This window comes from Pygocentrus nattereri, chromosome 9 (assembly GCF_015220715.1).
Source record: "Pygocentrus nattereri isolate fPygNat1 chromosome 9, fPygNat1.pri, whole genome shotgun sequence".
NCBI lineage: Eukaryota > Metazoa > Chordata > Actinopteri > Characiformes > Serrasalmidae > Pygocentrus > Pygocentrus nattereri.
In genome coordinates this window covers 36935923-37180818 of record NC_051219.1, presented here as the reverse complement: position 1 = coordinate 37180818, position 244896 = coordinate 36935923, and the positions used below count along the sequence as shown (strand labels likewise).

Genomic DNA, 244896 nt, shown 5'->3' with positions numbered 1-244896 from the left:
TTGTATGTAATAACTATTAAAGTTGTTAAAAATGGATGGTTTATCATATACAGTCCATGTATAGAAACTAACTTGCAAAAACAGACTCTTTTGTCTATGTGATGACATGCAAATCAATAAATTTACATGTATTCTTCTATTCAGACTAGAGGTCTGCTACTCCACCCAAGCCTAACTGGACCAAATAATTGGGGTTTGGACTGTTTTTCATGCTCAGGTCAGGCTTGTTTTCTAATGATAGATTTATTTTTGATTTTTTTGAAGGAATATACGCCTATTTGAAAAACACATTTTGTCCAGTGTGCTCTGCTTCTTTCTTCTATGTGTAAAACAAAAAGTTAACTTACAGTCTTGCGTGAAATGATCTAATTAGCCATTCATGTGACAGCAGTACAGTTAATAAAATCATGCAGCTATGGGCCCACAGCTTCAAATAATGCTCACATCAGTCATCAGAATTGGGGGAAAAATGTGATTTCAGTGATTTTGACCATGGCACAATTGTTGCTGCTAGACGGGCTGATTTGAGTATTTCTGTAACTGCCGCTCTTCTGGGATCTTCACACACAACAGTCTCTAGTTTGTTCATGATGGTGCAATAAAGTAAAAAACAGCCACTAAGCTGCAGTTTTTGATGAGAAAATCAACAAAGAAGACCAGACTGGTTTGAGCTGACAGAAAGGCCTCAGTAACTCAGAAAACCTCTGTAGAGAAATGAAAAGCATCTCAGAATGCAAAAATGTTCAACCTTGAGGTGGATGGGCTACAACAGCAGAAGACCATGTCGGGTTTCACAGGTAACAGAAAGCTGAGACTGCAGGGCATTTTTCATTCCAGTGACCTACCGTTTGAGAGAATGGTTGAAAAACTGCTCCTTTGAGAGTGTGTCGCTACTGCTGCTCAAAAGTGATAAGTAAGGATTTTGTTTTTTTTTCCAGTTTTAAGGTTTCGCGTGAGAAAAACATTGCAGGAGCACATTTTGTGCATGACTCAAAAGTGGTGGTGCTCCTACTGACCATGCTGAGTGTATCACATCTTGTTTAACAAGATATTAAAACCCATTTTAAACACGTATAATATTCTGATTAGTTAGCTGAAGTGTAAATGAAGCAAATAGCAAACTTTAGCAGTAAAGGAATGGTAGAAATGTACCGGTCCATTCTGCAGCAGTGCGAGTGCATTGTCTGGTTCGGGTTTTAGCCTGAGCTACGGATTCAGTTCTGATTTTAGTTTCATGCCTGTGCTGACCTCTTAACTCCAGCCATCCCCATTGACATATGAGTATTTAAGCCTAAACTGCCTATTTTAGCACAATACAGGGAAGCCAATCAGAAGAGACCATATATATTTATCAGCCTTAAAGGCACAGTACCAAAACATTGATGTATTATGGTGATGTGAAAAATGAATCATGTTTTTGGTGCATAAAGCCTTGTTGTGAGTGAACATCAGGAAAAACAAAATAGAAGCAAAATGTAGGATTTAGGCCCTTTAAAGTGATGAGCTATTAAGTGGAAATGCTATCGTAAGTTAATTGTAATGACTTGTATTGATATTAATATTTGGCATTAACACAATCAGTATGCTTTGTTGCAATACTTCCAGAAAAATATCCTAAATATGGAATATATCCCCTTCAGCCAAGTTCAGTAGAAATAAGAATTCACTTAACACTGTACATCTTTGGTCTTAAGAGTCCATGTAGCAACATTTAGGATTAGCCCATAATGCACCATTTCCAGAGAACATGATGAGCTGCAGGAAACAGATTTCCTTCACATATGTCCCTTTCTCGTTATTCTTTATTCTTGTATTACTCAGATGACAAAAGAGTCACTTGTGGAATTTGTACAGCTTTATTAATTTGAGCTAATTCAAAAAGCGGACATTCAGCAACAGTTGAACATTGTAGCAGCGGGAATAGGCGAATAAACACTAACTGGGTTCTTTTAATTATTTTTTTTTTTACTCCACACCATGCATTCAGCTCCGTGTACAAGGTCACCCTTTGCAGGTGAATATACTGTAAATATATATATATTTTACGAATTAACTTATCACCAAGACAGCTCTCAGTGGCGCCTTGCTTACCAGAAACAAAAAGGGCTTTGGGAAAATGCCACCTCTGTGAACCATTTTGGTTTATGTTGAGGGGGGAATATGTCACATGAAACTGATAAGCCCAAAAAGAATCTAGTGTTGTAAACTTGAGATCATAAACAAAAACCCAAGCAGGAAAACAAAGCGAAAAGGAAAAAAAAAAAAGCTTCCAAAGAAAAGATGCAGGCCCTTTTATTCTTTTATCTCGACAGTTGTTGAGTTTCATCGTAGAAGCAAGTAAAACCCCATTACAAATGCATTTCAGATTCAATGGGTTTACAGATTAGTTATAATCCCATTCTGTTCGTTTCATTTATACAAAGGAGAAGAACCTCACACAAGAATCTCTTCAAAACACCCAGCAACAGGCCTTGCCTTTCTTACAAAATACAATCAGATTGTTACACACCACTGCAAAATGTCCAGAAACAATGTGCTTGACCTCAAGAAATCAGTTCACACGTCTGTGAAACTGCCACACTGTCATTCTGGAAGTTAACTCAAAAAACAAACAAAAGAAAGAAACAAAAAAAAAAAACAAAAAAAAAAAACAGGAAAAATAAAAGCCATCAAGTTGTCTTACACAGTCATTAAATTCCCAAACATTTAAAGTTACTTGAAGAGATCACCTGCCAACATGGTGGATCAAAACAGCATGGTATGTTTCAGTGTATTAGATGTTACAGAAACATTTGTAATAAATGCATTAACTCATCAGACTACATATATAATTCTCTGGTTTAGGAGTGTTATAGCTGAAGATGCTGTAGAAGAACAAACCCAAGTGGATATCAAGAGCAGAGGTGGTGGTGAATGAGAGTGGGTGAGCTGATAAATTTGGGGGCCCAGACCCCGATTGAAAGGTGTCCTTTTGGAGCTGCAAGCAGCAATGTCCAGGTAGTGGACAGCCTCCATGTTTAAGGAACACCTGCACTGAGCAGAATGGACACATGTCCGGTAAGGGGAAAGGCTGAATGCCCATCAGGGCACAGAGTTCAACAGGTCCTGCAGAAAACCATCAGGGTCTGGGATGTCTGAGAGAAGCCCTGCAAAAAGACAAAGGAAGAGATTAGAAACCGGGCCAACTGATACAAACTCAAGTGCTTAGCAAAACCTCTATAGCAGGACATGCTGCTGTGTTTAGTTATACTGAGACCAGCACAAGCGAGCTGAAACTCTGCAGCACTATTGTGTATGTGACAGAACTTGAGCCTCTGCTTCAGCTTGAAGCTCTAAGCATTAAAATTAGTGAACAAACTACAGGAGCAGGAACTGATATCTGAGGCTTTACAGCTTTGTTGCACTCTTTGGTGCAAATGGACACTGCCCTTGATCTACCGAGCTTGTAACTGTAAAATACCCATCGTCTTAAATAATAATAAAAGTATCAATCCATAATTTTGTTCAAATTTGTCAATTTCTCAAAAGTGCTCATCGTCCCAGGCCCACTGTTTAATAAGGTGATGTGATCACTCGTTTAAATGCCTCATGCTTCAAGCAACAATTTGCATAGCTCCTCACGAGCTGCCATGTAAACCTACATAATAAAGCCAAGAGATAGCTGCAGGCAAATCCACATGATCTCTAATCAAAAATGGCCCTGTAATTTTACTGTACAGTCAGCAACGTGGGTGAAAACTGTTTCCACTTACCTACAACATCCAGGAACTCTGAGAAAGATTCAGCAGGCATCAGCTCGTCCTGAAAAGCCCTCAGCACCCTTTCTGAAGCCTCATAGATGGGCATGTCATTGTGCCGCACATATTCTGCCAGCGAGAAGGACCAGCCTCCCTCTGTGTTACTGGTGGGCACTTTCTGTAATAGCCACAGGAAAAACCTGAATCAGAACTTACTGAGTGGCTACATAAACGGCCACATTTAAGTCCATTAAAATATAAGTAAAATATATGTCATCTTCTGATAATAATGTAGGTTAGAGGCAAAATAGTGCTTTTACCCTGAACATGTCATAGATGAGGTCCACCAGGCCCCAGAAGAGAAGCGGAGAGCGATAAACCATGTACTCTTTCACTGCTTTGTCTGTGAGTCTGGAACATCAAAAACAAAAAAGATTCAATTACACTGATTTGATTTATATGGCATGGACAGTCATTCAGATTTTTGTGATTATTTAATTAACAGAGGATCTTAGCATGTTAATGCAAGATTAACAACAATAACTAAGTAACTAATATCTAAATGGAAACACTACAATGAATTAATAATAACCTAAATAACAGAGGGTGTTATTAAAGATCAAAATCACTTCACAGTGTCAGTACAAGCATGAGCAGCCTTATCTTACAACACCGCTTGCACAGACAATTATTCTGTCAACGATGCACTAATGCGTTATGACAGAACTAGGCCTAGTCAGTGCCTAATTTAATCAGAATTAAATCAGGAATCAACTCTCCAGTCTCTCATAGTAAACAGGACATATTCTCTGTGCCAATATAAACATGTTGATGGTAGGTGCAAAAGTTTGAAAGAGCTACGATGTTTAAAAAGACCTTCATTTTAAATTTGTGTCATGAAAAATAACTGGCACACAACAGAAGCTAAGCAACATAGAAAAGACATGTTGACAGAAAACCTTTTTTCAGCATAGACATATGGCCCTTGCTTACTTGTTGGCGCCCCCTGGTGAGATCTTCCGTGCATGTGCGGAAACTAGGAGCCTGCGCAAGAAGTCGATGCGCGTGGCCCTCCAGCGCTCAGGAGGGAGGATGTGCATGGCCAGCACAGTGAAGTAATGGGGGCCGTCCACTTCATATGAGCTCTCCACCCATTTATCACATGGCTGTTCCAAGAAGCTCTGTAAGTTCTTCTCTTCTCGTGATGTGGCCCTTGTGCTGAAAAACACAGAGGGAAAATTCCACAATGTCCTTCAAAAGGGGTCCTCAGAAACGCTATTTCTGAGCTTTGTGATGCATCTGTCTCAATGTGGTGATTAAACTGCACAGAAAGCATTTTTGGTCAAAGTAAAATTCTGTCAGAGGAAAGGGGCTGAGATGTACACTAAATCATGGCTAACGTTGCCTTTTCAGCACCTACTAATTTATTTTGTATCAAAATGATCAAACTGATGAAATTATGATATACTGAATCCTTTTCTAAAGATGAAATCAAATCTATTCACTGCAAGGCAAGACGTTTACATCCCTGTTAATATGATGCTCAGAAACTCACGTGTTGAGGACGTAGAGGACAGTGTGAATGATATAGGGAATAAGGTGGATGTTGCTCTCACGGCCTCCTCCTCCTGTGTCCACGCTGAAGGATTGCTCCATAGCAAAGCGCAGGAACAGCAGCTTGGTGTCGTGGATGTTGAGTTGGTACGTGGGCTCCCTCTGCCCTGTGCACTCTTGCAGATATGTATTGTGCCTACAAACCAGCAGAAAGATTGGAGCTCAGAGTAGCATGCTAAGACTACCATTTCAGTCAATCAGTCTTCAGGAGAAGACACTACTAATGATATTTATACAATGTTTGGAAAGAAAAAGAAGAAAAAAAAAATAATAAATAACACTACTCACTACGATGTTTTTACTAGACACAAACGTAACACAACTTACCTTGCCAGACAAGTGGCAAAGGCTGATTCGGGTACGTGTGGCCCCCACACAGGCAAGAGCCCATTGCACTTTGTGTTGGCGTTCTGCAGAGCGGCACTTTCCCACTCTTCACGCCCTCGAGCAAGCCTGACAACAACCAAAAAGGTTCAGACCAAAATCACGTTAAAAAAAATTACATAAAAAAAAGAACATATAACTACCGGACAGCAGCGAGGTGACAGTCATAGTGGACTATGTTAAAGTGCGAGACAGTGCTGTAGCCCTGCTGTTTGCGAGGTTTGTTCTCAAACTCCTCCAGAGCCACACGCTTCGTAAACGTGTAGATACCCAGGACCTTAGTTGGCTGGAGAGAGAGCGAGAGAGCAAGAGAAAGAGAGAAACACAGAACAGTTAATCCTAGCTGAAAGACCTGGGTAGATCATTTTCCTCTTTTATTTACTAAAAACTAACAGGTTCTAGATCAGCACTCATGCTCTGAAATGCTTAATGAATATGGTTCCCAGTGATATTTTTATTTATTAACCTAATCACACACTATTAATCATAAGTCAAATTTAAGAGTTTGGCACATATACCTGAAACTTGTAGCCTTCTCGGCAAATACAGCAGGTTAACCCTGGCTCCTCTATTAGCTCCTCCATCTGTTTCAACAGGGATGTCTTTGTCACCACCTGGCCTTTCTCATTGGTCTGAAAGAAAAATGTTTTTACTTAAGAGACATACAATGCAACTGCAGACGTAGAATCCAATTATGAGGGACAAGCCTCAGGAACAGTAAATGTTATGAAAAAGAATATGAAAAGTAATGAGTTCAAATGCATTCTAAATGGTGAGGCACACGAAAGACTCACTGTCATGCCGAGTGTGCCTAGAGCTTTCTGCCTCATTGCCATGGCCATGCGTTTCTTCTCTGCCCGTGTTTCCCTTCTAGCTGCATCAATCTTAAGGTTCACGTCTGCATGCTCCCTTAAAGCTTCTAGAAGGTTCTCGGCCAGAGTGCCAATGCCCTCGTCACTGGACACCTGTTCTAACTTGTGCAAATTGCTAATGGAATCTGTTCCAATCAGCATCTAAAGAACACAAAAAGAAAAGATCTCATGTTATCTTTCTGAATCAAACAAGCAGAAAAAAACCCAACATGATATCATAAAGCTTTTATCAGTGAGTATAAAAGGGCGCTGTACCTGTGTAGGGGGGTGCTGGGTAGCCAGACCACGCAGCAGTCTGAGGATAAAGGGAAGGGCTGGTCGGGCAAGGAACTTCTTCCAAACATCTGCATCCAGACTGCAATACACATAAGCAGGGATAAGGGATGTAAAGCAGTATGTAAAGCGTGGTAAAATATACAGTAGTACGTTGGTAAAACAGGCCATACTTTTTGGCGCTGGGGATATGTTTCTTCATGTAGTCCAGAGCACTCTGAGTGATGCCCTTCTGTAGGATTAGGTCTTTGAGTTGATGGCCATTGCTGTTGTTCTTGATCCCTGCTGCAATTTTACAGAAGCAATCCAGGAAGACCTTATCATCTGGATTATGCTCCTCATCATACCTAAACATAAAAGAAAGTTCATAACTTTGAAGGATTTTCCAATACCACATACTTTTGCCTCCCCCACCCACCCACAGCGCAACTTCATTCTCACAAGCCTACACAAACCTAAAGTCGCAGGGAAAAATAGTACAAACAATAAATAAAAATATAGTTATATAATACTGAAATTACATTTTTTTCAGCAAAGTCAAAAATAAAAACCGCTGAAAACCATCTGGGAATAAATAAAGGACACTAATAATGTTTGCAGGATGTGTTTCACAAGGACATCACTATGTCCTTGGCTCACTAAAAACATCAAGATTTTATGTGACAACGCCTTGAGGAAGATGAGGTTGCACTGCTGGATGCACACTTGAAATGCATTCTATTGTAAATTTAGATAAATGATCATCATCTACAGAATTAAATGTGATAAATGATCCAAGCATCACATGTGAGCATTACAGAGCATTATCCTAAAGCTGCCAACTGGGCTAGCTTATAATATTACTTCACTTATCATAACTATGTTCTGCAACACTTAACATCCTCATGCATTCATTTGGAAGGAACTCTCTGGACAATTATTTTGGTCATTTTTTTTTTTTTATACGACATGTTTTGCACATGCAAAATGTGTATCCATAAGAGTTGTAACAGAGCATTATCATAAATAAATGATCATGAATGGACAAATAAAAAATAAGACAAATGAAGGCTGTACTTGTCAAAACAGCAGCAGGGTTTGAAACGCTCCACCAGGATGTGCATTTTCTCTAGCTCTCCAAAGGATAGGTATGGGATGATGCGCAGCAGGCCCTGAAGAACACTGGGGTTGGAGCGCACAAAAGTGGTGTTGATCTGGTCAAGCAACATCACCAACTGGTCTTTATCTCCCGTCAACAGCAAATTACCCTGCAGAAGGCACACAAGGACAGTATTAAAAGCAACACTTAATGAAACCGTGCAGATCTATTACTGCATAAGCTGGTACAAGTCTATTATCAACTAATGTAAATGAACAAAATGAATAATTTATATGGCTCACCTTGTCCTCAGACAGAGTTTCAGCATTGGCCTCATCAAGAATGATCTCCATGATACTAAGGACCTGCTCTGCTATAGATGCCCCTCCACTGTCCTTACTCTCCTGCTCAGCTACTAGTGCCTGGCAAGGTCAAGAACTCATGTTAATACAGTTAGCTTACGAAACATTTATGGGAATCTTAAGTCCTCAAGCACACTGTATGCATGTTACTCACAAGGTTCAAAGTGCCCAGCATAACATTGAGGGTGTTCATCTCTGGTTTCACCAGCTGCTGTCTGTTGATCTTCACTTTAACACAGTAACTGAACAGCTTCAGCAGAACCTAAACAGGGAAAACAAATAAAAACACTCTTGCTTCAAAAAAAAAAAAAAAGAAGTATACAGCTTAAATTTTAAAGAGTTCTGTTTCTCTGAAGCACCCAATATTTGCTAAGTGGAACATGAAGTAAATTAAAGTAAAAAACAAATGCATTTCACATACTGTTAGTAAGTGTCTGCCCTGCTTGAAATCCTTGATTCCAGAGAGTCTGTTAAGCATACACTCCAATCCTCCACACTGGGCCATGACTCCAGCCATTTTATACACCTCCTCATCATCCTCCTCCTCATCTGTACATGGAAAAAAACTGTTTGAACCAGCTCAAGTCTGTAATCTTTTGCATCCTTTACAGTAAAATGTTCAAATACCTGTGGTAGAATCCAAAGACTCAATGAACTCCTCTGTGGCATCACCAAGAAGCCCTCTCATGCGATAAATGATTCTCATTGGCTCACCCTTCCAAAAAGAAACATTGGTTCTCACATTGTTTTCAAAATCAAAGGAAAAGCACAATCGATACACAATCTCAAATGAAATTAAAATAAAATAACACAAATAAAAAAAGATGTATCAGAACATTTTTGTTTCTGTAACCTTACCTCATTGGTAGGGCACCAGACCTTCTTGTAGACCTCTGCCACAGACAGATCCAAACTAATGATCTTGTTATTTACAAGAAGCTGAAAAGGCAAACCACACAAAAGGTCAGAGAAAATGACCCAAGCCTTCTCACAGAAAACCAACATAAACTTTCTGTTCACTGCTTTGGTACAAGTTTCTTGCATGCATTAGCTACCTCCATGCCACTGTCGTCCTCTAGCAGTGCCACCAGGTCACAGTCTTGGCAGATCTTGTTCTTGATGTCCCTCATGAGAGGGCCAATGCCAGGTTCATTACTGCTGTAAGGGTTCCCTGGCATGCGTCCCTGCAGAAAGTCCTCCTGCTGTGGGTCCTTTTCTAGAGTCACAAAGAACTCTGTAACCTCGTTCTCCTCCTGAGAAAGAGGGATTGCGAGAGAGTGTAAGTGAAAATAATCAGCAAGGTTGTTTGTAGAAACTGAATTTGCTCATAAACCAGCATGTCTTTCTGATTGGGGGGGAAAAGAAGAAGAAAAAATAAAAAGCACAACAACAAGGGAGAGGCGCCACTCACAGGATAGATAATACTGCAGAGTCTCTCAAATATGAAGACAGGAGTGCGATAGTCATCCAGGTTGTAGCGTTTCGCTGTCTCAATGCACACTGCCATAAATGCTTTTGTCTCAGACTCCGTCCCTGTAACAATAACAGCATGTTAGCACTCCTGTGCAAAATGAAAGTACATTAGAGACTATGCCAAATGCTATACACAGTACCTGTGGTCATGTCCTCCAGCATCTCTAGCAGCATGTCCTGAGTCTCATCGATCAGTTTGGTTCTCTGAACCACCAGCTTCCTTAGACAAAGGTACCCATTCAGCACTGTGCCTACAAGCCGGCTCTTGAAGTGTCGTTTAATGGACTCCACTTCCACAAAGGAGGACAGCAGGCCTAGAGCAGGCAAAAATGTCACAGCATTTGACCAATCTTCAGTAAATAGTTTTATTTTTTACAACAGGGGAAGACTTTGGTAAAATTCTAAATTTATTTTACCAGTGAGACTCTTGAGGGCATATCCTTGCTGCAGGTCTGTACTGAGTGTTGCTTCCTCCAGGGCTAAGAGATGGGCAATTTCCTGAAGGAAGAAATAAAAAATGTGATATATGGAATAATGAGTAATAAAAATTGTCAAATTATTAACTTTTGAAAAAAATCTGCAGCTGTTGGCACCTTGGTGATAAGGTTTCCAATGTAGGGCAAGACACCACGAGCAGCCAGGTACACCTTCCAATGAGCAGGTTTTATAAGCTTCTGGTACAGAGCCAAGTACTCTGCAGCACATTCTCCCGCAATACTCAGCTCATCCAGGTAACTAAATGATAGAGCAGGCCCAGTAAGTTCAGAGACATACATGCAGTATATATACAGCCTACTAAAAAAGTTCAGCACTGACTGTCAAAGGCAAGCCTGAGAAAATAATTCTGTTAATTTTCTAAATGGATCTCTGAGTAAAACCTTCTTTACCAAAGTGATGCATACCTTGTAAGAAGGTCCAGAACCTGCTGCTTGCGGCTGGGGATGGTCGTCAGTGCCTCTACAATGGTGCAGGCAGCCTGTCGTGCTGCCTGAGTGGCTGGAGTGAAGAGCACCTGAGAAAACCAATTGCTGTATTAGTGCACTTCCCTAAATAGCTGTGTGTGAATCGGATGCTCCAGTAGGCTGGACAGAGGCATTTACATAGTCTTTACCTGTCTCAACCAGTTGTTGTGGCCCAGTTTAAGCAAGCGAGGGAACAAACCCTCTGATCTTGACCTCATGAACTGCTTCCACTTCCACACATACTTCTCCATCAAGTACTGTCTCCTAATCTCAGCCTTATTCAAAGGCTTAGAGACAGGCTCTTGACCTGACAGGGATGACACTAGACAAATCAATTTTTTTTATTATTTATTTTCTTTTTTTTTTTTTTTTTTAACTGCAGCATATGGAGAAACACTTACATCTAGCAGGAAGGCACTTTTTCCAGGCCTCATATGATGCCTTGGGATCCTTTTTGAGCCAGAGCTGGGCCTGGGCATGGATCTCATTGCTATATGGCTTGACTGTGGTTAGGGATTCAACAGCAGCATCCTAGCAGAGTAAGATTTCCATTAATTAGAATATAAACATCACTAATTTATTGCCAACTTCCATGCTCCATGTCAAAAATATTACACAGTACCTTGTTTTTCTTGCTGGTGGGTGCAGGGGGTTTGATGAGTTTCTGTAAGATTCTCAGGCACATGAGAGTAATGTTCTCCACCACTACTGGAGTCTTTATATTGACTGCCATTAGGAACAGACTGAGGGCTGAGGACAGTATAAAAGAGTGTTTTAGTGCTTAATCAATGGCAAAACGTCGGTGACTGACAAAGATGAACGAAGATACAGGATATAACTATCAGGAAACAGAATGGGAGGGCTCACCACAGCGTAGTCTCAGCTCCCAGCAACCTCCCTCTTTTGCTATGGAGTCAGTGAGGAGTAGCATTTCATACTGTAGGCTACTGACCTTAAAAGCAAAAAACACACAATCGTCACACACCCAAAATAATAACACAGCAGGGGAAAAATCTGGCCTGACATCAGTTAAGGGTCATACCAGGTCAGGGTTGGCCCAGTGTCCCTTCAGGGCTGCTGACACCTTTGCAATGATGAGGTCATTCATTTGCTGTGTGGCTTCTGGGTTATCTCTGCCAAAGTGGTCAATACAAACCATTAACTTTAATACACATGATTAACAGGGCTTAAGAAAAATCTGCCCCATACTCTGCCCTTAAAAGGCAGTCAGAAAAAGCCATGTACATGGTCATACCTCGTTAGCAAGCAGATGAGCTGGCGGACTTCTTCCCTCATGGCTCCAGAGCCGCGACGAAGGTTGTACTCAAACAGCTCTCTAATGAGTCCCTGCAATACTAGAATCTGCCTGATGGCAGTGTTGGTGGCCAGTGCACGGAGCAAAGTAATGCAGTGGCCTGTGACTGCAGATGCGCAGCCGTAGCACTTGGTGGATGAGGTGTGTCCACAGCCGAGGACAGAGAGGGCCCGGTACTGACTTGCAGTGAAAGTAGGCTGAGTGCTGGTGCGGGAAGACTTTGTGGCTGCCTCTCGCTGCTGTAAATCATACTCCAGCAGCTCCTTACGGGAAGCCAGCACTTTCTGCGGGGGTGGGGGTAGAGGGTGGTTAACATGACTGTGAAACACTTTAAACTTCAATATAATTGGCATGTTAACTTCTTAACACACAACATATGAGGGATAATTAACACTACAGCTGTCACTTTGACAAATCCAGCCTTTGTCCACATCTAAGTGCACTTCTTTTACCTGTATGATTTTGGAGAGCTCATCAAATGAAGTTTTGCAGTCTCCACTGTACTCCTGAGCTAGCTGCAGAATGTACCTGTTCACACTAGCAGTGGAGGTGCCCAGGCCTGCTCCTGCACCTGTGTCATCCTATAAATAAAAGAGACCATCATTGACAAAAATTCTTGATTTTTTTTTTCTTTTTTTAGAAGAAAAAAAAAAACAAAACTTATTTTACTGTTATGGCACTTCTAAACCACTTTATAAATAAAAGCACCAGGCTTCTACGTTTGGCTTCATACATGGTTCATAAAAATGTCAATATTATTTAAGTTGTTGGACCTTGTTGAGCAGTCCTAGTTTAGTAACTGACCTGTGGTTTCTCTGGAGTTGCCTCATTGACCTTGGAGAGCAAACTCTCAAGCTGAGGCCGATGGCCCATAAGTTGATGGTACACACGATCAGCCTTATCCAGAAGTGTGTTAATGTTGGTCACAGCCTAAACAGAACAAGCGTTAGCATCTTTGCTTAATTTTTATTTTAAGCAGATTTTAAAGAGTACTTATCAAAAGAAAGCACTTGCCTTTTTCCTATCTTCTTCATTTTCTATTGGATCAACAGCACAGCAGGGCTTGGCATAGAGCATGAAGTCAAAACGGGCATATTTACAGAAGCCACAGGCATTACACAAGAAGGGGTCCTTCTCATCGTAATTAATGGACCTAAAAAAACATCAAGATTATGATAAGCAACCAACTAATTAATACAAATGGGCAAAAAACAGTTAACACCGTACAGTTCATCACAATCTCTATACCTGCACTTGTGACACTGGTAAACATTCTCTCCACAGTTGCCACACACTCCTGGGTTGGCAGGTACGGAGGCGCTGCAGCGTGGGCACTGCAGGGTCTCTGTAGATGCCTGGTAGTTCTCATAGAAGTCTGAGAATTCGATCATCAAGTTGGAAGCCACAATGGGGAGAGGGAGGTCGATCTTCACTTCTGTCTGTCCAGGGGTCAACTGTACCCTCTTAGCCTTATGCCAGCGAGCAGGTCTAGGAGTGGTCACGAATAGAATTCAGAGACTTGCAAATATAACAGGAAAAAGTCACACATTTCAGCTGTCACTATACAGGAACTGGATGATCGTGAACTTACTTGTTCTTAAGCTCCACAATAGCCTGAACAGTCCTGTTGTTGTAGTAAAGATTGATGGTGCGCACCATCTTGGTTCTCTTGAGATCTCCAATCTTAACAGTAACTTTGCTGATAGTGTGGCTGCCAATTAACTTCACCACTTGCTGTGTGGTAGTATAGCGGGTGTCCACTTTGATAGACGACAGCTTGATGTTCTGATGAAAAACGGAGCAAATCAACAGTGTCTTCCGAATACAGATTGACTTACATAATGGATAAATGTACACACATACACATGCACTTAAGTAGAATACTCTGTACTCACAGAGAAGGGCACTTCAGGATTGTTGCATACTAAGCAGGGATCGCTTTCAAGGTAAAAGCCATCAAATTCAACCAGTCCAGAGAGGGTGCTTAAAAAGAAAGAAAAAAAAAGACAATCCAATTGCTGTGTACAACGTTTATGATCAAAATTACAAAAAATCCAATCCTAACTTTAATATTTCCAATTCAATGCTCAGTGTACTTACTTGTATATGTTGGAGTTGGGGTGATTGGTGAGTATGTGATTTTGTGCCCTCAAAATCTCAACAGCTTTCTGAGAGTATTCCTTCAGCTGCAAGTATAAAACAGCATCAATAAAATGTTAGTTTTCTCTTAGCTCATAAATACATGGGGCGAAAAAAAAACCAACAAAAAAACCCCACAAAAACTGGTTTGGCAGTTACAAATGTCAGCATGTTACAGCATACTAATTGTCCTATGAATTGCTGTAAACCTGCTGAGGTGTCATTTCTCTAACACACCTTCTTTTCTGTCTGAGGGGTCTTGAGGGAGAAGTAGCCCAGCAGATCCACAAACTGAGCAGCCTTACGGCCATAAGCAGGAAGCTCAGGCCAGATAGCCCAGGTCAGGTCCAGCAGCAACTCCTGCTGGGATTTGTTGGAGTTCCTGGCAAAGAAAAATATTTGTCATTCTCGCAATGCATTCAACAAATCTTTCATTTAAACTGAGGAATTCAGGTTTTGATTTATCACAAACAACAGTGGCCAAAGAAGTAGAGAATGTAGGACTGTTTATGTAGCAGAGCTCTGCAGTTTACCTATAAATGTGCAAGGCCAAACAGTGGGCTTGCCAGCGCACAGAGGAAGAGTTTGACTCCAGCAAGAAGCAACGCAGGAACTGAATCAAAGTCTCTTTGTCTGCAAACTTGTTGAGCTGACTGACCAGTGCTGTGCACAGCTGATCCTCCTGGCTTCCTGCTCCCTCACCTGTATAGGGCAAAACGTGAGAAAACAAAAAAACAAAAAAAAAAGGGGTGGGGTGAAAAGACAGATCTGTGTGTGGCCTTAGAATTTTATCCAAAAAGTAATATTTCTTGTTTGCTCTTAGAGGAATGCATGATGACCTTCTTTCTCTTTCTCCTTGTCCTCCTTCTTGCTCTTCTTGCTGGAAGACTTGCTCTGGGAGGACTGTGAAGCTCCACCTCCTGTAGCAGAACCTCCAGATGAAGAGGCAGCCAGGACTTTACTGCCACACAGGGCACAGGAGAGCAGCTGCAACAGTACTGGAGACACACCCTCATCCACCAGAAAACTCACTTGCAGCAGGAAGTACAGCACCGCTGCCGAGAGAAAGACACACACACACACACACACACACACACACACACACACTAAGCACTGTATCTTTGCATTTATTTTTTATCGATTTTTTTTAGATACTGCTGACAATGATATTGAGCAGTTGAACGTATCTGGATAGCACCAGCTTCTGTATGTATGATGTAACTTCTAAACTCTGTAATGTGTTTTAACAGATGCCCAGGATTAGCTAGCATTTCTGTGAATCGACAGGGGCAGAGGGTGACCCTTCCCACTAAATGAGACGATTGCCAACTGTTCTCTCTTGCAAACCATGGGTGGCTGCACACCTCTGACAGTGCTCTGTTAGTAAAACTAACAAAAGCAACAGCAAAGAGAGAAGCTACAGTTCCCAAACCTTGAAACCTGATGCAACATAGCGGTATGAGAGCCAAAGGCTAAAATCACAGAGGAGTTGGTTCATCCAGCCACTGCTGCTCTCACTGAACATCAGTGATGAAAATTAGAAAGCGTTCACTCTATTGGCATGCTCAGCCTGTGCTGTTGTTAGTTTCATGAACTCTGGTAATAATATGGAATCACTAAAGTAATAAAATCAAATCAATCTTAATGATTTTTGACAATAAAATGCATTGCTTTTAAAATAGAAAAATGTTTGCAATTAATAACAAATATATATAAAAAAAAGTGACTAATCAGGTTGAACTACTTTAATCATTTGATAGCTTTTATCATTTTATATAAAGTGGAAAAAGTTCTTACTTATTCAACACTGAATTAGCATAACATGAAAAAACATAAAACTTACAATCATCTTTCATACAGAACTTCTGCCAGTTGATGGTTCTCTGTGTGGCTATTTCAGCACATGCTTTCAGGTGTTCCATCTGAAAAACAAAAGAATACCAATGAAAGCACCTAGGAAATGCCCAAGCAACATGCATACCACACAAACATGCAAAGACATGACACACTCCCAGGGCTTTGATCACTCACCAGACTGATGAGGGTGTCATACTGCAGGGCAGAGCCAGAGGTTGCTGTGACAATGCCTCCCCTAAGGAAGATGCCTTGTTCTTCCAATAGCTTCTTGATGCTGCGAACATGGGAGTCAAGCGTGTGGAGGTCTCGCAGCTGGCGATATTTCTCCTTGGAGCCACAAATAAAGAGCAGCAGCTTCCTCACCTGTCTCCTCACAAACGGAGTCTGCTGGATCATCAGGTACTACAGATACAGGAGACAAAGAATAACTGAAATCACTCTGAAATCAGTACACAAAAAAGTGGAACCTACAGAATGTGTTGCAGTATAATACAGTCTGGAAGCGATTTGACTACATTACCTCAGAGAGAAAATAGAACCAAGAATGGTCAAAGATGGGGGGAGGAATACGGGGGTTCGTGTCAGCAATCTTCTTGATCTGATAGGGCAGGCGTAGCACCATTTCAGTGAGGAGTTGAGAGTATGCCTCAAACACATCAGCAGCATGACCCTGAGAAAGCAACATCATAGCATTGTTAAATTCTTTAAAAACAGTTAAATTGTTTTTACTTTTACCAATTTCATAAAGTCAAATATGAATGAAGTGCGGTTCCTATCTGTTTTAACTGCCTCTAATTTAAATTACTGGCCTTAACACAAGTGTCAAGTTGCTCTGGACCTCTAAGAAAGTAACTAAATAAATAATAATCTCCTTTTCTTTTTTTTGTACAACCACATGTCAGTGTAAAATATCTCTTAAGAAAAAAAAAATTCTTACCTTAACATACTGGCGTAAGAAGAAGGGGCTCATGTCAGGGGGAGAGGAGGAAGTGTGGGGTTTGAGGAGCTGACTGGCAGCTGCTGGCTCTTCCTCTCCCTGCTGAGTCTTCCAGAACTCCAGCAGAGACTTGAGCACATGCAGGCAGTAGTCTATTGCTCCCAGACTCAACAGGGCAGTTGCTGTGGCATTTGAGATAAGTGAAGAGGACTGCAAAGGATGGAAAATGTAAGATGTAAAAGGTAAACATGTTACTGTGCATAGATGCTGATGAAAAATGTAATCCTGGAAGATAAAACATTGACTTGATAGGGCACCTCTGAAGACGACTTGGAGCCAGACTTTGTGCGCGACATGAAGACACTGAGCAGTCTCATGATGACCAGATGCACCTCATTTATTGCGCTGCGTTCATTCTTCTTCGAGACATCCTGAATGAAAACATGCAAATGTTTAGGACCATTTAAACCTGGTAGATTTGAACACAGTCAGCAACCAAGACTATGATTTCTGCATTTACAGCATGAAGACAATTTGGAATTATTTCTTGTAAATCTAGACCACTGTTGCTGAGCTCTGACCTTCTTGTGCATGCCAAGCTCCGCAATGAGCTGAGCCAGAAGGTCATCCAGTGCTCCCTTGTCTTTCTCATCCTCTCCATCTAGGTCAGCGGTTAGCATGAGGATCACCTGCATGTATGGGATTGCACGCACCCCACCCACAGTGTGTAGCTGAGGCAGGTGCTGCAGAAGACGCTCCAGCAGCATCAGGCGCACCATGTGCAGTCTAGCGTTAAGGGACACAGAGTTTTTAAACTGTATCTTGGAAACAGCAGACATTGTTAGACTGGTAACTGTTGACGTAAAAAACACCCTGTTTAATCAGCAGCCCTCTATGTTGAAAATTCTATTTTAGTGCTCAGTAGTACAGCACTGAAATATGCAGTTCTCACACATCAGCAATAGGTTGATTTTCCTGATAATTACTGGTTTTAATTAGCACTTTAAGTTTCTGCCCACTCTAAATTCAGACAAACATTTAAAGATTGTGCTGTCTTCTATGCTAAGTGGCTATCCAAATGTCTGCCTACATCACATAATTGAAATATACAACGCAATTGGTTTTCAGTCTGCAGAGAACTGTTTATGAATGTTGTATGCTAGTTCATGGCTTCTCTGATGGCTGCATCTTGTCACTGCTTTTTGTACTTGTCTATTGTTTATTGCATCTTGAAACGGATATGATAACAGAGTCTGAGGTGTTACCAGAGTAAGGTAATCTTGTTCAGCTTGTAGCAGAGGTCTGCTGGAAGACCCAGGACTCATATCAGGCTACGGTGTGATTTCTAAGATGAGATTTTTTTAATGCAGTATATTTGTTTTTGTTTGAATGACTCTGCCTACATAAATCACACAATCACACATTTTCTTTTCTGGCTATTAAACGCTCATGCATGCATACTCTCTTGGCAACTCCGGTACAGCCTAAAACCCAACACACTGATCACATACAGTGTAGAACCTGCAATATGACAGTATATTTATAGTTTACCACAGGTAGTGTTTGTACCGCAGCTACCAGCCTGAAAAGTGCCAGTGTCCAAGTACTTACTTGAACCAGGCTAAAGCAAATGCCCAGCTTTCAGACTTCATTTGTCTGTCAAACTCAAGTGCTTAGTACCAAAGTAAAGCACAAGCTGTGTCTGTGATGCTCAATTTCTGTTAGTGTGTGAGGGCAAGTTCAGGTTCAAATTTAGCAGTACTACTTCGGTCTGTAATTTTTTTTTTTTTAGCTATGCATTGACCATGTGTACCCACGTAAAATCTAAGGAATGTCCAAACATCACTGTTTCCTTTTCACCTAAAGGACAACTGACTATTACAGGACAGTGCACCCCCCTTGTGGTTGCCCAGCTGTTACATTAAAGAGCTAATAAATGGAACGGAAAATTGTAATTATGAAGAATTATTACTTGAAATGTGATTTCAATATACTGATGTCTCAAGAATTTATCTATAAATCATGCCAGTCAATACTCAGTATGTTAAAGTTTTATGACACCTCTGCTGTTAAATATAAGACAGACCTGTTGCTGGTGTGGATGTCCCCCTCATTCTCTCCCTCTCCTTCAGAGCCGTCTCCTTCCTGCTGGGCTGTGGTGGTGCTGATGGCTCCCGTGCTGGAGCTCACACTGCCTGGTCCTGCAGGGTGGCCTTCCACAGCAGTGTCTCCGTAAGCACTGCTGCGCCCAGACACTGCAACACACAATTCCTAGCATCAGCCTTAGGCTTGGATATCAAAGCAACAATTTAATTACAAGATGGAGAAGCAGTTTCTTACTAAACCATCACAAATAAATGGCACTTAAGCCTTCATGAAGGGCTGAGTATATTTATTATAGTTCTGCTTACACATTTCCTCCCTACCTCGACCCTCACCGTTATGTTCTCCAGCCACTGAGTCGACGGCACTGCCTCCACTTTCAGAGCCCACGCTACCCCCGTGCTCAGCGGGAGAGGTGCGCAGCGTGGAGCCGTCTGTGGCCGCTGTGCTCCCCTCATCATCCGAGGCTGGGGCTGAAAGTATAACCAGAGCTGTTACAGGAAAAAAACAGCATGCTTTGCAAGGGGGTTTTCTAATGGTACACACAAACAAATACATTTAAATAACAGTATTCATAAGCATGCCATTGTTTCCTACATGTACAGGGAATAACAAAATTCTCCACAATTATTATTGAAATAATTTATAAAGAGATCTGTAAATGCTACATCTACTGGCAATGACAGAAAATAGGTTAACCAAACATTCCTTCCCAAGAAAATCATACTGGAAATATGATGTGAATGTACTACCAACATAGAACAACTACATTAGGAATGGACCTATGAGGAACACTACTGAAGAGGTGGGTGCAGTTACCTGATGCAGTTGTATCTGACAAGGTGCCTGCGTCCAGAGAAGATGAACTGGGGGCCTGGCCAGAAAGGCCTAGACTCTGAAGGCCCAGGGCACTGCTGCTACTACCTGCAACATTAACACAGATGCATGATTAAAAACCTGACAGCACAGAAGTGCAGCTGTCTATGCACATATGCACTACACCAGTGGTTTTAAAACTGCATGCCAGTTGTAATGCTGGGGCCAAATGTATCATTTAACAATAAGTAAAAATTTTACCAAATTTTATGTATGACTATTTATTTGCAAAGATAAATAATCATATTAACCTCAACCTAAATTCTGAGTCTGGCAAAATGCTAGCTATGTTAACATTTTTCATGCAAATGTAAATGATTTCTCTTTTCATTCATATCAAATTGATCATAATGGATCAACTGTTACAAGCAGTGTCTTTCAAAAAAGAAAGATCTTGAGGATCAGCCATCTACAAGTGAAACAGCCACTGCATCTCTGACTGAGGAAACCAAGAAAACCAAGCAAAAACTTAAATGAAGAAAATACAGCAGTGTGCACAGACGATTTCATGACCTTCATGAAGCTTTATGAGAGCTTTCGCATGCAACTGAGACATAAAAAAGGTGGAACTATCATTCTCTGCTGAATTTTATTTTTTAAATAAAGCTTTGAAGCCAAACAAATGCACTTCTAAACCTATTGAACTGAACGAGACCTCCTTTCAAAACGTTCACTTCTTCAGCATGCCATCTAGCACGTGGTAGATAACTCATTAGATCTGTTAGAAAATGATACATTATTTTTTTGTTTATTGTGTTAAAAAAAAATCAGGCAAAACTGTCTGGCTACACTGATTTTAAAATTATATTTGTTTGCAATGATCTGATCAGTAACATCTTGTGGGCAGTGGAAGCTTTTGTGGTCAGTTGTGTGGGCCACAAGTTAGAAAATGCTGGGAAATCTCTGTACTGTTGATTTACATTTTAAATAGTATTGTGATATTTCCACTGTTTGACGATTAGACTGCATGACCTGAATAGGTTTGCTCTAAACAATGTCTGAGCAACACAGTGAGTTGTACTTATTCACTGAAACCTAATATGCAGTTATTTCAGATTTTACCTGGTATGAACAGAATGTTTTTAAGAGTCCAAAAAAAAATTTCATACATTCCAAATTCACACTATTGATAATATCATTTAGTACAGCATCATCACAAGCCTAAAGTCTTATTTATGTGAGTCAGCAGTAGACAAAACTAACCTTGCTGATCCTGCTGGAGACTAAGAGCTATGGCCAGTTCAACCATGGTCTCATCATCAGCATCAGGAGGGATGTCGAGCATTGGGGGGAAGCCCTCTGCTCCAGCCAGGAGTGCCTCAAGAGGAGATGGGTTTCCATTGTTCACATTCTCTGCTGTTTCCAGAACCATGGACTCAGACTGCAGATCACAGACAGGAGGCAAAACGAAAATAGAGACTTACATAATAACCATCTTCATGAGACACAGTGAGTATTCATCCTAAACTGAAAAGCACAAGCAAAAGGACTAAAAAAACAAATCAAAAAGGCAGTCATTGGGCAACACTCACCACCATCTCAAAATCGCCATGGTCCACCTCACTTTGTTCTTGGCTCTCCTGCCTGCCACTCTCCCCTCCTGTCATTCCTGAGGGCTGCATCTTCTCATCAGCATCATCATCGTCATCGTCATCTTTATCACCTGGGGGATTGGCAAGTAAAGTCCCATGTTTAAATATTATATTGATACAAAGCGCCATTACAGCCTCACCAAGCATTTAATTACGAACTCTATACTAATAATGGGTAGGGTTTCCCCTTTGCTATCAAAACAGCCTCAATTCTTCATGGCAAGGATTCCACAAGATGTTAGAAACATCGCTTTGAGATTCTGGGTCTGTCATGATTGAATCATGCAGATTATACAGGTGCAGTGTCTTGATGAGAGTCTCCTGTTCTACCACATTCCAATGGTGTTCTACTGGATTCAGATTTGATGACAGAGAAGGCTACTCATTAAACTCCTTTGTCATGTTCACAAACTCAGTTTCAGGTGAATTTTGCTTTGTGACATGGCGCATTATCAAGCTGGAAATAGCCTTCAGAAGATGGGTAAATTGTAGACATGGAGGAATGCATATTGTCAGTAACAATGCTCAAACAGGCTGGGGCATTAAAGTGATGTTTTATTATTAATTAAAAAGGTACAAAGAGAGCCAAGAAAACATTCCCCACACCACGACACAACCTGAATCAGCCTGGACTGTTGATACAAGGCAGGTTGAAGCCATGGACTTTTTACTGTTGGTGTCAAATTCTGACCGTGCTAGCTTTGTGCCTCAGCTGAAATCAAGATTTGTCAGACCAGGCTACAGGTTTCCAGCCGTCAGCTGTTCAGTTTTGGTGAGCCTATGCCAACTACAGATTTAGCTTTCTGTTCTTGGCTGACAGATGTGGATCCCAAGGTGGTCTTCTGCTGTTGTAGCACATCCACCTCAAGGTTTAACGTGTTGCGCATTCTGAGTTGCTTTTTCGCTCACCACAATTGTACATAAAGGTTATATGAGTTACCGTGGCTTTTTTGTCACCTCGAACCAGTTTGGCTTTTCTCCATTGACCTCCCTCATCAACAACGCGTGTGTCTGAAGAACAGCCATTCGCAATTTTTTTTACTTACAGCACTATTCCACAGACTGTGGATTTGAAAAATCACAGAACTATTCTGACGGTTGATATGAACATAATGTAATAAAAAATTAACATATTTAAAGCTGCAAACCTGTATCTGCATGATTTTATACACTGCACTGCTGCCACATAATTGGCCGATTGAATAATTGCATGACTGAGTAGGTGTACAGGGGTTCCTAATAAAGTGCTCAGTAAAAGAGAGTCCAAAGAACACTAACCAAATATAATGTTCATAACTCTGATCTCACCCATTGGAGTGTTGGAGCGGGGTGGAGAGGGCAAGGTCACATGCCTACGCTTGTTCCTGGGTCTCAGTACTCTTATAAGGGCCTGTTTGCAAGCAAAGCTCACAGAGGTGTCCTGTAGCAATAGAAGATATGAATATTACACACAGAAAACATGGATTCTGCCTAGAAGATGAACTGACTGAATTTACTGTGGTGCTAAAGAAGTGTACATACATAAGGAAAAAAAAAAAAAAAAAAAGATTTAAAGGATGACCAAATCTTACAGGACAGAGCAACATCTGCATGTAGATTTTGGAGGCCACATTGATGTAGTCCAGCTCACACGTGCAATAGCCATGAATGATGTCCACTAGTGCATTCACAGTGGCTTCTATGTGGGTCAGCCCTGAGAAAAGTGAGGGGAAGGAAGAAAAAAAAACCTCAAATGTTTCATGAAAATAAAGAAAAAAAATTTAAATACCACATTCTGAGATCAGCCTGCTTACCAGGTAAACAGGCAGGAGCAAGAAAAGCATTCTTGGGTTTCAGGGCATGGAGCTTCCAGAAGTTACTGACCAGCTGCGTGATAAAATTACAGCCTTCAGCATCAGCTTGTTTCAGGCCATCCTTACCATCATCACTCAGATCTGAGAGAAGAGGAGTTGTTTACAATGAAGAAAGAGACTTTCCATATAACAACAAAAATTAATAGCTGTGGCTTCTCTGCAGGGCCAATATTATTATTAACAGCAGCAAGAAAGTACTATTAAAAATATCTTGTGCTATGTACCAGTTTCAGCATGAGACATCTTTGACTCTGTGAAGTGCACCAGGTTGTTGGGTCTCATGATGGCAATGGAGCGGGCGGTTATCACTAATCGCTGAAAAACATCAGGGTCTAAATCCTTTCCATCCTTGCTGCAGCTGTTTAAACACTGCACTGCATTGCTCAGTAGAGATTGATCCTACATGGAGAAAAAGCCTTAGTTAGCAAGATAACTATTAAAAAAAAAAAAAAAAAAAAAAAAAAAAAAACACAGAAAAAGGCAAAACAGCCAAAATCAGCACAAGTTCGCTGTTTATATAGAGATGACAGGGCCAGTACCTTGTGGTTGTGGTAGGCTGTGCGGCTGGTGTGTAAACTGGCCAGAAGGCCTTTGGTCTGTTGCTGGACTCCAGCAGGAGTTGGCATGGACAGCAAAAGAGTGGCCAGATCCAGAGCTGGACCTTTGCTTTTTTCCTAAACATTAAAAAAAACTTAAAATTATTAGATCTAATTAAGATTAGATTAGAATTAAAAGATCTAAAACAATTTCAGATGACAACCTTTTTTCCGTTAATTGGTGCACTTGTTCCCACAATGGCCAAGCAAAATGAACAGATTTTGATTACCTTTTCACTGGTACAGCCAACAGCAAAGCAGCTCTCCAGAGCTTCCAAGGAGCTGACCACTAACCTAGGAACAGCAAAGGAGATTCATGCCATGTTAAAGCAATTTAAAGCAGAAAGAAAATACTTAAAAACCACACAATTCAGAGCACTGCAAATAATTACCAAAACTCAATTATATCGAATATATACTTTGTTATAAAAAACATTATTAAAAGCAAGTGAGCAATAACATGAGACAACTCAGAACACAAGTCAAATTCTCTTAACATAATTTACATACACTATACCAAGCTCAGTGTAACTGTGTTTTTTTGCCATGTGTGCTCACACTCACTCTCTCTCTCTCTCATTCACTCACACCCACACACACACCCACACACACACCCACACACACACACATACACACACACATACACACACACATACACACACTCCTCTCTCTTACACTTACACACACACACACACACACACACACACATTCACACACATTATATTTGCAAACAAACACCATGCAAACAAGCAGAGAAAGGGCGGTTACTAACCGGTCCAAGGTTGATAAGGACTCAGTTTCGCAACTTTATTTTATTGTTTTTGGGAGCAAAGAAAAAGAAAAATGTGTGAGGATCACAGAAAGAAACAAGTAAATAAAATGATTTGTATGTAACAGAGGACATGTAAGCATGCAAGCACAAGTCATTATGAAGGCAGCCATGCACTGGACGCACCACACACTCCTCCACTCTGCACCTTTCTGCCCTCCTTGCATTGTGTATTAATAAAACCTTTCAGTGTCAGTGCATTAAATTAATTTAGGGTGAATTTATGTTAGAAGATTACATGAAGAGGAACATTTACATTGAGGACAGAGAAATGGAAACCAAAAGAAAAGGATTATGAGTTTTGAAGATATACCAATATTACTGAAGAGCTCAATCGGATTAAAGGGAACAGAAAACCTGCACACTAGACTTACCTCTCCAGTACTGTGCCACTGGTGGAGGTTGGAGTTGTAATGTCGCTGTCTCCTGTGCCATTGCCCTGGTTCAGATTGGGGCTGCAAACATTGTTGACAGAGGCAGAAGGAAAGTCCTCTGGAGGTTCATCAGGCCATCCAAACTGCTCTTTGGTTTTGCCATAGATCTTAATGGAGTCAAGCATGGTGACTCCGGCAGGGTCTACTGATGCTCCAACTACGGCACAGGGAGACAAAAATGTAAATGAATGAGTAAATGTAAATAAATGAATTCATTCATGACATATTCTTACAAGATTCACAGCAGTACGAGTGATGCAACAAGCACTTACTGAAAATGGAGAGTTTCTTGTCAGCCTGCAGGGCCTCCTCACGTGTGAAAGGCAGATCAAACCACCGAGAGCGAGTCAAATTCATCTGCATGGTGCGACCAAAGATTTCGATGTATGATGGAGCCCTTTCGATGGCCTGAGTGCCAACCTGCACCCTCATCCCCGTCATCACCATAGAGTTGTTATTGTTTACCACCTCCACTGTGAAGCCACCAGGCTGAAAAGAGAGGAGGGGGGATATAAGCTGTTGGTTGTACACTGTAATACACTTACGTTGCAAAGAAAACACTGTTCACTATTGAATGAATTACCAAAAAAGTGCTTACCTTGGTGTTGGCCACATACATCCCTGAGGAGTTGAGGCGGTGTTTGATCTGTTGTCCGTTGTAGACCTGCAGCAAATCGTTGCCCCCAAACTCCACTTCTGTCAGCTGCTGGTTGTGTTCAAAGAAATCTACAGGAAAGGTTACTTGGCTGGACGTGCGTGTAGCTGCAGCAGAAAATTCAAAACAGAGAAACAAAAGGGAAATAAGTAAATGCACAGAGAAGGCTAACTTGCTGTACAAGTATAATGTACAATGCTGTAGTATGATGAGAGGGAGGTGGAGGCATAACTCACTGGCTGCTGCGGCTTTGCGTTTGCGGACAGGCTTCATGATGCTAATGACGCTGCTGGGTTGAAGAGAGGGCTGAAGCCAGTAGGACGTGTTCTCCACATTGGCCATGTAGATGCGCAGGCTGCCATCTTCACACAGCAGGATCATAGTGGTACGCTGCTGCTCATTACTGGCTGTGTGACGGATAGCCACCATGTCCTGAATCTGAGTAGCAGACAGACATGGCTTAGAAACATCATACAGATGTCCATCTCTTAACTAATAAGTACTGAAGTCATTGGCAATAGGTCACAATAATTAAACCAACGACACGTGTCAGATAATCATATCTCTACTCTGACTGAGGACGGACCTTGGCTTTGGCAGGTAGAGTTTTAATCTCCTGGATCAGGAAAGTGTCTGGTTTCACCATGATGACAAGAGGGATCCCTGTGGTCTGCTGCACACAGCACACCAGCCCTGGGTGGTTCATTACCTCAGACCACTGGCACAAAGCTGGAGATGTCTTACTGCCTCCATTTGACCTGCAGAGAGGAGTGAGAGAATTTACTACTACTACTACTACTACTACTACTACTACTACTACTACTACTACTACTACTACTACTACTACTACTACTACATACAAAAACATGTCCAGCCCATTTAGTGACAGGTTTTATAAAAGAACATACTGCCAAGGTCCTAAAGAACAAGAACATTATTCTGATCCTCACGCTGGGTTTGATTAAATTAAAATATATTATCCAATCATATCATTGAATAGAACTTGCGTACCCTTTGACATTTATTGTAAATAATCTCTGTGTCTCCATGCTGCTGCGGTTCACTGTGGCAGCAAAAGACTTGCCCTGGCTGTAACTAAAGAAGAGCATCTGCAGGACATGGGAGTAATATACAGACACTCCCCCTCCTGCCACCTGGCCATTGCTGTCCTATGGAGGACAGTAAACAGGAATGTGGTTAAACTCTGAACCATTAGGCAAAACCTCATTTCTTTATATCAATGTAATACAAGTAGTGAGGACTCATGTACCTTCAAGTCTTCATGGTTGATCTCAAGCACATTGGTAACATAGAAGGGGCCATGCTGAGCACTGCTGGACTCATCCATCACCTGTGTGTACATGTAGCCAGCTGAGGACATGATGACAATGATGTTTTTTCCTTCCTCATTGAACAGGAATGTTGCATCTCTGATTTTTGAGCTTGGTAAAAGGAAGTAGTACATGGGACTGAGGGCATCGACAGACAAGTCATAGATCTAGAAAGAGAAGCAGTTACAGTTAGAAAACCATCATTAAAAGATGTTTTTTGCAATTTTGAGTGAGTATAAAATAACAGTAATAAAAATAAAAATTATTCACCTTAACAAAGTCAGCTGTGATAATGGCCAATTCAGTCTGAGAACCAGGTAGCCAGATGGCTTTGATGATGAAGTTTCCGGTGGCCAGCTGGGGGTGCAGTACAAGGTGGTCCGACACTGAGCCTGTACTGCTGAATGTGAGCACGTGACAGTCCTACAAAAGGCATAGACATAATATAATGTGTATGCATGTATTATAAACCGTTCCTCTATACAAAAAAAATAAGTACTATACACAAATGTACTTGGCATTACCTTGAGGCCACAAACAGCTAGGTAGTCCTCATTACAAGGGTTTCCAGTCAAGCTGAGGACAGTAAAGGGCACAGGTGCTGAGGCCAGGCGAGTCAGAGTCAGTTTTCTTTTACTGGAGTCTGCCTGCTTCAGAAGGGCCGACAGCTGCAGGACTGTGATCTTAATGGGGGGAATCATTTATAGTTATACTATAACACTGGGAGCAGACAGTAAAAGTACTGTAAAAAGAAAATATTTTAAATAATTCAGTTTTTGGATCAGTTTGTAAGCTCACCAGTGACAAAGAGCTACCAACTATGCTTTGAAGCTTACCTTGCCCTTCTCATGGCTGACAGCGAGGTGCTGTCTGCGCCCATGGGGAGAGGACAGCACACACATGGCCACACGGCGCAACACATGAGCACTGATGAGCTGTCTGATGGTCTGGCCCTGATCACCACTGTAGTTCATCCTTACGTTCTCAAATGCTCCCTCTTGAGAGCCCAGAGTGGGAACCTGAACAAAACACAAACACATTCAGATAAATTCTAATGGGAAATGTATTTAACAAATGCATTCAGACTAGATGGCAAGGACAATGTTTGCACTGAAAAATATTTAAGCCAGCTAAATTTAAGTGAAGTCTGGATGATCTGCACTCTTTGCTGCTGCTCATGGGTGCAATTGTACCATGAGTTGGTCGGTCATCTCCACAGTCTTGTCCTGGGTGTGCAGTTCATTGAGTGCATGCTGGGCACGGCTACTGCTGCCCACAGCAGAGGCCTGCTGGAAGTTCGTCTGGATGGCATCCATGAGAAAGATCAGCAGGTCCAGCACCAGAGTTGCAGTTGATGAACTTGACTGAGAGAGACATTTACAGTGCATTAGTGAACTGGTCAGACACAAACCCATTACTGAAAGGAAACAAGAGTCTTACATCATAAGCAGAGTTGGGAGGTATAACAGTAACAAGCGATAATGCAGTATTAGAAAAATGAATTATGCATAATAATTACACTATGTCAAATTTCCGTCACTTTAATATTCTTACCATCACTCTCCAGCCTTTTAGTTGTCCTATACCTTTTACAACTTCTGCATTTTATAGCTCATCAGTTTCTGACTATGTTAAACGGAGCATTATTATACATGTTTATTTTCAAAACTTGACATGCTTTTTTAGTCCTTAATGAGACCATTATGAACAGGCCTCATTTGTCAATTATAAGATAGATGCTGCCACCCAACTCTAATTATAAACCTCAAAATACATACATTAACTTAAACTTCATCAGTGCTATCGTTCTAGTAGGAGACCACAGTGTACCACTCTTACCACTTGGGCAAGTAGGTCTTCTCTGCAGCCTTCAATGTTTTTGCACACACTGCTTTTCTTGGGTTTCTCCTCATCGCTGCTTTTCCCATCGCAGATAGTGACTTTGCCCTTGTCGGTGGATGATGTGCTCTGGTGGCGAATGGCACTCTCAGGCATCCGCAGCTCACTCTGGAAGGCCGAGGACTCTTTCATAGTGGAGCTCATTCCACTGCTGGGGCTTCTTTTCACCAAAGCCTATTATACAAAAACATGGGGCCAAATTCAATTACACATTCGACATCTCAGACTTTAGAAAATCAAAATAACTTATTTATGTAAAAGGGGATATTATGGAGTGCAAAGTGACCAAATTTTACTTGTAAACTTAGAAGTCAGGGTTAACTAAAAACAATTTCTGCATGCTGTGTGTTTCCATTAAGGAGGCATGCATGAGATGTTATGACATGATGCAAAAGCTAAAGCATTTTCAAGTACCTAGGACACAGTGTCGATGTTAATACATAAGCAAAATTGTTATATCATCAATTAATCACCAATTAATAATCAACTAGATGTAAAAGTACATTATTGTGGAGTAAGAACTTGGATGGCTCATGGAAAAGAAAGACTGAACGTCCTGATGGGCTGAGGGACAACTCAAATCAGTTGATGACAATCAATGACAAATGAGTTGCAAGCCAAAGTTACCGCTGTTGTTCTTTTCCCATGATGACCTGAAGTATTCGGTCTCACCTGGCAGCTGCCATCCTCCTTGGCCCCGCAGTCACAGAAGAAAGAGCCGTATTTGGCATAGGAGATCTCGTGGTCTTTGTGACAGACCTTGGCACACACTGTGCACACACCTACCCCATCCACCATCTTACAGGTGTGACAATGATACCTGTATAGCGAAAGGAGAAGGGTAAGGCCGGGTTGTAGCTTTAAACAGGTATAGTGTTTCATTGGAGGGAGTGGGGACGTAAAGTGGATGACAAGTTCTTCCATTACCAGTGCTGATTCATGAACTCCTTCTGCGTAATGGTAAAGGTACAGAGCTTATTGCAGAGGGAGTCCTCATCCTAGAAGACAAACGGAATCTCAGTTATAAAGCCAAGAAGAATTTGGCTTTGGTCAACACAACAAAGGGCTGAGTGCAGCATCAGTGCAGACATTCACTAAAGTCCCATTAATATCCGATCATTCTCAGAATCTGAGAGCAGTTTCCTGACCGAGTCTTCAGCCTGTGAGTCCTCTTCCTCAACAGCCAGCTCCTCCACCCAGTCTGAGTCTACTTCAATGGCCTTCTCCTCTCCCTCCATCAGTAGCTGGGAAGAGCCCTGCCCGCTGCTCTGCCTCAGGGCATTCATCACATCTGCCAGGTAGGAGATGATGTGGCATGCACACTCCAACATGCTGGCATGCTACAACATAGAAAAAATAATTTCATGTGGAAAACTTTCCTGTGAATGTCAAAAGGTAACAATCAATCTGGATAACTAGTCTTACTTTGCCTTGAGAAACATTGGCGGTGACTTTCTCCACAACATTCTTCTGATACAAGTACTTTTTACTGGAAAAAATAAAAAATAAAATTGTTAATTTAACCACAGACATTGCACATTATAACCACAGATAGCATTTCACAAATTTCCACTGTGATCCTTTTTGATTTCTCACCATCTAGTGAGCCAGTCAATAGCAGCCCTGTGCAGTTGCAGGTGTCCTGCTCCTTGCCCAGCACTGGCCAGCGTGGCCATGATAACCATGAGCTCTGGAAAGCCAGCTCCATCACCACTGGCCAGCATCTCAGTTGCCATGGGGATAAGGGTGCTCAGCAGCACAGTGCACACACCCTCGCCCACCTGGCTATTGTCCCGCACAATGTAGGTTGTAAGAAGCTGCAGCAGCTGTCTGTTCTCCTGCACTGTGTCCAGCTGGTCCGAGTCTTTGGGAGTTGAGGCAGTCATACGAGTCAACCACGCCTGCAGCCTTGATGGTTCCACGCAGGCCAGCTGGGCCATGGAGCCACACAGGCTCAGCAGGCTGGGGTTAGGGCTTTTCTCCGCTATGAGCACACATTTACAGATATGTTAGACAGGACATAATAGGAGTACATGGCTTACAGACCAAATTTATATTGTATCTGGCTACTTACTCAGCTGGAACAGTTTAGTGAAGAACTTCAGAACCCTGTTGCAGAACTTGGCAGATAGATTCTCATTTGCGGTTGCCATCATAATTTGTACCAGTTCACCACTGGGAGGAGGAAAACAAATTAAGCATAGTACTATTCATTTGCCTTGGTAAAGAGGGAGTAAGGGTGGGCTGTGGTGTACCTGAAAGAAAAGAATTCCTCCATGGCTTTGCGGACCTGGCTGCTCTCCAACTGCTTCTCTAGGTACTGAAGACATTCCTCCAACACTGACTCATCCAGACCACTGTGAGACAAATTAACCAGACCAAACTAAGCGTTCTTGAAAAAAATCCACTTTACTGTAGTGCAAGTACTTTTGTTTGAGGTTAAGTATCATCAAATCTAAAATTCATGAAACGCATCAACATTGTATTTTTGATCTTGAATAATGTTAAGCACCTCACCTGTTTGGGTCAGAGTGGTTGGCAATGATGTTGTAGCAGCCTGTGACGAGTCGCTCATATACACGAGCCAAGAAGGCATCAGACTCGGCGGGACCCAGGATCCTCTCTAATGATGTGCTGCAGATTTCAGCAACACTCTCTGTGCTGCTCTCCAACAGAAGTGGCAGAAGCGTGCGAATGACTTGAGGAGGGTTCAGCTCCTCTGTGCTGTAGAAAAATATATTTAAGGGTCATTGGCCTACAAAAATACATTCACTTAGATGTCTTTGTTTTCACTTTGCCATCACCTCCATTACACTAAGTATTTCAAGTTCTGTGTTTCACTCCAAGTAAAATGGAATATAGGTGTAGTGCAGTGTTGTCTTCATATCACTTACACAATGAGGTCCCCTGTGAGGCGCACCAATGTGAGCAAGATGTGTTTGAGGGAGGAGGCCAAGGGCAGAGACTGATTACATAGCGTTCCCAGGTGGGCTGCTTGGATAGCACTGATATAGCTCTCTGATGGAATGGTGTCATTAGCAAAGGCATTCCGCTGTGGGGAAAAGAACCTGGGATTAGACTGCTGTAGGCTTGGCTGATGTTATTCATAGTTAAAATACACTGTCAGAGCACCCTTACCCATGAACCAATGTTGGGGAACTCGTTAGTGTGGATGTTGTTCCATGTCTCACATAGCGTTTGAACAGCAGATGGCAGATTCTGCATTAATGGCTGGCCTGAAATCAAAACAAACAAAGGTTTTTAAGAAAGCACAGACTGGTTTTCCAGCAAGCCACAGATTACTATTAGGGATGCATCGATACCAATACTGGTATTGGGCTGATACCACTCATTTACTCGTAAAAAATGCACTGACACCAACATTTCTATACGAGCTGATACCGTGCAACATAAGCCGAGTGTACGCTGCCACACTAATGAACAAACACAATGAATGAGCTCTGCTCACACAGACAACTGACTCCATCACAGTTGGACACAAAGCTGCAGGTACTTTTAAACTGTTCATCTTATTATACTCCTGCAAAACCTACAGTGTGTGATTTTAGTCTGTTTTCTAACACACCATCACAACTGCTTCACCGATATGGTGGAGACATGCAGACAAATGTAACAAACGTGAAGAAACAGGACAAACATTTTCAAAGCTCCAACAAAGTTTCTGGAGTGCAATGAGCACAAATTACTCAGTCCAAGAATCAAGTAAAGAGAAGGAGGAAGACTACAGCGTGACTTGAGTATATACAGGTTCGAATTCATCATACACTGACTGGTGACAGTTTGGTATAATGTCTCAATTCTCGCTGGTTCTCTGACTGTGCCAACTGCAGACTAAGTAAGAACCAGCCTGACAGTTAGGAGATATGAAATGTAACAGACATATAGCAATGAATTAGTGCATACTAAAAGTAAACACAGAATAATGCAATTTACTCATCATTATTTAGCTGATACCAGTTATAATTACTGAATCTCAAAAATGGCCAATAAGTTGTTTTGCCCATTTGTACACAAGGCTTATTTGAGGGTGTATTTTACTTGCATTACTCATGCATTTAAAAGCTACCTTCTAGCACCAGTGTCAACCTACAGATGGGTACAGCTATGAAGTCATCTAGCACCACAGGAACGCAAAAGGGAATACTATTAGCGCAAAGAATCCTTACCAAGAACATTGGCTTTGCAGCGTGTAGAGCCGATAGACAACACAGCTGCATATCCCTGCAGTTTGGCTTCTGTTGGCTTATTTTCGCCATCTTCAGGGAGGCTCATTAACAAATATGATCTATGCAATCAAACAAAACAGACAAATTTGTTAAACTCAGAAAAAAATCTAAAAGAACAGCATACAGCAGTATTCAGAGTTGAGTGCACGTTAAAAGTAATAATGTCTTAGGTAAAAATGTTTACAATGCTTAAATAACATGATTGACAGACAGAACAGTACGGTACCTGGTAAAAGTCGTGTAGACGTCGATAAGCTGCAGTGTTGCAGGCAGTAGGTTCTTGGTAATCTCAAAAGATTTGTGCGTGTCCGTCTCTGCAGCCACCTTTGAGAAATGCTCATTACGAGAGACCTGCACTTTTGAGATGACCGCATCCAACGTGTATATGGTCTGCAGGGAAGGAATCTGGTGAAGAGGCAGGATGCTGTTGGGGTCCACACAACAGAATGACGAGATCTAAAAGACAGAGAAACAAGACTATTTAGCCATGTATTCTTGCAGAATAACACAAACGAATGCTAGGATCAGCTGTCTGTACCTGTCTGGCAATGTACTCCTCAGCAAGCTCTACATCATATTTCACTGCACTGCATTTGGATGACACCACTTCAACCAGGGAGGTCGCATGGTCTGCTTTCATTCCTTGTTTCACCAAGTGTTCCTGATAGGATTAGGGAAATACCATTAGAATTTAGTAGTAACTCTTCAAAAGAACCTCACCCTTCTGTAGCAAACAAGTCTGGTCCAGATGTAACAGAAGTTCTGGTCCAAAAGTTGGGAAACTCACTTTGATCCAGTTGACATATGTGCTGACTCCTAATCGCGATGACCACCTAAGAGTGTGCAGGATGTCACTTTCACTTGGGTCACTGTTCCCTGTCTTCACTTGCTCTATATAGGCTTTAGATGGGGGCAACACTCCCAGAATCCTCCAAAGAATCAGAAAATAATACTGGAGGGAACATGCCTCCTGCAGAAAGTGAGTAAGAGTAATGTTATGGGCAACCACACACAATCACTATAAAGCAACATGTAATAGAAATTAACCAGGGAAATATAAACACTGATGTTTCTTTTAAGTGAAAATGTTCAGTTAGATTTAGAGAAATACACAGACAAAAACCTCCTCAAATGGTACTAACATTTAGGCAGCATCTAAGAGCATGTCTGTGGCTGTTGCCAATAACACTGCTAACTCCTAACATCAATGTTATGAGAAACCAGCATTCAAAAGCACATTCAACATTCAATCTATATGCAACACACAACTAGTCCACGTTTTTGTTCACTAATGTGGGAAAAACCATTTCCATTACACTATGACAAGCCCCAAACGCAATTTATAGACAAATCAGTCTGATGGGGGGGAAGCATTATATCAGAAGGTGGAAATTAAGCAACTTACAACTGGGTTAATAGGTTTGTTCTCCTGCCTTCTAGCTGTGTCAAAGTGAGACCCTGCAGCCAGCAGGGAAATAAGAGAGGAATACAAGTTGTCATATTTTACAGCTCCATTGAACAGCACTTGGAAGACCTAAAATGAAACAACAGAGTTTTCATTAGGAACACAAACATACGGTTGCATGGACTTATTCCGTACTGTGAACTAGACTTGGTGTTTTGCTTTACCTTGCTGTCAAGTCGACTTCTGTCATCTTCTGAAGCTTCAGGGGAAAGGACACAGTAGAACTTGGGCTGCGCTATAGAATCTATACCAGGAAAAATAAAGGCCATCAACAACAAATACCCTTCGAATAGCTCAGCGAGATACAAGCCATTCCTTTGATCACATTATTGGGAGAAACATAAGAGGTTTGACTTACTCCTACCTGCCGAGCAGTGCTTGGTCCAGTTTTCTTCCACTTCCTTAAAGCCGTAGTAAATTGGTAGAGAGCCTCGTTTTCCTCCTTCTTGGGTAGAGCTGGCCCCAGACGTAGGTGCAGTCAGAAGATTGTACTGCACCTGATCACACAATATGCTATTAATGGCACATCTAAAAATAAACAACTCAACAAAAAAACAGGATAAGGCACTATTAATCTCCTACCTGCTCAAACAGATACATAGGAGCTTTAGAGTATTGGTGCAGCAGGTAATCAAAGACCAGCAGAATGCGGGCCAGGTTGAGCGGCACAGCCTGGAGTTGAGAGTCCACTTGGGCGGCCACTTCAGCGATGGCCTGTGTGCACAAAGTAAGGACGTTGCGGCGGCCCTTCTCGGACAGGTTGTGGAAAATGAGCAGCAATAGTTGAAGGTGCTCCACATTCAAGTCCTCCTCGCTGGGCATTGCTCCCTGCAGGGTGTGCTGTTTCAGAGTGCCCACAAACCTGAGCCAAATAAAGAGAGGCATTCTCAGCAACTGCTCAGGCCAAAAATTCCTGCCTTACCACTACCCCAATAATAATAGAATGTACTAACTATATTTCACAACAATTTACTCTTAATAATTGACCTTTCAGAGGGAAATTCACTACATTTATACGTTACAAAGTTACTACACATATGTAACATATGCAGTATTTTAACTAATAGAGATGAAGTCTGAACATGTGCTTGATTTCCTGGATGACAAGTGATATGATGCTCACCTTTCCCAGACTTTCATACACTCAGGCACATCAGGCTCTCCCTGCAGGCTTGCTTTGTGCTGCCAGATCAACAGCAGTCTGGAGAGCACTGAAAGTGATTGGGGGTGGATGTACATGGGCCAGGGTCCTTCAGAGAATGGAGCCACACCCAACTGCTGCAATAATGTGTTCTAAACAAATACAGTGTGTTACTCAATTATCAAGACAAGGAAAATTTCAACAAAGTCAAATAATATTTATAAGATTCATGACTACCAATGGGTCAATCATCCTGCACACCTGAAGAGCTGGAGAGGGTAGGTCTGATGTTACCAGAGAATGGTTGAAGTGGTATAATGCTGATGCAAATTCTTCATCAGAAGAACCTAGAGAAAAGCCAAGTGAATTTGTCTAACCTGAATACTTTAAATTATGATTTAAGAAAAATGAAATCACATTTAAAATACATGTAAATAATAGAAATATTCAGTCCTCACCCTTCACATCTTTGTCCACATCCTTGATAATGCTGGCCAGCGTAGCCATGTGCTGCTCAGTAAGGGACACACTCAGGTAGTTGCGGATAAAGTTATTCCTGGACTTCAGCATGGATGTAGTAATGAAGTTCAGAATGCTTGAAGCCAGACTTAAGAACTGGAAAGAAAAATACACAACTCTCTGCTGAGTCAAATGTGCCAGAAATTACTTGCCTTTTCCTTAATGCAGGTCAAAAGACTAACTCAGTTCAACAGCTTTATCCAACTGCTGCTTGAGGAGCTTTTTGTATTTAGTACGGAATTTATGACTGAAGTTTATAAAGGAAATACCCATCCTGGTCCTGGGAACACTGCTGTACTGCTCACCAAATACAAACTCAAAGCCTGTTTTCAGACTATACAGATCACCATCAACACGGTGCAATTTGTCCTCACCAACTCTGGGTCTTTGCGGCTGGCTAGGATATTGCCATTCTCTCCTGCGTTCTGCTTGCTAGGGCTCTTGAGTCTTGGGGAGGTTTCCAGAGGAGGAGGTGGAGGGGGAGGTGGAGGAGCCACCTTCTCTTTACTGGGAGAGATGGTCTCCTCAAACCAAAGGCCCAGAATGGGCTCACTGTCATCATCTGTGAACACGCAGAGAGCCAAGTTAATCTCCAAACTCCTTAAGATCACTGTATTGCACACAAAACAAAGATGCTGTTTTTTTACAAGCTGTGGGTAAAGCTATTTGAAGTCTTTACTGTTGAAAGCACATAGTGAGACACTACAAGGCTGACCTAATGCAGAGATCTGCTGACCTGAGACACAAGCTGCTCTTGTCCTCTCCTGTCTTCTCTCTGCTGAAATAACGAACACTGTCACTAGCTGTGCAGGCTGCCAGGGCGGCGCAGTTAAGCAGAGCATGCTTTATGTGCAATAGCACTCTGCAGCAGGAATAAACTGACCTGTCTCTAAGCCCTCGAATGGCCTGACTTTGGTCCACCTACTACATCGTGCAGTCTTCAGGAACTGCATCAAAATATTCCTCACTCTCCTCAGCCCTGACACTAGCTCAGCCAGTGAAAGACACAGCCCAGCTTTCAAAATGGACAAATATGTCTGGGCTTCAGAACTAGGTCATTATAAGTTCACCAAAAGTGGTAATTTAAGGAAAAAAAATGACATTAGTCTATGGAATTATTTTTGCAACCATGTCCCTGCTTTCTGTTCATAATTCAAAGTGAATGACTCAAACTAACTTTGCTAGGCCTCACTTCAAAGTCTGATTTAGAGAGAACTCTGCAGCACTTGTTACCTTGACTACTGTCCTCCTCTGTGCTGCTGAAGTCATCTTCATAGTATGTGTTTGAGTCGGTGGAGGCACTGGCATCACTGCTCACTGAGCCTTTCCTCTGTCTTTGCAGCACGCAAGCCTGCAAGAGGCAGAACCAGAGGAGCCACATTTATACTCTGCCACTTTAAGGAGGTTATTTGTGGTGAGTAATCAACCAGTTGCTTAGCTTCATACCTTCTTATAGGAGGTGGACAGCAGCGTGAAGAGCAGGTTTGTGAGAGGCACAGAGTCGATGAGTCTCTGCACTCTCTGAATTGATGTGCTTTGAGCCATAATGTTCAGCTCTGCTGGTGGCCCATCACTGGCCCAGCCCTGAGGGAGATAAACCTGAACTGATCCACTCATCCACATAATGAAATTCATCAGTGTCCCCAGTACTTAAACACTGACTAACTACACTTTTCATTACAAAGTGAGCATAATTGGTCATGTTCAATTGAATTTAGCACAGTTTGTGGAATACTAAATAAAAATCATTGTAGTTTTATTTTTATAGGTTTATTACTATTATTATAGTGCTTCTTACATGCACACTACAGGTTTTATGTAACTTGCTCCTAGTTATTATATATCAGAAAAATGAATATATATATATATATATATATATATATATATATATATATATATATATATATATATATATAGTGAAAATATTTTGCACTATTGTGATGTGATATTTTTGCCATTTTGCCCATCCTAATTACAAGGGTAAGAAAGCAGAAGCTAGGATGTTCTAGTGTGGGTTCTTACTCTGTGCAGTGCCTCCACTTGCAGGTCCTGAAACAGTGACGTGAGTAGCTTGATTGAGTGATTTGCCAGAATGACCGACAAAACCCCGAAACCTTGGTGTCTAAGATAAAAGAAAAAGAAAAAAGGGCTGTGAGTTACAATGACCCAGCAACACATATAGAAAGCACACCTACCCAATTATTGAACCAAAATGACCTACCCTTTCCCAGGGCCCAGTTTTGGGGATCCTGCCCCATCTTTGGTGCGGGTAGCAATGTCCCTGACTCGCAGTGCTGCTAGAGGATCTTTCTCCTTCCCCTTATCTGCCAGAGCCGTGGGGCTCAGATTCAATATCAAATATAAGCTGTTCAGTAAGCACCAGGCACCCAGAAGCTGGAAGTTCTGATAATGCTGTAGAAAGAAGACATGCACAATCACAATGAAAGATGCAGCACATCCAGTCTGGATTTGGACATGATCAGTGATACAGCTACACTAATTCAAAACATGAATTACCTCCCCTCCAGCACGGCGAGAGTTACTGATAGCTTGTCCAATCATGTCATATATCTCCAGCTGTTTTAATGAGCAAAAGAGAGCATCCAACGTGAAAAACATTATTAAACAACAATAAATAGACAAATAAATGACAATAACTAAATGCACATACACATTTCTGAACGATCGTAGCAGCATCGTTCTCATAATCTTCCTCTTTGGAGCCAGTGGAGGCAGTGCGAAGCTGCAGGCCCGTACCCACTTGCAGAATAGCCATGCATGTTGCCACACTTACACCTACAAATGAACAACAAACATTACTCCAAATTCTGAAAATAAATGCAGGACTATTTAAGGCAGAAACCATAAAAACCTTGGTTAGTTACCTGCATAGAGGCAGCTCAGAGCTAGCACAGTAACATCGAGTAGTCTCCCAGGAGTTAAAGGCTCCAGCACAGGTAAAGAGAGAGTATCCAAGGCCATGGTCACATCAATCACAAGAGAGTGAAATCTAACATACAAGCATACAACATGTCAACACACTTTACAACTAGTACAAAAGTTCAAGCAAGGTAAATTAAAGGGACTACGCGACATCCTCACCCATTTCGGACAGCTGTGGCATCTGCCACAGTGGCTGGCATGATGAAGAAAGAATTTGCTGATACAGCATCCTGGAAGCGGTTGATGTAGCGTAAGAAATAGGGCAGATTGAGGCACACACGCAGCAACTTCTCCGAGCCCCCTGTGCCAAGACAAGAATAAGAGAATCTGGTTTATAGCACCAAGTTAAGACTACAGACAAACCTAAATACATAAGAAATTATGTTCACTAAAGAAAAACTCACCCAATTCTTGTAAACTGGACACATTTTGTGAGATGAAGGCATTCTTCATTTTGGCCTGTGTTGCCTGATCTGTTGTTGTTTGGTCATCACACTCCCCTTCAGCCTACAATGCAAAGAAAAAAAACGACAGTATATGTCAGGGGTGAACTTGCATGAAAGGTCAGTCTCCGTGCATATGTAAAAACCTTGTAAATTACAAACCTGCATGTGCACAGAGGGCGAGGCTACGACTGTAATGTCAGGGTTGAACACCGATGTCAGCTGATTGAAAAAATTCATTTGTACTTCTTTGTGTCGTAGCTCAGGGTTGACTGGGGACGGAAGCTCCTTCTGGTCCTCCACTGGACAATAATGCAAAGGAACAGAAGAACAGAACATCAGTACAATCTCAGAGTGCACAATCCAATGCCCAGAAAACCCCAGCTCCTAGAGCACCCATCTGGAAATGAGAGAGTGCAAACCCCATCTGACAGAGGCAAGGGAACAAAGCTCTCTTTCTGCCAGCCTGGCACTCAGAAAGGAGGGAAAAATAGGTTAATAGAGTCTGATGAGACAAGACATTGTCTAGACATCTGTGCCACTGAGAATGTAACATGCAGCTCACGAGAATCAGAAATATAGCTTATAAATAAAAATTATTTACACATCTTTTAAGCTGGCAGACAAAACCAAAGTATCTTTAGGCTGATTAGTACACTGCACATAACACACAATACTTACAGGCAGACTCAACAGCAACAGATATTTTGAAGAATTCTTATCTTAAATTCACAAAAATGACCCTAACTTTACACAGTCCACAAAAAAAAGTCCACTTGATTCTTCAAATCTTCTCAAAACAAGAAATTGTTCCCTTAACTCTAACCCCAATATTCTTTGACAGGTTCTTTCCAGAGAGGGAAGGCCTTAGTCCTGGCAATGCAGCATATTACCTGCTGTTGAACCAGTGCTCCTTTTTCATGTCAGACTTTTGTCCTAGCAAATCAGGAACAACAAGGGTGTGATCGCACAAGCAGAACGCTTTCATTTATGAATGTTCTCCTAGTGCACAGCTCACTGATTGCAACAACCACAGCACAAGCCATGCATGATCTTTTACTCTAAGCCATTTGTAAACTTGTACCATATCATACCATGTCTTGCTTGGAAATCCCCAACCTTAATTTCTTTTTTTTTTAATTGAGCCAGCCACACAAATCAGACATTCCATGTAATGATATTTAACATAATTTTCATCTCAGCTTTGTTCCTATATTGCTGAACAGAAACCAAAACTGCTAACACAGCTTGCAACATGTAGCCTACTTATGAGTATGGACTGTATGCTTGGTTCAGCACAACTTGCTGAATGCTGAGCAGCAGTAGCCAACCAGATACAATAATACGCAAATCTAAAGTAACTTCGCCTGTAAATTGACATCTTTGCATGACAAAGGAAACCATAGCACCTAAAGCTATTTACCAGCCTTGTTAGTCAAAAAGGCAAAAAGAGGACTTCACAGAAGATATGAATCCTGAAGCTGTGTCTCACTTTATATGACTGGACCACTTTTAAATTTCATGCTTTTCCAGATTTCTTCACACATGACAATTCTGACCTTATAACCATGCCAAGAAACAATTCATAAATTAATAAATTTCAAGGAATCACACAAGCTGATATTCCATCCTTTAAGTAATCAAGCATGACTATCAAACAGGTCTCCCAACGTATAACTGAGCACCAAACTTGGAGAAAAAGCAACAGATTTCTGAAAATAAAAGAAAAACCCTCAGGTCACACCTTCAAATGAGCCGTCAGACCTTTGTGTCTTAAGTTACTCTGTCTTCTGGTTTTAAGTAATCATCAAAAAAGGTGCAAGCACATGCATATGCATACACACACATAATAGCTTTTTTAAAGAAGCCATTAAGATGCTATGGGCATAATACAAAACACTTAGGTGTAAACAGAGTCCTCACCGTCAGAAAGGGTTTTGACAGTCTGTGGAAGTTTGGCAGACTTCATCATTGCAGTGAACGTAATGATCTCTGTTCGATCTAGTCGACTGCAACCAGTGCAAAGGCCTTTTATTAAGAGAATCAGGTGTTTCTGCAACATGAACAGGGAATAAACTGTAATTAGAGAAGTTTGACTCAAATGACAAAGCTAAACAGTTTTACCATCATTCACACAGCTGACTGATATTAGGAAGAGCACATCTCACCTGTGAAACTGCACATGCTTCATCTGGATTCTCGAGCCGCAGCAATGAAAACTCAATCAATACTTTACATGCTGCAGCTACCGACAGCAACTGATTTCTAGGGACTGATGGCAAGAAAAAAAAAAAAATAGAAGGTTAATGATCACTTGCTATTTACAGCAGCTTTCCAATATCTGAAGCAAAGCATATTTAAACAGCCTACTTTTAGGAGGCTAGTCTGCAGCACTACCGAGTTCTAAATAAGGCAATGACTGATAACATGCTCCCCTTCCAAAAAAGCATTAAGTTAATTCACATACTTTGTCCACATACTGTGGTGATGTAATGTGCAGAGAGTGCCACAAACGACGAGTAGAACGGCTCATACTGTTTATCGTGATGAAGTATCTCCGATTCACTGCAAAAGAAATATTAAAACATCAGCATCTATACAATACAATCGAAAAGGTGTTGGTTAAAAACAATGTTGGAATTCACTGCATGAGACGCAGAGATGTATAACAGACGATGGCAGACCTGCTTTAAAGCATTTCTAGCACACTAGTCTCTATTAAAAGTAGCTTTTGGTGATGTCTTAAAAACGCTTAACACACCACATTAGAGGTAAGACACAACTTTCATGACGTCTTTTCAGCAGCTAAAGAAAGAATCACTTATCCAGGAAATGAAAGTAAAACTGCCAGTTTGACAAATCCTCAAAAGCTATTGCAGTGCAAGTGTGGTAACTGGACTTGGGGTGATGTGTCCAGCTATACAATACAGGACCCATGTAACACTCCAGAACCTACACAATGTACTGACAGCCTTTCTGTGAACAAGAACGAAAAATTTGGAAGTGGTGAAGTGATTTTAAAAAAATAATGCACATAAACTGCAATTCAAATCCAGTTTCGGTTTCATACGAGCACCATTTAAGCACAGGTAAAAGCTACGAACCAACTCGAAATGTGGGGAAATTCAGTTTTTAGTGCTTAGGACTAACGAAAACAGCAGCTCACACATAATTCACAACCTAGCCTCAGATATGTAGAGCAAGAGTTGGGCGTCGAGCTGTCATCAGGCAAGAAATGACAAAACTAGCGATGCGTTTCTTTGTTCGAACAACAGTTTAACTATTACTGACTAACGTAGCGTTAGCGCTCACGGAGCGAGCTAATCTAGGTACGTTAAAACAGCGCCAGGTAAACTCGCCTCCTCCCCACAGCAGACAACACGCAAGAGGCTAAACTTTAATCGACACCAGTGCAGACATCTCGATGCCGACACATGACCACACTGACCGACAAGACATGTTATGAGCACCGCCTTTCTAGTCACACACAGGAGATTTCGTGTTGGTTTAAACATAAACTCAGTTAGGCTCCAGCTTGCCATCGCTAGCTTAGCTACCCTAGCCATTAAGTGGATCGCAGTAGCAGAGCCTAATAGTAGTGGGCTAGCGTAAGCTAGGTTAACGTTCAGCTGATTAAACTCGCTACCTAGCTGCAAACTTTCTCATACAATCTGGTGAACAGGATTACTAGGGCATCACTGACATATCTCGCTCAAGTAAACCGGGGTGATTTAGAAAACACTTGTCAGTCCGCACGATTAAGTTTTCTCTTACTTGTCATATATTCCTGACATTAGCCAGGTATGTTAGCTAGCCGTTAGCAAACAGAGGAAGAGCTAACTAGCCGTGTAGCGACGCGGCGTCTGTGGGGATGATATGGGAGGCAACCAGCAAACGGGCCGAACAGATGGATGATTGTGTTATTTTCAAGGACCCAGCAGCGAACTGAGGTTGCCTCCCTGCGCTGAAGCAACAACAGGGTAAAAAAAAAGACACAAGAAACGTCTCAAACTGGTTTTAATAAGGTGAACACAGCCACCTGTTTCTCCTGTTCGGCCTGATGATGAAGCAGAATCTCAGGCAGCTCGAATGCTAAGTTAGCGACGCTAATGTAACCAGTTACTGTACAGGACGGCTAGCGATTAGCAGCACTGCTAACGCTAATGCTAGCGCAAACATGAACCAGGATTCTCCCGTTCGCTTTTGGGACTGCAAGCATGAAATAACAAAATAATCCCCAGCCTGACCTGTTTATGATGGAACCTATAAGCTGAGGTAGCTCTTTCGTTTCGAAAGCCGTGTAAGACGCCGATAAAAGCGGCCGCACGGCTGCGGTCCACTCAGGTTCTCCATCTCCTCCACTCGACGCCATCTTGCGATTCTCTATTAGAGTCTAGCGGAGGAAATGAGGTTAATCACCAGACGCAGAACAACAGGACGTGACGTCGCAGGTAAACATAATGCTTTTTTTTCTTTTTACTTAATTTTAACATCTGAGATCAACATTACGGAGAACTACAGAACTTTGCGAATACCGCCTTGTCAGAAATGGTCATTTATTTATTTTTTTTTACTTCTTTGTTACAACACTTTGCATGTTTTGCAAAGCTCAAAAGATGTAACTTTAGCAGCTATAGATCATGTTTGAAGACAACTGCTCAACATTTATGGCAGCAAAAGGCCTTCTGATAAACTCCGACCCCCTTTCATTTTTCAACTCGTCTTTGTGAATAAGGCCAAAACCACACAAGGCCTTAGGGGGCTGTTGGTGCTTGGACCCTCGAATTGCCACTTGCGGCTATGTTTTAAAAATGCTGCTGAATAGAAAATGTTCACGAAGTTGCATCGCACACATTAACATTTTACCTCAAACCCTTTCAGAATTATTACACAAACACAAACGGTAGTGTTTTAAATTTCAACTTTTATTACCCGTCATTATCTTTTGATAAGACCTCAAATTTAGTCCTCTCTTCCAGAAGTTAGATACAGGTTAAAACAAAAATTAAATTAACGAAAAGGCCCCAAGTAAGTCTGCTACTCCATGGTTGTTGAAGGCTGATTGCTAAAAAGAGAAACTTGAGTGGGTAAGGGTGATGGTAGATACCTTTAAATTGTCTGGTTGGGTATACTCTTTTTAGAAAAAGAAAAAAAAAAACTTTCATGAGCTCTTTAGTAAAATTGTTCTATATGGAACCATGTATGCTCAAATAATTTGCATGCTTAAAGGTTTCTCTGCATAGTGAAATGATTCTTCAGATTGATGAATGTACTATGTGGTACTATATAGAGCATTTTTCAAAAAGGTTCTATATAGCACCAAAAAGTTTTTTTATTGTTACAAACTTGTCATTGTAATAGCAGAACCTTTTTAGTTTTATATAGAACCCTTTTCCAAAAAAAAAAACAAAAAAAAAAAAAAAAAAATCTGAAGAACTATTTCTCCATGCAAATGGTTCTTTAAATGTCAATGGTTCTATGTAGAACCAACGGCACATTTATCAAAGTTCTGAGTATGACTACTGATTGGGGATCAGTTTAAGCCTTTTACAATGCACTCTAAGACTACACAGACTAATGAGGTCTGACTTCAGATCAGCATTTTTAGTCTGAGATGCTTGATAAATGTCTTTACTGAAGAACCCATGAACAACCTTTTTAAAGAATGTACTCAAAAAATAAATAAGTGAAAAGCAAAGTAAGCAGCAGAACATGCTTGCAACGAAAAACCAGGTCCTTATATAACATTAACCATTCCAGTGCATGGGACATAAAACAAGTCTAGTGAGTGTTTGGTGTGACTAGTCTGGAAGGCTGCTTCATGTTTTCTTGCTCAAATACACCCGAATCTACTCATGGAGGACTTGATAACTAGCTAAAGATAAATCAAGAGCAGGAAAACATCCAGTGCAGGTGGAATACATGACAGGATTTGGCAAACACTCAGCTAAGTCTGTATTTTCTAACTGTAGTCATGTAGCAGCCCCCATCAGTTTCACAGTTTCTGCTGCTCCAATACACCTGTTAAAAGAAGAAGAGCTTAAAAATTAGATACTGATAGGACTGGAGTACTAGAACTATGAAGTGGAGTGGGGCCTTGAGGGCCAGAATTGGATAGTTAGGCAGCAAGAGTTTTTAAAATCAAGTTAAATGGACAAACATGGACTTGACCAAATCCTTTGAAATGCTTGAGAATTTTCTTTAGCAAGGCTCAGTCTTTGCCAAGTCAGTACTGGTTCATCCAAACATGGTATACATTTTCATACAATTCATCTAAACATTTTGACTTGACTGATTACTAATCCCAAATCAACAAATTTTTTAACCTTTTTAGACAAAAAGTCAGACAATTTCTCTGTTTGTACATCAAAGCTATCACTTTCTATTCTGGTTGTAAAACTGTTGAGTACCTGTCCATTAAATTTATTTAAAGACATGCTCAGTGTCAGCAGGTGAATAGTGCAAAATAAGATTCATGAAGCATCACAAAAATGTGGCTTTTTGACTAAATTACAGAGTTAGAAAAGATCAGAGTCTACCTTTAAAGCTGCTTTTAGTATTGACTTAGAGGTATTGTATTTCATATACACTGACCAGTGTTGGCATCCATACAAACATTAAATTAAAAAAAAAAAAAAAAATTTAGTAAATGAATGCTTGCATTACTTCATTTTATATTTTCTCAAGCTAAAACAATTGCTGTGGCAATTTGAATCTTTTTGGGAAAAAAAAATCTTTATAAAACAGACAGTGGGCCTAAATTCACAAATTAACTTACCTCAAAAGCCACAATAAATAAATTTAACAATGAACTGCTTAATGGTGCAGAAAAACATTAAAGACCATGTCTGTTACATTAGACCGTCTCCCCCCGCCAAAAAAATGCTATCAGTTAACAGTTGGCTGCAAATACTTCCAAAATTCCATAATGCTCATTATATGATCTTGCAGTCTGACATGGGCTGGACTCCTGCCATCAACATGGCAATCACATGGCAGAATGGGGCAGAATGCAGTTGCCAGGCCAGAGAGTTGCATTTTATCGCCAAGCACGATTAAGTAGTTTTACTTCTGCTAATCGCTTGCTGATCATAGTAGCAAAGAACAGGCCAAGCAGTACACTGCTGATCAGTACATAATCATAATCATCCTTAAGAACATCAAATTGTTTCGAAGGGTACACTCTGGTCTGGTAGATATCAAGACCATATGCAACCACCTAGAGGAGGAAACAGGAACATATATCTTAGCTGTGCAATATAATAAGGGAACACAGAAAGCACTACAAATGAATGAAAAATGCTAAGCATGGCAGACATAAAAGTGCATAAACATTATGATTATAGCTGCATAAATGCCTATTTTTCAAAAATATTAATTAGCCAATTTGATAAAGCTGGGAAAGATAAAATTAAAAATGTTACCAGTAAGCAGAAACAGCTCTATTCCAATTTCATAAATCAACATTAATGCTATTATTCTGTTATGAAGATACTTGCCAGACAAGTGGACTCCAGGCCAGAAGGTGCAGTATAGATACCCCTGACTCTCGACACAGTTTGATTGTAGTTAATAAACCACTCAGTACGAATCATCATTTCAGGAGAGTATGGTATTAGATTTTCTTCCCTGAAAAGAAAGAAAGAAAGAAGAAAAAAAAAAAAAAAAAAAAGACCGCCAGTCAAACTAATGTTAACAGTAAATCACTTGTCAGAGAACTAAATGGGCACTGTTCTATACAGTCAGGTTCATAAACCTCTGGACATCTACAAAGTTATTGTTTTTTTATGTATTACCCTTGCATATTATAGTTGAAACTAAATTATGAATATGGGCTCAAAGTACATACTTTCAGCTTTAATTTTAGGATATTTACATTCAAATCAGGCGAACGGTGTAGGTCTCTAATTGGGGTTCAAAAGTAATTGGACAACTAGCTGATTAGCTACTCTATGGCCAGGTGGGTGTCATTTTCTCATTATTGCACTTACAAGTAAGCAGTTAAATTGTCTAGCTCTTATTTCAAATGTGGCATGTTGCTGTTAACTAGTAACTATATATATATATATATATATATATATATATATATATATATATATATGCGCACGCCCACACACACAAAGTATTTGCTCATCTGCCTTCACACACACAGGAAATTGAGTGACATCCCATTCTTAATCCATAGGGTTTAATATGATGTCGGCCCATCCTTTGCAGCTATAACAGCTTAAACTCTTCTGGGAAGGCTTTCAACAAGGTCAGACACTGACCTTGTCAGGCAAGAAGGCCTGGCTCGCAGTCTCCACTCTAATTCATCCCAAAAGTGTTCTATCAGGTTGAAGTCAGGACTCCATGCAGGCCAGTCAAGTTCTTCCACACCAAACTCACTCATCCATGTCTTTATGGACCTTGCTTTGTGCACTGGTGCTCAGTCATGTTGGAACAGGAAGGGGCCGTCCCCAAACTGTTCCCACAAAGTTGGGAGCATGAAATTGTCCAAAATCTTAGTCTGCTGAAGCATTAAGAGTTCCTTTCATCCCCCCTTCAACAAATTTTACACTTGGCACAATGCAGTCAGTCAAGTACCATTCTCCTGGCAACTGCCAAACCCAGTCATTCATCAGATTGCCAAACAGAGAAGCATTATTTGTCACTCAAGAGAACACGTCTCCACTGCTCTAGAGTCCAGTGGCAGTGCTTTACACCACTGCAGCTGCTTGGCCATGGAAACCCATTCCATGAAGCTCTCTACGCTGTTCTTGAGCTAATCTGAAGGCCACATGAAGTTTGGAGGTCTGTAGCAACTGACTCTGCAGAAAGTTGTCGACCACTGTGTGCGATACACCTCAGCACCTGCAGACTCTGCTCTGTCATTTTAGGGTGCCTACCACTTTGTGGCCGAGTTTCTGCCATTTGTAATCGCTTCCACTTTGTTATAATACCACTGACAGTTGACTGTGGAATATTTAGTAGCAAGGAAATTTCACGACTGGACTTGTTGCACAGGTGGCGTCTGATCACGGTACCATGCTGGAATTCACTGAGCTCCTGAAAACGACCCATTCTTTCACTAATGTTTGCAGAAGCAGTCTGCAGTCCTAGGTCCGTGGTTTCACACACACACCTGTGGCCATGGAAGTGATTGGAACCCCTGAATTCAATTATTTGGATGGGTGAGTGAATATTTTTGTAAATATAGTGCATGTAACACACACACACACACACACACACACACACACACACACACACACACACAGGCCTCTATTCAGTGGCTCTGTGCTCACCGGCTCTGATCTGAACCAACTTCTGGTCTCCGTGGGTCCAAAAACATCTTCGGTAAAGACATGATGGCTCCTGATGGGAGTCCGACTGAATAAACAAAAGCCAAGCAGTCGCTAACATCAGAAACAGATATTCTAACCCCACTTTAGATATTGTGAAGTAGTTTGCCATAGTTGAATGATTTGAATGCACAAAACTGACCGAGTAGATGCCGGCTGGTAATGCCCTTCTCAGTGAGTGTGGCCTCCAGGGTGCTTATATGAGAGGGGAATATGTAGGACTGCTGCAGGACCTGAGGTGGGTGAGGTCTATCCAGAGAGCTGAACACCGTGCTGTTATACAGCTCCATTCCCTCAAAAAGCTCAAGCACAGAGAACTCGTTCCTCCTAGACTTCGTGTTCCAATACACATACTAGAAAAAAGAAAAGAAAAAGCATTATTTTTCATATTGGTGAACTATACTTTGTGAGTTTTGAGTACTATAATAAATCATTGAACAGAATCAGATAATTAGAACTCTCCATTCTAATGATACTAAGCAATAATACTTGAATAGCAGCCCCAAAACACAAAGGATTAAGATACAAATAGGATACATTTTGGTGTACCGAACGCCATTTTTTAGAATTACACCAATCAGTATTTTTTTCAAGCAAATCGAGTTTCCATATTTGAACAGTACAATCATATGGGACTTGTTATGATAGTAGTAGTGTTCAAGCAGTGGTGCACTATGCTACGCTATCGTCTGGAAATCTAAATTCTCTAATCCAGCGCTGGAAACAAGCAATAGTGGATAAATCTGCGTTATCCAGGGATTTGTTTGATAATTCATTTAATAATTCTGACACGGTGGGTATACTGCTATATCATAAATGACTGAAGACATACGTAGTTACCACTGCAGCTATGTATAAATTAAAATAGCAAAGTTTCTTTAGCAGTAACATATCTGTCAGATGCTAAGATGATTTCTACTTGTACACACGGACACAATGCCAACAGAATCTTGTGTAGTCAGAAAAATGTAAATTTTTTCTTAAGAATATAAAAATAAGAGCAAAAACAACTAATTCCCTAGCTAATAGTGTAGATGTTAACAGTGCCAGCATTACAGCTCAAGAACTACCTGATGTTAACTTGGCAAACTCTTTATAAAAAAAAAAATCTCATGTAAAGTGTAAGTGTAAATAGAGCAAAAACAACTCGACCTCTAGCTGCCAGCACTTACTGTTCATGTACTAGTGCTTGGTGTCTGTATCACGTTCTCACTGCTGTTATTTCACCCCAATTACGTTATTTTTATCACTGTTAAGATGTGCTTCAATTAATTTGTTTATGCTTTCTTCTATTATTTTTTGTAGTCTTAAATGGGAAATTATAAGGATAACACTTAATGGTGTATAATGCGACCTGCTGCTTGTCTTGGGCAACACCTGTGCATGCGAGTTACCAAGGTCAGTCAGTAAGAGATGCCGAATTACGTAAGTTGGCGGTCTAGCAATAAGATAAAGACACGGCCCTTTTACTCACCACCACCCAGTTCTCAGAGTGGACAAAGTGAACAGGTCCTCTGGCCTTCCTCTGTACTGCCTCATGGACAATACGACCAGTCACACCATCAATAAGGAAAATCCCCACAAAGCTGCGCTCCTGATGGCTGTCTGTGCTTTCAGTCACCACTGCAAGTAGGTTGGGGTTCAGGTACTGAAAGTAAAGAGTTAAAAATAAGATAAAGAAAACAAAAAATGTAAAATTATCTATAGAAAGTTAATGTCAAGAAGCTGTTGAGGTTAGAAATGAGTAAGAGTCTGTAGGACATTGCTAAATGTTACCTTATAAAGAACACTGCGATCCCCCATGACACGGCCTTGGGAGTGAACATGCTCATTGGCGCGCTTGCCTTTTACCCCCACTATCTTCTGCACCTCAGTGGGAATGACCACCTCCCAGATCAGCTCAGTAGACAGGTCTTTGCGTAGGCGGAAACCAGACAGTCTACCCTGACTGGCGTCTACCAGGTAGAAGAAAATAGAAGATGCCATCTCTTGCAGCTGCTGCAGGACATTCTTAGTGGACGGGAATGCTGTTACCTGAACAAGAGATAGACAGGTTCACAATTATTAAATTGCTTTTGTTTCATGTTTTGTCAGGCCATTCTACCAAAAGCACTGACACTGACCTTATATTGATCATCTATCAGGAGAAGAACTTTAGCATAGTCCTGATCCATGAGGGGCAGCAACAGGGACTGAAGGACAGGTCGGGGCAAAGCTGGAACACTGATGTGGCTCTTCTTGCCAAAAATGGGATTAAAGACATAGAGGCTTCCCAGGCCAGTGTCCTGCAGAGATGAATACATTGAATTAAAAAAATAAATAAATAAAAATAAATAAATAAATATGTAGCCTGCTTGTTAATGTAATGTAAAAAGATTCTGATCTAATGCCTTCTCATGTCTGAGAACCTTGCTGCATTTAACCCCATGACTTTACCTGTTAGTGTGTTACAATGTAACTTGTGGCCCACAAGGCTTTACTGAACAGATAATATAATGTTTGAATAAATATACTAGAATAATACAATAATGTAGCCTTTTAGCTTGATTTTATACTATAACAACATGAACAGTTAAGCAATAGAACATGAGAGGGTGTGTTATTGCAAAATAACAATCGCAGATCATCACAGTCGTTGTTATTTCACGATAACACCGACCACAAATGCTTTCTTGCTTTTATACAACAGTTAAATAAATAAAGTAAGAAGTTAATAAATTGGGCTGTGAACATGGAGCAATTAGAAATTCCTTCTGCCAGATTATAGTTCCTTAACAAGCAGCTTGTTGCTACGTCTGCACAGTCTGCTGTAAGTCTCACCTTTTGAAGTACAGACTGGGTCATAAAACTGCTGCAATTTTTGCCAGATCAATATTGATGTTTTGTTCCAGCCAGTCTGTAAAGTTATTCATACATTCCTTGCAAATGCAGATCTGGGAGGGAGTGAAAAGTGTAGTGTCTGGACACAAAAACTCCTCGCAGGAAATGGTAGTGATATATTATCTTTCTTTCAAACTGCGAAAAGCTGGCATAAGCAAGTTTTTTTTCCTTCCAACCACAGCATCATAATTAGCTGTTTTAGCTAATATTGTATGTGCCAAAAAGCTCTGGCCCTTCTTCCAAATGATCTAGCAACTAGCAAAACATCATTAAAAACAATAGGAGAATAGCACCTCTGACATCACAAGCACATACATTTTGAATCCCACCTAACTTTTAATGATAACAAAGTAACATTGCTCATCTTAAAAGGAAATTTAAAAGGAAATTAAAATGCAATCCTACCTTATCCTTAATGAGAAGAGTGCACTGAGGTGGATGAGGGAAGTGAGCAGTAGTCCTCTGCACCATCAGTTTAAAGACGGAATTGGGCTGCACGTTCTCAAGGTACTTCTTCCACAAGACAGCTCCCGACTTACTGTCAATGCCAAAGAGCTGAGCGAAAATTTTTAGGAGAAAAAAAAATTTTTTTTTTTTTCCTCAGTTATTTACTAATAAATCTAGTTAAATACTAGAGGGAACAAATGAGATAATTTACACTGATTCAAGAATATTTTGTTAAGAAGGTTAATCATTATGCTAGTTTGACGACACACAAGGTTTCAGGTTATTCTGACAGAACAGAACTGTTAGTTGAACAATACATTTTACACAAACATCTTTAAATTTTTACAGAAGTGTCCCTGAATGGACTTTCACATTCATCATCTTCATACCTTCCCTGAGGCAGTCACCATCACCATCATCTTCTGCAGGTTGAACTCATCCCGAGATAAAGTTTCAATAGTAACCTCATTCTTGACATGGCTGCGGGGCTTCCGAGCATCATAGAAGAGTTTCCACAGATGGCTCAGCCAGGCTTGCAGGAGGATGAGCTGTGATGAGAGCCGCTTCAAAACCATGGGCAACAATCCATCTGCAAAACATAACAATAACAGACTTTACAAACTGAGACCTGTATATGAAATATTCCAGTTCTTTCCATGTGTCTTTGATGTTTTAAGTACTGCAACATTACAGGCTTTTGGAAGATCCACAATGCCACACAAAATACAAAAAAATAATAACTGGCCTGCATCATATTGCAATAATGCTTAGCAAACAAATTATTTTTATTATGACAAATGAACTGTGCATATTGTTATACACACAGAAGCAAATGTTCCAAATTACCTTGAATAGCTGGATCCAAGTGCAGCAAAAAGAAAGCAAAAGGCAAGAAAATAAATACAGAGGCAGAATAAGAAAAGACAACAGCTTATTGGACAGATGAAAGGAGTAGTGCATTAGTAAGCATGAGCAGCATTAGTAAGCAAAAGCATCATAGGTCATAAGCATACTATGACAAAAAAAAATAATAATTCAAGATGAAAAGCATACTTATTAAAACCTCATAGCATTGGTATTCATTCTAAAACATTAAGGCACACAAAAGCAGCACAGCTAATGTTCACGTTAAGAAACACACACAAACGCATTTTGTGTGATTCGCAGACGTGTTGCTTGACGCCACCTGCTAAATCAGATTTAATAACACACAGAGAATGGAATTTGCAAAGAGGTGATGTGATTCAGATCATTGTACATTACCAGCTTTCTTTCCAAACTCTCCCTCCAGTTCTGCTTGTGTTCCTGTGAGCGGTAAGTCCACCATCTCCATTGTGACTACATCAGCTAGAGCCTCCTCCCTAGTCCACACTACCCTGCCTGAGAGAGACAGACACCATTTAGGTTCATTTTTATTTTAAAGAATAAGGGCTGTTAAAGTAAATAATGCATTCACACAATAAAATATTAAAACTGCTCGTTTTTGACTGTCCAGCCATAGTAAAGCAAAGCTGCCATGATAGAATCTGCTGTAGCCCTCTTACTCAAATACACCTTTTAAATGGCTTTTAAAGAAGTAGCTTTGGCAGACTACACTGAACAGTGCTAGTAGGAGATCTATGGATAAATTAACAAGCAGCAAACCAATGAATACATCAGCAAAGCGGAAACATACAGTTCAGACAAGGTGTAACATAATAAAATGAGAGTATGGAGACTACAATCACCCAGTTGAACCATTGACTGTATAAACAATGTACACTATATTTCCAAAAGTATTCACTCACTCATCCAAATAATTGAAATCAGGTGTTCCAAATCACATCCATGGCTACAGGTGTATAAAACCAAGCACCAAGGCCTGCAGACTGCTTCTACAAACATTTGTGAAAAAATGGGTCTCTCTCAGGAGCTCAGTGAATTCCAGCGTGGTATCGTGATAGGATGCCACCTGTGCAAGTCCAGTGGTGAAATTTCCTCACTACTAAATATTCCACAGTCAACTGTCAGTGGAAGCGATTGTGAACGACAGCAACTCAGTCACGAAGTGGCAGGCCACATAAAATGACAGAGCATGAGGCGCATAGTGAGCAGAGGTCGCCAACTTTCTGCAGAGTCAATCGCTACAGACCTCCAAACTTCATGTGGCCTTCATGTGGCCAAGGACAGCATAGAGAGCTTCATGGAATGAGTTTACATGGCTGAGCAGCTGCATCCAAGCCTTATATCACCAAGAGCAATGCAAAGCGTCGAATGCAATGGTCTAAAGCACCACCACTGGACTCTAGAGCAGTGGAGACGTGTTCTCTGGAGTGATGAATCACGGTTCTCTGTCTGGCAATCTGATGGATGAGTCTGAGTTTGGCGGTTGCCATGAGAACGGTAATAATCTGACTGCTTTGTGCCAAGTGTTAAGTTTCCTGGTGGGGGATTATGGTGTGGTGTTTTTCAGAAGTTGGGCTTGACCCCTTAGTTCCAGTGAAAGGAACTCTTAATGCCTCAGCAGACCAAGAGATTTTGGACAATTTCATGCTCCCAACTTTGTGGGAACAGTTTGGGAATAGCCCCTTCCTGTTCCAACATGACTGCACACCAGTGCACAAAGCAAGGTCCATAAAGACATCAATGAGCGAGTTTGATGTGGAAGAGGCATAACAGGCCTGCATAGAGTCCTGACTTCAATCCAACAGAACGCCTTTGGGATGAATTAGAGCGGAGACTGCAAGCCAGGCCTTCTCGTCCAACATCAGTGTCTGATCTCACAAATGCACTTCTGGAAGAATGGTCAAATATTCCCAAAAACACACTCCTAACCATTTTGTAAAACCTTCCCAGATGAGTTGAAGCCGTTATAGCTGCAAAAGGTGGGCCGACATCATATTAAACCCTATGGATTAAGAAAGGGACCAAATACTTTTGGCAATATAGAGTATATGAAGTATACACTCATTGGCTGGAACATGTAACCACTTTTTCCGGTGGACACTGTTTCCAGTTTTTAATCACCAGAGTCACAACATGTGACCAGTACAGGCAAACCACCAAGTGGGTAGGACAAACCTTGAACTTCAATCCCTTAGCTAGTGACTACAGCAAAGACGACCTCAGAAGAGGAAAAACCTGAAGCTGACATGATTTTCATGTTCAGGTTAATGTAAAATAATACTAATGAATTAATCAAAGTAATAAATACATATTGATGAAGCTTTTTTGTCCATTTGTAGCTACAATAAAATCTGCTGAATTTTTAGAAGGATAAAATCTTTCTTTAGGGTCAAATGTAGCCAAATAAAACTAATAATTATAACTGATGTTTCAGACTATATCAATAAAAGACTATTTCATTACATTGAAAAAATTTCACCAACTATCACATACAGCTTCATGCATACATACCAGGCTGCTGTAAGAAGTTGAGGACGAGATCTTCAGTTTGTACCAAGACCCTGTAGCCCACTGAATCATCTTTCTTCAGAAATGCATGGACGTATAACTGAGGAAACAAGGCAAATTAGTTTAACTCTAAGCTCCAGCAACCAGTTCACATCCTGAAATTACACTTGCCAACAATTACCTTAGTAGGCTTTCCTCCATTAGGGTCCATATAATAGATGATCGTGGTATCAAGAAGCCGCCGACCCGTATCAGCACTGAACAGATTGATACTGCATGCCTTGAAATTGGTATACAAAAAAATTCATTGTAATGGAGAATTCCGTTAAATGAAAACTTAAGATCAAAAGGTAACATTTCTTGGGTGTATACTCACAGTCTCATTTTTTGGTGACATAACAGCAGCTACTGTCTTTTCCCCAGTTGTTGCAAAAGAGACCAGATATGACTGAAAAAGAAAATAAAAAAAAGACATCAGCCATTTGAGAACAGAGGTGCAGAACTCAAACTGCTCTCTCATCCTCTAGGACTAATATCTGTTCAGCATACTGGATTAAAGTCTCGAAGAGCAGAAATGTGGCCATCTTTAAGTTGCAATAAGATATGGTGATCTGGACCAAGCTGCAGGAAGAATTCCGAGAGTGGAGGACGGGCAGGATGGGGCTGAGTAGACATCAGAACTGGCTGAAACCCTGAGGCCATCTCCAGGCCCAAAGTCTGGAAAGAGAAAGATCATCAATCACGCAAGGTCACAAACTAAACATGGCATCTATGACAACTGGAGGGTAGTGGTCACCTGGAGTAGGATTGGAGTCATTTTTGTCTGCTCCTCTGACTGCAATGGCAAGGTGTAAATGGACTCTGTGGTCGGGTCAACACATAAAAGAACTCCTATACCCACCACCACACAGCTGGACTTTAAGCTAGACATCCATGGAGCTGCAACTGAATTCTAAGAACAAGATAGACGAAACGATTTTGCAATATGTTGATACAGACACAAATTTTCTATTTGTAAAACACTACTAATATTAATGTGCTTATGCATTACAGCATTTTGTTACATAGATAATTATATAATTAGTTAATGCTGCTATGTTTTTAAACAAGCTGCACACAGAGATAAACAACACATTATCATCCTATACAAAAGAATATGATATTCTGACCCTTGAAGCAGTGCTTTACCTGTTTCATGATTTCTCCATCTTCAATGTTGTATTCAACAATAACAATATGGGAATTGGGGACCACACCTAGAACAAAGACCTGCCCATTGCCTCCAGAATAAACAGTCTGATATTGAACAGTGTCACTGCAGGAGACAAATCAAAAATTGAAAGGAGAATACGTCTTATTGGCAATGTTGAACCAAGAACATAACAGATTCATGGAATAAGTGAAATATTTAAAAAAATAAATAAATAAATAAGTGTAATAAGACTTGTCTTTACCTTTCCGGAAGATTTTCCACCCATTTCTGATGGCCATTGGAAAGATAATGAAGAGAGATGGCAGATTTCTTAAGCACTGCAACATACTTAACAAGGTCTTGCAATCCAATAAATGCGGCTGACTGAAAACTAAGGGGAAAAATATGTCAGATGTTACTATATGTCTCAATTTGGAACAATATGGTCACATTCTGAAAAGCCACACACATACAACCTTCCAGTATCGAGCACTGTCTCCCAATTCAAGCCACCAACAGTGGTTTCCCAGGAACGAAGAAGACGTCCATTCCCAACAACAACAACAGCATCTAGGAAACACCACAGTCAGTAGTTTCACAGTCCTCTCTCTATGTCTCAAATATTATTCAAAGTCATATGCTCACCTTGCCCATGCATCAGAAGCATATCAATGTGTCCCTCTGGTCCCATCTTGTCCACATGTCGCCAGACTAAAGGAACAAGAAACAACACCATCTGAACCAGCTGAAGAATCAAGTAACAATTATGTGCACATATTCATACAGTAGACAAAAACTTAATATTAAGTATTTAAATGCAAATCTTACTTCAATGCATCTTAAATGGTGGATTTCTCAAAAATGCTGTCTGACTACTTACAAAGCTCTCCAGTTCTGGAGTTGAGGGACGCAAAAATGTTCTTCTCAGTTGCCACCAGGAGCTTTTTGGATGCTTGGGAATGAGTATCGAAGAGTGCAAATTGCACCTCGCCAACAAACTGCTGTCTCCTGAAAAGAGATAGCACATGAATATTCATCGCATCTTAACAAAAAAACAGTAATACACTTTTTTATTTAATGCGTGCATTCCATAAAGTTGACGTAATAAATAATATGTATTACAGTGCATGTTTTTATTTGTCCTTATGAATCTATTTCAGGCATATATTATACACACAAAACAAAACCTGCCTACATGAAAACACAATATAAGAAACAAGAACAAACACACAAGTAAATAAATAGTGAAATCATTCGGTTTATTTGCTTGAAAGGTATGACTGTACACGCAAGACTACCTAATTTCATTAACATCACCACTCTAAATACTGAACAGTTAAACTGCTAGTACAGTATATGTGCTTAAAGGTTTCTATGCACTCGTATTATTAAAAAACTTCTTAATGAAAAGCAAAATACTTGTGTTCATCGCTGTCTCAGTAATAATGCAGGAATCAGTAAGGTGGCTGTGTTCTAACTCAACTCAGTTCAGTAAGTTACTCTTTTTAAGAATGGATGTTTCAACGATACACATAATAACGCCACAGCAATTACAAGCTCTCGTGATACCCAAACTGTATAACAACCGGATCTTTATTTACAAACCGATCATTTTAGTTTGAGTGACATTAGCCAGCTAGCTCACTCTTAGCCTTTAGCTTCCCTTCACCGCCGGCAGCTTGAATGGTCTCTACCAAAACATTAAAGCTAAATGTCAAGAATGACAACGGCATCCACGAACTGTCTGTGTATACGCACCAGTCAAATTTCCCGACTTGGTCTTCGAACACAGCCACAGTAAAACCTAATAAACATAAAGAGACAGTAAACCCAGCTAACTGCCCCGCCATTGCTGCAGATGCTCAGGTCCCACAATCCTCCGCGGCTGAGGACCCAGACCCCCGTGAGTTAACGGCAGCTTGTTTATTACTGAAGAATGGAGACGAAAATAAAAAGCACGATTTATTCAGCCCGTTTATATTCAAGCCAACCAAATATAAACCGCATATCTTTAATTCGACATTTTATTAAGTCACCTTTCTTCATTACAATCAGGCAGTAATGTTGACTGCCTTGTCATCAGATTTTTATATATATATATATATATATATATATATATATATATATGTGTGTGTGTGTGTGTGTGTGTGTGTGTGTGTGTGTATATATATATATATATATATCAGATTTATATTTTTATATATATATATTTTTTTGTATAATTCCTAGAGAAATAAGTCATTATCCCTACGGAGCCCCGCTGGTGACGTCCTGTAGAAATAATAAATAATGCGTGGCCATGATTTAGTAAGGCATGGGAATGAGATGACTATGAGATGATAAGGCGCCTTGCTAAGTCATGGCCACAACTTAATCATCTCATTCCCACGCCTTACTAATTCATGGCCACACATTAGGATCTCGTTCCCACACGTTAATAAGGCGTGGCCATGCATTATTTTTATTTCCACAGGATGTCACCAGTGGGGCTCTGTAATATCAGAGACAGGGTTTCAGTATAAGAATAGTTCATAATGAGAATTCAAAAGTTTAATAAAATTTTATTAAAAATATCTATTATTTTATATTATATAGATATTATAAATATCTATATTTATTAAAAATACATATTAAAGCAGTGATTCCCACCTCTTGTCCTGTAGCCCACCTGATAAATACCTGACTAGCATGTTGGTCTATGCATGCACCACCATAACCAACATATCTTGTGTTTTGGATGCTGGTATGCAGATCTCCCAGCATGGCCATGCTGGACTTGCAACCCCGTTACCTATTTTTCTAATCTTCAGTTATTTTAAATGAAAATGGCTCAAAGCAAAGATTCTAAACATTTTAATAAAATTATTTTCAGCTTCCCTTTCTTCTCTATTTTATCTCGAAATTCGTTCATTATATTTCCAGTTTTACACAGTATTTATTATTGTGTTTCGTTTTATTTTATGAGCCATTCACAAAACCTTTTTCAGAGGGGGAGAGTAGCAAACATGTGCCCTATGCACAGCACCCGGGGAGCAGTTGGGGGTTAGGTGCCTTGTTCAGTTTCTAATCACTTGCTCAGAGCTTTCCTTTAATTTTAGAAAGTAAAATTATGTATTTCACTAAAAAAGCAAAGAAAACCTATCTGCACGTTTCCCTTTTTTCAACAGGAAATGGGTTTTGGACAGAAGGATGCCAGCACTACTGCTCCTGAGTTCACTGACATCATGAACGTACATGAGACACCGTTTTGAACTTCTATACAGTAGTGTTAAAATGTTTTATGCTGTTCTGTGGTCAGGAGATTATTGTATTCTTTTATGCTAAAATTGTTTAAGAAATTCTAAACCATGATTTTGCTCAAATGCTCAATCTTAACCCTTTCGATTTACTCGCGAGCGCCCTCTAGCGTTAGCGGAGCAGCTCACTGACGTCATGACTGTAAACGAGGCTCCGTCTAAAACGTCTATAACTCAAAAGCTCTTCAAAGTATAACAGTGGTGTTAACATGTTTTATGCTGTTCTGTGTTCGGGAAATTATTGCATTGTTTTATATTAAACATTTGTAAACATTTATAAACTATGAATTTGTTCAATAGCTCCATATCAACCCATTCACTTTGGACTCGCTCGGGAGCGCCCTCTAGCGTTTGAGAAACCCCAAAGACATTCCAGAGCCGGCATCCTGACTTTCTCTGCTCCGCGTTTCTCGTGACGTCCATGGTGACGTTATGAAGGAAGCTAACGGCGCTGTGCTTCCCTCTGCTTAACGTTACACCTACAAAGCTTCGCTCATGAAAACAGCCCGCTTGTGAAATTCGCTGAATGTGCTGTGCTACGTTTTGCACAATAAGAGCAGAGAAGTGAAGAAGGGGAGCTGTGGAGAGCGGCAGGTAAGTCTGTAGGCAGGTAAGTCTCCTGTGAGTGGAGAGCTGCTGGATGTCAGTTAACCGAACATGTGACTTATTCCTTAAAGACTGAGCTGCTCTAACTAGCCGCTCTAAAGATACTTTCATTAGACTAAAGCGCTTTTTCGTCATTATATCTGTCTAATTTTGAGGTGTTCGTGTGCTTCGAAACCTCCACACGCGAATAGCACCACAAATATTAACGTTATTTGTGTATAACGTTTCAAAGAATTGTGTTAATGGGTAAAAACATTGTTTTAACCGACCAGTGAGAGGAACTGCGTTGTCCTTCAGCAAATTATTTTGTAGAAGACACAGTACTCAGATGTAGGATTATGGCCGCAGTCTTCATTCCGTTAGCTGGACTCCTGCAGCTCCCCGAAAAGAAAAGGTTCGTGTCAGCAGTGCAGATTTTCAGCCTGCCTTTATTTGGATTATTAGCCCACAGAAATACTTCTGTGTTGTCCTGGTCTTTAGGCTGCTGATGCAGGGACCTGAGATCACAGATAAAGATTACAGATAACTTGTAACGGTCACACTTCAGTGTTCATGGAAAGTAGATGGAGGTGAATGTCGCTACACTGAACATGGTTTTTTCTTTCGGGCAGGTTCTGATTTGGATCAGGACATTTCCAAATGACTTCACCTGTTTCGAGTCTTCTGAAAGAGTAGAATACTAAAAATAAAGAACATTTTTCAACTTGCTCACTCTTATAAGCTTATCTGGCCTAAAAATCATCTGACATTGCATTACACAATACTGGGTTAAACTATTATACAGAACTAACATTTTCCCTCTATTATGTCAGCAGCTGCAACCTGTCTTGGCAGAAGTGGTCAGATGGAAAAACTGGAGACTTTCAAATGACTTTAAATTAAATCCATAATCTTAACCAGTTAGATTAATGGTAATTACACACAGAAAGTCCAGAAAGATGTTATTATTACGTGTTCTGATGAAATCCGGTCTGATTGAAATGAACTGGAACGTGCACTTTCACCCAATGTGTTACCAGTAGGTGGTGAAAATGCCGAGCTTGCTGGATTTATGACCTGGCAGACAGCTTAGTCTGTTTCTAATTAAAAGTGTACCATATCGTTTTAGGGTGCTGGGCGAGGCCTGGTTTAAAGTTGATTATTGATTAAAGTTGACTTCAAGAATCAACCCTTAAAGGAATAGTCAGGGAAAGAATCAAATTCACACAGTTTTCCTGTTATCCCCAAATGTAGTTATTCAAAGAAGCCATGTTTGGTGTCCTAAGTTTACTTTATTAGTTTCACACTAGAGCTATGAGGCTAATGTAGCTAAGAAGTAATAGATGCTTAAACCTAAGCTGTCTGTATTGTGCATGTTACATACCTTTATCAAATGATTACACCAAAACTACATTATCAGGTAATCCTACAAAGATTTGCCTGTGTGCTTTCTGACCATGTCTGATGTAACTATTTATACAAATGGGAAAAATATTGGAAAAATTCAGGATAGTTGTTCCTTCTGCTGTTTTAGCTATGCAGTTTGCTCGTGCCCAATTTTGCTTGCATAAGGATTATTTGAAATGAAGAAAAAACAAAAAACTGCTGTTTGCTTTTCAGGTTCTTGTAAACATGCCGTCGCCTGTTAGAGTTATCGTGGTTGGGGCTGGGAGCCGCGGAGAAACATACTCCGATTATGCCTCCATCCATCCTGAACGTATGCAAGTACGTTTTTTCCGTGTTTCATTAATTCTGTTTTATATTTCTGTTTATTAACCTGATCAGTAAAGATGCTAATAACGGAGAAGAAAAGTACATATTTTACAATCAGCCAATGCAGAAGAATTCCAAGAATACCAAGCAGTCATTACGTCACTATGAGCTTGTCGTTGCTCTTTGCGTCAGGTTGTAGGAATTGCCGACCCAAGAAGTTTTGCACGAAGCAAGCTCCAGAAACGGCATAAAGTTGCTGATGAAAACACATTTGATGGTGAAAGTGGCGCCGTTTTGTACAGCTCTATGAGTTACATCATAAACATGCAGCTGTTCTGATTTCAAATGTCTGGCTTTCTCTGGTGTTCACAGACTGGAGCTGTGTAGCAGAGCGGGAGAAGTTTGCAGATGCCGTTTTTATCTGCACTCCTGATCGCCTTCATAAGGTCTGTGCTGTGAGAATAGTTCATCTCAGTAACTTAGTTTGTAAGCAGTGTCTGGAATGCTAGTTCAGCCAGTTGAGTTAGGATGGTGTAATTAGCCATCTTATCCAGTTAGGGTCTCTGAGCCTGCTGAGGATTTTTGCTGGGGAGGTGGGATTGGGGGTGAAAGTGATACCCCCTAAATTCCATCCTACCCTGGAAAATAAGAATTTTTTATGTTATGATGTTTAATGCCTAATATGACCCGGGACAACTAACAAGGAAAATGTTTGATTTGCACTGTACTGTTGCACTATATGCATCTGTTCAAAGGGGATCTTTGTTTTCTAGGATCCCACAGTGGCTTTGGCAAGAAAGGGATATCATATACTGCTGGAGAAACCAATGGCAGTATGTACACTCACTCTTGCAGACATCAGTGCAGTCAGAGTTGAGCTGACTTTTCAGGAGGCTAGATTTCCTTGAGAATCAAACATGTTTGTAAAATGATCTTTGCTTCTAAAGAAGTTGTACTCAGTCACAACTGATTCACAGCAGCACATGTGCACCATATTTTAGCGTTTAACTCAGTAATGTTACTTCTTTCAGTTTTGACAAAACATCTTATATATCACAGCAGTAACTACTGAGTAACCAAAACTTTAACTTATATTAAAACTGTAGTGTAGTGTAGTGTAGTGTGCCAATATACTACTATAGAGCTATAGAACTGCAGAACTTTGTCTTAGATCCAGCTGTGAGCAACTGAAGTTTGTTCACTTCTGTTTTTCTTTTTGGGTTCCTTTAGGTCTAAATTTAGTGTGAATAATAACAAAGCAGATGCTTCCAAAAATGTGACATTATGAAATTAAACTTGAAAAAGCTAATATTTTTAGATGCTGGACTAAGGCCTTCAGTAATATGGGCTATAAGACTATGGGTATCAGTGTAGTTTGCTTGATTATATGTAATTACATTTGAGCTTCATGTGTTTGTATTTAGACCGGTACATTTTGTGTAGATTTATTCATCCTTTTTTTCCTTCTGTCTACAGGTGACTCTAGAGGACTGCAGAGAGATTGCAGAAGCTTGCATTCAAAGTGGTGTAATTCTAACAGTGTGCCACGTTCTCCGTTATGACCCTGTCATCAGCAAAATAAAAGTAAGTACATTTCTGTTTCTGCGTGGTCTTATATTAAACGAGTGAACTGTCTAGTATGTGTTCCACACTGATGCTCAGTAAAAGGAGAATTTCTGTCATCTTTTAGACGCTCATTGACTGTGGGGTTGTTGGAGATGTGATCCATATTCAGCACTTTTCACTGGTATGATAAAGTCCAGTTCATTAGACTAATAAAATCTCAATTTCACTTCATGTGTATGTACTAACTGCCTCTCTGTCTTCTTGTCAGGTGGGGTTTTATCACTTTGCTCACTCTTTTGTCAGAGGGAACTGGAGAAATGAGGCTGAAAGCTCGTTTGCTCTTTTAGCCAAATCCTGTCATGACCTGGACCTCATTCATCACTGGGCAGGAGGACGCAGGTATGGAACAAATACGCAATGGCTTGGTTTCAGCGGCAGAGATTAAGGCTAGTTCTGAACTGTATATTCGTTTTAATGGAAACTCCATTCAGAATGCTGTATAGTTCAGAATTAGGCTTAATCTTCCCTGTTTAGGATATCAATCCTATATGTCCAAAAGATTTCACAGAAAGGGAAAAACTCCCTGTTTATACCCTTGATTTCAGAAAAAACATGAAACATTAAATGAGCAAGTATCTTTTTTTGGTGTGAAAATAAGTACACATTGTCAGAATTTTCTACATATTGTAATACACAATTACTGTTGCTGAATTTAACATGTTGGACAAAAAATAAAACAACTTTTGCACAGGCCACATTTTATAGAACATTTTATGCTATGTCTTTTATTTTTTCCACTATGTTAAACTCAGCACAAATTGAGCAATAAAATATATAAATATATAAAATATATGTACAAGATTGTGCAATAAAATGTGCAGAAAATATTTTAAACCTTGTGTGGTGTTGATGTGTTTGTTACTCAGTGGTCTGATGGACCCACCGCGTTGTTTTTTTTTTCTCAAATCAATACAGCTAGAACAACTTCTGTAAAAATACCAGATGTTTAAAATATCACAAGTGGCCAGCACAGGGTTGTCCTTAGCAGCTGTAGCCAGTCAGCAGCCTGTTTATGTTGTCCACCCTTGCACACACATACTTATCCAGACACATGCACACACAGACACACACACACACACACTAACAGCAGGCCATGTAGGAGTAGAAGAGAGTGAAGGCACACAGCATGCTTTTAATATGTGGGTGAACTTTGTGACATCACTGAAAATGTGTAATTTTATATGTTCTTACAGAAAATAGGCAAAGGCCAATGAATCTGGGGTTGAAAAAATAATAAATCGTATAATTTTTTCTTTTGATAAACATTGAAAATGGCTCCCACTTAAGTTAATTTAAGTCACCCTTTATTAATCCCTTAACAGGGAAATTCACCTCCACATTTCACCCATTTGTGCAGTGAAACACCCACTTACCCACTAGTTAAGGCGCACACAGTAGAAGGCCAGTGAGCACACTGCCCAGAGTGGTGGGCAGCCCTATCCACAGCACCCAGGGAGCAGATGGAGGTTAGGTGCCTTCCTAAAGGGCATGGCGTATTTATAATTTATTTTCACAATCAACAAAAGATGTAATTTGACTATTGGAATTCAAGCTTTTGCACATGACTGTATAGTGTACTTTCATTGGTTTGTTAGTTGTGAACCTTTTTCCAAACCAAAAAAGGAAGAGATTATTTAATTAATTGATTTTTTTATACATTAATTTCCAATAAATAAATGTTTTGTGATTTACAGGTGTATAAAAGTTTCATCTTTTGGATCCCTCAGCCATTTCAGGAAAGAAAACAAGGTTAGTTTTTAGCTGAAAGATATACATTTGTGCACTGCAATTAAATTTAGTTGTTTGAACATTGTTTGTATTCAGCCTCGAGGTGCAGCAAATCGGTGCTTAGACTGCTCTGTAGAGAGTAACTGCCCATATTCTGCAAAGAAAATCTACCTGGACAGAGTTAAAGAGGTAATAATCCTGACGCCCATTTATGTGAACAGTTTCTTCAACATCTACCATGAATTTAATTACATGCAGTGTCTAAACATTTGTGTATAACGTGTGTGACAATTCCTAAAAATTGTTTTATTAATTGATGTGTTATAGGGCTGGGTGAGATGGCCAGTGTCAGTGATCTGCTCCAATTCGGTTCCTGATATTGAGTCAGTAACTGAGGCCTTAAAAACAGGGCCCTACGGTCGCTGTGTCTACGAATGTGACAACGATGTGTGCTCAAATCAGGTTGGACATTGTTACATGACAATATTTCACCTGTGCCAGATCTGTGATGTCACATCTTCAAAAATTTCACCCTGCTGTAGAACTGAGGCAAAGTATGCCTTTCCTTCATAAGATGGGCTTACTTTATGTTATCAGATTGAAATATGCTGACATACGATTTATTAACGTATGTATTTATTAATGACTGTAAGTTAATGACCTGCCATGTGTCTTTTCGCTTCACTGTAGGTTGTTAACATGGAGTTTGAGGGAGGTCTGACTGCTTCTTTTACCATGGTGGCATTTACAGAAGAGATAGGTGAACGTAAAACAAGCATCTGTGGCAGCAGAGTAGGACACAGAGATTATATTTCAATTATTTCATATATAGCAAACAAAGCACAAACATTAGATGAATTAGACAGTCCTGTATTTGATCCACAGGGGGAGCTGTCCTACAATGGAAAAGAAATCAATGTATTCGACTTCCTCACTCAGACGTCCACAAAGCATACAGTGCATAAGAACGTACCTGGGGCCTTTTATTTAGGCCCTCACGGGGTTGCGGATTATCACCTTGTTGACGCCTTCATTTCAGCTGTTGCAGTTAGTTGGATACATTTAAATCTAACACTTATTGTCACAAATATAGTGTAGAACTTCTCTAAATATCTTTAAGTCATGTGTGTTGTTTTCTTTGTTTTATCTATATTATAGAGTGAAGATCCACTGCTGATCCAGTTGGGTCCGAAGGAGACGTTGGCGAGTCACAGACTAGTGTTTGAGGCTGAACGTGCACGTCTAGAGAACAGGGTTGTGTTCTGTGAAACTGATCATGACTAGGAGATCGAAATTAAAGGCAAAAAAATGTTTTTTTTAAATAAATACATAATAACAATAGAACTGGGTGATATGGCAAAAATTGTAATCTTATAATACGTAAAAAATGTCCACGATGCACAGTATGCATCATGATTTTTAATTTTTCTGTGGTATGATTAGCTGTAATGGACACAGTACTGGACACAGTATGTTTCACATACTGCACTACACTGAATCTACTTAAATTATGCTCTGTTTGTAGTGAAACACAGAGTTGGCCAGTGTTCTTTAAGTACTGATGATACAAATTATATTTTAGAAAAGCATATGTTGACATAATAATGATGTAATTTATAACACTAAACAATTAATATTGTGTACCCCTAAAATAGAGGACATATTCTCACAGTTGGGTGGGCTTTTATGAAGTATTAATAATAATTAATAAAGGGGGGCTAAAACAGTCGCTGGTGAAACTGATTTTCTGCAGTGTGACAAGTTACTGTGATTTCCATATGTGTGTGTGTGTGTGTACTGTGTGTATGTATATGTATATATATATATATATATATATATATATATATATATATATATATATATATACAGTGGGTTGCAAAAGTATTCAGCCCCCTTGAACTTTTCAACCTTTTGCCACATTTCAGGCTTCAAACATAAAGATATGAAATTGACATTTTTTGTGAAGAGTCAACAACAAGTGGGACACAATCGTGAAGTGGAACGAAATTTGTTGGATATTTTAAACTTTTTTTAGAAATAAAAAACTGAAAAGTGGGGCGTGCAATATTATTCAGCCCCCTTGCTTTAATACTTTGTAGCGCCACCTTTTGCTGTGATTACAGCTGCAAGTGGCTTGGGGTACGTCTCTGTCAGTCTTGCACATCGAGAGACTGAAATTTTTGCCCATTCTTCCTTGCAAAACAGCTCGAGCTCAGTGAAGTTGGATGGAGAGCGTTTGTGAACAGCAGTTTTCAGCTCTTTCCACAGATTCTCGATTGGATTCAGGTCTGGACTTTGACTTGGCCATTCTAACACCTGGATACGTTTATTTGTGAACCATTCCATTGTAGATGTTGCTTTATGTTTTGGATCATTGTCTTGTTGGAAGATAAATCTCCGTCCCAGTCTCAGGTCTTTTGCAGACTCCAACAGGTTTTCTTCCAGAATGGTCCTGTATTTGGCTCCATCCATCTTCCCATCAATATTAACCATCTTCCCTGTCCCTGCTGAAGAAAAGCAGGCCCAAACCATGATGCTGCCACCACCATGTTTGACAGTGGGGATGGTGTGTTCAGGGTGATGAGTTGTATTGCTTTTACGCCAAACATAAGTTCGATTTTGGTTTCATCTGACCAGAGCACCTTCTTCCACATGTTTGGTGTGTCTCCCAGGTGGCTTGTGGCAAACATTAAATGAGACTTTTTATGGATATCTTTGAGAAATGGCTTTTTCTTGCCACTCTTCCATAAAGCCCAGATTTGTGCAGTGTACCACTGATCGTTGTCCTATGGACAAAGTCTCCCACCTCAGCTGTAGATCTCTGCAGTTCATCCAGAGTGATCATGGGCCTCTTGGCTGCATCTATGATCAGTCTTCTCCTTGTTTGAGCTGAAAGTTTAGAGGGACGGCCGGGTCTTGGTAGATTTGCAGTGGTCTGATGCTCCTTCCATTTCAATATGATCGCTTGCACAGTGCTCCTTGAGATGTTTAAAGCTTGGGAAATCTTTTTCTATCCAAATCCGGCTTTAAACCTCTCCACAACAGTATCTCGGACCTGCCTGGTGTGTTCCTTGGTCTTCATGATGCTCTCTGCGCTTTAAACAGAGCTCTGAGACTATCACAGAGCAGGTGCATTTATACGGAGACTTGATTACACACAGGTGGATTCTATTTATCATCATCAGTCATTTAGGTCAACATTGGATCATTCAGAGATCCTCACTGAACTTCTGGAGTGAGTTTGCTGCACTGAAAGTAAAGGGGCCGAATAATATTGCACGCCCCACTTTTCAGTTTTTTATTTCTAAAAAAAGTTTAAAATATCCAATAAATTTCGTTCCACTTCACAATTGTGTCCCACTTGTTGTTGATTCTTCACAAAAAATTACAATTTCATATCTTTATGTTTGAAGCCTGAAATGTGGCAAAAGGTTGAAAAGTTCAAGGGGGCTGAATACTTTTGCAACCCACTGTATACACACACACACACACACACACACACACACACACACACACACACACACACACACACACACACAGTATCTCACAAAAGTGACTACACCCCACACATTTCTGCAAATATTTTATTATATCTTTATTATATCTTTTCATGGGACAACACTATAGAAATGAAACTTGGATACAGCTTAAAGTAGTCAGTGTCCAGCTTGTATAGCAGTATAGATTTACTGTCCTCTGAAAATAACACACAGCCATTAATGTCTAAATAGCTGGCAACACAAGTGAGTACACCTCACAGTAAACATGTCTAAATTGTGCTCAAAGTGTCAAAATTTTGTGTGACCACCATTATTACCTAGCACTGCCTGAACCCTCTTGGGCATGGAATTCACCAGAGCAACACAGGTTGCTACTGGAATCCTCTTCCACTCCTCCATGATGACATCACGGAGCTAGTGGATGTTAGACACCTTGCGCTGCTCCTCCTTCAGCTTGAGAATGCCCCACAAGTGCTCAATTGGGTTTAGGTCTGTGGACATACTTGGCCAGTCCATCACCTTTACCTTCAGCAAAGCAGTTGTCAACTTGGAGGTGTGTTTGGGGTCATCATCAAGTTGGAAAACTGCCATGCAGCGCAGTTTCCGAAGGAAGGGGATCATGCTCTGCTTCAGAATGTCACAGTACATGTTGGAATTCATGTTTCCCTCAATGAACCGCAGATCTCCGGTGCTGGCAGCACTCGTACAACTCCAGAACTTGAAGCTATCACCACTATGCTTGACTGTAGGCTGTGTGTTGTGTTGCCAGCTATTTAGATATTGATGGCTGTGTGTTGAGTTATTATTATCAGAGGATAGTAATTGTACAGTGCTATACAAGCTGTACACTGACTACTTTAAGCTATATATCTAAGTTTCATTTCTATAGCGTCCTATCAAAAGATATAATACAATATTTGCAGAAATATGAGGGGTGTACTTACTTTTATATATACATTTAATGGAAGTCAGTGGAAGTCATTTTAGGTCATTTCTTCTAATGTGTGTATATTTATATATATATTTTTTTAAATCTACAAAGAATTGTTTGTAATCTGTGATTTGTAATAAATCGTTAATCTTTCAAGGGAATAAACAATTAACTTTGTAATAGTTATTAGATTTTGTAATACAATGGAATTCCATGTTAAATCACGTATTTATCATCTAGAGATTCAATATTTTTATCCATTATATTACTGTCACATTACATCTCCTTTGTCTGATTATGTTTCATATGTGTCTTTAAACTTTGTACGGGACGGGACCGGTAAACAGTGTAGCTGAGAGAGAATGGGGGTGATGTGAGCTGAACGCTTGGTATGGGTGAGAACTCTAGCCGCAGAGTTCAGAATGTACTGTAGCTTTTGTATAGATTTTACAGGGAGAACAACAAAGAGGGAGTTACAGTAGTCAATACGGGACATAATGAAGGCATGAACCAGAGTTTTGGCATCTTTATCGGTCAGGAACCGGCGAAGACGATCCATGTTACGTAAATGAAAAAATGCAGTCCTAGTGAGGAACTTGATATGCAGGTGCAGGCTTAACGAGCAGGCCATCAATATTAACTGAAATACTGGATGACTTTGATAGTAAATGTTTAGGACCAACCAGTAAGACTTCAGTTTTATCTGTGATTAACATAAGAAAGTTATTGTGCATCCAGGGCTTTAAATCAGAAATACAATCAATTAGTGTACTGGGGGGGGGATCTGAGGGTTAGTGTGTACTGAGATATAACTGAATATCATCAGCATAACAATGGAAGATTAGGCCATGGCTACAAATGATCTGGCCAATGGGTGAAATGTAAATTAAGAAAAGTAGGGGTCCAAGAACTGAACCCTGTGGGACAGCACTTGTAACAAGGGAGGTGGAGGACTTGTGTGGACGTAGTGTGATAAACTGCTGTCTGTCTGTAAGACAAGACCTGAACCAGTGTAAGGCTATGTCAGTGATACCAATAGAGAAAAGGTGAGAAATGAAAACATCATGATTAACAGTATCGAATGCTGCAGTTAAGTCGAGGACAAGGAAAATATTGAGAGAACCACTATCAGCAGACTGGAGAAGATCATTAACTACTCGCTGAAGAGCTGTTTCAGTGCTGTGGTGAGTATGGAAACCAGACTCAAATGGCTCGTGGAGGTCATCAGCACTCAGAAGTGTCTGGAGTTGGGAAGCAACCACTCTTTCCATTACTTTAGCTAAAAATGGAAGGTGTGAGATGGGTCTGAAATTAGAAACAGACGTTTGGTCCAATTCAGGTCTCTTAAGCATAGGAGTAACTGCAGCAGTTTTAAGGGCAGTAGGAACAAAGCCAGAAGAGAGAATTTAACACTGTAGCATTTGGGGTGCTGATTACAGATGAACAGGCCTTGAGTAGAGGGGTGGGGGCAGGGTCAAACCGACAGGAGGAACCATTAGACTTAGTGACGAGTTCAGAGACAGAAAAGGAATCAACAGGTGTGCTCAAAGTAGGAAAATCAGTAAAGGCTAATGACTGAGAAGTAGAAGGAAAGAGGCTGTAGATCTGATTTATTTTCTTTTCAAAGGAAAAAAAGCCTGACATTGCTCAGCTGAATAGGGGCACACTAATACAGGAGGTTGGAAGAGATTATTAACAGTTTGAAAGAATGTTTTTGGCCCAGGCTAAGCATTATTTATGATGGAGGAGTAGTAGTTGGAGCGGGCAGTATTAAGGGCATCCCTATATCTGTAGGTGTGTTGACCGTAAAGTAGACAGTGGACAGTAAGGCCAGTTTTTGTATAAAGGCGCTTAAGACGCCAACCAATGGCCTTCAGTACCCTTAGTTCAGGGGTGAACCAAGGACAGGAGCAGGTGGCAGGTAGAAGTCTGTTCTTAAAAGGGGCAAAATCAATAAGCAATCCAGAGATAGTGTCATTATAAAGGGAAACCAAACTCTCAGGGGATGATAGGTTATGTAGGTCAGACAGGGCTGAAGACTGAGGTGAAGCAGCAAACAGACTGAGATTGACAGACCTAATATCATATTTTTTTTAGCAGGGGGAGGAGTAGAAATATGAAAACTACATTCAATTAAATTACGGTCAGAAATACCAGAAACTGAACCAGGGACAGAGATTTCATTCAAACCAGTAATAAGACCCGTGCTTATTTAACATTGAATCAGTAACACTAAGTAAACCCCTTCACCCACACACAGCACAAGTGCCACTTTCTTTCACTACATTGTGAATGATTTACTGGTGAAGCTCTTCACTGCAGAGGAGTTTCACCTTTTCAGTGGTTGGAAATTCCTGTTCATCCTGATCATCACAGTAGTGATTATAACTGACAGTTCTTAGCTGTAATGAATGTTTTCAGAAGATCCATAATATGTGGATAAATCTTAAACACTGTACCATATTATCAGTGGCTCCACCTTTGCCTGCTCTGAGGCAGTGGTGAACTCTGACCCAACAGGTGGTGAGCAGTTTCTCTGGGATTAGGATATGGTTGTAGTTATAGTCAAAGCCCTGCAGGGGGCAGATTTACAAAAATTTACAAAATTTACAAAACACTGAACAGCATATTTATGGCTTTAGGGAAATTAAACATAAGACTTTTAAGACACTTTTATTACCATTTGTAACAGAACTAGTGCAACAACAGAATTAACAAAGATGGGATATTAAAGCATTTGCCATTCATAGTAACAACTTAGTAACACTACACACTGAGACTCCATGGTAGATGCTTTTATTAAAATGAATAAATCTATTAAATGCAGTTAAATTTGTTGTGAAAATAGTTTTTTTATATGTCCAGTGACATCATACTGTAACATATCTAAGAGCTTTGGGGAGAAAACAACAGTCTGAGACTTTATGAAGTCATTTAGTAAATATTTGAAGGGCTACAGATGTCCTGCTTCACTGAAGAATGTCTCGTAGTCTAGTCCCATGCAAAAAACAGCACCTATCAGGGTATAAAGTCTGCCACTGTGGTGGTCCCTCAAATGAATGTTTTCAGTACCTTTAGTTAGGGAACAGGATAATACCATAATATTTGCTGTTATATTTTTAAACCGCATTGACTTCGCACACCAGGGGTGTTAATCCTGTGCAAAATGAACCTGTTTGGCTTTAGGTTTTCATTCCAGTCAAGTCCAGGCGCACCTGATTTTTGTTGCTCGTCTTCTGAAGGTAAAAATCCCATAAAAATAATCAACAAAAGGAATGACATTTTTATCCATAAAACTGTAACTGGCCAACATAGACTTCCCCCTGACTACAAGGCCGTGAGATGTCGGTATCCGATCTTGAAGCCATAATCTGATTTCAACTTTGCTTTTTATAAACCTTTTATTCCCCCCATACCTCATAAAGAATCATGCTTACAGTGCAGAGCCTTATTTTAGACACACCCCTGTGTTTTAGAGCAAGAAGTGAGCCTGCATCCCCTTAATGACACAATATATGAAATACAAAATAAGGAAAGGAATGAAATGTTCAATCATTTGTTTTAATAAGATAAACAGAATTAACCTGTAGGGCCATTAAAAGAGAAAGATTTTAGTGCTTTAGTCTTTTAAATTCTAAGATAAATGTCTAAAGTGTGTTTTGAGCTTTGACTCTGAATTCAGTAGAATGACTCATATATAAAGTCAGAGACCTGCATTGAATTCATTTACAGTTAAAGCAGCTGTTTTGTACTTATGATTGACCTTTTACTGGTTTTCACCCATTTTTGTCCACATAAACTGCTTCTCCTTCTGGGTTGCGGGGGGAGCTGGAGGCTATCCCAGCAGTCATTTGGTGGAAGGCAGGATACACCCTGGACAGGTCAAGAGTCCCTCACAGGGCAGACAGACAGACATATACATTCACACACACTGACATGATCTGAATAATCTCAAACACATGTTGAGGTCTGGATTCTGGGGTGTTGTCTTCTCACAGGAGAAGGATGGACACAAACACATGGATTTTCTCAGATCTTAAGCGAAGAGTGGGCCTTGACTTTCTCCGCTCTCTCCAAGAGTAAAGCTTTCAATACTGTTTATCTGATGGTGACAGTCTTGTACGGTTGTTTGCAGCACCATCTTCTCTACATCCTTTCACTGTTTCCTTACCTTTGTTTTGAAAACTCTTGTTTTTAGTAAAATTATTGTTTTAATAGTCTGAAGTCAGGCATGTTCACTCTTCATGCATTCCCATTTTTGTTTCTGCATTGTGACCATTTCACTACCATTTGGTGTTTTGCACTGTTAGTATACTATAAAACACCAACAGATATATTATATGAACAGTTACCGCCATCTAGTGGTGAGGCTGAGAGTTACACAAGTGCCAAGTAGTGCAAAGAGGGAGAGGACGAAGACATAAACAGTCAAAGGCAGTCAGAGTTGACCAGTCATACCAGTTATTGGCACAAGAGATTAATAAAAGAATCATTATACCTTCTTCAAAAGCATTCATGTATTCACATTGCAACATTTTAGATCAATGAAAAATGCATTTCTATTAAAAATATAGGAAGTGAAAGAATAAAAAAAACTTCTGATGCAATTAGGAGATGATTTTTACTGAAAATGTTCACAAGGTTTCAATAAATATAGTGTTAATACAATTTACAGAGCACTGCATGGAAAAATAATAAGAGGACAAATTATTACAGATTACAATGATTGTCCAGTATCAATTATGTTATCGTTGATTTCCATCTGAATGATGATGAGTGTCTTAGCATATGTGCCAAACTGTTAGTCATAGACAATAGCAGAAACTGCACTACAGCCAACAGTCTAGTATGCAGGCTAGGAGGCCTCCTGACGTCTTCTCAGTAAAAGTCCATGTGTGTTACATAAAGAAGATACGCAGCTTTAGCACCGACAAGCCCACGGCTCAGTCCACAGTAACAGTCCGAGATAATAATGCTGATAAGCAGCACTGTGATGTGGATGATGTCCATGACAAGAACAAAAAGTTGATGATGCTTGATGTTGAGAGCATCAGGTATTGTGAATTTCTCTAGCTGATTAGAGACCATCAGTCTCCTCTTCTGGCCCTCTTCATGTCTTTTATCCAAGTTGTAGATCCTAATGTCTCTGATGATTTCACAGAAGCTTCATCATTAATCTGAGAAGATGCTTATCATCTGATGTGGTCCAGAAAATGACACAGGTTGTCTGTCCAGGGTGCCTCAGTGAATGTCTGAACTTTTGAGAGCAATAATGTTGCTGATGGTTCTTCTGCTTCATATCAAGGTTTCTGTAGGCAAAAACATCATCCTTAAACTGAGAAGATGGTTATTCTCTGATGTGGTCCTGAAACAGTCCTATAGTCCAGCGTGTCTTCATGAAGTTCTGGTCCATCTGTTGTCTGCAGTCTCTAATCCAGGAGGAATGGTGTCTCTGTGAAGTTCTGGTCTCTCTGTTGTCTGCAGTCTCTAATCCAGGAGCAATGGTGTCATCGTGAAGTTCAGGTCCTTCTGCTGTCTGACATCCTGAATCGAGGAAGATTGCACTGGATCCCTGCATAGAAAACAGTGGAAAAGACAAAGAAAGGGTGGAAAAAAATACTCTTAGCATGGTTTAATGAAATCTGGGGGTCTGTAACATTTTAAACCTAAAAAAATTGAGGAGGATAAAGACTTCCATTGTGGTGATGAGTCGATGTGATGTTCCATCTCCCACTGGTCAACATTTAGGGGCTCTGGTTACAGAGCACAGCGCCTGCACCTAAAAAAAACAACACACTCACACAGAAACACACAGGCATGCAAAATGTTAAGATGTAAGAAATATGAAAACATGAATCTAATACTTAAATCTACAAAACACAGTCTAAAGAATCCTGTAGCTGATTAAAATCCTGGCGGTGGTCGACGTGGGCTGCTGAACGCAGAAGGTGCAGGTGTCTCGAGGGTCTGGGCGTCACTGCTGTCATGACACCTGAAGCGGCCATCCTTATCGACAGACACCTCCTTAAACGTCCTGCACATTGTGGTTCCCTGCAAAAAACACACACAGAAATAATGAGTGTGTGTGAAACTGCCACATACTGATGAAACACCAAAATCACTCGTAACTCTAAGTGCACAAAAACACAAGCACCAACCAGCAAGTCGTCCTGCACTGATGACTCGGTTGTTTCTGTGCGCAGGGAGATCTTTGCCTCACTGATGTCTCTTCCGATGTTCTGAAAAACAGAGGACATTATATTGAAAATAAAGGGGTAGATATTCTTTTGACGTCACTGCTAGCCTCTATATACTTGTTTGTTCACATAGGTGTAACCTGATCACACACTGCAAGAAAGCATGAATACATAAGGGAGCTTTGAAATAAACAGTACACTTCCATTCATTTTCGTTTTTTACTCTTTAGTGTCCTGCACCTATGCCTGACTTTGGATTTGGACTTCGTACAATGAAATAAAATCAGAATGGGACGAACTGGATCCAAAAGCTTTATAATCCAAGTGAGTCAAGAGCTTTACCTTGATGTAGGCCACAGCAATGGCACGAGCAAAATACAGTGGAGGAAGCTATAAAAACAGTGAAAGACATGAAGTTAAAAGAAAGAGACTTCAGAACATCAATTCACATTAAAATCATGAAGCTTTTTCAATGACTTGCCTGTTGTGAGCGCACACGGTAGAAGTCGTTGGTGAGCACCCACCAGTGCTCACTCTCCAGCCCGCTGTACACGGCCTTGTGCTGGAGCTTCACCTCCACCAGCTACAGAAATCACATGGAAAAACATCTCGTCAACTTTTTCACTGCCTTGAAAAAAGTCAATCTACATCCTTCAATGAATGAGATTTATCTGTGAGAAAGAATGTGTAATAAACAAACTAGAAAAAGGAACCTTTCTGTCATCAGACGTCCACTTTGTGTATGTGGATGCAAACGACTTGTTTGCCCGGTCCACCTCTCTGCAGTACTGCTACAGGAACAGGAGAAAATGAAAATATTAAAAAAGACTGAAATGTGAACACTGGGCTTAGAAAACGTTGCTCCACGTCAGTGCAAGAGCTGATTCTTACCCAGATTCTTGCAAGTGGTCCACAAGAAGAAGGTGGAACGAATGGCAGTTCCTCCAGGTTCTGCAGAGATGATACAGAAATACAGTTCATATAGAGCAGAGATATTTATGTCGTCTCCTCAAGTCAGAATATATATCCTCATGATCTTTAGTGAGAAAGATTACCTCTGGGACGGGGACGGATGGAAAGATGTCCCACTCCCGAACCTCTGCTCCTAAGGAACATGTTTAAACCATCACTCATTTTTGAAAAGCTTGTTCAGCATAAACAGTATCTGCTGTGTGCTTCTCTATAATCTCATGAATGAAAGGCATGATGATGATGACTAATATTAATGGGGAACTCTGCCAATTTTCCAAATTTCTACATAATTAAGTGGTTCAAATGTAATAAATAAAGTAATTCAGAGCGGTTTGGAGTGAAACACTTCATTCTAGAGAAACTAACCAAGTCAGATTTATTCACAGTGGTGGTGATAGGAACCAAATTCATGAGGAGTTTAATGGCTCCCTCACAAAACCTTATTAAAAATGTTTGTGAATACTCAGTTTGATGTCTGAGACATTGTTGTATCACATTTGTGATGAGGTTTTGGCCTAAAACGTCCTATTAACCTATTTATTTTAATCCATTTGTGGCTGAGGGGCACATGAAGGGCATTATAATGCAAAATAGTCACCCCAAAAAAATACTATGTAAACATCATAAACATTACATATAAAAAACCCTTAGAAGACACGTGTAGGTTCAGTTGTAGTTTTGGGTAACATGTAAAATGGCTATATTCGTGTTGAAGACATCACAACCCCTGGTTCCTATCACCACCACTGTAAAGAACTCTCTAGATGACTTTCTCTACAAGCTCGAACGACTTTGTTTACATCCCAACGACAGAATGAAAATCGAAAAATCTGCGGAATTCTTCCTTAACGAACTTATGAGGACGCATTAAAGGTTTTATTACACAGTAGCAGCCTTTAATAAAGTGATTATATTAACTCAGAAAACGAAGTAACAGAGGTTAGCTAGCTTCGCTATCTAGACAGTGTGGAAGTTAGCTTAACGGTCTTTTGGTCGCTATGGTAACAAATCAGCAGACTTACCGTCGAAGGCCTCGGTCTGGGTTGTAAACTCGATCCTCCGCTGCTGGTCCAGGATCCTCCGCCACCTGTAAAAGACAAAGTAAGAAGTTACAGCGGCCGCTGAAATGCCAGTAGCACAGAGTACCACTGACCGCAGCTGACCGCCGAGAAGAGAGGAAGAAAACATCGTTTTTTCGCTTTGGAGAAGAAGCTCAGCAAACAGTGTCTCGCTCAGTTGGGTGTCGGTGAACGACTGGCCGATTTTAGAGTTTCAGCCCCGTAGAACGTTCTTTCACCACGAGAACCTCATTTATTTCACAACATGTTTACATAACAGCGATATTTAAACTGTAGCCTCAGATTGTGGAGCGTGGTTTAGGTGGCAGACATGTCTGTTTCCTTTAGTATAAGCTCTAGAAACTGCTGGCTGTTAAAAACATACCATTAGATTTACGACGATAAGAAGAGTTCAGAAAAGGTCCTGCTGCTCTTTTAATATATATATATATATATATATATATATATATATATATATATATATATATATATATATACACACACACACACACACACACACACACACACACACACATACACACATTAATTGTATTATTTAACATAATCAGTTTAAAGTATTGTATTTGCATCCTTATATGATGTATCTACCAACGAGTGTCCCACTTCAGTGTAGCCTTTGAAACACAATCAGCAGAAGCTCCTCTGGACAAAACCCACCACAGTGATTATTAATATAGCAGGACTTCTCAACTCCAGTATTGGAGATGAAAACCAGCTGATAATGGGTGTATAACAGCTGAGTGAATAGAAAGACTGATTATCTAAGTCCTCTAGAAGGAGGGGGACCTGAAGAGGCCTTGTCTGAAAGGTTTTGGTTTCGTTCCAAATGTAAGATTTTGGAAAGGTACTGAAGAGAGAGACTACATTTGCACAGGACCCAGTAATTTGTGGAAAACTGCTGTTTAGCACAATCAAATAATATCTATCTAACAATAATAATATTATTAATAATAATATCTATGACATCATATTTAAACATTTTTCAGTGTAAAATGTCTGTGACATTCTTTAATACAGCACTTTCCTATGGAGTGAGATCTATGAAAGTGTTTTTAGATTCTGCTCTTTTCGATACTGAAAAAAAAATGTGTTTGCTTGTATGAGAATATTATTAATTTAGCTACATTAGCTGAATGCATTCTTGTGTGAGTGACTTTAAGGCTTTCCAACCCAGAATTGTCTTGAGTTTGTCACCTTCAGTGAAGGTTATGGAGGTTATATTACTGTATTTGTGGACACACAAAATCATTACACCCAAAAAGTCCTGAAAATAAACTGGAATGAAACAATCGATATGATTCAGTGTCACCTCTTTATGAAACAACTTGGGCCAAGAAAATTAAATTTATAATTGTTTTTGTTGTCAGGCACCCATAATCTATGTAAATGCACCCAATTTAAATTTTATTTATAGATGACTATCATATATACAACAGCATACATCAGTCTCAGCTAATGAGACAAGAAAAAAACATTTCAGAATAACAGCTATACCAAATATTTTAATAACATGCCATATCATTTATTCAAAATGATTACAAAACTGATGATGACATAAACGATGCTAATAAAAAGTAAAATAGATAATGACCATTTTTAAGTCAATTGGATGTAAAATTATGCATATATGCTTTGGGTTTACAGTCTGTTCAGTGTTTTGAACACCGTGGCTGAATTATTTGATTGGTGGAATATATTGTAGTATGATTCACTATAATCTCATGAATGAAAGGCAGCCTTCACTTAGCTTTAGGCTAAAATCAGGTAACCTCACAAGCCTCATGAATAGTGAGTAATGTCACAGGAATCAAATGTCATACCTCAAAATGAGTGAATAAAAACTCCAGCAGCTAGTTATTGCTAGTTTGATAAATTTAAGATACTTTCATGAAGGCTCAGTTAGTCCATTTGAAGGCCATATGCTCAGCGAAGTGTGTATTACTCAGGAAACAATGAGTCCAGCTCTGGAAAACAGGTGGAAGGTGTGTGAGACAGAAGTGTGTCAGAAAGTGGACACCTCAAGCTCTGTCGTTTGACATTATGGGGTTAATTGCTGACACAGCATGTGCTGCTGCTAAATGTACATTCATTTAAGGCCCCCCTGAGGCCACTGGGCAGTGATTCCAATGGCCTGGTCAGTAATCCACCCCTGAAGTGGACAGATAAGTAACAGTGTTAAGTTGCGTAAATGTAAACACTAGAGATGACTGCCTTACAGGTCTCTTTAATAGGAATTTTATTAGCTTCCAACACTCATGACATTTTATAGCTAAGATTAGATGAGTAGATTATTTCCAATCTGCATGTACGTGATTCATTAAATGGAACATGCTTTCCTCCATCACTCTGATTATGATTTGAGAATCAGAAAAAATTCAGCCAGGAGGCTTTAATGTGAGAAATTCTTTGTCGCTGCTGATGTTCTGTCTTTGGCATGTGCTATGCCACTAATTGTTTGGTGATGAAGGACTTTATCAGGACCACCTAGGACACTGATGCACTGTGTAGGTTTACAACTTTTACAACTCAACTGAAGCAGATCGTTTGCTGCACTACTCGTCAGCCCCCTAGATACCCCATCCATCAATGGAAAGGGACCATCATAGGACAACTGGTGGTGAGACATTATTTGTAAGTTCCTCTCTCTCTAAGGTCCTTTATAAGTTTTTAATTGTACACCAAAACCTTTCAGTCCAGGCCTTGTGAGAGCCCCCTCCCGCTAGGGGTCTTTGGTAGTGAATTCCATTCTTCCCCCAGCTGATATACATCTATACAAGCTGTTTTACAATCTAAGCTCATGTTCAATATCAGAGACTCTCTGCTCTGAGAAGTTATCAGCCATTCCTGGCACACGTGATCCAGCACATGAAGGGCTTGATAATTAGCTGATGAGCTGGAGCTGGTACGGTCAGGGCAGATAGAGCTAAAGCTGTGCAGAGCTGTGAATCTTCAGGACTGAGCTGAGAGGTCCTGCTTGATATGAACCGCAGCTCTCCTTTTCCGGCAGCACTTGTGCAACTCCAGACCATGATGCTACTACCACCTTTCTTGACTGTAGGAAAGAGACGGTTGTCTTGATACTCCTCACTAGGGCACCACCACACATGCTGGACACCATCTGAGCCAAAGAAGTTTATCTTGTCTCGTCAGACCACAGGACATGGTTCCAGTAATCCATGTTCTTGGACTCCCTGTCTTCAGCAAACTGTTTGCGGGCTTTCTTGTGCGCCAGCTTCAGAAGTGGCTTCCTTCTGGGACGATGACCATGGTTGATGCATTATGCAACATGTGGTCTGAGCACTGACAGGCTATATCCAAATTTTATTTCTATAGTGTTGTCCCATGAAAAGATATAATAAAATGTTTGCAGAAATGTGAGGGGTGTGTATATATATATATAGTATCTCACAAATGTGTCTCTGTGACACATTTACCGCATGCCAGCAATTTCTCTATAAGAGCTGATCAAACCTTTCATATGTCGCTATGTCAATTTGAAAGACCTCTTTTAAGCTCTCTTTTATGGTAGGCTAGCAGGCTACAGGCACAAGCTTTATATGAGTAACATCAGCAGAGAACTTGTAGAGAAGAGAATTACCACTCTGTGATGTCTTCTGGTTTTCTCAAACACTAGAGGGCGCTCCTGAGTGAGTCCAAAATGAATGAGCTGATATGGAGCATCTGAGCAAAATCATAGTTAATAAATGCTTAAATATTTTTAATGTAAAAGAACACAATCATTTCCTGAACACAGAACAGCATAAAACATTTTAACACTGCTGTTATAAAGACCTTTAAAACTTGAGCTGTAGGAGTTTAAAACCGCACATTAGTCCATGACGTCAGTGAGCAAGAATAGCCAATGAGCTGCTCCGCTCGCCAATCAATCCCCACTCACTATTAGTAATGCCTGCCTCCTGCTGCCCAAAACCCGTTTGTTGTAGAAAATAGGAAACATATAGATAAGATTTCTTTGTTTTTTTTATTTTATTTTATTGTAATAACTCACCCTTGTATTGTTGTCTTATTCTAGCCTTCTGATTGGTTAAGAAGAGTGAAAACCTGCATCTCATAGCAGACGACTTCTGTATAAATGCCAGCTTGTAAGCAGATGAAATTCCGATAAGTCTTCCTTCTTCACACCAGAAGACCAGCCTCAGACACTAGCCAGCCAAGCACCATGTGAGATCTACAGAGATGGTATATTGAGGAATATTTGGACTGAAATTGAACTGGATAAATTGTCAGTCTTTGGCTTTAACTGGATATTTCTGTCACTAAAGTATGTTTTCATTACACTGATTATCTCTGAATGTAAGGCTTTGCATTGATTTTATATTAGACCACAGTCCTCTGTGAAGCTATTCAGTTCGGCATTCCGCCTAGTTTAGAAAGGGATTCTTATAAACAATCTTATGCAGTCATAAAATACATAAAAAAAATTAAGATAATAAAATTACTGAAAATATCACAAATGTGTTGTTAGAGAAGGTGGCTGAGAAAACCCAACAAACTGCAAATAAAAATGAGCTGAATGCCAAAAACACAAACAAAAAGGACAACATGGGCGCAGCATTTTCCAGATGAGCCACGAGACACTCACGCACTGCAAATACAGAAAACACGTGCCACCTCAGAAACATGGATAAGCCAGTCACAGCACAACAGATATGTTTCTGGAGGACACTCAGAGAAGATGGAGCTATTCAGTCTTTTAAGTTCTATGAAGCACAAACACAGTAAATGTAAGTTAACTTGTATTTAAGCAGATTACTTATATCACTGTATTATAATAGCTGTAGAGTAAAAGGTAAACTAGCAATACCAGAGAACCACCACAGTACATGTGTGATATTTCAGATAGTAAACTAGCCAGCCAGATTAACCACGAACTTGGATTTTGAGTGTCTGTGGTCTTCTCTACCTCAGCGCTTTTCCATCATAGATATTCTATCCCCTTTGAGTGGTTCAGAAACATTCTTGTTGTGTTTTCTTTCTTTGCATTGCGTTTGTAAAATGAGGCTTCTGTGTAGTCATGATGATGAAAGTGTTTTCTGTATTTGCCACGTGTTTATTAGTTTGCAAAGTGTTTTTAATGGTATTATGAATAGGGTCTTGTCAGCCACCATAATAAGAGGTGTAAGAACTATGTTTTCTGGCGGATCCTTAAGAAATCTTACAGTAAATAAAAAAAATTAAGATGAAAACATATGAAAACATCTTACTGGGAATATTATTGGTTAATATAGGGAAGATAAAGTACTGGAAAGCTCAATTCTATATATTTTAATAGATCAGGTATTGGCTAAAATGAATCAGATTTAGTTTTAATCCTTTGTTTTTATTTCACGCTCTGTTTACTTCGCTGTCATAGAGAAGCCATAAACAAATGATCCCCTCCTGCAGCAGTGAGGGGTCTGTAATTGTGAAGTGTGTTAAAGAGGAAAAATAAAACTTGTAATATCTACAGCATCTGTGTTTCCCCTGTGTATAAGTTTTTGCTTGTATCATTAGCTGCAACTGATGCATGTTTTGATGGTCACCTAAAAATATGTATTTACACATATCTTACATATGGATAAATCAGGTGAATCTACACAGATAATGTACATTTGCACACAAACACAGTTCTAATTTTCATTGGTAAGGAAATTAAATATATATTTTTCCACACTGCCACCACTGTTACGCTCGTCCTTGTATCTCTCTTTGCCCACGTAGTTTCCTAAGTAATTGGCACTGAATCACTCATAGAGAACTTATTGATTGTTTCATTACAGTTTATTTTCAGGACTTTTTGGTTGTAATGATTGATTTTGTGTGTCCACAAATACAGTAATATAACATCCATAACCTTCACTGAAGGTGACAAACTCAAAAATCCAAAGTTTGGAGAGCCTTAAAGTAGCACATAGCTAATGTAGCTAACTGAATATTATAATCATACATGCAAACACGTATTTGTTCTTTCACAAGAAATGTGTTACAAATGTTTAGACTGCACAGTCTAGTCTAGTCTAGTCTCCGTAGGAGAAAAAAGTACTAAAGTGCACTAAAGAATGTCAGACATTCAAAAAGTGATTCTTACACAGTGAGAGAAAGAAGAGCAAGAGCTTTCATTAATTAAAAGCAGATTTCAAACAACCTGCAAAATGCAGAGACTATAAACCCAATATGAGCTTAGTTTATCCATTCAAACAAAGATAATCTGATTACACAGTAAGAATATGATAAAGATTCCCAAACTGGAAACATTTCCTCATGTTTATATAGAATGAACATAAAATCAGAGGAATTACATTCCTACAATCTTAGGAAACTTAGTCGATGTCAGTCTCACAGTGACATGTTAAAGTGTGTATGTAATGGCAAAGGGTCCACAGGGATCTAGCAGGGTCTCCAGAGCGCAGTAGGGGCTGGAGTTTCCTAGTTGCTGCTGATGTTGCAGACTGAAGAACAGATCAGCAGGACACTTGTGCTTTTCTCCATGGAAGGCTGCATGGTGAGGAAGTGGCTCAGCAGTCTTCTCTGGGATGGAGTCTGAACTCCACACTGAGACAGGAAGATGACGGCCTCCTGCACACACCTGCCGTAGCCTTCACTGGCTGAAGCGGAGCAAACAGAGTTGTAGGACTGCTGCTCTCGCTGCTGCTGCTTCTGCTGTTGCATCAGGAAATGAACCGTCATCTCCAGGATGTCGGCTTTCTCCTGTCTGGAATCTGGCTGCTGCTTTAGGAATTCTCTGCCCTGGAGAGACTTGAGCTTCTCAATGCTGTTGTTGATGCGTTCTCTGCGCATCTTCTCCACTACTGGCTTCCTCAGCTAGAGAGAGAGAAAAGAAATATTTGTTAATTACACTAATCAACCTTTTCTGTTTAAATGCAGACAGAATATAGAACTGAAGTCCATGATATACGGGTGAGTATATTTACCTTGTTTGTTAGAGGAAGATGCTGTTTGGAGGAGATGAGAGCTGCAGTGATTGTAGGACTTCTGCTGAGCTCTCTGTGAGGAGAAGACGTGAGCTGTGCCGAGTTCTCTCTGTCTCTCCCTCCTCTATTTATACTCTCCAATCTCCATATGAATGTGTGAGGCTTGGCTTTGCTGGAGGTTCTCACAGTCTGCAGTCAATGAAGTGTGTATTACTTAGGAAACAATAAGTGCAGCTCTGGGCAGCAGGTGGAGGGTCTTTTAAAGGGCTGGGAACCAATCGCATGGTGTTTTGTGAATATGGGAAAGCAGTGACCTTGTAAAGCGATTTGAGTGGCTATTTGGTTCTTAATTCCACCTGATAATAAAAGGGCTAAATCCATGTGCTAGACACAATTCAAAGCATACTTTACAGAATTCCTTTTTATATAAAATCTAATCTTGAGAGCATTCACAAATGGAAATGAAGAGATGAGTGAGCATGTTTTGAAAATCGGCTCTCAGGTTAAGGGCTTACAACACATTCAGGTCAGCTAGTTGAGGTGATTCTGTCATATTGTGTCTTTCAGATCTTTATGATTATCCAAGGGGGAATTCTATAGATTTTCCAAAATTTCTGCAAATTTAGTGGTTGAGATGTACACACAGTGGTTGTCATGTAGGTTGTAGGCAGGCATCACAATGTCTACAACAATGATGAAAAATACTGTAATTATGTGTATTAAATGTGTGGCCACTGAACTTTTGAAATAAGATTTAGCATAACTGAATTCTTGTTGTTATACAGTATTCTGAGTCTTTTTAGAATCTTTACCCTGTGTTCTGGATGCATCTAAAATTTATTCATTTTTATTTACAGCTTTTTAGTGTCCTACTAAATATTTAAGAGTTGCACAGGACTAACATGTTAGTATCATTTTATACATTTATCCACCACCAAATATGCCAAATATATTAAAAATATTCATACCAAACTTTTGAAAAGTGATTCTGCATGTTTGAATGCTAGTAGACATACTCTATAATCCAGAGTCATGTGCAAAAATACGAATACCCCCTTTCATTTTTGTTTAACATTTAGTTTATTTTAAACAAATTTTATTTTCCATCTGGAGCCACCAGTGAGCCTAAATCTTCTAAGTTTTAATATGTAATATTGATGATGTTACAATAGTGGTAAATCTGGAAAAAAAAATATTGAGGGCTATTTTTCCTTATTGTGGCCTGTATGTACATTATAAACATGAATATACTTTAAAAGTTTTCAGATCAAAAGTATTGTAATGCTGATGTCTGGTTCTTGTCACCACCAGATTGTTAAGGTGAAGATTCTGACTTGGTAAGTTTCTCTAGAAAGAAATATTTTGCATCAGGCCACTCTGAATAACAATGTAAATCTTAACTGTGTATTAATGAAGAAATGTATTAAAAAACCAGTGAACGCCTAAGTGAAACTTATTAAACCTATTAAAGTGATCCATTTCATTCTTTTCTTGAATTATTACAAAATCCATCCACATAAGCAGAACTGTCATTTCACTTTCTGATGTGCTCATCTCAGAGAGTGAAGCTGAAGTTTTTGAGTGGGATTCCCTTTTCAAAGTTGAATGGTCAATGTTGCACACTTTCGCCCTCTCAGCACACTCACACTACACACTTTGGCCATTTAAGTGTCTTTGGCCACACACATACACACAGCTGTCTGGCCTGCTATATAGCCCTCATTCACACACTTGTGTTTCAGCAGAGAGAACGTGGGAGCGGCGCTGCAGCGAGGCTTCCCACACGTCTGGATGAATGACATGGAGTCTGAGGACAAAGGAAGTGTGGCCTGATGCACAAAGCCCCGCCATCCCTCACTGCCAAGCCTGCCATCTGGATAGGTCTGTTCAGTAGCCTCCCATAGACTACACTATCCGAGCTCCATGTGTGGGATTGAGATCATCTAATGCCATGAGAGTTGGTTAGTAATAAGATAAGTTACCACCATAGATGTATCTTACAACTAGCCACTGTTTTCAAATGCTACAGTAATGTAAGAAGTTGATCATTCTGAAATTTCTAATGCTGTTAAAAAGTTGGGTAACATAAATAAAACTTTGATCGTTTTTCTTGCTGTTATGTAGTTTTCCGAGTCTTTTTAGAATCTTAAGCCAGCATTGTGGGCACATCTAATAATAATAATAATAATTATAATATTTATTTATATAGCACTTTTCATGGCGGTGGCAGCTCAGACAGGTGATTAACATAGCTATACAAGGAATCATTAGCATTTATTTAGAATCAGAAGAAAATGAAACAGATCGAAAGATCAAAAAATAAATACCTTAAGAGAGAGAGTTTTAATTAAATGCTAAGTTAAAGAGATACAAGAAAAATCACTTCATTTTAACTTATAATTTCCTAGTGTCCTACTATATATTTAAAACCTGTGAATTTGCACACGACTAACATATTAGTATCATTTTATACATTTATCCTCAACCAAATAGTCAATATATATTATGAAAAATGTTGATACAGAACTTTTGAACAATGATTCTACACGTTTGATTGCTAGTGGACATACTCTGTAATCTAGAGTCATGTGCAAAAAAACTGAGCATCCCCTGTCACTTTTTTGTTTAATATTTTGTTTATTTTAAACAAAAAAAAAACTAGAAAATGCGCCATAACTTTTGCACATGCGACATCTGGTTTTTTTTCTCCATATTTAGCAACTAAACAGTAATTGTGGTACATTAAAACGTGTTCTCTGGACAGGAGGTGTACTTACTGTCACTTTAAAAATCAACAAAAATGCAATTTTACCAAAGCGCCCAAACTTTTATATATCACTATATATTAATACGACTGTATTTATGTTGCTGGCAGCTCCTGGGCAGAGGTTTGACTACACTTTCCCACAGCATTTCACTGGCAGAGGATGACATGAATTACATCAGTGTCGATTCACAGCAGTCAAAGCTGCATTTCTTAACAATGACACTATCGCTTGATTGACAGGGGGTGAGAAAAGTGCTCCCTCCCACCTGCTTATATAGTTCTCAGCTATTGTGAACCTATTATTCCAATAACTCACTCTCACATCATTGTCTTATTCTAGCCTTCTGATTGGTTAAGAAGTGTGAGAACCCGCATCTCATTAAATCAAGACAATTTGTGTATAAATGCCAGCTTGTGAGCGGATGAAAATCTGACAAGTCGTCCTTCTTCACACCAGAGACCAGCCTCAGACACTAGGCAGCCAAGCACCATGAGAGATCTACAGACAAGGTATGTTGAGGAATATTTGGACTGAAACTGAACTGGATGAATCGTCAGTCTTTTGTTTTAACTGGATATTTCTGTCAGCAAAGTATGTTTTCACTGCACTGCTTATCTGTGAATGTAGGACTTTGCATTGATGTTAAATGTGAGGTATAGAGCACTCTGGTGAATTTGGTGAGAAGTAATCCTGATGTAGATTGGCACTCATGTTGATGCTCTCTTGTTTGGCAGGTGCAAGCTCATGAGCCTGGAGAGGAAGTGCACTGATGGTGTGGAACGCCTCAGGACTGTTCTGGAGACCCAGCTGCACAGCAACATTTCTCACGCAGACTTATGGGGGAAGACTGTCTCATTCTTCACCCCAAAAAAGGCCCCAATCTTCCATGATGGTTACTCCAAGTACTCAAGAGAAACACTCCGCTTCTTCCCAGCTCCAGCTGAAGATCTGGCCCCGCTGTGCTTCCAGCAATGATTTGCTTTATGGACTGAAAACAGTCATGATGATCAAAACTCCAGCAGTGCTGGTCTACAATCTAGACTCTGGATACTTGAAATATGCTTGATATGTATAGTTTTGCTCTTAGGTGGCAAAGGGTTTCCAGCTTAACTGCATGTGAAAAGTCTTTTGTAAAGACAGAGTTCTGTATTTTATGAACACAGCCCTGAAGGGGTTTAATTTTGTCCATAAATGGACATAAAAAAATGACCAGTGTTAATAAGCAGCTAATGCTTTAGTATATTATGAAGAGAAAATTTCTGTTTAACAAGCACATGGAACATGTAAATGTTAAGCAGGCGATTTGAATGAAAGCCATAATCCTTTACAAAGGAGCCATTAGTATGCGGCCCATGCAAAAGCCTATATTACGCTTTTATGCTTCAGCATTATTTAGCTTGGAAAATATTTGCATTCATATATTAGACTGTTTATATGTATATATTTATGAGTGTTTTCTAATAAAACCCCTGTTTTCTTGTGTCAACAGCATTTTGTATTCGTTTTTGATATTCTTTTTACATCTAGGTTTTTGCAGCTGTTTTATTAAATGCTTTATGTTGTATTAAAGCAATGAAAACACAAGACAACAAAATAATCTCAGAAATGGTTTGGCTACATCAGGTTTAGGAGATTATTACATGCCACCAAATCACTGATCAGTAGAATTTAGCTTTTGCTTCTAATATGGAAAATCCTCAAATTTAACAAGAAGTCAAATCTGCAGACTCTTCTTAAGATCACTACACAGAAGCAGAATGTCAAAGTGCAGTGTTGTGCTGTATTGCCATCTAGAGGACATAGCTAAACAACAACAATGTCCGCAAATTCATGTAGATCATATGCTATTATTATTAGAACTAATCAAAACCTTCAATCTAACATTAAAAACTTATTTTATCATGTACGATTTCAGGTCTCATTAATAAGAATTCAAAAATCAATTTGCCCCATTCATGTTAATAGCAGGAATAAATGTTGCTTGTATGAATTAATTCAAATAAAAAAATAATTAACTTTAGATAAAAAAAAAATACTTGAGATTATAGTTAAGACTACATGTTTGAGTTTGTTACTTACTAGTAAAAATGTGATTGCTTCATATTAAAATTTTGTTGCTACAAGTAAAACTTCTTTAATGCAAGAATTAAAATATCACATTTAACAATTTAATTATCACTAATAAGAAATAAATTCATATATATTAGTATGTGTTTTATTACTTCAATTTCATTTATACTAAGAAAAATGGTTCGTGTTTGATTTTGATAGTTTCTTATAAATATCTACAGATACTCAAATTGTTCACAAACACATCTGATGAAACTCAATAGTCTTAGGGTAAGGTTTAGGATTAGGTTTAGGTTTATTTGTTGAATTTTAGGCACATATTCTACAGTTCTCTTGTTTTTTTCCCCTCAGCTCCATTTAAAAGATTTGGGTGGTTTTATGTGCCAAAAATGGTTGTAAGTAATTGTTGCATTTCCAACGTAAATTTAAACAGTTTTTGTTCCTCTAAGACTGATATATGTAAATCACCTCTGTTCTGATTGGCTGCCCTGTGTTGTACCTCATTCCAAAAGCACTCAAATTCAATATGAATGGGTATGGCTTAACTGGTGTAGGCTAAATAAGAGGTTATATGTAGATGAGCTGATCCTCATGACATCACAGTGAATTCAAAACTGGTTGTCTTTGCAAACATATTTTCCATAATTGGACTGTATGGACTAAACAGTAAATGGTACATTTTGCTTATAACAATGTTTACTTATTATTTTCAATGATACAGACCCTTTAACAGGATCTCTTACATTCAACTTTGCATTCAATTCTGCACTTAATAATTATTTAATGGATTTAGGAACATTAGTTGAAGAGAAGGTGAGCGTTTGCTGTCAGCTAGCAAAAGTGTTACCAAAATGATTTTTACTTTTAAAATGAATTGGGAAAATCTCTGAATTCTTCCTGACGAGAAGTGAAATCTCACATACAAAAGTATAATTTTAGATGTTAGAAGTTGATATAAAATTCATTTTTCACTAGTACTAAAAATATTTTTACTTGTCTCAATTGAATTTCTGATAACTGCCTTGCCATCTGTTGTCATTGCTGTATAACTTCACTGATCTTACAATAAGTGTAGCTGTAGACTGAAATTCAGGCTACACCATTTTTATCATGACTATTTCTTGGGGTTTAACAAAGAGCCTCTTTAAGCCTTTGCTTTTAGAATGGCACTGTATACTGGAAATCTGAGCTTGTTTAAAAAAGTATACAATGACATAGACCTCTTCAGTAATATCAAACCCAAAAGACAAGCTGTTAGCATTACGACACTGTTCAACAGCAATGGTGAGGCTCAGCTCTGTTTATTGGTGGATAAATAATTAATCGTGTGAATTGTTGTGTTAAATTCTGATGTTTTTGAGTCAGTATGGGATATTGCATTTTGAATTTGCATAGATATTGTTTGGTCAACATGCATAATTTATGTTAATATCAAGCAACCCTTCAAGTGCTCTAAAAATGATTACAGTAACAACTATATAGGAATTTATTCTGGATATAAAACGTACAAAGCAATGTATTTATTACCTCATATTTACCAACTTCCTGGGTTTGTTCTTGGAGATATAGGGCTATATTCACTATGGGGTTGGCACACCTCTTCTGACCACTAGCTCCACACTATTCCTGGTGCCCATCCTCCATAACAGGCACTCCAAGTTATTACTTTTTTTGTGGCTGGGTTTCAGTAGCAGATAACCCCCCCCGAGACATGAGAGTGAACGCCAGTTTCATCATCTGGTACAAAGAAGCTTACAGATGCTGTATGAAAGCATGGTACAGTTTGAGGGGACAGTGTTTTGATTTCTTAGATGCAAGCAAGAGCTTTCCAGAAAGAAATATGACATACATTTAAAAAATTCACACTTTACTTTGAAAGGCTGTTGATAAACAGTGACAAATCAGCTAGTCTGTTACATTTACAGCAGTTAAAGATCACGTACAGTCTTATGAGTTCTATGCAAAAGTTTGAACACCCACAGCCAAATTATGTTATGTTGTTCTAAAAAACATTCTCTATTCTCTACAAGGAACAAACCTAAAAATGGTATATAACATGCAAAATGTGCCATAACTTTTGCACTAATAAGATTTTATGTTTTTCCCCAGTAATCAACAAAACATGTCATTTGACCAGAGCACCTAAACCTTTTTATACATCTGTATGTGAAATTAAAGGTGCAGTTTGTAAGATTTAGTGGCATCTAGTGGTGAGGGTGCAGGCTGCAACCAACTAAACACCCCTCCCTCACCCTTCCCTTTCAAGCATGTAAGTAGAACCTATGGTGGCCTTCATGTTATTGGTTCTTTAATGGCAGAAATTCACTCTACCTTGCTTTTTCTTGTGCTAAATAATAAGTATGATCCTCCATTTGTCAAATTTTAGGTTCAAAAACTTCTCACAATACAAAATAGTTAGCTAGGACCCACAGTAACCACTGATTCTTCTTTCTAAGTCTTTTGACTGGTGCAATAGCGCCACCAAGCTGCCTCTTTAAGGTAAAAATGCTAACCTCACTCTCTAAAGCCAGTGTTTGGTTTGACCACTGACGTCCTCTGTTGGAAGTGGACCCACTCCCTATGTAGATATGAAGGGTTGATCCTAAGATAATAAAACCACAACAATTCATAGTTATAGCTAATTATACACCAATGAACGAGGTTTTGATTATTACATTTGATTTTTGTGAATAGAGCCCCCTAAGTCTTACATACTGCACCTTTAAATCATATTGACATTCTGACATGTAAACAATACCAGCATAATATCAGGAAAATGCATCATGCAGACAAATATATCATGAAACTACCTTTGTGAACAGCAAAATGAAATAAAGAGCGTTCTGAGCAGGTGTACTACCAAGTGATGCCAGAGGAGAGACAGCATTAACCAGCCGAAAATGCCAGCCCAGGTAATGATTTGAAAACCAATTTTAGACTGGAGAGCGCCTTCAAGTGGCCAGTGACAGACCTGCACATTTGGTAACATACATAGAAAGTCAGAACAGTTAGTGTGTGCTGAGTGGATCGAACACAACAGTGCTGCTGGAGTTTTTTAACACCTCAGTGTCGCTGCTGGACTGAGAATAGTCCACCAACCAATCAAAAATATTCAGCCAACAGCGTCCTGTGGGCAGCGTCCTGTGACCACTGATGAAGGACTAGAGGATGACCAACACAAACTGTGCAGCAGCAGATGAGCTATCGTCTCTGACTTTACATCTACAAGATGGACTGACAAGGTAGGTGTGTCTAAAAGAGTGGACAGTGAGTGGACACAGTGTTTAAAAACTCCAGCAGCACTGCTGTGTCTGATCCACTTGTACCAGCACAACACACACTAGCACACCACCACCACCATATCAATGTTACTGCAATGCTGAGAATGATGCACCACCCAAATAGTACCTGCTCTGTGAAGGTCCATGGGGTTCCTGACCACTGAAGAACAGGGTAAAAGGGGACTAACAAAGTATCAGAGAAACAGATGGACTACAGTCTGTAATTGTAGAACTACAAAGTGCTCCTATATAGTAAATGGACCTGATAAAATGAACAAGACATGAAGACTAACAAATTACGTAAAGACAGAGATGAACTGTAGTCTGTAATTAACTATAAAGTGCACTTTGGGTCAGTATATGGTAAGAGAATCTGATAAAATAGAGTATTAGTGTAGGTGGACCTAATAAAGTGGCCAGCGAGTGTAGATAGTCTACCAATATATATATATATATATTAAAATTAAAATAAAAAAATTTAACTGTTAATCTCATTTTAATTCAAAAAAGCTGTTAGTCATTTTCCTCCACTCAGACTCACTGACTTCAATTGTGTTTTGTTGGCATTTTGTTTTCCAGAATCATATTCTGACAAACTCCGCCTTTCTGCACGACACACTTAAACAACATGGTTCTTCAAGGGTTCTCTACTAAAGGAAATCGTTCCATATAGAACAATGAACACTCAAAGAAACAGTTGCATGACGAAAAGGTTCTTCACACCATATAAGGGTTCCTCAGGTGCATCCAGAATGTGATATGTGTATATGTCTCAGTACAGAACCTTACTGCAAAAGGTTCAATATAGCGCCAAAAGGGTTCTTCTATTTTTACCTGCTTATCATAGTAACAGCAGACGAACCCTTTCTGGTGCTATATAGATCCATTTTCTCGGCTAAAAGCCGTGTTTAAAGGTGCAGTGTTGGCTCGCAGCTCCTCCGCGTTAGGATTGCTCCAATAAGCTTTTTGCAAGTGGGAGTCCGAGCCAATCCAAGCGCAGTTTGGGGGCAAAGGGGCGGGGCTTTATGAATACAGGCGGGAAAAAAAACAGCACCTGCCAGTGTTTCCCACATCTGTGCTGTTGAAATGCCACTTAGACGACTTTGAAAGTGAAGGCAGCGAAACTACAGTCAGCACAGAACCGAAAAGCTTCTGCACAGAACCGGACAGCACACAGGTAAGCCTGGCTTTTCACTTCGAAAAGGAACAAACTGTTTTTTTTTTAATATTTGGCTGAAAGTTGTGTTAAGGCAGAGGGCAGTTTAATATGGTAACGTTAATGGTTTGGTTTTCAAACTGGACTCCTGAGGTGAATCCGTGTTACTGCAGAAATGAGCTCCTGTGCCTTGGACTCATTGCTAACTATAAGGGCGAAAAGGAAAAGAGTTTTTATCGTTATTATTTCCGCAGACAAAAGCGTAACAAATGGATTTTTTCATCTTTAATCTTGTATTTTGTGAAGAAAACGGTTCCTACGTCGTAAGCGGAGAACAGCATTCCCTCAGTGCCAAAGGCGTAACTGAGTGAAACAGGATGATGAAACACGCTAAAACAGTTCATTTGCAGTTGCAGTTAATCAGTCAGATACAGTGTTTGTTCATTAAGTAGAGCAAGGCGGTCTGTAGAAGTTCAGTGTTCTGATCAATTAGCATAATTAAGAGCTCAGAGTGCTTCTTAAAAAAGTGGCCTTGGGACATTGAGTTTATAAACCATAGATCCTTGGTCAAAAGATTTTTAACATTTAAGTGCAAAAAGACAAGCTCATCCACTAAAGCAGCATAGAGAGGTCAGCTAGTCATCTCTAGGGTTCAGTAAAAATCCTGATTCCAGCTGGGTTTGAAGAATTAGTACTCTGGCTTGGCTGGTGGGACTCATTATCAGGTATGTTGAGGGGTCATTGTGATTTGCTCTATAGGCCTTGGGTTATTAACCCTTTTTCAGAAACAGAAACAAATGTTATGTGATGAAATATTATTTGTGGGTTAGTTAGTTGTGTTTTTTTTTGGCTATTTGAGTGTTTAATATAAGCTATGATGTATACACTGACCAGCCACTTTATTAGGAACACCTCCTTGTATCTTTGATCATTCTGTCAGGTCCACTTACATATAGGTGCACTTTGTTATTCTACAATTGCAGAGTGTAGTCCATCTGTTTCTCTCTGTCATTTTTTGCCTGTTCTTCAATGGTCAGGACCCCCACAGGACCACCACAGTGCAGGTATTGTTTGGGTGGTGGATCATTCTCAGCGTGGTATGTTGGTGTGTGTTGTGCTAGTACATGTGGATCAGACACAGCAGTGCTGCTGGAGTTTTTAAACACTGTGTCCACTTTCTGCCCACTCTATTAGACACTACTACCTTCTTGGTCCACCTTGTAGATTGTGTTAGCCATCTTCTAGTCCTCCATCACTGGTCATAGGACACTGTTGGCTGGATATTTTCAGTTGGTGGACTATTCTCAGTCCAGCAGAGACAGTGCAACACACACTAACACACCACCACCACGTCAGTGTCACTACAGTGCTGAGAATGATCCACCAATCAAATAATACCTGCTTTGTGGTGGTCCTGTGGGGGTCCTGACTATTGAGGAACAGGTTGAAAGAGGGAAGTAAAGTGTGCAGAGAAACAGATGGACTACAGTCTGTAATGGCAGAACTACAGAGTGTAGCTATATGGTAAGTGAAGCTGATAACATGGACTAAGAGTGTAGAGATAAAATTAACTGTTTATGTGCTAAATTTAACACACAGAAACACTCACACACCTTCTAAACCGCTTCTCCTTCTGGGTCGTGGGGGTGCTGGAGCCTATCCAGCAGGTTGCCAGTCCATTGCAGGGCAGACAGGCAGACAGACATACACATTCACACCTAGAGGCAATTTAGCATGTCCAAACAGCCTGACTGCATGTCTTTTGACTGTGGGAGGAAACCAGAGAACCCAGAGGAAACCCATGGAGACATGGGGAGAACTTGCACACAGAAAGGATCCTGGTCGCCTGGCCAGGGACTCAAACCCAGGCCCTCCTTGCTGTGAGGTGACAGCGCTACCCACCACGCCACCGTGCTGCCCTAAATTTAACATATTGGGAAAAAAATTAATAAAAACCTAAAATTTTTAAAAACAAAATTTTAAAAGTTATGGCACTTTTATAGTATATTTCTTATATTTTCCACCATATTAAATTTCAAATCAATACAGTTATATAGAAATTGTGCATTGCAGAAAATGCCATATTTGAGTTTCTCTGTGGCGGATGTGTTGACTGAGATATTTTAACTGAGAAAATAAGCAAAATATGTAATTTGATATGGGGTGTTCAGACTTTTGCATATGCTGACATACAATGAACACTGTGTTTTCTAATAAAATAATTAAATACTTTGTTTAATAAAGACAGTATTAATCATAATCATAAATCATTGAAATTCGTTGCAAGTGTAAAGCACTAAAAGTAGTGAAACCCTTCATATATGTAGGTTCTGCATGACTATATGTGAACATCAAAGTCTCTTTGAAACATATTCTAGCGTAAGACATCACGTCAACCTTGAATGTATTAATATTTAATTACTGTTGCACAATGTTTTTTAAAAAAAGAGAAGGAAAAGAAGACAGATCGAAGTCTGTAAGCCTGACCTGATTTTTTTTTAAATCCTATTTTAAAAATTCTGACATTTAGAGCTGCTTTGCATCTTTTTGGATCTGTGGGTTTTGAGTGCAGGATTTGTGAAAAATCCTTTGGTGTGACAGGACATGAAAGCAAACTTAGCGTGGTTAATTAGCCAGCAGCTACAGACACCCCCAAAGTGTGAGTAATCCATTTTTTGCTGGGGTAAAATCCCACAGCTCAGATCAGTTCTTCATCCCCATCTCAAAGATGCTTACAAAAGTGCATCCATTCAAAGGAGCTTACACGTCTGTGTCTTGTCTGTCTTTTATATTTATGATCAAATGTCAAATACAAAAAACAAAATAACCCAGTGTCCTGAGACAGTCTTTAGATACACTGAGCTGCCCAAAAAAGCTCTCGCCTTTTTCTGTCTGTTGAGAAAGTCAAAGCTGAGTTTGCTGTCTTTATGGGTGTTTGGATTTACTGCTAATGAATGTGCGGCAAGTGCACAAAGAGGACGCTCTAACGTGGTATAATATCTGTCTTGGTTTGAGCATTTTGGGGCTATTTTAATCTCCATTTCTCAGTATGTAGCACATCAGAGCTGAAGGCAGTGAAAGCTAGTAAAATAATGAGAGCAGATAGTTTTTGGTAGCTCTGGAAGCAAGCAAGCCATCAGCACACACATAAAGAGTCTTTCATGGGCCAGAGGAGTCTAAATGTCTGCCATTGTCACTGACCACAGTCTTACACTGACATGGCTTATAAAATCAGAATCGCTGCTGTTCTGTATTAGCCTGAAGTCTGTTGTGCACTATTGCTTTCATTCATGTTAAATTTCATTATGCTGGATCTTCTAACTCCTTTGGATCTTCTAACTCCTCATTTAGTTGCAGTGAAGCAATCTGGATCTGGAAAAACAGATAAACTAATACAGGAGTGTCTTGGCAGTAGGGGTGTAACTATACACAAAGTTCAGAATTCAATTTGATACAATACAGTAGTTTTTATCTGGATTTAGCACATTTTTTGATACAGATATAATCAGCAGTGGTGGAAAATGTATCTTCTGTTAATATGTTAATATGTTTATGTTTCCATTTTCAGTTTATTACATTTACACAGTGGTGACTAGTAGAGCTAGTCTTTCAAATTGGGCCATTAATGTCAAAACTGGGTCAAAACATGAGGAAAAAACCCACTTTTGATAATGCTACTTAAAAAATGCCAATTTTGTCATTTTTCTGCTGGCCATTTAAAGAATTTAACTCCATCTGAAACTTAAAAATAGGACAAAAGCAGGACTGGAATACTTTGAAAACAAGCAAAATTCTATTGAAAATAAAATAAGCCAAAAATTACAGACATGTATCTTAGTTTGCAGAAATCATTAGGCCTTTTCTAAAGATCTACAAGGCCCTGGATGTTCTCTGCATTTAAGCATAGACTCTTATCCAGTCTGACCTACAGTTTAATCATGATACAGAAGTAGGTGAACGCAGCATTAGGAGTCTTGCCCAGGGATTCTTACTGGTATATCGTAGTGTTCTTGCCTGGACCCAGGTGGAGCGTACCCATATTACCCACTACACACTATACTAACCACATTATTAATAACCATAATGTTATTACAGCATTTAACATTATAAAAAAGGACAACTCCATTTACAAAAAAATGTGCAAAAAGTAACTAAAAACAGATTGCAATGATGTGCAAATCATTTAAACCCTATATTTAATTGAAAATATTACAAAAACCACATATCAAAGGTTGCAATTTTGAAATTTTGTTGTATTTTGAAAAATATGCACCCATTTTGAATTTGATGCAAACAGCATGTTTCAAAAAAGTTGGGATGGGAGCATGTCATATTTTTCATATCTTAATGTGGCAAATATAACTAACCTGATGGTCCCTCTCCCGTTTAGCCCAGCGGATAGGATGTTCAAAAAGAATTTCAAACTTTGTTTCATCTGACCACAGGACACTTTTCCACTTCACCTTAGTCCATTTTAAATGAGCTCAGGCCCATTTCTAAATCCTGTTTATACATGGTTTCCTCTTTGCATAGTAGAGTTTTAACTTGCATTTGTGGATGCAGCGACAAATTGTATTCACAGACAATGATTTTCCTGAGCCCATGCAGTGATTTCCATTACAGAATCACGTCTGTTTTTAATGCAGTGCCGTCTGAACACAACCAGCCAATATTTCTTTTCAATCTTGTCCCTTGCATACAGAGGTTTCTCTGAATCTTTTAGTGGTATTATGTACTGGAGATGATGAAATCTCAAAGTTCTTTGCTATTTTGAGAAACATTCTTTTGAACTGTTGCAGAATTGATTTTGCCTGCACAGTCTTTCATGGAGTGGTGACCCCTCCCCATCTTTACTTCTGAAAGACTTACCCTCTTCAATCTACTCTGTATGTTCTTTCAGTAATGAACAGGTTGAACAGGTTGGATTTTATAAGAAATCTTTATTTGGTGTACAAATTGATCACATACTGTATTTACCATTGTCTTCTGATTATTAGTGATCTGAGATGTTTTATTTCTTTCTCATACTCATAGGATGACATCATCTTCTTTTGGATCCCGTCTTCTCTTCGCCATGGTCGTAGTGACAAATGCTATTGAGGCCAGCACTAAACTGATCATGAAAAGTACAAGTGACCAATCTTCTGGAAGTCCTATCACCCTATCATTGTTCAGCTCAGAGGAATTAGGGCATGGGCTTCAGAGAAGTGTGGGTGGGTACAAAGAGGGACTGAATGCAGTTCAGCTGAGTGACAGGCCTTGCCGTGTTGTTATTCAGACGCAGTATGACAGACCTGAGCTGGAGGGCCTTAGCCCTGTGCGTGTAGAGATGGGTCCAGGAGACAAAAGGAAAAGAGCTGGTCAAAGAAAGAGGCATTTTCCAGGGCTTGGATGCTCAGAGCATGAAGTGAAAAATGTGTCTCCTGACAGTGAGATCATGCCTAACAGCAAGAGTCATCAGTCATCAGTCATCAGGGAGTTTGGAAGGCATAGGACTAAGGCTCTGAATGGCAGAGGTGAGTATCAAACAAACTTTTGCTGTAGCTATACACTCTCTAGCTACTTTATAAGAAACATATACTTCCTCTGGTGGTCACAGCCATCCTTGGGTGAGGGTCCTTTGAGGGCATAATTGGCCTCGCTCTCCCTTGGTGGGTAGGATGGTCTTCCTTTTCCCCACTTCACTCAGCATGATATTAGCCATCACAGGCATCTGTTAGCTGACATATCAGTCAATAGCTGTTATAACAGGCATTTCAGGTATTTCAGAGCAGAGAGGATTTATGAAGTGAGAGCTGCCATGGTCATGTGCTTTTGGCGAGAGGCAGGGGGACTCATTCCCCCTTTATGCAGACAACAGACACTCAAACCCTAATCATATCAGAAGGTCACTTCTGACAATTTCATTAAAATCTAGGGATTGTTTTCAATTCCTAAGGGATTACAGCCAATTTGTGGTTGTTTTTGTGATTGATAGGGTCTTGAGACTATTATGAACCCAAACACACCTTTTCTGATGATGCCTTTTTTCAGAAAAGACAGTTTTATCGATGGGGAGGGGTGACATGATTTATGCAGATAGGAACTGTATCATTGACTTGAATAGGCATTGGTTTACTTTATATACCATCTTTGCTCGGAGGAAGCACATGCTAGCCTTTGTTCTCCCGGCTTGGTAGCATTATGTGCTAGTGGGAACCCTAACTATTGGGTAGGATGTGACCATAACTAAATTGGGGAGAAAATTGAGCACACCCAAAAAAAAAGCCAAAGACATCTACCTTGTAGGTACTTTGCTGATGGGTAGCTACAAACTACAGTCATTCTGTTACAATCCATTCTCTAGCCATTTATTTTCCAATCTAAAAAACAACTGACATGTAAAAATCAGTTGTGCCTGAGACATTTGTACCAGCACAACAGCCTAATAATGTGGACACTGCATTTATTTATTGAAAATAGCCTCATCATTTCTGTAAGTCTAATATTTACTCCATCAGAACCTGAGCTTGCAATCAATGAATGGAAGGTTTCAGTGGAGCAGAGTTTAAGAAAACCCAGCTTTTCCCCCATGCTGACTGAAACCAGCTCTGGCACCTCCATGTCTTCAACATCTTCATTAACTACTGAAGAACACTCTACTCAGTCTCCTCTCACCAACAAACCCCAGGTAATGCCCTCCCTGATTGAAAAAATCTTATATTTGTATCCCAAGAACTCCTGTGCAGACGACAGACCTGGAGGTGAGGGAGGTTTCAGTGTCATTATATTATCAGTAATGATGGCCTCACATGATTAAATTGCCTGGATAATGGCCAAATAAAACACCCAAAGGGTGCACTTACTGTGTTTTCAGACCGCTCAAGTCCATCTGGAAAGTGGTCAGCCCATCGTGCTGGTGATCACTCAATTTTATGACCTTATTTTTAGTTCTCAGTAGATGAATTTTGTGCCAGTTTTGAGATGCTTAGTTTTCCCTTGATTCCAACTGAAGCACATGTGTGTGTATCGAAGAGGTTTACTATTATAAAGGCAGTAATATTGGTAAATTTATGTAAATCAGACTGGCTGAAATGCTTTGCTGAGCTGTTTGTATGTGTCCTGCAGGGAGGGAATGATTTAGCTAAGAATGCAGTATCTATCCTTGGCATGACATTGTCTGACCGAGCTGATTATGAGGCTATGAAACCTGCAGAAACACAGCAGCCCTCTAAAAAGAAAGGTAAGATTGGCCCACAAAAAATATCCAGTCTAAAGCCTGGAGAGTGTTCCAGTTATATGTTTTACAAAAATGTCCTGTGTGTTTACAGGCAGGCAGTATACAAAGAGGTCCAGCAGTGAGAAGAAGACGATGACTTCTAAAGAAGCTGTGAGCTGTGATCATCATTTGGACTGTGTGCCAGGTCTCAGTGTCTCCTTTTTGTCTTCTATTTTAATAAAAATCTTTAGCATTGTGCACTACATGTACTGCTGCTGATACTATACTCGTAAAAATGAAGGTACTAGAAAGGATTCTTTGCCTGATGCCATAACATAACTAGGAATGCACTTACATGGGAATTGAGGGCTTATGCAGACATTTTTCATGTACATATCTCCCCAATGGTAGAAATTAGGAATAAATTCACATTGATCAGCATCACATTTTAGTTAGCATTACAGAGAAATGTGAGATTTATTTCTGTTGGGTTACAAATGCAGTAAAATAAATAAAATGCAGACATATTAGTACAGTAGCCCAGCTTTGCCTAGAAGTTCAGCTTTTCAGGAGTAAATATGTCACAAAGGTGTCAACTGCCTGGAAACAATAAATATTATATTCACAGCCTCCAAAATGTATAAATTCACTGATATTATTATACAAGTAAATTGTATTGGCTGACATATATGACATCATCAAATATCAGTTTAAAGCATGGGTTAAATCTAACGCTGATATTTTTAAGCATATATCTGCTAATACTAATATGATTTATGAATAGTTATCACTTAAGAATAACCCATTTTGATTCCCTAATTAACTGTAGCAGGAGCTGGTAAAGAACCTAAAGGTTTTTCACAATCACATATCTCATTCACAAACATGGTTCTTTAGAGAATGAACTCAAATCACTCAAAGAACCCTTGTGGCACCTTTTGTTAAGAGTGCAGGGTAATGTTTCAGGGACTGATTGTGAGTTTTATAATGTAGGTTCCTGCTGCAACCTCAGAAAACACACATGCGACCCTCATAATCGAGGCCTCAATAACAAGTGCTATGATGACTGTATGTGTGAAGAAGGTAAGTATTTCATTCAATTAAGTTGAAGTCATTCATTACTAAATCTAATAAGTGATCCAAAATAACACACACACACACACACATATATAAATGTCTTTTTCATATATATATATATATATATATATATATATATATATATATATATATATATGGTCTTTTTATAAACTATAAATCCTAGTGTCACTTATTAGGTACATTTATGTCTTTATAGGACTTCGCTGCTTCTCTAAGTTTCACCACCATCATCAAAAGGTTCTCCGAAAAAAGGGACGTTGTGTTGATCCAGAGTATATAAACACTGGCCATAGGGCATTCACTGCCATCTGAAAGAAACTTTTTCTGGCTTGAACGTCCCATGTGAATATGCTATTCCTGTGATTTACCATGTCCTTATTGTGTGTAATAGGACATTTTGATGTACACATTCTTCGCTTGGTTTTGTCATATAATTAAAAACAATAGGTTTGTATTGAATGTCACTGAGGTTTAGTATACACAACCTGTGCTTTATTAAATTCTTTTGATGAACCTTTGTAAAAGAAAATTGATAATATTTCAGTCAACAAATTACTTTTCTTATTTACTTTTCTTATTTACTTCATTGAATTGTGTTTTATGTGTACCAGTTTTTTGACTAAACATCTGAAATGACGTTTTTTTTCTTTACATTTTAAACACATTTTCAAATATTCAGACTAAATTAATCAAAATTATGTTCTTGTCTAACAAAAGCAAATAACCCACTCAAAGCATGTAAACCTTGCATATTAATTCAACTTGAAAGCAGGCAAACCCATTGAGTCACTATTACTGTAAGCTAGATATTAGTACAAGTTATGCATAACCTTGGACAAATCCATGTAAAACATTTGCAGAAGAAAAAAAAATGTAAATTTAATTTATGCAGACAATCATGCAAGTTCCATCACACAGAAAGAAAATGTGTGTTCATTCTGTCTCCCATGCTACCCACTTTTTAAAATACAGTTTTGCCCCCCAAACCAAAATTTGTTTTAATGATTTAAAATGATGGCCCAGAAAAATAAGACAGGGAATTTTAAGTTATGTATTGCCATATTAATACATGCTATATTACATTTGATCAACAACAACATGACAAAAAAGAGGCCCAGAGCAGAACGACTGCCTTACTAATCTAACAGCTTGCTGAATTAAATTCATTCTGTTACTGTTGTGGTTAGAGAGCTACAAGTCTATGTTCCACCCACAAAGGCTCTCATTGAGAGTTTGATCAAGCTTTACAAGTTTTAGGCAAATTCCATTAAACCAAGTAGTTATTATTAATATAGTTAATATATAAAATATTCAGATTAGACAGCTATGATGTGTTGTTACAATCGCTAGAGTCATTTAGTTTTGAGTTGAAAATGCTACAATAATTTCCCTCCTGCGCTCTGATTGGTCGGTAGTATTTTCTCTCCTGTGTTCTGACCTGTTTGTAGTATTTTCTCTATTGAACTGTGATTGGCTACTTGTATTTTCCCGTTCTTTCTGATTGGCTAGTAAAACACACTTCTATGTTCTTATCAGAGTCAGTTTAAGAGGAGTCTGTCCACCTCCATCAACCCATTGTAGTAAACACGACTGCCAATGCTAGAGGGCAACTGCAATCGATTCCACAATGAATAGGAGTGAAAGGAGCCAAACAGATAAAAACAAACAATTATAAATGTTTCATGCCATTCATATGAGAACCTCCTTTAATTTTGTAAAGTAGGAGGATGTATTCCATTACAAAGTCTAAGAAAACGTAACCGCATCTTTCTGTTTTTCTATAGCATTTATACAGCTTTTTTGCATGTTGGACGCTAGTATTAATGCTACTGAGCACTGACAAGGTCACTGAGAGTGAAACAACAGAATAGTTCAAATATTGTATACTGTTCTGTGTTTTATGCATTTTTCTATATAAATGGACAAACTGCTTTCGCTCAAAGGCTCCTTTGAGTAGTCCATTCATTTTGGACCCACTAGTGTTTAAAAAACCTGGAAGACACTACTGACTGGCAGTTCTCCTCACTACACATTGTCTGGTAGTATGTTGTTGCTCTAATTGGCTGCTAGTATTTTCCCTTCCTCCTTCTAATTCACTTGTATGCTCGTACCCTCTTGCATTCTGATTGGCTGGTGGTATTTACCCCTTCTATGCCCAGATAGTCTGGGGAATTTGTTTAAAATGTTCAAATCTGTTGCCCAGAAAAATATGAATAGTAATATAGGTCATTTGATGAGAGCACTTGAAGAAATGGTTGGAGGAATTGCTATTAAAGTATCTGTTTTTGACATTGTGCATAATATTGTAGTGTGTTTAAGAAATGTTTACATGTTAGTTTTAGGTTCTGTGTTCTTTAGCATGTGTTCACCGGGTTCTCATCACTGTAACTAAACCCAACATGTATCCACTTCCGCATATTGATGATACCTTGTACCGGCTCTGTATGGTTCAGTTCGCTGGACCTGCAGAGTCAGCCACCGAATGCACCTGTGTGGTGAAGGAACACCTGGGCAAGGTGGTGTACCAGGTTAGGGCAAGGTGGCAGACTGTTGTAGTTCATAAGGGCAGACTTGCCCGTTGAACAGAAGACCACACCAGGCCAGGTGGAACCGTCGTGTCTAGGACCGCGGAGGAGTTGGAAGGTGGCACTCCACCAGTGGCTGCACTGCTTTTAGCTCACAAGCATGCATGTAAAAGGAGGCCTTAGAAGAGGCTCATGGAAGATGTACGTTCTCCTTAAAAGAGGGATTGTTATTGTTTGTTAGTTAAGATGTGTTATGTGTTACTCGTGTCGTTCTGTGTAGGGGCATGGGTTTAGTTGAGTGGGATTTTGTATTAACTGTAGAGCATACGTGTGTGGCATTCAGTGACCCTCTTGCCATTCCAGCTGAATTTCAAGTGGCTTTTCTGCCACATTCAAAATAAAAGAGCATCTCTAAGCACCGATTATGGCCTCACCTGATTCATTCATGATGTTATGATATTATTTAGCAGCGTAACATCTGCCTGACTCTAACAGGAAATAGTTCTAGATACAAACACTAAGCACACCACAGCTCCTTAGGTCTGTAAGAAGCAGCTCAGCTTTACAGAATTGACTCATACGACACACAGGACCCCATAATCTCACAAAAGACCACTAAATCTCCAGAGAAGCACGTGCTAAGCCTGCTCTCTGAATGTCACTGGGCCAGTGGGAGCCTTGGGCAGATATTGTGCCTCTTTTTTCAGCTGCACTTTATTGTTCCGCCTCTTGTTCTCTGGCTGCGTGTATCACAGAAATCCACAAAGCTGTTTTTTTGAGATTTGAGCATGACCAAATTCCACATAACAGACAAACACTGCGTTTTCCATTAAACAGGCCCTGTTATCGGTTGTATGTGCATAATCAAAATGCAACCATAAACCCTTGATTATATGTGTGTATGTGTTTAGTACATGTATAATAAATAAATAAATAAATAAATAAATAAATAAGCAAGCGTAGCTCGGTGTGTGTGTAAGAGGATTGTTTTATGTCCTGACTTTTTACTCACATGCGTTCGGTGAAAATATTCTGAAAACGTCTTAATACACAAAAGATACTAAAAAAAAAAAAAAAGAAGAAAGCATGTCTTCATTCAGCGAACTGTCAATCACCCTCAAACGCAGAACTGACTGGGAGTGAAGTCACGCGAGAGTTCCGTACGAGACCTTCGTGTTTTCAACATGGCTGGCAGTAAGTTGGTGCTGGAAGGGAGGATAAGTATTATAAGCTTTCTCTCCGGGCTTGGGGTGATAATAATACCCTTGCTTGTAAAATTCGGCTCCCATATTGACTGGATATTCGATTACCTCACTGATGTAAACGGGAAGATAGCCATTGCAGTTTATTTAACAGTTATCAACGGCATCCTGCTGCTCATATACAAGGGACCTCTATACAGGGTAAGAGTGAGAGCTGGTCCAGCCTTAAACCAGCGCCAGAATTTGGTCTGTTTTTTTACACAGTAACGTACTTTTATCGTTTTGTCCCTTCTGCGTGTTTTCCTAACCGAATACAACGATTTAGTTCATGTTTCATGGTGGTGAGCAGATAAAGCGCAGCTGTCCCACCATTGGCAGTGTTTGGTAGTGATGTGTTCAGCCTTAATCCACCTTAACGAGATTTGGGATCTAAGTTAGCTTAGCGCGCTGTCTGTCAGCTCGGTGTAGTTGGCGGGCTGTGAAGATGACAGTGTAATGCGGGACAGTTGTTTTAGTTGTTTAGCCCTTAGTTGCCGTTCACACAACCTGGATTAAACTAGGTTAAATGTTATTTTCTCTTCCACATTCAGGTCGCTGTACGAGCTTGCTTTCTAGGCTTTGCCTTCGGATGTGGCCTAATTCTAAGTTTTGCCGATACGACATGGACACACTTTGGCTGGTAAATGCCTCATTAAGTTTATGTGCATCATTAAATGTTTTTTCCCCTTATAAATCTATGGTTAAAATGTAGGCAAAGTCATTCAGGGCGGTTTGTTGTGAAATGCTTCGGTCTAGAGAAAACCTACTCAACATGACTCACGTGGTGGTGATAGGAACCAGACTTCTGCCTTTAAAACACGGGTGCCTAAACTTTTTGTCTTGGGAGGGCAAAGTGCAGTGTTTGTGGTGGGACATAGGACAAAATGGTAAATAAAGAAGGTAGGTTTTTTTTTTGTATTTCATATCATTACACTGTTTGGTACTAAACTACTTAAAAAGACAAATTTAAAAGAAAAATGCAGAATTTAATAAGTAGCACTGTAAAATCTGCTGTCTCACTTGGATTCAGGTAACTTTCTGGCAGGCCAAGTCAAACCTCATCACATGCCCACAGGCCACACTTCACCTTAGACAGCTATACTCTTAAAGCTACCTTACATAAACTTATTACATGAAATGGTTGTGAATTTGTTGCCTGCTGCTTTAGACATTGTTTTACCACAGTTTTGCAATGTGGCCTTAAAAAAGCCTTTAATTGCAGAGAAATTCATGCATGGATTTGTAAGGTGATGTTAGCCCCCAAAGAACCCCCCCCTGGTTTACACTGGTCATGTAAATATCATGATCCCTGGTTCCCGTCATCACCACAGTAAATAAATCGGAGTCAGTAAGTTTCTCTGCAGTTAGCCATTTCACATCTAACTGAAAGACTTTGTGTGTATCTCAACAATTATGCAGAAGAATAAGAATTGAATGATAACATTAAAATTAAATGTTAAAAAACATAAAAAGTGTTTATCATGTTTTGCTGTGACTAGCTAACCATAGCCCTGCATTGCTTACTTCCTTATTTTAGGTACATGTGTTCACTATCATTCTTTCACTACTCTGAGTACTTGGTCACGGCCATCATCAATCCCCACAGTCTGTCTCTAGACTCTTTCTTGATCAACCACAGCATTGAATACACCTTAGCAGCCATCTCTTCTTGGATGGAGTTCACTTTGGAAAAGCTGCTTATTCCAGGTCTGTTGCATATAGGACCCTATTTTGTGTAGTTAGTTCTTTGCTTACTTAAGACAAAGTTCTGTATAGGATTTCACAATGCAGCAATGTCCTATACACTGTAAATAGTGAACACCTACAATAATTAAATATGTTACATATTGTATGCATATTGTATTGTCAGTCTATTTGATAGTGGACAGATTTTATTCACCTTCTGATTTGTGTCCTCTGGCAGAGCTGAAGCAGTTGAACTGGATCTCTTTTGTGGGACTGGTAATGGTATTATGTGGAGAGGGCCTGCGCAAGTCTGCTATGTTGACAGCGGGATCCAACTTCAACCACATTGTGCAGAATGAGAAGGCCCACAGCCACGTGCTGGTCACTAGTGGTGTATACTCATTCTTCAGACATCCTTCTTATGTGGGCTGGTTCTACTGGAGCATTGGTACTCAGGTAGGTTGGTTTGCATTAGGCGGCCGATCATCGTAACTCATTATTTGCAAAATGTCATCACTATTGGGTTTAAAATTCTTAACCCCAGTTGGTACCATTTGTCAATTTTGACTTATCCTTGAGCTTCTTTGACTGATTTTAAAAGATGCATCCTTCTTTGCAGATAATGTTGTGCAACCCATTATGCTTTGTGGCCTACACGATGGCCAGCTGGCGGTTCTTCCGAGAGCGTGTTGAGGAAGAGGAGATTTCTCTCATCCATTTCTTTGGGGAGGATTATATTGAGTACAAAAAGAAGGTCCCCACTGGTTTGCCCTTTATCTCAGGAATCAGGGTAAACTCGTAAGGCTGGGATGGACAAAGCGAGGGGAAACTTGGAAACCTCTAGAAGTACACACCTGGACACCTCTGACTGGCACTGTGAGCGAGCTAGTAACTTGGTGACCTTGTGGCTCTCCCCTGCAGGAATGCACAGGGGAGCAAGGACACAGCACAGAGAGACTGACCTGCTGATCTGTTCTGAGACACACCAGTCTGCTCTGAGCGGGGCAGATTCTCTGGCCCTGCAGCCATCAGGCAGAAACACATACACACAGCCACGAGTCTCCCAGCACTCCCTTACATATGCCCCCCTAATGCATATCATCTCTGTTCTGTCCACCTTTTATATCTCTAAAGCATCATATAGCATTTCTTACTCATTTCCATTGTAGATCTGTTTCCAATTTCAGCTCATGATATAGGTTCATGTATCATATCCACTCTGCCTATATCATTTCATGTCACTTTCAGTTGTCGCACCTTTGGGTTCCTGGGTCTTCTGTCTTTGCTTTTGATCGTTTGTTTTAGGCTTGTGTTAAAACATCTTTGAGTGTATAAAGGGAATTGAACTCTAGCGATATTCTACAGTATGTTGACTTTTAAATAGAAAATGGTTTACTGCAAAGTTTTAACTGGACTTCAAGCACCAAATGTTCAGAGAGAGAGGTATTTACTGTGTGGTAAGGCTTGCCTTCTCTCTTAGTAATTAAAGCAGAGTGTTGCATATAGTATTTCTAAATACATTTATTTATGAGGTAAAAAGTATGATTTAAATGAAAACTATTTAGTAATGCTTTGGGGCCCCTGCTCAAGACATTACCATATGGCCTGATCAACAGTGTAATTACTAATTTGGTATTCTAGAGATTGTCTCTTTGTGAATAGCGGAAGAAAAGTCATATTTGTAATATGTGATTTCTGCTCCTGGATCAGTTTTACATGTTCTGGATTTTATATAGATTGTTCTTGATCACTTCTCAGACTCTGTCCTGTCAGTTTCAGACGTACACAGTTTTTTAAATGCTGAATTCTGACAATCTATAATAAATATGATTCCAAATGATGAGACATCTCACTCACTCACTCACTCACTCACTCATGCATTTGTGGGCACCATCCTTTTCCATTTTAACCATAATTTGAGTGGGCTGAAATGTCTTGTTTGTTTATTGGATTCTATAACTCTTCTCCAAGTTGCCAACTCCAACAGATGTATTTTTTGGCACCCAACATTCAGAATTCAGAAATCTGCTAGAAAGTCCGACTAATTATGGCACACATGGGCGAGGCATTGTTTACAACCCTAGATCTTTATCTACATTTTCACATTTTATTTATGTTCTTGCCCCTTGTCGTCATCATGTCAATGCTTTTATCTTCCAGTTGCAGTTACCTTCCATTTCACAATTAAATCTAACAGCTAGGATGCATTTGGGTAATAATAAGACTCACACAAGATTTTGTACCAGATGATCATGTAGCCATACCCAGAGCCTCCTATTTCTTCATGTATCTTCTTGGCATTGCCTAGAATAACTGGACAATAGACAGTTTTTTTTTCTTTTTGCACATTTTTTGGTGAATGAGCACTGTAATGGTTTTCTGCCCCCATAAATTGGTCAGCATACATGTTTTCTACATCCAATAGGCTTCCTTGTACAGTAAGATGACTGAGCTGCAGTATATTAGTAATGTAATGTGGAAAATCAATGAATGAAAGTCAACTGTACGATTATTCACACAACTGACATTTTCAGCATACAAAACAACCACAAGCCTCTAAAATAAACACTGAATATAAAGACTGAATATATGTTTTATATAACTAGGCCTGTCACAATTATACCATAATTGCCTGATTGCAGTTGTTTACACAGTCAATAACTTTTACGGTCATATGTTTTATGTTTTTGGCACAACAGAATGTGAATTGGGTGCTTTTTCAGTGGTTTAGTTTGGGCAAATGTATGTAAAGCAGAAAACATTTAATGAGGCACATCATGGGTCTTCATGTTTCCTTTGTGTTGTTAGTCAGTAATGCCTTAGAGGGCAACAGTGAGTAATGTTTGTTTATTTGCTGCGTTGATAGTTGGGAGCTACAGAGCATCAAAAGCCAAGAGACAACATGGCTAATGAGCCAATTTGGCCACATTCAGTTTTTATTTTAATACTTGCATACAAAGATCAAAAATACAAATTGTTAATTATTTTTATGGCAATGACAGGCCTAAATATAACGGCATATATAATGGCAATGACAGGACAAAATATAACTAGCACTGTGTGGATTTGTTCTGATTATGTTTTAGTATGAATATTTAATTAGTGCCGGTCGAAAACACGTCTGATCCATATTAGAATCTATCACTTTCTACACACCATCAGTAAAGGTGTAACGATTTCAATAGAAAATAGAAAAATTGAAATAATGTACCGAAAATCTAAATTATATGACCGTATGCCTCTTGTCTCATTTACTGTCTTCCATAAAAACTGCCGTCAATGATTAGGCAAATGGCTGTGTCCTATTAAATGAAAGAGGTCAGGAAGGGTGGGCTCATGATATGGACACACCCACTCCAATTTTTTGGGGAAGCTTTTATATTACGTAATAAATCGTTGCTGTCCAACAAAAAACAAATATCTCCAAAATAGTAACTTTCCAGGAGAGAGCAATAACTTTCTTTACTTTCAATGTAAGTTAGTGGATAAAGGTTTTATTCTAAGCAATTTTGGAGCATTTCTTTTGGTCCCAACAGCATTAAATTCTCACACAATGTAAAGGACAGCTGCTGAGCTCAAATGATGCAGAAAAGTAAAAATTGCAAAAAATGGAGATGCATGTTTTTCATTGGACAGCAACGATATAAAAGTATATAATTGCAGCTCTGTAGGATCAACACATTTTAATACAAATCAAAAATCAAATAGAATCTTGACATAAGTATGGGAAATCTTATTAAAGATGAAAATATAATCATTACACCCTTGGTGTGCATGCATTTGTGCTGGGCGCGTTAACATATTAGTATTAACATAGTAAAACAAGGCATACTGTTAGGCACTTATGCTGTATCATACTGAGACACAGCCGAATCATATCAAATCAGATTTTGAACTTGTATCATTAAACCCCTAATCCTCAGGGCCTTGTCTGTTGTCTTGTCTTAACATGTAACTCAGATAGTCAAGGGAATTGCCTGCAGGCTTAATCAGCTGAGCTGTGGTTTGACAGAGGAACAGGGGCCCATGTCAGCTGTGCATTTCTGCTTACTCAGCCTGTACAGATCCTTGCTTTTGTGACCTGAGTCATCTGATAGGCTGTGTAGAGTGCAGTAGTCCTCATGGGCACAGGTCAGTTCATTGCTGTTGATACAAAACACAATGTTCGTACTGCATCAGTTCATGTATGTAGGGACAGAAATCGGCCACGTAATAGCTAAGATGACACCTATTAGGCAGCCAGAAAAAAATCTGAAACACAAAAGAATATTTAGAGCTTGCCTGTGCTGAGTATCAGCCGTCATGGTGCTATCCTCATAAATTTTCAGCATTGTCTCAGCACGGTCATCTTTAAGCTCCTTAGGCTCCTTCAGCCTGCTTGAGATACAATGCTGTGTCAAAGACTGTATTGGCCGACTTGAATTGAAAACTTGTTTGAATGAATACAACTACACAGAAAGGTACTGACCTGGGCTCTAAACGTTCTTTAACCTTTGCTATTGAACGGATATAAGGACCTATTTGCCGAGCAATGGTAGTCAGATAAGAATTCTCTTGCTTTAACTGCAGTAAGTCATGAAGTTGTGCTAGAAATAGAAATTAAAACGTATGAGTTTCTCACAGCAATATTCCAAGCTAGAAACTGGAAATCTGGTTGAGTGAATCACCTTCATAAATTTCTTGCTCATTTGCCACCCTCTGGTATGTCTCTTCCCAAATCTAGGAGGAAAACACATCATAGAAAAATCAGTTTCTCTATTTCCTATAAAATATATTGTTTAATGCCCCGCGACCCTGACGGAGAAGCGGCTTGGAAAATGGATGGATGGATGGATGGATATTGTTTAATGCAAGTCATAAACATTGTTAAAGGTTTAAAATGAACCACTGACTACCCAGGTCCATATATGGAAGCAAACCTGTAAAAATGGACCATTTTGAACACATTTGCATACATCCACCTATTCAGACTACAGGAGTTTAGTCCCGTCCATTTACTCTGAAGTTATAAGGAGTGTTTCAACTAAATGTAACAGAAATAGTCACTGCTGTCAAAACTTGATGTCCTTACCTCCTCAAACATGGCCCTCATCACCTCAACAGAGGAATACTCAGAGGAGATTTCTCTGTCCATCAGCAGAGACCTGTCCAGGATCTCACACATGGTGTCTGTCTTTATGAGGGAATGATGCTTGGTCAAGTCCCTGTGAATCTCCTGCACCTGGTCTTTAAGTTTCTGGATCTCAGTCTGCAAACCCTGCTCACAGTGTCAAAGGGGAACAATAGCCACATTAGTGAAAGTAGTTTGTGTGATTCCACTTTGACCTGTGTTTAAATAAAAATAGCGCAAATATAACTCATTGTTGCTTGTAAAAATGCACTCATGCTGAAATCGATACCTGTAACACAGTCCAAGATATTTGTACAGGGGCTATTTAAGGTGCTTGCATATGAAATGAGCATCTAGGAAAGGCCTAGTCCTTTATGAGCAAGGATGAGCCAGTGCTTGCCAAAACATGCATCAGTGAATATTCCAACAGTTTAAGAACAATATTCCTAAATGAGTGACTGAATTCATTTTAGATAATTTATACTCTATGGTGCATGATATCATCAGAATATTCAGGAAGTCCTAACATATCTCTTATGTGTAAAAGGCAAGGCCAAAAACCACAAAAGAATGTCCATTTAAAAAAAACAACATGCTTCTATCACCACATGGGCTCAGGAATATTTTTACTCACTGTTATCAATAAACACCGTTTGTTTGCTGCTGCATCCCCAAATGTAAGGTAAAAGGATTAAGCACAGACGAAGCGTGTCTTGTGGTCTGATGGGTCAACTTTTCAGATTGTTCATGGAAATAATAGGTGTAGAAGAAAAGGACCATCCAGATTGTTGACGGTATAAAGTTCAAAAGCAGGAGTCTTTCATGATATGGGGTTGTAGTTACCATGACATGGGTAACTTGCACAGCTGTGAAGGCACCATTAATGCAAAAAGATACATACACATTTTGGTGCAACATATGCTGCTTTCTAGACCATTGCTTTTTCATGCTTTCAGGACACGTACAGGCCCTGTACAGTTGCACAGGACTTGAAAAAATTCGTTTTTCAAGACTGAATGAGCTGGTTTCAAATGAGTAATAATAGTTAAATAGAATATAGCACAGTGAAATGTATTGCAGGCATCAAAATTGTAGTGAGCATATTCATCCACTAAGCACTTTATTGGGTACACTTTCTTGTTTCTGCACCCACTGTCCATCACATCAGCTCCATGTACCATAGAGGAGCACTTTGTAGTTCTACAAGCACAGACTGTAGTCCATCTGTTTCTCTGCATACTTTTTACCCTGTTCTTCAGTGGTCAGGACCACATGTACATTTATTACTTGGGCAGTGGATCATTCTCAGCACCGCAGCGTCACTGACTTGTGAAGGCATGTTGGTGTATGTTGTGCTGGTCTGAGTGGATCAGACACAGCAGTGCTACTGGAGTTTTTATAAACACCTCAGTGTGACTGCTGGACTGAGAATAGCCCACCAACCAAAGTTACCAAACAACAGCATCTTGTGACCACTGATGAAAGACTAGAGGATGACCAAAACAAACTGTGTAGAAACAGATGAGCTACTGTCAGGGTGGATCAACAAGGTAGGAGTGTCTCAGTGGGGACAGTGGACAGTGGGTGGACACTACAGTGTATCATCTACTCATACCAGCACAACACATACTAACATGCCACTGCCATGTCAGTGTCACAGCAGCACTGAGAATGAGCTACCACCCAGATAACTAAAGAACTGCCCCCTGCTGGTCAAAGCTGGTGTGCCATGCCAAGTGTTAGCCAATATTTTTTTATAAAGTAGTGAAAAAATATTGAGAGGGAGGATGTGTTGAGATTTCTGATGGCTAAAAATAATGGAATTTACTTTTTTTTTACTATTTTTTAATCTCATGCCTACCGTAGGAATATGTGATCTGACATGAAAAGGAAATATATTGGTGTGCACCAGAATATTCAAAAATATAACTAATGCAGTACATTTTTAAGATATCTGTTTTTCTAAAATTCACATCAAACAACCCTGTCTTTTTTATCATGAAACTCTATGCATGTTGCTGACACATTAACAAGCATGCAGGCGCTCACCCTGTAGCTGTTCTCATAGTTGCGGCAGTGCTCCATGAAGGGGCTTTCCCCGCCCTCAGCTAGCAGGACTTTAGTGCTGATGTAGCGATGGGAAGTGGGCTTACGCACCACCGTGGAACCTAGGGACACGTCACTGGTGACTGGAGAGTGACAGGCCACTGACAGGGATGAGGGCAGCCTGGAGGGAGAAGAAACTCCTGTGGACTTCCTGTATGGAAATGTCAGTTGCAGAAAGCCTGCTTTTCCATTTTCTTTAACCCCATTCCTTACTTTCACAACCGCATAATGCACTTAATATCAGTTTCATAGAAGTTACTGAATAATAAGCCTTAAAATTAACATTAATAACTGAATAATTTGAACCACCAAAACCTCCCATGTAAAGAATCTTCAACCTGCTGAACCTGAGTTGGTAAGTTACAAGCCAGGTTCATGAGATGCTTTGCACCTTAAAAGCTACACCTATTTTGGGTGCTTTGTATGTATTTATCTTCCACAATTTGCTCATTTTGTTTAATGTTAAATTACGTAAGACATGAAAATGTAAATATCCACACTTTGCAGAGAGACAGAGAGAGAGACTAACAGTCCACCACCATTGGCCAGGCACAGCCCTGACACGCTGCCTGCAGTGGACACTGAACGACGTTGGCCCAGCAGCAAGAGAGGCTCCAGGCAGCGGGCAAATTCAGACCGGTACTCCGTGTTTATCTGTGAGAAGAGACAGCCATGTGAAGGGTGATAACCACAAAGGGCATGAGGTGAAATCTGAGCTAAGTCTGCTGTTACCTTACTGCTTTGTGCTGGCCTCAGCCTGTGAGGCAGCTTCACAATCTTCTTCAGCCTCTCCATCAGTTGCTGTGTGAGGTATGGAGATTTATAGTTGTGAAGTGGGAAAGCCTCACTCAAACACTTTATAATGAAACACATTTATGACACAGTCTTTAAGTTTGGCAGCAATTTATGCACTTTAAAAAATAATGTGTTATCACCAGTGGCATAACTGGGATCTTATTGACTCTTATGCTATAAAAATGAATGGGCCCATATATGAAAATGACTTTCAATTACTAATGAATATAAATCTGATGATGTAATTTGTTTGTTTACGCCACTGTGGTAATGTCTCAAACAAGTTGATGCTGCCAAAGCATTCCACTCCACCCCCTAGCACTTACTTTATCCTAAATGTTTACATTTGACTATTCATTTAAGATTTTTAATGTCATGGGTGCAGAATGATGTGATTTACAGTCATATGCAATCTTTTGAGAAGTCCTTGTCAAATTGCATGTTTTATTGATGAAGAGAAAATAAATGAACACATCCTCTACAGGCAAAACATTTACAGTTTAATATGCAATAATTGTTATTATTATTAAGTGACCTTTATTAGTCCCACAATGGGGAAATTTCACCTCCGCAATCTGACCCATCTGTGCAGTGAAACACCACATACACACTAGTGAAGACAAACACTAGGGGCAGTGAGGACACTTGCCCAGAGCAGTGGGCAGCCCTATCCTCAGCAGTTGGAGGTTAGGTGCCTTGCTCAAGGGCACCTCAGTCACGTCCTGTTGGCTCAGGGGATTGAACTGGCTGGTTCCCTAACCTCCTGCCCATGACTGCCCCAAATGCATTTGCTAAATTTGACACATTAGAAAAATATAAAGCATAAAATTTGGCATGTAGGAAGGTTATGCCACATTGTATAGCTTATGTTTTACTTTTTCCAGCATGTTAAACTCAGCAAATAGAAATTGTGCGAAAAAGTTTTCCTCTTAAAAAGTCATCTAAATGTGTAATTTGACCAGAACTATTCAAACTTTCACATATAACTGTATATGAGGGGCCCAGTTTGGATTTAGTGGCATGGTCGCCACAGGCCCTCTGCATCATGTTTCAATGCGATTGCACCTCCCATGCCCACGTAGTTACACCACTGGTTGACACAGTCTAACACAAAATGTGTTTGTTATCCTTAACTACACACACATTCACACACACACATCCTTAAGATGCACCTGATTTGAAATGGTTCTTAAACAGATACTCTTTAAATGTAATTTTCTTAGATGTGTCTTAAACTGTCTACTTACATAACCCATGTCTAAAAACTCAAATTTATTTGCAGAACTAAGGAAGGCAGAGCAAGTCACTAGATGAACCTACGGAAAGGAAGAGAAAATGCTTTAAGAGAATGACTGAGTTTGGGAGAACAAAGGTATGCTGCAAGTGGACAGTAAAAAAAGCTCTGACCTGGAGAGTGGGCAGTAGTGCAGCCAGGTGAGACAGCTGCTCTTTAAAAGCTCTTTCCTTTTCCTCATGCTGACTGTCAAAAATATGCATGGCAGTCACAAAATGTCAACAAATAAATCACTGATTTTGACACACCAAACATGTCTAATGAAATATAAGGATTGATGTGTTGGCATAAGACACAAAAAAGTAGACAACTAACAGTATTTTGTAACTCGTCCTCTAGTTTCACTGCCTCATACAATTTTCTCATACTTTCATAATATTTATTAAGTTACCTAAAACAGGGTTGGCCTATTAGAACGTTTGATGTGGCCCACCAGAAACATACAATGACCCCACCCCTTTAGCCAGTGAGAGAACAAACACATAACTTATTAAATTATTATTTTAATTTTAAAATCTTATTAATGAGGTAATTTAATGAACAAAGTATAATGCAATGTTAGAAAATATAGATTTAAAAACAATTTAAAACCTTTTTTTTATTTGTATGTTGTTTTGGTTTTGGGCCTTTGGCCCACCACAAACACTGAACTTTGGTGCCCCAAGAGAAAAACTTTGTTTGCACGTAATCTAAAAGAACATTTTTCCATTCACTCATCACTATTGTCCACACACAGTCCACAAAGGGACCACCATAGAATGACCATTGACCAGATATAAAACCAGAGTGTTTGCTGTTCCTCAGCACCACTCTAAGGACCATTTTAGCACAGCAGTGACACTGACATGGTATCACACACACTGTTGCTACTGTTTTAAGTGCCAGTGCTATGCTGAAAATGATTCTCCAGCCAAATAATATTGGTCAGCACTGGCCCTGTGTTCAGAAACTAGAAACTGACCAATGTTGAAAGTGGTAGAGGATTGACTACTAATATATAATACTACTATTTTCAATTGGACTTGTTTTTCATAAAGTTTCATATAGAGAGATGAAAATACAAGGTAATTCAAGAAGATTCATCTGATTTCAAAGCGCCATATTTTACAAGCATGAGGCGCCTAGGAACCAATCACATACACATTGAAAGAGGGCGTCATAGAGTTTCTGACTGTCACTGGATGATGGGTCCTTTCAGTCTGTGAGGAGATGAGACCCCTGAGCAGAAAGCATTTTGTGTTCTCCACTTCAATAAGAGTGAACCTGTCATAACTGTGCAACATGATTTTCAGCTGGAGTGAACCTCCAACAGCTCAGAGTGTTCGTCGTTGGTACCAAAACATGATGATCTCCGAAATTGCACTGAAAGAGCCGTGAGTACTGCGACACACAACACACTCAATTGAGTATGGGTTGAGTTTGACTATGGCGTTGATGTTGTCCATACAGCTGGAGAAGGTTCATACTGAGCACTTGTAAAATTACATAATAACCTTTATGCTCATTTAAACCATTTACAATTTACTGCATTGTTCTGTAATTTGCAACTGATTTACATGTGAAACAAATCATTTTGAAATCAGATGAATCTTACTGAGTCACTCTGTACTGTACTCATCTTCTGAATAGAAGTGGAGTGAGATGTGAGGTAGAATTGCAGTAACATAACAGATATTTTTAGATTATGTAATTGGAGCCACTGTGTCTCGCTGGTGCCTCATAGCTGTGCAGTGGTTTACTGTGGCTGACAGAGATGTTTTGTGTTCGTCAAAGTCAAACAAAAGAGCATAAGAAACATTCACCTTTGAGCTGCCTTAAGGAGAACCCTCTTTCTGTCGGCCAGTTTTTCCTAAAAGAGACAGTTGCTGTAAGATTCACAAAATCAGTATTTAACTGCACAAAAACTAGATTGATTTTAAGAGAAATCTACTCTGAAATCCACCTATTTTGCTTTTTATCAGTTACACATATGACTTGAGCAAAGGAGTAAATCAATCTTTATTAACTGCATTTTAACCACATTACCTGCATACTATTAAAAAGAGTGCAGATGGCTGTCTCCTCCTCATTCACATTGGCTCGAACTTCTCCGATCATAGCCTTCAGCAGAACAATAGCTTCCCGGGCTGATGTCTGGAGCTCCTTCACAGCCTGGGAGAAAGGAAGACAGCTCTCTAAACTATGTGTTTCCTTACTGCACTACATTTTTAGTAAGATTTAAGACCCAGGGTCTCTTACTAGGACGGCTTGGTCCAGTTTTTCACAGCCCTGCATATACGCTGTCTCAATATCAATGCAGTGCGCTCTGCTCTCCCTACAAGCATGACCAGATGACAGTTAACTGCCTTGCAGTTTATGAAAATCTTCACAGATCAATTAAATGCAAAGTAAAAGAAACTCACACTGGCATGTCTCGGAAACAGTTGATGCAAAGCATGGACTTCTTCTCTGTGGAGAACATGATGTATAGTTCTTCATGAAGGGCTACAGCACAGACACAGAGAGCATGAGTTGCAGCAGAAGTGATAACATCAGGCAACAAAATAGATTCTAGATGTTTTCCATTCAATTCCACGTTTTTCAGCGTTTATGTGTTTATGTGTTTAATTTGGCATAGAAAGTAACTGATTTTTACGTGACCATTTTCCAGATTCTAGTCCTGGTAGGCCAAGACACTACAGACCATTACCTACACTAGGCATGTCAAACTTGGGACCTTGCGGGCCAAAGTGCTGCAGAGATTAATTAGTATTTACCCTCATCTCAGCAGATTTTCCAGTTTATAGACTAGAAAACCCTTTCTGATGAGTTCTGAAGGAACATTTAAAAAACTACAAGCTGCCAGATAGCTAACATTTCTTCTAGGAAGCTCGAAATCACATATGTATTTATTAGCGTCTATAAATGGCTGCTGCAACAATCAGGATTTCTTAGTGACACTGAGAAGATTCTCAGTGGTTTTATGACATATGTGCAAAATGCATGCTGGGTATCGTAGTGAGAGGACATTGATTAAAAAAACGAACACAAAAAGGATACAAAACTGAATTCTGACAAACCATTGAGACGCGGGAGTGCAAGGTTGTGCTTCAGAGCATTACATAACATGACAAATGGCATAATAAAGGCTACTTTTAGGCTGGAATGCCCTTTAAAAGTGACATATGTAAATGACCCTTGCTCTGATTGGCCAGCATGAATAGACAGGCTTTACTGTAATAGGCTTAAAACTTAAAGTGTTTACATAGTGCATCAAACTCTTTTCCATGATGTGGCCCTGTGAAAGATGATTCGACTGATTTTGTCATTTCTCTAACTGTTTGAAATGTGGGTAGCGCTGTCGCCTCACAGCGAGGAGGGCCTGGGTTCGATTCCCTGGACGGGCGACCGGGGTCCTCTCTGTGTGGAGTTTGCATGTTCTCCCTGTGTCTGCGTGGGTTTCCTCTGGGTTCTCCGGTTTCCTCCCACAGTCCAAAGACATGCAGTCATGTCGATTGGATGTGCTAAATTGCCCCTAGGTGTGAGTGTCTGTCTGTCTGCCCTGCAATGGACTGGCGATCTGTCCAGGGTGTATCCTGCCTTCCGCCCGAAGACTGCTGGGATAGGCTCCAGCACCCCCTGCGACCCTGATGGAGAAGCGGCTTAGAAAATGGATGGATGGATGTTTGAAATGTTTCTAAACGTACCACACTTTTTATGTGCTTCTTTGGTGCGTTTGGCCAGGGAGACAATTTCATGACGCGAGAACATCTTGGCCTTGTGGGTGGCTTCCCTGCAGTTTCCACATAACGGCTGGTTACAAGTGTTGCAATAATACATTGCATCCACATCCTGACAACATTAAATGCAATATGTTACTTAAGGCCTCTGTAAAGCTTTGGAGCTTAGGTCACAGACTAGAAAATCAATTTCAAATTCCAGTTCAATTTAAACTTTAAAGCCAGTATAATATAGCTCAGTTACAGGGTATGTTCATTAAATGAAAGATGGAAAAAAAAAAAAACAAAGAAGATGTAAGACCTGCTTTTTGCACTCCCAGTCACAGTTGGCACACTGCACAGTTTCCTCACAGTCCACAGAATTGGCCACCAAGAACTTCAGCAGACGATCCTCTGGAGGCAGAGCATTTACTCCTTTCACAACAGATTGGTGTCTGAAGCAGGGAAGAAAGCATTTAACATGCCTTTTTTGTTCCGTGAACAAAAGAGTGAAGGGTTGTTTTGATGTGTCTTTGTTCGTTGGTTGCTATACACACTGTCTACCTCCCCCGCTCTTTTGCCTTCATAGTAACAGGGACAGAAATAGCATCATTCTGAATTCCTAGATAAAACAGGGTGCTTCTGGAGGGAGCTACGAGCAAAAATAGTCACTAACTGCAGAGTATAGTGCAGTGAAAATGATCACGATAAGAATAATTATTAGTCAACATTCTTGATTCACAAACATACATAACAAAATAAAATAAACATGTATCTCCAAAATAAAACTTTACAAGAGAAGGCAAAAACCTGTTTGAGTTAATGTGTGTAGATTTTATTCTAATTATTTTTTAGTGCTTTAATTTACCCTTCCATCATGAAATTTGCACACAATGCTGCAGTTGCTGAAATTATGATAAATAAAATGGGGGGTGCTGATATGCAAACTAGTACTGGTGCAAGTCTTTGACCTCACAACAATTTGATTGAACTATGACTCTTTAGGAGTCACAAAATATTTTACATATTGCTTTTACATTAAAACTGTATCGTTCTAAGACTGTATTTTGGAATAATACTACTCACAATTATAACAATTTTGAGTGCAACAGGTTTTTGAAAAGAAAAACAGCTCACATATTGGAACATTCCTTTTTTATTTCTCTAATAAAGCTGATATTAATAATAAAACACCACTGATATTTCTTGTATATGTAACGTCCACAAACGACAATGCAAATCATGAAAAAATACATTTTGCAATTGGTCTATAAAAAGTTTCGCAGTGTTACCCTTCATTAGAAAACAAACTTGAGATATTTTGGCCAAAAAATATACACACTTTATTGACTTGATTAGACTATTTGACTTGATTATTGCCACTGAATCGCTGCATTCAAACATCATGATGCACCGAAACATTTTAAACCTATAAGAATTAAGATTATATTGAGTTTATCACAGGTTTACAGTGCGATTGGCTTTTTTCTATAAAGAACAGAGCTTATGTATTCAGGGCCACAATAAAAAAAAAAAACATAAAAGCTGAGACTTTTCAGCCATCAATTCAAACCATACTGATTTTATAGCAGTGCATGCAGTCAGAATGCTAATTAACTTCATACTTACATAAACATGCTGATTTAACCATGAACTTTTCCCCATTTTGCATGTATTTCCATCTGTGTAATGTCCATAGATACTGTATAGAAGAGAGCTGTTGCATGCCTTACTATTCCACAGCTGGTGAGAAGAGAGCACAGAGAAGCTGTAACTGTCTCTTATCACTCAGAGCCCAGGATAAGGGACCCACGGCCAAGTACCCAAGCAGCAATGTTTGTTTCAAGCCACAGTGGCTTTAAAGAAGTATGCAGTGTGTATTTCCATTCAGGCTAAAACAAGGGAAGGATTTATACTGCAGCTGTTGATTCCAGTCAGGTAATCCATGATGTACCTACCTATGCTATGGCCTGCACTGCAGAATTGAATCAATATATCATTCTGCTCTTTGAATATGACACCAGGCTCTTTAGATTGGGCTAAAATGTCAGTGACCAGACTTAATTTATGGATTTCCAGTCTAAATGTCCATTACGTTTTTCAGGAGATATTTCTGAGGAGATCAGACAGAATGTATTCCATTTGCAGGAGGAAGGAGGAAAGGATGTGGGAGTTTCTGACATTGGAGATCAAAGAATTATTAAAAGATATAAAGAAAATTGGACTCATAACAAATGTGGTAAACCACCAAGACCTGGTAGCCTAACAAAACTATTAGATCATCACTGGATAAACTGTACCCAAATCTCCTTTCTTTGAGAGATGTGTTTCTGTCTTTCTACTGTGAGAAGACAGCTCAACGCTATGGGTGTGAAAGGATGTGTTGCTGTCAAGAAGCCAGTAATAAAAAAAGTAAATGGAAAAAAAATGCAAATCATACAAAGAAGCTGCTTGTGTTCTTACAACAATGGACTGACCACCCAGAGCCTAGACCTCATTATGTGTTTGGGTTACTTGGATTCTGAGAAGCATAGAATGTAACCAACTTCTAAGACTGAACTGCGAAGCTGTAAAAAAAATATCCCTGCAGATTTCTTTGAAAAACTGAAAGCACGACCTCTAAAAAGAGTAGAAGCTGTGATAAAGGCAAAATGTGGACATACTAAACGCTGAAAAAAATTATAATTGGTTGTTTTTTGCTTTTTCCAGATTGATGAATAACTTTTACTCAGTGTCAGTTTTGACTGGAAATCAAATACATGACACCACTGTATAAGCTATCATAACTACCACTATTCAGAACCATACACTAGCAGTCATCTTATCACACTATAGACACTATCAACTCTTGGGGAATACATGCCAAGTCTTAGCACAACTTTACCAGCTATTCAGCATTCAAACTGGCTTGGTTCACAAAGCTGAAATAAAGCAAAAACATGAACACATAGGGTCCACAAGGACTAGATTGGGAAATACTGCCAAGGATTACTGTAAAGCTCAAGAAAACAGCAAGTTTTTTGCTGGTTTGGCCTGCAGAAGCAAGTTCTTACCCACAGAGGGGGCACGTCAGTCGGCTATCCACGGCTCTACCCCGCAGGCAGCTGGCACAGAAGGTATGATAACAATCCAATAGGCACGGATGCTCATACTGTTCATGGCACAAGTGGCAGACCAAGGGGTGGCAGTTGGCACTGTCTGGGTCAAAAAGGTTATCCAAGGGGGAGAAGATTCCTCCAGACATCTACAAAGGCAGAGAAGTTCCTTATGTCCTCAGAGCAGCCCAGGATGAAACTAACGCTTTAGCTACTGGATAAATCATGTTTGGCGCTCATTGTTTTCATTCTCTCTGGCACTGAACCAGAAATGGAAGAAAACATGGACAAATTTGGTTTCTTGTTATGTGTACCTTCACACTTTCTCCATTATTTACCTGTTAGTGAAATAAGACATGTAAACAAGAGTACAGTGAAACCACGAAGAGGACAAATTAAAGGTTAAAATTACTTTATATGAAAACTGACAGCGGAATCAGCAATAAAAACAAAATATACATATAGAACACACGGTTCATTCACCTTGCTGGTGTCCTAGCTGCTGTCTGTGAATGGAATGAAAGCCATGTAGAGGGTTTGTGAGCCTGCCTAGATAGAGGGCTGGCCTTGACGTCAGGAGAATCAGGGATCCACATATTTCAACAGCTGTTTGGGAGGGTGGTCACGTATCCAAATATCTAAACACTGATTATACAAGAGAAACCAGACACCCTTTGTCTACAAGCAAGTGACAACAGTAGTTTTGCCTTCAGCACATCATACATACATACATACACACACACACACACACACACACACACACACACACACACACACACACACACACACATATATATATATATATTTTTTTTTTTCTTTTTTTTTTTTTAATGAAACAGGAACAAACATAGTGACATTGCCCAGACATATAATAAAAATAATAGGCCTAATATTAGGCTGTTTAATTAATTTGTTTGTCTTAATTCCTCTAAATTAAGTATCTTAATTCTCTAAATCACTTTGTACATAATATATAAATATATATTTGTAATAGTCCAATTCAGAAAAATTGATCATATCGACTTGATCTGGACTCGATTGTGCAGACCCCACGTGGCGCATGCGCGCTGTCTATTCTCTCTCTCAGCCCGATTTCTCCGATGGCTCCGCTGGTGAGTCTCAGCGTACAGCCACGATTATTCACAAAAATCATGAATTCTGTCCGGTGTGTGGTTCCACACTAGGGTTGTCTGCTTGCTGTTAGTTGGTTCTATCATATAATGAGCCGAAATGATCATTTTCATTGCCAGTTTTTATTCCATCTGTTCGTGTACATTATGAGGCCTGTAGCCAGCAAAGCTAACCGCTCAGCTCGCGCGAGCTGGCTAGCGGTAGGTGGCTAACCGTTCCAGTGTCTGTTCAGCCTCGATAAGCCAACATGTCTTGTCAGAGTCTGTTATACAAACTTAATAATATATCTAGACATACTGGATTCAGGAAATTTGTGAACTTGCTGAACACGTTGTAACCGTGAGCTGATGTATAGGGACCGAGTCTAGCATGAGAAACGTTGAAATGAAGCCTGTGTGAGTTCACATAGAACATGTGGAACCACGGTGCTCCATACAGTCAGAACGAGTGCACCTAATAACAGCAGATTTTGGTATTTGAACCATTTTCCTCATCGGTTTTCTCTAAGAACATGTGGAACCACGGTGCTCCATACAGTCAGAACGAGTGCACCTAATAACAGCAGATTTTGGTATTTGAACCATTTTCCTCATCGGTTTTCTCTAAGAACATGTGGAACCACGGTGCTCCATACAGTCAGAACGAGTGCACCTAATAACAGCAGATTTTGGTATTTGAACCATTTTCCTCATCGGTTTTCTCTAAGAACATGTGGAACCACGGTGCTCCATAAAGTCGGAACGAGTGCACCTAATAACAGCAGATTTTGGTATTTGAACCATTTTCCTCATCCTTGGTTTTCTCTAAGAACATGTGGAACCACGGTGTTCCATACAGTCTGAAAGAGTGCACCCAATGACAGCAGATTTTGGTATTTGAACCGTTTTCCTCATCCTTGGTTTTCACAGAAGAAGCAGCTCCCCACCAAAGGTGGTAAGAAAAAGAAGCAGGTCTTGAAGTTCACTCTGGACTGCACGCACCCAGTAGAGGATGGCATTATGGATGCAGCCAACTTTGTAAGCCAACTGTTCTTTTTTATTATCTTGCTGCCTTGCGTTGATTCTGACTGTTAAGTAATACAGGTAAAATACAGAAGTAGACATTAGTTGTGGAAAACCTGCACATGTATGACAAAAGTACTGTTTGGGATTGTCATTGTAAAGTTGGCAAAAGTATCCATGTTCATTCTTAACTGAAACCGAATGTACATTTTCACAGGAGCAGTTTCTTCAGGAGCGCATCAAAGTAAACGGCAAAGCTGGAAACCTGGGAGGTGGAGTTGTAGCCATTGAAAGGAGCAAGAGTAAGATCACAGTATCTTCTGAGGTTCCCTTCTCCAAGAGGTTTGTCAGGATTTCTTTGCTGATCTGTATGAGTAGGAGACTGATTTAACATCTTTGACCTTATCTCTGCATCTTCATGTGTCTTATCACAACACTTTTCCTTTTATCTGCAGATACCTGAAATATCTTACCAAGAAGTATTTGAAGAAGAACAACCTTAGAGACTGGCTCCGTGTTGTTGCTAACACAAAGGAGAGCTACGAACTCCGCTACTTCCAGATCAACCAGGATGAGGAGGAAGAAGACGAAGATTAAACATCATCTTTTTGTATGTTTCAATAAATTCATTTAATACAGTTTTAAACGCCGTCCATTTAGCTTCTTTTGTTTGTGGCATTTTAAAACTGATGCGTGGCAAAAGCTGTTATGAAATATTTAAGATACTTGAGTCACAGAACAGTCCATTATGCTCAAAAGTACTCAGTATGGAGAACAGTCAGTAAATGCTCTTTGATTCAAAACATAGGTGTCTTAAAAGTTTTATTAGTTGTAAATGACCAAGTGCAAAGTACCTGAGATGAATCTTAAGACTAATCTTATTTGGTCTAAGAATGGAGAATGAACATGCTGAAACCAGTCTTGAATACTGCACTTGTCAGTCAAAACTGGTTTATTAAAAAAAACAAAACAAACAAAAAAAAACACCCATTTTCACCCTGAAGATAAAGAAAACTGGGATGTAGGACCATTTCAGCTGTTTAGTGTGTAATTAAGATTATAATATCTGAATCATGTCATACTACCAGCTTTAAAGACTCTGAAACCAGCTTATTCCTCCTATAAAGATTACATTACAGAAGTCTTAATACCCAGAGTAAAAGTGTGGTTAACAATTACCAACTTAAATGAACCTTTATTTAACATTATGAGGAACAAAAGAACAAATTGGCCATCCCAAGTTCTTGACATACATTTTCTGATGAAAGAAAAAAAAATATTTGGGGTATTACAGAAATTGTAAAAACTCCCCTGTAAAAACAGGATGGAGAGCTTGTTGCTCCCTAATATCCTGTAGTCAGACAATTTTTACAACTTCATGCAATGACTTAAATACAGGTAGTTTACTATAATAAACATAGGAATGCCAAACACTTAAGCACAAGTGAACACAAAAAGATGGCACAATACATAAAACAGTACATGAAGTGACCGTATACTCTGAAAACAGAGACCCTGCCATGGTCCCAGATTAGGAAAGTTATCTTTGGGACATCAAAGCATCCACAGCCTGAATTACATCACCTAAAAAGGCACAAGTATGGAGTGTGGGTCTTTTTAGTGATACCAGCTAGTTCATCAGCCAAAAGACAGTCTGCACTGAAATGATTTAGCACCAGTTGTTTGGAGAGAGCAGACAGGCAACAGTTCTAACCAGCCAACTTCATGGAACAAAATGAACAGTAACCCAAAAATAATAATAGAAATAATCTAGAATGCTTTGATTAACCTCCTTTAGGAATGTAGAAGTGAGAAGTAAAAATCCAATGGAGTTTTAAGTGCTTGGAGGGGACCATCCAAGGTTTCCCTCACAGCTGCAGATACTGTAGTATTAAAACTGGTTCATGAAGTCATTGTGAAGTTGAGCCAGGATCACTAGCTCACAGAAATCTGTTATTGCAAGCTCCTTTCATACTGCAGTCCAAATTGATTTCGGTTTATAGTCTTGCCGCTTTTAATCTGATGTCCTAAAAAAGAAAGGGGAAAAAAAAAAAAAGGGATCCCATCCCAACCAAACTGTGACTACACAGATGACCTAGTGAGCAGAGGTATTCTGGGTCAAAAACAGAAGCCTCTAGAGAACATGAGGATGATGAAAGGATTGTATCCAATCAGAGTGTACGTGGGTTGTACTCTGGCAGCTTCTTAAGTCTCTCCTTTTCCTGATCCGTGTCCTGGCGGGCAATAACCAACGAGTGCGAATAGCCCATCGCCACCTGAAACAACACAGATCCTGTAACTGACCCAGTGATCCCTTTAAAATTCAAGTCAGAGGAAAGTTGTACTTATAGGTTCAGCATTTGCAGAGGTTTGAGTGAACGCATCTAAAAATAGTCCCACATTACATATAACCTACTTAAAAGCTGTAGTCAACCATCTATAGCCTGAAGAAGGCTTTATATGATGCAATATGTTGCCATCTTTCTACTCCTGCACAGGAAATTAGATATAACCACGTATTTCCATATGAGCAGCATCTTATATAATGTGAATGATCTAAGATCTGTCATTTAATGTTGCGATGCTAAATCGGGGGGGATTTAAAATTAAATGACAGATCACTGAACTAATTCTTCAGTGAAAAGCCTCTCCACCCACACCCATCAAAATGAGCACAAATCTCAGACTTCACTGAACATTCGTAGGAATATGGTTGCAGGTTCGGTATGTATGAAGCGTCTTCCATTAGACAGTCTGCTGAACCAGTTTATCGAGTGCAATATTTTCTCTTACCTGTTCTGAATACACTCCATCCAGAGTTTTAACTTCCTGAGCTGTGGTGGAAGACTTGGGTTTGTTGTCACCATATCCCTATTAAAAAAAAAAAAAAAAAAGCATAATTCAAACTAGACCATTTCATGTATTCACAAGGATTTAGACTGTATAAAACATGTACTTGAATGAAAACAAATAAATAACCATTGCTACATCTGTTGTAAACATGCCTATTTACCATAAACAGAGAGGTGCTGCAGTAGTCTCTAGAGTAAGATTTTCTGGTTTAGAAACAATCCCCCCCTAATAGCCACCACCTTGGTTTGACTCCTTGTCTGGCTTTCTTCAACTGAATTGTGCATTCGATTTAAAAACATCACCTTTTATAAGTTAGAATAATGTTAGCTTTTTTTTGTATTTTTTAGTCTATAGATAAGTGGCTAGGCTACAGAATGATGTGTAACTTAAGTCTGGTTTGAAGCCTGAATCCCCCTTTACATACTTCATTTAGCCAATTTTGATCAGCTAAACACTTTCCTTGACAACTAACAGGTAGTGTGCTATAGTATTGTAACCCATACATACCAGCTCTCCAAATGTAGGTGAAGGTCCCCAGCTTATGGTACTCTCATCTGCAGCAATGATGATACTGCTCTTCCTAAAGAAACCAAAAAGGATCATTAAAAGGAGTTATACTGCATCAATTGTGACCAAAAACTACAGTTTAAAACTTACAATTTTAAGTTATTGCTTAACATAATGCTAAATATGTGGACTGCTCAGAGGAGGCTGAATTCTCACCCGCAGGCCAGACTGCGAATCTTCCAGCCACACAGGTCCTGCACAGCTTTTGGGTACATGGTTGACTCACGAGAAGTATTCGTAACACCCCAGAAAAACAGACCACCTGAGAAACACACATTAACAACCTTACACTAACAGACAAAACAGTAATTGCTTCATTTAAATCATTCAGAGAAACAACTCTTACCCATTTCACTAACAGCAAAGGAACACTGGTATCCACAGTATATCTGCGTGGCTCCACGACCAGGGAAATCAAAGAGCTTGACCAAACGAGGGACCATCTCATCCTTTTGCTCAGTGTGGCCCAGTCGCCCATAGCCACCAAAACCCCAGGAGAAAACGCGCTTCTGCGAGTCCAGCACCAGCTACAGACAGACAAAACCAGCCTTATGATCAGCCACACTAGCTGCTGTGAAATTAATGTTTCTCATTTAGTTTCTAGGTCAGTTTTGCTGAACAGCCTGTATAATATTTGAGGCTGGGATGAGGACGCCAAGGACATGTTTAGACTGGCAACAATCCCCTCCCATGAGATCAAGTGAATCTCATGTTTCAATTCTCTAAACAAGGTTTAAAGCCATCTCTTACAATCTTGACGTTCCATTTTGGACCATATTCATGTCAACATCATTTTGCAAATAATCACATGCTGTACTTGCTTAAACACAAATGCAACGAGCCTTAGAAAAATAAGCCTGATTTTAGCACTGTATTTAAAGAGAGCTTACACCTTCAAATGGAAAGACAGCCTAAATACTCAAAATACTCACTGTGTGATTGGCACCACATGCAACATCTCGGGCCACAACGTTAGGTACAGGCAGCACCTGGCCATCCTTCGTCTTCTCAATGAAAATGGCCACACGTCGAGGGATAAGTTCGCAGTCAAATTCAATGCGTTGAGCACGAGCTATGAATTTTCCATCAGAGTTATGTCCTGAAAAAGTAACAAAAATTTAAAAAGCAAGCACAAAAAAAAAAAAAAAAAAAAAAAAAAAAAAAAAACTCTTGTAAAGCCAGGCCAGGCTGGTGAATTTTTAAAAATTACATTCTGTATTTAGGAGAGCCTTTCAAATTACAGCAACTTACCAAGCTGGCCATACTCCGGACATCCAAAGGAATAGAGGTTACCCTTACAGTCCACCACCATGCTAAATTCAGCACCACATGCCACTTTAACCAGTGGCTGTCCATTGTACATAACCTGTGGGTAAGAGAAAGTACATCAGACAGTGCTGTAACTTAGGCACTACTACAATGTATACTTGTAGAATCTGAAGTCAATATGACTAAACCAAATATTTCAGAGAAGGAGGATTCTTACCATAGCTGGACTGAGGACAGCATCTGTCTGAGTGCCTTGACCAAGCTGTCCAAGTTTGTTCTCTCCAAATGAGTAGACAGCACCATTTTCTGCAGGAAAAACACACGTTTAGCAACATAATCCCACAGGCACCATGCAACATCACATTGTCAGTAAACAGTTTACCGGTTAAAGCAAGGGTGTGGTTCCGCCCACACGCAGCGGCCACTATCACCTCATCTCCCAAACCCTCCACCAGCTTCGGGGCATCCAAACGCTTTGTGTCTCCATGGCCCAGTTGCCCCTTGTCATTGCGTCCTGAAAAAGCCACAACAAATGATTGATATTTATGTCCAAGCACAAAAATAATACTCATGTATGACTTCATTTAGTCAGCACACACAGGGGAAGTCTGTCAAACTCTGTCAAACTCGAGGGCTGCCATAAAATGACAAAGAACAAAAGAACAGAGGAGTACTTATATTCATGCACTGTAATAAGTACTTTGCAGGAACATTGAAATGCGTACGCCATAAACTCTGCTTTACAACAATGCCTTGTCGTGACTCGACACTTGTTTGACCACCAAGCCTAGGTGTTATTTATGGTTGGTAAAATAAAACGAATTCAATATTTTGATGAAAGAAAAAAGAATCAAACGAACTAAGAAAAACGAGAAGACTCTTCAGAATTCAGAAGTGCAGGTCATTTATTCCTTCTTTGAGCATGGAGAATGCTTCCCAAAGGGCCCTCGGGCAACACTCACACATATACAGGGTTTGTACACATGTTTTATACTCTCAGTGAAGGTGGGGTGATGTCGCCCCACCTCTTTTTGTTATCTCCTGATCTCATGATACCACCATTATGTCCAAATTGACATCCATACGTCCATCATATGGGGTCATGTGGAAACCATCATCTCCAAGCCTAGTCTGAATCATTTTTTAAAAAAGACATCGTGCCAGGCACATCCTAACACATTCTAGCATGATCACTGGTATTTTTCCCATTTCAGTCCTTGGCCTTGAGAAGTTCATAAGTTCACTCGCTTCTTAAAAAGTTTTTTTCTTCTCTCTTATTCTCTATTAACGAAGCTTGTTTTAGGGCACTTGCTCCAATATGCTAGGCCATATTGTACTTTATTTATGATTTATCCTGCATAATACAAGACATTTTAGGCAGATGAGCAATTAAAAGTTTGTGAATGCTTTATGCGAGGAGACCAGTGGTTTAACTGTTTATTTTCCAATGCTTCCTTTAAAAGTACTGGTTAAACCACATCAAAGTAAATGTAAAGAGAATAATGCTGAATTGTTTACATCAGTCAAATCATTTTAATTGCTATGAAAGAAACAAAACCATAATATACTGACAAAATTTGTTTAAACAAATACATGCAATATTTCAACAGATACATATTATTGACTTCACTGCCTTACAGCATGAGGAGCGCATTACTCAATACTAACATACTGAAACAGTCTGAGCAACCTGGACAGGGTTGCCAGATTGGGTAGAATCCCCTGGAATAATACTTTATGCTACTTGCTATGACAATCATTATTTGTCAGTGATGTTTTCCCTATTACACTAATATTTCTAAATAATATTAATAAAACCAAATAATAATAACAATAAATCCAGACATTTATTTTTCATTTAATCATTTAAGGAAATTTAACTGATTTTGTTTTCACCTGAGAAATATTTGGGCTAGTCACTTAGGCAGTTATATACATTTAATTAATTATAATAATTCTTAATGGAGCTTGAATTGCCAAAATTAACTGCTGAATCAGATTTAGTGTACCAAAATGTTCTTCATTCACACACAAAAAAACCCCAGAAATAAACATGAATTGAATTACTGTCAGTTCAAAGATTCACAGCCCTAAAGGAGACTCACCCCAGCTCCAGAGTTTGCCCTCCGTGGTGATAATCAGGCTGTGAGCAGCACACGGCCCAGACACCACACTGCTGACCTGCACGTCATTCAGACACCCATAGCGATGAGGACCCCAGAGATTCTGCCCCAGGTTCCTGTAGGCAGCTACACACAGATGTGTCACAGAACACTACATTTAGAGGCTCAATACAATCACCTTCCATTATTAATACTTCTGTAAAACAGTAGTTTTCCCCCCTTTATTTAGTACCTTTACTTACGCTTATCTGTGCAGTGCTGATTTAAACAACAACAACAACAACAACAACAACAAGCAACTAGGTATTGAAAAGAATAAATCTGTATTAAAAATTCCCAGTTCACCTTGGGCCTTTAATGGAATGCATTTTCTTGATGCACAATAGTCGGAGCAGCCAAGATCAATTCTTCATTGATCCCATCAGACCACAGTCTACATGCTGCACAGCTGTTATAACACTGTCTGAAGCCAGAGTCTACTAATGAAAACACGACTGCTTCTCTGCCTGAACTTGCCTTGATTCTCCAAAGCACCCCATTAAAAATGGTTACTTAGAATTCATTAGAAATTAAAACATTCTCAGAAAGTTCAGGAGAACGGTTCATAAAATAGAAACACAAAATGTTGCCAAATCATTCCTGAGACCTACTTCACTTCATCAGGAATTGACATGCGGTTCATTAGCATGGAAACCAAATCAGAAGACTGGCAGTCTCATGTCTAAAATGGGCTGAACACATGTGAACTGCCACAGAGAGTAAATCTGGGCAGAACGTCCATATGTGAACTTGGGAGAAGTACATTCAAAGCTTACATTAAGGTTTAAAACCAAACCTGAGAAATTATGCATTTTAGACAATTAAATAGAAAGACATATCAAACTTGATCCCAATCTCATTTCATAGGGCTACCAGAGGTTGCCAGTAATAAGACTAGCTACTAGAGTTCACTGCGAGTCATCTGTATGAACAAATGAACACGCAATATGACAGAAGCTCAGACTACCCTGCTGAAAAACAGACGATTAGATAGAAAATAGCAGGAGTGACTACTGGACACCACAGGAACCAACAGAAACCTCATATGGGTCATAGGAGTTTTTCCAGCAGGGTAGATACATGCAACAAAGGAGGTTTGCATGCTTAGCCCTTTGTTGCAAGTCTTCCAGTCAAACCCTAAAATCAATCATTTTCAAATAAATCTGTTATCCAGGGCTTATACCTTGTTGCTTTGGCACTTCTTTTCTGCCGATCAGGTCCCAGTTGGTGGCTCCAAATATGAGCATTTGCCCTTTGGCCTTGGGTAACTCAAGTTTCTAGAAGAGTGACATAAGAAATGAACACACCTCATCTGACCAGCTTTTCCTTAAAGCCCAAACACATTATATACAGCGTCAATACGACTTACAATCTTTTCTTTCACATCGTCTGAAACAGTGACGGGCTGAAGTCCCGGTTTGGTTGCTTGCTTCCCTGGTTTCTTTGTATTTTCTTGCTCATATTCTTCAAACTCATCATCACTGCTGAACTCCCTCTCTTTCTTTTTACCACTCGCTCTTTTCCTCTTCAGTCCGCCGTTCCCAGAGATATCAGTCACCTTCTTGCGTGGCATAGTAGTGAAAAGGTCTAAAAAATTAAAGGTTCATCATTACAATTAGTTTACTGCACTCAAACAAGAAATGGATTCAAAAGTTACACACACAACTAAAGAGGTTTTACACTGGTAAAGGCAGAAATACGCCTTAGTATTAATCTAAATGACATTGGTTTTATTTCTAGGAAGGGAACGGGACGTGAATACGAGATGCATACGACGTTGTTTCGACATAACTCTCTTCCGCTTAACAGTGTTTTCCAAACCAAGCGAAAGAAACCAAGTTATAAAGTGGCTAGAGTAATGCTACATGTCATTTAGTAGTTTCACCGGCGAGTTTAAAGGGTCACTGGCCGTGTGTGGTGACCGGCAGGACAGCTCTGCTCAGCCCGCTGAGCTCCGTTTGTTTCTTTGTTGTAGCGCTTCTGCGGCTGGTTAGCAAACTAGCGCCGCTAGCAGTCCGTATCACACAAGGCTAACTAAACAGTTAGCTGTCCGCGTTAATCCCCGCACTCCGGCTCACTTTTCATTTTAATACACAAGAGTCACAGAGCTAATAAACCAACACGGACAACATGACGGGCACAGAAATCTCCGCGGTCGACAAAAAAATGAACTCGGCGAAGTTATAATAATAAAAAACGCGATAATGGATATTTAGCTAGCCGTGTTAGCAAGCAAGCCACACTGCATTTGCATGCAACAAAGCCGTGATCACAAACACTGAATGTAGCATAAACGTACCGGTCGAAAACTTTTTTTTTCTCTCTTCTTAAACGTGGATATTTTAAGTCGGGGTATGTAATGACTACTTAAAGTTGCGACGGGTCGAACTGTTTTACTTGGTTATTCGAAATATTATCTTGCAAACGATGGGTTTCCTGATTCAGATGCTCCGCTCATGTCTGTCCGTCTTCCTCGTTTTTTTGATTGATTTGGAACAAAAGAATCTGCAGAGTCTCGGCGATCAAACCACGTGGGGGCCGCTCACTCTCACTCACTCACTCACTCACTCAGCGCCGGGACGGCACGGAGCCCGACAAGCCGAGCTCCGCTCTCCTCCCGTGGAAAACAACACACTTCCAAGTTTCCTTCGAGGCGTTAGCTGAGTTTATCTTACGTGAAACTCCAGTTTTCCTCTCTGGGGGAAATGTTTTTTAGCTGTTTACCTGTTTGAAACACTGCGGGGAATGAAAGAAGGACTCGTTTGACGCTCTCGCTAACCGGGCGGTCTGGGTTTCCGCTCTCCGCCGTCGACTGATTGTTTCTTTGTCAAAATGGAGCTGTATCGCTAACTATATGGCATATGCTTAGATGGGTCCATTGAACTTTCAAGGCGGACAGCCCGCAAAACAGAAACACATGGGATTTGAAAGTGTGGACAGGGCAGCCTTTAGAGTTTTCCTACTGGGATATGTAGTGCCCTCTGCTGATCTGGAGGAACGTATAATTCCCCAGCTATCCCACCAAGCCTTCCCACACTATGCAGGCTTTAAAAATGCAGCTGTATAGGTGAACGGCTCTCAGGATAAAGGGCGATTTTTCATGATGATCTATGAACGATGGATTCCCATAAGAGCTCTTGTCACTGAAAAACGTTAATAAGTAGCACTCAAACCAGTTGGTCTCAGTCTTCAGTTGATCATGTGCGCTCCTGCTTTGCTGGAATGAAAATGTGCAGTCACACCGGCCCTTTGCAGATAGGACTGGAACCCCAGTGGCCCTCTATGCAGTCTTACTGAAGACCGCATAATGTGGACTCTAGCTGCCTCTTACCAAAATTCAGAGAGATACAGGTGAGCATCAGTCAGAGTGGATGGCTTCGTTTACTGCTGTCTGGCCTACATGCCAGAGATGAAGCGATTTTGATGGAGTTCAGATGCATTTGTTTACTTGACTGGTCTTTGACCTGCATTGTACTTGTAATTTGGACTGAGGACGGCACGTTTAGCTCATTAAAAAAATAAAATAAAATAAGATGCACATTGTTGATGTCACCAAAGGTTTAGCTATGTGCAGTTGAAGGACCCCTCCAGGACCAAGTTTCAAAATGTAACATTCAATCTCCTGCATATGACTTTTAGAATTTATGCTTTTGTGATGTGACAAAAAACAACGGTTTAGTAGTTTGGTATATAAACATACAACATTGTTAGCGAATGTTAAAAATCCAAAATAAAACACACTATAAATGTAGGTTTTCTTGATGCTACTGACAGAGAGGCTGAATTGTCACACATGGTTAAGGTGTCTGGAAGTGCTGACATGGGAAGGAGGGAGGAATTTTGCCAAGAAATGCAATGGAAAAAAATAAAGCAGATGCCCAAAACATTATAGAATGTCAAATATACACACACATTATGGGACAAGTTTTGAGGAAATCTACAGAGAGGGGAGCCCCTACTGATAGGAAAAAAAAATTCACAAAAATAAAATGATTATACTAATACATAAATTATTTTACTAATAATAAATGTATCTGTAAGTACATAATGCATTTGCTGTTTATAATACATTTGGTGTATAACCTTTCTATATTTGTCATGATAGTACTATTTTACCTTTGTCGTATTTATCTTACGATGGACTGTTCTCCAATAGGCTCTAATGCCCCTCTGCAGCCAAATTCCCATTCACATGTATTTTTGAACGCCAATTTTCCAAAAAGGAGCTTAGTGAGATTAGTGTGAGGCAGTGTGTATCCTGCCTTCCGCCCGATGACCGCTGGGATAGGCTCCAGCACCTTTGTGACCCTGAGGGAGAAGTGGCTTAGAAAATGTGTGTGTGTGAGATTTGTGGATGCTGTTAACAGGCTCTCTGTAACTTATCTATATCTTGTAATTCTTTGAATATGAACTGCCCTCATTAGGCTAATAGTCTAACAGGCTCCTCCAATAATGTTCGGAGACAGTCACATACAAATTTAAGAAAATGTTACTGGAATGCTAGCTAAAGGTGTTTGTCACTGGTTAAGCTAGAGCTTGAAATAAAAGCCATGCATGTGATTATACACCATTGCTGTTTTGAAGCAAGCATAATGTAGGCTGTGACTGAAATAGATCCCTACGCTCTCATTGTGTTGTATAGAGAGAGAGCGAGAGAGACACTTTTTAATCCCACAAACGGGGAAATTTCACCTCCGCATTTGACCCATCCGTGAAGTGAAACACCACATACACACTAGTGAGCACACACACACACTAGGGGGCAGTGAGCACACTTGCCCAGAGCGGTGGGCAGCCCTATCCACGGCAGCCGGGGAGCAATTGGGGGTTAGGTGTCTTGCTCAAAGACACCTCAGTCATGGACTGTCGGCGCTGCAGATTGAACTGGCCTTCCGGTCACAAGGGCAGTTCCCTAACCTCCAGCCCACAACTGCCCCCAAACCGAAGGGTCCTGTTCCATTATTCCCTCTGAGGCGGGCCTGCTTTGAGCACTCTAATTTGTTCAAAGTAAACGCGTTCTGGGCTCCACGCGTGGAAAGGCCCAACCAAGGGCCTCCAGGGAGCTCCGGTGAGGAGAGGTGGGGGGTGGCAGGGCGCGGCGTGCAGCTCACCTCGGCTAGTAGGGGACGACCGGTCCTTCACCCCCCTCCATATATCCACATAATGTACATTAGTTTACTAAGCAGCAGTAAATGAATGAATCAGTAAATGAATTCAGTCACTTTCCCATCATGAACCTCTGTCAGCTTTCACCAGTCGCATTAACAAATGAACAGTATCTGTTTTGGTGAGGCAGTAAAGACATTAAGGTCTTTGTTTTTAGCTGTACAGAGCTGCTGTTTTCATGTTCTACCAGAGTTTCATATCCAGTGGTTCAGCAGCCACTGTTAACATTAGCCAATGTTCCTCCAAACCATTGCGTAGTAGTAAGAGACTCACAATACAGTTTAGAATAATTTAGCTAATGTAGTGATCAACACGGTTCACTAGAAATTGCAAATGCTCTCTGGGAGGTTGTAGTGTTCTTAAAATAACTCCATTTTATCAGTCAGATACAAAAAAATGACCAACATGTATCTTCTTCTTCTTTCGGCTGCTCCCTTTAGGGGTCGCCACAGCGGATACCAACATGTGTAATATACCCTAAAACACTTCTCCTACTGCTGTCACATGCTGATCCTGCCTCATAAATCACACCCAAAATGAACTTTGAACACTGCAGCCAGTAATGCTCTGTTTGCTGTGAAGAGTTTGGGTGAATAAGCATAGGTACAGTGTGTCACATGTTCTTTCCTACTGAAGGAGGAGGTCTTCACTTTTTTGTGAGTGTATCTCTCCGAGTTCTTTTTATGTGACTGAGCTATCTCTGTCCTCAATTAATAGGGATATCTAAGCTTTTATACGACTTTGTAGTCACAGCAAAAAAGTCATGTGACGTCACATTGGAGATAAAATTAAAATCAGTTTGTTTACAGGCAAAGAATAGTTCAGTGGCAGTTACTAATTATGTTATTATAAAATATAATGAGAATAACATGATTCAAATGTTGATAAGCTTGGAGAGTAATGTGATTCCTTTTCTTATTTTTGCCTTTTCTACTCTCCTGCTATAAATGCATGTTGCATAATTAAAGTGTTCGGATAAATGAACAGATTTATCGTTGATTATGAATATCCTTGAAAATGATCCCCTCTGTGTATGCAGTTAGTGAAAACAGTCAAGCCTTGTGTTTAGTATCTGGATATTTGAACCCCTCCTTTTTCTTACATGTTCAGTCTGTTTGACCAGTTTCACAAAAAATCAGTGGGCCTCATTTCCAGAAAGTGGAATTTTTCACATTTTCCAGCCCTTTCTAAAGCATCACTGTAGAGCAGTGGAGACGTGTTCTCTGGAGTGAGGAATCATGCTTCTCTGTCTGTTGATCCAATGGACGAGTCTGGGTTTGGCGGTTTCCAGGAGAACAGTATTTGACTGACTGTATTGTGCCAAGTGTAAAGTTTGGTGGAGGGGGGATTATGGTGTGGGGTTGTTTTTCAGGAGTTGGGCTCGGACCCTTAGTTCCAGTGAAAGGAACTCAATGCTTCAGCAGACCAAGAGATTTTGGACAATTTCATGCTCCCAACTTTGTGGGAATAGTTTAGGGATGGCCCTTTCCTGTTCCAACATGACTGTGCACCAGTGCACAAAGCAAGGTCCATAAAGACAATGAGCAAATACTTTTGGCAAAATGTGTATTTCTGTAGAAGCCTGAAGAAGGTGCAATTGAATATTCTGAGTTACCAGCAGAGAATGATCCAAGTCTATAGTCATGTAAAAACGTTTTGGCTCCCCTGGTGAAATGACATGTTTTGTTGATTTTCTAAGTGTAAATAAGTGAACAGATCCTCTGCAGAGAGCAAACGTCTGCACATTTTATCGCACAATTACTGTTTGCTGAATTTAACATATTAGGTGAAAAAATAAAACACAAATGTGGCCTGTGTGAAAGTTATGGCTTGTTAAGTTTGATTATTTTTTTCCCAACATGATACATGTAGCAAATAAATAGGAATTGTGACCTACAATTTGCAGAAAAATGCATATTTAAGTTTTTAAATTGATTTTTACTTATAAAATAAACAAAAATATAATTTGACCAGGATGCCCAAGCGTCTGCATGCAACTGCACCTTTTACCCTTGTGGATTCTATTTGGTGGATTTGAATGAATATCTACCACTGCTATGTGTAAAGAGGCCCTTTCCTTAACAGTATGGCGACCTCATTGTTTTGTTTGGACTGAATGATCATTGGCAGGAGCGAGGTCTGTTGACTTTGATAACATGCAGCAGTGGACGTTGTTGAACTGTTGTCCATCACCTTTTAAAATAGGAACCGAACTTTTATTTTTGATAACATTTAGTGTAGAACTAGTATTTGTCTGCCTAGTCCCTTCCTCCCCTTTTCTTTCTTCATATTTGCCACTGCATTTTCCCATAACCACCCCCCACAGCTCACTGACCCAACCTTCAAGTCTCAAAAATGACACTGGGCTGTGATTGGCTGGTGTCTGGCCCTGCAGCCCTGCTATTTGCTGACAGGGCTTTGGAAGTATTTGCATTCTGAGGGAGGGCTGTGCCTATTGATGTGCTGCAGGGGGAGGGAGAAAGGGAAAGGAAGCAAAAAGGGAGGGATAGAGGAAAAGAATAGAAGGGTAGAGTCTCTTATTCCTAGGAGCGACTGTGACAGCTCTCGTGGAAGGGGCTTTGGAACTAGTGCCTTGTGGGAAAGCAAACAATAGTGAATGTCTCTTCATGCTTTCAGGGGCTGTGAGAAGAAGCGGGCTGGATAGTCAAGCACAGCAATCACTGAGAGCTGCACTGCGCAAAAATGGGAGCTGATGTGTCAATGGAGATTTTTTAGTTGCTTGGATTTTGGAAGGGGGATTTCTGGATTCCTGGAGTTAGAAATCTAAGAGGATAAAGATTTTGGCTTGTGAGTCTTTCCTTGGAACAAAAGGTAAGAATAAATGTGTATGTGCCATCTCACTCACACTTGCTCTATTACCACAATGCAACAAAGCTTGGATCCCTCAGGGGGGCTTTGAGGACGCTGAAGCAATGACTCAATGTTAATACATGTTTAAACATCTAGATGGAAAGAGACAGAAGTAAGAAAACAGCAGAGCCAGTTTCACTATTCCATCTGATTCGTCTCCCCATAGATGGCCTCTGAATTTCATTAGGAGGATGATTCGGCATGAAATGGTTGATGGCCAGTTTGTGGTTTTACAAATAACAGCAGGAGAGACAGCCCTTGTTTCTAAGTATTTATGACTCTAAGCATTTTGAATCTAATGTCACTTACAGTCATACAACCTGACAAACAGCTCCATTACAGTTAATGTACAACTTGTCTCATTTTGTACTGCCTGGTGTGAAGTCTACAGCCTCACCCTGACTGCAATTTTATTTAACCTGTAAAACAACTCAGAGCAAAGCCTTTGTTACATAGTATACCACCACTATAGTTATGCTCATACTATGCAAAATTAGAGGCAATGCTTAATTTATTCAGTTTCTAGTCAAAACAGCCATTTAATTACAAGTTATTCATTATTTATGACAATTCTGAGTAAGTACATCACAATCCACTTGCAAAAAGAGGGAAAAACTAAAAAAAGAATTGGAAGTAGGTAGAGTTCAAAATTGTTAAAAGGTGGAGAGAAAATGACCCTTAACAACTGTGCAAGAACTAGGAGACACCAAAACTGTCACTATCAGATAAACACTACTCACAGCTTTCATCTTTGACAGCTTTAAAAAAAAGTTCAAAAAAAAAAAGTTCCAAAAAAAAGTTCCAGTTTTGCTTCAGATCTGAAACAATCCACAGGTGTTTCTATCCATCCTTCCACTGTCTGAAGATGCCTGTCTGAAGGGATACATATCTGTTAAGCCAGTACTGAGAAAAGGAAATAGGAAAAGAAGAACATTTGCAAACCACACAAAAAATTTGCTGACCACCCCCCAGAGGCCAGACCTCAACGTCACTGAATGTGTTTGGGATTACTTTGATTGTGAGAAACGGAAAATGCAACTTCCAAGACGGAGTTTTGGAAAAATATCCCTGCAGATTTCTTTGAAAAACTAAAAGAAAATCGGAAAAGAATGAAACCTGGAATGAAGGCAAGAGGTGGACATACAAGGTTCTAAAGAATTTGATTATATGTTTTGTTGTTGAGGCTTTTTATACTGATGCTAAAAAATCAATAATGATCATTTTGACTGGAAATGAAATAAATGATGGGTGATCTTTGAGTTTGCAGAGTACTGTGTGTTTACACACCCTGTGTTGCAATAAAAAACACTTTAAAAATTAGAAAATAACATTGCACTGTTGCATGGCATAAGTCTAAACATAACTAGTGTCTTGTTCCTGTTTTTGCACATTCATGCAAATTTAGATGACCTTGAAGGTTACGATAGTAATCTACCTCATCCTTAAGAATCTGCAGCAGTGCCTTTTTGTAAAACTCTCATTTGAATAGCAAGCAAAAAAACCTTTGATAGAAACAAATGTTGGTCAGTTTTTCTTCTCCAAAACACGAATAAAGCAAAATAGCTGTCGAATGATTTGTGACAGAAAGTAATTCAACAGTTTAAATTACAATGTTACCAAAATGGTTTAAAAATTGGAACAATTTAGACATTCAGGTAAAAAAAACAAGAAGAGGTGGAAACACATTGGCTCTGTGGAGATGAAGACCAAGGTCAGGTCCAATAACAGACATTTCAGAGAGGACAACGGCAAGTTTGCATTCACATTTAATAAGGGTGTAAAAGCTACAGTTAAGAGCAGACCACACCACAGCGGAAAAAGGTCTGTTCGGAATATAACAGAACCACCTGGAGAGTCCAGAAGACAGCCAATTACTTTATGGCCATGACCAGGAACACTATGTTTGAAGATGAGTCAGAACGTCATGTGAGAGAGAAGAGAAACATGCCATCCTTGCTATGAAATGTGGAGGTGGATCTCACTTGTTCTGAAGAAGAGTGAGCACCAGTGACAGAGGAAGTGAAGTTCAAGACTGTAGGCAAGACGAGTAGAGCAGATTGTCAGAAATAGATTGTTGGAGGGAAATCTGCATGCATCTGTTTTTGCACATTCATGCAAATTTAGATGACCTTGAAGGTTACAATAGTAATCTACCTTATCCTTAAGAATCTGCAGCAATGCCTTTTTGTAAAAAAAACACCTGGAGAGTCCAGAAGACAGCCAATTACTTTATAGCCATGATCAGGAACACTATGTTTGAAGATGAGTCAGAACGTCATGTGAGAGAGAAGAGAAACATGCCATCCTTGCTATGAAATGTGGAGGTGGATCTCACTTGTTCTGAAGAAGAGTGAGCACCAGTGACAGAGGAAATGAAGTTCAAGACTGTAGGCAAGACGAGTAGAGCAGATTGTCAGAAATAGATTGTTGGAGGGAAATCTGCATGCATCTGCTAAAAGCTGTGCATAAAGAACTTCAATTTGAACTTTCCACCTGAAACATGTTCCAAAGCACAAGGAAAATTCAAACCAGCAGTGGCTGCAGTGGAAGGAGGTTAATGTTCTTTCCTGGGCTTTAATATCATTGAGGTTGTATTAAATTGTAAGATGATGGCAGCTGAAGAACTTACAGAACTTGGAGGCCTTTTATTAGGAAGAGAGGCCATCTTTTCCTAAAGCATCCAGAGACCTGTTCAAAGGGATAGCAAAAGACCTAAAAAAATGCATTGAAGTTTGGTGATACATGATGTTGAGCACCAAACCAAACTTTTGACCAGGGTCTTGTTTGTGAAATTTGATTTATTTAGTGAAATAAATAAAATGTTCTGTATGGTGAAATAGCTTAATCAGTGTCATTAAAACATTATAATCACTCATAGCTTGAGAACAATGGGCCTCACTCACCCATATCTTCCAATGTTTTTTTCTTAAACTTGTTCTTGAGAAAGATACTAAGAAAAAGTCTACATCAGATCTTTGATGTGTCCTTAAACCGCTAAACTGTTCGCACCTTTTGCTCTTGTGTGTGTAGATTCTGTTCTTGCCTAAGAACTAATCCCACATAAGAAAACACTGGTGAATCTCAGACTCTTCATGAAAACTGCGTAAGTGGCTTTTGAGAAGAAATTTCTTCTTAAGATCGGTTGGTGAATGAAGCCCAATATCAGTATTTTACTAATTTTGTGGCAGGGCTATCCAGGCTTGTATGTACTATACATGAATGCATCACAATATATTTTAAAAATGGACAACATGTAAGACATATTGCTAAAAATGATGGTCGGTAGAATCATAAATATTGGCACTTTCAGAACAAGCCACTTATCTCCTGTGTCTGTGATTCTTTTTTACATAATTTGAATTGAGTTTACACTGTGTCAGTATTTCACAAACTAAACAATAACAATTTTGATGAATGGATCAATAGAAATGATCCAAAAATGTGTTATAATTTTTTTTGTGCATTAGCTTACATTAAAGAAGGTTAATAAGGTTTTGTCCTTCACCTCTACAGTTACTTTTTTGATGATAGGGGGTTTTGGTCAGACAGCAGCAGTATGAGTCTGTCTGTGAAGCCAAGAGTTTGTGTTCTTCCATTAAACTGTTCTGAAATAGTTAACAACAACAGAAATAGTTAATAACAACATTCCTAGACTGCTTTATAAACATGGTAAATACATAAAAAACATATATAGTAGTATAGTTGTTGGCTCTTAAACAACTTGGAAACTGCATGAAAACAGCTTAAGAATTAGTAACCTTTCGCATTTTGATCATTTTTCTACATTTATTTTAATATTTTGCTCGAAGCATGAATGTTGGTTCATTGTAATAATTAATAATAATTCTGTATTTTTATATAGCATGTTATCAAGGACCCAAAGACGCTTACAATTCAAAGTACACAGATAACACACTTAACACAGACAACAAGAGCACAATAATACATACAAAAAGACAAGGCAGTATATGGGAGGTCAAATGAAGGAGCAAAACAGACTGAGGGCAGGTTATAAGTATGTTGAGGCAGAGCAGTTTACATAAGAAATGCTGTACAATGGCAGGGTCAGACATTGAAGATGTCATGGAGGTTACAGGCAAGTGCGAAAAAATAAGGTTAAATTTGAATATGGAGAGTGACTTGGATTGTTTGACCAGTAGTGGAAGAGAATTCCAGAGTCTAGGGGCAGATCTTGAGAAGGCTCAGTCACCAAAGCCTTGGAGGTTGAATGGAGGGATGGTAAGTAGTCCAGCTGAAGACGACCTGAAAGAGCGAGAGGGTTTATAGGGAAGAAGAAGATCAGACAAGTACGAAGGGATGAGATTGTTAAGAGCTTTATAGGTTAGCAGAAGAATTTTGAACTGTATGCGATATTTCACAGGAAGCCAATGGAGACGTTGGAGAACAGGGGTAATGTGGTGATGTGCACGAGTGTGGGTGAGGAGACGGGCGGCAGAGTTCTGAACCATTTGACGTTTGTGAATGGAGGAAGAGCTGTTTCCTGCTAGAAGAGAGTTCCAGTAGTTGAGATAGCTGGAAATGAAAGCATGGATTGTAGATCTAACCATTTTGATCTGGACAGATCAAATGTAGATCTGATCCAGTTTGCTGAGCAACATTTACATGCAGTTTATATGCAGATGTTACCATGGCCAGCAGGAGAAGAGAGAGTATTGAGGAGAGAGAGAGAGAGAGAAGTGGGCATGTGGAGTTAATGTGTGTGGAGGTGCAGATGCTTCATGCATTGAGACTGTGACCAAGGCAATGGCTGGTTTATTTATGTCACAGAGAGGCCGGAGCTCCATGACGATGGCCGTTTGAAACAGTCTCACTCTTTTTGCACCCTTTGCCTCTCTCAACTGACACGTGACTCTATAAAGAACCACTTTATGGCTGACTCTTTATTTGCTTTTAATAGTGAACTGCAGGTGCAAAATTGGGCTGGACACTTACAGTGGTTCCCAAAGAACCTTACAATTAAAAGAACTTGACTTTTGTTGGTATATGATGACATCTTTTTCTTACAATATCTTCCATAAAGACTGACTTTGTCTTTGTGGTGTGACCAAACAAGAGTGGTGGCTAATAGCTCTAGGAGTTGACGTCTGTGGATGTGTAATGCAGGGCTGGAGGGGGTTCTGCTCAGCTCTTTTGTGCTGTTAGGCCCTGACAATCCAACTGCTGTTCTCTGTATTAGGGCCTGACCAACTAGTCACTGATACTGATTTGGAGTAGCTAAGAATTCTGATAACTGGTCATTTTAGACTGTGTAATTTTATATGGTTCAAAATTAAACAGACTCCAGTACGGAAAAGTGCTTTATTAATAAACATGACAGCCAAATGTGAGTATCTGGTCTTAGTTAAACTGAAATAGTTGTCTTTATAACATTTTAAGAAACATTATTGGTGCTTTGTCAAAGAGATGATGTTGATGAATCTGAGAAAATATTGACTGATTTTATCAGCCACACAGAGTATCAGGTGCACTCTAACGTATATATACAGTACTTTTTGCACCAAGAAAAAGTGGAAAACATGTATTTCGCAGATATGTAGTGTTTTTATACCAAACAACTAAATTTAGTAATTTTTTTCAGTATTTAACACTGCCTATATTACGGCATATTATATTACAGGAGACTTTCTTCCGTTTTTTTAAAGAAGGGACATTGTTCCACAGCTCCAAAGCTCAGTCTCAGAAGTTGGTTGCATTTTCTCCTTCTCATGATCCAAGTAATCCCAAACACATTCAGTAATATACAGGTCTGGACTCTGGAGTGGTTGGTCCATTGTTCTGAGCACCAGCAGCTTCATTGTTTGATTTGCATCTTCTTGACAGCTACTCATCCTTTCAGACCCATAACACTGAGTTGTCTTTCTAAAGTGGAAGGATGGGAAACACTTGTTTTTAGATCTGAAGCAAGAGTGGAACTTGATTTTCTCCTTTCTCTCAAAGATAAAAGCTTTTAGTAGTGTTTATCTGGTGGTAACACTTCTAGTGGTTCCATGATTATTGGGAATCACTTTTTCTCTTTAACTTATAAAATGTTTTTTGTCAACATAAAAGCTCATGTTTTTCCACATTATTTCCCCCTGACTCTATCCTTATGTGCTGGTGCGTTAGCTTTTTATCTAATCTCTTCACAAATATCTCCTGAAAGAAGGAAACTTGTACTTCATGACTATTTTGATTTGAAATAAATGAGATGAAGGGTAATCTCTGACTTTTGCACAACGCTTAGATATTGTTTTTTTTTTTTTATATATTCCTCAGTTCTGCCTTTGTCTGTCTGCGCCGCTGCATTTCTCTCTTCCCTGCACCATGCTGTTAAATTATTCAGTTGACCTCCAATGGACATTAAGCTTCAGGGTGCTCTGTTAAATGAAATGGAATCAATTTCTAGAGAGAAATTACTGTTGAGTTGGATTACTGTAATTTAAAGTCTATAAGCAGTGTAGCAGTATACAGGTTTGATATAAATAACGGGACGACTGGAAACATTGAGCTGCGCAGTTTCTTTAAAGCCATTACTAGTGTTTAGGCTTTGTTCATTCCTCAGCGCTGAGCTGGCCTGTTTTTCACTCACGTTGTTCGCCTTGCCCAAAGTGGGAGGGCCCACTCGGTTAAAGGCAAGCCTGGATCTGCCACGCACCACTGAGGAATTTAGCAAGCTCACACCGTACAACCACTGGTGGACAGAGGCTTCCTCTCATGTTGCCTCCTCCAGCTATCTGCATTCTTCTTCTTCTTCTTTCTCTGTACAGCATATGGATATGAAATACTATAGATTATTATAGATTATTGATTTCCATCAGGGCGGAGTTGGATTTTGTTTGGCTATAGGGTGTATCCTCCAGTGCAGGGAATGTTATGTAAGAAACTAAAGAACCATGATGTTGCAATAATCTTGAATATTTCTCTTTAATTACACAGTGTGTCAGCCTTTTTGTAACATAAGTCTGCTGTCATTTACAGGAAGGCAGATGTGACTACAGGTGGAGCCCATGGCATCCCCACAGTCCCTTACCCCACAGCCTACAGGTGAATGCAAATCTTTTGCTTGTCTAAAAATCAGATTGGACAGTTTTCCCCTTAGCTCAAGTGCAGTTGATCTGCCAAGACAAGTTTGGTGTCTGATGTTTACTTCTTGAGTTTCGCATTTGAGGCTTTGTATCTATCTATAAGTGTCCAGTGACTTTTTGTTAGTGGACACTTATGGACATCAATTGTGCATCTTGTAAACTGCCTGCCTAAATCACTACATGTCATTAAAGGGGTCAGGTTTCCACACTTTTGCCTATTTTGTGGACTGACAAGTTTATTTCCAATCATTTTGGGGCAGACACATTTTGTTTTTGATTTTGTGTCCTGACCGATCAGATCAGAGGCAAAGAGGGCCTTTAGTGAAAACTGTAATGGATATGAAATTAGTAGTCCTTTACAGATCAAACATAAACAAATAGCAGCTTCTAAAGTTTAGCCTGTTTTTGTTAGCAACACCATGTTTACAAGTTAACACTAGAAACTTTCTGCTTGTAAGTATCGAAACAATAGCCTGGCTGGCAATTATGATGCTGTTGTTGCTTAGAAACTGGGAAAGGCACAGTCCAAAGCAGCCTTTAAATACACAGAAGTGTGAGCCCCTAAAAAAAACCCCCAAAAAAAACAGTGCAGTGCGCCTCACGTTTTCTGCCTTCAGAGAACAGTGTCCCTGATGCAAAGCAAACACCAACAGCTAATCAACTGGTTTTGTAGAATTTTTAGCCTGCTAAATGTGTGTGAGTGAGTGAGTGAGTAAGTTACAAGCAGAGACATTATAAACAAAGAGAAGAAAGTTAACTGCTCATAAAATTAATAAGAAAGTTCATAACATTCAACATGACAGCTGTTCAGTAAAGACAGTTTACAAGTAAAGCTGTGAGTGGTTAAAGCCCTCCCTCATGGTGGTCTGGGCAGGCATAGTAGCCAGACCAAGCAGAAAAAACATGTTTTTGTGTTGTTTGAGCCTAATGTTACAAAATATATGATTTTTCTTAGAATTTTCTACAGATTTCAAATATGTTTTTAAAACACATTTTTTTAGTTTTGGATTAATATGTATATCTCTAGTTAGAAGCTTAGTCTTATATTCCTGGAAATAACTGCCTAGGGGTGTTACCAAGATGCCTGCAGAGTAGACAAACTTTCCTATAAGGACTTTGGTTAGAAGCTGGTTTCATGAGGTGCTTCATATCTGAAAATCCTTTTGATGCCACTGTGTGGTCTAGAGAAACCTGCAGGAGCTGACACCGAAGAAGTATAGATCATACATACAGTCTTGATAATAATAAGCAATGTGAGTTGTTAAGTAATTTTTGATTGGATGTGGTCTCACAGCAGTGAATGTAAATTTGATGGGTTAAAATATTTGTTACGCACCACACTGGCATCACCACAACAGTATTTGCAGTGCACTGCCCAGCCTTATCAGCCATTACACCTTGCTGTTTAATGTGTAACAGGCTGCCAAAACGGATGCTAAGCAGAACAGCCAGCGTAATGCTAAACTGAAGGCTGTAGATTGACATTATTTGTGAGCTGTATGATTCTCATAGCTCCAGTGCAAATATAAATAAGCAAACTTTGAACATTAAACATAATTTTTGCTGATGGACTACATTTGAGTCAAGAGAAAAATTATGCAAATTTGAGCTACAATATTGCTTTAATGCTCTTCAACACTTGAACTTTCTGTTACAGACAGTCAAAGATGGAGGAGTTGAACCAGAGTTGCTTGCGACAGTTTCTGTAGGTTAAGTGCTACAGCATGATTTTTCTGGGATTTGGTCTGTACTTCCATGTATTTGGCACAGGCCATACAGTGTGACTGTCTTAATCTCTAGAGGGCTTGAGAAAGTTAGAGTGCAGTGTGGTCATAAGGCTAGCTGACCATATGCTGTGTCAGAGGGATCCTGCATCTTTACCATATGCCACCTGGTCTTGACACACATCTACCCGGCAGTCATGGAGACCGCTTGCATGACCCAGTCGCTGAAATTTCTGGTGTCGCCAAAAATTCACTTGGCAGGTTCAAAGAGGTTTTCCTACTTTTGCTGGAGTGAAGCCGATGAGGACAAAAGGCGAGGTAATGACTTGATACTGTTTAGATAGACTGTTTAAAAGACTTAAGCAAAGGTAGTTCTGAATAAGGGTTGAATAGTTTAACTTTCAGGCCATTGATCCATAGGCTAATACTGAGGCCATGTGGTTTTGAATGGAATGCAGTTCTTGTTTGACTAGATGAGGTAATTGCTGCTTCAAAATTTACAGTAAGAACGAACACATGCCTGCCATGAACACTTTTATTTGTATATGCTTTCAAGGGGCCATATGGTCAGTTTGTGTAATCCCCCTTCTTTGCCTACCATGGGCCCTTATAGCCACTTTGGAGAAACAGTAATCCCCTGTTTCTCATTGTCTCTTAGTGTGTAGTACATGGTTTGACCAAACTTATTTCTGTTTACTTGTTAAATACAGAGGAACATATATTTTGTATGTACCTACAGTGCCGTAGTCTTAAGTTAAAGTTAAGTATGATTTATTCATTTTTGAGTATGAGGAAGATGAAGAAAACATATATTTAATAGAGAATTCCACAAAAACCCTGAGAACTAAATATAATATAAATGTTCTATATTTAGTGTGTGGACTCTTTATTATAGCATCTATTCTCATCAACACTTGCTTTCAGTTTTTCGAAAAAATCTGTCCACATTTCCAAAGTTTGGTCTTAGAAGTTGCTTGCCTTTTGTGCTTCTCACAATCCAAGTACACATTCAGTGATATTGAGGTCTGGACTCTGTGGTGCCCAGTTCATTGTTCCATTAAGAACACCAGCAGCTTCTTTGGCCTTGTTCAAACTGCCAGTCCAAATCTGATTTTTGGCATATCCAGATTGTATCCAGATTGATTTTTTGATAGTCTAGACAGCAGTGAAGTGCGATTCCAATTAAATCAGATTTTAAAGTGTCTTTTGCGTCACTCACAATGCGACAAACAATGATGATGTCAAATCCAGAGTGACAAAAATGCAGAAGATTCATGCTAATGCCAGAGAATTTTTAAGAATTTGGAGGGTGAGATGATGCACCTCCACCTCTCCTGCATCTGTGCTTGGAAACCGTATCACCAGCTTAGCTACATAGTTATTGATGCCTACGTCGTTACCACAGCAAACCCATGCAGACAATTCAGTAATTTCTTGACATTAAAAAAGCATCTGATCACTTGCGAATAACAGGGCAGACAGTCAAAAGATCTGATTTAAGAAACAAATCTGATTTGCCTGCAGTCTGAAAGTAGCCTTTTAACACTGAAGAAACAGACCTTTCAGATATGAAGCAGGAGTTTAGCTTGATTTTCAAAAACAAAAGCCTTAAGTACTGCTTATCTGATGGTCAGAGTTTTGGTGGTCTGTCAGATCTTGCACAGATGTTTGGATTTTCTCTACATCTTTTCATCATTTGTTAAACTCCAGTTTTGAAACTCTTGTGTTTTCACTTATTATGGAAGTGGATAATCTTCTTTCTAATCTCCTCAGAAATCTGTCCTGAAATATGGATAATTTGTAATTAATGGCTGTTAAACTGGAGATGAAATAAATAAGGGGTGGTTTCTGACTGCTGTAAATTGTGAAAGCATTTGAAAATTGACCACTATGTTTTGTTTTGTTTCATTCATCGTTGTATGTAACTATGCTTTCAGTGCATTTGCGCATAAAACATTTGAGTCAGCTGAGTTTAGCATGATGATCAAGATCACTGGAATCCAGTACATTACTCTGACCCATGGGTTGGACTCTGTGAACGTTTTACAGCTTGTTTGCCTGTTCCACCCAACACCCTGCATGACTCACGAGAGGCCTGCTTTTTTGTCTGTAGAATTTTGGACTAAACCCCATACGCCTCTTGTTTTCACTGTAACACAGTAACACATAGCCTCCCTGCTATAGACCTGAATTCTGTTCATTGTAAGCTCATTTGAACAACACAGTATGTCTTAGTTTTACCTTTTTCACCTGAAATGACGTCACTGTTTGTTTCCATTCATGTGGTATGCATGTGTGTGTGTGTGTGTGTTATTTTGAGGCAGTAGGTCATAATCATCCTTGGTCTTGGGTTTGGAACGGTGACATTTGTTATGAACTGAAAGCAGCCCACAGTAACTGTGGGATGGAATTTCTTCAGTTCTCTGACAGTAGTTAGCACAAACAGGCTTTTGCTCTCTGTTGCATGCAGTGTAGGGATTTGATGAGGCAGAGTGATGCCATAACATTAGAAGATTTGTTATCCAGCAATTAGAGGCTTAAATGTGAGGTGCAGTTTTCCGGATGTACATGTGACTTTGGAATGTTGTGTCATCACTCATATTTTCTCTTAAAAGCTAAGCTTGTTTGAATATTTCCCCTGGATATTTTTTTCAATATTAGGCTGGCCTCAGAGCCAACTAGGGATCTAAAAATACATGAATGCAGATTAACTCATTGATCTGAAGGCGGTGAACTTTGAAATGTAAGAATTAAGCAATAAAACATGAGACGGAGTGTGTTATTGCAAATAACATCACAGCTGTGATTCGTTAGATCATCGCAATCATGATGTAATTTGCAAATCCACACAAACTGAAGTTCTGAACCGAACTTTAATGTTGGCAGCTTCTTCCTCTAGATAAGGCAAGTATCATTTTGTGTTCACAGAAGTAAAATTTAAAGAAAATTTTTGTTTACCATTATGTTAAAAAGGGGTGTTTCAGTTTGTTTATTCTCTCCATCTTCCCATGATGAAATTAAACAAATACCCATTCAGTCAAATACTGGTACCTTGATTAGTTAACTGACACATCCATACAGTTATTATAAGTATCAACATGAGTAGAACACATCTCAGCCAATCAGACTGTGTTATGGGCACTAACTCTTGTATAGTCAATTTTAATCGATATTTAAACGAATGTATTAAATAATAATAATAAAGTATGCTCTAATTTTTTGGCATAAATTTTCCAGGCTATATTCAAATATGACCAATTCTCTAAAGAAATCTTAATGTATTGTTTTTATTGTCTATATTCCACTACTCTATAAGTGAACTTTCAGCAAAACACAGTGTCGTTGATGCTAAGCACTGCTTTTATTAAAGGGCCAGTATCCAACTTGGTCCATCCAACAAAGGTCTCTGTTCTTATTGGTTGTTCTATATTGTGCTTGATTAAAAAAGCAGTCAAGGCTGAAACATGTCTTATAACATTAGCATGAATGAGCGATGAATAAACTGCTGTAGGCTGAATAGGTGGATACATGTAAATAAGTCGGTTTTTGTGACATCATGAAAGCTGTGGAATCAAACCAGGCTGTTTGCATACTGCATCAAACTATTTTATTAAAAAAAAAAAAAGTAGAAAATATTGTTTTCCATGAAATGGGCCCTTAAAGCATCAAAAGTGATTTGACTGATAATGATGCCCCCTTGTGGAGAACGTTTAGCCTGCTGAATGTTAGTGAGTGAATAAGAGAGTATGAGTATGTTATGTATATAAACATAATCTTAAATCATACCAACAGAACCTAATCGCAACAGTTCATGGTGAAAATTGAGATTTTCTGATTCATTGAATTGTTATTCTTAAACAATCATAATCAGATCAGGTTCAGAGATTCACAATACAGTCATGATGTCAGAGATTTACATCCCTAGTGCCAACCTTCCCTGTTATATATACTTAACAATATGTAAACTGGATTGCTTGGTTTCAGAGTCTGTGCCCACTGGAGTGGCTCAGACACCCCAGCAAGAGGAAGAGGAGGATGACGAAGATGAGGAGCTGGGTGAGAAGTTTCAGTTTGATGATAGTGAGGAAGAAGAACAGGAAGCAGCTGGAAATTCTGTTGAAAATAAGGCTTTAGGAGTTTCCCCAGCTGGAGCCGAGCCTTCGCAGGGTCCCGGAGGTGTCATCATGGCCTCAAATCCAGTTTACAGTCAAGCACTGAAGCGTGTCTCAGCCAGTCACGGTCAGGAAATAAATGGAGGGACCTCTGCTGGTCAGGAGTACCGAACCATTCCTTCACACATAACAAGCCCAGGTGAGCCGTTGCCATGTGTGTATCATGAGTTTGTTTAAATTGACTTAGAGACTTCTTGACCTGCAGTGTGTAATTTTGATGTGTTTATGAGATGCTTATGTTTCTGTTTTTAATCCAGATTTGGTAGCCAGACAGTCTCCAGATGGGTAAGTTGGCTGTAAAGCTGACTATTTGATACTGATCCTACTCATAGAAGCCTATTGACATGTAAAGTTGACCCAGTTTTTTTTTTCTCTTTTCTCTTTTTATTAAAAGTTAATGAAAGGTTATAGAATTTTCTTAAGATTCACATGTGAAAGATATGATATGATGATAAGATATGATCATATGAAAAAATAGATTTTGGGGGAAATCAATGTTAAAGCCGTTCAAAAGGGTCACATTGTTGTTCATCAATGAGCGTACCTTTTTTGCAGACCTTTATAGCTTCATAGCTTCATGGACATCAGATATTTATCACATGATTTACAATGATGACCAGTGCCTCATATTGGTTTATTATTTACTTTTTAGTACCATGGTTATGTTCTGCCATGTAGCCAGTGATCTGAATCTGTGTGTTAGGACATTATCCTCACTCTTAAGAATAAATACTGTTGTAACTAAGCATACATTGTTCTGGCTAATGGCCACTTTTGTCAATGTTTCAGGAGTTCTGTTTCCACTGAGCCTAGGGTCACTGAGGAGATGAAAAGTATGTGGAAGAGAAACACCATATATGAAGGTATTGCTCTGTCCTGTTATGCAACTGTTTACAACGTCTAGGTGTTTTCAAGGGTTAGACAGTTCCCAGCAACTGCCAGTGTCCAGCTCTGTGTCTGTGATCTATAGGTTTATATTCAAGACCCGAATGCTCTTGTATGCCCGTCATAAAGAAGGACATTCACATGTTTGCCCTGGCAGGTCTGTGGCTCTGAGGGGGACTGTGTTACTACACATGTCCTCTGATACCATTACAAAGACTGGAAAATCCAAGCTAATGATACAGCACATTCAGATCAAAACAATGACTTCAGCTAATCAAATCCAGGAGGCCTATGAGCTCACTGCATGGAAACAAGTTCATATCAAATTCCCCTTCACTTCAGATCAACTGTTCATAACATGGTGGTCATGTGTCGTCCAGAAAATGTACTGGAATTTCTCAACAGATGCCTTGCAATCGATTTTACTGCAAATGTCTGCATTCATCCAAAAAAGCAAATGCTTTCATATTTACCTCTGATCAATGTCAACATTAAGAGCACATATTCTGGTTCCTATCACCACTGTAAAGAAATCGTAAGTGGACAGGTTTCTCCACAATGCAGCTTTTTACATCAGAACACTCTGAAGGACTTTGGACCTCATTCACCAGTATCTTCCTCAGTTTTTTCTTAAATTTGTTCTTGAGAAAGATCCTAAGAAAAAGTCTACGTCAGATTCATGACGTGCTCTTAAACTGCAGAGTTGTTCACACCTGTGTGCTCATGAGTGTATGTAGATTCTGTTCTTACCTAAGAACAAATCCCAAATAAGGAAACTAGTGAGCCCTGCTGGTGACATCCTGTATAAATAAAAATAATGCGTGGCCACAACTAGCGATGCATGGGAATGAGATCCTAATCCGTGACCACAACTTAGTAAGGAATGATCTCATTCCCATGCCTAAATCGTAACCACACATTAGGATCTCATGTCCATGTGTTAATAAGGTGTGGCCACACATTTGCACATTTTTATTTATATGTGATGTCACCAGCAGGGCTCTGTAGAAAACCTTGGTGAATGAGGTCCTTTGTTAACATCTCAATTATTAAATTATGCTGAAATTTTTTTTAATTGGTGGAATTCCTTTTTAACTGTTGTTGAATTTTGTTGAAGTTTGTTTAAATCCCAGGCTTATTGCATACTAAGGGTTATCATTCAGTAACTACAGAGACTTCAATGCAAACTGGTTGAACTATTCTTAGGGTAAAGAAGTGTTATAAAAAATAAATGATTAAATAGTGACACTGGGAAATTATTATGCCATGACTGATATGACAAATCGTGCATGACAACTCTCTATCCTTTGGTGATTCAGCAGCAAATCGGGCCTATAGCAATAGCCGTGACGTGAGAGCTCAAAGATAAAGCAATGTTCTGAGTGAAGTGTGTGTATGTGTTCAGCTCAAGTGCCAGCTCGCTCTCGGGAATGGTTCAGTGTGGTGTCAGAGCTCACACTGCGACTGCACAGAGGTATATGCTTCCCAAAACCTGCCCTGGCCTCCTTTTAGTGCATTTCCTTAGAACAGACGTGATTCCTCTGTCTGTGATTTAGATGCTCTTGGGCTAAATTAAAATAGCAGTCCTCCTTAATCCTTCCAACACATCCAGAGTTATCAAATTATGTATCTCTATTAGGGGTGTAAAATGCATTGATCTGAATGTGGTGATTCAACTGCATCAGTTCTGCAGTGTTTAAATCAATTAAAGTTGATTTTAATAATGTTCAATAAAATATGCACTCATAGCCATAATAAAATGTTCAAGCTAGCTAAAAGTGTAACTGCAGTGTACTGTTATTATTGTCTATATTCCACTACTGTGTAATCATTTTGTCCACTCACATTTCAGAGCATTTTTAAAATTAGTGCTGAATAATCAAAATAATAAAATCAAATCATGCTCATTGATCGTTTCCTAAATAGCTGTAATCAAATGAATCCTTGTACAATTTACAACCCTAATGCTTATCTTTGGGAATATTTAGTCAGCCCTTGTTTTGTGACCTTTGCTGCTCTCATTCTGTCTATTCATGAAATATGAGAAATATAAGGCCTTCTGCTTAATGAAGGCGTACACTGTAAATATTGATTGGCTTGACCAATTAAAAATTGCAGTACACTGCGCCTTCACTTACACTGTAAGGTCAAATCTAGGATTATGTTTAGACTGTAGCTCTAGATTTGACCTTTAGATATGTGCACACACAAACAGTTTGAGAACGTGTGTCTTTGAGATCTCCTTCAGCACCACATGGTTAGACACAATATGCACCACCATCTATAAAACAAACCTTATCAGCAGATCTCTCTGCAGCACTGTTCCTCTCTTTGGAATAGAAATAAGGGCTGTATGGCTTTATTAGATACCCTGTGTTGCTGCTCCCCTGAGCTGTAGTGTTGAGTCTTGATTGATTTAATTAAAACATATTCAGTCGGCCAGTGACATTAAAGAAGAGATAATTAGTGTCTCCCTATATGTTGCATATCAATCCTGACTGATTTGTGCTTACTACAGCATTTGTCCCAATGTTCAGTGTGGAATCAGTGTTCGTACAGAGGTTTAGTACAAACGCTTTTCACCTGACTGTAATTTTCAACCCATTGTATTTGCATCTTAATATTACTACAGATTTGAAGTTAACTGGAAAAAGAAACAAAGACATACTGTACATTTTGGTGCTCATTTGCTCACTCTAAGAATGCCCCTGCTCCAGGAAAACCTGTTATTGAAACAGAGGAGAATGTGCCCTCATCTACATCAGAGGTGAACCTAGCTCCGCCCACTCGCTTAGAGGTGATTTATGATGACGTCCCATGTGAGACCATCCCCTCTCCTGGTGCAGGTCAGTGACAAGTTCTGGTTTCTCTGAATGTACAATCTTATGTGAGTGCTTGATCTTCCCTGGGCAAATGGCACGTTTCTTTGAAATTTCTCCTACAGATGACTGTAGAAATTTCTATACATAGACACACAGACACACACACACACACACACACACACACACACACACACACACACACACACACACACACACACACACATATCGCTGCTAATGTTAAAATGGTATCTCCAAAATGGTAACTTTACAGGAGAAGGAAAAACCTACTTTACTTTTAATGTAAGTCAGTGGAACCAAATGTCTTTCCAAGTCATTTTGGACTGTTTATTTTGATCCATTCATCATGAAATTTACACACAATGTAAAGGACAACAGGCCTTTTCAAATTATATCAAAAACTGAATATATATATATATATATATATATATATATATATATATATATATAGTTGTTGAGTCTAATATGTAAGGGAAAAAAACATGTTTGGACATGTCACATTTTATGTTTTATCAAATAAATAATAATTTTACTTCTCTTAATTTATTTGACTTGATTTATTCATTATTAGAGAATCAAGTAATTAATTTGACCATGGGTGCTTAAACCTTTGCACAAGACTGTAGTGATGTCTAATAACAAACAAACGAGAACTGTTGTATTTCAAAAAGGCAAATAGTGTAACGGTTTGCTTTTTTGTTGCAACAATCAAGCACAGACAGTGTAAATCTGATAGATATCCTGTTCAATTTATGCAGTGCAGTATTCTGTTCTTTGCATTCTTCCAACAGACTATTACATCTTGGTCTTGTTAGGATGCAAACTACATTTCTTGTTCAATTTAGACACTTCCCATTACTCTTTTTTGCCATGCATAATGAATGAGGCTGGCATATCTTGTTTCGGTGTCATGCAGTGTAAAATATTAGCTAGTTTGTATCCTGAAGCCATATTTTGTAAACTGAAAGCATCAGTACACATTAAAAGGTCAGACATAACAGAAACACCAGCACTGAGATGGGCTAATGTCAGTCCACTTCTTATTTGCATGTGAATGGTTTCGAGTTTTAATTAAGATAAGGTCATAAGTTGAGGCAGATAATGTACAAATAATGTAATTCCATTTATCAAGAGTCATTCAAATTGCAAACATTACAATTATGGACAATTTACTGTTCAGACATGTTCTGTACAATATGGGCAATGATTGTCTCAAAATGAGCTCTCTCACAGCTGCACACCTAATCTAGCTTTTCTATGTTTCCTGTTCTTGTGTGTAGGTGATGATACGATCTATGAGGATGTGCGGAGGCCTGATGAGTCAGCGGGAATGTTGGACAATGGCTGGAGCTCCAGTGAGTTTGAGAGTTATGACGAGCAGTCAGACACCGAGATCAAGCAGCCAACTCGCAGCAAGGTGGGCAAGCATGGGTGTCTGCTCATACCTGTGCCAGGGTGCAATGCAAGGGATGCCATGAGAGGGACTTTATTAGCTTTATAAAGTCTTCCTATAAACAAGTCTTCATAACTGTCTGTGCTATCCTGTTTATGTTTTAGTCAGTACTTAAAGCAGGCATTTCTGTTTTGCTTTAAAGTGATGGTTTTTGACCAAAAATCCTTAAAAGACGTCTTTCCATTACTCCAAATGAGCCAAGACATTTTGATGTGGTTTGGTGAGGTTTGCTTCTTTGGTTTTGCATGGGTGCTATGAGGCTAATGCAGCTAACAAGTAATGAAAGCTTATAGCAATTGTGCAAACCACATGCCTAAATCATCTCAGAGACAATAACATATGTTTTTGACGAGCCATTCATATGTGGACGTTGCTAACTGTAAAAGGTGTCCACTGCATGTTGGACACATTGTGATCCAGTGACTCTTACCATCTTTGATGGTGGTCAGGGAAGTGAATAAGCACATTTGATTGTAGTGTGAGTGCTAAAGCATTCTGAGGCGTCTTCAAAATGACCACTTTTGCTTTAGCAGTCCGTGCTATCTAATTTTTTATAGGGAGTACACAGTACATGTAAAAGAACAACAACTACCACCAAAAAGTGTTGTTTTATATATACAATACAATGTGTGTATAAATATAAATACAATGTGTGTATAAATACAGTGTGAGACAGACATAGCAGGTAAATTGGTCATAGCTGGTGACAACTGGTTACTGGAGACACCTATGAGATACATAGAAATGCTAGCTGTAAACAGCTTTACATTGGAGGTCTGCTTGTGATCTGATCACTTGAGATGGATGTTAAAAGAATAGTTTGCCGAAAAATCAATCTGATCCTAGATCAGCTTGAATACCAGCACTGATGTTCTCTGAAATGACTGCCTATAGCATTGAAGTTTTGTCTATTTTTATAGCTCACAGTATTATGCTGTGATATAAACCACACTCCATCCTAACAGTGACCTGGCGGCAGTTTAAATAGGTTGAGAAATGTTTTGGGGATGTATTTTTACAGAAGCGATTTGGGCTATTTGGTTAACTATTGAGTTCTAGTGCTGTTAGCAACTGTAGCTACATCTTGGGTAAGAGTTGCCTCAAACCACGCTAAGTAAGTTGCACGTCTAAATTAATCTTAAAGGAATTGTTATACATAATATTAGTTCATGCAGTGTTACAAATGACATTAGCATTTGATATACATTTGATATTACATAACATGATTTAGTCTTGCAGTTGGTGGCTAATTTGGTGTCTGTAAGCTTCTATTGCCTTTATCAACATTAGCCTTGTAGCTCTAACATAAAACTAAAAAGTGAACTTCTGATATCACTGACTACACTTGGGGTAAGTGCAAAATTTAATGTGAACTTGACTATGAACTATCATTTTAACTAAAAGGACCCAGACTAAAAGCTGATCATTTCTACGCTTTGTCACAAGGTGGCAATATGTAGCTGTTGTCAGATACATACATTGCTACATCAACCACACTGGCCTTGCATTTGTGGCATGACAAACAAACAGCCAGTGCTGATTGCCATGGTTTGTGGACAGCGTTTGGGTGGGGAGAGGAAGGCTAATTCACTGTGCCAGTGGATTTTTTTTTTCACTCAGCAATCTCTTTCAGTTCTCTTTCCTTCCTGGGCTTCCCCTGTTCCTCTCCTGCTTTTGCTCATTTTTAGTCTGTCCTCTCGGTTGCCGTCTGCATCTGTGAGCACTGCTGATCAGCACTTTCTTTACTGAAACGTTATGTTATGCATGATCTCTGCTGAAAACAGGTACAGAAAGGCTTTACTATGCTAATCAGTGCACTGTCTGGAATGGATACTAAATGTGCTTGTTTACGTCTGTTTGTAGCTGTCGTGTGTAATTTGTATGCCAATCACAGGAGAAAGCACTGGATAATACAGGCACTCACTGAGGCTGCCTTGTCCATTTTGATTGATCAGTCCTTGCCTCTCTTTTTGTTTTGATTGTCTGCTTTCACTCTGATTTTCTCTGTTTGTTTCCTCATTCTCTCTCCTTTCTGTGTCTTTCTGCCTGTCTCTCTGTAAATATCGATCTAAATCACCACCTCTGTTGCCTCTGGGCTTATGGAAATGGTGATGACTGTAGATTTCGCCGGATGTACGGCGCCTAAAGGAGCGTTGTGTTCGGACCAAACGTGAGCTGGCCATGCGGTTAGGGGCTCCAGACGTCAGCCAGATCAAACAGACCTATGACTTCAAGGTATACTTTCCTAGGAGCAGTGTAGATGCAGTACTATTCATTCATTCACTCATGTTGCATTCACCACAGACAAGTAGTTCTAACTTAGAAAAGCAGTGAACCATCCTTAGTCTTGCTCCAGCTTGCACAGTGGAAAAAGTGTCTTGTTTTCCCCTCTTAGTTTTGCTTCACAGTGAAAATGAAACCGTCTTAATGCCTCCAAACTTATACTCCAAACTTCAACTGAGCCATGAGGGACCTTCAGAAAGTGACTTTGCCCCTGCTGTTGTACACCCTGTTCTCTGTACAGGATCAAGCATTTTTTCTCCTCTTCCTTTGAGCTGCAGTTGCTCGTCTCAGCAGTCACCTCCTCTCCCACAGGTTCAACAGCTCATGAAAGCTGCCCGGAATGGCACTAAAGATGGCCTGGAAAAGACGAAAATAGCCATGATGCGCAAAGTCTCTTTCCTGAGCAAGAAAGAAAACACAGGTTTGAGGTTTTCTTACTTTTTCCTTTTCACTTCTGATGATTCCTTGATGATAATTAAAGCTGAAGACAATTTACAGAGCGAGTAGTCAGTTTTGACAACATGTAACACCTTATCATACAGGTGATAAGGTGTAGGAGCAGACTTGGATAAAAGGAAGTCTGCACAATTTTAGAAGTAGTAGTGAGAATGGTAGAGTTAATGAGTTGACTGTGAACATGAAATGTTGCAGATGACACAGAAGATGATTCTGGTTACCTGGATGTGACTGTTTCTGATGCGAAGCACCCACCACCACAGCTGTGTCCCATGCCAGATGGCCTCAGTAACCAACAGGTGTGTAGGTGTGGTGCTTATTTCTCTGCATGTGTGGTTGTTTTCGTGTCCTCTTAACAACATGTCCGTGTTATTTTTCCGTATTGCATATTATCGGTTTTTCCAATGGTTCATTAGATATCTGAGTTACACAGCTACAAGCTTAGCTGTTTTGGACTTTTCCTTTCCTGTTAAAATGTTAAAGATGTGCTGATTCATTTTGTTGCAATAACATTTTTATTTATTTTTTTAGATTGTAAGGCGTCATATTCTTGGCTCTATTGTTCAGAGTGAGATAAGCTACTTTGACTCCCTCAAAAGAATCCTGCAAGTAGGTGACTGTTATGTATTTAATCATGTTATTAATTGATATGCAGCTGCCTTTGATTTAGCTTTATCAGTGCATCACATTCATATCATATATGTGGACTTTTCATAATGCATGGACCAGTAGAAGTAGTCCAAAATTAATTGGAATAAAATATTTTTACTGTGTAAAAGTCAGAGACCACCCTTCAGTCAATTAGTTTCCAGTCAAAATGGCCATCAAGGAGAAGATATTCATTTTTCTTCTGAAGAGATTAGATAACCCATCTGTATAAGAAAGGGGGTGTCAAAGGAAAGCATGGGAATAAATAGGAATTTATAAAACTGGAGTTTTTAAATTATTGAAAAATATATAGGAAGGAACCCAAACCGACCAGCAGATAAACAGTACTTAAAACTTTCCGTTTTCAGGGGGAGGAGAAAATCATTTTCCACTCTTGTTTCAGATCTGAAAATAATCTGCAGGTGTTTCTGTCCATCCTTCCACTCTGAGAGGATAAATCAATGCTATGGGGCTGAAAGGATGTGCAGCTGTCAAGAAGCCATTACTGAGAAAAAAAGTAGACAAAAACTGCAATTCATGCAGAACAGCTGCTGGTGTTCTCAGAACAATGTTCACCCCAGAGTCCAAATCAAAGCATCATTAAATGTGTTTGAGGTTACTTAGATCATGAGAAACAGAAAGTACAAGCAACTTCTACATTTACGGTATTTGGCAGATGCTCTTATCCAGAGCGACTTACAATTTGATTATTATTACACAGGTAGGCCAAGGTGGTGTTAGGAGTCTTGCCCAAGGGCTCTTATTGGTATAGTGTAGAGTGTTTGCCAAGGCAGGGATTGAACCCCACTCTACAGTGTGGAAGGTAGAGATGTTACCCTCTACGGTATACCAACTTTTAAGACTGAAATTTGGAGGTATGGAAAATATCTCTTCAGATTTCTTTGAAAACTGAACTGGAACTGAATGAAGGGTGATCTTTAATTTTAACACAGTACATTACAATTATGAATGTTTTTTTTTGTTTCGTCTCTTGTGAAGTTACCATTTTGGAGATATTATGTTTTGTTACAACAACCATGATATGTGGACTGCCTACTATGTATTTCTTCCTCTAAGAAGAAATATATTCAGATCATACATTTGAATCCTCTCGCAGGAGTACCAGACGCCTTTACTGGATGCAGAGCCACGAATCCTGAGCCCTAAGAAAATCCAACCCATTTTCTACCGGCTCAAAGAGATCCTGCAGTGCCATGCCATGTTCCAGATTGCACTGGCCTCCCGTGTGGCTGAGTGGGATCGCACAGAGACCATCGGGGACCTCTTTGTCGCCTCTGTGAGTCTCAAAACGTTCATCTTAACTGGTCTATCCGCAAAGGGTCCAAATTCTGCTGCTCTTAGTCTCAGCTTGCATGCGGGCTGTGTAGCTAAACAAGCTTGATCCTGATTGCTGTAGTCTCCTTTGGTCTCTTTTGCTTCTTTGCAGTGACATGATGCATTAGGTAATAGTAGTCATCTGAGCAAGTGAGCTGTCATGTGTAGTGAATAATAACTTCTTTCAACCACCTCATACTGTTCTCACCCACTGCTGAAACTATAAAAACACTACACATGGATGATGCAAGCAAGCTGTTCATATTACCGCAATTGGGGTCCTAAGTACAGTGTTCACCCTGACAGTTTAGCAGTCAGTTGAAAACAACTGTACTATAAGCAGTCCTGATGGAAGTTGTGTAACTGAATATGCCATAAGAACATAATATTAAATGAGGCATATCATGAAAAATTGAGTTTTTCAGTAAAAGATTTGATATAAAATGTAAACACTGTTAACTCCATCACTAAATGGAAATGCACTGCCAAAACAGCCTGTTTTGAATTCATTGTTTTTGTGATGTCACAAGAACCAACTCATTTACATATATCCGTCTGTCTTGTCTAAGCAGTTTAGCCCCACCCATTCACAATGAAGTTCTAAGGAGTGTTTCAGTCCGGGCTGCTTTTGTAATAAACCACAATCCAGGGCAGCCAATCAGAATAGACTAATTGAAAAAAAAAGTTAAATTGTCATGTGAAAAAAGGATTATGATCATTTTAGTACATAAAACCACACAAATGTTCACAGGACCTCAGGGCAAAATAAAATAAAAGAACAATGCAGGATATTGACCCCTCAAACCACAGAGTAGTTCACTTGGGTGCAATAATGGACTTCATGTGCACCTCATATTGACTACCATCCATTAACTAGCTTTTTTGCTTCATTCTGGTTGTGCGCTGCAAGAGCTTTTTTTAGATGGAAAAACAGGAGATTCTGTGCTCAGCAGTTCTATTTAAACAGTACTCATTTCCTTTGCAGTGCCCAAGCTGTGACCAGCAGCTGTACATGTGCTTTGTACATTCATTGCATGTTTGATTAGTCAAAAGGAAAATAATATATATAGTTACCCTTAGCTGGCACTGGGAGGAAAATGCTGACACAGCTTAAATGTGGCAGAATGTTCTGTTTTTTAGACCTTGGAGGTCTAGCAAGGTTTTTATTTTACACGGTGCTTTGTGAAATTGTGTTTATATGTTTGCGTTTTCTTACTTTTCTCTCAACCACTTGCAGTTCTCAAAGTCAATGGTGCTAGATGTATACAGTGATTATGTCAACAACTTCACCAACGCAATGGCTCTTATCAAGAAGGCTTGTATGTCAAAGCCAGCATTTCTGGAGTTTCTTAAGGTGAATTTCTTTTTCTGTTTTTCAAAAATACCGTTTTTACTTCACTAGAGGTGCATATTGTATTGCTGTCTGACATATATTTTACCAATAATTGCCAAAATGTCAATCTGATAATTTAGTACCCTGTTTTTCTAGTTTGCATACACACAGACACATGTGTTATCAATATTATTGTTATTATTATTATTATTTTTATTATTATTAATCCTTGTGTGGTGTTGGGATCTATGGGATCCTTTTTCAGTGTTTACCAAATGAAATAATGATGCAATGTATTATTATTTCAACCCAGATTTCTTGTCCTTTGCTCTTTTTCTATGAAGAACATATAAAATAATATGTTTTCAATGACATCACACTGTAACCCCATCATTTATAATACACATGTGGTGTTGGGGTGAACCTGTGGGTAATAAAAGTGTGGAAGTGCTGTGTCCTTCACTCTTCTCCTCCTACATGGCCTGCTGTTAGTGTGTCTGTGTGTGTGTCTGTGTGTGTATGTGTTTGTATGTGTGTGAGTATGTGTAAAGGTGCTGACTGGCTACACCTGCTAAAGGAGAACCCTATGCTGGCCACTTGTGATATTTAAACATCTAGTATTTTTACATAAATTGTTAGCCTGTATTGATTTAAGAAACAATAATGTGGTGGGTCAACCAGACCACTGAGTAACACACACATTAACACCACACAAGGGTTATTACTGGTATGTGTTGTGTGTGGCAAAAAAAAGACATAGCACTCCCAGCATGGGTTTACTGTGGTTGTTTACCACACAATTATCTGAATAAGAGAATTCTATAACAGGCACAGTCCTAATCATGGCTATGTAAAATGAAACAGTGATCATTTTTGTCTCACACTCACTGCACTTTTTGCATCAATTATAATATAAGGTTACACAAAACAAAAACCTAGTGGTTAATGGTACCGGCCACAAAAAAGTATTAATAATTGGTTATTGGTATTGACCTAGTATTTCTACATGTGTGCATCCCTAGCTTTTAAATTCTAAGAATAGGCCCAATGAACTATGAGTGGCTTGGTTTGTTGTGTAGTGTTCTTTTACACACATCGCTTTTGAATGACATTTAGAATGAAACGGAACAGGACACATTCTCACATTCCCATTCAGATTTTGAACTTCTGCTCTGCTTTATGTTTTGACTTTCAGAAGAAGCAAGCCGCCAGCGCAGACAGGATCACCCTGTATGGCCTCATGGTCAAACCGATCCAGCGCTTCCCACAGTTTATACTCCTCCTGCAGGTCAATACACACAAACACACTACACACTTTTAGATAGAATTAGATAAAATGAACTTTGAGTTCTTGCCTCATACTGTTACGGTATTTCCTAATGCTGCTTGGAGGAAGTGAAACAGTGGAACGTACCCACAAAAATACATGACCATTCTGAAACGTAGAATTATACACTGCACTGTGGAAAACAGCAGGCCCAAGCATGCTATCTAGCCAACTGGTTAGGTGGGTGAGATTACCACTGCACTCCATAATCCTCTTACGTTCCCTCAGCAACATACAGTAGGACATTATCTAATGATCTCCCCTTCACTCTTTACCCTGCACAACATTATGGGACACGTCTGCCTGCTCTGTAGTGTATGCAGACTCCTTTGATCATGCGTTGACTGAAAGAGAAAAATGAATAGCTCATGTTTTTTTCACACTCATTAGTGGCTGAAAAGGCACGCTTGTTTTTTAAATGGACATGGCTCGTTTAGTAAGAGATGATCAATTTAATGAGCCTGAGTTCCTCATTTCTTTGTGTACTGGAGCTATATATGGCCTTGTGGGAGGTCTTCAAGCTGTAGATGTGTGTCTGTGTGCATGTTAGGGATGTGAACGTGAATCAGTCAGTTCATCCAGTTGGGGATGTATTTATGTTTGTTTATTTTCAGGAAAAATTCCTTTTTAGGAAAACTAGGGAAAATGGTTTAACCATTAGTTATTTAAAAAGTGAGGCTCTACATCGTGACTGTAAATACAATATAAAACCAGTCTGTGTGTGTGTGTGTGTATTCAGGACATGCTGAAGAACACTCCGGCGGGGCACCGTGACCGACTGCCACTGCAGCTGGCTCTGACTGAGCTGGAGACATTGGCAGAAAAGCTGAATGAGCAGAAGCGTTTGGCTGAGCAGCTCTCTGAGATCCAGCAGCTAGCGCGCAGCAACAGCGACCGGGCCCTCAGCAAGGTCAAACACCAAAGCACACCCTTTCCACTGCTAAACACTTCAAAGGATTAGTCAGCAAAACTACTGCATGCCCCAGCATCCTCAGCCTATTCAGCAGACAGAGAGTAAAAAGATGAAACTCTGGCATTAACTATCTCTTCCCAAGTTATTTCCACATTTCCTCTTCTTTTAAAATATATTTAATACCTTCTCTTTGACAATGGATGTATTTTTATAGAGAGCACTTTTATTAGCTCTGCACATTAGCATACATGAGAGTGACTGGACTCGGCAAGAACAATAAATCCATTCATCACTTCAGTAATCCCTTATTATTTTCATGATATTAAACCTTAAAACCTTCACATATAATACTGATCCTCATTCATTTCCGGCTGGAAAGTAATGGTGTCTCCTCCTAAGTGGCACTGCAGTTATTTGATTCTCACTGTGAGCTGTCATGACTGATGATTTGGGTCATGCACCGGTGCAGTTATGGCCCCACATCTGTCGTAGACCGAAAGTGGTCTACTCATAAATGGAGCCTTTATGATGCTCTCTATTCACTAGAGGGTGCTCCTGTCTCTTCCAGCAGCTGCACACTGGAAATAGGGGGAAAAAATCACTTCCAGCCCGCCTTCAGATGCTAATGAGTTAAGAACCAAACAGATTTTTGGATTCTCCAAGGTTACAGCAATTCCTCCTCACCAGATATGGTTGACTGTGCTGAATAAAAGTGCAGCGTTCAAAGACATTACAGAGGGATCACAGTCACTGCAGATGGAGAAAGGCTGAGTTTTAATGTTACACTATCCTGGAGGCTCTTTTCTGTGTGTCAAAGACAAGAGTTTCTGTCTTGGGTTGTTATTATATGGTCATACAGTTTGATTGATTGATTCATTGTGTTCACAGCAACTAAACTCAGATCAGAAGCAGCTGATTTTGTGTGAAACACTGATCGAGACTGTATATGGCGAGAAGGGGCAAGTTCTCAAGTCCAAGGAGCGCAAAGTCTTTCTCCTCAATGACATGCTCGTCTGTGCAAACATCAATCTCAAGTAAGTGACGTTTTACAGATTACTCTTAATTAGACACTGAACAACTCTCATTACCGTGCAAAAGTTTGGAATCACTGTTTTCATTACTGTAAAACCATTTTTTACAGATGTGTATAAAATGATTCTAATAACTTGATAGGTTTCAACAGAATAGTGAAAAACAACCCTGTCATTGTTTTTAGTAAATATACATTCATTGTGAAATTGATGCCTGCAACATGTTCCAAGTAAGTTGGGTGAATTTAAGACAAGGAAATGCTCATAAAACTACTTAAACAATCATGCTTGGGTATACAAGGAGCATTCTGGAAGTCCTAAGCGAGGATGGGTCGAGGCTCATCAAGAAAAGTGTTATTCAATGAGTGTTTGCAATGATTTAAGGTATTTCACCCTCTACATGTGTGTAATATCATCAAAAGATTCAAGAAATTCAGAGATATCTCAGTACATAAAGGGCAAAGTCAAAAACCACCAAAAAATTGGTACCTCAGATGTCAGTGTATTGAAAACCTGTATGCTTCTGTGGTTGAAATATCACCACACAGGTTCAGGGGTTCTTAGACAAACGGTTATCAATAAACACTGTTCATCACAACATTCACAAATCCAAGTTAAGACTGTACAATTCAAAGCTGTAGCAATATGTCAACAACATCCAGAAATGGTGCCAATTTCTCTGGACTCAAGTTCTGTAGTGGGCTAATGCACAGTTTAAATGTGTATTGTGGTCTGACAGGACCATCCAGACCCAAAAAGGGTCTTTAATGTTATTGATGTGTATTACTGACCATGGCATGGGTAACTTAAATAACAGCTGTGAGAGCACCGTTAACGCTGAAAGATACATGTACATTTTGGAATAACATGCTGCCTTCTAGACACCGTCTTTTTAAGGATGTCCATGCTTAGTTCAACATGACAGTACCAAGCCACATTCTACACATGTTACAACAGCATGGCTGCGTAATCTAAGAGAGGGATTAGACTGGCCTCCACACGCAGTAGTAACATTTTTAGAATGTATCACAAGCATCAGATTTGAAATGAGCTTACATTAAAAATATTTATTAGGTAAAATATGAAATGTGTATTTGGACTTTTTTAATTGAATATAGATCAAGCAAAATCTACTAATCACTTCTTTCTTTTATTATTAGTATTTCACAAACTGTCCCAACTTTTTTGGATTATCTCCAGAAAGAACAGAGATGTAGATGTACATATTGTATCTAGGAATTAGTGTAAATATATAATTATGGTTTATTATTTTATTTAATAACTTTCTGCTGATTTTAAAAATTCTAATTTTAAATAAAACACCTTAAGGTGTCTAGCTGACAGTATTTAAATCTACAGCTAATTCTATGAAGTATTGTTGACAAAATATTACTGTGCCTTTTAATATAATGAGTGATTCCAAACTTTTGAACAGTAGCGCATGTTTTCTCAACTAAAGTTGCTCTAGCAATAACATAGGCAAAGTTTTATGGTTTGCAATTGCTATATTTGCCCTTTTATCTGATGATCTAGATACATTGAAAGTGGCATTGATTACATCATTGATGAGCCAAGGTAACATTTTCAAGTCTGTGAACTTTCTCAATTCTGACAGCGGGGTTTACAGAGTCTTCAAAGCATTCTGAACAGTGTGATTTCATAGCATTTCATTGCAAAATGGGTGCTTTTCAACTTCACAGTTCTAATCTGATGCATGACAGAAGTTGACGCGAATACCAATTTCTTCCTATCGCTGCGTGATCTTTTTCTCTGGGAGCCCAATTGATCACAAGGGCTTATTTTATCCCTGTGATTCTGTCACAATTATTCTGAGGCTCTCTGATCACAAATTATATCTAACTGCAATTTGGGCTTTGTTCTGTCACGGTCTTTAGATCTTTAAACTGTGTCTTTGTCTTCAATCAGGGGCCCTCCGGATATAAGCAGCCTGGTCCCTATCGGTCCAAAGTACACGGTGAAGTGGAGTGCTCCTCTGCAGCAGGTTCAGGTGGTGGAGGTGGGCCAGGAGAACCCTCAGAACAATGACAGTGTTTTTCAGCCTAGTGGAACCAAACGCCTCAGCTCTGTCAACTCACAAGGTCAGCACAGTTTCATGGTTTTAGACATACTGGAAAAGCAAAGAGCATAGTTAGACAATAACTTCACAAAGGCCTTTGATGAATGGGTTAGGGCCAGCTTGGACGCAGTGGTGAAATATTGATATATTCTGTCCTTAAAAATCCTGACTGTTTAAAAGTTTTACACCATTTTGAGTAGTGTCTGTAAGGACACTGGTTCAACTCTGCTTGGTTGCAGACTTTCTCAGGAAGAAATTAGACATGTGGTGGATAACATTAGACATAACTGAATGAACAAATGGAGTTCAGGGACTTTGCTTTTTCACACACAGTAGCTACGCAGATTGTGGTTTTCCCACATGCCAGAATGTCTATTAGAACTCAATACCTCTGTGGCTGCGCAGATCACAACTTTTCCAGATGCAAGATTGTCTGTCAGAAGCCAATACCTTCATACTTATGCACACACAGTCCTTATTTTCTATTATTTACCAGAGAAGCTGAGAAATACAGTCTGAGGAGTCTCTGTAGGGCTCAGAACAAATCCCAGCACTTGTTCTCCCAGAGTGAGTACACACGCCCAATCTCAGGGGGCAGCGCTGGCCTAATTCTCAGATAAGATGTACTGACGTCCTTGGTTTTATTTAGTCATTTTAGTTTGATTTCAGACATATCTGTGGGGATGTGAAGCTTTCATGCTGTTTTTTATGCTTATTCAACACTGATAATGCATTATACACTGCCATTCCAAAGTTTGAACCTTTTTTTTATTGCCTATATAATAATATCCTATTTAATGTAGCATAACAATAAAGGATCAAGAAATATGTCATGGATTGAAGGATGAATAAGCTTTTCAACGTGTCATTGCAAACAAATAACAGTTGTTCAGGCTATAGTCTTTTTTGTGGATCTTTATGGATATGATGGCTGGAAAAAGTGAAAATGAGTTGATGTCTTTGATCTTGTGCTTGTGAAGAATATCTTGGATAGCAAAATAAAACAAACAAATTGATCTCACCTCTCAGCTGAAGCCCTGAAAACCATACTAAAACTACTTTATTCTGGACATATTATAAAGAACTTTGAAGAACTAATTCTTTGGAAAAGGTAATTGTGCTTGGAACAACTGATGGTAAGAGAGGAAGAACAAGATGGATAGAAGCATCATGGACAATTCATTAAAAAGCCTAAAGACCCAAACATAAGACTGGACTATCCCTATGGTTGGCAGGAGCCATAACTGACTTGACACCACTTAAAAACAACATATTTTTTATATTTCATTCAATATTTCTGATGCTTTCACAACAAGAAAAAATATATTAAAGGGCCCATATCCAAAATTTTTCTTGCATTTTAGATTTTCCCCCTGAGGTTCACTTATGATGTTTGTCTGGTTTTATGCACCAAAACCCATCATAATTTATCAATTTTTCCTTTTCCAACGTCTTTTTTACCGTTAGAGTTTTGCTCTGCCATTATAACTGATATACATAAAAGAATTCTGTTCTGATTGGCTGTGCCTTATTCAAAAAGTCTAGTCTGAAATGCTCCATATTACTTATATGTGAATGTGCGGAGCTAAATTGCTGTAGGCTGAATACATGTACATGGAGTTTTTTGCAGCTTAGTTTCCATACATGGACTGTTTGGACTGTGGAGTGAATGGTATGTTTTGAAACTTTGTCTATGATGTTTATATACTATATCAAAGTCTATTTAATGTGAGGAAATGACAAATGATAAATTGATAAATGATAATTAACTTAATTAATTATGAATAATTATCGGTTTACAATGATTTTTCTCTCTTAGTCTTTTTTTTATCATTGCAGCCCCTAGCTTCCTAGCCTCCTACTAATTAATTGAAAGCTGTAAACTTGCACATGGCTAATATATTAGATTTATTTATATGAGAAGCTGTAATCAAATATATTGAGTACTTTTGTCTTTTGAACAGTGATTTCAGTGGGACTGAATGTTAATTAGATTGCTGTTTGGTAAAAAATGTCCCACCTACACTAACTGGAGCTGTGATATGACGGGAATGTAGATGGCAGGTTATGCAGAATGTAATTATGAGAGGATGTTTATTTTAGGGAAGCTGTTTCTGGGGCCGCCAAGGCTGTATCAGGAGCTGCAGGAACTGCAGCATGACCTCTCGGTGGTGGAGGAGGTCACACTGCTAGTGGGCACTCTACAGGGATCCTATCAGGTCTGGCTCTATATCTATCAACAGCTGTAGTACCACTGTGCTGAATAATGATTAGTGATGTCATGTTTTTGGTCCTGATTCGATGTGTTTATATTGACTGTACATCAGCTGTTTGTGTTTTTGTAGCTAATATAGCTGCACATTGAGGAAATGTAAACATAATAACACAAACATTTCTTTTCTTCTTAGCTTTGTATGCACTGTACTGTGAAGTGTGCGATAGCTGCACTTTCAAATTTTATGTGCACATGGATTTATCACATTTTAGTCACAGTCAGCTGTTGCTTAAAGTTGCTTAAAGGGGCTCTTCAGCCAAAATTAAAAACATAACCATCACTACATCAGTTGTAAACAAACCTACTCACTCCTTACAGTGGAGCTACGATAGCCTCAAGAGAGTTTTTGTAGTCTAAAGACTAAGAAACTCCCTTTCTGATGATGTAACTTAAAGGTGGGTAAAACTACTGGGGTGGATTATTTGAGTTTGGCTGATTAGGTTTTATTGTTTTTACAAGCTGGCTAGTGAAAAGTGAAGGCAAAGTGCTAATGCTACTGTCAAATGGTCAAATACCATGTCTGTATTTATTATCTACTACGTCAGTGGGTTTCTTTATCACTGTGGGAGGCTCCCTTTGGTTAGTATTTGCGTAATGAATGCTGGCTATTATCGTAAAGAAAACACTGATGGACAAAAACATAAAAAGGACACAAAAAGTCAAACCAATGAGGCTGAGGGAAACCATAGATGCCATAGGAATGCCATTGGGTGCCATAGAATATTATATAACGTGACAAATAACATATTAAATGCTGGTTTTGCCCTTGAATGCTCCTTTAACTGTGGGTGAAATCAATGACTCTGCAATTGGCTGTTGGGCTGTATTCATTTTCTACTTTAAAATAGCTCCACATTGCAGACATTTCAGCCACTTGTTAGCATTTCAAAATATTCCTCAATGACACAAGTGCATGATAATGTCTGTTTACCTCACTTAAATAGAGCACAGTAAGCTAAAATAGCTTTTTAAAAGGAATTGGGAAGGAATTTGATACTGGGTTGCGCTTAATAAAGCCAATGCAAATCCATTAAAATATGTCTTCATTGGTTCCAATACTGACTTTTCCGATTACGTCAGAACATCTGTAGTAATAATCCCTCACTCTTATGCCCCTCCTCTCGCTGTACAGTTAAGCATCAGTAAGCGCAGTGCTAAATGATATGCTAATGGGCAGTCAGTCTTTCTGACAGCTGTCTCTGTGTGTGTGTGTGTGTGTGCGCGCATGTGTGTATGTGTTTGTGTGTGTGTGCAGAATCTTAACACCACGGTGGGGCAGGACTGGTGCCTGGCACTGCAGAGGCTCATCCGCATCAAAGAGGACGACATCCAGTGTGCCAACAAGTGCCGTCTACGGCTCATGCTGCCTGGCAAGCCTGACAAGTGAGTGGTGAGAAAGCAGTCACAGCGGTGGGCGCAGGCGGGACAAAACAGAGCTCAGTGGTAAATTGCCTTTAATGTGCGCAGATGCAACACGCCTGCCGAAGGAAGCACGCTCATCCTGTTAAACGATTTAGAGTGATTTTGCGTGATTGAAATGATTCATACAAGAGGGCTTCGGCTTGCTGGATTTGTTCAGGACCAGCGGCTGCAGCTGCTCTTCCCCGCTCCCATGGCCAAATGGACTGGGCTGAACTTGGCTTCAGCAATAGGACTTTGGTGGGAACAGATTTTAGAACAGCTGGGCATTACCTCTAAAGTGCCATCACAGAGTATGGATTAAGCGACACTGTGGTTTAACAGCGCTGCTCACTTAAAACAAACAGAGCTGCGTTGATTTTGGAATGCTGGAATGAGTTATCATTGATTATTACAATATTCAATAATGATGCACTCTTTCTTTTGGCCAAAGTAAAATTCTGAGGCTATATTCAAACAAAAAGGTCCAGAAAAATATTTTATTGTATATATTCTATTACTGTGTATATAACTCCTTCAGCCTTATTATATAGTCAGTGCATTTCTGAATTCTGAGCCATACTGAAATATTTGAATTGAACTGAATGAAATTAATTGAAATTTAATGATGCATTGAGTAATTTTTTAATGAAAAATCATAATCAAATCGAATTTTACAAGGGTCAGAGATTTACACCCCTATTAAAATGTCTTATGAACCATTTAGTTTTATTAATATTTTATTGATGTGTCTGTGTATTTTGCACTCATTCCATCCACGACAGGTCCGGCCGTCCAGTCAGTTTCACAGTGGTTTTTAATACTCCCAGCCCAATCAGTAAAATTTCATGGGTCAATCGCTTGCATCTGGCTAAGATTGCTCAAAGTAAGTTACTGTCAAAAAATAGTCTATCTTTATTTTTGAACTCACAGCTTTCTTTAAGCTCAGATTCTATTGAATGTGCAAAGCTTCCGGCTAAGCCTGTTGCTGTGTGTGTAGGGGAGGAGAACTTGCCCGGCTGGGTTTGTGCTGAGGATGATGAGAAGACTAAGCCTCCATTCTGGTGCCCATTACTGGCCTGTCGTGTGCCTGTGTTCTCTCCGAAAGCACAAGATCAGAAGGTGAGACACAGCATGGAGCTTTCACTCTTCTATAACTTATTTCCCAGTGGCACAATTTACATTTTGCAGTCATTTTGGAAGTGGGGCACAATGTTCCCTCTAGTTGCATACATTATTTTGAACTGTGGGTGACTCTAGTGATGTGAATGCAGTGGTGTTCAGCTAATCATGGAGCTTTTGCTTTTGGCAGTTGGAGCTGACCATAAAGGATTTGGCACTTTTTAAATATTATATTAAATATTATAATTATAATCACGTCTTCAGTGTTTTCAGTGCTGCCTTCTACTTTGATTTTGTTCATCTCTCCTAACAAGTTTCATGTTTTCAAGATATCTTTATATATCAAACTGTAACCAGATCAAATCATGCCAATTAGGTACCCTGGGGAAATATTAGGCATACTTTTTCAAAACATGTTTTCAACAGCCAATGGTCTCCTGGTGCCCTTCCAAAAGACTTCACCTATATTAAAAATGCTGTGTACAAGTGTATTTGGTTCTTTATGTAATCTCACTCAGAACACAGATGTTCTCAAAAATAATTATAAACATTTTTGGAGCTGGTCGTGAGGCATCTTGTTATTCTGTCCTGATAAGTCACATAGGTAATATAACTAGATCTGCTTGAAGATAGCTTTGGAGATATTTTGTTTAAAGAGAAGGAATGGGAGAGGAGCATCTGTATCTCTGAGCAGATGTCTAGAGACATTAAAGTGTGCCTCATTCATTTTAAGATCTTTCATAGATTTTATTGGGCTCTGAGTCGGCTGAGTTTAAAGTACACATCATACTGTTGCCACTGTCAGGCAGTGGAAGCGCTTTAATCTATATCTGTTCCTCTCCAAGGATGCAGTATTTTTTGAAAGGGGTGCTTGATCGTATTTTAAAAGTAGTAGATGAGCAGTTTGATGTTTGTCCTAGTCTGAATGTTCTTGGAGATCCTCACTGTTTGAGGCTTATAAATAAAGCTGTTTATCTCTGTATTCAGACTGGTATTATGTTAGGTCAGCAAATCATGAGCAGCGGAAGTCTGCAGGAGTCAGGAGTCACAGAACTCAGGAGTGGCTCTTTGCGGGGCAAGGTGGCTGTGTATGAGAGACTCTTTCAGATTGTTTGATAGGTATAACTAGTACTACAGTATATTTAAAGTTATAAGTTCCTGATTACTGCATAATGGAGTAAATAATTCTGTATATGTTACATTGAACAAGGCATTGCTAAATGGGCATGCTCTTCAAAGTCATTAATTAAGATGATGCTGAAAGAATTATATGCAATATAATGCAATATCCAAGGAATGTCAACATACATTTGTAAATTTTTCCTTTTTTCATATTTTTTAAATTAGATTTTTAAAATTTTAAATTATTTTTATTATTGCTTGATTTTATTTTTAAAGTGCTCATCGTGTGACCTGTGGGCCAAAGCGGGTCGTGAAGATGATTTAACCAGCCAGAAAGTCACCCTATCCTTTCCCCTCATCCAATGAGATAACAAACATATTTTTATACTACATATCATCATATGAAAACATTTGAAAGCCTCCGGTTAAATGACATATTTGTTGATTTTGTAAGTGAAAATAATTTAACAGATCATTTACAATGAACTAATTTAGCAAGTTTTAGTGCACAATTTCTGTTTTTCTAAACTGCAGGTGACTGTATAATTTATTAAATTCTTGTTGTCCTTGTAAAATTGTATTCCATAAAATGGATACTCATATTACAGTGTATAATCTTTATTTGGATAACATTTCGTCTTTCTGGCCTTGGGCCTAACCACAGACGTCTCACTTTGGCCCTGTAAGACAAAATGTTTGTGCATCCCTGCTGTAGATGAATCCAAAAATAAGCTAAAAGCATTCCCAACAACTGTTTCACATGATGGAAACACCCAACATTAGGTCTGCGTGAATAACAGGGCTTCTGATCATATTCGTCCCAGAGACACATGCGAAAAGTAACTGGACCTTCCATTAGGGAAAACATTTGGATGTGAAATTAAGAGGGGATTTATGTGGTTGTAGAGGGTTACCCATTACTTGTAGAAGATCAGTAGATGGAATTGTGACAGCTGTTCCCTGGCCCATTACAGTGGTCAAGATATTGCATTGACATGTAGCTGGATATAACTAGCAGGCAGAAACTGGCTGCTTTGAAAGCAATGTGTGCTATTTTGGTGATTTTTAAAATTGCAAAAATATTATGGCTATATGTGTAATGCTGTGGAAAGGAAAATAAGTCATTATGGATACACATTGAAGCTGAATTGGTATGCCCTGGCTGCGCTTTGTGTGCAGCAGCCTGTGATTTGCAGCTTATTTCACCTTGGCCAAACTCCCTCAAGTCTTGATCTGCAAGCTTGGTAGCTCAGCATGGAGAATTAGGCAGCGCTACAAGCACTAAGATTAAATAGAGTATGAACAATGGAGAGGAAACTACTGGCAGAGGGGAAAATCAAAGTCCGTGAGGGAACGAGAACGAATGATATGCTTCACCGTGGGGACTTGTAGACACAGACGGCGTGTGAAGGGAATAACTCGTGGCGTACGTAGTCCTTGTTTGATAGAGAGGATCAAGAAGGATTGAACTTGATGAATTCATTTGGAGTTGCTCCATCCCTCAGTGCAAAACTTCACCATGTTCTGAGAGTATATTAGGCTGTTGAAAGTAAAGCCTTCCTCTCTTGTTGATATACGAGAACCAGAAGTAAATAAGTGCCTTTATTGGGTCAGGCTGGGAGCTGTTTATCCAGGGTGAGGTGCAGATTGTTATAGGAAAACATCTGAAATGCGAACATGGCTGCCGTTTCTTTACTTTCATGACATAACCCTTCTCCTACTTGTATGGAAAGCAAACAACATGAAAGACAGTGATGGAATACAAAGCTCAGAGAGAGAGAGGTAGAGGGCAGGAAAATGAGAGAAAGGTAGGGTGTTTCTCAATTGACAGGTAATTCGATATTCTGAGCTCTCTCGAGCTATTTTTTCTCATAAAAAGAGCTGGATTTGTACAAAACAATCAATGTAATCACAAAAGATTACAAAAGAAAAGATAAGAGGAAAACATGACGGACCTCTTCACAATGACTCCAAGCAGGACAGCAGCAGCATTTCATCCCATTCAGATGGAATGTGAGATTGTCTGACATAAAGCCGTGGTATAAATAATTCCAACGGGCTAATTTACGCGCATATTAATCACCCTGCCTCATGTTTTCATAGAGAGAAAAATAGGAATAACAGCCTTGGCCCCAATAGATGAAAAAGGGCTTCATCCCTGCTGAGCAAGTCCAAGAGGGGAGGAGATCTCAGCCTTTATGTGCAAGCGTGCTGCACGTTCATGCGCCGAGGCCACGCCCATTTCCCCCAGGAGCATGCTGTAGATTTGCCTAGAATAGCTAGGGTGGAAGCTAGTTTGAGGTATGTCTTCTGGGTTTGTCAAACACTAGAGGGCGCTCCAGAGCCAGTCCAAAATTAATGGGTTATTATGGAGCGCTTGAGCAAAATCATAATTTCTGAATGCAAGTAGTTTTGTATATAACAATTTCTTTTTTTATAATAAATATTATATTTATTTCCTAAATACAGAACAGCATAAAATATTTCAACACTGCTGTTTATTTTAGAGTGCATTTGAACTCAAGTTGTAGGACTTTATTAAGCTGACTGATGTATGTTTATGACTTCAGTGAGCGCAAGCCACTTAAATCAGCCAATAAGCTGTCTGACTCACCAATCAGTGCTAAGTAGTAGTAATGGTAGTGTCCTGCTGCCCAAAACTAGTTTGCTGTAGACAAAAAAGAAACATACAGCTACATTTTCTTTGCTCTTTTAGTGAAGTACATCCTTCTACATTCTAAAATTAAAGGAAGATCCTGGACAAACTGTAGGATACAGGACTGTAGGACATGTAGCATAAATTTACATAGTTTCTAACCACTTGTCCAGGACCTCCCATTAATTTTGTAAAGTTGGATGTATTGCACTGAAAAAAGCAATGGAAACACCTGTACATTTCCCTTTTTCTACAGGAAACAGGTTTTGGGCAGTAGGATGCCAACATTACAGGTAGTGAGTGCTGGTTGGTTGAGAATCTGATCAGCTCATTGGTTGAGTAAAGCAGTTTGAGGTCACTGACATCATAACTTCAGTTCAAAAGTGCTCAGAAATGTAAAAATGCTGTTTAAAATGCTGTTCTGTGTTCAGGAAATTAATGCATTCTGCTCTTCCTCATCTTCCTGCTCTCTTCCTACAGCAAAGAAGACTGCTTTAAATGGGAATTCCACCAATTTTTTTATTTTTAATTTCTGAGTAATTCCCGTTCTTAAGATATAAATAAAGTCATTCAGAGTGGACTGATGTGAAATGGTTGGTTCATTGTAGAAAAGTGTACAGGCTCAGATTTTTTTACAGTCGTGGTGATTGGGACCAGGGCTCACAATGTCTACAACACAAATATAGCCAATGTATTTACTATCCAAAACCACTGGCGGACCTACATGTATCTTCTGGGTTTTTATATTTAATGTTATTGTGGTTGAAATAGTCATAATAGTCAAAAAAAAATTTCTTGCAGTACTATTTTGCCATGCCCTGCATATACTCCTCTACTGGGAATGGATTAAAATACCTTGTAAATCAAAAATGTATCACAAAACTGTCATAGAACAATGCGTCAGATATCAGTCAGTGTTTTTAAAACCATTTCATGTAATAACGCTTTGTGAGGGAGCTCTCAGAGGCATTTAACACTTCAGATGTCTGGTTCCCTGCGATGGACTGGTGACCTGTCCAGGGTGTATCCTGCTTTCTGCCCGATGACTGCTGGGATAGGCTCCAGCTCCCCTGAGACCCTGAGGGAGAAGCGGCTTACAAAATGGATGGATGGATGGATGGATGGATGGATGTCTGGTTCCTATCACCACCACTGTGAACAATTCTGACTCAGCAAGTTTCTCTAGAGTGGAGCATTTCACATCAAACCACTCTGAATGACTGGTGATTGTTTACATCTTAACCATTTATTTATGTAGAATTGTTGAAAAATCGGTGGAGTTCCCCTTTAAAAAAGAAAAACAAATTTCATTTCTGACAGAAAGCCTTGCCCGGCTATGTGGTGCGTTATCGCGGACAACACAAGTGTTGAACTGTCTTATAACATTTACCGTTGTTGACTACATTTAATGTGTTTTCTCAGTGTGACCAACATGTTGCTGTTGGTAATGGAGATTAGTGCAGTTTTGGCAGGCAGGGGGTTCAGTTACTCCACATATGGGCCGTTGATGATTAGGAGTGGTATGAGAAATGGGACGGTAGGTGTAAACTGTAGGTGGAAAGCTACAATTGTATTTTTCCCATCCACCACTGTATTTAGAATATGCCTCGATATGTATCAGTGAGTGTGAGGATGGAAAATGGTGTAAAATGTAGAGGAAAATACATATTCAGAGGTTTATTTGACCCAAAATAAAAGAAAATGCTGCAATCAGGCTTTAAACCCTTTTCAATTTCATGCTTTTTTGCAATTAAAACACATCAAAGGTTGAGCAGCAGGAGTTTATTTGCAGTGCCTCCAATAAAGCCTTTGTCATTATAAACCTTTGTCAAAATTTATAAGTAAATAAATGAAAGCTGAACTTCATTTTATAATCAACCCTGAGCACTGAGATGCTCAAACTTATTATTGACATATTACTATGGTGTAATGAATTTATAAAAATAGTAAAGGTCAGCTGTGCAGAAGTCAGAGACCAGAATTCGTTTTTTTCCTGTCAAGTATTGAGCATAGTGTTAGTCCAGGCAGGCCACAACGTTAAGCTCAGGTTTTTATCAGCTGATGGCTCAGCTGATCGCTGACTATGCATACAATTAGCTAAATTCATCAGGGCACTTATTTAGGCCTTAGCCTGCCATTTTTGCCACTACCTCTGCAGCCACTTTGCAGTCTGCCTCAATCCCGGCTCCTCCTTACTGCATCTGACTTCAGTGTCATGTTTGTTGTTGTTGATGCCTACACTGTTCTGTATCCTGGGGGGGTCTTTCTGCATATGGAATGGCCGGGAGGTCCCAGAACAGAGCCATGCTCCCAAATTTAACTTACTGCAAATGGAAATAATTAAACACCCTCAACAACTAAACATCCTTTTTTCAAGTATTTATTCTGTCCATCCTTTGCCTTTTTTACAGCTTCCATTCTTTTTAGGAGACTTGCTGTTAGTTTTTAAAAGAAATCTGCAGGGACATTTTTTAAGTTGGTTGCATTTTCTGCAAACACATTCAATGAAGATGAGGGCTGGACTCTGAGGTGGTCAGTACATTGTTCTGAGAACGCCAGCAGCTTCTTTGTTTATTTTACAAAATGTATCAATTTTTGTTTGTTTCCTTTTCTCAGTAATGGCTTATTGACAGTTATGCTTCATATCAGACTCGCTGAGCATTGAGTTGTCTTCTCACAGTTGAAGGTTGGACAGAAATACCTGCAGATTTGTTCAGATCTGAAGCAAAAGTGGGAATTGATTATTTTCGCATATCTCTCAGAGATGAAAGCTTTAAGTACTGTTTTTCTGATGTTTCTCGGAAAGTCTACCTGGTATAGTCCTACATGGTTGTTGATATTTTCTTTTAGTAATATTTTGAACTCCAGTTCAAACTCCTGTCTTATTGTTCAACATTTTTTTATGCAAGTGGATTATCTCCTCAGATGTATCTTCTGAAGAATCTCCTGAAGTATGAATAACACGTACTTACAGTCAATTTGTCTGCAAATTAAATAAATAAAGGATGGTCTCTGAGTTTGCACAGTACTGTATACAGATTTGCTTGTCTTTTATTGTAGACCAGCCTTACACGGAATGTAACCTCAAGGTCTTCTTTTTCTCCATAGCTACAGATGGCCCTTCACAACCCAGTCCATTGTGCTCTGCTGGGTTTCTCTGCAGCTAGTACCTCTTTGCCTCAAGGCTATCTCTGGGTGAGCACACCTCTATCACATTATCATGTCTTCACTACAACACATGCACGTACCTGCAAATAAATGTACCAAATCAAGTAATGTAGGACCATAAAAAGAAGAAAATTCAGTCCCTTTCAAAACCGTGTGCTTTTATTTGTGCATAATGATATAGGAGAAACTTTATTTTCATGAAGCTGGTTCTTTCTCTGCTCCAGCATGGTGCATCTCTGTTTTTAAGATTTTTTTTCCCCAAGACCTGCACAGAGCCATGGCTATGCGACCTTAAAAATCTGCAATTTAAATGGATTTGATCGACATTCATAATTGTGGGCTATGCAAGACTAAAAGGTTTTTGAAAAGGCAACAGAATAACCTCAAATTTTCAGATCAAGCATGCACATCAAAGGGCATTCGATAAATGATTCATTCATGTGCTGTGTCTCTGCAGCTTCTCCCTTGCATCCTCCTCTTCTCTAGAACCATTGGTTGTTGCCAGTGAGCAAAAGTTTAGGATGTTACCCTTTTTATGTTTGTTCCCCGTCTCTCTCTCTCTCTCTCTCTCTCTCTCTCTCTCTCTCTCTCTCTCTCACATATACTCACACTTTTCACAGGTGGCTAGTGGTGGAGACGACACCCATGGGCAGGTGGAGATTTTCTCGCTGAATAGATCCACTCCACGCTCAGTGAAGAGCTTCCCTCTAGGCTCTCCAGTGCTGAGCTTTGAGTATGTGACAGAACCCAGCACTGCTGAAGAAGATGAAGGACAGGCTGCTGAAGGACCTGCCAGGATTGGAAACACCATCTGTGTTGGGTTACAAGATGGCAAGTGAGTCCAAAGTTAGCCATGTGATATTGAGTTTAATGTAGATTCTGTTTGCCTTAAAGGGCCCATATCCTACATTTGTACTTTATTATTATTTTACTTTTTACAAATAACATTTGGATGGTGTACGTACCAAAAATGGTCAGAATTAATTTTTACATGAACATTTCCAAACATCTCTGTCCCTAAAACACTTACAGCACCCTCCACAATTATTAGCACCCCTCGTTAAGATGTGTTCTTAGGCTTCTAATAATTTTTAAAGTAATATAGGACAACAATGCCAAAAAGAGAAAAAAACCCACATTAAGAAATAATTCTTTTACATTAAATAATCTGTGCCACAATTATTGGCACACCTGATGTTAATACTTTGTACAACCCCCTTTTGCCAACAGGACAGCACTTAATATTCTCCTATAACATTTCACAAGATGGGAGAATACACAGAGAGGGGTCTTCGACCATTCCTCTTTGCACAATCTCTAAATCATCCAGAGTCCTGGATCCTCTCCTATGCACCCTCCTCTTCAGCTCACCCCATGGGTTTTTAATTGGGATAAGGTCTGGGGACTGAGATGGCCATGGGAGAAGCTTGATTTTGTTTCTGGTGAACCATTTTTTGTGTAGATTTGGCCTCATGTTTAGGGTCATTATCTTGCTGAAAGACCCAGTGATGACCCATCTTCAGCTTTCTGGCAGAGGCTACCAGATTTTGATTTAAAGTGTCCTGGTATTTCAAAGAGTTCATGATGCCCTGCACCCTAACAAGGTTCCAGGGGCCTTTGGAAGAGAAACAGGCTCACAGCATCCGATCCTCCCCCATACGTCACAGTGGGCATGAGGTGCTTTTCCACATACTCATCTTTTGTGTTACGCCAGACCCACTTAGAGTGTTTGTTGCCAAAAAGCTCTATCTTGGTCTCATCTGACCAAAGCACACGGTCCCAGTTGAAGTCCCAGTACCGCTGACCGAACTCCAGACGTTTATTTTTATGCTTGTAAGTGAGAAAAGGCTTTTTCCGTGCACGCCTCCCAAACAGCTTGTCGGCATGTAGATAGCGCCTGATGGTTGTTATGGAGACGTTGTGACCCCAAGATGCTACTCTTTGATGCAGTTTTCTAACAGTGAGCTTTGGAGAACTTTTTACTTCTCTTACCATCCTCCTCACTGTGTGTGCTGGCAAGATAAACTTGCGTCCTCGTCCAGGCTTGTTTGCCGCTGTTAAACTTCTTGATGGTTCCTCTGACTGTAGACATGGGCAGGTGTAGCGAGTGGCTATTTTCTTGTAGCCACTGCCTGACTTATGAAGGTCGACACACATCTGCTTTACTTGAATGGTGTGTTCTCTTGTCTTTCCCACATTGAAGAGTGGATAAGAGAAATAGGCCTCTGTGTCATGTCATATTTATACCCCAGGGAAACAGGAAGTGACGAATTACTAATTAAAGGTTCCTAGATACTCTGATCAACTTTATAAACCACAGTAGAAATGACAGAAATGCTTCAATTACATATATTTTCTTGGAATTGTTAGGTGTGCCAATAATTATGAAACAGGTGATTTTAATAATGCATTAATAATACATGAAAAATAATGATTTCTTAGTCAGGGTTTTTTTTTAATTCACTTGAGTTAAAGGTTACATATTTCTACAGTTGTCAGTGTGAGATTATGGTTCTGAAATAAAAACTGAATTTATTTAATCACATCTTAACGAGGGGTGCCAAAAATTGTGGAGGGCGCTGTATTGTATGTACTGTGCTCTATTGTAGGTTGAATAGGAATGTTTATGCAGTTAAGGTTAGTTCTTGTGACATCACAAAGACAATTAATTCAATATAGGCTGTTTTTGCAGTGTAGTTTCCAAATATCGACTGGATAGTGAATAGTATATTTTGAAACTTTAATAGCCAAACCAAACCAAATGTCCCATGATATGAGCTGTTCAATACAAGATCTGTAGCCTTTTCAGCCACTGATCACTCACATGGGTAACACTCACATGGTGGTTAGTGTGTGTTGTGCTGGTACGGGTGGATCAGACACAGCAGTGCTGCTGGAGTTTTTAAACCCTGTGTCCACTCACTGTCCACTCTATTAGAAGCACCTGCGTTGATGGTCCACACTGTAGATTTAAAGTCAGAGACGATAGCTCATCTGCTGCTGTACAGTATGAGCTAATCATCCTCTAGTCCTCTATCAGTGGTCACAGGATGCTGCCCACAAGACGCTGTTGGCTGGATTTTGCTTAATGGACTATTCTCAGTCCAGCAGTGACACTGAGGTGTTTAAAAACTACTACATGTAATACCTGTAAAAACTGCAGTCTGTAACTGTAGAACTACAAAGTGCACCTATGTAGTAAGTGGAGCTGATAAAATGGACAGTGAGTGTAGAAAGAAGGAGGTCATAATGTTATGCCTGATCGGTGTATGTATGTCTCTAATTATAGTATCCTAGTGTATGGCAGTGTGGACACTGCTGCCCAGTGCCTCTTGACCTTCCGTAATCCTGAGGGTTGTCCTGTTCTGTGCCTGAAACACTCTGCAAACTTTCTCTTTGCTGGGCTGACTAACGGAAAAGTTGCGGTTTACAGCAGAAAGAGTGGAGGTAAGACTATCTGAGATAGAATTTGAAATGTGACATTTTTTGCCATGCACACTTGAGTAGTCCTAAACTTTTTTTGAAAGCATACTGAGATACAAAAAGTCATTTTAAATTCTCATCAGTGCAAAGTCAATACAACAGACTAAAGCTACTCTCCCTGCCTGCAGCACCGCATGTCCAGCAGGGAAGTACAAATCTTCCTAAGTAGTCTAGTGTTTGAACGAGTTTTATCTCCTGATAATTCAAACCCGACTGTCTGCCAAGAAATGATTTGTTTGTCTTTAATTATCTCATGAATTAAATTTGTATGTGTACAATACTTCAGTGCAGTTCATCATTTTCTACACATAGTAGCATGTTGTATAAAAAATAAGCTATCTGAATACAAAGCCATGTTCTTATTGCTGTAAAACCACAGGGAACCTAAATATTTTTGTTTGCTACATTTTATATTTATTTTATCTTATTCCCTACATGTGAACGTCTGTCTGATACTGTGCACTGTGAGCTTCTGTAACCAAAACCAAATTGCTTGTATGCATAGCATACCTGGCCAATAAAGCTTGATTCTGATTCTGATTAAGCATAATCTTGTCAATGTGAAATATACATGTACAAAACATGTCCTGTGATTAACTTTCCAGTTTGCCTCTTTCACTGTACTCGGCCGTCTTAATCTTGGGTTGCACTTAGGTCAGCAGTCCCCTCACCAATCAAAAGGCCCCTGCCCACACAGCCTTTAAGGTGCCGGAGTCAAAATCCAAGATATGTGGTTTCTGGTTTCTGAGGTAGTTAAAAAGGTGGCACTTGGCATTCGGTTCATACCAATTTGAAGCTCAGGACTGGTCAAGTGTGCCTTTGCTGTCCTGTTTTTCTTTATGAACTCCCTCAAGTTTTTTAGTGAATTGTGCCTACCAAGCCTGTATGGCCCCTACACCACCATTCAAGGTGTAGCCTTCAGTTTGCTTTGTTATCTGCAGAGGAGTTTAATGCAGTTAACTGGTATTACAAAGAAATTGAATTTACATATCGCTGCTGTCGGAAGAAAACCACGTATCTCCAATTTTGCATTTTTCAGTTTATGACATAATTTGAAAATGCCTGTTGCTTTTTACATTGTTTTCCTTCTCCTGTAAAGTTACCGTTTTGGAGATACAAGGTTTTGATCCGACATCAGTGAAATCTGTCCAGGAAGAACTTCACTAATTTTGAGTTCAACTTCAATCTCTTCGCATGTCATAATTTCAATTTTGAAAAGCCCTTCCTGTGTTGATTTTTGTTTTATTGCATTTCTTGTCATTAAGTTTTTTGCGGCACTGCATTTTTTTCCCCACAGGACTAGGGTCTGCCACGCCAGGTCACTAGCTAGATTCTGCCATGTTTTCTTAGCTGAGCAGATGCAGATGGGGCAGGGTGGGGTGGAGAAATGTGGTATTGGAGACAATCTTCTAAAATGATGGTCAGGATGTCAGTGGAAAACAGACAAGTCTTCCACTCCACCATACAATTTTCCAAACAGGGTTTCTCAGGCACATAATACTGCATGATGCTAATACTGATGCCATTTTAACATGTTCTAATTTGTAATAGTAATAAAAGAAATAAAGCGACTAAAGCACCTTGAACAAAACTATGTTCTTGTGCAGTTTCTCTGTGCTAGAATAAGATCAGCTTACAAAGATAAGGAGCAGGAACAAATCTTGAATGCACAACTTGAGCTATCAAACTAGCTAAGCTGTCTGCTTGTTATCTGTCTGTTTATTTATTCATTCATTCATCCTCCAGCCATGCCAGTATTCCCTGGATGCACATCCAGCAGTAAAGTGAGGGAGAATTTTTAAGGTGTTACCATATAAAAAGCTGTATGTTTTAGTGAGTCAGGGACACAGTGGGGTCCCATTTCACTCACTTTTCTCTACTTTGCTCGCACTGTCGTGTTTAGTTTAGCATTAGAGGCATAGCTGTATGGGAGTATTGGATTGAGACGTCAATCATGTGTGCTGATCAGAATCTTAGGCCATGCACAGACAGTTCGTCCAACAAGCTATTAAAGTCCCAGGAAACAATGGAAAATGTTAAAAATCTTTGTGATGCTACAATTATGTGTTATATTAAACATTTGAATGAAAAAATAGGCTTAAACTGCTGCTCTGATGAGCAGTTTTTAAGCCATGCTTTATTATGTTTCTATCTTGTTTACTTCATTCAGACTTTGCTGGATTCCCTCGGACTTTAGTAGCTTGATACAGCAAATTACTGGACGTACTTCATTAAAACAACAAAAAAGAAACAGAAGAAAATGAGTTTCTGTGTTTATTATTTATTACAGCTATTCTCCACTCTGTGGTCTGAGATTTTTGGCTATTTATATGGGAAAAGTTCTGCCATGTTTCTTATGCCTTTGTTGTATTTTCAGAGGCATTGTGGGATCCAGACTCCAGTAGACTGGTTGTGGTTGGATATGCGCCTGTGCTCAAACTCCTCAAGATAGATGACTGCGTGTGGGCTAGCTGTGCAAACCAAGTCGCTGTCATTGAGGGTGCAAGTCTAAACACGCAGGTAAATGCTAACAACCGTATATAACACTTTATCAAGGCACATGTAGAAAAAAGAGAAAAGCCTCATCCTTTTTTAACATAAATCTATCTGTAGACAGCAAAAGCTGCTAAATGTGACTTCCTCTCTACGATGAAAAAACATCGTGCAAAGATCTTTATCTTTCCTCAACTTCTGTCACTGTGGCTGCTTCTAAAGACCTTTTTTTGACAGGTGTAAACAACGCCAATGAGGCGAGGCAGGTCGACTGCCTCTGTCGATCAAAGCCTGAGCTTTCCTCTGCAGTGAAGCTGGCTTCGGTACAGGGTTGAATCACATCTTTATAAGTGCAGGTTATAGTTTTTTGTGTGTTATTTCGACATATAGCCTGCTTCCCTTGTGAGCTCCATTATGACGGAGCATCCTAAGCAGTACATAAAAGGTATCCTCCCTGTAGAAGCCCAACAGCATGTTTGCGTGCGAGCCTTTGATCACTTCTGACAGCTGTGCCAACCTCTCCATTTTGCCGCAAGGAGCACACCCCCTCCCTCCACCCTGATGCTTAATAGTAGGAATAAATTTGGCTCCAGCACTCGGAAATTGAACTGGAGATGAGAACCTCACTGGATGTATGTACTTATGGACATACAAACAAAGTTGCGTGCAAATCCAGTGCATTTGTTTGCAGTGGAACCCAGACTGCTGATTTGCATAGCTTAAAGATTTTGCATTCAGAAATGATTCATTTCTGTTTTCTTCAACAGTGTTCAGTCTGTATGTTCTGTGTAATATTCTACTATTGTTTTCTCTTGCTGCTGTTTTCTCTCTGCCCCCCTCCACACTATTGTTTGCTGTTTTTCTTTCATGGGATTTCTCTTTTGTCTTCTCCTCTTCTCCACTGAACCTGTGCTACTTGCCGTTTTCAGAGCTTTGAAGCTCACCCAGACCCAATGGTGAGTGTGACGCATATGGTGCGTGCGGGGGGAGGGGTGTGGATGGCATTCTCAGAGGGCTCCTCTCTTCGCCTGTTCCACACTGAGACTTTGGAGCACCTGCAAGAGATCAACATCTCAACACGCTCTGCCTACCTGAGTCCAGGCAAGTCTAGGACGTTAACGTTGTTTATATATATATATATATATATATATATATGTGTGTGTGTGTGTGTGTGTGTGTGTGTGTGTGTGTGTGTGTGTGTGTGTGTGTCACCCCATAGCCCCAGTCCTTGCTCTATCAACCAGAAAAGGGAAAATCCTGTAACTTATATTTAAAGAAATTGAATTTGAAACAATTTAAATCACACAAATGTACAGTGTGCCCTTTACATTGTATGACATCCTGTATTCATGCATCAGTTGGCTGCTTCTCTTAAGCTAGTTATGGAAACTACATAAGCAAGCCTATTTGAAATAATAACAAAATTTATGGCATGAAGTTAGCATGGTGCTAATTGGTGGAATATACGCATCCATTCTTCGTTAGCTACATTAGCCTAGTAGCTCCCAAAGGAGCAAACTTTATACACCAAACATGTCTTGTCTATTTAAGGTAATGGGAAAATTGTGCAAATGAGATTTTTCACTGAACTTGTGATGCAAATGATTAACTAAACCGATTAACAGGCAGATAAACAGTTGTTCAACCAATGCTGTCAGTTTAAAATTTTAATTTCATTTGTTTTCATTTCAGCTAAAGAAGAGTTCCTATTTGAATAGTCAGGTTTATTATTAAAGTTGAACTGATCAACTGTCAGTTCCACTTGATAGGTCTACTAAATAATGAAGAGCCAAAAATAGGTGGTGTCTGGCACAGGACGATAACTACAACAGTGTACCATATTGAAAGCAACCATCTGCAAATGATAAGACGTACTATTTGTCATAGATGTGATTCATGGCTTGGGCTTTCGAATGTTAATATGGTAAAGACGTACAAGAAGCTAAAACTAGCCCCAGTCTTGGCCTTTATATTCCTTTTGACTTGTGCAAGTAATTAGTGGTGACCTTAGAACTTTGGACTAAAGAACTTTCAGTAGCTGATGATTGTATATTTTGGGGTTTTAGGTCATATTACCATAAACATAATGCATCTCAGCCATTCAGATTTCAGATGCGGAACTATTCGTTTTCAACTGACATTTTAATGGATCTCAGCATCAATTTTAGGCATACTGGTTAGCAGTTAATCACTGACTTCTTATGGTTTCATCAATCTATAATTAAAACATACAGACATGATAACCACAAAATCCAACCTTAGTTTTATAACAACACATTCATAGCTTGGTTATTTTTCTTTCCCATAGGTCAAAAGACTGTGTGTGTCACCAGCCTGCTTATATGCCAGGGCCTGTTGTGGGTTGGCACTGCCCAGGGCATCATTGTCACCCTGCCAGTGCCCAAACTGGAGGGCATCCCTAAAATAACAGGTGAGCCACCACCAGACACAACTCACTGTTGTAATAAGTCTTTGTGCAAACCTGACACAGATCATCCTCCTTGTCTCTTACAGGTAAAGTTATGACCTCATTGAATGCTTACAATGGCCCGGTGGACTTCCTGGTGGCCACCTGCAGCACTTTGTCCCCAGACTTGTTGAAGAGAGACTCTCTGGTTGATGGGATGGACTTAAGCAGCGGAGGAGAGGACAAGGAGAGGAGCCACTCATCCCAGGAGTCCCTGAAAGAGCAGCAGGAGGAGGGATCTCCCCAGAGGGAGGCCAAACCCAAAGGTGTTTTGTTACAATACCGACTGCGCTCCACCTCCCAGCTACCCGGGAAACTCCTTAGCGCTCGGCCTGAGGAAGCCTCTGATTCCTCCCAGGAGTCTCTGGAACACACTTTGGAGGATGGCTCAATCTACGAGCTGAGCGACGATCCTGAAGTTTGGGTCAGAGGCCCAGGGCCATCCACCAAAGAGGGAACACGCAGAGAGAGGGTGGTGTCAGCTGCTGTTATATCAGGTGGACGAGGATTCCGTAGACTCACCGTGGCTGGCTCCGCTTCCTCTGGCGCCAGTGAGAATACACTCATGGTCTGGCAGCTTCCACTAACGGTCTGAAACAGTCACGAGTGACAGGCTGAAAGATGCTGACTTGACACTTAAGAACAGACAGACTATGTGCTTCCGTTTGTACATCTTAAGCTGTGTTCCAAAAACTTTCCAGCCACTTTTTTTAGGCATAGCAGTACACCTCTACTGCTTTGCCTAAAAGCAGTGGAATATACTCTGTCCTGTTTTATTCCATAGCTCAGACTCAACAGAAAATACCAGTTTACAGATACAAAAAAACAAAAACACTCATTGTTTCAAAATGTCAAAAAAGATTGACCCGAATTATGTGCCCAAGCTGCATGAAGTTGTTCTTATAGATGGAGTGCAGAAAGTCATTGTCGTGAGTCTATTCAAAAGGGTTGTGATCCATCTGTTCTCTTGCGTAACGGAAAAAAGGGTATTTAATGCAACACCACTGTGGATGTAAACAGTAGCAGTACAAAGGAAGACAGAAGTAAATGATAGAATTTGTCGGAGTTGTTCTCTTCCAATTGTCTTTTTTTATTTTGCTTCGATCCAGAATGTGAAAGAGCTGTTCTTAAGAGAGAAAAGGGTTTTGTTTTGACATAGGTACTTGTTATTGATGGTACTTATTTTACACTGTGTCACTTTGTTTAAAAAAAGAAAAGAATAAATCATGTTTACTACAATGCAGAAATCAATGTTTTTCCATTATTCATTCTTCTGTTGTAAACAAGTCTTTCAAAGCGAACGTTAATGTTGTTTTGAAGATGTCTCATTTTGAACATCGCACTGTGACAGTCGAAGCACAGCAGTTTGAAGCTGTTTAAAATGTTGCTGTTTTAGCTCTGAAATGTATGTTTATGCTGTGCCCATTTTCATCCTCTTATCTCTGGGCAGCCATAGGCAGCTGTCCCAATAAACATATCAGTAGATGAATGAAGCAGCTCGCGCACAGGCTAATGTATGCACGCATTGACTCAAACCCAACGTGACGGGGAAACCAAATCACACTTTATGCCTGACAGATACTGTGTCAAACGTGATGTGGGAAATTCTGGCAGAGCTGTCTGCCAGACGTGATGTCTCCTGAAATTACTGCACTGCTAATAAGTGATGGCACTTGAATTCTCTGGATTCAGTCAAAGCCGGTACTATGATAATCCCTGCCTGGTGGGATTCTGGAAACTTTTTTTGGTCATGTTATTTGATCATGAAATATTTTATTAATCACAAATCCATTGTTAAACCTAGTTTTGCATGAAGTTTATACTGTACAAAAGGAAACAATGAAAGGGGAAGTAAAATGCACTACACTGCATCTGATGCACTTGATTCAGATACATCAACACAGTTTTATATATAATGTGTAAACAGATATTTATGTTGATACAATAGATTGTAAAGTTTATTAAATACACCTACAGTGCTTTGTATCTATACATTTTATCCATTTCATCAGGTCAGCTCACCATAGAGGTGCATTTTATTGTTCCACAGTTGCAGTTTGTAATGTAGCTGTTTCTCTGCCTAATCTGTTAGGCCACCCCCCTGCCCCTTCATTATTTGTCAGGAGTTTGTGTGTGTGTTATAAACAGAGTGAATCACACACAGCAGTGCTGCTGGAGTTTTTAAACATATCAGTGTCACCAATGGACTGAGAATGGTCAACCAGTCAATAATATCCAGTCATTATCATTCTGTGGCCAGAATCTCAATTCAGAATTTGCTCATACTGTCCACTGGATATTCAACATGGCACCTCATGGCAAAGAACTCTCTGAGGATGTGAGAAATAGAATTGCTGCTCTCCACAAAGATGGCCTAGGCTATAAGAAGATTGCGAACACCCTGAAACTGAGCTATAGCATGGTGACCAAGGTCATGGACAGCATTTTTCCTGGACAGGTTCCACAGGGAACAGGCCTCGCCTTTTTAAAAGTTAAAGAGGAATGAGCCCATGTGATAAGTGAGGTGCGAAATGGCTTTGGGACATACAGTTTCCCTGGGGGACATTGGTTGGGAATTTTGAGAATATTTTGAATTTTGAGGATATTGAGTAAAGCCTTTTCTGTATCTTCATCTATTTTCCATTGAATAGAAGAGATGTTTACCTCCGGAGGAAGGATGTGTTCAGGTGTCTCAAACTGCAAACATCTCTTGTTGATGCATCCTAGACAAGGCATCAGCCTTGGTGTTACACAAACCCAGCTGATAGGTGATACTAAACCTAAAACATGAAAAAAAAACAGACCATCTAGCTTGGCATGCATTAAGTCTTTTGGCACTGTGAAGATATTCCAAGTTCTTATGATCAGTCAGAACTGTGAAAGGATGGTTGGCTCTTTCCAACCAATGACGCCATTCCTCCAGGGCTAATTTGACTGCCAGTAATTCCCGATCTCAGATTCCATAGTTCCTCTCTGTAGGTGACAGTTTATGGGAAAAAAATGCTATGGGGTGCAACTTAGTAGGAGATCCATTCCACTGTGATAACACCGCTCCCACTCCTGTTTCTGATTTCTACTACAAAAGGTTGTGTGGGGTCTGGGTGTATCAGAATGGGCGCCGTAGTAAAAGCCTCTTTGAGACCTTGGAAGGCTTTTTCGGCCTGTTTGGTCCATGTGATATTCTTAGGGTTTCCTTTCAGCAGAGATGTTAGCGGGGCTGTAATGCTGCTAAAATTTCTTTGAATCTTTGAATGAATTTGAGTGAAAAAGTTGGCAAACCCTAAAAATCTCTGTAACTCTTTTATGGAAGTGGGCACCGACCATTGGACAACTGCCTCAACCTTGTGGTCATCTATGATGATTTCCTGATGGCTGATGACATAACACAAGAAGGACATTGACTGTAGGTGGAATTCACACTTTTCTCCTCTAAGGAACAAATTGTTCTCTAAAAGCCATTGGAGCACAACCTGGACATGTTGCACATGGGACTCTAAGGAAGGTGAGTAGACGAGAATGTCATCCAGGTAGGCTATTACAAATTGCCCTAGCATGTCTCTTAGGGTGTCATTTATGAAGACTTGGAAAACCAAGGGGCAATAGAGTGTCCGAATGGCATTACAAGGTACCAGTAGTGGCCCCTAGTGGTCAAAAAGGCGGTCTTCCATTCATTGCCTGCAGTTGTAAGCAGTACGAAGATCCAGCTTGGTGAAGACTTTGGCCCCTTGAAGCTGTTCTAGCACTACTGGCACTAGTGGTAGGGGACAAGGGTATGCTTTAGAAATCTGGTTCAGGGCTCTACAGTCTATACAGGGGCATAACCCGCCATCCTTCTTTTTAATAAAGAACAAACTGAAAGCTGTAGGAGATGTGGAAGGTCTGATAAAACTTTGGTCAAGGGCTTCTTGTATATAAACATCAAGGGTTTTTTGCTGTTCTTGTGTCTGGGATATACTCTAGCTTTGGGGAGGATAGGGTTCTCTATGAGCTCTATGGCATAGTCATGTCTATGAGGAGGCAATTTAGTAGCATTTTTCTTGTTAAATACTTCCTTCAAGTCTATGTATTCAGGGGAGGATTTCAAATGTGGAATCAGAGTTGAGGCTCTCTGTGGAGGTTGAACAAATGGATATGGAAGGGGTGTCAAGACAGGTTTGGATACAGTAATCAGACCAGCAGGTGAAAGTACGTTCCACCCATGAAATTGTAGGGTTGTGCCTCCCTAACCACTGAAGTCCTAGGATGACTTTAAATTCAGACTGTTCAAGGACTTGAAACGACAGTTTTGCCTGATGTGGTGGCTTGGGATATGGTCCCTAAACCAACTGGTCCTCCATCTAAAGTGGCCACTTTCAAAACTATCTGGGTCTTCACTGGGATTTGAAGTTGTTCCACGATCTGTGCATGAATTAATTTCCCCTCCATACCAGAGTCAATCAGAGCTGAAACAACAAGAGCATGGCAATGACAGTATATAATTTCAGGTAACATCACAGATTTGGAAACCAACCCCTTTGTGGGAACATTCACTACATTAGCATATGGAGTGAACTCCACGTGCTGTCCAGGGGTCGGTGCCTTGCTTTTTTGTGGTCTTGTGCGGCAGTCATAAACTTGATGTCCCGCTTGGCCACAATACAGACAGAGGTGATTGTTTTACTGCCACTGTCTTTCCTCTTGTGACAACCGAGATGAATCAAACAGCATTGGTTCAATGGTTTCAGTGGTGTCTCGGGTGAATTTTACTTGATGCAGTGTACGCCATATTCTGGAGCTGGCCTGTCAATCTTTTCGCACTGGTTACCAGTTGAGCCAATTGAGCTTGCTGTTCTGCCAGTTGATGGGCTAGTGACTCCAGAGACTGAGTCACTCCGGACAGCACTTGCTGATGTTGACCTAGGAGTTGTCCTTGCTTGGTGAGAGCCTTCTGAAAGGCTTCCGGATCCACTGTCTTCATAGCAGGTGAGGTATTCTGTGACAAGTCAACAGAAACCAGATGCTCGCAGATGTAAAGACAATGGCGGTTTAATAACAAACAGCAAACCAGAATCAAAAGGGCACAGCAAAAGTCATTGTCGTAAAACAGGCCAAAGGATTCAAAAACATAGATCAGTCAGGATGGGCAAAAGTACAAAAAAGATGAAGCAAAAGTCAGAAATGGGATAAACAAGGCAGTGGTCAAAAACACGGAATGCAGGCAATCAGAATAACAACGCTCAGTAGGTTCCAGGGAAACAATACCTTGTAAAGAAACTAACTAAAGCCCAGGCTTATATATTAATTGCTCTTGTCATATGACAACACACACAGATGAAACCAATTAGTATTCTTGGGAATGTGAGTGCTGCTAGGAGTGCAAACGAGAGTCAGAAGTCACGTGAGCTTCCATTGAACTATGGGCAATGGAGTCTCTGTCAGAGTCGGAGCCTGAGGGAGGTTGCTCAGTCACATGATCTCCCATCTCTTCTTGAGAGCTTGCTGGATGCGTGACACAGGGTTACTGAGCTCTTTTGAGAGGTGATCAATTAAATTATCTCCTAAGTAATTGAATGTTTGCAAGGGATACTCTTTGGATCAATATCACACTGGACTCCTGCTCAGGGGATTGTAGGAGCAAAAGTCAACAGAAGCAGGTAGTGAGAACAACAAAAAGGCAAGAATTTCTAATCTTCATTTATATGATAAGTAAATTTTCCACAAAGATTATAGAAATTAAACTGCTAACAACTTACAGCAAGGAACACTGTAATTGATGTGCTTTATATATATATATATTCGAAATGTATTCTAAATAGTGTGCATTCAGTATTTAGCCATGACTACTTTTCAAGGTATTTTTGAATCAAATTGTAATAACTCTGTTTGCACCATACAGTGACAAGATTGGGTTGTAATAAATTGTTAGACAGTTTCAAATTAAGTGTTTCATTTTGTAAAAGATATGAGATTTTCTGAGAGGGGCAGAACAGGGGGTGAAAGGGCACCCCAATAGGTAATAGCGGAGGATGAGGACTGCCCACTTGATGGCCAGACATTCTTTCTCAAAGGTGAGATCCTCCCCTCCACCACCTGGGACAAAATGGCTCCCAGCCCTCTGTCTGACTTGTCAGTCTGCAAGACAAAAGGGAGAGCAAAGTCAGGCAAATGCAACAGTGGGCCCCCACAGAGAGCTGCCATAATAAAAAAAAAGGGGGCAGTCATGGGCTGGAGGTTAGGGATCAAGCCTCGTGACTGGAAGGTCGCTGGTTCGATCCCCAGAGCCACATGACTGAGGTGTCCTTGAGCAAGACACCTAACCCCCAACTGCTCCCCGGGCGCTGCGGATTGGGCTGCCCACCGCTCCGGGCAAGTGTGCTCACTGCCCCCTAGTGTGTGTGTGCTCACTAGTGTGTATGTGGTGTTTCACTTCACAGATGGGTTAAATGCGGAGGTGAAATTTCCCTGTTGTGGGACTAATAAGGGTCACTTAATCTTAATCTTAATCTTAATACGGTTCACAGCCTGTTGGCACTGCTCCGTCCACTGGACTGGATCTGGGACTCCCTTTTTAGTGAGATCAGTCAGCAGACTGTTGACATCTGAATAATTAGATATGAACCTACGATAATAACCAGCCAGCCCCAGGAACTGTCTCACCTCCTTTTTGGTCTTGGTTCTCGGACAGTTCGCAGTTGCTCCCATCTTATCAATCTGGGGATGCACCTGACTCAAGTGGAAGCCCAGATACCGTACCTCCACCTGTCCAGTTGTACACTTCTTTGGGTTAGCCGTAAGCCCCGCCCGTCTCAGCGATCTCAGAACCGCCCTTAAATGCTGCACACGCCACTGCCAATCATTGCTGTATACGATAATGTCATCTAAATAGGGAGCGACATAAGCACTGTGGGGGTGGAAAATTCTTTCCATGAGCCACTGGAATATGGTCGGTGCTCCGAATAACCCAAAAGGGAGGGTGACGAATTGGTCTAACCCAAACAGGGTGGAGAAAGCCATTTTTTGGGATACTGGAGTCAAGGGGATCTGCCAGTAGCCCTTGGTTAAATCCAGTGTTGAGTAAAAATGAGCAGCACCTAACTGATCGAGCAGTTCATCAACACATGGCATTGGATAGGCATCGAATTTAGACACCGCGTTGACTTTTCTGTAGTCCACACAGAAACAAACAGTCCCGTCGAGCTTGGGAACAAGCACCATGGGGCTGCTCCAATCACTATGGGACTCCTAGATTAACCCCATCTCGATCATAGCCTTAGTTTCCTCCTGAACCACCTTTTTTTATGCTCAGGCAGACGTTAAGGCCGTGTGATGGGGTCAGTAGGTCTACCCCATCACCAGTGTTATAAAAGATATTTAAGTACTTGTTTTTAAATTAAACGATTGATGTATGTGTTACTTACCTGTGAGCTCTTCTATCCTGTTCCTTAGGGGAACGCGGGCGTCTTCCGGGGTTTACCTTATACTGGCTGGTAAAGCCCACAGCCGTCTGTAGAAGGGGGGAGGCGTAATCCGGGAACCTAAAGGGGAAAGGAAAGATAGAATGGTTATAAGGTGTAGAAATTAAGACTCATCACTAGATCATGATTGTGTAGTGTTGTTGTTGTTGTTGTTGTTATTGTTATTTGTGTAAGATGGCCATCGTGTTATGTTGTGTGTGTTTTGTATGTTGTAACCCCTGCTAGCCCGGGAATGGATCATGCTAATGTTTGGGGTGGGGCTAGAGTTTTTTTTCCCCTTTCCTTTGGGTAGAGGACAATGGTCGTGTCTATGTGGCCTTGCGGCCACCGACACTAGCTGGCTGCTGGATGCCGGTGGAGACCAGCCAGAACTGCATGGATTGGTGCAGGCCGATCAGTTCTGAATTTATTTGGTTTATTTTCTTTTTGCTTGGTGTTTGTTTTTGCTTTTTCTACTTGTATCGTCTCTACTTGGAAATAAAAGTGCTCAAGTGTGCATCTGGCTCTTGGAGTCTGATCCAATTTTTGTAAGGTAAAACCCATGCTCACGCCAACACTACCAAAATGGAAGAAATCCCCTTAACATTCCCACAGGCCGGCTGCGTACAACCACACCAGGAGAAGTTTCAATGTGGTGCTCTATGAGGTCAGTATGGCCAGGCAGAGCGAAAACATCAGAAAACTCCATTTGTAACCTTGCCACCTCTGCTTTCTGGGACGGGGAGAGCTGGTCCCCACCAGGGACTGGAGTGTGATAAATATTGGTTGGGGCCTCTGGCCCCAACTTCACTCTCTCAGGGATCACCGCCGCCAGAGAAACAGGATCTGCCTCCCTCCAAGGTTTAGGAGATTGAGGTGGTAAACCTGAAGTGCCTTTGTCTGTCCGTCTGACCTCACAGTCAACTTCTTTCACTTGCCGTGTAACCTCAAAGGGTCCTTGTCACTTGCTAAGCAATTTGGAGCTTGATGTGGAGAGCAACGAGTACCTTGTCTCCTGGTGAAAGCCTACATAGCTGAGTGCCCCTGTTGTAGGTGCGGTTCTGACGTTCTTGAGCCTGGAGCAAATTCTAAATTAAATGCTCCAGTGCTTAGAGTTTTGCTCTCAAGTCACGAATGTACCGAATTTCATTTTTACTATTTGAAGGTCACTCCTCTCAGTACTCTTTAATGACGTCAAGGATGCCCCTGGGTTTCCTCCCATACAATAATTCAAAAGGAGAAAACACCAGGGAGGCTTGTGGGACCTCTTGCACTGCAAACAGGGGTTCTAGCCACTTATTCCAATTTTTAGCATGCTTGTGACCAAACTTCCGAATCATGTTTTTAAGGGTTTGGTTAAAGCATTCGACCAGTCCATCTACACACTGGTAAACACTGGTACGAATTGATTTAATGGCCAACAATTTGTATAATTTGCATAAAGTGCATGACATTAACATTGTGCCCTGATCAGTCAGGATCTCTTTCAGGATTGCAACTCAGGATATCACTTTGAAGAGTGCCTCTGCAACGATACATGCTGAAATGTTGCGAAGAGCCACCACCTCCGGATATCGCGTTGCAGAATCAACTAAGACCAATACAAATACCCACATGCGCTTCGATCCAATGGTCCGATGAGGTCCATGCCAATTCTTTTGAAGGGGGCCTCAATTAATAGAAGGAGGCACAAAGGCTCTTTTGGGATGGCCAGAGGGTTTACAAGCACACCACCTGCGTATATCTGTGCAAATGCCTGACCAGTAGAAATGGACCATTAAGCAATTCAATGTCGTCCCTTGTCCCAGATGCCCTGCCATGGGATTATTATGAGCCGCATGGAATAACATTTCCCTATGGCTTTTCAGTACTAAAAGCTGGCTTGACACCTCCAATATTTGAGTGTCCCACGTAACTCTGTTTAGTCTATCTTTAATAAGTGAAAAATACAGGTAGGACAGGGGCCATCCCAGCTCGAGCAATTGACCATCAATGACTTTCACTTGGTCAAAGGCGTGTTTCAGTGAATTGTCACGTGACTGCTCCAGAGGGAAATCCCCAAGAGGAGCGAGGAGGGTAACCCCAGGAGGCGTGGCCATGCTGTCAGTTTTGGCCCCAACCCCCCCGGAAACACCATCTCCCGCCCCCCTTCACTCAGGAGCCATCACCGACAGATACAAAAGCCTGCCTACCTCAAGCGCGGCACATGCCCCCTTCCTTATAGTACTGTGGGACCCATCCTCTACCAAAGGTTTCACTAAGCCCCCAAACTGCGGCCAATTTGTCCCCAAAATCAGAGGATGGGTAAGGCGAGGACAAACTGCAACCTTCACACTATGCCTTTTCCCCAAAACTCAATTGTAATGGGTAAGACTGGATAATTGTGTACATCCCTGTGGACACACTGCACCTTCACCCAATATGCCCTCTCCAATGCCACGTCTTGAATCAAGTGTTGGTGAATCGTGGTTTGATTACATCCAGAATCCACCAAGGCTTGATATGTACCCCCTTGAATACTCACGTGTATGCGGTATGCTCCAGCCTGATCAGGGGAGGTGGGTGGCAATATGGGGACCCGGACCAATGTCCGACCTCCATGTGGTGGAACTGGTCCTGCAAGTGTCGGGGCTCCCCACATCACAAACGCACCTGCCCAGGCTTCACTCTGGCTCTTGTGGGCTCAGCTGTTGCCCCCTGTGCAGAGAGAGAAGGGAGACAATGAGTAGTTGCAGGGGTGTAATGGGAGGTAGAAAGGGGGGGGTTGCGGGGAGGGCAAGAGTAGGGAAAGGGTTTGGGGGCTAGAGCTCCCTTCTTTCTGGGAGAGGGAATAGGGAGAGAGAGAAGGAGAGAGACGTTTGCTGGGTGGGAGCTCTTGCCCCCAAATACGCCACAATGTGCGCCTCTGCCAGCTTTGTGGCCTCATCCAGTTTGTGGCACCGGACCCAAGCTGCCGTCTCCTCAGGTAAACAGGTGATGAATCTTGCGGAATCTCGGAATTGTTGTGCCAGCACAAAGGGCCAGTCAAACTCGCGGAGTGTCAGCGTGCGGAATTGCTGCCGGTTTTACTCTGGAGTTCAGCCAGCCCGCTAGAGGACAGCCCTTTTCAGCTGATCGTACTCCAGCTGCAATTGAGTGGGGAGCTGTTGGGTGGCCAGCTGGGCTTCCCCCGTGAGCAGGGGCAGCAGTCGGATGGCCAGTCCTTTTTTCGGCCACCCCGAGTCTCCCACTGCTCTCTCAAAGAGTTCCACAAACGCTTCCGAGTCATCTTGCAGAGTTGTCTTCAATATGGAGGTAGTTGCTGGAGCTGGAGTACTGGTGGCTGACAACAAACTCCAAAGAAGCTTCGTGTCCATCTCCTGGCACTGAGCCAGGGCCTCGAAGCAGGCCTGGTTCTCCCGCTGGACATCCAGGAGAGCTTGGTATTGGGTCTGCTGCAGGAGGGAGAGTGCTTTAACTAACTCTCCAAGCAGTGAGGAGGGACGTTCATGGAGACGTTTGTCCAATCCTTCCCTGGTTTCGGCACCACCATAACAATTTTTTACGGCGGGTGGAGGAAAGCTGCCTTTTATTGCCACACACAAAAAAAAGCCCTCAAAAAAAGGCAAGGCTCATGGGGACTTTTCAGTCCTTTCTCTTCTCTTTTGCTCATTTAGCTCGGCACAGTCAGCACGACTCGACTCGGCTCTGCTCTGCCCTGCTCTGCTCTCGCACCTTCACTGGTCTCCTTCTCTCTCAGGGCTCTGCCACCTACTGAAGACAGAGATGGTTATAAGTAGGCTGGCAGAATCAAGGCACAGGTGAGCATCATCAGTTACTTAGTCCACTGGTTCAGCCAGACCGGCTTCTCCATCCTGCATTCAACGCTCAGCCACACTCCCTTCTCCATAGTGTCATTTTGGCGTGACTATATTGCCCAGCTGGCCTGGGAGTGCCTCGGAATCCCCCCCGGAGAGCTAGTTGAAGTGGCTGGGGAAAGGGAGGTGTGGGCCTCATTGCTTAGGATGCTGCCCCCGCGACCTGAATCCCGGAGAAGCGGATGATGATGGATGGATGGATGGATGGATTAACTGTTGGATTATTCACTGATGAATTTTTTAACAAAGTGGTAAGCCTTGATCCCGTTCACATTGTACCAAAAAAGTAAAAAAAGTATAAGAAAACCAAATCAGTCCAAAACCAAGGCCCAATCCCATTTCTTATATTTACCCCTACCCCTTGTTTTATAGTCTGATAGCAGAGGAGGGTAAGGTTTAACAACCTTGCGGCTGTTCTTTATTTAGAACATTATATGCCTTTAAATAGGGGGAATCATTTATCATCACCCATTCTTCAGTGATATGAAGCTGAATTCAAAACAGAGGACTGAGGGCTAAGTGGTAGGGTGCGAGGGGTGAATTGGGATTGGTCCTATGTATGTACTGTGCTGGAATTGGAGGACTGGTATGATTTCAGCTATAAAACTGAGAAACACAATGTAACTCTATTAGGAACCTTGCTGAGTCTGGGATGCATTAAAGTACTCTGTAGGCCTAGCAACTGATAAATATTTCATGCTGGTAGGAATCTTCTGTTTGAAGATACCTGATTGGCCTGTGGGGGTAATCCAGGTAGTGATTATGGCTAATTTAAGGCTATAGTTAAGATAATTCCTTTACTTTTCTAGGCCTTGTTTGAATAGAACAATTGCTTTAGTGTTTGTATTTACGAACTTCTAGGGCACCTAACTGTGCAAAAACAGACAGCGATTATTTAGATTATTTCAGCGATTATTTAGAGTGCTGCAGCGATTTTTTTTTCTCATTTGTGCTATGTGCCCGTCAGAGTCTTTTCAAATCCTTTCAACTCAGCAGGACACAAAAGGGCAAAGCCAAGACTGATTCCGAATACTTGCACTGCTTGTGCAAGGTTGCGGGGGGAGGTAGGGTGGGGGAGTGGGGTTGAGGACTTTCAATTAATATTCCATTTCCTCTTTTAATCATGATTTGTCATGACTTTACTGAGCATGCAGTGAAAAAAGACATGCAGTCGGTGATTCAAACATGTAGGGAGTACATCCTTGCATATTTTGGGTTTAGGTAAATAACATGTAGCAAGATTTAGATTTTTTTAATCCCTGCTACAAATGAAAACATAAATTATGTCTCGAGCACTTACCATTAGTGAACAATTCAGTCAGATGTGGCGTGGGTAGAAAATTTTGGTAAATGTGTGTAATCACAATTAATTCAATGCAGTTATGTTGTTTGAGCTGCCAAATGAGCTCTTCAACCAAAACACATACAAATACAATGGGGTCAAAATACTGATTTTTTACATTTAAACTTGGAAATAAGCAACAGAACATTTTCATTTTTTGAAAAATGTAGCAATTATAGTGTTACTAAATTCATTCGGCTGTTAACCAACCCAGGTCTGTGGGTCGAGCCCACCCAGGGTTCTGCGGCTTAATTTTGCAATCGCCCAGCTAGCTCAGTTGGTAGAACAAGAGACTCTTAATCTCAGGCTCAGGGTTTGAGCATCACGTTGGGTGTGTCTTGTGGTTGCTTTTCTGGGGCAGTCATGGGCTGGAGGTTAGGGAACCAGCCTGGTTCGCTGGTTTAATTCCCAAAGCCGACAGTACATGACTGAGGTGCCCCTGAGCAAGGCACCTAAACCTCAACTGCTCCCCGGGTGCTGCGGATAGGTCTGCCCACTGCCCACTGCTCACTGCCCCCTAGTGTGTGTCTTCACTAGTGTGTATGTGGTGTTTCACTGCACAGATGGGTTAGATTGCGGAAGTGAACCTAATAAGGGTCACTTAATCTAATCTTATATGTTTTTAAATTATAACAATTGAAGTGAAGAAGAGATTCTAATAATCAAGATTATGCTCTGGTCAGTTTTCAAATTTGTGACCTTGACTGTTGTAAAAAAGGTCACTTTTTTAGTCCTATCTCTTCCAGTGAAGCGCATACTCTGACAACTCTCAGGAGCATTTGATCTGCTCATCATAGGCTTTTGCACAAACTCATGGAGTCTGTGCCTGATCAAGTGCTGAGTGCATGCTGTGATTAAAGCAAAAGAAGGACATATCAAACACTAAAAAATTCTGAAATTCATGTCAAAATTTGAAAGATTCTGCCTTCTTATTAAAGGTGTGATGCTGATAATATATTTGCAATGAAAATCTTTCTATTTATTTATAGATATTAGAAAGGAATGCAAAATGGAACCAGTGCTCTCAGACTCACACTGTATATGCATAAGAAAAATGTGATGAGTAAAAAGATAAAATTGAAATATCTTTTATTTGCAGCATCTCTATGGTGTGTTCCCTAGGCATCTGTGAATTAACAGTTCCAAAAATGTACTTCTAATTATTTCTATGAGAGGTAATAAAGACTGCTTTTATTGACTTTGGATGGCTTAATTGTGACCCCACTGTCTGAAGGATTGCTATACTTTAGCCTGGCTAACTCTTGCTGTGTTACATTTTAAAGCGGTCCTGTTACAGGTTAAAATAATTATGTTGTGAATTCTATGACTTCAGGGTGAATATAGAGAAATATCTGTTTGACTGGTGTCAAATTTGAAGATGACTAAAAGCACTTTGTGTTTCATTTTACCCCTTCTTAGTGTGTTCTCCGCTCAGCCCTACATAACTTCTGCATGAATAAAATATTTTACATCGACCCGGTTACTGCCAAAAGTAAGCAAACTGAAAGACTAAACTGTGTTGATATATTTTATTCGTGTGGAAATGATGTCCACATTTGAATCAGTTCAATTCAACACATCACTGCCTTCAGTGTAAGCATGGTGGACAGATCTGTATGTTGGCTGTAATCCCTTCTTATATACTGAGTTGATTACATTGCTGCCCTGTGTCAGGGTGTTCAGCTATGCTTCATTGACTTCCCTTCATTTTAACCTAGTGAGGAGAAAGAGCAGGAGGGGCTGGCTTAGTGTAAGATTTTCATTGCGATTAATATTTTTCATTGAGGTCAATTTATTTTGTTTACATGCCTTTAGGTACCAAAACTGTCTAAGTTCATTTTTACAGGGCCATTTTCCAACCTCTCTGTTTCCTACAGTATAGAACAGGCTGTTTTTGTAACTATGCCTTTAAACTAATTTAGTCTGTAAATGACCTCCATTCTGATTGGCTGCCCTGTACAGATCCTCCTTTAAGACATCTGAGATATAACAGTCCTTTTAATTTCAGTATGAGTAGTCAGGGCTAAACTGCTGTGAACTGAATAGGTGGGTTTATGCAAATAAACCTTTTCTGTGACATTACTGAAACACTGGATTTTTAAAAAAGCTGGCTTTACAGTTTAGTTTCTGTATATCAGTGCTGGCTCTACCTAATAAACGACATAAGCAGCTGCTTAGGGCCCTGTGACTGTTAAGGAGCTTTCTTCTGGCTTACTACGGTATGATTGTGCTGTCTAAGATGATCCAATGAGGGAAAAAATAGTCGATTAATCATGTCTCAAGAAAGAATGTACGTGTTTGGAGCCAAAAAACAGAAAAGACAAAGATGAGGAGAAAAAAGCTTAAAGATTAAGGGTTGGTTTTTGTAGTGTTAACATTACACCATTTGCCTTCTTAAAAATACAAACACAGACACAGTTAACCTGTTTTACAACGGCGGTTAACTTTCTCCATTAATCCAGGTTTAGATACTCGGGCTGTGATTAATCCTTGTGTGCTTGCACATGAAATCGTGACAAATAGTATGATACATGAAGATGAGGAAAAAGTCATAATACTAAGAGAAGCGAACTGGACCAAACTAAGCTAAACAAAGCTAGCTAGGTAAGCAAAAAATACTGCGAGTCAGTTCTGGATCCAGTTTAGCTGGAATGTAAACTAATGTAACGTATTCGAACCCTAAACACTGATCCAATCATAAACAATGCAAAAATAAGCCTGTTCTAAGTGTATATAATTTAGTTGTTAGTAATTAGCCTAACTTTAGTCTAATTTTATGGCACATCAGCTAGCAAAATAGGCCCCCAACACATTCTGCTTAGGGTCTCTAAAAGGCCAGAGCTGGCCCTGCATTTATGGACTGTGTGAACTGGTGAGTGAACAGTATGCTTTGAAACTAAAACAAGCATTTTGTCACAAAAAAAAAGTGAGACGACACAATTTTCCGTAATAGGGACCGTTTTTTGGTTATTTTTTTGCATTACTGTCAGAGTGTGGGGGGTAGAGGGGCCTCCAAACACATTTATACCCAGTGGCCTCATGAGACCACGATTCTTCCCTGGGCTTAACCCCTGTTATGGAACGTGTTGACGCTCACTGCGCTCTGCTGTGTTGTGCTTTGCTGGAGGCTGCGCAGCAGCACTCACTGGAGCGCGCGCTGGGAGCGGGAGCGCGCGCGTGCGCGGCGCGCGGGCGAGAGATCGAGCGAGCGAGCGAGCGAGGGAGGGAATTTCAGTGGAAGCTGTTGCTGCGATAATCCCTCTGTGCCCCGTGTAATTCTGAATGCAGCACAGAGCCGCAGTCGCCGCGCTGACAGGAATACAGACATCGGAGCAACGCTAGCCTGGATGAAAAGACATGGAGCGCCCTGACGACTTGCCCGGCGCAGTCACTTTGGGATGGGGGGCGCATGTACCACCCAAGGAGGTCTAAGGAGAACATGAGAATGCGACATTTATGGCTTATTTCAGCTCAGCTTCGAAAATGAACCTTCTGGTCACTTTATCCCTGCTGCTGTGCTCCACTCTGATGGACTCAGTGAAGGGTAAGGGGTGTTTTTTCATGTTAACCTACTTTGTTTTCTTGTTGAAGAATTTCATTATGATGTGCACAGTGGCTTTAATTCAAACTCGGCCGGCCAGAGGTCAGTAAGAGGCGAAGCAAGCGAGGACTGTTCTCAACATGTGAGCTGTGGGCGTTTTCAGAGGCAGCTTTGCCATGGAGAAGCAAGTAGCGTATAAATAGTGAAAGGACACCTTGTGTATTGCAGCAGCAGTCCAGTACATTCCCATCACTGACGTTAACTTCCACCATTCATCTCAACTAGGAGATGTCCACTTACTGCAGACGTCCAGTTCTATGCTCTTATCACACTAACAGGCATTAAGCAGTCAAGCATTTTAGCCTTTATCCTTGTCAGCCTGCATCTTTGGAACATTGTAGTGCTGTGGTGTTTTCTGCCTTCCCTGATTTCATTACTGGCTGGGTGCTGTCTCAGTGGAGACCATGTCTCATGACCCTCAATGACTCAGATTAATAGCTGAGGAATAAAAGCTTAAGCTTTTTCCCTGACCCACATTTTGGGGGAGGTAATCTGCACATAAAACAATTAAAGGGCACTAATGTCAATGACTAATAGCCTAAATCACTGCTAGTCATCTTTTCTCAAGTGGTCTCTGACTCTCCATTACTGAAGATTGTCCAGTTGCATAACATTCGATGCAAAGCAAAGATGCACTGTGTAAGTGTGTGTGTGACAGTGCTTGTTAGACAGTCATGATTATCCAGTAATTACAGCTGTATCTCCATGACAGCCTCTGAAAAGTCCTCACTGTAGGAGTACTTCAGTAATGCTTACTAGCTGGATGTCATGTCAGTCAGTAGTTGTGCAGATGTGCCCTTGAATGCAACTTTTGTTTTGATTTCCCTTCTGTACTTTGAGACAGTCAGTCTAGCCATGGCAATATAGACTTTAGGTACAGACTATAAGTTAAAACTAGCATCAGTTTTGCCTTTTCCCGAGATTCAGTCATCACAAGGATTTCATGTGAAGCTTTAAATGTGAAGTGATTGAGAGTCACACCAATAAGAACTGGGATTTAACAATATACGTATAAGAATGGATGCACTTCCTCAAAGAACATGGTTTCCCACACATATTTGATTTCATTTAAAATCAAAAATTTGTTCACTTAAGGTTAAAACCAAATGATTTACTTCAGATTTATGAGTTATTGCAGTTTGGTCTGTTTGTAGGTACTGGATAATACATGACTTTGCCATTCAACTGCTGTAATGGAACCAGCCTGCCTGTTTGGAGAACGGGAGCGCATTTCAAATAAGTGTCAGTCATTTTCTTCTGGCCAATCCACTGACCAAATGTCCATGTGATTAGAAAAGATTTACTGACTCTCTCTTTCACTCATGATGCACACAACTACACAGTCCCACTCACAGGTAACTACAGAATTCAACACTAGATCATGACCAAAGTTCAATTTAACATCTCAAGTAGTCATAATACTAGATCATGGAGATTGTGAGAAAAAATGAAAATGACTCCATTTTCTTATGCATCACTACTTTTTACATTTTTCAAATCTGCATATCAAATAGTAAAAGGTCACTAATGCCGCTGACTAATAATATGAACCACAGATATACTTTGTTAAGTGCTGTATGACTCTTCGTCATAAAGATTGGACAGCTGCATAACATTGGTGCAGTTTTCTGTAGTCCAGTCTAGAAACTAAAATGTTTAGAAGCTGTGAATTTTTCTCTTTAAGAAGACGCTGCGTCTGCAGTGTATAGGTTCCAGATTAGATAATAACATGAAACAGCTAAGTAAAGATAAATGACTGAACTGGCAAAGTGTAATTAAAGTGAAAGACTGAAATTATAATGCTATTATCCAGCTCCTGCAGCTCATAAGATAATGGAAAGCGCTGATGGAGTGTTGCTCCTTTGTTAGCCCTGCACTACACTTTTTAATGGTTCTTTTTTCAGCCTAAAACACCCGTTTTAACCTCCTGAGGTGTTTGTTAATGAGCTGATTAGATGAGTACAGTGTGTCAGAGCAAGGAAAATGCTAAAAATGTGCATTTCAGGAGGGCTCCATGAGCTGGACTTGGAAATGCTGCATTAGCTCATTCTTAGCTAATACGATGCTATCATCTCACACAGCTGGCTAATCCCTCTAGATGTGGGCAGATGTCTTTAAAGTGCATACCTCTTCACTGTCACTGTGGTCAAGCTTTGACCACAGCTCTGTGATCCTTTCCATGAGAAATTGTATGTTTCAGAGCCAGAGGCCTTTATATTTAGCATTACGCATATGATTTTTGCTAAGTGCCCACAGAATCACAGGACCTTGTGGCCTCAGTGTCTGAGCTGCATGTGGGGCAGCATGCAGAACCACTAGGTTGATGGAAGAAAAGCTCATGGATTAGGGAGGAGGGAAAAGAACATGAAAAAATAATCCATTCACCGACGTCACCATGGATGAGCCAATACAGAGGAACTGGGTGATTTTGTAGGTCATTGAATTTGTGACAGATTATATTGCTTCCCAGACTGAATACTCTTTATCACATAGGTCCTGTCTGAATGAGTCTGTACTCAAGGTGCTCTTCAAAACAGGGCTGCTTCATTTGTGCCAATTGACATTTCAGTTTCTGAACAATGTGTAGCTCCTGTAGGGGTAATATGGGCTCATCCCACTTCAATTGGGTCATTTCCTGACTATGCCTGTCACAACAATTATGGATGTCAGCAACTGTTGGTAAGTGTCTTAACAGATACTTGCTGCTGTTTGTGTTTAGTCAGCAAGTTGTTTCATTCAGCATTGTCAATTTGCAACTGCAGTGTAACAGTGCACGCTTGATGAAGGATTTACTAAAAACTATGTGATTACATTTAGTACACGCCCTTTAAGCTTTAAACTATTTGCGATGAATACATGTGACCTTGCAATAACTGTTATGTAATGCCCTAAGCTGCTGAACATCTTTTTCTAATGCATGGTCACAGATGGATGGTTGACCTATAGCTACAGAGCTTTTTAATATCGTTCCTTAACACGTAATAAACCTGTGGGTTGCAAAATCTACTTGACACTTAGGTCATTCTCATTCATGTCAACTTGAAATTCAGGTCTTTCTTTTCATTACTGGTCATATCTGCTATGAAATGTTTCGAAAAAGCAATTATATATTACATGTGGGATGATTAAACCCAGTTGTTTGTACTTGGTAGATAAATATTAGTTTAGCAGCCCAGCTGAGTCGGCTGATTTTAAACCGCATGAAATATTGATTAGATCGCTAAGAAACTCAGTTAAGCAGTGAGATATCTTCCCTTTGCCTGCTCTCAACCTCTGTATAAACTCGGGTTTGCATCATTTTTAATCAACAGAAATGTGTTTGTCCATCTCTGGCGTTCCAGTTGAACTCCTTATCATCATGTGTGATTTATTCCTCTCAAACCTCATTCGACCTTTTTTTTTCTTTTAAAACGTACACTCTATGTCCAAATGAGACACATTCTCATCCACCATTTCTCTGAAATCAAGGGCATTTAGCAAGAGTTTTTCCCCCTTTGCTGCACAGTCTCTATTCTTCAGAGAAGGCTTTGCACAAAATTTTGGAAGATTGCTGTGAGGATTTGATTACATTTAGCCACACGAGCATTAGTGAGGTTAGGTACTGATGTTCACTGATTAGTATCGGATACACCACTCCAACTCATCCCAGAGATATTGGATGGCCCTCCATCACTTAAGAGAATGCAGTTTCACTGCTCTACAGGCCAGTGCCGAAGGCTTTATCCTGAGGCTCATTTACAGCTGCTCCAAAGCATGTCAGTCTATTGAAAATGCTTTTCTGTGGAGAGTATACAAGCCGTTTGTGCTCAGCTGAACACCTGTGTCAGCAATGGGTGTCCTTTAAAAGTCATTAATTTATAAGGGTTGTATACTTTTGGGCATATATTATATCTTAAAACATAGAAGTTTGATTACTTATTATTTAAGGTCATTATTGTATTAATCATGCAACCTTTGTTATTTGATAAAATGTAATCTGGGCTGATAAAGGTTCAGCATGTGAACTTTCTTCTGTCCTGCAGGGTATTTAACAGTCACTATTGAGCCTCTACCACCCGTGGTCATGGGCGATACTGTGACTTTGAAGTGCAATTTCAGAACTGACGGCAACCTGAGAGAAATAGTCTGGTTTCGGGTGAGTGGGCTCAATCTCTGCATTCACCCCCGTCAGTAATACTGTTTTGTTAAACTGCCAGTAGTTAATTTCTTGCATAAGTATTATAGCCCTTGCCCCATCCCCTCCTCCTTTTTGATACAGTATAAGTGGAAAGGCGAGTAAAATATGAAAATATATGCAGGATTAAGAGTTCATGGTTCAGTGGCTCTAGGACAAGCCTTTTTCATTTTAGGATCTTTTTTTGTTATGCTGTGCCACAGCCTTGACAGATGAGTTTCCAGATACAGCATTCAATTACAGCGCATTAGCAGCAGGCCAAAAACTGTTTCTTCTTTCATGATGTGATGACATTTTTAATAAAACTCTTGTCACTTCATTTGCTGAACACCAGACTGCGTCCGTTTTATTAATTACTCAGTAAAGCATAAATCGCAGCCGATCTCTCCACTTGACTCAGGCACAAGCGTTCGTTTCATTGGAAAAGGTCCAAAGATCTCAGTTCTCAAGCCCTTTCACCAATTAAAATTGTTTCACGGAAGCATTTCAGTTAACATATTGATAGGTTCGCTAATTACTTCCCACCCATATGGTTGTAGTGTCTATTTCTGAGTAACTCTTTGATGTTTTTTTATAGGTTACAGAGGGTGGTAGTTCTAAGCAGAAGATATTTACTTATGATGCCATGTACAATACCAATTTCTCTCACATGGAGGATTTTCGCAGAAGAGAGGACCTTGTTTACCAGTCAACTGTGAGGTAAAGGTCATGTCCAGCTGAGACGTGGCTTACATTTGATATTACCTGTTGGGTTCCTGTCAGAATGAACTATGGCACATTAATGAAATCTATTCAGAATGAATGCTCTCGTTCTGTCTGTTGTAACTAGGCTCCCTGAAGTTCAAATGGAAGACAACGGGCCGTATGAATGTCACGTGGGGATCTACGACAGGGCGTCCAGAGACAAGGTGGTCTTAGCATCTGGAAGCATAACACTTGCTGTTATGTGTAGGTTCCAGTCCTGTTTACATAGACCACTATCACCTCCAATGTTAGTGCTCTTCCACCTGGGATAAGCTGGGCAGTGCGCTTTGACTAAAATGTGTTCATCTATGATTGGTTCTTTCCTGTACTTTCAATGCCTTCACATGCTAGTTGGAAGATACTATTCCCCACTTGTGAAGTCGGAATTACAAGTACAAGTTCAAGTGCTTTTGTTGTCGTTGTGGTTCATTCTCATCTGCATCTTGGGAAAAAGTTACTTTGAATCTGTAATGCACCTAGATTACAGATATAATAATGTGCACAAACAACCATTAACAACGCTTGCACTAATAAAAATAAAGAATTACGTACCATCCAATACTGATCCTGTCCTCTACCATGTTGGAAGGTTGCAGGTCACCTCATCTCAGGAACTCAAGTATCAAACTTCCAAATCGGAAACTGCAAATTTGGAATTCTAGTAACATGTGAAGGCAGCATTAGAATTGGGATTCTTCTCACACAGCCTATGAGGATGAAAGCCTAGGGGTTAGATCTTATGCATTTCACTGTATCATTTATCCTCTGTGGATGATATCTAATGTTGATCAATTTTAATGCTTTAATTTTAAATGAATCAGTGACTTAATGAAAAGCTCGTTTAGTCTATGCACTCAAGCAATTTAACATAATGCTACCATCTCTTAGCATTATGCTAAACCCTAATGCTAGAAGAGAGTAGATAATGCTTTTCCTAAATGAGCAGCAGCTCTAAAAGCAGTACGAGCTTTTTCTGCCTTGGTTTTGAGCTACTTATTAGCCTGTGGGTCTCAGGGGGAACTCAAAAGCACGTTATGCCAACTGCTCAAACTTGCTGTGGTTAATTGAGTGAGTAACTCTCCAGAGAACAGCATGCTGTGACATGAAGAGTGAGATGTGTGCAGAAGCTCTTGTAGTGATCTGCTAAGCACTGATCGTCAGGGCTAGATGCTGAAAAAGGATTATGCTAACATGGTGAACATACCTGGTTTTCTTACATTAGTGTTTTTGTGAGCAGATTGCTGTGAGGTCTCTGAGCAGTTGCAAGCTGTTGCTGGCATGTGCTCAGGGCTCTTCTAATGAACTTTTGAACTTCCTCTATGAACTATCTATGGCCTTAAGGATGCTCTGGAGCTGTATCTCCTGTCTGACCTTCTACATGATTTGATACACTAATGAATACAACCGATTTTTTCCCTCTCAGCACCTCCGAAATCCATCTCTGTAATTGCAGCAGATCAACCGGCAAGATTCAATCGCTATGAGGCCCAAAACTTCACACTCATGTGCATCGTCACAGGAGGAAAGCCAGCGCCTGTGGTCAGTTGGGGATTTATTATTAAGATAGTGAAAATTCCTCAGCTGATTCCTGAGCTAATGACCTCAGAAGTACTACAAACGGTTTAGATTCACTGGGACAACCTCTTAAACCCTAAGGACCCGTATGTGAGCCCACATTTCAGTTCCTTACGCTGAAAACTACATAACTTATACATAATATTTATTGAATAATGCATACTTGTTCTAAAAGTGAATTCCACTGAAGTGTCTGCATAGCTTAATGGTTGAGATGTAGACAAAATCATTCAGAATGGTTTGATGTGAAATGGTTCATTTTAGAGAAACGAATTGACTTACCAATTTCCTTACAGTCGTCGCAATGTCAACAATACAAATATAGCCATTTTATTTTCCAACCCAAATAACCACTAAAACTTCATGTGTTTTCTTAGTTTTTATATGTGAAGTTAATAATGGTAATAGTATTACATCTGAAGTTTGTCATCTGAAAGTCTTTGTGGACTGTTTTGACTTTTATCACCTGGGATGTACCTCTCAGCCATAAAAGCATTTAAAAAAAAACCTTTTAATTAAAACGTTTGTCTTAAAACTATAATAAACAATGTCTTAGCCATCAGGCAAAACATTTCTAACCTTTTCTTATAATAACTTTGTGCTGTAGCTTTTGGAGGAAATTAAATCTTTGGACATCTGGTTCCTATCACTAACACTGTAAACAATTCTGCCTTTATACGTTTCTCTAAAACAAATGAATTCACATGAAAATACTATGAATGACCTTGTTTACATATTAATTGAATTATGTAGAGATTTTAAAAGATCAGTTAATCAATTTGTCCCTAGTTTTTCACTCTGATTGTATGCTCATTTCTGTTGCTAGCTACCAGATTCAACATTTATTGCCCTAAATCTATAAAAATCTATAAAACTCTTGTATTCTTTCATGTGTAAATCTTTAAAAATCTTTTCATGAACGAAAAAGAGGACACACTTTGGAAGCTTCAGTTGCCAGTGGCCTTAAAGACTGAATAATAAACCTGCAGTGTAAAGGATTAACAAGGGGTTGCTATACTATTTAAATGTAGCTACATATTTAATTGTGAGCTGTGCAAAACATTACTTTTAATTTTGATGTTTGTTCCTGCTCCACTCCTGCAGCCTTTTTCTGTTTGTCAGAAGTAATGACAAAAACATGGCACATATATAAACAATACGTTTTTCTTTCTGCAAAATAAGCTGGTACACATAACATTAATGTAACAAACACTGATTTGTTTTTAAGGTCAGATTCTGCACTGTTGGCTGAATTTCTCTACTTGTTTTAATGAATTATGAGTGAGAAATAATTAATATCACATTTCACCACATTTTTGTTAATTAACCTTTTTATCTTTTCATCTCTTATTCACCCTCCCTCACTGGGGTCCCTTCTCTCTCAGGTGTACTTTAAACGGGATGGTGAGCTAATTGAGGTGGTCCCTTCTGACAAGCCCCACGAGGCAGCCGAGAGCCGAGGCTTGTTCTCAGCCAGAGAAAGCAGGCCTCTGATCAGCCGGGACCTGGACGACACCAAGCTGCAGAAGTCCCTGTCTCTCCTCGAGCCAGATGTGGAGCCAGTGCGGCTGGACAATGTTCGGCCCCATCAGAGCAACACCCCAGGAGCCCTTGGCCAAGAGGGTCCCCAGCCCACCACTGAGATCATCCCAGAGACTGTGGTCAGCCGGGAGTTTCCGCGCTGGGTGCTGAGCTCCAGCCCACTTTACTACTTTAACCACACACAGACGGAGTTCAGCGATGGCACCATGGAGGTGCAGGCCATGCTCACCTGGCACCTAAACCCACAGCTGGACAACGACGCCCTCTTCAGCTGTGAAGTCAAACATCCTGCGCTTTCCATGCCTATGCAGGCCGAAGTTACACTTTGTGAGTATGAGAAATTGCACAAATTTAAACCAAACAGGTGTTTCCAAATCTGGTCTTGGTTATCTACTGTCCTGCAGAGTTTAGTTCCAACCCTGAACTTTTAGGCTAGTAACTCTACCAAACATGTCTCTGGCAGTACATTTGGAGTGCCAGTATCCCTTTAAACTCTGCTACTAGAATAGTTGGAATAAATACATTGAAAATTGCGCATAATAGCATGTATCAGTATGTGGAATTTGAGATTTCTGTGTGGTGTTGTGTTTTCCTGTCACCATATAAAGCGGGGGTTATGCTGCCTTTATTGTTGGATGCATTGCAATACTTTCTGAGTGAATTCACATGCACAAGCACCACTAAGTGCTTATTATTGTGTGTCATCAGAGTAACAATAAAAGGTAACTGAACTGTTAGGTATACTCCTATTCAAATTGTAATCGGCTATGCATGGAACAATCTAACATGCATAAAACGTAATGCATTAAAATGACTTGACTCAAATATGTACATCATTTCCACATTTTGTCAGTCTTGCTCAGTTTGCTCAAGAACGAAAGCCATCCTCTATCACAAACCACTGAAAGACTGTGAAAGGTAACAGTTAAAAAGTTGCTGATTAGATAAATGACCCAAACTACAACAAACACATAATTTGTTCAGAGAAACAATTGGATGTGTTTTCACAAAGGATTTAAAGATAGGCTTTGAACCTGCATACAGATCTAAATTGTGAATTTCCCCGTTGTTGGACTAATAAAGAATTACCTTATCTTAATTGGAAAGTGTGGATTTTTAACGAGTGTTCAATCCAGACTGGAACACGGACTCGATAGAAACAGAAAAACACGATCTGAGGTAGAGTGCATATAATAAATGAGGTAAATTTGTTTACCTAAGCTGCCTTTATAGACTTCACTGTGCATTCCCTTTCCTATTACAGATGTAGTATTTTCTGTTCTATCGCCTTCAGGAGGAATTGGGTTGCTTCTGAATAAACTTTGAAAATGTAAATGCGTCACTAGACCCAGTCATATAAGAATATATAGTTTGTTCCTGTCCCTACTGTGGCTAGTTTTGTATTCCCAGGTGATAAGACTGCTTTTTCTGTCGTGAGTTTGAAGGAAGGAAAGCTTTTATTTGTGAGGGTGAGTGAGAGTGCGGGAGCTTGAAGGAGTTGAGCGAGTGCGTAGGTTTCTGTTGTGTTTGTGTATGAGTCTGAATGGATGATTCTTGGGATCTGGGTCCTCTCTCTGTTTGATACACGAACAAAGACATCAGTGGACTGTTTTTTTTTTTCACTTTTTTCTTTGAAATGGCTTTGACAATAAAAAATGACATATATAGATTTTAAACTCGAATATGATGCAACATTAAAAAATGTTGACATTAAAAAATAGTCACATGTGACCTTGTTTCTTGTTTTCATTAGTTGAAGTATTGGGAACACTTGTGAAATGCATTTTATTAATGTGAAACTTTAAATTCGGGGTATCATTTTTTCAGTGATGATCTATCTTTGCTCTTTAGTCTTGTTTTTTTCTACTCAAATATGTTGGTTACTACTCCATGTGTTACTACTGATCCAGATAAATCCAGATGAAGACCTTCAAGAGCTCCTGAATATTAGAGCCTGGTGTGTTAGACCTAAACTCTCCAGGATATAAGATCCCCAGGACCAGAGATGGGCACTAATGTATGCATCACCAGCCAGTTTGTTCATTTTTGCTTTGTATCTCACTTTCCTAAGCTGCTCCAAAGGGACCTAAACTCTCCATGACTCCAAGCAGAGCAAAAGTGGGAGATACAGTTCGCATCGCTGTGGAGGGATTCCAAGTGGGAACAAAGGGGGTAAGATCATAAGATGCTTCTAAAGATAAATGGCACATTGAAGATGGTTGGCATTTATAACTGTGTCTCATAGAGCTGGTACCATTTGAATTATTTTTGACATTTTAATCAGAAAATCCATTTGTTTCAATTGGTTAACTCCTCTGGCATGTACATATTTCTCTTTAAATAATTGTCACATTTCATTTATTGGACTACTGCCTTGGTGTTTTTAAGTATAGCTGGAAGCAATGGGAGGCTTCTGGTATTTAAATTAGGATTCTTATATGAGCAATGTATGTATACTTAATATAATGAATATTACCAAAGGCACTGTGGTGCTGTGAGTGAACATTAAATTCCTTCAAATCTCTTCTCTTTTCAGGCATTTAGTGTCATGTAATAAATAATACATTTGAATAAATCAGATTTAACATTACACTAATCCTGAGGAACAGTCTATTGCAGGGTTATCCTGTTCTGATCCCGGAGGGTGGGAAACCAGCACAGTTTGGTGATTTTTCCTGCTCAAACACACCTACCAACCATGGCGATTGATGAGTGAATTAAGTCAGGTGTGTGTGAGCAGAGCACTTACCAAACCGTGCTGGACAAAAGCCCTTCAGGATCTGAGCTGGAGGCTGCTGATGGTTTTAGGGTTTTCTTAATTATGTTAACATTTTAATTAAGACCTCCATTCTTTACTGTCATAATTACATGCCTTGTATATTAGGGTCATAGTATTATTAGTAAGGGCTTTCAAGTCGGTTTTGCCTCAGACTTGGTAACCACGTAGATAGTGTTTCTCCAGAATATCACATCTTCTGTTTGGGTCCTCAGGCTTCCTAATGGCTTGTTCATAACATTGATTGTGTCCATCCATCTTGTTGCTTTACCTTCAACTCCTCCAAGCATTATACTCTTTTCCAATGAATTGGTGCTTGTCATATGTCCAAAAGAGTTTGGTTGCTTGGTCAAGAATCCATTTGTTTTCTTCGCCATCCTAGGTAATCCCAAAAGCTTTCACCAGCACTAAAGTTCAACGCCATTATTATTTGTTCTGTCTTGCTTTTTTATTGTCGTTTTACATCCACAAAGAAGTCCAGAAAGGGCCACAGTCTGGACAGTTCTGATCTCTGTTTGTAGAGATACATCATGGCACTTGAAGCTCTTTTCAAGCTCTTTCATCCTTGCTATCCACCACTTTTACATATTCACCATCAATGGTAGATTTAATGAGCTGAAGTCCCATCTATTCACACTGTTCTTTAACTTTCCTCATAAGGGCCTTCAGATCTTCCTCATTTTCTCCTGTGAGTCTCATTTCATCTGCATATCAGAAATTATCGATCAGAGGTTTCTTCCACCTTGAATCTAGCTCATCCTCCTTCAGTCCAGTTCTCTTGTGTTAAGCATACAGACAGTGCCAGCCTTGTCCTATGCCTTTGCTGATATTGAACCAGTCTATTCTCAGTTTTCTGACTGGTTTGTTGGTCAGTTCCTTATAGTAACTAAGTAATGCTCTGGTACACCCATTTTCCAGAAGACATTGCATAATTTGACAAGCTCAGCATAGTCAAAAGTACTTATCAAGTAATTCTAAATCACAAGACTTGAGATAAATAACAATAAAGTTATTGAAGTTTAAGGGCTTAATGTTCTAAAAGGTATTTCTTTGTGGTTGTGTGCTGCAGAACGAGGTGTTTCCTGAGCCTCTGTTCACATGGACGCGTGTTGGGGGGCTGCTGCTGGATGGCAGTGCTGAGAGGGAAGGGAAGGTTCTGGTTTTGGAGAGAGTTCCTGCAGAGCTCAACGGCTCCATGTACCGGTGCACGGCAGAGAACCCACTGGGCTCCACTAACACACATACACGCCTCATAGTGTTCGGTCAGTATTAAACATCCACACACACACACACCTCATAATGCTCTGTTAAACACTTACACACACCTCACACTCAGATAGAATCCAAGTCATATTTTAAAAACCATCATGCTGAAACTTGTCTTTCTCTTTGAACAGAAAACCCAAGAATAAAGAAAGAGTCACTGCAGTTTAATGGTAAGCTATGGAAACATCATGACTGAAGCCAGACACCTAAGATAATAATGAATGGGTGATATCACCATTGTGGTGGCCCCACAAATTTGAGCTCAAAATAAGACTAAACCACAGAAGGTTGTCTGTCTTCCTAAATTAACCAACAAAAACAACAATAATTCTTCAATTTGGGTTTTTATTTTAGTGATCCTTAGTGATGTTGTGCATGATAAGCAGCATGTCATCGAAGTAATTTCACAGATGCTAAAACATGTATATATGAAATTTATAGGTGTTTGATTGCTATTCAGTTTAAATTGCAATTTAATATATATATATATATGTATAGCAGCTGTTGGAGCAAAACCTTCAGAAAGGAAAAATGCTCTTTGCGACTTTTAATGGAAATAAATAGAGAAATATATTTTTTCAAGTAATTTTGGACAAGGTCTGTTGGTCTGTTCATCATGAAATTTTGATACAACACATAAAGGGCAACTGCCGTTTTCAAACTAGGTCAAAAATGAAAAAGGGACATATAAGGTTTTGTCCCAGCAGCAGCGCTAATAGTATATATCTGCTATACTCCATGTATATATATATATATATATATGTATATCATATTGGGAACTATATATATATATATATATATATATATATATATATATATATATATATATATATATATATATATATATATAGTTAATTAATATTAATATATTAATTTAATATATTAAAATGAATATAGTTAATTTGGCTAAAATGATGACAGCCTCATATGTCAGAAAAAAGTTTGTACCAGTTTCCAAATAACACATTAAGTGATAAAAACATGAATAACAACATGCAATATTTGTCATTTTCTACATTTGATGTGACTTTAAAAGTAGCATTGGAGCAAACCACAGTGGTAGAATGACCCTAATATTGAATTAATGTTACTATACCATAGCAACCACCTAGCAACACTATAATAAACAATAAACAATGTTTCATGACCATTATGACTTAGATCATATGTATATAACAATGTAATTTATTCATGAATATTCTGTGGCTTTCAGTTGCTGACTCTGGTGAGGAGCTGTTTGGTCCCACGTTTATGATGCTGCTGCTATCAGTGACCCTGGAGTTCACATGAACAGACTGAGATGTGACTCACTCTTGTCCTCTCCCTGACAGCTTCGGCTCTGCAGTCACCTTCTCTCTCTCTCTCTCTCTCTCTCTCTCTCTCAGCTTTGCACTGTTTATTATACAGCTGAAATAAATAGACAAGAAAAAAGACCAAATGCGCTCTGGTTCAGCCACAGTTCAGTTTCACATCACGTACCACACATCTTTCCGAAAATCATCACTTGCCTTGGCTTTGCACGTATTTCTTCTGAAGTGTCCATCTGATTAAGTATGTTGTGAAGGAAAGACGTTCTTATCATAGAGAATTTTATCTTCATGCACTGAAAATGCCGCAATGCTAAGCTGTTTACTGCCATGTTTTATTTCCTTTTTGTTGCTGTTGTATAAAGGGGAGTTCCACCAATCTTTCTAAAGTTCTGTATAGTTCAACCATTAAAAAGTCATTCAGAGTGGTTTGCTGTTCTAGAGGAACTTGCAGAGTCAGAAATGTTCACAGTGGTGGTGATTGGAGACAGATGTCTGAAGATTAAAACTACATCACAAGTTATTACCTGAAACCTCAGACATTGTTATATTATAGTTTTGCATTAAGCTTTTGGCCCAAAATGTGTTTTTAAAAATCCATTTCTAGGGGAGAGGTACATGCAGGCTTTGGAAGGATAAATGATCCTCAAAGAAAACTTATTTTTTCACATTTACCACTATTTTACCATTTACGTCGGTAATTAGAATGTCTACATCTGTGTTGTTTATATTTGCAACTCCTGGTTCCTATCGCCACCACTGTGAAGTGAATATGAGTCACTATGTTTCTTTACAATTTCCCAGCAAACCCCCTGAAGGGCTACATCTCAATGATGACATCTCAATTATGCAGTAAGTGGAATTCCCCTTTACCATTTTCAAGTCCATGTGCCACATCCCACCAGTAGGTGGCGGTGGAGACTTCACAACGAGAGAAGTGTGTCAAAAAGAGTCCTACAAAAAGCAGCCTGAGTGGAGTGCTGTGTGGTTTTGGTCAGTTATGTAATGCATTAGAGACCTATTTCTAGTAAGGCAGATAACAGAGTACTTTCTCTTCATATAAAGTGTTAGCGAGAAGATTTTATACCTTGCTTTTTTCTGTAGAAAGTCCTACGAACTGTGATATTTTGTATCGCGAGAACAGACAATAAAATCTCTGCTATTTAATCGCAACCATCTCCGGTGGTGTTTGTTCAGGGCTACTGTTTTAAAACCTGGAGGTTACGCAGGCAGATGTACTTGTGTCTTAGTAGCTGAGGCTCATATGGACAATAAACACGGATCCACTTGCTTGAAACGTGTGCCTCTCTGCGGGTGGAGTAAACGCTCTTCCCAAACACTGGGAACAGTGGGCTTCTAAGAGTGGGTCAGGAAAGTCACGGTAGCTTCTGAAAGGCTGGGCTGTGCTGAATAAATCGACTCTGGTTAGGCAGCGTCCAAGTACAAGAGTCTGATGCTGAGGCAGGACGTGCCTCATTCAGACCGCGTGTACCTGAGAGAACCGCTGCCGCTAACGAGGCACACCTGAACTGGTGGAAATGTAAATTTGGCTCTCCGCTTTATATCGAGGAGCGCTCAGACCAGGAGGGTCCAGCCGCACCAGAAAGGCTGCGTGAAGCTTCTAGAGGAGGCTGAGCAGCAGTGGCGCACACGCACACACGCACACGCACTCTCTCCCTCTGGACTTCAGCAGCTCTCCTGTGCTTCTCCAGCACTGGGTACACTCGCTCGTCATGATGGATCTAAGGCTGTGGGGATGCGCGCTCCTTTTCCCCCTCCAGATTTTGCTGTGTGTCCTGAAGGCAGCCGTGCGCTTTTTGCTGCCCCCGAGGCGCAAAGACCTGGGGACTGATGTGGTGCTGATCACCGGAGGTGGCAGAGGAATTGGTCGTCACCTGGCCAAAGAGTTTGCCAAGCAAGGAGCGAGAAAGGTACCACAGACTTCACAGCTCTAGGCTACCTGCGCGCTGTTACGCGTAATTTATGACTGCGTTTAGATGAGTGGACAGTGCATGGGCATCTGCAGGCAGGTCTGACTATATTTTCATCCCTTTTCCTCTTAGATCACATCAGATTCCTCGGTGTGGTTCAGATCAGTAAATCCTGGGTTTGTGTTGATGTCATTTAGTACTGCTGTGGCTTCTATCAACTCAGTGAGAGTTGGTGAGATCTTCGACTTTAGGAAAGGTGGATCAGTCAGTCAATATTTTCAGAGTGACTGTAATTCACGTGTCATTTCGACGCAAAGCTCTGAGTTAACACTTTTTACAGCGTGGGCAAGAAAAAAACCTTGTATTTGCTCTTTAGGCAAATGCCTCATCAGTAATAACGACTCTCATCATTTTTCAGTGCCATCTCGTCTTATTTGAGTGCAAGCCTCGTATTTTAGTAGTGTAGCATAACCCTGTACGACGTCTGAAATATTAGGTTAGGTAATGTTGCATGGAATGTGCCATTTCAAGGACATTGAAACGATTGTGTAGCAGTTAGTAAACAGCACACTGAATAACCTCTGATCATTCTTTAGCACTGCAGTTAAAGGCTGGACTGATCTGGCACATTTAAGCCCAGTTTGCCCATTAAAGGAATAGTTCACTCAGAAATGCCAGTGTTCTTTCATTTTTCCTCTTATAGGAATAATTCAGTCAGAAAAACTAGTGTTCTTTTATTTTTCCTCTTATAGGAATAATTCAGTCAGAAATGCTGGTGTTCCCTCATTACCCCCTAACAGGAATAGTTCACTTAGAAATGCCGGTGTTCCCTCAATTTCCCCCTTAATGGAATAGTTCACTTTGAAATGCCAGTGTTCCTTCTATTTCCCCCTTAAAGGAATAGTTCACTAGGAAATGCCAGTGTTCCCTCAATTTTCCCCTTAAAGGGATAGTTCACTTAGGAATGCCAGTGTTCCCTCAATTTCCCCCTTAAAGGAATGCTTCACTCGGAAATGCCAGTGTTCCCTCAATTTCCCCCTTAATGGAATAGTTCACTTTGAAATGCCAGTGTTCCTTCTATTTCCCCCTTAAAGGAATAGTTCACTAGGAAATGCCAGTGTTCCCTCAATTTTCCCCTTAAAGGGATAGTTCACTTAGGAATGCCAGTGTTCCCTCAATTTCCCCCTTAAAGGAATGCTTCACTCGGAAATGCCAGTGTTCCCTCAATTTCCCTCTTAAAAGAATAGTTCACTCGGAAATGCCAGCGTTCCCCCAACTTCCCCCTTAAAGGGATAGTTCACTTGGAAATGCCAGTGTTCCCCCAATTTCCCTCTTAAAGGAATAGTTCACCCGGAAATGCCAGTGTTCCCTCAGTTTTCCCCTTAAAGGGATAGTTCACTTGGAAATACCAGCGTTCCCCCAATTCCCCCTTAAAGGAATGCTTCACTCAGAAATGCCAGTGTTCCCTCAATTTTCCCCTTAGAAGAACAATTCACTTAGAAATGCCAGTGTTTGTAACACGCAGACAGGGTTGTCAGATGCACTTGCAGAGAGTCTATAATAAACAAAGTCTCTATATCAGAAACAGCAAATTAACAGGCAAAGAGTCCAAGAAACAACAGGAATAACCAAAACACGGTGATGGTAGCTCGATAGTGACTCGGAGAGTGGCAATACCTCACAAGGAGGCAGAGTGAGAGTCGGGGTTATAAAGGGCGCTGATGAGTGGATTGTAGGCAATTGTGTGTGTTGGGAGGAGTCCGCCTCTCAATACTCTGGAGAAGCTGATCTCTGAATGGAGGAACGGCCAGTAGGTGTGACAGTGTTCCCCCAATTTCCCCCTTAAAGGAATGCTTCACTCGGAAATGCCAGTGTTCCCTCAATTTTCCCCTTAAAGGGATAGTTCACTTGGAAATGCCAGTGTTCCCCCAACTGCTAATGCAGCTAACAGTGAATGGAAGTGAATAGCCACCAATTAACATGATGCAAATGACATCATGCTAATTGATAGTGACTAGCTTCCATTCATAGTAAGCTATACTGGATTATCTGTCTGAGCTACTCCTTTAATCATAGAACCTCTATATTGTGGTTTTTGGTTTTCCAAGTGATGGCACTGGTTAAATGTCTCCAGCCAGCAGAGGTTGGATTGAACTGCCGCTGCCCCCGAACGCAGAGTCACTTGTGTTTCATGCGCCTCCTCAGATTCTCCTCTGCGGGCACACAAACACAGGTGTTTCCTAAGCCTTTCTGCCTTTACAAATGCCCAACAATGGAGTGCTGACAGACAACACTGACTGTTTTGTTGAGCTTAAATGATCTATGACTTTTTAACCTCCGCACTCATTCTTCCCTGTATTGTATGGGGAAAAAATCATAGAATAAAGCGAAGTTCAACACATTATCACCACAGTTTTTTGGCAGTGCAGTCAAAAATTCAACTTATAAACATCACTGACCCCTTACTGAAATAGAAAGACCAGGGAAGCTAATATCATTTAAGCATAAAGGTTTTCTGTGAGATCAATGGGATACCTGCTCTACTTTAGGAGCGTGTGTGTGTGTGAAGATTGTATAATTTTGGGTATAGGTGTGTGCATCTGTGTGTGTGAATGGATTGCATGCAGGTGGTGCAGTAGGCGAAAAAGCACCTTACAGATTGGTTACCACAACCAAGTTCATTGGCAGGTCAGCCAGCTTTAGTAGAGTGGGGCTGATGATGTCATCAGTGTTATTGTGCAGGCTTCTACTCCCAGAGGAAAAGACTCAAATGGAAAGCCAGAAGAGTTGAGTGAGTGAGCAAATGTCTGTGTTTGTGTGTGTGTGTGTGTGTGTGTGTGTGTGTGTGTGTGTGTACGCCAAGCTAAGCAAGCATACAAACGTTAGAAAGGCCATAAGTGTCCGCTCCTCTCCTCTGACCCATTGTTCACTGCAACATAATAAAAATGTTTGTGCTGTAAGCTGCTTGTTCTTTTCTGCCCTTATAAATATATTTAACACTTGTATACTTAGTGTCCAGTCTGTCCAACCTTCATTTCTTTAACCTCCAGTCTAAATGGCCATTAAGTACAAGGTGTTCATTTATCAGCATCAGAAAAAAGCAGAAAACCTATGATTAAACTAACAGGTTTAATATCATTTCAAGATCTGCAGGGAAATTTATCCACACCTCCAAAGTTCAGTCTTAGTACTTGTTGGTTGTATTTTCTCACAATCCAAGTAATCACAAATACATTCAGTGATGTTGAGGTCTGGGCTCTGGGGTGGTCAGTTCTTATGTTTTGTCTATTTCCTTTTCTCAGTAACAGTTTCTTCACAGCTACATATCCTTACAGACTCATAGCGTTGAGTTGTCATCAGAGAGTGGAAGAAAGGACAGACTTTTGTGGCACTGTTTATCTCTTGGTGAATGGTTTGGTGGTCTAAGAGGTCTTGCACTGTTGTTTGGAGTCTGTTTAACTGTGTCTTTTATATTCCTTTAAAATCCAGTTTTGGAAACTGTTTTTCACTTATTTCTTTACCTTCCTTATGCAGTGGATTATAATTTCCTTAGAAATTTCCTCCTGAAAAATAAATAACTTGCACTTAATGGTCGTTTTAACTAGAAAGTAAATGAATCGGTGACTTGCACAACACTGTATATTACACAACAGAAACATTCTAATTAATTTCATTTGAATTTTAATTATGTTATCATAAATGTTGTCACAAAGCAGTTTTACATGTATCAGGTCTAAGCCCCTATTGAGCAAAGTGAGGGAGACAGGTGGGAAAAACTCTGAGAGTTCCAAAAAGTGGAGCTCATCCTGCTCTCACACCATTCTAGAGGAACTTACTGAAACAGAAATGCTCACAATTGGGGTGATAGGAACCAGACGTCCAAGGGGTTTGATGTGTCTAAAACCTACATCACAGGAAGCTATTGTGAAATGAGAAATGACCTAAAATGTTTTTAACCCATTCATAGGAGTACATGTAGAATGTTGGGAGGCAATATAGTCTCCAAGGTTAATTCATTTTATTCAGATTTTTACTATTACGGACGTTGCATATTGTCTCTGTCCAAATAAAACCACGTATCTCCATTTTTGTTGGTTTTTTATTTTTTTTATTTTCTACATGTCAACACACCAGTTGTACTTTAGATTAGGCAAAAATGTAAAAAAAAAAATGGACCAACAGAAATGCTCTGAAATCACTTAAACAAAATCTGTTTTGTTTTACTTACATTGAAAGGTAAGAGTGTTTGTTTTTTTTTTTTCCCTTTCCTGTAAAGTTACTATTTTGGAGATACTGGTTTTTCATTGGACAGCGATGATATAAAAACTTCAGAGGACACCTGTTGCTTTACTGGTCATTTTGGATGAAATGGCTTTGTTTGCATTGTGACACTGGGCTCCTATCACCAATGTACTAAATTAGTTATCAAACAACTACTATGCACTATTTGGTAACTACTATAATATACTATAATACTATAATATCTAGAGAATGAGAAACTGAACTAATGGGGGTATAAACTTCAAAGGATGTAAAATACAGAGTGCTGGAAAACATGGTAGGTAAGTGTTAATCAAGTCACCCAGAATCAAAGCGGATACATCAAAGAAGTGGGTTTTCTTATTCGACTGATATCAGTACTGATAGGAATCTGCTTTATGAGCAGAAAAAACACCCACAGTGCAACCGTGTGTACCTGCAGGGATGGAGGAAGTCCTGCAGTATGTAAATGGGAGAGCCTTGGGGTAAAGGTGTAGAGCCAGGATAGCCTCCATGCTCCCAGCTGGGCATTGGCCCAGGCCTGACCCCAGCAGCACTGCCCTAATGAGGGGAACACAGACTGCCCCCTCAGTTTGTCCTCCGGTGGCCCTACTGCTTGAACTTTTCCTGATAATGGGACGCTCTCTGCCTGCTGATTGTGACACTGGTTGGGCACGAGTCAGGAGGCAAATCATTCAGCAGTCGAGAGTGCACACCTGTCGCCTGCTTATACTAGTGTTTCTCTCTCTCTCTCTCTCTCTCTCTCTCTCTCTCTCTCTCTGATATTAAGCAGACAAAATAGGGTTCATCGGGCGACTGAACCGTGTAATGCCTCTGAGCGTGTGTGTACGTGTTTGTGTGTGAGTGAGAGAGATGAAGACGGACGGGGTGAGGGAGGAGGACTCATTCTTGAGCTTACCTCTCTCTGACCCCCACCGAATGACAGATCTAATAGCCAGTGAGTAGAGCGGCCCACGCAGACTGACCCCGTCTGCTATCACTCTCACTGGCTCTCCCGCAGCCTCTTGCAGAAAGATATGGGAATTCATCACTGCGTTTTCCCAAACAGACATCAAGTGCTTTGTTTGTGTAATGATGTTTGGCCATTTCAGTGACTGTCGGATGTTCTGTGCTGCGTTAATCATTAACCTGCAAGTGCCTTCTACCAGCCCCTCTTTGAAATAATGGTTCCTAAATGGTTCTTGGCCCAGGTATGTGGTATACAGACCTCGATTCCAGAAAGCAGTGGTTAGTAAGGTCTGTTTAACCTGTATTACTTTCAAAACAGTACAAAACATATTTGATGTTTTACTTTATGGGCTTTTTTAAATATATGCTCCTGTCCCAATTTGTTTCCTGCAACACATTTCCAAAAAAGTTGGGACAGGAGCATGTTTACGGTCACATGACCTTTTTTAATATCAATAAGTCATAATTTGGGGCCTGAAGACACCAATTTGTCCCAGGTATGAAAGTATATATTTTTTGGCCGTTCTTCCCTTTTAGAATTGTGTAGCCATATGAGGTTTCAATGTGGGAGAGTTCCAGACTGCAGACAGCCCAGTCTAGCACCTTAACTCCCTGATTATACAGCCATGCAGATGTCCTCTGTGACCAGGATTGGAAATGAATGACCTTTAGTTGAGTTTTCTGGATGTTCTTCCCTGATTTTGTTGTCCACTAACGGCTCCTGTACCTTCTCCCTCAGGTGATCCTCTGGGGCCGCACTGAGAAGTGTCTAAGAGAGACATGTGAGGAGATAACCATGACAGGGACAGAATGCCACTACTTTGTGTGTGATGTGGGGAACAGAGAGGAGGTGTACCAGCAGGCCAAGGTGGTGAGGGAAAAGGTAACATAAAACTGACAATGTTTGCACAATACTGAGAACACTTCCAAGGATCCAGAGCAGAATATGTTTTCAGTGTATGAAACTATTATGTCTCATATCCACTGTTGTCCAGTGACAATGAATGTGCTTTACAAAGGCTAAATGTCTAAAGGTAACAACACCTGAAGCCACGATCGGAACAACGCAGTCTCCGATTTGACATGTAGTAAAGCTGAAGGAGGGGTATGAAATTTATAGGCTAAGCAGGTGACATGAAAACCAATAATATCAGAGCCCTGAAGGAATGTTTCAAAGCTCTGCTGGCTTAATTTACTCTGTAATTTTAACAATAGGATCAAAAATCTTAACTTGGCTAGCAGAGTGAATACTCCAAGGAACGAGCTACAACTTAAGTAGTCTTCAAGAATTAAATGTAAACTAAGTGTCTTTAAAACTCATAGTGTGGCTCTGAGCTGTGCTTTGAAATGGATCCAGTTCAAATGGAATGTTTTGGATTCTTTTGAAGGTTGGCGACGTTACCATTCTGGTGAATAATGCAGCTGTGGTTCATGGGAAAAGTCTGATGAACAGTGATGATGATGCACTTCTGAAAACACAGCACATCAATGCACTCGGCCAGTTCTGGGTAAGTAAGAGCCCAGCGCTCTGGTTCATTTTCTTCCCTCTAAGGAATACAAGAGTATCGTCCCACAGTAACCTTCTCCTGAACCCTACAATTGCACACGGCTTTCTTTGTGGATTTCAAAACATTCTTACTTACATAAACACTTCCAAGTCATTTGGCTTGCTATCTGTTTTGGAATATTCCCTCATAATTAATCGATGTTATTGCCAGGAGAGGAAAAAGTCTGCTTTAAACTTTGCATTCCTCACATAAAACAATCAGAGGCCCTTGTATAGAAGTTCTAAAACAACAAAAGCAGTCAGGATAACTGGCTGCTCTTCAAAGAACCTTCTAGAAGTTCATTTGCCACAAAGGATTGAAGTAGAATATGTATCCAAGTAATGTTTCAAAGAAATTTGATTGAATATATAGGTCCAACAGTGGTCACATTGAGAGCAAATTCAAAGTGGATTATAATCAGAGGAGGCATTCAGATGTTTTAGATATATGTCTAGTAAACAGTGCCAGAGGTGGTAGTACTTTGTTGTGCTCCTAACTTGAAACACATGGAGGTTTTTGGCAGAGGAGCCTTTGATATGTTGAGGCATGGCAAGGCCAGTGGATAGATGTAATAATAGTAGTTCGCAGTCATTAATCCTCTGACTTGAGATCAAACGGCAAATGTGGGCCAAAATTCAAACATCTGCTAAATCAATCAAAGTCTTCTAGTTGGACACATGATTTTCACTTATGAGACTCCATGGCCTTCCTTCAGTCCTCATCTCTTTTGTGCTGAAGCTTTTCTTCTTGTTATTGGAAATACCTAAAGCTAGTCAGGGGAATAGCAGTGAAAAGTAGAACAATGCAGAATGTGTCCCGTCTCTCCTCCCCACAGACCACGAAAGCTTTCCTTCCTCGGATGCTGGAGCTGTGCCATGGCCACGTGGTGTGCATCAACTCCATCCTCTCGCTTTCTTCTATCCCTGGAGCTATTGACTACTGCACGTCCAAAGCCTCGGCCTACGCCTTTATGGAGAGTCTTACTCTGGGCCTGCTGGACTGCCCAGGAGTGGACTGCACCACAATATTGCCCTTCCACACGGACACAGAAATGTTTCAGGGCATGCGTGTCAGGTATGAGATAGGACTCGTAGATCTAGTGGTTGTAGATCTAGCTGCATCTACACTGAACTGGAAATGCCAGTAAGCATGCATAAATATGCATGTAGGAAATAATGAAAGCAGACTGTATGAGGCTTGTTCTTTCTTTCCTTTGTCAGGTTCCCTCAGCTCTTTCCTCCTCTGAATCCTGAGATGGTGGCCCAGAGAACTGTAGATGCAGTGAGGACCAACACTGCCTTTGTTGTTCTACCATGGACAATGCACTTTCTCGTTGCCCTAAAGAGGTCAGATGTCTTATACTAATGCAGAGTTTATCTGTTAAAAATTCTCTTAATATTATACGATATATCAGTATGTGAGTATAACGTATACTATACATGTTGGTGTGTATATATAGCATTACTTTAACACAGTCTCCTCATTCTGAATGTAGTCAATCAACCAATATAATTACGGTGGCTGATGCTTTTCTTCTCTTTGCGCTGGAGTTACGAGGTTAACATAGCTTTTATCTCACCACCAGCACTTTTTACTGATGAGCAGTGTTCATAAGGCTACATGACACCTAAGTAAGCCTTTCATGACAACTGGCACAAACCTCTGTAGACATTTATAGTCTTAATTGTCTACACTTGCTGGTGAAATGACATCAAAATGAACAAAAGCAGCTTTACTGATGTCACTTGTTTTCATAAAGGTTTATGTAGGTTTATGTCAGCTGTTATTAAGGCTTATTTAGGTGTTTTATGAAAGCTGCACTTCAGTAAAGTACCTTTTGCCTTAAACCTCTATTGAGTTGTTAAAGCTACACTATGTAAGATGTGGGGATTTGGAGACACCTCTGGTGAACATATGTAACTGCATGCAACATGCAGAAAAACAATGCAATTTGGAGCCCTTGCAAAGAGAATCAATCAGATGATTGTGACATTTTGATACAGCATTCAAAGAGAACTTGGTGAAGGACTTGTCATCCATCATATCTTCATCAGTATGTTGTTTTGAGCCTGTATGTCTGATACTAATATACACTGCTCAAAAAAATAAAGGGAACACTTAAACAACACAATATAACCAATTAAATCAAACTTCTGTGAAATAAAACTGTCCACTTAGGAAGCAACACTGATTGACAATCAATTTCACAGCTGTTGTGCAAATGGAATAGACAACAGGTGGAAATTATTGGCAATTAGCAAGACACACTCAATAAAGGAGTGGTTCTGCAGGTGGGGACCACAGACCACTTCTCAGTACTGATGCTTCCTGGCTGATGTTTTGGTCACTTTTGAATGTTGGTGGTGCTTTCACACTCGTGGTAGCATGAGACGGACTCTACAACCCACACAAGAGGCTCAGGTAGTGCAGCTCATCCAGGATGGCACATCAATGCGAGCTGTGGCAAGAAGGTTTACTGTGTCTGTCAGCGTAGTGTCCAGAGGCTGGAGGTGCTACCAGGAGACATGGAGGAGGCCATAGGAGGGCAACAACCCAGCAGCAGGACCGCTACCTCCGCCTTTGTGCAAGGAGGAACAGGAGGAGCACTGCCAGAGCCCTGCAAAATGACCTCCAGCAGGCCACAAATGTGCATGTGTCTGCACAAACGGTTAGAAACCGACTCCATGAGGATGGTATGAGGGCCCGGCGTCCACAGATGGGGGTTGTGCTCACAGCCCAACACCGTGCAGGACACTTGGCATTTGCCAGAGAACACCAGGATTGGCAAATTCGCCACTGGCGCCCTGTGCTCTTCACAGATGAAAGCAGGTTCACACTGAGCACATGTGACAGACATGAGTGGAGACGCCGTGGAGAGCGATCTGCTGCCTGCAACATCCTTCAGCATGACCGGTTTGGCAGTGGGTCAGTAATGGTGTGGGGGGCATTTCTTTGGAGGGCCGCACAGCCCTCCATGTGCTAGCTAGAGGTAGCCTGACTGCCATTAGGTACCGAGATGAGATCCTCAGACCTCTTGTGAGACCATATGCTGGTGCGGTTGGCCCTGGGTTCCTCCTAATGCAGGGCAATGCTAGACCTCATGTGGCTGGAGTGTGTCAGCAGTTCCTGCAAGATGAAGGCATTGAAGCTATGGACTGGCCCGCCCGTTCCCCAGACCTGAATCCGATTGAACACATCTGGGACATCATGTCTCGCTCCATCCACCAACGCCACGTTGCACCACAGACTGTCCAGGAGTTGGCGGATGCTTTAGTCCAGGTCTGGGAGGAGATCCCTCAAAAGACTATCTGCCACCTCATCAGGAGCATGCCCAGGCGTTGTAGGGAGGTCATACAGGCACGTGGAGGCCACACACAATACTGAGCCTCATTTTGACTTGTTTTAAGGACATCACATCAAAGTTGGATCAGTCTGTAGTGTGTTTTTCCACTTTAATTTTGTGTGTGACTCCAAATCCAGGCCTCCATTGGTTAATAAATTTGATTTCCATTGATAATTTTTGTGTGATTTTGTTGTCAGCACATTCAACTTTGTACAGAACAAAGTATTCAATGAGACTATTTCATTCATTCACATCTAGGATGTGTTATTTGAGTGTTCCCTTTATTTTTTTGAGCAGTGTATAAAGATGTATGATGTGGTACAAAAACTCCCACAAAATCTGACCCATCACATCTGACTTCTAAATTACATTTAAGTGAATATTTCAGGCTTTATAGAGGGGCTCGCAGCGGCCCTCCATATTTTAGCATGTTTAGCTCAGTAACTTCTTCCAACTGAAAAAAGAATCTACGCAATGCTGCTTGAAGGAATCTCAAACTAACTTTTTTACCTGAAATGATCATACAACCCTTAGGATGTACTTTATTCTTATTCAAGCTAGTTTAGTGTTTCCATATTTATATGCACCTGTACTTCTTTGCTATGAACTGACTGCCTTATGAAAGCTATAGAAGTGCTGTGTTTTACTTTCCACCCTATTATAATTATAATTTTCTTGCTTTGGTCCTCAGCCTTCTGCCACAATGTGCTCTGGAGGAAATTCACAAGTTTGCAGGAAGCTACACCTGCATGAACACATTCAAGGGACGGACATAAAGAGCTGACCGCAGGGAAGGATGGAATGTGAAAAATTTTGTTCAACAAACTTATCAAGCAATGCAAGCACTCGGTCCCTGGAACGACAAAACAAGCTGTAGCAAAAGAATTCAGGATCACAGGGATACGGTGTATCACAGTGGCTTGTTTATCCAGCATAATTTTGTCAATGGGTGTAGCATGGACTGATCATTTGTAGTTGCTTGTGTTGGTAATATTGATGTGTTAGTCTGAATGGCCCGCAGGTTTGCTGGTTAGAGTGCTCCTCGGACTTGGTGAGAATACTGGAGTAGACTCTTTAACCAATAGAGAAACTGGTTGGGGGGACCTATCTATAAGGTTTTAAATAAGGATGTTAAACCGTCACACAGATACTGTGGATGTAGCACACATTCTGTAGACTCTTACTAATTTTAAATGCTTTTTTTTGTAATTTAAGACAATGCAAGTTCTTTCTCCAACTCATTTTCAGTAAATCCAGTGTATCCACCTCAATATTCATGTCAACACTGAATAAACAGTATTTGATATTAAAATAACGCTGGCAAATGTTTTTCCGTGCCTGTTCATGTGGGTTAGAAAACAGGGAAATGTATGTCCCTGGCAGTGAGCTTGTTCTTTCTCAGCCAAAACTCACAGGCATTTCATGGTCAGCATTCCTCCACCACAGGCCAGCCAATCATGAGCTCATAGTGCGCGAGGTAGGGTTGTCAAAACACAGGCTCTACTTAACAGGAAAGCATGCTGCAGAGGGTCAGCCACTGGCGGGCTAATGTAGGGATTTCAGTGGTTTTGCTCAAATAATCAAGGGTTGCCTGCATCGTTTTCAGCTTTGTCAAATGTGTTTCCGTATCCAACTGTTATAAATGATCACCCTTAAGAAAGTTAGATCCCTTAGAAGGTGAAGTACATTAAAATACCCCTGCCTCACCCCCGCATTAGTCATTTTGGACTTGAGATCAGAGGCTGGTGCCACATAAAATACAACCTGGACACTGATTACAGGCAGCTGTTGTCGTTCCCTAACAGCATGCCGGTTATAAAACTGTTCTCTACATCTCAATCATTGCGTAAGACAGGATCTTGTACTAGAATTGTGCTGTGTAACAAGCACAAAACATATTCTGGGCTATAACTCAAGCTATATGACTGGTTTGAAAAATGCTGTTTTTTTAACAGTTTAATGTTGCATTAAGTGTAAACAAACTAACACAAGTCCTCAGATTTCACTCTGAGGGAAAATTTTCTTGATTTTTCTTGGCATCTTGCAGCCTATTTGTTCAACTGCTTGTGACTCCAAGATTAAGCGAGCGGTTCAACTCCATTCAAAACTAAACCTTGGATCTCCGTGTGGCCGACACTGCCAGTGGAAATTTCTCAGATTGGGATCATGACATGAAACTGTGTCATGGCCTGCACTGCACGTGTGTTGGAGAAGTCAGCTCAAATCTCACGGGGCGAGTTCAGAGCAAGGTTAGCCAAATAGTAGATAAATGTGAGGAGGCTGTAGGACGGACAGCTCACCCTGTGATGAACTCTTCGGCCAGCAAATAGAACAGCTTCATGGGACCCAGCACAGGTGGAGAAAAGGGGGACTGTAACGGCTCTCATGGGACACTGCTGGGGGCATGTCATACTTCATGGCCTCATCATAGAACATATAGAACCTACATAATCCGAAATGTTAGGGCTTGATATTTATCCATTACTGGCGGAAACGGGGGGCTGTGAGGCAAACTAATCGACTTATTACCCCAAAACGTATATTTTCAGATTTGCAACTATTTTATTACTATTAACGTTACATATATTTGCTGTCCAAAGAAAACAATGCATCACCATTTTTGTCTATTTTTATTTTTCTATATCATTTCAACACGTCCTTTATGTTGTGTGGAAATTTCATGATGATTGGATCAACAGAAATTCTCTAAAATCACTTGGAATAAAACCTGTTTACATTAACATGCATTGAAAGGCAAGCGTGTTTTTGCCCTCTCCTGTAAAATGATTACTTTGGAGATACTTGTTTTTCTTTGGACAGTAGTGATATAAAAATTCAAAAGATGCTTATAAGTTTGCTGGTCATTTAGGTAGCAAATAAAATGGCTATGTTTGAACTGCAGACATCATGACCCCTGGTTCCTACCACCACTACTGAAAAGTAATCTGAGTCAGGAAGTTTCTCTACAATGCACCATTTCTCATTAAACCATGCTGAATGACTTTGTTTATATCTTAACAACTGATTCATACAGTTCTTTAGAGAACCTAAAGTAGTTCTTCATTTGCCCCTTTATTTTAAGATTGCTTGTGAGATCATATGTGAACCAGATCTGATTTTGATTTAGTGCTCAGTGCTGCTGTCATCAGAAGAGTTTTGTGTCTTCATTTGAAAATACTGCATGGCTTTAACTCGTAAACACTCTTTCAATTAATTTAAGCCACACAAACCAATCCCAAGCACTTTCATTGCTGTTACTTATTTTCTATTGAAGAGATTCTGACTGTGCTGAAGTTTCTACTGCTTTCTTATGCACTGAACTAAAGCAAATATTTCAATTTCTTGAAGACATTCCTTCCACTAAGCACATTCATTCCACTGAGGCATTTTTTAATGGAAAAGGTCTCAGGAGAAGTCTTTGTGGTGGAAGAAACATGCATGAAATGGAGTATAATGGTGACACTTGGCTGAACAATCTTTGACCTATGGTATGAGGATTGTATTCTTCATCTGGCTTCATTTAGTGCTTCATGAAATACAAGTTTGGAATTGTTGAATAGATTATCATGCATACTCACTAAAATCCTTATGCCAGAAATAGTTGGTATTAGCAGATTAGGCTCCTAGAGTGGACTGGCATTGTCTACATCCATCAATAAATAATGAGTAAGTGGGGGGAAAGAGAGACAAACGGACCTTGAGCTGCTCCTCAGTAAGGGGGAGACCCTGGAGCCTCCATTACGCTGTCAGTCAAGAAGAGGAATGAAGGCTGGGAGCTCACAATACAGCCAGGCTTAACTTGAGGGATTCTGGACCTCACTGTCCACTGAGAACTGAGCAGGGTTTATACAACCCTGCAAAAGTAATAAGAGCTCAGTGATGAAACACATCAATGAAAATTAGGTCACAGCATAAGCAGGTCCGTATCTTGCTATGAGCAGTACAAGCAGTCACTTAGGGTCCGCGAACCACAAGCGGCCCCCCAGTATGTATTTTTTAAATGTTCATTGTGTCAGTCATAAAATCGACAGAAAAAATATCTTAAGCTCTCAACTGATTGCTTTGCTTGTACCATCAGTGTTACTACAGTGCTGTGAACACACACAAATGTTCGTACTGTATTCTTTAAACGAATAGGCTATGGAGATCATTAAATATATTTCCTAATTGTTTTGAGCAGAAAACGTATGGACCCAAATTTATGAGACACAAAAGTAATTTTGACTGAAAAAAAGTTTTATTTTTAGCCTTTACAGTTTATACAAACAAAAAAGATTTACACAGCTTAAGATTTACTATTCATATTAATGTGGAGTTGTCTGCTTGATATACAGAACAAAAACCTGCTGCATGTTCACTGTAACAGCACTGAAAAGGAGCAGAATTAAAATCTCATGCATCATCTCACTGCTCTCACTAAAATGATTTGGGGACACTTAAAATCTGCAGTACTGTAAGTGAACAAGGAAGCTGTAAACATTTTATAATTTTTATTTTATTTACTCACTGTGAAGTAAAAGAAAATCCTTATTAAACCATCATGATCTCCCGAGTACGCAATCAAATGAGAATTCATTTTGGTTTTCATATCTTCGGTCATTTGTTAGCGTTTTGATGGCAGTTTAATGACGTAGTTCGAGTAAAGTAGAACTACATGCATAGACCCGCACACCATAAATGCATTTAATTTAGTGTTATGGTACAGCTAAGATGATCAATTATGCAGATAATACATAATAATGAGAAAAGGACTGGAGCTAAGGTCTAGCTTGGAGTAAGATTAATGTTTTTAGGCAGACTGGTAGATTTAAGGTAAATTTAATTCAAGTTGCAGGCAAAGAATAAATGAAAATTCAGCGCTTGTGGTTTTTGTAGTATCTAAAAAAATCTCAGCAAGAACAAAAGGCACAAAATCTTGGACTTGAATCACTGCAGAGTAAAAGTAGTTTATTTGAAACAAAATGAATGTCTATACACTTTACATCCAGGTCAAATATCAAATTATTAATGATGATTGTAGTGTTAATATTATTACCAGTTTCCATGTAACTTACAGCATTTTAGAGTACCGTTTGTGTTACAAACAGTAAGCATATCTGTTATTAATAGCGATTCACAAGATTTATTTGCTGTTGTGTCACAAAAACAGTTCTTAAAAGGCTTATAGAAAAGATATACAAATAAATAAAAAGAGAATTAAATAAACTCTAGAGGTTTAAATGTCAGGGCAGGACTGCATGCAGAGTGGTGATCTATGTTGGTATTTGCTCACTAATGAGCAGTGAGAGCAGCAGCAGCAGCAATGTGTTACATCAACATCAGTGCAATTTAAGTATTAACCACACAGTTCTCTCAAATATATAGAGAAAAAGAAAGAAGAAAAAAAACTTTTTCAAAGGCAGTTTTGTACATCAATCCCAGCGTCCATATAATTCTCCATAATGTCTTGTTAACGATATGTACAATACATGGCAGACAGTAGCATACTGGTGTGTATCTATATATGTACATATTTGCTCTATACACAAACATATACAACATTAGTTATATGCATACTTTTAGCAACAAATACTACTCAAACTCTATAAACAGCTGTAAAACAAAATATATATCATCTAAGTTCAACAGAGAACTTAATAAAATACTTGCATATTTGTCATAGTTTAATCTGTGCTTAATTAAGAATATTACAGTAGAGTAGTTTGCATTATGAAACAATCCCTTCTTCACGATCATGTGCAGACGACTGCCTAAACGAGTGCCCATTCTTTTTTTCTCTCAGTTTCTTTTAAACCACAAACATTCTACAAGAAAAATGCCTTCAATTCAAACAATGTAAAACTAAGCTGATTTAATTTAGCTAGGAGTCCAATAATAAGCTGTCCTCATTCTCACTGGGGGGTAACATGAGCTGCTGCTCATAGTAAAGGCTCTTGGCATAGTTAATTTCTTGGGAGATCTTGACAGCAAGGCTTTCACTCTTCACATGAACCTGGTGGAATGGAAGGGTCAGAATTTCAGCAGCTCTAACTGAGAATGATTGTGAGCATTTTCTTAAATTACAGACTCATTCTTGAATTATCTTAAAAAACAAAACAAAAACAAAAAAAAGAAAAGTAGATGGTCTTACCATAGGCTTTTGATGAGACTGGCCTGGAATGGCAACTCCGCTACTAGTGCTTTCAGCTTTCTTGGTGAGCTGAACATACACCTTCCCATGATCCTTGGAGACCAGACAGTGATAGAGGTCATCGTATTTGACTTCCAGGAAAATTGCTTCCCGATCCACGTATTCCCCCGGCTTAAGGAAGTATACGACTTTAGAAGAGATGAGTACACAGTAGGTGTCTATGGGCTCTACAGCGATAAAGCTATGGAAGGAGACAAAAGACCAGATGAATGAGTCACAGCCACAAGTATAAACACAATTTAGTAAACAAAAAGTTCTGGTTCTGAAATCAGACATACTAGAAGCTATTGTAAAAAACTCATTAATCACATACCCTGTATGTCCAAAAGTTTGTAGACTCCTGCTCATTCACTTTATGTTGTAACACTGCTGTGACGATTTGACTGGATTCAGCCACAAGGGCATTAGTAAGGGCAAGTACTGATGTTGGACGATCAGTGTCTGAATCACAAACTCTTCAACATACAAAATGTTGGATGGCGCTCCATCATGCCAAAGAATGAGGTTCTACAGCTTCACAGCCCATTTATGTGTGGGGTATTACACCCCTCCAGATGACACCTGAGATTGGGTTAAGCTCCTTATGTTCATGTGGCTGCTCTACACTGTGTGCACAATTATTAGGCAAGTCTTATTTTTGAGGATTATTTTTATTAATGACCAACTACAGTGCTCTCGGTTAATCCAAAATGTTAATAAACCTCAAACATGAATGTTTAAGAAAAATAAAGTTAAGTTTTGGCTTTCTACGGAGAATATCTATGTGCACATTTATTGGGCAACTATAATGGTGCAGAATTATTATGCAGCTAAATGAAAAACACTTTCCCATCTCACTTTTTTATTTTCATCTGTTCAAGTGAGAATTATAAACAAACAACTCAAAGCTGTCCAATGAACATTTCTGAGAACAAAAAAAAAAATAGTGACCAATATAGCCATCCTTCTTTTCAGTAACAGTGATAAACCTTCCATTCATGGATTCTGTCAGTTTCTTCATCTGTTGATGATAAACTTGTTGTGCAGCACCAACCACAGCCTCCCAGACCCTGTTCAGAGAGGTGTACCGTTTTCCTTCACTGTAAATCTCCCATTTAAGAATTGCCCACAAGTTCTCAACTCGTCCGGGATCCCAATTATGTTACGGCATGGGCTCGTCCACACCCCGCAACATAAGAAGAGGGACACAACACGAAAGGTTGAGTTTAAACCAAAGAATACTTTTATCCAAAAATGTCTAGGGTATGAATGCAGTGTTAGTCGTGAACGAGTGGACGTATGTTTGTGTCAGTAGATGATATATGTAGAGGCAAAAGAAAAGAAGAAAGCGAGAAGGGAGGGGGGGGAGAACGGATAAATCAAAGAGCCTGAAAAAAGAAAATAAACCGTGCCTACACAAAGAAAGAAGGTGCCTCTGGGAGAGACAGATCCACCACCTTTTAAGCTATACCTCTTACCAGGTGCCCTCAATGATCTAATTAGACTAATCAGGCGTAGCTCCGCCTGTGCACTGGCAAACTAGTACCTGAAGGGAGCACAGGGGGTCGTCACAATCCAATTCTAATAGCAATGTATTTCTATGGAGATCATGCATGTGAAATGTAAAGCCTATCAACGTTGTTGGAAGAAAACCTTGTATCTGCATTTTTGACAAAATTTGAAAATATTGTTACCCTTTACATTGTATGTACATTTCACAATGAATGAACTAAAAGAAACGACCCATAATGTCTTGGAAAAGTGTCTAGTTTCATTGACTTGCATTAAAAGTCAAGTAGGTTTTTTTTCTTCTCCTGTAAAGTTACCATTTTGGAGATATGTGGTTTTGTTCCAACAGCAGCAATATGCAAACAGTGCACTTCAAAGTTTATGAATTCTCTGATAAAAAGCCATCTGGATACTTTTGACCAGACACACTGAGTTAATTCTATTTTATTGCAGCCAGTTATTTAAAAACCTTTGTCTCGTGTCTGTGACCAAATCACAGTGTGAGATTATTCACAATAACACACTACCTCTCACATTCTATTGCTTAGATATGTAGGGCGATGTGTATGGAGCAGAGTGATGAGGATAAAGGTCTAGCATGACGGTGTGAGTGAGCGTGGTGAGCGGATGGCGTGGTGCTGCTGCTGGGGAGAGTAATGGGCTGTGTGGCACCTCTAAGGGGAGAGGTCATTTGGGCCACAGGGGGGGCTGCTGATCTGGATGGATTAGCCTCAGAGGTGACAAACGCCTTTCCCGGCCCAGCTTCAAGCACAGTTGAAAGGCTTTAGACTACTAACTTAAAGCTGCCTAACCCTCCTGCTAGGCAGGTTCTAACGCCTGAACATGGCACTTTTTTTTTTTAGGCACAGCCTTTTCTTTAAATAAATTAAAAGACAAAGCTGTGATATTGACCGAGTTCTCGTTGCTTAAGCAGTTTTGTTTGCAAGCTGCAAAAATGATATCTTAGGAAGCAAAAGTCTTTCAAACATCAGCAACAAATAAAATGTCTTTATTACCTTTTAATTTTGCTCAGACTTTGTCATGCAAGATTATCCAGCATGCGTCTGTCACTTATTTGTGATGTTAACTGCAATTTCTTTCATATTTTGAAAAGCACTTTTGACAGCATCTGTCAGATCTGATAATGAACATTGCTTGAACTCAAATTTAGGTTAATTATAGGTTATAGGCACAGTACAATTTTCTGGAAATCTCAACACTCCAAGTATTTGAGGGATTTGAGCAGAATACTCACTATTCAGAGTGGATGTTGTCCGTGAGGCGAAAGAGTTGCTCCTGTCCATCAGCTTGTGTGGAGGAGAAGCGGGGTAGCAATCTCTGAGGACCCTTACAGCAGCGTGGCTTTCTCACCCGCTGCACACTCAGTCTGCAATAGACATAGAGGAAAAATTCCTTATAAATGTGCACATATAAAGGCTCACAACAGCTGCTAGACAACAACTTAGAAAACTGCAAACCTTGGAAACAAAGGAGAAAGCTCTGGCACACTTTGTTATTGACTTAGAATAATCTGAATATAAAAGGTTTTGAATAATTCTTTGGTGTCTGCAGGTTGAACACCTTCCCACACTACCATTGTTATCCACAGTGTGTTGGTGAATGTGGCAAAATGTAGGTAACAATTTACTTTACTTTTACTTAGTGAAACTGTTTTTCTGGCCTCTTAGATGCCTGTTCCAGCGTGCCGGCAAGTCTCCAGAACCAACATTATTGCTCAAACAACACATGTACACACAGAGAACACAACATTACATCCGTTTGATCTCTATATCTGTTTATGACACCCCTTTGTGGTTCAAGGTTTTCACATTCAAACACTTTTTGTTGGTTTAAAGCCCCATTCTGCAGCTTCTGCCACTTGCTGAGCAGTTTGTGACACAAAAGCAGCAGCACAGGCCTTCAAACAAGAGTGATGCTGGAAAGCAGCACAAGTATGAGTTCCTGTACTTACTGATACAAAGTTTGCCTGCTCTATGAACTGCTCCAAATGTCTACAATAGGTAATTAATGAAAAGCAGAAGTGTATGTATGGCCATTTTGTGTCCACAACATTGCACTTGACCTGATGAGTAGCTTTGCCACCTTTCCATCTCTACCTAATCTTACAGTTCCACTGTCCTGTGTTTGGGCCTTTTCTACTTTTGACCATCTTAGGCTTCGTGAACAAAGCCTGTTAAAGTGAAAGGGCAGGCCAACTGGCTTCAATGCCAAGGCAAAACTTTAGTCTCATTCTCCTTCGATTGACCCCTCTCCCTGGCTGCCACTGCAGGCTAAGCTGAAATTCCTACATCTGGCTTGAATCTGGGCCTGCAGTCATTTGATTAGAGTTGATGGTTTCCAGTTGATTCACAAAGACGGCAGTGTACTGTTTCTCTGTTCTGTTTAAACTGTGGCTTGTGCGTCTGCAGCTGCTGCTGCTAATCTATAACTGAGCTGAGGATGAGAGACATAAGGGAACAGCACAACTGAGGATGGCTTTCTGCAGAACTGAGCTTGAGAATTTTTTTTCCTAAGATCTTTCCTTAACCTTTGCATTAGAGCAGAAAAGAGCTGCAACGGCCTCTGTGATTTCAATGCATCAAAAACCATATGTCCACAACTTGGTTTCAAAAAAAGGAGACAATTGACTACCTTTTCAGTGCAAAAAAGGTATGGGGAAAAAAAAGCAAACACTCAAAACTGCAGAAACTCCTTTCCTTCCAAAAAACATCAGATCAACAGCGTCCCACCATTACATATGGCTGCAGCAAAGATTAGTCTCAGTACTGCTTCCTTTTCATAAGCCAACACTTCCACACGTACTTGGCCCTCTTTCTGAGACACGGATCATAATCATAATCGTAAGTCATGAGATCTGGCCCTAGCTATCCAGTGAGATTCCTAACCTCTCCTCCTTTAGCCTCACCCACTGCTCTGAAGGCACTTGCGACAATGCCCTGCACTCGATTGTGGTGTTGGAACAATAGGGTTCAACTCTAGGTCAGGCTCAGGGCTTGGAGTCCAGCCAGTCATCTGTCAATGGGTGCAAACAAACAGCTCTTACTTCTTGCTCCCTTCCGAGAAAAAGCATGAGCAGCAAGGCTGAGGGTGGAGATGGGGGGGGGGGGGGGCTGCCTGTACAGTAGAGGTGTTTAATTCAGAGCACTGCATACGTTTCCAGCTTAACATAATCAGTGAAACATCCCGAGAACTTATTTATTTATTTTGAGTTATGTTTATGAAGAAAGTCATTTGTAGGGGTGCTTGATGATATCAGAATAGTATCGCTACAGCCAAACAGTTGCATGAAAAATATCGCATTCTTTCAAAGAATCAACTTTTGAAGATTCATTTATAGCACTCTGGAAAAGCAAAAGCGATGCTGGATTATGGTGCTAAACAATCTGCTTTTCACTCTTTTTACTGCAGCCTATTAGTCCCAGTTTGCACATTTATTAAAAGACATACTGGCTTCAACAGATATGCACATGAAAAATACTGGATATCAGTATGTGCCAAATAAAGAAATAAATTCCCATATATGTGGCCTCTAGTTGTAGTCATTGTAGCATTTCTTTTTAATAATTTAATAAAGTCTAGCTGTATTTGAATTATTTTAGCTCCAAGTATCATGACATACCAGTACAGCTGCAGATTGATGTGAAAGAAATCAATTAAACATTGAATGTTTACAATTCCCATCATGGTCAGTATAATCAAGCAATCAAGCACGAACATCAAGCAACGCACACAAATCTAACACTGTTCAGATCGCAAATGATAGTTTTTAGATGTAGTCACAGCCAGATTTTTTTGTTATTTTGCTATGTAAAACTTTATTTTGCACTGTAGGAAAAAGAAAAGAAAAAAAAAAAAAAAAAAAAAAAAAAAAAAAATCACTGAAATGTAGGTAATAAAATTTG

General features: G+C 40.0%; 14 protein-coding genes across 46 annotated transcripts in view; 7 read left to right on the top strand and 7 right to left on the bottom strand.

Annotated features, from left to right (window-relative positions):
- Window positions 1-1840: 1840 nt before the first annotated feature.
- Window positions 1841-44301, bottom strand: ubr4 (ubiquitin protein ligase E3 component n-recognin 4). 22 transcript variants are annotated; one of them, XM_017684940.2, is made up of 106 exons: window positions 44177-44301; window positions 42397-42494; window positions 42098-42201; window positions 41853-41982; window positions 40092-40231; window positions 39891-39993; window positions 39646-39787; window positions 39429-39553; window positions 39215-39339; window positions 39061-39120; window positions 38765-38955; window positions 38566-38665; window positions 37990-38127; window positions 37777-37894; window positions 37259-37321; window positions 36918-37105; window positions 36483-36639; window positions 36262-36371; window positions 36007-36176; window positions 35466-35745; window positions 35242-35380; window positions 35048-35127; window positions 34824-34952; window positions 34206-34388; window positions 33957-34079; window positions 33645-33874; window positions 33359-33477; window positions 32310-32407; window positions 32066-32223; window positions 31689-31895; window positions 31427-31528; window positions 31246-31346; window positions 30768-31155; window positions 30597-30660; window positions 30320-30511; window positions 30099-30169; window positions 29799-29991; window positions 29112-29345; window positions 28466-28636; window positions 28109-28291; window positions 27797-27955; window positions 27543-27695; window positions 27212-27439; window positions 26953-27110; window positions 26528-26699; window positions 26178-26379; window positions 25885-26048; window positions 25559-25775; window positions 25227-25443; window positions 24796-24828; window positions 24254-24317; window positions 23967-24101; window positions 23652-23826; window positions 23368-23508; window positions 23146-23267; window positions 22883-22994; window positions 21515-21645; window positions 21186-21363; window positions 19926-20030; window positions 19430-19597; window positions 19090-19258; window positions 17585-17789; window positions 17321-17434; window positions 17004-17213; window positions 16587-16736; window positions 16241-16468; window positions 16053-16131; window positions 15049-15264; window positions 14743-14911; window positions 14447-14591; window positions 14171-14256; window positions 13966-14053; window positions 13662-13855; window positions 13319-13558; window positions 13085-13223; window positions 12875-13000; window positions 12523-12651; window positions 12011-12354; window positions 11798-11888; window positions 11623-11707; window positions 11378-11505; window positions 11157-11286; window positions 10905-11077; window positions 10696-10805; window positions 10387-10528; window positions 10210-10291; window positions 9934-10107; window positions 9732-9853; window positions 9376-9573; window positions 9179-9259; window positions 8948-9035; window positions 8742-8869; window positions 8475-8582; window positions 8261-8380; window positions 7937-8127; window positions 7054-7227; window positions 6863-6962; window positions 6530-6748; window positions 6254-6367; window positions 5879-6021; window positions 5679-5804; window positions 5293-5487; window positions 4731-4955; window positions 4058-4148; window positions 3753-3915; window positions 1841-3146 (listed from the first exon to the last, which is right to left on the bottom strand). In XM_017684940.2, the coding sequence occupies exons 1-106, from the start codon at window positions 44299-44301 to the stop codon at window positions 3082-3084; spliced, it is 15663 nt and encodes a 5220-aa protein (XP_017540429.1). In that variant the 3' UTR covers window positions 1841-3081. The 22 variants fall into 22 exon arrangements, with proteins under 22 accessions (XP_017540429.1, XP_017540433.1, XP_017540432.1 ...); XM_017684944.2 differs by having other exon boundaries at window positions 10905-11062; XM_017684943.2 differs by having other exon boundaries at window positions 19442-19597.
- Window positions 44302-46104: 1803 nt separating this feature from the next.
- emc1 (ER membrane protein complex subunit 1) lies at window positions 46105-59069 on the bottom strand. 2 transcript variants are annotated; one of them, XM_017684960.2, is made up of 22 exons: window positions 58941-59069; window positions 58063-58190; window positions 57828-57893; window positions 57659-57752; window positions 57445-57573; window positions 57179-57305; window positions 56787-56942; window positions 56540-56707; window positions 56367-56438; window positions 56172-56270; window positions 55994-56090; window positions 53861-53977; window positions 53444-53452; window positions 52987-53186; window positions 52556-52705; window positions 51394-51555; window positions 51047-51304; window positions 50745-50918; window positions 49413-49623; window positions 49214-49298; window positions 47429-47558; window positions 46105-47148 (listed from the first exon to the last, which is right to left on the bottom strand). In XM_017684960.2, exons 1-22 carry the CDS (start codon window positions 59030-59032, stop codon window positions 46969-46971), a joined length of 2904 nt encoding a protein of 967 aa, XP_017540449.1. In that variant the 5' UTR covers window positions 59033-59069; the 3' UTR covers window positions 46105-46968. The 2 variants fall into 2 exon arrangements, with proteins under 2 accessions (XP_017540449.1, XP_017540450.1); XM_017684961.2 differs by lacking the exon at window positions 53444-53452.
- Window positions 59070-60888: 1819 nt separating this feature from the next.
- Window positions 60889-67920, top strand: LOC108412762. Its single transcript, XM_017684937.2, has 14 exons — window positions 60889-61072; window positions 62684-62788; window positions 62969-63053; window positions 63149-63222; window positions 63550-63609; window positions 64253-64360; window positions 64467-64523; window positions 64611-64741; window positions 66097-66151; window positions 66227-66319; window positions 66458-66592; window positions 66821-66922; window positions 67016-67177; window positions 67289-67920. The coding sequence occupies exons 2-14, from the start codon at window positions 62696-62698 to the stop codon at window positions 67412-67414; spliced, it is 1281 nt and encodes a 426-aa protein (XP_017540426.1). The 5' UTR covers window positions 60889-61072; window positions 62684-62695; the 3' UTR covers window positions 67415-67920.
- Window positions 67921-75163: 7243 nt separating this feature from the next.
- LOC108432632 lies at window positions 75164-79044 on the bottom strand. Its single transcript, XM_037541625.1, has 8 exons — window positions 78753-79044; window positions 77814-77863; window positions 77650-77709; window positions 77472-77549; window positions 77240-77341; window positions 77101-77148; window positions 76720-76800; window positions 75164-76612 (listed from the first exon to the last, which is right to left on the bottom strand). Exons 1-8 carry the CDS (start codon window positions 78916-78918, stop codon window positions 76466-76468), a joined length of 732 nt encoding a protein of 243 aa, XP_037397522.1. The 5' UTR covers window positions 78919-79044; the 3' UTR covers window positions 75164-76465.
- A 5539-nt stretch (window positions 79045-84583) lies between these two features.
- LOC108432224 (transcription factor HES-5-like) lies at window positions 84584-85831 on the bottom strand. The gene is made up of 2 exons (XM_017705931.2): window positions 85742-85831; window positions 84584-85631 (listed from the first exon to the last, which is right to left on the bottom strand). Exon 2 carries the CDS (start codon window positions 85605-85607, stop codon window positions 85236-85238), a length of 372 nt encoding a protein of 123 aa, XP_017561420.2. The 5' UTR covers window positions 85608-85631; window positions 85742-85831; the 3' UTR covers window positions 84584-85235.
- A 9873-nt stretch (window positions 85832-95704) lies between these two features.
- Window positions 95705-106254, top strand: si:dkey-1c11.1 (draxin-A). The gene is made up of 7 exons (XM_017706599.2): window positions 95705-95741; window positions 100051-100532; window positions 101517-101686; window positions 102124-102238; window positions 102327-102419; window positions 103208-103297; window positions 103509-106254. Exons 2-7 carry the CDS (start codon window positions 100052-100054, stop codon window positions 103622-103624), a joined length of 1065 nt encoding a protein of 354 aa, XP_017562088.2. The 5' UTR covers window positions 95705-95741; window position 100051; the 3' UTR covers window positions 103625-106254.
- A 733-nt stretch (window positions 106255-106987) lies between these two features.
- Window positions 106988-111343, top strand: icmt (isoprenylcysteine carboxyl methyltransferase). The gene is made up of 5 exons (XM_017709884.2): window positions 106988-107240; window positions 107630-107718; window positions 108616-108785; window positions 109003-109220; window positions 109384-111343. Exons 1-5 carry the CDS (start codon window positions 107022-107024, stop codon window positions 109564-109566), a joined length of 879 nt encoding a protein of 292 aa, XP_017565373.1. The 5' UTR covers window positions 106988-107021; the 3' UTR covers window positions 109567-111343.
- A 324-nt stretch (window positions 111344-111667) lies between these two features.
- Window positions 111668-125408, bottom strand: rnf207b (ring finger protein 207b). Of its 6 annotated transcripts, none has more exons than XM_017709844.2 (18): window positions 125346-125408; window positions 124821-125011; window positions 122090-122222; window positions 121756-121900; window positions 120472-120553; window positions 120308-120383; window positions 120095-120220; window positions 119872-119918; window positions 118183-118255; window positions 118023-118091; window positions 116713-116781; window positions 116510-116634; window positions 115924-116101; window positions 113836-114021; window positions 113432-113483; window positions 113233-113350; window positions 113046-113141; window positions 111668-112907 (listed from the first exon to the last, which is right to left on the bottom strand). In XM_017709844.2, the coding sequence occupies exons 2-18, from the start codon at window positions 125009-125011 to the stop codon at window positions 112754-112756; spliced, it is 1920 nt and encodes a 639-aa protein (XP_017565333.1). In that variant the 5' UTR covers window positions 125346-125408; the 3' UTR covers window positions 111668-112753. The 6 variants fall into 6 exon arrangements, with proteins under 6 accessions (XP_017565333.1, XP_017565323.1, XP_017565340.1 ...); XM_017709834.2 differs by having other exon boundaries at window positions 124821-125200; window positions 125346-125390; XM_017709851.2 differs by having other exon boundaries at window positions 113046-113138; window positions 124821-125200; window positions 125346-125390.
- Window positions 125409-125888: 480 nt separating this feature from the next.
- LOC108434584 (60S ribosomal protein L22) lies at window positions 125889-127640 on the top strand. Its single transcript, XM_017709826.1, has 4 exons — window positions 125889-125974; window positions 126902-127009; window positions 127212-127336; window positions 127450-127640. The coding sequence occupies exons 1-4, from the start codon at window positions 125963-125965 to the stop codon at window positions 127589-127591; spliced, it is 387 nt and encodes a 128-aa protein (XP_017565315.1). The 5' UTR covers window positions 125889-125962; the 3' UTR covers window positions 127592-127640.
- A 522-nt stretch (window positions 127641-128162) lies between these two features.
- rcc2 (regulator of chromosome condensation 2) lies at window positions 128163-136768 on the bottom strand. Of its 2 annotated transcripts, none has more exons than XM_017709798.2 (13): window positions 136570-136768; window positions 135215-135432; window positions 135029-135122; window positions 133789-133932; window positions 132066-132197; window positions 131901-131989; window positions 131666-131780; window positions 131347-131513; window positions 130761-130941; window positions 130571-130676; window positions 130355-130427; window positions 129788-129865; window positions 128163-129270 (listed from the first exon to the last, which is right to left on the bottom strand). In XM_017709798.2, the coding sequence occupies exons 2-13, from the start codon at window positions 135416-135418 to the stop codon at window positions 129166-129168; spliced, it is 1488 nt and encodes a 495-aa protein (XP_017565287.1). In that variant the 5' UTR covers window positions 135419-135432; window positions 136570-136768; the 3' UTR covers window positions 128163-129165. The 2 variants fall into 2 exon arrangements, with proteins under 2 accessions (XP_017565287.1, XP_017565297.1); XM_017709808.2 differs by lacking the exon at window positions 136570-136768 and adding an exon at window positions 136145-136367.
- Window positions 136769-139579: 2811 nt separating this feature from the next.
- On the top strand, window positions 139580-192875 carry arhgef10lb (Rho guanine nucleotide exchange factor (GEF) 10-like b). Of its 5 annotated transcripts, XM_037540818.1 has the most exons (29): window positions 139580-139667; window positions 141649-141843; window positions 148861-148926; window positions 154676-155002; window positions 155121-155148; window positions 155653-155726; window positions 158466-158594; window positions 159869-160005; window positions 162163-162276; window positions 162637-162745; window positions 162976-163079; window positions 163312-163389; window positions 164546-164725; window positions 166001-166117; window positions 167292-167384; window positions 168163-168333; window positions 169225-169370; window positions 171294-171466; window positions 173548-173663; window positions 174975-175102; window positions 175903-176003; window positions 176118-176239; window positions 183126-183212; window positions 183806-184020; window positions 186475-186632; window positions 189046-189188; window positions 190091-190262; window positions 191470-191592; window positions 191676-192875. In XM_037540818.1, exons 3-29 carry the CDS (start codon window positions 148890-148892, stop codon window positions 192221-192223), a joined length of 3930 nt encoding a protein of 1309 aa, XP_037396715.1. In that variant the 5' UTR covers window positions 139580-139667; window positions 141649-141843; window positions 148861-148889; the 3' UTR covers window positions 192224-192875. The 5 variants fall into 5 exon arrangements, with proteins under 5 accessions (XP_037396715.1, XP_017565264.1, XP_037396716.1 ...); XM_017709775.2 differs by lacking the exon at window positions 139580-139667 and having other exon boundaries at window positions 141496-141843; XM_037540819.1 differs by lacking the exons at window positions 139580-139667; window positions 162163-162276 and having other exon boundaries at window positions 141496-141843.
- A 14567-nt stretch (window positions 192876-207442) lies between these two features.
- igsf21b (immunoglobin superfamily, member 21b) lies at window positions 207443-222418 on the top strand. The gene is made up of 10 exons (XM_017709727.2): window positions 207443-207804; window positions 211884-211996; window positions 212613-212734; window positions 212865-212983; window positions 214203-214318; window positions 215740-216223; window positions 217968-218068; window positions 219742-219934; window positions 220070-220108; window positions 221152-222418. The coding sequence occupies exons 1-10, from the start codon at window positions 207717-207719 to the stop codon at window positions 221226-221228; spliced, it is 1452 nt and encodes a 483-aa protein (XP_017565216.2). The 5' UTR covers window positions 207443-207716; the 3' UTR covers window positions 221229-222418.
- Window positions 222419-222555: 137 nt separating this feature from the next.
- Window positions 222556-234615, top strand: dhrs3a (dehydrogenase/reductase (SDR family) member 3a). Its single transcript, XM_017709748.2, has 6 exons — window positions 222556-223176; window positions 229145-229288; window positions 229794-229913; window positions 230788-231026; window positions 231173-231298; window positions 233987-234615. The coding sequence occupies exons 1-6, from the start codon at window positions 222979-222981 to the stop codon at window positions 234069-234071; spliced, it is 912 nt and encodes a 303-aa protein (XP_017565237.1). The 5' UTR covers window positions 222556-222978; the 3' UTR covers window positions 234072-234615.
- A 3601-nt stretch (window positions 234616-238216) lies between these two features.
- vps13d (vacuolar protein sorting 13 homolog D) overlaps window positions 238217-244896 on the bottom strand; it is a 54495-nt gene continuing 47815 nt past the window's right edge. The window contains 3 exon segments of the mRNA XM_017709709.2: window positions 238217-239287; window positions 239426-239666; window positions 242229-242360. Coding sequence (XP_017565198.2) covers window positions 239156-239287; window positions 239426-239666; window positions 242229-242360 — 505 coding nt within the window. The 3' untranslated portion in view covers window positions 238217-239155.

Coding starts and splice junctions, on each gene's coding strand:
- si:dkey-1c11.1 (XM_017706599.2), top strand. CDS start 100,052: ATGACATCATCTTCTTTTGGATCCCGTCTTCTCTTCGCCATGGTCGTA. Junction 100,533..101,516: donor TAAGGCTCTGAATGGCAGAG/GTGAGTATCAAA, acceptor TTACTCCATCAG/AACCTGAGCTTGCAATCAAT. Junction 102,420..103,207: donor TCATTTGGACTGTGTGCCAG/GTCTCAGTGTCT, acceptor TTTATAATGTAG/GTTCCTGCTGCAACCTCAGA.
- LOC108432224 (XM_017705931.2), bottom strand. CDS start 85,607: ATGCGCAGAGAACGCATCAACAACAGCATTGAGAAGCTCAAGTCTCTC.
- arhgef10lb (XM_037540818.1), top strand. CDS start 148,890: ATGGCATCCCCACAGTCCCTTACCCCACAGCCTACAG. Junction 155,149..155,652: donor GCCAGACAGTCTCCAGATGG/GTAAGTTGGCTG, acceptor TCAATGTTTCAG/GAGTTCTGTTTCCACTGAGC. Junction 163,390..164,545: donor CCCTCAAAAGAATCCTGCAA/GTAGGTGACTGT, acceptor ATCCTCTCGCAG/GAGTACCAGACGCCTTTACT.
- dhrs3a (XM_017709748.2), top strand. CDS start 222,979: ATGATGGATCTAAGGCTGTGGGGATGCGCGCTCCTTTTCCCCCTCCAG. Junction 223,177..229,144: donor CCAAGCAAGGAGCGAGAAAG/GTACCACAGACT, acceptor CTTCTCCCTCAG/GTGATCCTCTGGGGCCGCAC. Junction 229,914..230,787: donor ATGCACTCGGCCAGTTCTGG/GTAAGTAAGAGC, acceptor TCCTCCCCACAG/ACCACGAAAGCTTTCCTTCC.
- igsf21b (XM_017709727.2), top strand. CDS start 207,717: ATGGCTTATTTCAGCTCAGCTTCGAAAATGAACCTTCTGGTCACTTTA. Junction 218,069..219,741: donor TCCAAGTGGGAACAAAGGGG/GTAAGATCATAA, acceptor TGTGTGCTGCAG/AACGAGGTGTTTCCTGAGCC. Junction 219,935..220,069: donor TACACGCCTCATAGTGTTCG/GTCAGTATTAAA, acceptor CTCTTTGAACAG/AAAACCCAAGAATAAAGAAA.
- icmt (XM_017709884.2), top strand. CDS start 107,022: ATGGCTGGCAGTAAGTTGGTGCTGGAAGGGAGGATAAGTATTATAAGC. Junction 107,241..107,629: donor ACAAGGGACCTCTATACAGG/GTAAGAGTGAGA, acceptor TTCCACATTCAG/GTCGCTGTACGAGCTTGCTT. Junction 109,221..109,383: donor ACTGGAGCATTGGTACTCAG/GTAGGTTGGTTT, acceptor CCTTCTTTGCAG/ATAATGTTGTGCAACCCATT.
- emc1 (XM_017684960.2), bottom strand. CDS start 59,032: ATGGCGGGGCAGTTAGCTGGGTTTACTGTCTCTTTATGTTTATTAGGT. Junction 53,978..55,993: donor CAACTTCTTACAGCAGCCTG/GTATGTATGCAT, acceptor TGTCTCTCTCAG/GCAGGGTAGTGTGGACTAGG. Junction 47,149..47,428: donor GCCTGGAGTCCACTTGTCTG/GCAAGTATCTTC, acceptor TTCCTCCTCTAG/GTGGTTGCATATGGTCTTGA.
- LOC108432632 (XM_037541625.1), bottom strand. CDS start 78,918: ATGTTTTCTTCCTCTCTTCTCGGCGGTCAGCTGCGGTCAGTGGTACTC. Junction 77,864..78,752: donor CCAGACCGAGGCCTTCGACG/GTAAGTCTGCTG, acceptor CATGTTCCTTAG/GAGCAGAGGTTCGGGAGTGG. Junction 77,149..77,239: donor ACCGTGTGCGCTCACAACAG/GCAAGTCATTGA, acceptor CTGTTTTTATAG/CTTCCTCCACTGTATTTTGC.
- LOC108434584 (XM_017709826.1), top strand. Junction 127,010..127,211: donor TTATGGATGCAGCCAACTTT/GTAAGCCAACTG, acceptor ACATTTTCACAG/GAGCAGTTTCTTCAGGAGCG. Junction 127,337..127,449: donor GAGGTTCCCTTCTCCAAGAG/GTTTGTCAGGAT, acceptor TTTTATCTGCAG/ATACCTGAAATATCTTACCA.
- rcc2 (XM_017709798.2), bottom strand. CDS start 135,418: ATGCCACGCAAGAAGGTGACTGATATCTCTGGGAACGGCGGACTGAAG. Junction 135,123..135,214: donor ACGATGTGAAAGAAAAGATT/GTAAGTCGTATT, acceptor TCACTCTTCTAG/AAACTTGAGTTACCCAAGGC. Junction 130,677..130,760: donor CTTTGCTGTTAGTGAAATGG/GTAAGAGTTGTT, acceptor TGTGTTTCTCAG/GTGGTCTGTTTTTCTGGGGT.
- rnf207b (XM_017709844.2), bottom strand. CDS start 125,011: ATGTCTGGAGGAATCTTCTCCCCCTTGGATAACCTTTTTGACCCAGAC. Junction 120,221..120,307: donor AACTGGACCAAGCCGTCCTA/GTAAGAGACCCT, acceptor CCTTTCTCCCAG/GCTGTGAAGGAGCTCCAGAC. Junction 112,908..113,045: donor ACGGCTGATACTCAGCACAG/GCAAGCTCTAAA, acceptor TTGTATCAACAG/CAATGAACTGACCTGTGCCC.
- LOC108412762 (XM_017684937.2), top strand. CDS start 62,696: ATGCCGTCGCCTGTTAGAGTTATCGTGGTTGGGGCTGGGAGCCGCGGA. Junction 63,610..64,252: donor TGCTGGAGAAACCAATGGCA/GTATGTACACTC, acceptor TTCTGTCTACAG/GTGACTCTAGAGGACTGCAG. Junction 66,152..66,226: donor ATTTCAGGAAAGAAAACAAG/GTTAGTTTTTAG, acceptor GTTTGTATTCAG/CCTCGAGGTGCAGCAAATCG.
- ubr4 (XM_017684940.2), bottom strand. CDS start 44,301: ATGGCGTCGAGTGGAGGAGATGGAGAACCTGAGTGGACCGCAGCCGTG. Junction 34,389..34,823: donor ACAAACCTATTAACCCAGTT/GTAAGTTGCTTA, acceptor CACTTTCTGCAG/GAGGCATGTTCCCTCCAGTA. Junction 32,224..32,309: donor TCCCCAACATTGGTTCATGG/GTAAGGGTGCTC, acceptor TTTTCCCCACAG/CGGAATGCCTTTGCTAATGA.